This window comes from Hemicordylus capensis, chromosome 1 (genome assembly GCF_027244095.1).
Source record: "Hemicordylus capensis ecotype Gifberg chromosome 1, rHemCap1.1.pri, whole genome shotgun sequence".
NCBI classification, from domain to species: domain Eukaryota; kingdom Metazoa; phylum Chordata; class Lepidosauria; order Squamata; family Cordylidae; genus Hemicordylus; species Hemicordylus capensis.
Window position 1 is genome coordinate 196,994,093 of NC_069657.1, and position 288,358 is coordinate 197,282,450.

Below are 288,358 nucleotides of genomic sequence, written 5' to 3' on the forward strand. Positions count from 1 at the left end.
CAACTTTTTTTAAAAAAGAGAACACGCACAGTTCCTTGCATGCTTTGGGGCAGCGCCAATCCCCAGTACCTGTGTGTGGAGCCATCTGCGAAGTCAGCATAATGTTGCTGACCACCCAAATGGTGCCGGTGCCATGTGTGTGCTGGTGCCAGGTATAGAAGCTGCATGGGGCGGTGGAGCACAGGTCCTTTTAAGCTCCCACAGGCCGAACCAGTGCAAACCTCAGTTTATGCACATCCCTAACATTACAGGAGTTCTTGGTCTCTTTATCAGTCTGGAGGCTTCAGCTAGTAACAGGCCTGCTGTACTTAGGAACTGTTTCTCAAATGAAATGCTTCACAAAGCACTACCTGTAGGAAATGCACAAAAACTGCAGTTGCCGTGGGGCAATGAGGATGGTGGAAATTTGCAGTCCAACAAATCTGGGGACCCAACTTTGAGAAACCCTGGCTCAAGCAATAGACTGATCAATGTAAAACTAGCTGATTGGAAGATGTCAATTTTAATAGAAGAAGGCAACATTTGATTACTTTTTGAGGATAGTGTCATTCTACTGTACCACTAATGAATGAAAAAATGGGGGGAATTGCCTCCCCTTGCAAATATTTGATCTTGTTAAATTTGTAAATATGTAAACTAGTCCAGTATCTCCAAAAAGTGCTTATATTGAGACTTTAGTGATGCAGGGAGGAGGGGGCAGGAAAAATTGAATTTGTAAATGCTCTTAATAGAGATGCTGCTCAATAGTTCTCCTTTTCTGAAGTATGTACATGTTGGGACAAAAAATATATATCCAGAGGGAAGCTATTATATTACTGATATGTTCCAAGTTAACAAGAACCTGTTGATACGTCATGGTTACAGAAGACAACATTGGCCATTAGGGGAAATCTGCTTAAGTTTTTGATAATACCTCAAACAATAATCTACCAAAGGAAAGGTGATATATTGAGATTTATTCTTTACTGGTGTCTCTCCATTAGGGAATTCTGTTGCATGAGTACAGAAAATAAAAGCCATCTTGGAAACTTAATATGGTTTAAACTAGTCACACATAGGTAGATATGTTAGATCTGGCAAAATTATGTAAATATACTACTACCCAAGTAATTCATGGTGTGGTGTTAGCTGAAGTTGCTGGTTATATACTATAGAACTGCATTTAAGTGAAATGCACAAAGCATAGATAGAACTCCACTTAGTGATGTCCATATACAGCAGATAGTAGCCAAGGGCAATGCTAAAACTAGGATCTGATTTAAAAAGCAGAAGGCTTTAGGTGCTGCACCAGAAACGGGGCAGTGGTCAGTTCTGCCCTCTATCCTAGTAAGCCATTGTAGCATTGAACAAGGCTGCTTCGTGTGATCAGTCTCATGTCAGCTCTACAGGGATTTAGAGATTCTCAAAGTCTATGTGCTCCCTTAGAGCCCAATCTCTAGATCAATCAAGCAAATTCACACTTCCCCCAATATCCATGTGGCAACAAGTCAACCCGGCATGAAGCGGAGATCTGTAATCTTAGATTTAAACTCTGCTTGACAGTGTTGGCTTTCTGACATCTTGCCAACCAGAGATCAGGGAAATATTCTGACCTTGCACCATTGCTCTGTGGAGCACACATGCTGTAGGAATCTCTAGATCCCCATGAAGTTAGAGTGTTGGAGTAGTTGGAAATCTGTATCTGATATTCAGTCAACTGGACCCCTTCTTTTGAAAGATTGTCTGAAGCAGGGCTGTGCAAATACACAGATTCCAGAGTTTTGATGCAACCGAGGCCTGGTTTAAAGGTGGTGCTGAGTATGTAAAATTAGGAACTTACCTGTGCTAGAGTTACAGCTGGCATTTATTGTATTAGCTACTCTTTTACCCGACCTTCCTCCTTCCTAATGAAGGTACTCAAGGCAGCTTATAGAGTCTAAATAATAAGAAAGCAACTAGAGAGCAGCCCAAACTACTAAAATGTCTTTAGACCTCAGACAAGGCAAATGTTTTCTAAAGAGCAAGGTCTTTAAAAGACAGTGGACATGGGTAGGGAAGGGGTCAGACAGTTACACATTCTGGTTGCCTCAACAGAGAAGACCGTCTTGCACGTCCCTACTAATTATGTCTCGGAAGGTAGTGAGATGTGCAAAAGAGCACAAGCAGATGATCTTAGCAGACAGATTTATACAAAGGGCTTGGCAATCTGTTGTGAATTGCAGTCTACAGACCTTTAAAGGTGATAACCAGCACTTTGAATTGAGACTAGAAACAGACTGGAAACCCGTGCAGAACCTCAGTGGAACAACATGCTCCACTAATTTGGCATTGGTCAGAACTCTTGCAGTGGCAATTTGTACCAGGTTAAAGTTCTCAGCTGCCTTAAAAGTAGCCTCGCATACAGTATGTTCCTCTAATCCCAACTCAGTTTAAGTCGGGTTGTTGACCCTTGGGTTCAAATTAGTATTGGCATGCCAAGGATCCATTGTGCCATAGTAGCATATTGCACAGCATGCAAATTAACCTTGCCCATCAGCCAGAGGTAACCCCACACAATGATATGGTTGTGATTTCCCAGCCAGCATTTCATCTTGTTTATCTCTTGTTCACCTCAGAAGTCTTAGAGTTGCTTTACAGGTTGGCCATGCAAAGGGAATATTCTTACTTGGCAGGCAGCACCATTAAACTAAGCAGGGCACATTTGATGGGACTTGCTTCTGATCAAAAACACACAGATCCGGCCACATCCCTATCCTACGAGCAAGCATTCACAGCTTTTGAAATGTTACAGATATATAGCGGGGGAACCCTCAATTTAATTATTTTCCAACTGGAAGTTCCTTTTTTAAAAACTGAAATCAATTAACCATCTTGTGACTGCACAGAATCTCAGGGCCTTGATTGGGTATTTGCTTTCTATATCATTCATTATCCACAAGATGTCTGGATGACAGAAGAGATTGGGGCTGCATGCTGTCTGTTCCAACAGCAGCTGCATCTTTTCTTGCCGGGATCAGCGGAAACGTAATGCAGTTAACGTGCCCCAAATAAGAAGAATGTGCTCCAGTTAGAGCTGATCTGCACAGTTAGAGTCGATTAGAGCAAACAAACAAAATCTGGTTCAGTGGGTATGGGGAGAAGATACAGCATCTGCTACCTTTGTTCCAAACACATTGTAGTAAAGCAAATGTCTCATTTTTAAAGTGTGTGGGTGTGTTTTTCACTGAGCATTTGCTTCAGAATATAATAAACATTTTTATAGGGGGAGAAGACTCAAATGAAAGTGTGTATTGCTTAAATAAAGGGTAGGGTAGTAAGTCCTCAGGAGCTAAGAAAGTGGGACTCTATATATACTCAGAAGCACTCTCCTTAGGAGAGGGCTGGCCTGCTGCTCATGAAATTTGAATGAACCCTTAATGTTCGTATGCCCATTCATGGTGTGACACAAATGGTACACAATGTGTTATCAGTTGGCCAAACACTCCGTCATAATATAAGAATATCTGGAGAGCAAGGCCAAATAACTTGAAATAAACAAATCTGCTTCAGCAGCTGCTTTCTCTGACTCATTCTCTGGCACCTGGATCTTCAGAATAGGAAATAATGAATTAGTGCCTTATTTCCCCCCTTTTCAAAGTTGGGGAGTGCTACCACAGGGCAACATTCAGGCAAAGGAGTACTTTTAAATCCCACTGACTGGGGTGGGGTTAAAATATGTACCCCTATAGAAATAGGACTAAGATCAAAAGAAAAGCCCTGCTGGATCAGGCCCATCTAGTCCAGCATCTTGTTTCATACAGTGGCCCACCAGATGCCGCTGGAAGCCACAGGCAGGAGTTGAGGGCATGTCCTCCCTCCTGCTGTCACTCCCCTGCAACTAGTACTCAGAGGCATCCTGTCTCTAAGCCTGGAGGTGGCCTATAGTCATCCAACTAGTAGCTGATGATAGACCTCTCCATGAAGTTATCCAAACCCCTCTTAAAGCCATCCAGGTTGTTGGCTGTCACCACATCTTGTGGCAGAGAATTCCACAAGTTGATTATGCATTGTGTGAAAAAGTACTTCCGTTTGATGGTCCTAGATTTCCTGGCCATCAATTTCATGGGATGACCCCTGGTTCTAGTGTTATGTGAGAGGGAGAAGAATTTTTCTCTATCCACTTTCTCCACACCAACCATGCATGATTTTATAGACCTCCATCATGTCTCCCCACAGTCATCTTTTTTTCTAAACTAAAAAGCCCCAGGTGTTGTAGTCTTGCCTCATAAGAAAGGTGCTCTAGGCCTCTGATCATCTTGGTTGCACTCTTTTGCACCTTTTCCAGTTCTACAATGTCCTTTTTTTAATGTGGTGACCAGAATTGTACGCAGTACTCCAAGTGTGGCTGCGCCATAATTTTGTATAAGGGCATTATTATATTAGCAGTTCTAATTTCAACCCCCTTCCTAATGATCCCCAGCATGGAATTGGCCTTTTTCACAGCTGCCACACATTGAGCTGACAGTTTCAAACAGCTGTCCATCACAATCCCAAGATCCCTCTCCTGGTCAGTCACCAACAGCTCAGATCCCATCAATGTATACTTGAAGTTGGGGGTTTTCGTCCCAATGTGCGTCACTTTACACTTGCCAACGTTGAACCGTATTTGCCATTTTGTTGCCCCCTCACCCAGTTTGAAGAGATCCTTTTGGAGCTTCTCACAATCTGTTTTGGATTTCACTACCCGAAAGAGCTTGGCGTCATCTGCAAATTTGGCCACCTCGCTGCTTACCCCAACTTTTAGATCATTTATGAATAAATTAAAAAGCACTGATCCCAGTACAGATCCCTGGGAGACCACTTCTTACTTTTCTCCATTGTGAAAACTCTCCGTTTATACCTACCCTGGGTTTCCTGTCCTTCAACCAGTTAGCAATCCACACATGTACTTCTCCCCTTACTCCATGACTGTTAAGTTTCCTCAAGAGTCTTTGATGAGGAACTTTGTCAAAAGCTTTTTGGAAGTCCAGGTATACTATGTCAACTGGATCACCTTTATCCACACACTCTTAAAGAGCTCCAAAAGGTTTGTGAGGCAAGATTTCCCTTTGCAGAAGCCATGCTGGTTTTCCCCCAGCAGGGCCTGTTCTTCTATGTGTTTTACAATTCTATCCTTTAAAATGTTTTCCATCAATTTGCCTGGAACAGATGTTAAGCTAACCGGCCTGTAACTTCCTAGATCGCCCCTAGGTCCCTTTTTTTTTTTAAAATCAGTGTTACATTTGCTACTTTCCAGTCCTCTGGTGATTGTAGGGATAAGATATATATTTTTCCAAGGAGGTCGACAATTTCACATTTGAATTATTTAAGGACTCTTGGGTGGATGCCATCTGGCCCTGGCAATTTGCTAGTCTTCAATTTTTCCAGACAGTTTAGAACACTACTACTTTCTTCAAATTTAGACTACTTTCTACAAATTTGCAGGAGAATGACTATAGCTATCTACTACTTTTAGCACAATGCAGGCTTATAAACAGGGAAATCAAATGCTCAAATTTTAAAATGTCAGATGTCAGGAATGTGTCTGAAAGCCATGACATTTACTATGGACATCCTGCCCCTTAACCCAGTATGAGATGGCTGGCTGTGGTTGCCACATAAGTCACTCTACACATGCTCAGGGGCATCAGTTCTCACATTTAAAACAGTTTCTGGGATCAAGTCTTGGTGTGTTCTAGTTCAAATTTAGTTTTGATACAGAGAGCTTCTGGAGTGGTTTGATCTGTAGTCTCCTTCATGTGAGACACCTACTTTTTGCTTATGGTTTGGATTAATGCATGCATTGAGTAAAGGGGCTGGAGGAGGACTGACTGCCCTTAGGAAGGGAGCTGGACCTGAGAGTATTTTGATCCCTTGAGCTGTGGTGGTCTTGCAGTGAATGCAAGTAACTAGCATGGGGCCTTGGAAAATCTTCCTTTGCAGCAGCAAATCCTACTCTTGTGTCTCCTCCTCACTGACGGCAGCTTTCTGGGCTCTCCTCTTCAGACAGCCTATTGGGCTTCATCACTTGGGGTGCTCTGCTCCTCTGGTTCTGAATCTGCTTGCTACCCTGTGTTCTCTGTCTTCTTAGTCCATAATGTATTATTCAGCATTTGCATGTAAACATTTCACGTATTGCCTGGCAATTACATTACTGAACAGTTTAATGCTTATAAAAGTATTACATTTGACTCAAATTCTTGTTTGCCTACTCTAGTGTCTATAATGGCTTTCCCCCTAAGCATTCACATGGCTCCAGCCAAGTAGATCCAGTCAATATTTACTAACTTATAATAATTCAAAGTCCTGAGTTCATTTCAGAAAATCATGTTTGTGTGAGGCTATTTCTTTCACAAGTGGCATGTGATGCTGACATCCACCAGTAGCTTGTCATTGGTTTTTTGTTTGTTTGTTTGTAGGAAGCTGCTACACAAACTCCAGTTAATTCTTGGAGAGATGCTACAGGAATTCCAGTTGATTCTATATTATTATTATTATATATGGATATTAACGAGTTTCTTCATCATGCTGCAGTATGGCCTAAGGATGGAGCAGAGTTATGCACAGGAGCAGAGGGGTGGGTACTATGCTGCCGTCGCCACCACCACCACCAGAATTGGGCAGAGAAGTTTTTTTCCACCCTTATGCTGGTGTTGGCATTGTGAGGGGGAAAGGCCTTCCTCTCAAGGACATAGCTACAATTGAACACATGACCCTGGGCCCCAGATGGAGAGGCCAGCTGGTTGGGTGACAGCTTGCTCTCCCCACTTGTGCCTCTTGGGGGGGAAGGGGCCAATCTTCATACTTTTTCCTGGGGCCCACTACTTCAACCTTGAAATATCCTTGCTTCCCCCCTTCTTGTTGTGGCAACAGTCCTGTAACTGAAAGGCCATACTGACTTTTCCGATGTGCTGTTGATGCTCCTCTCAGAGCAGAAGAAGGAGAAGCTCATCTTTTCTGCTCATGGGAGGCAGCATACAATGGCTTCCTCAAAAAAATGGTACTATTGCCATGAGTAAGTGGAGAGGGTGTGAAGTCCTTGCCATGCCAGGCTGTCAAGCTGGCAGCCTGGCTTGTTTGTTTGTTTATTTATTTAAAATATTTATACCCCACCCCTCCAGTGCATTACTGCTCGGGGCAGCTTACAACAATAGGACAGACACAGATACAATACAAGTACTAAAATTAACTATTTTTAAAGGATTAAAAACCACAATTATTAGGTTCAAAGTAAAACTGAAAATTATAAAAAGCTAAAGAACCTACCAGATACAACAAAATGCTAATGGAGCATTAAAAAGCCTCTTTAAAAAGGTGTGTTTTAAGATATTTTTTAAAAGCACTGAGAGAGGGAGCATGGTGAAGCTCTTCAGGGAGGGCATTCCAAAGCCAAAGGGCCAAAACCGAGAAGGCCCTGTCTCTAGTCCCTGCCAACCAGATCTCTGTTAGTGACGGGGTCATGAGCAGGGCCTGAGATGATGAGCGGAGGGCCCTGGCAGATTCATATGGGCGAATGCAGTCCAACAGGTACCCCAGCCCCAAGCTGTGTAGGGCTTTAAAGGTCAATACCAGCACCTTGAATCTAGCCTGGAAGCGGACCAGTAGCGAATGAAGCTAACGCAGGATGGGTGTAATACCTGTGAAGCAACTCGCACCCACGAGCATCCTTGCGGCAGCATTCCGAACTGGCATAGCAAATTTACTCTACCTGCAGCCCTGAGAGGCATCTTGGCTATCACAAGAGGCAGTCCTCTCTAGCCATTAAATAGATTCGTTATCATAATTAATAATGCACAGGTTCTATTCAACACCATTTTAATGTGTCCTTTTAATCTCCCTTGCAACCTTCAATCAGACAAGCTTCTTACCTTAAAGTTTCCTCTAAGTGAGGATAGACTAGTGAGCAGAGAAACATGTTGCTGTATTGTAGAACTACACAAATATTAACTCAGCTTAAGTTGCAAGCCTGCAACTGCCCAGCTGTGTCAGATAGCCATGTCTACATATCTATGCTCATAGGAAGCGCCTTCATTACTTCTATACAACCTAGGCATGCATATTTCCCTGCTTGTGAATATACTTGCATGTAAGACAATAGCAATATAGGAAGAAACTCTATAGGCAGCATCCGAACTTTTGATGGAGTATTACTCTGCTTTCAGAAGGAGCCCTTAAAATAACAATGTTCCTCCTGTTGATAGAAACCACTTTCAACAATGGTGAGCTACTGTGCTAAAGGTTTGGCTGCCATCCTATAGGTATGAGAATACCATGTACAGCCCAATCCTGTGCATGTTTATTGGAAGTAAGCCCTCCTAAGTTCCTTGTTTATGAATTTGCAACTCTTCAGCCAAAGCACTCAGAGCACCATACAAATATTATGGCTCATATACAAAATATACTAGTGGAAGAACAGAGTTCGTGTAAGCAATCTTTGACACCGCTATACCCCGTGAACCTGCCAAATATGGTGTTGAGTGTTGAGACCTGTGCTATCATGTGGGCTGCACTATGTGTGGCTTCACAGGGAGGGAGGAGTGCCTGGAAACCAAATGGCACTCCACTAGCAGAAGGTGTCCCCTGATGGGTTTGCAGACTCTTATCCCTTGCCCACCTGGTTGCTGAAAGTCCCTTGGCAATATTTTTTTGGCAGGGTCAGAGGGTTGCAGCAGCACTGAGAGTTGCTTGCTCTAATTCTCATCTTGCACTGCTGCACATGTGAGCTAGTATAAAACAAGACAGAAAAGCAGGTAAAATTCTAGCACAAAACCACAAGATCCAAATCAAAACATTTCCCCTGGTATCAAAAGGTGGCACAAAGATTTGTAGCAGCCATTCCAGAAGCGGGGTACCACAACTGAGAAGGCCACATTTCTGGTCACACACACCCCCACCTCACCTCCCAGTCCAGGAAAAGCCAAAGCTAACATAGCAGCCTTAACTGACAAAAGGTGTACCATACCACAAAAGCCACTGGTCCTCTAGAGACAGGACCAAATCTATCCCCAAGCAGAGTTCAGCCCTCTTTAGGATTGTAGTCCTAATCTTCCTCCCAAGACTTGTGTATAATTGATGCCTAGCATGCAGCAATCAGTAACCTCAGCACATTTCCATATGTTTAAGAATGGGGAGGGGGGCAGGAGCAGATTCCAGGATAGAGGCTGTGGCTCCCAGACCCCTGCATGTTACTTCCCTAGAAATTACCCAGAATACTTGAGTCAAATTTCAGCAGTGAAAAAGCAGGTGGCCTTAAACTGATTGCACATGAAAAATGAGATGGGACAAAGGCTGTGAGCTACAATATCCAGCAGCATGATCAAAACTCTGTTCTCTACTATTTCAGTGAGTCTTTTCTTCCTACCCAGCCTCGCAAACACTAAAACTGCTTTGATTGTGCTCCTTTCAGCTTTGTAGAAAGTATGCCAAGAAAAAGTGGCAATATGACAGCTGCACTCTGCTTGTATTTGGGTATGAAGATCGATTGCATTATAAATGTCGAAAATAGAACTATTAAGGAAAGTGAGAGGTGATGCATCTCGTTTTGCAAAACAAATCTTAAAACAACCCCCTCCCCCCCCAAAAAAAAAAAAAAAAAAAACCAGAGCCTTCTACTTGTCCTTCAAGCCAGGCAACTAAAATGTTAAGTCTAGGCGCTTGCAAAAAATGAAACACGACCCAGTCAAATGAGTCTTCTATCGTCCTCACACGTCTCTGGGACAAGTGATGCTGCTGGTTACACTAACGGATCTTCCTTGTTCTGCATTTGAAAATCCTTCTGCACTCCCTGCCCCATATTCAGGCAGGCAGTTGCTTATTTTGAAGACATTGGCAGTTCTCCAGATTTGGCAATGCATATAAAGGTTTGTTCCAACGTGAAAGGTTTGTTCCAACGTTTTCTTTGAACCTGGTGGCGTCAAGTAACTTCCCCCCAGTCCTTGAAACTACCTTGTTTACCTGGCAAAGGGGAACTTACCTTACCTGCAGCCTGCCAATGAATGCCCCCTGAGCGGAGGACTGGGCGGGCGCGGGGCTCGCCTCTGCCCTTCCGCCCGCTCGCGCCAGGACATTCCCCCCTCCACTCTTGGCCAAGTCACCACCTGTCCCCCTACGGGGGGAGGGCAACGCCCGCGCCCACGTGACCCTAACACGTTTGTCCAAGATGGCGGCGCCCAGGAGTGCTGTGGACGTGCTACTGCTGTTCAGAGGTAAGCAAAATCTCGGCGCTGAATGAGAGCCTGACTGGGCTCTCCGAGTATGCGGGAAGTGGAATACTTTCACCCTTTATCACGGAGGGGTTTGAGAAGAAGTGAAATTGTGTATGCGTCTCTCTTCTCCCTTCCTCAGAGAGGGAATGAGGAAAGCCGCATACGGCGGAAAGTTGCCTCCCACTTTGAATATCATAATGTGTAACTATGACGTACATGTATTTTGTTGTCTTTGCCTCACCGAAGCATTTGCCGTATTAGATAATGTCTTCAAAAAAGACTGTTTTGCTTTATTCACCCCGATATTAGTTCAGAGACTCCCGAGCTAGGGTTCCCAATTTCTCTTATTGAAGAAAAAATAAAATCCGCATTCTAGAACATCCCAAGAAAAGCAAGTGTAATGCACATCATTTTCTTCAAAGTATTAAAGCTATGAAGCATCCTTTAACAAAACAACTCTGGAAACAGTATCCTAAGTGTATCCATGTTGGCGAGTGTACGAGTTTGAGGAAATGATTTTATGTGGCTTAAGCATATTTCTTGTACTGTCACATAAACTGAACATGGAGGCTGTCCTGTTCCAGATCAGACCATTGGTCCATCTTGCCTTGTGCTTTCTACTCTGGCTTGCAGTAGCTTTCCAAACTGGACTTAAGGCAGATAATGTTGAGAATTGTGTACGAAATACTCTACTAAACTATTATTCCTACTGTTGGTTATTGTGCTAATACATATATTGTAGTTCATTGGTAAGAATCTATTGTTCTATTAGAGTTAAGTCCTATTAACACATCTTCAGCACATGTACAATCCATGTACAGTGTATGCACATACAGACATGTATACATGTATAGTTATGAACACATTATGTTCAACACAAGTAGTGCATTTATACATGCACCCTGCATTTGAGGAGACCTGTACTCTTAATGTACATATGTGCAGTCATTCATACAAATGCATATACATGTGGTATAGAAATCGAATGAATGTATGAATGTGTATTGTCACCTGTATGCACCTACAAGATAATGTCTGATTAGGGGTTTAGAGTTGAGAATTTGTGATGTTAATAGCATGGTGTAGTGGTTAGAGTGCTGGACTAGGACTGGGGAGACCCGAGTTCAAATCCCCATTCAGCCATGAAACTAGCAGGGTGACTCTGGGCCAGTCACTTCTCTCTCAGCCTAACCTACTTCACAGGGTTGTTGTGAGGAGAAACCTAAGTATGTAGTACACCGCTCTGGGCTCCTTGGAGGAAGAGTGGGATATAAATGTAATAATAATAATAATAATAATAATATAATAATAACAACTAGGCATGTGTACAAAATGTTTCGGGCAGGCGGAGGGGTGAAGAGTGATAGCTTTAAGGAGCAGGTATGCAGGTCCTGCTCAGCCACACCACCATTCCAGTTGGGGCGCTGTGCTGCTCAAAAGGCCATGCATAACTGCTTCTCTGTTTCCAGCAGCCTGTGCACAGCATTGGCACACACATGGTGTCCGTGCATGCCATGACTGGAACGGCAGTGGGGTGGCAGAGGAGCAGGTAAGGACCTGTATACCTGCTCCTTAAAGTGACCACTCAGAATCATTTAGGCTGCGGAAACTCGAATAGTTTCAGCACCTCTCAAAGGAGGCACTGAAATGTTTCGTACACATCCCAAAAAATAACTTTATGTTAAGCTGGAGATCAAAGTATTGCTGTAAATCAGGCATCCCCAAACCGGCCCTCCAGATGTTGCTGAACTACAACTTCCAGCAAACCCAGCCACAAAAAATTGTGTCTAGGGATGCTGGGAGTTGTAGTTCAGCAACATCTGGAGGGCCGCAGTTTGGGGATGCCTGCTGTAAATGGACAGCTCCCATTATGTATTCAGTCTTACAAGCCATTTTCATCTTGATGAACTAAACTAATGTGATTAAGGCTGCAATCCTAAACATACATACTAGGGAATAAACCTCACTGAACAAAACTTATTTTCAAATAAATATGCCTAGGATTGTTCTGTAAGGTAAAATGCTTTCCATGACTTTCATTATAGTACATTGAGGGATCACAATGGCAGCCCCATCTTCAGAGGTATTTGTCCTCAGCATCCAATTGGCTGGTTTTATAATGTACTGCTCGGTGGGCTGAAGGTGGCAATTTGGTGAGAGAAAATTTAATCAACAACATAGTTGCGCCAAAGTACTTGGAATTAAGTTTTCTATATATATGTTGGCTGATATTCAGAGAAAGGAAGTTCTGGTGCAGTGAGAAAGGCAGACTAACAGCACTTTCAGACTATGAATGCACTGGAGCACCAGGACAGGGTTTGACAACCTCACCTTCCCCAGGAAGCCTTCTGTGCTGCCTGAAAATATGTCTGCAAGGACTGAGCAACCCTCAGGGACATATTTTCTGATGGCACAGAGGACTTCAGGTCATAAAAGACCGCCCCTTCCCCTGTGCGCTGGTGCAGTTAGTCTGCTCCTCTTACTGCACTGGTGCTTCCATGCTTTGAATGCAAGCCACTATTACTGGTCCCAGTGTCAAAACAGGTTATTGTAATTTTGTCAGTGGATTAGACAGATTCATGGATGATGGGCCTATTAGCACGTTTTCAGGCTGTAAGCACTGGGAGCAGGAGGGAAGCAAAGGAGGGCCCTTTCCTTCATGCCTTGCTTGTGAGCTTCCTGGAGGCGTTTGGCTGGTTACAGTGGGAAACAACATACTAGATTTGATGGACCTTCAGTTTGAGTCCTTAGTCCTGCAGAGCTGCTCTTACATGTATGTAGTTACATTCATGTATTTTTGATCTAACTAGATTGTGAATGTGATATTAAGGCTTTAATCTTATGCATGCTTATTTGGGAATAAGTGCCATTGAATTCAAGGTGACTTACTACTTAGTTAGTTTGCACATGAATGGACTACATGGGAGATTTTAACATACCTTTCTGGGGTATAATCGTATACCCAACCTACATGGCCATTGAGTTTTTAAATTATATTTAGTGTACATTGCTTTTATTGAGACCTAAGTGTAGATGATGTTCCTATTATTTCCTGACATTTCTGAAAACTCAGGAGGAAAATTGATTATAATTCTCTTTTTTAAAGGTATCAACAAATAAAATATGAATAATGGTTATTTGGGAGTTTAGTTATAGATTAATCGTACACTAGGTAAATCAGGGGATAGTCCTTGGTGTAGTTCTGGCAAGATAGTTACCTATTTAATTAAGAGGATTTTTTTAAAGGTACTTGAAAAACTGTGGGTACTATACTGGTGGAATGCTGAAAATGTTAATTTAAGAATGCAAAGTGACAAGAAATGGATTCAAATGTCTCTTTGTGCAAACAAAAATATTTAGAATAATCTAAACATTCAAAAATAAGTGCCCATGAACAACCTCACCTTTAGGGAGTACTGAGCAAATGGAGAGCATGCTTCATCAACAATATAGCTATTCCCGCTGAAGCAATCTTTTGAGTGCTGTTTCTGTGCAAACCCCATTGAACATTTAAAGTTTTCTTACCTATTGCACTAAATTTTAAATACTATGGCCCTGATCTATACACCATTAGTCCCGTTTCATCTCATTGAAATAAATGGGTCTTAAGTTACAGTGCAATCCTATGCATTCTTACTATTGAGTTCAATGCAATTTACTCCCCAGTAAGCGTGCCTAGGTTTTCAGCTTTAGCTACAACTTATTTGTCCCTCTGATTGTAATGAGGCATTAAGAGCACAACAATCTTTCTCAGAACTGGGACTCATGTTTCAGGGTGAATTCAGACAGAAGCCAAGGAAGAAATGTCCTTTTTAGGACTTGCATTTTTCCTTTTAAAATTGGTGAGAGTTAAGCATAACTTTAAAGTAATACAGAGACCCTCTGCTTAAGCACTGATACAATCTTTCTACTTTGACATGATTGATTATACTATTGTAGTAGATTGTAAATGTTCTAATTATGCATTGGAACAGTTCTCAAGTATTAACAATAATTGCATCAGAGTGATACTTCTATTGCTAATAACAAAAATCAGGATAATGCCCTTTGAAAACCATCTCAAAGGGACATGAGAGACTGCAGTATCCTTATATGCACTGATTTACTGATTTTGAGAAGCTAAATCATTATGAAACAGGCGCTCTTCGCATTTTCTTGTAAGTGGCTCTCAATCTTGAGAAATATTCAGTCTCTGGATAAATGCTTGATTTTATATTTGAAATCAAAAAACAAATAGGAAGGCTATAATTTTTTTCTTATTTGTGACTTCTTGAACACAAGGGATCAGGATGTTGACCTATAAGAAAATAATCATGTTTACAAGTAGTCACTTTCTTAATAGATCACTTCTTGCCTCTGTATTTGTGCAATATAGTCTTTGCTACCACTCAAAAAGCAAAAAAGGTTCTTTAACATTGATTTACTGCAAATTATAAAGTAAGAGTTATATGACAGCAATCATATGTATTTTTGCTTACTGTATATATTTAACTAGTTGAGTGCCTATTTAATCTAGTTGTTCCACGTGCGTGGCACCCCTTACAATTAATAGACTATGAGACTGAACCTTATTTTAAGTGCTGCTTTATATATTCCAGTTTTGTTCATTTTACAGATTATTATATTTCCTATACCTTCCTACAGCTATCTGTAGAAAAGAAGTGTGCTTATAATAACATAGGATTAAGGATGTGCACAAATAAAAAATCATGACTCAATTCGAGTTTGAATCAAAATGTGCTGTTTTGATTCAAATATGACTCAAATCAGCCCTAAACAGGCTGGTTCAGTTTGGATTTGATTCCATTCAAATTAAATCCGAATTGATTCAGCCTGTGCACTGTATGGGGGAGGGAGGAGGAGAGCCTCTCATTTCAGGAATTTAAAAAAAGAGGTATTGGGCACCAGGAAATTAATTTTATTGTGCAGAGCCCACAGCAGGAGGGAGGCGGAGACCCACCCTGCTATCCCACTGTGGCCTGCCAGCCAATGTTTTTACAAACAAGAGGTGCAGAGGCACCTTTAAACTGTTCTTGCTCCTAGCGAGCAGTAAGTGCAGAGCTGGAAGCGGTGGGGAGGCAGAGACCTGAAGAGGCAGAGACCTGACCTGCCATTTCTCCCTGCAGCCAACCGGGCCGGCCTCTCACACCGAGCAAAGTCTTTAAATGGCTTCTTTGCATGTGCAGGGAGATCATTTAAAGGGATAGCCTGGTGTTCTTTTAGCTAGAATACCAGTGTTTTAGCAGAGCAGAGGGGAAACCAGGCTATCCTCTTCAATGGCCTCCCCGCATGTGCACAGAGGCAACCCAACCCACCTCTGAAGTGGATAGCCCAGTGTTTTTTAGCTGGAACACTGGTGTTTTAACGCAAAAACACTGGTGTTCTAGCTAAAAGAACATCAGGCTGTCCCTTTAAATGGCCTCCCCGTATGTGCACAGAGGCCATTTCAAGGCTTAGCCCGGTGTGAGCGGCTGGCTGCAGGGAGGGATGGCAGGTCAGATTGCCGCCTCCCCGCCACAGCCAGCTCTGCAGTTACTGCTCCTGCAAGGAGTGATTCAAAGGCACCTCCACACCTCTTGTTTGTAAGAGCAGCAGGCTGCAGAGAGATGGCAGGCCAGTTTGCCGCTCCTCACCCCACCTCACCCCCACTGCAGGGTTCTGCATAATAAAGGTAATTTCCAGGTATACTGGTACCTCCTTTAAAAAAATAAAAAGGCCGAAAGGAGATGCTCCCCTCCCCACCTCCCCCAATACTGTACAATTTGAATAGATTCAGATGGTCTCGATCCAAATCAGGCTGATTCGATTTGACTTTGAATCAGTCAAATTGGACAGGTTCAAGTCAAATAGGTTCAAATATGACTTGATTTGCACATCCTTACATATAATGCAGTGTGAGTACTTTTTGTGCCATGAGTACATATGCTGGGCCGCAGCTGCTGTTTATCTTCCCTGATGCACATACTTTAATAATAGTGAGCTGAATTTCATATGCATGCTGTTTCCTACAAGAATAGCTGTAGGAAGAAGAGACAAAGTATCAACACTGGCATACATTCCCACTGCATCCCAGGCAATTCTGCCACCACCACGAGTCATTACGTTGTACATTGACTACTCGCTCACTTTGGCTGAGTGTAGAAGGCAGCAATTAATGCATGATGATGGCACAAACGCTTTAATGACATCCTAGGAACATAGTCAGCTGCCATATACTGAGACAGACCATTGGTCCATCTAGCTCTTTATTGTCTGCACAGACTGGCAGTGGGTTCTCCAAGGTTGCAGGCAGGAATCTCTCTCAGCTCTACCTTGGAGATGCCAAGGAAGGAATCTGGAACTTTCTGCATGCAAGCCTGCAGATGCTCTTCCCAGAGTGCCCTTATCTCCTGAGGGGAATATCTTACAGCGCTCACACATGTAGTCTCCCATCAAATGCAAACAGGGCGGACCCTGCTTAGCAAATGGGACAAGTCATGCTTGCTACCACAAGACCAACTTTCCTCCAAGATGCCGAACATCATCCTGTCAGTCAACACTTCTTCCCCTACACAATGTGTAGGCACACTATCAGGAAGAATATGGCATCTCCCTTGTTGGAGAACTCCATGGCTCATAGGACATAAGAAGCTGCCTTATAATGGTCAATCTAGCTCAGTATTGTCTACACCAGTGTTTCTCAACGTTTTTGGAGTCATGAACCAGTAAATTCTTTGTGCTCAGTTTCCCGGACTAGCAATTAGTAAAGGGGTTGCCCCCACCCCCAGGCACCCCCCAAAACAATTTCAAGTGGTGGGGGGCACTGCCACTGGGAGCTCTCCAGAACTCATTTCTAGGCAGATAGCCCTTGCTGCTGGGATAACACTCATTAAGCTTCCTCGAAATGAACGTTATCCCAGCAGCAAGGGCTGCCTGCCTAGATATGAACTCGGGAGAGCTCCCAGTAGCGGTGGCCCCAACTGGCTTGAAATTGTTTTATGGGGGGATTAATTCCTCATAGACCAGCATGGAGCAGCACTAAACTCCACACAGACCGGCACCAGTCCACGGACCGGTGGTTGAGAAACACTGGTCTGCACTGACTGGCAGTGGCTCTGCAAGTTTTCTGGCAGGAGTCTTTCCCAGTCTTAGCTGGAGATGCCAGAGATTGAACCTGGGACCTTCTGCATACAAAGCATATATTCTACCCCTGAGCCATGCCCCATCCCATTTGGGGCCCAGCAAGTGGGAGAGCAACATCTGATGCTTGCAGCCACAAGCTCTTTAGGGGAGAGCCTCAGGCAGTGGTTCAAATCCCCTGGTAGCCCCAAAACAGCCAACAGGAAAGGAAAACTTTTGCTAGAGAAAATGCCAGAGCCAACAGGAAAGGAAGAACTGCCACTCCAGTTACCACATAGCTCAGGGGGCCTGCATGTGGAACTCATATTCTCTTGGCTTCCAGGAGAAGGGACCAATGATCCCACACAGGCAAGGTTCAGAATAGTGCCATATTTGTCTGAGAAGACAAGTGTTATTCCTCAGCCCTTTAGTTCTTTTTGTTCTCCCTGGCTATTAGGCATTTGTGTGCTTCCTTTATGCTAAGTGCCCAATTACCAAAGTCCTCACTTGAGAAACTTCACAGTTTGAAAGACATGGGGACAGTGATGTAGCTCTATGCTGTACATCTTGGTATCTCAGATCTGTATTCAACTGCTGGGTCTTGTATGGTCCTGGTGTTGTGCTGTGATTGGCTTATAAATTAGCTGGAATCCTGGGCTCCATTGTGACTGTGGGGATCAAACTTGGGGAGGAACGGGAGTCTACACTGTCTTCAGTGTAGTGTTTTAACTGATGCCACTTCTTTTGTCGGCACAGTGTTACACTGTCTCCAGAGTGAGAATTAACCCTGAGCGAGCATAGTTGTAAACCATGTTCACTGCTTATGGATACAATTATCAGACGGTCTAGAAATATGGTAAATAAATAGTTTCTGTACTAAACCCTACTCATTTGCCATGCCTTGGCTCCACCCACGTCCCTCTCTTGTGCCAGCAGTAGCATCAGGTGCAAGGATGTTGCTACACCAATGTAGATTCACTCTGGTGACATATTTGGGCTTGACCCAATGAGATCCTGTTCTTACCCGGAGGGTGTAACTTTGTGCTGTAATCATATCAGTTGCAATCTGTTGAGTGATTAAATCTATATACGTTTGCATATAGATAAAACAATAGTGTCTGATTTGCAGAATTTCTATTGGCACATATTTTTACATCAGGATAAATTTGTCCTCTTCAAAATGGTGCAATTTTCTGTGCTGCAATATGGAAATTGAAAGTACTGATGCATTGGGAAAAGAGGCAAAGAAGCAGACACACTGCATGATCCTAAATTGATTGCAATCAGTATTAAGGCTGTAATCCTCAGCATGTTCACGTACAAGTAAATATGTTTAGGAGTGATCTATCAGGCAATAAAAGTAGTTACTTGAAAGGAAGTCCTACTGACATCAGTGGTGCAGACTCAAGCTCTTGCGTAGTTGCGAAGGGCCTAATGTTGTGAAGATTTCCCTCACCACAAGATATTCTATGATGTCCCTTTCACTGTCCCATGATATCACTGCTATGGCTTAATTGCAAGGCTGAAAATGGAAGTTTCAGACCATCAGACAGATTGATAGGCACAGGTCATGAAGTCAATGGATTATGGTTGTGTTGCTCTGGTGAGGTTTCTGCCTTATTGTGGTTCATAAAGCAGTAGCAGAAATTAATTATACCTTATTTATACATCTTGATCTCAATAACTATATTAATCAAAATCAATATTCTACTGATATTGTGATTCATTTTCATTTCAAATTGGCTGTTAATTTTTGTGGGCATTGTGGCATTTTTTCACAGTTTTATTATCTTGACATATCAATTATAACTACTGACAAGAACTACCAATAAGCATGTCATTTCACCATAACAATACAAATTTCAGAAAAGAAGCAAGTGAAACTAGATTTGTGTATGCATCAATACTTCCTAGGAAAATCAAGATTATAATTTGAAACCAGTTTTAAACAGGAGGACATGTAAAATAAAACCAGTGTTGATATTGGTTGCGGAATTTCTACTTTCATTTTTTAAAGGGTCCAGGCTTCATGGTTGTGCAGATTTGAAAGCTTTGAGAAATGCTTGGTGAAATCCCAGAAGCCAGGGGGCTTACTGAATAAAGATGGGGACAGAGGGGAGGTATCAAGTGCTCAGCATAGCTCCTTGTCCGGTTAGAATAAATTATACAAAGAAATGAAACTTGCAGAGTAAATTGTGCAAACACACATATACTTAATTTACACAGTTTGCAATTTCTGCTGTTCTTGTTACATAATTTGTTATACTTGATGCAGAATGCTGATTTATTTAGCATGAATATACCCATCCCTTGTGCCTTTCTCACCCTCATCTTCATAAAACTGCTATTGTACAGATTAGCAGTGCTGTAATGAGACCACCTAATGGTGCAGCAGGGAAGTAACTTGCCTAGGGAGCATGAGGTTGCTGGTTCAAATCCCTGTTGATATGTTTCCCAGACTATAGGAAACATTTATATTGAGCAGCAGCAATATAGGGAGATGCTGAAAGGCATCCTCTCATACTGTGCGGGAGATGACAATGGTAAACCCCTCCTGTATTCTACCAAAGACTACCACAGGGCTCTGTGGCTCAGTGGCACATCCTTACCTTTAATGAGACCAAGAGGCAGGTACAGGGCAGCCTCAGTATTAGCAATGGCTGTGCCATTGTGGACACCCAAACACCTTGTTCAATGAACTTGTGTAGCAGCTCACAGGACAGGGTAGTAACAAACCTGTTTTTAAAACTGTGGTTGCTTGTAACCACAGAATCCTTGCTCTCTGTTTGTCCTAACTCTTCCATCTTCTTCTGACCACAACCCATCTGCTCCTTCTCTGCAGTTTTATCTCCTAGCCACTCTCGGATGATGTCTTCCTATGTCTCTGCCATCACTTCTTCAAATCCTTTCCTCTTCCCCTCTCCCATCACTCCTCTTCTCCAACTGTTTTCCCCTGCCCAATCTCTTAAGGTAGCTTCTTTCTCCCTGTCTGATTAAGTATACCTAGACTCCATTAATCCATAAGAAAGGAAAGTCTTGGGGGAAATGGGTTTTGTATTGGAAGGAAATAGACCCTTTTAATCTCAAAGGTAGAAATGTACTCTGTGTTGTTTTTTGTTAAATCATTTCTGAGCGTTTGTTTGCATGTGCATATGTGTGCGTGCGTGCATGCACACACATTTTAACAAACTGTTGTATAGTTTGCCATCTTTTAACCCTTGTGTTTGCATCTGTCAAAGGTGTATGTATCATATGTAAATTAGTCACAGTGTTCATCAACCAGATATGTAACATAAATATGTATTTATTTGTATGTAGTTTATTGCGTAAAACCGAGATGATGATTAGGTTCTTGCTGTAATTTTTCTTTTTCTTTCTTCTGATTGGCCCTTCTTCATGGGACCTAAAAATAACTTCTTCTCTAATCAACATTGATAGGAATTTCCAGGGTTTTTGTTGAAGTATTGGTGTAAGGCTTTAAAAAATAATAATCAGCTATTACATTACCATATGTGGACATGTAAGAACCATTTGCCTTTGGTCTGCGTAGTCTCTATCTTGCGGTTATTGCATGCTGCAGAAAGAAACCCTTTGGCTAAAGCGGTGTGTTAATTTCATTTTTTAGTCTTCAGTTACAAGCTTCTGGCAGGCTTTCTGACCACTACTGTTACCTGGTGGCGCCGATATTTCATCAGGTTTAGACAAGCAGACTACCTGGACCTAGGCCGAGATGAACTGTTGTAAGTGGTGAACCTGATCCCTTGTGTTAAGGAATCCAAGACTTATAGTACTGGGATTCCCAAGAGAGTTGAAAGAAAACTGTGTTCAAGGCTTAGCTCTTGTTTTCGCCATTCTCTTTGTGCTTGTTACATATAGCCTTATGAGGCTGAGCTATTGCACTTCATCTCGGTGAAGTCCCCTTTGCTCTCTATTGGTAACTGAAGTCGAATGAATACAAGTCATTAAAAGATGCACAATGTCTTGATGGATGTTTACAGGTGATCTGACAACTGTGACTAAAGAAAATGCAGCTTATTTACAGCACTATTTATATAGTGCTGTATAAACACTAATAACTAATTATTTTATACCAGTACTTAGATGAACAGAACGCATCTAGTTCCAGCAGTCTGAGTAACTTTTGCTCTCTTTACAGTCTGATTTTTCTGATCTGCTGCATTCTTGAGTTAAGGACAATTCCAGCAGCCAATGTCAATGTGCACCCTTCATTCGTTCCAGTGGAGCTTATATGGTGGGGTTCTTGAAAGCTCAGCTGAACTGAATATATAACAATGATGCTCAGACCTCAGAACAGTAGGGCATATGCTAGTAATCTCCAAACCTGATTACTGAAATGTGCTCTATGTGGGGTTGCTTTTGTATATCTCCGGAAACTGCAACTGGTGCAAAATGCAGAAGCCACGTTGGTCTCTGGGTCATCTCAAACAGACCACATTACACCTATTTTAAAGAACTACACTGGCTATCAGTATGTTTCTGGGGGAAAATACAAAGTGCTGGTTATAACCTATAAAGCCCTAAACAGCTTAGGCCCAGGGTATTTAAGAGAACACTCTTTGTTATGAGCCCCACCACCTATTGAGATAATCTGTGGAGGTCTATTTGCAGTTGCCACATCTCATCTGATGGGCTACTCAGGGACAGGCCTTCTCCATTGCTACTCCAAGGCTTTACAATGCACTCTCTGCTGAAATAAGAGCCTCCCCATCTTTGACAGCTTTTAAAAGGGTTGTTGAAACACATTTGTTCATCCAGGCTTTTAATTAGATTTCTAGAATCCATCATTGTTTTTCAATAGTTTAAATGTTTTAATTCTGTTTTAATCTGTGTTGTTTTATTGTAAACCAGACATAAATATGCTAAATAAATACATACGTGCATTGATGGTTTTGTGCATAATATAAGAGGTCACAAGTATATTCTGGTGCACAATAACATTCTAAATATTTCAAAAGTACGTTTATTATCACCTGCATTTATACTCTGCTTTTTTCTTTCTGTCTGTCTCTCTCTTTTTTAAGCCTGGATAGAACTGTACTTATAATGAACCATAATCCATAAATGGAACCCATAAATCATAACTGGAACTAGAGGTGACATTGCTGAGAGCAAATGAGCAATGCCACCTCTAGACACACTTGAGAAAGGTGCCAAGTGGTATGGTTCCTATAGGTTCATCCAAGTGCAGCTCTATTCAGCTTCACAAAGCAGTGGTAGAATGCATGCTGGACCTTTTGCTGATTTGAAATGGTTCTAAACTTTGAAATGGTTCTAAACTAAATACAATTGAGCTCCTTTTCTTTTATTAGTTTAATATTTTAAATTTGTTTTCACATGCTTTGCTTTCAGTTTGATATTTGATCTGTGATCATTGATCTGGACAAAATGTAAAAGTGAAAAACAGAAACTCAGTGCAGGAAACAAGTTAATGAAAATGTTTCTTACAAAGGAAGCTGCCCTTTATCGAGTCATACACTTGGTCCACTAGCTCAATGTTGTCTACACTGACTGGCAGTGCTCTCCAAGGTTTTAGGCAAGTCTTTCCAGCTCTACCTGGAGATGTCGTGGATTGAATCTGGGGCCTTCTGCATGGAAAACAGATGCTCTACCTCTGTGCTATGGCCCTACCCTCATTTTAATAATCCCCGTGCATTTCAAGGTAAAAGCTTTTCTTCATGGGATGAAGTAAAGAAAATTACCAGGGATAACTCAAAAATGGTGAAGGAACTGTAGCCTCCTGCAACCAGCTTGACTGGTACTGGACAAAATCTGGCAAAAGCCACTGGAATATATTTCAGTGGAATATATTTCAGTTCAGACCAGTACTACTTGAAAAGTAAATGTGAAAACAATTACTTCCCACTTCCAGTCTTCAGAGAGAGAATGAAAAAAGTGGCTCAAACCACCAAGAAGAAGTAGAAGAACCCACTGGAAGATGTTTCACCCACTGCTGCATTCTTTTCATCATGTTAAAAGTCTAGCTACCATGAATAAAGGGTTGATGTCAGTGAAGCACGGCAATGCCCCTGCTTAGCCACAGAAAAAACATAGGTGCCTACATACCTCCAGAATAGATATTTTTCCTCTGGTGGTAGGAGATCCTCAGGAATGGTTAGGAACTGAGCATGCTCGAGACAGAACTGGACCATGTGGTTCTTGTGGGTGTAGCTAGCTCCCCAGTTCCAGTTCTGTCTCGCTCAGGACTAGACGTTTTGTGAGAGAGCTCCTGTACTCTACATTCTGGAATTTTGCTTTCTGGTCTGTGGCTATTGCCTTTAATTCTGTGAACTGCCTTTCTGTGACTTCTGTATTTAGTGTGTGCGAGGGGGGGATGAGAGCTCGAGCTCCATTCGGCTTCATAACAAAACTTTCAAAAACTTACTTTTCCTTGAAATTCGGACTCAATTGGTTACTCAAAAGTTTTTTCGCTTTGATTTTATATCGCTTACGTTAGTCCTTATGGACATTTCGCATGCTGAGGAGCTGTTACAGGGCTCAATGTCGGAAGCTTCTGTATTGCCGCAGCACCTGGGCAATACGTGGGGAAATCACTCCGCCCCAACAGTTTCTCCCGCCGCCATTGTCTCTCCCCAGCTCTCTGATACCGCAGCGGTGGTGGCGCTCGCGGCGGAACCCTCTTCGTCCGGGCTATTGCTTTTAAAAGCTTTTTAAAAATCTAAGCATTTGGGAGATCAAACTGCAAAAAAGAAACGAAAGCGCAAAGAATCCCTCATCAAAGCAGAGGGACACAAGTGGCTAAGTGAAAGATTGTTGATTCAGGCGGTGTGCCGCCGATCGAAATCCAAAGCGCAGACAAATGGCGCGAAGAATAAAGAGGGGCATAAAAAGCAATCGGCAAGTAAATTGGGCGGCCGGTGCCCGGTGGGCAACCTTCCGGTGACTGACCCTTTGCCCCAAGAGAGTCTACTAGGGGCTGTTCCACGAGCTACTTCACCTCCTGGGAGCACTGCACAGGAGAACTTGCACAGAGCAGATCCTTCTGCAAATTCCCCTGTAAAACAAGATCTGTTCTCTCCTAGAGCCACACAGTGGTTAAGGGAATTTTTAAGGCGGGAAATTCTGCAGGTGCCCCCTGTAGCTGCATTTCCGTTAACATGGTTGCAAATGGACCCTGTTCCCTCTGACAGGCTCCCTCTTGTCACAGTTGCTCCAGACCCAAGTCAAGGAAGCAAAACCAGTCACAGGCGGACATCCAACAGGAGAGGTTCAGACAGACTTTTATCTTCCTCTCATGATTCTAGCCCCAGGCGTAGGGACATTCCCCTATCTGAGTGGGGCAATTTCATACCCAGACCTTTAACACAGAGACCTAAGAGAAAGGTTGGTTCCTTCCATACCCTCCCTCCCCCACCTGCACCTCCTCTCATACCCACCCTTCCTTCCTTATTACCCGACCGGTCCACACACACACACCCCGGTTCACACACACTCCTCCTCTGATGGGGGATCGCCACATTCTCAGCCTGGGGAACCCTCTGCTCCCATCGATTCAGATAAGGAGGAAGGGGAGCTTTCGAATGAAGAGGTTGCTCCGCCTATTCCTAATTCGGCCAGGCTGTTTTCCTCTGCAGATTTCGAGATCCTGCTAGCAAAGGCAAAGCGGACAATTAATGATATCACTCCGCCTGAACCGGAGGGAATGGCTTCCAAACTAGACCAGCAGCTTTTTCCCCGCTTCTGAACCAGTGAGTCCAGTAGTTCCATTTCCTCCAAGAGTCGTGTGTGCGGAGTGGCATCGACCAACCGCGACTAAACCCATAGGTAACATTCCCAAGAGACATTACTTGTTACCTATGGACGTTACTAAGCTCCTGGCCACCCCGAAAGTGGATCCACCTGTGGTCCAACTGGTCTCGGATACTGCAATTCAATCTGAGGGACAAGAACAATTGAAGTCCCAGGAGGACCGTCGCTGTGATTCTCTCCTTAAGAAAGTACACAACACCTCCTCCTTCTCTATAAAGATCTCAGCGACCAATTCCATCTTCGCCAGAGCATCCTTACTTTGGGCCAAGGAGCTTGTCCAGATGGTTCCTCCTGAATTGCCCAAACTTCGACAGGGCATTAATAAACTAGCCAAAGTGGCTGCTCTAATGGCTGATGCCAGTCTGGATAACATTCAACAATCCTCTAGGGCTATGGTTGCAGGGGTGGCGTTGCGTAGGTCCCTCTGGCTTAAGGCCTGGAATGTGGATTACAAATCAAAGTTAGCCTTAACTTCTGCACCCTTTCCGGGGGGGGAGGGGGAACAGGTTTTAGACCCGGTTCTTGTGGAATCTAAGGATAAGAAGAAAGTTATGCCCTACTCACACGGGGGTTTTCATGGTTCCTTTCGTAATTCTGCAAGATCCTTTCACCTGTATAGGCAATCCTTTAACCAGCCATACTCTTCTGGTTATAGTCAGAACTATCATTCACGAGAGTCACGATTCACCCCTCACAGAGGCGCCTTCCGACCACAATGGAGGCAACAATTCAGAGGCAATCACAAAGGATATTCCCACAAGCAATTCAGTTCATTTGCCAACCAAAAGAAGCAATGACGCCACTCCGGGAGGCGGCCGACTATCGGACCACTTTATCACCTGGATGTCCTCAACTTCCAACACCTGGGTGTTAGACGTAGTGTCCGATGGTTACTACATCGAACTTTCATCCAAACCCCACGACTGATTCATCCCCACACCAAAATCTTCAAATCCCATCAAACACATACGGATGCATCAAGCAGTCCAGCATCTACTTCAGATGCGGGCAATCGAAACGGTTCCAGATACCCAATGTTTTCTAGGCACCTACTCCATTCTGTTCCTTGTTCCAAAGAAAGACAGAACCTGGAGGGCCATACTAGATCTGAAGGCATTCAATCATTTCGTTCAGAAAAGGACATTTCGAATGGAATCCTTACACACCATAAAGGAGACCATTCAGTCAGGGGATTTTCTAGCCTCGATAGACCTTTCAGAGGCTTACCTGCATATTCCCATCAGAAAGGGTTCCCGCAGACACCCACGCTTCGCCTACGACGGGGACCATTACCAGTATCGCGCGCTCCCCTTCGGCCTCTCATCCACCCCCCAGGTGTTCACCAAGGTGATGGTAGCCCTGGTGTCCCACCTCCGCCTCCAGGGCATACACATTCACCCGTATTTGGATGACCTTTTGGTCAGAGCTCGCACTTGGGAATAAGCCACCAAGGATGTCCACATCACCCTACAAGCACTTGTGGATCATGGCTTCGTAGTAAATCATCCCAAGAGCCACCTCAAGCCCACTCAGAAACTGGTTCATCTAGGGGCTCTTTTCGTCACAAACCAGGGGACAGTATCTCTGCCACCGGAACGCCAACTGAAAGTTGCCCAACAACTACGCCCGCTCCTCTCCAAGACTTCGGAGGACGTTATGATTCTGTCCAAAGCATTGGGGTCCATGATTGCCTGTCTCCTCTGCACTCCATGGGCCAGATGGCACTCGCACTCCCTACAATGGTTGCTCCTCCCTTGGCAGGACCAAATCATGGCTTGCTCCAGGAAGTCAATCAGGATCACTCGACAGGTCCGGGAATCCCTACATTGGTGGTTGTCCCCAGCCCTCAATCAGGGCCATCCCTTGGAGGAACCTCCGCGAGTGATAGTAACCACGGACGCCAGTCTATCGGGGTGGGGAGCCCACTGTCGGTCACAAGTCACACAAGGTTCCTGGTCTCGGGAGGAGAAGGGATGACCCATCAACTGGCTAGAACTCAGGGCAGCCCGTCTGGCCCTTATCAGCTTTCAGCAGTTCCTTCGTCATTGACACGTCCTGATCAGAACGGACAACGTAACAGTGAAGGCCCACATCAACCACCAGGGGGGCACCAAATCGAAGATATTGATGGAGATCTTGATATTGAGTCAGATCTTCTCTTCAGCTGGGCAGAGGACAATCTCCTCTGTCAAATCATTTTGTCAAATGACTCAGATCTTGGGCCATCCACAGGTGGATCTGTTCGCCTCTGCACAAAACCATCAGCTTCCCCGTTTTTATTCAAGATACCAATCCACACAGGCGGAAGCGATGGACGCACTTCACTCCCCATGGCCAAAAGCACTTCTCTACACCTTTCCTCCAGTTCCCAACATCATGAAAGTAATCAAGAAGATGATCCTAGAGAGGGCCGAGCTTATTCTCATAGCTCCTCACTGGCCTCGCCGTCCTTGGTTTTCCAGTCTCCTCGAGTTGGCAGTCAGATCCCCTTGGCACCAACCAATACGACAAGACCTCCTGGTTCAAGGACTAATATTTCACCCGGAGCCACAGTGGCTACAACTCTCCGCTTGGAGGTTGAGCGCGTGTCCTTAGTGGCTAGTGGATACTCCTCATCAGTACAAAATACCATACTAGCTGCTAGAAGGGACTCCACAAACCGTATATATCAAACTACATGGTCCGCTTTTTTAAACTGGGCCCGTACACACCACATTGACCCAGTTTTGGCAGGTGTCCCTGAGGTTCTGAGTTTTCTACAATCAGGTTTAGACAAACAGCTCCGTCCTGCCACCTTACAGCGACAGGTCTCAGCCCTTGCATCGATTCTCAAACTCTCCTCAGGCTCGCAGCCATCGCTCCATCCCCATATTTCACGGTTCCTTCGTGGCGCTACCAACCTGGCACCTCCACCCGTCAAGCGTTTTCCTACCTGGAATCTTAACAGAGTGCTTAACGCTTTGACCAAAGCACCGTTTGAACCCATTTCATCTATACCACTGAAGATTTTGTCATACAAGGTACTCTTTCTTGTGTCAATCACATCCGTGAGGCGGGTATCCGAACTGGGTGTTCTGTCTTCGAGAAAAGAATTCTGCACTTTTCAATCAGATGCAGTGTTGTTACGTGTGGACCCAACCTTTCTTCCGAAAGTTAATTCCCAGTTTCATAGATCCCAAATCATCGTTTTACCTTCCTTTTGTCCCCTCCCTGTTCACCCAACAGAGAAGTTATGGCACAAGTTGGATGTGCGTAGAGCACTATGTGTTTATCTTAGAAGGACGAAGCCATCAGAAAACCGGATGCTCTATTCGTTTCATTCCATACTCCCACCTTGGGAACCAAGGTTTCAAAGGCGACATTGTCAAACTGGATTAGGTCTTGTATTCTCCTGGCATATTCTGCTCTCAATCGGTCACCACCGGGGGGAATACTGGCTCACTCTACCAGAAGCGCAGCCGCATCGGCGGCTTTCTCAGCACATGTTCCTCTGTCTGAAATATGTAGAGCAGCTACCTGGGCATCCACAACACAATTTATCCGGCATTATAAAATATCGAACTTTTCCGAGCAGCAGGCAGCCTTCGGTCGCACGGTGCTGCAACAAGTTCTGTAATTGCATCCTTCCCTCCCAGGGACCGGTGTCTTTAGCTTGGGCACATCCCTTCCTGAGGATCTCCTACCACCAGAGGAAAAAGGAACATTGGCCTTACCGTGAAGGGTTCTTTTTCCTGGTGGTAGGAGATCCTCAGCCCTTCCCGGATGCTCTTAACTAAGGGTTATTTGGGTGGGTGGGGAGGATCCCAGCTACATTTTAAGCTGGGATATCAGGTATAGAGCCAGCTCTCAAGGGCACTGAGATTAGACCAAGTTATTCAATTTCCCTAATTAATTCGAGTTTCGTTTTGTCTATTTTGCTCTCTGCTCTGTATTCTGCTATCTGTTTCTGTATCTATTCCTTCACACTCAGTACAGACCTCTTACGTGCAGTACAGCTCTCTCCACGGGTCAGACGCTCCTCGCTCAACAATCCTGGAACTGGGGAGCTAGCTACGCCCACAAGAATCACATGGTCCAGTTCTGTCTCGAGCATGCTCAGTTCCTAACCCTTCCTGAGGATCTCCTACCACCAGGAAAAAGAACCCTTCACAGTAAGGCCAATGTTCCTTTTTAATTAGATGTTTTAATAGATGTTTTAGAAGTACTTTATGCTTCTCTTTGTCTTTTCACTTCTCTGCTTACCCTTATCAAAGAGTGGGAAGTTACCAGCTGTAGTGATCATAACAACATGTGGCTCTGAGAAGAAGTCACTTCTTCTGAAAGAAGAAGTCACTTCTCTCTCAGCCTAACCTACTTCACAGGGTTGTTGTGAGGAGAAAGTATTCTTTCTCCTCACTAAGTATGTAGTACACTGCTCTGGGCTCCTTGGAGGAAGAGTGGGATATGAAATGTAAAATAATTATTAATAATAAAAATAAAATAAAATAAAATAATAATAATAAGAAGAAGAAGAAGAAGAAGAAGAAGGATCAGGCCCAGAAAGCAGGGTTTTAAACATTATTCTTGTCACACACTGGCCTCAGATCAGTCTCCAACCGCCTCCCTTCCTCTGATCCTGTTCATAGGCTGTGGAAGTGGCCTCAGAAGTGCTGGTGAGGGGGTTAATTGTCACCCTATTCCTCCACCAGTTGTCAGGGAGAGGGGTAAGACTGCTCCTCACCGGGAGACTCTAGGTCCAAATCACTCCCATCTCTCCTGATCTCCTCACCCCTGACCTTCCAAGCCTTAAATAAAGCCCTGCAAACAAGGCAATCCCAACCACCCTCTCCCGACTCCGTCCTCTCCAATGTAGCTGCCTGCATCCTCCCTCCTTCAGCTGTTGCTTGTCTTGCCAGCTGTTGAGGCCCTGCCTTTTCCTCTTTGCCACCAGGAGGCAACCTGTTGGGCCATGCGGGCCCATCCATGGTCTGTGGGTTCCTGGGTGTCCTGGCTTTCCTTGGCAACCGTGTGAAGTCCCAGCTGGCTTTGCCTGTACCCAGGAGCTATATTGCCTCCATCTTCTTGGCTCCCCAACCAGGTGAATACTCAGGGGAGGGGGGTCCCACAGCCGACATGAAGGCCCAACTATTATTGTGATTTTTATGTTATTATAGTTCAGCCACATGTCAGTATATACTGCTCTAGTACCACTTTTCTCCTCCTTATGCTTGCTCAGCTGAATATTGAAGACATCTTGCCATTTCCAGATATAAGTGGGTGATAGTTCCATCTTGCCCAACATTCCCTTCTTTATAAAACAATTGTATGCTTTATTTTAACTAAGCATCCTACCTGAATGATGCACTATTATTAACACTATTCTGTTACCATTACCTGGATCATATGGGCTAATATATGAATACTATTGGGTGCAATTCATAAATTTTGCTGAGATGGATGGGGTTTGGGGGGCTTGTATGAGGAAATGATAAAGCCCCCCAAACCCCATCCATCTCAGCAAAATTTATGCAGAAGAATGTTGGGGTGAATTGTGCCCTTTGGATCTGGAGGATACTGTAATAGGGTTAGACTAAACGTCAGCTAGGTTCCCTTCATGGTCATAATCCAGAAGGCTACATGGTGAACTCTGTATGCACACAGGGCTTCTGCATCATTCCTCCCTCCCTTGCCCTAATGGGAACTCTTATTTGATATTTGACTACAGTAGCTGTTTTAAATTTGGAAGTTTCAAAAGTGAATTCTGGTACAGCATGAAGCGCTTCTTTTGGGGCAATGACATGGGTCTATGGACTGATCCTATGCAAAATATTTGGTGAGCTTAATTCCATTGAAATCAGTTGGCTTAAGTATGCCAGCCCCTAATAGGAGTGCACTGTAAATCTCCAGTTCTTAGAACTGGGTTCTTCTTCTCTTCTTCTCTTTTCAGAAAGAGCCAGTGTGGTGTTGTGTTTTGAATGTTGTGCTGGGACTGAGGAGAACTTTGTTCATATCCCCATTCAGCCATTTAACTCACTGGGTGATCTCTCTGGCTAGTCTACTATCTCTTAGCCCAACCTTCCACATAATGCATCTTGTGAGGTTGTGTGCTACCTTGAGCTCCTTGAAGGAAGAATGGGAGGAGTCGGAGTCATACATGTGACTCCTCCACCATTGCCTGGAGGTGGTAATGAGCTGGATGTGGACCAATAAATTGAAACTGAATCCAGATAAGTCAGAGGTGCTGTGTGTCAGGGGCTCTTGAGTCCATGAAGTGAGGAGATGTTCTGTTCTTGAGGGAGTGGTAGTACCCCAGAAGGAACAGATGTGTAGCTTGGGGGTACTCTTGGTTTTGTTGCTCTTGCTGATGGCCCAGGTGGCAGCGGTGGCCAGGAGTGCCTATTTTCAACTTAGGCTTGTCCACCAGCTACGGCCCTTTCTGAATAGAGATAGCCTGGCCACAGTGATCCATGCTCTGCTAACTTCCAGACTGGACTGTTGTACTGCGCTTTATGTGGGGCTGCCCATGAAGACAGTTCGGAGGCTTCAACTAGTGCAGAATGCAGCAGCAAGAATTCTGGTGGGCACTTCTAGCCAGATGCACATCACACATTTAAAGGAACTGCACTGGTTTTGCCACCGAGTCCCATGCAAGGTTTTAACACTGACTTATAAAGCCCTGAACAACCTGGGCCCCAAATACCTGAAGGAACGCCTTCTCCCATAGTAGACCTGCCCATCAGTTAAGATCTGTAGAAGAGGCCCTCTTGGTAGTGCCACCATTGTCCGCAGTTAACGGGGTAGGGGCAGTGAGGGGGCTTTCTCTGTGGTGGCCCCGAGGCTGTGGAATGTACCTCCCCTCTGAGGTGCACCAAGCTCTGACATTGTGTATATTCAGGAGAATGGTGAAGATGCACCTCTTTACCCTAGTCTTTGACTAGAGATGCAGTGGTTCTTCCCCTCTCAGCCATTGTATTTTTTACTGTATTTTTTAATTTTTTGATGCTGAATTTTAATTATGTTTTTATATTGGTTTTATTGTAACCTGCCCTGAGACCTTTGGGTATAGGGCGGGCTAGAAATGTAAGTAAGTAAATAAATAAATGTGTGAGAACTGTAAATTTAAATTCCTTTGTAAACCTTTTGTTAAAAATCAGTTTATAAATGTTTGAAATAAATAAATGCAAACATTTGAGACCAGAAACCCTGGCTTCTGCTCCTGAAATGTATGCAGTGTGCTATGAGATAAGCCACTTAACCTAGGGCAACAAAAAAGAGGTAACCCACTTCTCTGGCAGGTTCACTAGATTGCATTTGTAAAGCTCTTTGAAGATCAAAAGTGCTAAAAAATGCTAAATAGTTTGTTTTTTATGTTGCCCTTGAGCAGCTTAACAGGTGCTGCATTTCTTTTCAGTATTAAATATTCACAGTATTTTATAAATGCCAGAAATAAGAACCACACTAAATAAAGTCAAAGACAGATGTTGGGAAAAAAAATAAACAACTGGTAGAGGAAACTGTCTGAAGCACTATTGTCCTTACTAAGAACAGGAATGCTTGCCCCGGAGCAAGGACCTTCTGTTCCAGACTAATATCCATAGCTGTGGGTATTAGCCTCTATATTTTGTCTTACCTGTGATAAATATATAAACTTAAAATATGATTGAAGAATTTTACCTAGTTTATAGAAACCATATTATCTAGATCTATACATCATGTACACCTGCCTCTCTGTTTCTTTTATTGCCACATTTTTGCGGAAACTATTTGCTATTGCTACCTAATGGCACAGACGGAAATGCTTGACTAACAAGCAGAAGTTTGCTGGTTCAAATCCCCGCAGGTAAACACCTATATCGGGCAGCAGTGATATAGGAAGATGATGAAAGGCATCATCTCATTCTGTGTGGGAGAAGGCAATGGTAAACCCTTCCTGTCTTCTACCAAAAGAAAACCACAGGGCTCTGTGGGCGCCAGGAGTCAAAATCGACTTGATGGCACACTTTACCTTTACCTGACTTGCTATTGCAGAATAGAAAGCACTAGGGCACAGCAAACTGGATCAGGCTGAGTTTAAGTTGTAGTGGATCCAGGCAAGTTTCCATAAAAATGCTGACTGAATCTCTGAAAGTTCTGTTCACTGTAGGCACTTTTCACCTTCACTCTCAGGCTTCTCCATTTAAAAGACTTATCTTCCAAATTATTGTTTACATGAGTAGTTTATATAGCCTGAATTGAAAAGAGGACCCCCATTATTCCCAGTCCAATATATGTGAATAAATTGAATTTTCATAAGTGGCATTTAGTCTCTACATCTCAAACTAAACTTAATAGGAACAAAACTATGCACGAGTTAGGAAAATATATTTTTATATTTTATATTGAGAGAATGCAAGAAGGCAGTGCTTAACTAATCATTCTAATATGAAAGCTATATGCTAATTAGAAGCCAGTTTCCATTACCCTTGGCTTAAAAAAACACACAACTAAACTAACTTAAGCATGGACTGAAACACTAACTTGGAAGTATCACTTACCAGACTTGGCTGTTATTTAATGAAGACCTCTTGTGTGAGAACTTCTAGTTACTTTGATATTATGTCTCTTGGGATTGAGGACTGGGATTGGGCAGTTAAATTCATATGACTGACTGTCTAAATATACTGTTGATAAATTTAAATCATTTTTATTCTTGATAATTTATACTAAACATTTGTCTGGATTCTTGCCATAAATAGCATTAATATGACGTACCTTATCTGATATCATAAATGTTTGACACCAGTATTTCAATGCTCAGCCTAAGAGTCAGTTTCACTGTTGTATTTTCTAATCTGTGTTGGAGAGAGGGTGTATTTGCATGTGTGGTTTTGAATAGTAGTGCTTAAACTGTGGGAATAGTAATACCATAGTTAACGTTTTGAGACAGATGCTTGTGTTAAAGGCAAGATCATCTACTTTGCTAAAATTTGTAGTGCAGGCAGACTTTGAAAGTGTTTTACAAAAGCTACCACACTTGAATCAATATTACTGAAAAGGTAAAATTTGTGTCCCATTGATACATGTTTCAACTCATAATTTGTTCCTCTTAACTTTTAGTATTTATTATTAATAATGTAGCAGGGCAGCTTCAGCTGTAGCTCAGTGCCCACGTATCCAATGCAGCCTGCATAAATCATGGTTTTATTTAGGATTTTTCTGGCTCCCCTTTTGGAGAGTATGCAGAGAACCGCTCCAGATTATGGAACTGCTGCTCCTTTATGGCTGTACCAAAGTTACAAAACCAAACTAGTATAAGTGGGCATCCGCTGTAAAATGCACCCACGTGATGTAATTTTTATTCCTATTAGCTATTGCCTAGTAAATTTGCAACCATCCCACTGTCTCGCAGATCTACACAAATAGCTATCATTCCTAAAGTGTTAAAAATGTATTCCATACCACTTGGTGATGCTTCACAACCAACCCCTTCTAAACTGTAATTCTACGTACTCAGTTTATATAATATCAAATAACCCCTACATGAAAATCATGCCTTTGAATACAATGACCAACTGTATACTTGGATATCTGAGATGGTAACATCTCAGCATTGTGATGCTGCGTATGCTGAAGCTGGTCGGTGCATTGAAATCACTGGCTGGCTTCCAGGCTAGCAGTGTGCTGGTGCAACTGCCTTGACATCCAGAGTTACATTGCACCATTGTGCGAGGAAGAGAGGGGTGATTTTTGCCAATTTCCCCTTCTGGCCCTATCCACCCCCAGCATGGTACTTCCAGTTACTGTTGCTGGTGTCTATCTTATGTTTCTTTTTAGATTGTGAGCCCTTTGGGCTCACAAAGATAAGATATCTTGTCTATATATTTAATTCTCTTGGGACATGTGTGCCCAGGATTTGGCGGCAGAACTCTCACGACACGCTGCAAGAGTTCCAAAGTGAGGAGGACTGAGGAGGAGAGGGGGAAGAAAGTGCCGGCAGTGGCTGGCCAGCGGGTGAAGGAGGGGGGAGAGAAAGGCGGAGGAGGGGGGAGAGAAAGGCAGTGGCGGGCAGTGGGCAGGGGTAGAGAAAGGCGGAGGCAGCCACGGGCGGGGGGAGAGAAAGGCGGTGGCAGGCCACGGGTGGGGGGAGAGAAAGGCAGAGGAGGGCAGGTGGAGGGGGGAGAGAAAAGCCATGGCGGCAGGCAGATGGGAGGGAGAAAAAAAGGCAGCAGCAAGGCCCTTCTTCGCCCTCTGCTGCAGCTCTGTGGGGGGGGGGAGGAATGGGAGGGGAGGAGGGCTGGAGAGCGTGGACTGGAGGGAAGAGCAAGAGAGGAGAGACCGGGCTGGGAGGAAGAGGGAGAGGGAAACAGCCGGCTCCAAAGTGCCGCACAGATGCTCTGTGCGGGGTTGGCTAGTTTATTTATTATTTCTTTATGTTAACCTCTTTGGAAACTTTTCTGGAAAAGCGGTATAGAAATATTTGGTGTTGTTGTTCCCTCTGAAGCCCACTGTGCTTCCCAAAAATATATCCCTGCAGCTCACACAGCATTCAAGGACTTCACCTAATGGCGCAGCGGGGAAATGACTAGACTAGCAAGCCAGAGGTTGCCGGTTCGCATCCTTGCTGGTAGACTATGGGAAACACCTATATGGGGCAGCAGCGATATAGGAAGATGCTGAAAAGCATCATCTCATACTGTGTGGGAGAAGGCAATGGTAAACCCCTCCTGTATTCTGTCAGACTACTACAGGGCTCTGTGGTCGCCAGGAGTCGACACGAACTCGACGGCACACTTTACCTTTAGTGGGCTTCATAGGGAAGAAGAAGGTGATGAAAATCACCCCTCCTTGCCTTGTGCAATGGCACAGTGGATATCAGCACTGTTGCACCAATGCAGGTGTAGTTTGAATGTTAGCCACTGAATTTACCATGTCAGAGAAGACAGCAAACACTTTTGATATGTGCATTTGAATGGACATGCATGTGAAGCATTCAAATTGGGGAAGCTTGCTGACTTTGCATATGGAGAGGTGAATGCAGTATCCCATGCCTTGGTCATCCTGCCACTTCCTCCATTTCTGATCAACACAGATTTAACAGGGGTAAACACATCTCACTATTAGTGTTGCTTCTAATTTTTTTCATCTGTGCACAGAATAAGTTTTGTTCTGGCAGCAGAATCAAGGCAGTGTGCGCACACATGCATTCAGAATGGGGCTTTCCTGGTTCAACCTGAGTGGTGTGTAAAATTAACTGTGTGGATATCAGAAACCTTGTGTTCGTGCACATACGTGCACACCTTAGAGGGAATGCTAAACATGATATAACATACATGTGTCTTGCATAAGAGAATCTCCATTCCATTAGGATATTCAATGTACTTGATGTTCGTGCTGCCTACTTGGTCATACATATTGGGCTAACCAGTCTCACCTCTTAAATGTTTGGGTAATTTATAACTGAGCTTTGATGTGCTTCAGATTATGTGACTCAGAGCTTATTTACACAGTCAAGATGCAGATTGAATCTTGATTCAATCAGGTGGTGTTATCCTGAAAGTATTGTAGGATGTTTTGTCATGTGCCTTAGCTGACTGCCTTGGGGCATACAAAAGTTCCTATGGAACGCTGAACTTCACTATCTAGAAGACCACACTACTGCTCTTTTTACCTGCTCTTTTTACTGTGTTTTATCTCTAAAGTTAGAGAGAGGTTGATAAGGGCTCCTGATTTTTGTTGAAGATTGTGGACACTTTTTTCTGTTAACCACAGCCTCTGATCTAGTCCTTTTAACATTTAAAGCCAGGAAAACAGTATAAGTCCCCTAGTTCTATAGATGGGTCATTCTACATACCAATACCATGTATACCACATTGCTATGAAATACAGTACAAACTGTGTTAAAACCCCTGCTGAAGTCCTGGATTCAGGGGCGTATCTAGGGTAGGGCAGGCAGGGCACGTGCCCTGGGCGCCACTTGAAGGGGACGCCATTTTTGAAAATTAAAAAAAAAAATTAAAAATGGCTACCAAAAACAAAAAGGCCACCATGCATGCTCAAATGGCCTCTGTGAGGCCCTAGGCCATGCCAGGACTCACAGAGGCCATTTGAGCATGTGTGGTGGCCATCTTGTTTTCAGTGGCCATTTTAAAAAAAATGTTATTTTTAAAAATGGCCACCACACATGCTCAAATGGTCCCTGTGAGGCCCTAGAGGCCAGTGGGGGGAGGGGGAACCTTTGCAGACCCCCTCACAGCCTTTAGGAAGCCCCCCAAAGGGGCTACAGGTTAAAAAAGAATTTTTTTAAATATAAGTCACTGTACACATATTCAGATTGGCACTATGTACAGAGAATCAGGGCTTGTGAATACTGAGCTGAAGCTTATGAGCTAGGATTGTATTCATTTGCTCTTATTTTGCTTCTTGTGATAAATGAGTTAAATGTGATGCCTTAGTAATATGGCTATTAATGGTGAGTTTGTCTTTGAATCAGTGTGAAATCCTTAGTATTAAGCCCCACTGGGAGTTTCTTGCTCTCTTTCTCTCATTTTAACTGTCTTTCTGAAAGTCTAGAATATATTCCAAGCAGTGACACAGTTTACTCTGCATATCCTTTAATTATTTTCAGAGTATCTGGGAAAAGTCAAATTCTCCATTTATTTTTAAAACTTATGTAATAGTGATGCTACAATGCATAGTAGAGAATTAGACAGGCACTTCTGTTTAGTTTTCCAAGTACACCTCCACATAGTATTTGAATATTTCATGAGCCCCAGCATACTGAAATTTGTAGTTTTCCAGCATTTTTGGGGTTAGGGTTTTTGGCTACATCCTCTGCTAAATAGTTTTTGAAAGATTAAAAGATTAACGAACTTGACTTGTATTTTTGAGCTGATATTATGGTAAAGTTATCTGAAAGATGGGTGTCACATGTTTGGACATGGGGCGCAATTTCAGTGCTTGCCCTAGGCGCTATTTTCCCTAGATACACCTCTGCCTGGATTGCTGTCCTTGCCATCTTTGTCCTTTAATTGAACAAAGTTGTGTGTTGTTCACGTAGGACCTTGCACATGCAAACCTGCAACAAAAGAAGTAAAACATAGTTAAGATATAAGAACTTGCTTCTGTGTATTGTTTCCTTCCACCTAAATAATACTATGCTACAAAAGTATTATGAAGCACCCATCATTTTTTGACTAGTGACTCTGGCAAGGTGTCAAAAATTTGATCATTATTTCAGTGGTCAGCCTATAACAACTGTTATAGGTGTCAAAAATTTGAAAATTATTTCAGTGGTCAGCCTATAACAACTGTTATTTAAAATATTTTGGGTGAGATTGTCATCTTTTATTTGGTTGAGATCCCTTTGTTGGGGATTATTAGAAAAGGGTTTGAAAATAGAACACCAGTATCATAATATCTTTATACAAACTTATGGTGCAGTTACAGCTGGAATATTGTGTACAGTTCTGGCCATTCTTTCTAAAGAAAGTTGGGAAAGGTCCTGAAGGAGGTAACCATGTTCAAGGAGTTTGGAGCACCTTTCCTATGAGGTAGCTCGGGGTTATCAATCTTGGAGCCCCAGATGATGTTATACTACAACTCCCATCATCCCCAGCCACAGTGGTTCAATGTCTGATGGGGTTTGCAAATATATGCCTGATATGGAGAAAGTGGATACAGAGAAGATTTTTCTTTTCTGTGTCTCATCATACTAGAATTCGGGGTCATACAGTGAAATTGATTGGCATAGATTAAGGGTGGACAAAATATCCATGCCACGTTGATTCACGATCAGGAAAACAGGGTTAGCAGAGCACTTGCTCTGCTAACCTCGTAGAGGAGGGGTGTTTAGCCAGGCTAGCCACCACTGAACCACCAGGCTCGCCCGCAAGCCCGGTGGTTCTCACAACCACTCAAAAGCAGGCTGGGCTCGCTTAGCGCACTTTCCAGTGGTCGTGAGAATAGCCTCAATGTATCACAAGCTGCTTTAGCAACTCCTTCATTTCAAAAGTCTTTTGCTTGGCAGCATGGGTGACTGATGTTCAATAAACACAAACCTAAACAAAAAACAAGATATATATCTCTTTTTCAGAACATGTTTTTGTTCTAATTTTAGGTTTTAATTGTTCCTTATTAGTGTTAGTATTTATTGTTATTGGGCAGAATCCATCTAAGTTAGTTAAGACTAAATCCCATAATGGAACTTAAGTGAGTCATGACTAACTTGTCTCATCTATTTCAGTGATGTTTAGTCATGAGTAACTCCATCCAGATCAATGTTCCTTGTAACATGGATTATCAGATGATATTGACCTTAACTAGAGATGTGCACAAAGTGTTTCTTTGTGCACATTTCTAGTTGAGCTCACTCACTTTGTGCTCACTCTCCTCTGCACAAAGTGCAGCGGAGAGTGAGCACTTTCAAGGGAGGAAGGCAGGTCTTACCTACCTCTCCATTACACCTTAGCAAACTTACACCTTAATGCAAACAACGCTGTTCTGGGGTGGCGGGGAAGCTAGCTAGGTGTATGGGAGGGGCAGGTACGACCTACCTTCCTCCCTTTAAAGTGCCCGCTCGTCCCCAGCTGAGCTGAGGCAGCTCAATGCATTTCCGCCACCGGAAAATAGAGGTGTCGAAACACTTTATGCACATCCCTAACCTCAACTACCATAATCCACAACCAAAGGCCATTACAGCTGGAGATGCTGAGAGTTGTAGTCAACATCTGGTCCAGATCCTACCCATTGTTATGTTATGAGAAATCTTAATAAACTGCTAATCTGATCTAAAAAATGCATTCCACAAACCCAGGGCCTTCCTTGATGCATGGAGCTAGTTCTGGCAGCTGAAATACAGCTCAACACCTGACTGTAGGCAAACATCCTTTTGTTAGGGGAAAAGCCAGTGCCATGCAGGGGAGGGACCCATCACAACAGTCAGCCAATTCCACTGTCCCCTTGTTGGGAGGAGATCTATGTGAGGATACCGTAAGCCACAGGATAGTTTGAGTTCAGCTGTGGGACCAAGGATTCTATGTACATAATGTTGGGAACAAGGCACACAATGGGTCTGCATTGGTACCTATGAATATTTTGTCTGTGAGAGGGAAGGAAGCCCTGTGAACATGAAGAATGCACACTAGAATAGCAGCCTCACAGCAGGCAACATGGTAGTTCAGCAAGGAAGAGCAATCCTGTGGGAAGCAGGAAATGTGGCTTGAGGTTCCACTAGGGGGAGACACTATGTGGCCTCTACAAGATAATGTCTATCTTTTTTCATGCCCCATTAGTAGCAATTATTTTGGATGGAAAAGTCAGAGGTCGTAGCATGGGCATAGCATCCATTGGGTGAGAGGGTGCAAATGTCCCTGGGCCCAGAGGGTCAAGGGGCCCATAAGGGCTCTGCCGCCCCAACCCCATGCCGCTGCCCTGCCCGCCACCATTTCCCATCTATTTACCCGTGGCGGCAGCAGGGGGCGGACTCCCCACCACCACCCAGCCGGCGCGTGGGCCTCCCCATTCCCTGGCCGGCACACCAGCTTCTCTTGCACCTGTGCAGTTTGAGTAGGAAGACCATCGCATGCTCTGCCAACACACAACGCTCTCTCTACTCAAACTGCGCAGGTGCACCAGCCGGTGAAGGGGGAGGCCTACACGCCAGCCAGGGAGAAGCCAGACTGCCCGCCTATCAAGAAGCCCATCTGCCAATGTGCACAAGGGAGCCCCCAAAACAACTTTGTCCCCGGGCCACCAGGAGCCTCCCTACACCACTGGGTAGTAGGACTAGTACCCAGGACTACTATGCCATAGAGCAGCACCCTAACTGCATTGCTACAGGAGCAGATGGGGGGGAAATTCCTTATGCGAGGCTTTATTGTCTCCTATGGGACTAACATGTTCTCCCTTCCCCACTAACCTGATGCATGAGACAATGCCAGCACTATATCTTAAAAAGAGAAGGAGCTGTAGCTCTGTGTGAAAGCACAGGCTTAGCATACAATAGGGACCAACTTCAGTCCTTGGCTACAGACTTGGAGACAGAGTGGGAAAGAGCCACATGTGCCTATGTGTGAACACACACACCCACACACCCACACACACACACACCCACACACTGATTAAACAAATTTATGGAGAATTGATCTGTCATCAGCTGTTGGCCATCATAGTTAAATGATGGAGCAGAGTTTCTAAACCTTGGGCCCCCAGATGTTGTTGGACTACAACTCCCAGAATCTTCAGCTGCAGTGGCTTTTGCTTGTGGATTATGGGAGTTCTAGTCCAACAGCATCTGGGGGCCCAAGGTTAAGAAACCCTGGGTTAGAGCATGATTTTTTCCTCCCCACTCAGCTGTCCTCTGCTGTTACTTAGCTCGCTCAGGGCTTTATGCTGATGTCATCTCTCTGACCTAGACTTCTAAGTAGAGCCTCATAAACACCCATCTTCAGTAAATCAAGTGATAGTAGAAGGGGAGCAGAGATGGGCAAACTTTGCCCTAATCAATCTACTTTTGCCTTCTCCCTTTCCTCCCCCATGCTCTCAAACTGCACTGTACCCAGGATGCCGCATTCTAGGGCTTAGTCAAGGATGCAGCAGTATCCATCACTGGGAGTGCAAGAAGATCAGGAGATTGAAGTGGGGTGTTGGTTCAGATATTACCCTGGACCTCTCTTTTGTCAAGTTATGTACTTTGGGAGCAAGAAGCAGGCCTGAAGAGAAATAGTATTGTGTAATCTGAACTTGGAGGATCCCTTCTCCTTCTTCCTGCCTTATCCTGATCGCACTGCCATAACAATTCATGGAGAAGGGCTTTAAGAGAAGTTCCATTAAGCTTTAAAATGGTCTGCTCCTTCTTCTACTTTGCTAGCTTAGGAGGGGGAAAACATAGATCTGTAGTGTAAAAGGAAAGAAATCCAATGATATTATTATGTGATCTGTCTAGGACAGTGTTCTTCATTGTAAGGCCCAGGGGCCAAGGGTGACCCCCATCAGCCCTAAGTATGGCTCCCTGAATAATTGTTTGGGCGTGTGTGAAACATTGATCAAAGCTGAATACTCTGCACAGCCCCCACTGGCACCAATCAAAAATGAACATTCTCATGATGCCGGGCTATGCTTTGCCCAGCAGCACAGGGGTCCTTTAAGGGGAATGGTGCTCCCTTGAGCCCCTGCACCATCCTGGAAGGCGTGCAGAGTGCTGAGAAGTGTAGTCCTTCCTAGTGCTTTCCTTCTAAAGGTAAAGTTGTGCTGTCGAGTCGATGTCGACTCCTGGCGACCATAGAGCCATGTGGTTGTCTTTGGTAGAATACAAGAAGGGTTCACCATTGCCTCCTCCCGTGCAGTATGAGATGATGCCTTTTAGCATCTTCCTATATCACTGCTGCCCGATACAGGTGTTTCTCATAGTCTGGGAAACATACCAGCGGGGATTCAATGCGGCAACCTCTTGCTCCCTAAGCAAGTTATTTTCCCACTGTACTGGCTCTTAAAAAAAGCTCTGTCACTCTTAAAAGGCCCTCCCAGCTCTGAGAAAAGTGTGGTACTGTGCAGAGCTTGGCACTGTGGGAAATGACTCTCACTTTGAAGGGGTTTTTTTTAACCAAAGTGGTCCCCGTTTGAAAAATGGTATCGATCACAGGTCTAGGATAAATTTTAATATATGTAATGACTATATTAATGTCATAAAGAATAGTGTCCACAGTGATGCTCATGAAATAACTCTTTGCAATTGCAGTGTTTGGCAATGTTGCCCTAAAAGGTAAAGGTAAAGTTGTGCCATCGAGTCGGTGTCAACTTCTGGCAACCACAGAGCCCTGTGGTTGTCTTTGGTAGAATACAGGAGGGGTTTACCATTGCCATCTCCTGCGCAGTATGAGATGATGCCTTTCAGCATCTTCCTATATCACTGCTGCCCCATATAGGTGTTTCACATAGTCTGAGAAACATACCAGCAAAGATGCGAACCAGCAACCTCTGGTTTGCTAGTCGTCATTTCCCCGCTGCACCATTAGGTGAAGTCCTTGAATGCTGTGTGAGCTGCAGGGATATATTTTTGGGAGGCACAGTGGGCTTCAGAGGGAACAACAACAACAGGGAGTCAAACTGTGGCAACCTCTGGCTTGCTAGTCAAGTCATTTCCCCGCTGCACCATTAGGTTGCCCTACTCGTTAGCAAAAAAAGAATTTTCTCAGGAATATATACCTGCTTGTGCAAGAGATAGTGTAATGTATTGCACAATTAGCTAGTGCAGCATATTGTGCTACCGCTGGCACAAGAACTATTCTGGAATGGAGGTTACTTTGTGAAACAAATTTATCCCTGGTCCTTATGCTAGTGCAACAGCGTTTACACTAGCACAAGACTAGGCTGGATGCCTCCCATGAATTTAAGTTGCTCTGCTGAACACATATACAATCAAAAAGGTGTTTAAGGACAATAAATGTCAGTGTGATAACAAAAAGAAAAGTGCTGTGGAACAAGGAACCAAGCATAATGTCTGTAAGGTAGATAACATTAATATTCCCATATTGCAGATGTAAGGATAATTGTTGCTGGAGTTTTGTGTTGGTTTTACTCATAAAATAAAAGGGATTGCAAAACCATTTCCTTTGCACTTACGCATTTCTTCTTGTCTCTGATTTTCCCCTTGTGTTCAGCATAATACAAATGCTGTATAGGATTTGTAGATTAATGTGACAACCCTTGATTGTACTCCATAAATAAGTACAGCTTATGTACCACAGAGGGCTGGCTTTGTATACGTCTGACAAAATCCAGAATGGCCAGAGTTTCCGTGAAGTTTTCATATTATGTCCAAACTATTGCTTACAGTAGTTCACTCACATGGGAATTTTATTGCATGTGGCAACAGTTTGCTCTTTTGCTTTAAATGCTATATATAGGTCTGACTTAATGTATTCTAAGGTTCTGGGCTGGGGGACTCTCTGTCTTTCCCACTCTACCATGGTTAGCAAGACCAGCCCTACCACAAAGCAAGGTAAAACAGCTACTTGTGGGGCAGTTCTCAGGGGTAGCACAGCAGGCTATCCAACATCCCTTGCCGCCCAATGAAAGGCCTTCAGAGGAAGGAAGACAGAATGGCACCACACTGCTTTTCCTCTTGCCTTCCTAATAGAAACAGAAAGAAAGGGAAGAGATTTGAAAGGAGGAAGGAACTGGGAGGTGTGATTTTAGTAGAAAAAAGGGAGAGAGGAAGGAAGGGGGGCACTAGTTGGTGCTCTGCTTCAAATGGAAGGGATGGCACCAGTTGTTAAAACCAGGTACCTTTTGAAGTGTTCGTTGGTTACAGGCCCCTCTCTCCCTTCCCACTTAACCACATCAGACTGCAGCACAGAGACCTGCTTCCAATGGCAGCTGGTGCCCACTTGGACTGGAGGGCAGAACATAATGTCAGACAAAACAAGGCAGGCCCATGCCCCAAGGAGCCAGCAGTCATCACTCTTGCCATTCATGCCTTCTTCCCACAGCCAAGCAGCTCTTCAAACAGCCACTTCAACAAACGCTTGTGTCAAAAAGATGAAGGGAAACTTACAGCCTGATCCGTAAACAATGGTGGTGGCTGCAATTGTGTCTCCAGCAGCCCCCTCCTGCTTGATGGGGAGAACGAGAGAAAACTGATTTTCTTAGAGAACAAGGGAGCTTTCTCCAACCCCCTCCTCCAGCCACCTCAAAAACCAAGAGGTCAGAAACAAGCCACCATTTTGTGAATTTGTACAATTCCATGGCAGTATATACTAATATACTTGGTGCTTCCATGGCAGTTCATACTAATCGTATAATAATTCATTAAAGCGCTAATAGTGTGCCAAGAACTGCATGAGGGGTCGGAGGAAGAGACCCCAAGAGGGAGGAAAGGAGAACAAATACACACGCTGATCAACACTATGGCAATCAGCATGTATACTTGGACTCCACTATTTCTGCAGGGTCTATGAAGGAGGTGTCCTGCGATTCCTCTTGCAGTGTTAGGTTGGATCAGTTTCAATCTGTGGCTCCTAAAGATGTGGACAAGCTCCTTGGGATGGTGTGGCCTACCACTTGTTCTCTGGACCCTTATCCAACCTGGCTGCTTCGATCTAGCAGGGAGATTGTTGGAGAGGGCCTAGTTAATATCAGAAATGCATCACTGAGGGAGGGTAGGGTGCCTCCATGTTTGAAAGAGGCAATAGTTAGACCTCTTCTTAAGAGAGCACCTTCTTCTGCATGATCCCCACTGCACGCTAAGGTCATCTGAGGAGGTCCATCTCGAGTTACCACCGGTATGTCTGGCGGCAACTCAGAAGCGGGCCTTCTCTGTAGCCGCTCCTGGACTGTGGAATGCACTCCCTGCAGAAATCCATAATTTGAACTCTTTATTGGTTTTTAAGAGAGCCCTTAAGACCTATCTGTTTGGCCTGGCCTTCCAGGGTTTTTTAATTGTTTTAATGGGTTTTAATTGTACCTATTTTTCAGGATTTTAAAATTGTTTTATTGTTTGATGTTTTATGGTATTTTATAATTTTAATTGTTGATTGTTTTTAATTGTCTTTGTTTTATTGTAAACCACCCTGAGCCAATTTTGGAAGGGAGGTATAAAAATTGATTGAATGAATGAATGAATAAATAAATAATATATATCTTTTCTCTCCCCCACCCATGGGGTGATGCTTTGAATGCCCCCAATTAACGAGAAGCCAGAATGGTAGCGATTCTGGCCAATCCTGCAAGCCAGGAGGCTAGCCTAAGATCACCCAGGATCCTTTGAATTCAATATACGATGCAGAAATGGGAGCAGGATCAAGCTCCCTTCTCCTCTGAGGTAACTGACTTTGTCATTCTCCCCATCAGACAGGAGGAGTCTGCTGGGAACACAGTCACAACTACCACTGTTGTTTATTGATGAGTTTGTGGGAGTGGGGACTTACTTACCAGGTGTGCCTACCTGCATCATAGACAGAGATGCAGCTAGGTAATTTTGGACCCTGGACCTAATGAGTTTGGCAGGGGCAGGCGGGCTGCAGAATAAGCATCCTTTCCATATATATTCACACTTTGCCACAAACCCACAGGTCTGAGCCAGAGTATATTTGCCCCACCCCCAAAAAGCACAAAAAAAGACAGAGAAAGAAATAAAGACTATGGAAGCCCCAATAGATTTATATAGCTTTTAAAAAAAATTTATTGTTGAATTTATATACCGCCTTTCATTAAAAACAATCTCAAGGCAGTTTCTTGACTATTCACAAACTAACTGGGACACAACATGTGTCCCCCTTTGCTCCAAGGTTCAAACACAAAACCAACTCAGACATATAGTGCATTAGTAAGGAGAAAAAATTAAAACCACAACACATGCCCCTTGCTTCACAGTTCTCATGCAAACCTTTTGGGTCGCAAACCAACTTGAGCAGAGTGCATTTGTGTAAAATAAAGAAAGAAAAAGGAAGAAAGAGAAAGAAAGAAAAACCAAACCTGTTGTTTATTCAGATGTAACAGTTAGTTCCACTTTCACTAGATGTGAGTGAATACTCTATGGATAGAGATCACTCTTGCAGCTTTACTACAGTAGGGAAAAATTCATTAAACATCACAGGATTGACCAATTTCCTTTAAATAAAAATACAGAGTCCTTCCATCTTGGACTACATTTGTGCCTGATTTCAGAACTCTAAGCCCAGCCATTCTGGAAATGTAAAGGCTGGGCAAAGTGGGTGAGGGGGATGTTGTACTTTTTTTATATAAAGGCAAAGGGCACATTCCTTCACACAGGAGGAGTGTGATGATAGTTCGAGGGATGGGCTTCAGTTCTAGAAGTTTTTGTAATTTTCTTCCATGAAACAAGCCACTTATAGCACTTTAACTTTTTGAAGTTTTTTTTTAAATTCAGAAAATCATTAAAAATCAACTTATTGACCAATCTACTTCAAAATCAATACACAGAGTCCTGCTAGCCTGTCCTAATTCTGTGTCAGGTTTTAGAACTCTAGACCAACCCATTCCAGGAATATAATAGGGACCCTTTTTTCCCTTGGGGAAAATTATGGGGCCCTATAGGAGAGTGGACACACAAACCTGGGCCCCCAGGTCCATGCCTAATGACAACCCTGTTCATAGATATTTAAGGCATAGTTCTAACTGAGATAGTAAATCTGTGTTTGGACTGAACCATTTTAGATTGTTGGTGGGACTTTGCATGATTGAATGCTTTTTCATTAAAAACAAAACCCTGCATGTAGAAACTAGACTTGATGATGAAGGTTCTAACCTAGCCCTGACATGCCATCCCATGCTATTTTTCCCCCCTTAGAGGAGCATTAGGCCCACCTACAATCTGATGTGGTATAGTGCAGACATAGGTTTACTGTTTCATTAAGGCATCAGCGCCCCAGACTAATGTGAAGCAAGGAAAGAATCAGAGGCGTATCTAGGGAAAATAGTGCCTAGGGCAAGCACTGAAATTGTCCCCTGTCCAAACATCTGACACCCAATTTTTCAGATAACTTTACCCTAATATCAGCTCAAAAATACAAGTCAAGCTCATTAATCTTTTAATATTTCAAAAACTATTTAGCAGTGGATGTAGCCAGACCAAAAAATGCTGGAAAACTACACATTTCAGTATGTTGGGGCTCATGAAATACCTAAATACTATGTGGAAGTGTACTTGGAAAACTAAACAGAAGTGCCTGTCTAATTCTCTACTATGCATTGTAGTATCACTATTGCACAAGTTTTAAAAATAAATGGAGAATTTGACTTTTCCCAGATACTCTGAAAATAATTAAAGGATATGCAGAGTAAACTGTGTCACTGCTTGGAATATATTCTAGTATTTCAGAAAGACAATAAAAATGAGAGAAAGAGAGCAAGAAACTCCCAGTGGCCTCAATACTAAGGATTATCAGAAGAAGCAAAGTAAGAGCAAATGAATACAATCCTAGCTCATAAGCTTCAGCTCAGTATTCACAAGCCCTGATTCTCTGTACATAGTGCCAAACTGAATATGTGTACAGTGACTTACATTATATTAATTTTTTAAAAAATTACCTGTAGCCCCTTTGGGAGGCTTCCTAATGGCTGTGGGTGGGTGGGGGGTCTGCAAAGGTTCCCCCTCCCCCCACCGGTCTCTTAATTCACCATCACAGCCTGTCCTGGGCTGATTTTCAGGCCTGTTTGGGCCTGCAAAGATTGGCGTGGTGGCCATTTTGGAGGCTGTCACACATGCTCAAATGGCCTCTGCGAGACCTGGCAAGGCCTAGGGCCTCGCAGGGACCATTTGAGCATGTGTGGTGGCCATTAAAAAAAAAATTTTTTTTAAATGGCCGCCAAAAACAAAATGGCCACCGTGCATGCTCAAATGGCCTCTGTGAGGCCTGGCATAGCCTAGGACCTTGCAGAGGCCATTTGAACATGCATGGTGGCCATTTTTTTTAAAATGGTGCCCCCCTTCAAGTGGCACCCAGGGCACGTGCCCTGCCTGCCCTACCCTAGATAAACCCCTGGAATGAATTGAGGAGCCCATGTGGTTAGCATTGAACATGCCAAAACAACTGCTGCCTTCCTAATCTGGCGTTCTTAGGCTCAATTCACTATTAAACAGAGTGTATGTATGCATGCGCACACACAGACACACACCACCCCTTTTAGTGGTTGTGCACTGAGTCATTTCCCATAATGCTGGAAAAAGGTTGAAGAAAAGAGAAGAGGACGACCAGCAGCAAGGTGGATGGACTTGATTACGACAGCAATGAACGCACCACTGAGAGACCTTAAAGGTCAAGCTGAAGACAAATCATCCCGGAGACAATCTATCTATGTGGTTGCGAAGAGTCGACACTGACTTGACGCCACTTAATCAATCAATCAATCAATCGAGCCATTGCCTCAATTGCACAACCATTAATAAAAGTTCTAAAGCAGGAACATTTCTTGCTAATTATGCCGGTTTAGTGTATATTGCACCAGAGCCTCTCTTCTGAAGTTCTGCATGTTTCCTTCTGGTTTGGCTTGCCTTAAATGTCTACTACTGTTTCCCTTTCTTAGGATGTATGAGCTTTTCCTTTAGAGTGGTACTTTTGTTTTGTTTTTAACATATACAGGCAACTGTTTGGCAACCTATGCACCAGCCACTTTGTGAGAACAGGGGGGAACAGGAGAGGAATCTCTGTCACTTGATTTCTTAGATGGCTAGGGTTGTGCAGTGCAGAAAATATACAATGAATTAACTGAGAATCGATGAGACAAATAAAAGGGTAGATTTAAAGTGTGGGGGGAAGCTGAAATAATGGGGGAGGCTGTGCAAAGGTTGAGAGCATAAGAGTTGCCTCGTTGGATCAGAATAAAGGTCCACTAGTACAGCTTTCTGTTTCCTGCACCAGCTAGCCAGCTGCCTCAGAGCACTCACAAGCAGGGCATGAAAGTGATGGGGCTTCCCCCATTTGTCCCTGGCAAATCCACAGGTATATTGCCACTGTACATGGAGGTTCCATTTAGCTCTCATAAGTAATAACCTTTGACTATCCTCTAATTCTAAACTAATACCTAAAAATGTCATGTTACTAGGGAGAGGGTGCAGGACTGCACATACTGTAGGCAATGCACTCAGGTGCAAATCGTGTGCAAAACAGCAGGTGCAGACAGACTGAGAGACTCAACGAACAGCAACAAATCCAGAAATGTGCTGATTGCCAGCTTCGTTGACAAAGCACTTTCTGTAGCAGGAGCACACTACCCCGTGACTGTTTCCCATTTATTCCTTCCTGTGTACCAAAATTAGTTTCATATTGCTTGAACTGAGTGGTAATGGATTCTCTCTCATGCAAGCCCAGTCTCCTCCAACAAAGGAAAGAGACCTATTTGGAAGCAGAGTGGAAGGGAATGCAGTCCTGCATATCAAATGCATGTTGATGATGCTGAAGCCCAAGTGCTGTCCCTCCCATTTTTCATACACCTGTTTGTACAGAAAAGGGTCACAGAGCAAGGTCCCAAGAGAAGCCTGTTGAAGAGATGATTAATTGCCTACCTGCTGATTAAAAAGACCTGAGCTGCTGAATTACATCTAAGCCAGTTTCTATAGTTGACTCAGTACACTGCAGTAAGACACTAACTACTAAATATATATATGAACTGTGGATGTATTTCCTTTGGCTGTTCCCTTGTCCCTTCGCCGAGATTCTTTAAATATCTGAACTGCCAATCAAAAATACGCCAATCAAAAATATGTGTGAAAACCAATACAATTTCTTAACCAAACCATGAAGTCCTGATCTGAGTTTATGATCCTTTTGTAAATTTGATTTTTAAAAGACTGTTAAAATACAGTCTGGTTCTATTTTGATGATTTTATGTAAGCTGCCTTGAAGATGACTGCAGAAAGACAGGAAAGACAGCTTATAAATACGTTAAATAGATACAGTGTTGTATAGTCTTGCAAGTAATCCCCCTGCTCAGTTCACCTGAGCTCTGTCTTCCCACTTCCACCTTCTTCCCCTGCAGCTCCCCAAAGAAACCAGAGAGAGCAACTGCCTCACCACTGCGCCGTGGAACCACAGTGTCAAGGTGGCATCTCTTGTGACTGTCCCACTGGCCTTAAAGCTAGAAGTGGTGGAATGAACTGGGGAGGGGTGGAATATCCCCAGTCTGGATGCAGTCTCTCTATCACGGAGGCAAGAGAGAGCATGCATAGTTCTAGTTCACTGCTGTGTTTCCTGCTGGGGAAATTAGATGGCTGCCCCTCATCTATGCAGTCTCTATGTCTTGGAAGAGGAGGAGGAGGAGGAGGAGGAGGAGGAGAAAAGCTAGGGAAACGGTGAACAGTGTGGTTGCTGCATGTCTGCTGTCTTGCTGGTGGGCCAGCATCTGTTCTCCTGAAGACAATTTTTTACTGCCCACAAGTGATCAGCTGAGTGCTTAGTTACGTTACTAGGAAAATACGCATGAGCACAGCCAACTCTCAGTTCTGATTGTGCGGCTATTCCAATATTGTTCTCACACAGTACAAAGTATTGCTGAGCAAAAATTTACTCGCTTTCCTTAGGTTCCCCCCCTCTAAGTAATTCCACTTGTCATCATCTTAAATGATGCCATTTGTCACCATCTTCCACATGTACTTACTGTTAAGACAGTTTCACAAGACTTGGCTGTCTGTTTGGATTCAAGAGACCTATTTGCCACTTAATTAATGTGGTGAAGTGTCTCAGGGGGTGATGTTCATGGCAAGATTTGTATTAGTCTGACTGGTCCTTTGTATGAATTTAATGCATTACAAACATAATGAGATCAGGGTTCTCCAATCACCTGTCCCCAAAAGCATCACCCCATGGTGGCATCTCAATTTCAGTCACCATGTTAAATCAGCCATCTGAATCCATCTTATATCCGTGTACATCTAAGACCTCTTATTTCTGTCTCATTTATACCTAGGTGAGTCTCCTTGAACAGCTACTTCATCACCAGTTAACCTAGCAGGGGTTGTGATCAAATGTGATCATTCCATGCCATTGCACCCAGTGATTTGATACAATTTATTTTTTATGACTCTATGTGGAGATTCAGGGCTGTTTCAGGGTTGGAAAAACATCATGGGTAAGATAATCTCCCCAAACCTGCGTAATCATCACAAAGCACTCATGCAGCACTTCCCAAGAGCTAGTGTGTATGTGTTCTTTTCCACTCCCACCCCACATTGTAGGGGGAAACACATAGACCTGTTTGAAGATGGTATGCGATTGTTTATTTTGCTATAGTTAATGTGTTTGAAAGTCGCGGCACAAATGATGACACATGCATGTTTCCTAACCACGGGGAGACTATGTATCTGTCCCACGAATGGTCAAACGGGCACATGGTGCAACTCCACCACTGAAGCTATGCAGTGGGTGGAATATCTCCTGGATGGGGGATAGCTTAGAACTGTTTGTAAATGTAAATTTACTTAATTAAATGTAATTGGATTGTTAAGATATTGTAAAAACCAATAATTTTTGAAAGAACTGTTTGTCAGCTTCTTTGAGCAGTGTATAAATGCCATTAATAATAAAACTATTAAAGAGGATATGTAGATGCTTGGGTGACTGTGGGGTGGGGTGGGAAGAGAGTACATGTGTTCTTATTGTGGTCCATTGGACAATTTAAAATTGAAAGCAGCCTCTTGGTCACAATAGGTTTCCCCATGCAGTGCTGTGATAAAGGGGTCATCATTCAAGCAAAGAAATGGGAAGGTGTGCCCAGATATGGGATGTTTCCTATTTAATTCTTCCTTGCTTTCTAGCATGTTTTGTTTTTGCCTGTGCTCACCTAACACTTAGCAGAAGAGCTTCTCTTTGGCACAGCAATACTTTTTCATTTACAAATTACAATTTTGCTGACCATTTGCTGTGTATTAAAAAATGGCCTTATGTGGGATGGCCGCACAGATTGAGAATGGAACCTCTAGCCTTGATGCATTTTGCAGACATTTGATAATAAATAACTTTGAACATCTCTCTCCCGTTTGTTTCAATTGGAGTCCTTGCTAGATGTCATGAACACCACTGGCTTTTCCTCTATACTACTTTTGCTACTGGTGCAAGTGTCCTTTGAAAGCTCAGTAGACCTCGATGTGTGTATGCCAATGGTAAATTTGTCCTACTGATCTAAGTGGAAATCTTGTCGAAGTGTTAATGCAAATGCCCCCATTCTAATTCTTTATTTTAGCCCAGTCATCTTGCCCTTCAGAGGCATGAATAATAATCAGTTAGTGGTAGGTATCAGTGATTAAAATAAATCTTTTAGGTAGTTCTCAAGACATTTTTATTTTAGCTGTCTGAATGATTAACATGAATTGAAAAATACTGTTGCCCCAGTTAAAGCATGTTGGGCAACATCCAATCCTTATCTGCATCATGAAATACATACAGAACACTGCATCTTAAGTATAGGAGTTTGTGACTTACAAATATTTTGCTAATTTAAATTATGAAATGAAATATAGGACACTTGGTATGAATCGTAAGATTGCCTATTAAGCCATATAAATTGTAATTGTCAAAGGGAACCATTAACTGAAAAGAGCATTATAAATTCAGCTATAAGTTAATTATTCTATCTGTCTGTCTTTGCAAGTCTGCATTTTAGGAAAAAAGTATGTGTTGAATTACGTTTGTAATAAAACAAAACCAGAGTGGTGTTTTGTATATCCTTTTGTGTTCCATCTTAAGTTAGTAATATTAATTTGCAAAGCTAAAAAGTGTTGATGTGTTTTCATATCACACTGTTATCTTTTTACTTGAATATAATTTTATAAGGCAAATGATCAGTAATTGAGATGGAAAAAATCATTTTGGCTAGAAAACAAAGAGAACCATCTGGGACTTTAAAATAAAAACCAAGGATGTCATCAAACTGGGACATAATTTGCAGCATTTTAAAATAAATGCAAACTTTGAAATGCTGAACTTATCTGTGGGGTTTCTATGGTTACCCACCTTCCAGCAGTTCTGAAAGATGTGTAAATAGGTCTATGAGTGATTTATAATTGTTTGTTTTTTGTTTGTTATGCTAGTAACCTTGTGTTCAATTTGCATCTAATACAGTTCACACCGCGTGCTTTGGTTTATGGATATTTTAGTATGTATGATTGACAGTGATTGAGCATTTCTTAGGGAGTGCTTGCTTTTTTGCCTTAAATGATGTATGTTGATAGTGTGGAAAATGTAAACAATTTTTCTTGCATCACTGTTTTGATAAACAGGGACTCTTTATGCTAAAGAGGAGAATTTTGTATATTTTGAACAAGGAAGCCCGTTATTTTATATTGGACTCCTTCAAGCAGGTTCTGTAATCTTGTCTTAAATTTATTCATCAAATCAAGCGCCACACACTTGTGAATAAATATGCTAGGTGTGCAAGAATGCAACACTTATGTAAGAATACAACACTTATGTGGCTCTCTAACATGAAAACAAACACTGATGGTGAAACTACTAAACTTTAGATGCAATTGGACTTTTGTCTGGAACAACTACATTACACAGTATGTGGTGTATAATACAAAAATACTTTCAAACTCCATCAACGTCTTGTAAATGCCAGACAATATTTTATCCATTTGTGCATTGTAGGAATATATGAACCATAAATAGCGATGGCCCAATCTTACTGTTGCCAAAAACAACCTTCTAGATTAACTTGCAAAACAAATCAATGCCACTGTTTAAACTTTGGAGGAATTATTATTTAATTGTGTAGTAGAATGAAAGATACCTAAAATATATCCTTTTTCATAGACATGCTGAGGAATTTATGTCTGTAACTTGCATTTGTAAATTCTCTCAATGGGAGGCTAAACCCCATAATGTATAAAATTGTGTTTTCAGATGCCTGCAACTGCTGCTTATAAAACAAGATAATGCAGGTAATTAACCAAACCTGACATAGAGGAGGAAACACTCACTGCTAGATGTCATTTCCAAACAAGCAGTATTTTATTAAAAGATTTCTCTCAGGATAAATTGCTAACATAATTTATACTTTTCTCCCTTGTTAAGGTGACGGTAGTTTATGCTTCAAGTAACTGTTATTGTAGCTCTGCAGAGGTACAACTGTAGAAATGTAAAACTAAAATCAGGGCAATGAAGAATTGCTGTGGTGGATGGTATCCCATTTTATTTTGTTGTAAGAATGCTGACATTACCTTGGGTATGGGAATACAGAAGAATATTTATAAAGGTGCAATGACCACTGAGATGTTCTGTTCCATTTCTGTACGGAATTTCACATGTCCTTAGTTTATCCACATTAGCGATATTTCTCATTGTTTTCTAAAAAGGTAAGAATGTATTGTTTTAATTTTGGAGAAGTAGAGGTTCGTGGATTCAAAATAAAAAAGAAAGCCTGACAGGTTCATTAAAACACACACAGAGGATATTTTTCTATGTACATATTACATAGGAAGTAATGTGAATATATTGGTGCATAGAAGTACTAGTACATTCGCCCACAATACAGTTTGTATGACTGTTACAATTCCTTTCCTACTTTAACTTATTTTTATTGAAGTAGAATGTATTATATATTACACACCAAGAGTACAAGGCCTTAGAGATGTCTCCTGCACAGGGTCAATTGAAATTAATAGTAGTAGTTGTGTAAGCATGCATTAAATACATTCCCAGTGGATTGTGCCCCAGGATCTGTGGCTATTAACAATTACTGATCTAAATGTTAAATCTTGTGTAGGCTTTTGTGTGCATTTTAAAATTTTAATACTAAATCTGTTGAACGCTTTGTTTCTTATCAGAATTAAGTAGTGTTTAGCTATCACTTCAAATTGGCCTAAGCTCCTTTAATTCATAAAAGATATGAGCAAATCCATAGGTTCTGGGTATAATTATAGACATTTGAAAATTATGTGTTCTTTCTATCTTAACAGAACTGAAGGAACGTTTCTTTCCCTAGGTTTTTCCCCCTTCTAATTTGAAATTTGCCAGATGTCATAGGCTAGTTTGAAGCCTGTATTCCCTTGGTGTTAACCATGTGTGAAACTTTTTTTAAAAAATTGCTCTGTCCAGCATTTAGATCTGACTTTTTTTCATAGCCATGTTACTACTCTGCAATGTGCTTGACTTATGCTTTCTCTTTATGTTGTTACATTACCAGTGAGAAATTTACCAAAAAGAGCATTGAGATGTAAATACTTAATTTTTTCTTTCTTAGTCATCCTCCTTTGCTATGATGACTGTGAAGATATATATACTTCATCAAATAAATGCCTTTGGTGTTTAAAAATGTTACAAATGGTTAAGAACGATCGCTTCTAAAATTAGAAGCACATTAAATCTAGTCACACTTTTATTAATAGACAATGAAATCCTTTGGTGGCTGGATGGATGGATGAATGGTATAGACTTGTAATACTCTGCCTTGGTTATATTCCATACATATTCTCCTGCCACTCCAATGTTTTCCTCATTGAAGCACTGATCTTACCATCTTTTTCTTTTTTAAATGCTGGGCAATAATCAGTGAAAGATTTGGGGATTTATTTTTAAGGGTGTAAAATGAAACCTCCTCTTCCGTCTTTCTCTAGGCTTGTTAAAGTTGCACAGTATCAATTGCTATTGATAAAAGGTGGCTCCAAGCCAACTTCCTGCAAGAGCTCTGGGGAAGGGTCATGGTTTGTCATGACCCAGGCACTATTACTTGAATGTTGTTATTATTGGACTAGAGTACCCTTAGGCTGTCATCCTTCCTGTATATAGTGGTAGTTCTGATTCTCCAGAGCTTTCCAACTTACCTTCTGCTTCGAGGGCAGTGATTTTGTTTTTCAACAAGTTTCTTTGGTTTCCAGTGCACAATTGTTCACAAGAACTGCATTATTCTCAGAGTTGTGATTTCAGCATGAATGTTGAAAACAAGGAAATTAAAATAAACTGTCAGCTGTTTGAAAATGACAGCAGAGATTTAGCGCATTCTTCACAGTCACAAAGACTTTTATCTGAATGTTACTGATACAGAATGCCTAGGAACTACTACTGAAGACAGTAGCCTAACTTCATATTCACCAAGAAGAGTGTCCAGACAAATCCTGTTCAATTCCAGTCGATAATTTCCTGTTAAGAACCTGTCCAGATAATTGCATCAACTTGTGTGGTCATAATATTCCTACTAGCTGAGATCAGTTGTCCATTCTATACCATGTGTGGCCAAGCTGTGACATGAGTACCATATGTGATACCCCAGTGTGGATTTATGATGTTCAGAGGAAAGTCTATGGATCTAGCTAGGATATAGAGTCAGGCCGCTACACCTGCTAGCTTCTCCTGTGCTCTTCTGCCTGCTCGACTCCATAGTCTGGAGACAAAATCGCATCAAGGCCTGGGGCAAAGGAGATGTGCATATGCATTGTAGTGTGAAATAGAGGACAGTATTGTATATTTTGGACTTGACATATAGCACACTTGTCAAAAAGGTTGATTGCCCTTGGGGATCTACCCATTATCGTGTCTCCTGCATAAGCCATATAAACATGTTTGTAGAGCTGCACATCACCAGGACCCACCCAACCATAGGCAAAGTAGGCCACCACCTGGGGTGCCAAAATTCTAGGGGCACCTGAATCAATAACACAAATGTTTTGGTGAGAAAACCACTCTTGCACTTTTAGAGAAGGTTTAAAGTGGAAGGGCTCATTGGCTGGGTGGTATCCCTTGCAATCTGGAGGGCATATTGAGAACCTGTATAGGGCATCCATCTGCCTAGAGTAAGGGCGGAGTCACAGATGCAGAAGGAAGGAAAAAGTGACAGACTTAACCATGGACTCCAGGGATGTGGTCTGAGATACAGCTACATTGATGAACTTAAGCAGGTTTAGGTCTGATAAGTGCTTGTATGTGTGACAACCTAGGAAAGCTATGTTTACCATCTTGACTTCCATGACAGAAGATAGGCAGGATATAAATGAAATAAATAAATTTAAAATGGTATCTCAGTCAAGACAATAATTGAATGTGTATTGTCAAGTTGCTGTGCAGTGATAAAGACAAGGTGGAGGGACAAAATTTTAATTCACCTAGGACAGCTGGCTCTGACAATGGAACACAGTCTTGATGGAGTATATATCCCTTCATGTTGCCACAAATGGATGAAGGTTTAGGAAACCCTTAACCATTAGGATAGCTAGCCTGAGACTCCTGCTACTAGTTCACGGTACACTGAATAATGTTGGACTCAGGGTCATAGCTCAGCTCAGCTGCCTGTTGGATCAGGCCTCAGGGAGCCTCTTGGTCTTGTGAATTGAGGGGAAAGGGGGACCGCCTGAGAATTGTCTTCCCTGGGGCTAAACATTTCTTCTAAGGGGCCCATCCATAGCCATGATTTCCTGCCATGCAGGGAAAGGGTGGAAAGCATCTGGAGAAAAGGAGGCTCTCTTTACCAGCTTGCTTCCTGTAAGTTAAATGGGAAGACCTTGTCTGTGCAAATAGATTTCAAAATAGAGCCTGCCCTTTGACTGTCTCCATAATTGCATGGCTCTCTCAGTGTTTTATTTGGCTGCCAGAGCAGTTAACCCCTGGAAGTCAGGGACTGAGGATGGTGTGACCAGCATGGGTGTGCAGTCTTGACCATGTACACGCCTTGTTGTTTAAATAACCTTCTAGCCAAGTGCTTTCTACTATACTTTTACTGCATTTTAAAATGATTACGTGCAAAAAAATTGATTTAAGATATGCTGGTTCCTTGGTGCAGAGATAATGAGGTAGTATTAGCTACCAAGAAAGGAAAAAAGTTTTTTCGTTGCTTTGATGTAACTAACATCTGTCAACAGGGCAAATTTGCTTTTGTTTAATTTCAAGGGCTCTTGTCCTTCTTCCTTGCCCAATCAATTTAAGCTTCTGCCTGAGGCTGTCCCTGTGTTGTTCTTTTCTTCTGCAAAGGCACAGGTTATTGTTGCGTGTGAAATGTGAGCCCCACTTCTTTTGCACAGGTTACACAGACTTGCAAAGAACCTTTAATCCTCCATGGAGTCCTGTTCAAGCACATGTGCCCACTCCCTACAACACAGCTATGGCGACATCAGCATACTCAGTGTTGTCTGGGAAGATAAGTAATAACATTTTATGATGGGGGGAAAACATACACCTGTAGGAATAAAAGCATGAATAATCTAGTTTAATTTAAAGCCCATAATCTGCTTTGTATCTCAACCTGTTGCAAACTCTGAGGTTTTTGTAATCTTCATAAACCTACATTAATTAATCATGAAACAAGATTAGCTTAGGACAATGTTTGTTTGTTTGTTTGCTTGTTTGTTTATTTAACACATTTTAATACTGCCCAGAATGCAAGTTCTCTGGGTGGTTTACAAGAAGACAATAAAAACAACCAATAAAAATATTAAAATATCTTAACAATTAAAATTTAAAACATTAAAACTATTAAAACACAATTAAAACAATATCTAATTAATTAATGTTCTAATGTACTAAACACATAGACATTCTAAAATAGAACTTCACAGATTAGAGTTTGGTTTAAAAAAAAATTCTTTTAGCCAATTGCCAATTTGGAATTCAGATCAAACACTAGTGGGCAATATTTGGCATAGATCAGCACAACAATCTTGAAAATAGCTAATTGTGTTTTGCTTGGTTAAACAAAATGTGTTTATGCAGTAAACAGTTGCTTATATATGCAAGCTAATTTAATAGAATGTTTTACTGGATATCTTTTTGATTTTTTAAAATTATAATTGGTTTGGTATTTGATTTTTGTAATGTGCATTACAAGTAAAACTTAGCATTTTACAATATTCAAATCTTCTGTGTGTGTGTGTGTGTGTGTGTGTGTGTGTGTATATATATATATATATATATATATATATATATATACACACACACATACTTTAATTAGTTGTTGCCTCTATTTACACAGAGGTTTCTGCTGTGGCAAATTTTCAGCAGCTTAATTGAAAGGTTAACTAAACAGGTTTTAATAGCTTGATGAAACATGAGAGCACTTGCACTAATGTGTGTTGAAAAAAATATGGACTTCTAGTTCTGGTTATGGATGGACTGTATTAGAGCTCTCTAAAAACATAAAGCAATTATTCTTGCAACTATTAAATAAGAAACACTTTAAAAGGATTCAGTGCTCACGCTTCACTTTGGGGCAGGGAGTTGTTGGGGAGAATCTTGTTGACCGGAAGAAAAGCCACATTTGAATTACTAAAATCAGCTTAATTAAAGGTCATTATGGAAGTACACATAAAAATCCTTACTACTCAGTGGGTGAAATGGGAGCATTTCATTATATAGTGTAGCATGCATGAACAGATGACAATTAAAATAGACCTGGAGTAAAGAGGCTAATAAATATGGGGCACACTGCCTGCTGTAAAATTAAAGTACTCTTCCCTCCCCCACCATCATCAGTCTATTTCTGCATTCAACCCCTTTAGTTGAATCAGTTAAAAGATAATCAAGCGTAATTTTAATAAAAGAACATTTTTGGTGAATCAGCAAAGGGAAACCCCCTCCTTAATAATACACACTGCACAATACTAAATTCTAGTTTATCAGTGAAAGATATATGGACCAGCAATTGCAAAAAATATGCACACATTATAATCTGATTCACTATAGTCATGAATAGTTTAAAGGCAAATCCACCAAAAGCAAACTTGCTGATGTATTTTTTATTTTGAATGCTGATAATTCTTATTACAGAACATTGTAAAGATCTGATTTATTCATTGCAATGTCTACCATGATTTGCAGTCTCTAGGGAAAAAGCAGTAAATGGTCAATATTTCAATGCTTTTAGGGATGTTTTTTGTCATGCAGAATGCTAACTCTTGTCTGTTTTCCCCATGAGCTTTATAGGTGTAAGCATTTTTCAGACTAAAACTGCATCCCACCCCATTGCAGGCATTTAGTGTCATAAAAAATCCACAGACTGCAGGTAGTATATATAACTGAGGCTCCATTAAGTATTCAGTTTCTAGACCAGTACTTCAATAATTCTTAAGATGTACATTTAAAGCTCTACACAGTATAATGCATAAGAGGCTGTCAGCTGTAGAATAAACAGAAGTAAACAGAATTTAACAATGGCTCAGATGTGCATAAAGTGGGGGATGTAGGGTGTGTGGACTGGACTGGGAAAGACAGCCAGTTTGTCCTGTCTCTAGTGATTGATGATGTTAGTGTATCAAATTGGCCATGAATGTTAGAAGCTTAGAAACAGAGTAGATGTGGAGATTTTTAAAGTGAATTATTTGTAAAAACAGCAAATGTGGACGTGGACTAGGCTTTCAGTTGTTCTTAAGACCCTCTGCATATTGGTTTCCCTTGTACACCATTTCTAATCTTGTTTTCTTAAGCTATCTTTTCTGTTACCACAGGGGTGGGAGAGGAGAGCGTTAAGGTTATTTCACACATGTCTATGTTACTCATTTCTTGCAAGACTCATCCTTGTATGCTGTGCTGCCTGATCCTATTGTGGACTGTAGCAATTGCAGCACAAGTCCCTACCACAACAGTTGCTGTGGCATTGTATGTGAGACAAATGAACTAGGGCTGTAAGCTGGGTCCTGCTTTCCATAAAAGTAGGAGAAAGCCTCTTGCTACAACTTGCGGCAGTCACAAGAGGGAGCTGAGGACTTGCTCCGTAGGCCTTGGGATGGAGCTCAAGCAGCCTGACTCCCATCCAAACTGCTTCCCAGTCCTGAATGAGGGCATTCCTGCTCTGGGCTAGAACAGCAGCATTGATACCTTCTGCTTTAGTACAGGGGAAAGGCCAGCTCCTCATGCCAATGCAAAAGGACAAAGGGATCCTTTTGCATCAGCCCTTGAAGCCTGGGGCCTAATCCAGTGCTCCTATGCTGTACAGTTGCTTCAGAGCAGATTACAGGTTTAGGCTCTTAATTTGATGTTGTTGTTGTTGTTGTTTACACAGTCAGACAGGTGTTATTGACTGGTTTGTTTTATCCAGACATCGAGTCCTTCCCAAGGACCTGGGATGGCTGAATTTTATTGTCAGTGCTGTTGCTGTTATTATTATAGATATTGTTGCAGAATATAGGCTGTTCCCAGTAAAGTTGCTTTTTGTAATTGGCTGATGGTGATTTCTGTAGCCCCTGTGGTGTTGAGGTGCTCTTCAAGTTGTTTTGGAATTGCACCTAGGGCCCCAATTACCACTGAGATTATTTTGGTCTTCTTCTGCCACAGCCTTTCAATTTCCATTTGTAGATTTTTGTATTTTGTGATTTTTTTCTATTTCTTTTTCTTCTGTTCTGCTATCCCCTGGTATTGCTAACTTCTTGTTCTTTCTTCTTGACTACAGTTATATCTGGTGTATTGTGTGGCAGATGTTTGTCTGTTTGTAGTCGGAAGTCCCATAATATTTTTGCATCTTCATTTTCTACAACTTTTTCAGTTTTATGGTCCCACCAATCTTTGGCTACAGGTAGCTTGTATTTTTTGCAGATGTTCCAGTGTATCATCCCTGCTACCTTGTCATGCCTTTGTTTGTAGTCAGTCTGTGCAGTCTTTTTACAACAGCTGATTAGGTGGTCCACTGTTTCATCTGCTTCTTTACAAAGGCGGCACTTGCTGTTTGTTGTTGATTTTTCAACTTTTGCTCTTACTGCATTTGTTCTTAGTGCTTGTTCTTCTGCAGCCAGTATTAAACCCTCAGTTTCTTTCTTCAAGTTGCCATTCTTAAGCCATTGCCAGGTCTTTGTGATGTTTGATTTTCCAGCTATATTGTGCAAATATTGACCATGCAGGAGCTTATTTTTCCATTTTTCTGCTCGGTTCTTGACTTGTTCTTTCTTGTAGGCCTGCTTGGTTTCATTGGTGTTGAATAGTTTCTCGTTACTGACCATTTTAAGTGCATCTTCTTCACTGTCCTTTATATATTCTTCAAGGCCTCTTTTCTCCTCCTCTACTGTTTGATGGACTTGCAGCATTCCTCTTCCACCTGAGCTGCGAGGGAGGTATAGCCTATCTACATCACTGCAGCTCAGGTGGAAGAGGAATCATCATCATCATCATCATCATCATCATCATCATCATCATTCTGGTCCATAATTAACCACAGTGCCTTATTCTCCTACAATTTCATTACTCACTTTTAGAGTATGCCCTTTTTCGGAAAGTGATGACAAATATAACACCCTTCTGAAGGCTAAGTGTGTGGTCATTGTCAGGGGTGTGCTTATGAATAGGAGAGGGGCTGTAGCTCAGTGGCAGAGTATATGCTTGCATGCAGAAGGTCCCATGTCCTGGCAACTTCAGGTAGAGCTGGGGAAAGACCCCTGTTTGAATCGCTGGAGAGCTGCTGCCAGTGACTGTAGATAATAGTGACTATATGGGCCAATAGTGTGATTCAATATAATGCAGCTTCTCCTACTCCCCCAAACAGGTGACTGGCATAATCAAACTTTATCATGCTGGACTGTCTGTTTTGGCACTGTGCTTACATTTCTCCATGTAATGTCAGGAGCCAGACCATGTAGCCCCAAACTCTAGCTCAGGCCTCCTCAACTTTGGCCCACCCAGCTGCTTTTGGACTACAACTCCCATAATCCCCAGCCACAGTGGCCAATAGCCAGGGATTATGGGAGTTGTAGGCCAACATCTGCAGGAGGTCCAAATTTGAGCAGGCCTACTCTAGATCCAGAGACCCAACAGTGCAGGGGCATAGCAAGATTGGAGTGGGCCCAGAGGCAAGATTTTAAAATGCCCCCCCCACTCACTGAAGCTCAGCTCCTGAAGTAAAGAAATTGCAAATGAGTACAAATAGTGGTAACAAAAAGCATAGCACACTCTCTCTCTCTCTCTCTCTCTCTCTCTCTCTCTCTCTCTCTCTCTCTCATGTGCCACAATAGATAATCCTAAATTATTTTTGAAGAGGTTTTGTAAATTGTGGACGATGCAAGTCATTTAATTGTACTAGAGAAAGACATGCTGTTCTGATAGCTCCAGGTCTTAACACTCACATCAGTTACGGAGGATGAATACAACTGAAGGAAGCCCGGGCAGATGTGTGGCTGGGGGAGTCAGCCATGTGACTTGCTTCTGGGGGGCCCCCCAAGGCACTGGGCCCCCAGACAACTGTCTCCCCTTGCCCATAGTTACACCCCAGCAACAGTGGAAATTTCACACTCAGCACCTTTGTGTCTGCAGTTCCTGCTTCTATGTAAACATATACTTGACTGGACTGGAGTAGTCATCATAAGGAGGATCAGACATTGAACAACATTCCATAGTGTGGATGGGAATAGGATCAGATTTTGAATATTGTGAGGTGAGGCTAGGTTGTTTCGAGAGAGGAATTTGAGTAGTGAGTATTAAAGGAGCAGAGCAGATCATTAGAGAAGAGGAGGTGATTAAGAAAGCATGGAAACAAAAGTGGGAGGATATTACAGAGTTGAGAGCAGGAGATAAGGAAGGAGACAAATTGGGGGACACAGAAATGGTGGTGACATTTAAAAGGAAGGATTACCAGATAGCAGGTTGATGTGTCGTTTACGATCCTGAGATGGTCCAGTACCAGTTCAGTGTTTGTTACTGAGCAGTGCACTCAGCATCCTGAGAGTATTGGCTTTATTAAATTTAAAACAAAACAAAAACTTTGATATGGAAGTATGTGAGCAATGGTAGGTGAAATTGTAAGTAGGATTGCCAACCCTCCAGGAATAAGCATTGATCTCTAGGTGACTACCAAAAGCTATCTTGGAAATTTCAGTGGCTTGATAATGGGGAAAATATTGGGGATAAGTAATCTCCAGGAAGAGCTTCAGTCAGAGTTGGCACCCATAGAGACAAAATGAGGACCTAAGCAATATTTCAGTTAGTCAGAAGATAAAACTTGGAGCTCTAGCCTTGCCTCTGCCCATGATTAACAGTATAAATTATGCATCATAAGCAAATGTATGCACACTTGCTTACTTTATATAACTTATACATGTCACAGCGCTTAGCATTTTTGAAGAGTTTAGTATTAAGTCAGTCAGTATTAAGTTTCAAATTAAAAGTTATTTTAAAAGCTAAAAATTGAGAATTATAAAAACTAAAAACTAAAGAACCAACCAGATATCAATCAATCAGTCAATCATCTTTATTACGGTCAAAGACCAGCATAGGATAAAGTACAGATACAATATAATAAAACTCATGCTAAATAAAATATAACTCTAGAAACTAAATATGATTAAAATAGTAAAATACAACTATAAAACCTGTCGGTAATTAGTAAAGTAAAATACTACCGGCTAAGCCTAAAACTGTGGGAAGATTAATAGAGTAAATATACAGCTATCCTTAAAAGTAGGGCAACTAAAAATATTAAATTGATAAAATAACATATAAAAACTACATAAAAGCAATATAAAAGCTGTGAAGTAAAAGGCAGATTAAAATTATACAATCAAGCAGGTGAAATGCTCAATAGTCACACATCTGTTGCCAGGGTTATTAACTGGCAATCAAGACCCTGCGGATCTTGCACGCTTCCCCACAGAACCTGGCAACATTGTACGTGAAGGACCGATTGTCATCGGAGAGCAACATCTTGGCATAGACTTGACTGGAGTGACCAGGGTATTTAAGAAGCAGGGGAGAAATGAGCCTGTCCCGACTGTCTTTATAGAAGGGACACGAAAGGAGCACATGGTCTATGGTTTCCACCTCCCCAGAGTCACAAGGACAGAGCCTTTCCATGAAGGGTATTTTCTTGTATTTGCCTTCCAGGATGGCGGAGGAAAGGGCATGACACCGGGCAAGGGTGAAAGCCCTTCTGTGGCTTGGTATTTCCAGTTGTGCCAGATATGCAGAGCAGGAGACAATAAACCTACAGGTGTCTGGGGCCAGAAAGCCCGTCACCTTACTTAAATCTGCCTGGCGTTCTGTATCCAGAATCCTTTGTTTAATGGCCGTTTTCGCCTTGTCCCAGCCCATTGCAAGCAGGAGGGATGGAGAGAAGCTCAGCTGTGCCACTTTGTTGTAGACTGCCTGTTTCCATGAGGACTGAAAGTTGTCTTGCTGGGTTAGTGGGGCCAGGCCCCTTGGACAAAGGGTTAGTTTAAGCCGGTGATTGAGAACTGTCATCCAAACCTTTGCCTCCACTTTTATCATGCCAGTTTCCAACCGTAGGGTGTCACCTACCAGATATAACCAAAGATGGAGCATTAAAAGGCCTCTTTGAAAAAGATTATTATTATTATTACATTTATATCCCGCTTTTCCTCCAAGGAGCCCAGAGCAGTGTACTACATATTTGAGTTTCTCCTCACAACAACCCTGTGAAGTAGGTTAGGCTGAGAGAGAAGAGACTGGCCCAGAGTCACCCAGCTAGTATCATGGTTGAATGGGGATTTGAACTCGGGTCTCCCCGGTCCTAGTCCAGCACTCTAACCACTACACCACGCTGGCTCCAAGATGTGTTTTAAGGGTTGTTTTTTTTAAAACACTGAGGGAGGGAATTCAGAATTTGGGGTATTTTGTAGGATCTTTATTTAGTGCAGAGTACACAGATGGGGACTGATGTAGTTGGGACAATGAAAAAGAAAGCTAGGTTTCAAAAGAGGTACTTTGAATAAGCTGTAGAGGGGAAATATGATAGAATCAAATGCCAGCTTGGAGCAGGCTTCTAAAGTCCAGGTGGGAGACAATTAGACCGTGGTTATGGCATTAGCGATGGAGAGGAGGAGGAGCTTCTTGAAGATGTTAACAGCAGCAGGAGGACTTGATAATGACTTGGATGTAGAAAGGGAAATTGAATCAAAGATTGTTCCCAAGACTGAGAGCGGATGACGGCAACAACAACAAAGAAGTGTGGTCAGAGGGGGGAGGTTTTGGAGCCAAGTTTGGAGTGTGGTGAGTGGGGGTGGGTGGGTTTAGAAAGATTAGGAGATCTATCTTTAATGTATTAAATTTGAGATGTCAGCAGGATATGCAGGAAGAAGTCTTGGCAAGGCATAGATACAGGATTAGGCAGATGCTGAGGGATCAAGAGTGGGGGGAAACACGAGACTGTGATGCCATCTATAAAGTGGAGTTCCACAACTTTGGCTTTCCAGCCGTTGTTGGACTACAACTCCTATCATCCCTGACTATGGGCTGTTGTGCCTGAGGACATTGGGAGTTGTAGTCCTACAGCTGGAGGGCCAGAGTTGTGCGTCCCTGCTATAAAAGTTTGGGAGCTCACTCACTAGTCGTTTGGGGAAGTCAGTCTCTTTAACCAAACTTGCACTTTGGTTGTGAGAACAAATGAAATAAGAATAGTGAAGCAAACTGAATACTGAACAGTGCATTTTTACAGTGCTGTAAAAATGGTCAGAATAATCAGTAGATTTGGGAAGCCCTGAGATCAGATCTGGCCACTCAGTGAGAGAATCTAGAGGCAGGGGAAGCTGATGGAGACAGACAAAAAGGAAAGCATCACAAAAGAAAATGGAGATATGATGGGAGGAAGCTTGAGAAAGACACACTGCTATGCAGGGCTGCACTTCCAAGAATTGTGTTTGCTCTTTTATTATTATTATTATTATTTTTTACATTTAAATCCCGCTCTTCCTCCAAGGAGCCCAGAGTGGTGTACTACATACCTGAGTTTCTCTTTCTCTTTCACAACAACCCTGTGAAGTAGGTTAGGCTGAGGGAGAAGTGACTGGCCCAGAGTCACCCAGCTAGTTTCATGGCTGAATGGGGATTTGAACTCGGGTCTCCCCGGTCCTAGTCCAGCACTCTAACCACTACACCACGCTGGCTCTCTTTTTTTTTCTAATGTCTTTTAGGACATTATAATGAAAGTTGTCTTTTCTTGATTTTAGAGCTGCTTTTTAGTGATTCTCTTTGTAATTAACCGTTAGGTTAATTAATCAGTAGGTTACGAATGCAGTAGAGTAGTGCCCTAGCTAAATTAGGGCTCCTGTTAAGACTGTAATGGTCCTCTTTATGGAGAGCCTGCCTATCCCACTCTCCGAATGGGTCATCTTTTGCGTCTCAGTGGCTCAGAACACAAAAACAGCTCCCCGTATGTGACAAAGAAGCAAAGAACCGTCTTCCCAGTTGTGAAGAAATAAGAAAATACTGGCAGTCTGTGCAAAGGGAAAAACAAAGGGGAAAACAGATAAGCTATGTATCTCACACACAGCAAATCTATAAAGGAGGAGCAGGATGGTGGGGAATGGTGCTTGGGCTAGAATTCATAAAATGCCCCTCACCCTTTCCAGAGAGACAATTGGCACCAAAAGAAGGTTCTGCGATCCAACCCCCTTCACTCTCTTTACTTGTGACTGCAGTAATAGGCTGGCAAGCTTCTGCAGTGCTCATGTTTCTGTGGACTGGGGCCCTAATGTTATTGTCTACATAAGTTTTGCTTCTTCAAAGCTGTGCTTCGTATTGCTTTTTGTAGGCATGGAATGATGCCTATGTATCTCTTACATTTCAGCACATTAAAATGACATTAAAATGGCATATATGAACAAGAGATTCTGTAGCAGGCACATAGCTAGCAGTGTTCAAAGGTGTCCAGTGAACACAGACTACCATTTGCCCTTTGTCCTCCCCACTCCCACTGCTTATCACCACTGTGGCTTGCCTCCTGTCCTGCCACACTTTGCTCCCATTTGCCTCCTGCCCTGCCACTGCTCTTCGCCTCTACTGCTCAGTTGCTGGTTTGCGCAGCAGTGTTTAGAGAAGCCATAGAACCCCTCATTGCTGTGTGAACCAGCTAAGAAATGGAAGGCACATGTGTTCCCTGATGCTTAATCAGGCTTGCACACCCTCCATTTTGTAGCTGGTCTTATCACGGCAAGGGGTTCTATGGCTTCTCTTATTCGAGTGGGGAGAAAAGCCATGGAAAACCACCATCACCACCACCACTGAGCAAACTGGCTACTGAGCGAGCAGCAGGAGTGAGGAGTAGTGGGGGCAAGGAGTGGTCGAGTAAGAGGCAAGCGATGGGGGTAAGGAACTGCAGGGGCAGCGGCAGCAGTGGCAGCAGTAGGTAAGAAAAAATTTAGTTAAAATAGATCGTTTTGCAGCATCAAAATAAAATAAAATTAAAATTAAATAGAGGAGGCCCAGTGTTCATTTCCTGAACACAGCCCTCCCCCAACCTTGCTATACCCCACTTCTATAGATGAGGCTGACTCCCAGATAGACTCCTGAACTGTTGGCCATGTTCAAGACTTCCATTTTCATGTGAATGTTGGAGTATACATGTGTCTCTCTGTAGCATACTTCTGCTACTCATACCCCTACAAGACATCTTGACAGACATGGGAGTCAACCCAAAATCTGTCCAAGTAACATCAGAAAGAGTTTCTTAATTACCAAAGTGTGGCTCCTGTATATTTCAGGCTTGCCTGAATTGAGCCCTCCCTTTCCAATCCTGTCCTTAGCCCAACATTCTATACTAGTGGGATAATAGAGAGGAGAAAGTTGCTGGTAATATGTTGGCCTCTGCTGTCCCTTGAGGTGCTGTACAAATCTAAGCAATTTTCACGTACTTGCCACTTGTCAAAATCTGGAAAGAACATTATGAACCCTGCAGAAATTCTTAAAATGGCAGTTCCTATTCAGCCAGGCCTTTTGTTCTGTGTTTTTTGGGCTTCTGAAAGGAGTGTCCCACTGTTCTAATTAAAATAAATGGGTGAAGGACAGGCTTATGCATTTCATATGTTCTATGGAGTATGAGGAAAGAAAACATAAAAGAAGCCAAATATTTTATAAATGTAAAAGAAAAATGTCTCTACCATAGCTACAAAGGGTTATTTTGCCAAGTAGAACCAAAAAGCTAGTATCCCCAAAGGAAACAAACAAAACCAATTATTTTCTAAAACCCAGATTTTGAAAGCAAATAGCTGAACTGGACTAGAAGATGTAATGAAGAAAAACTCTTGGATCAGCATTAAGATGCATTCTGTAGAGCTTTCAAGACTTTTAAATTATTTTTATCACTGAATTCTTATCTATGAAAAGCTGAGTGCTCATCTAAGCTGGAAAAATGCAGCTGCTTTATTGTTATTTGTCTGCAATAGATACTAATCTCTTACATGAAATTTAACTTTAATACCTACTAACTTCTTAATAATAATAATAATAATAATAATAATAATAATATCATTTTTCAACCAAAAAAGTTCCCAAAGTGGGTTACATAGGGGAAAAAGAAAAAAAAAGATGGTTTCCTATCCCAAATGGGCTCATAATTTAAAAAGAGATACAAAGGGAATACCAACAAACAGCCACTGGAGAAACACTGTGCTGGGTTGAATTGGGACAGTTGTTTCCCCCCTGCTAAGATAACCACAATTGAGAAAGGTGACTCTTTGCCCAGTTAGCAGGATTTATCCGAATGTGTCCAGTTTGATCCTATGGAAGTTTACTCAGAAGTAAGAATTAGATAAATGTAGCCAGGATGCAAACAGAGGGGAAGCTTGAGGAGCAACTCTTCAATTATTATCTATATATTTAATCCCTGTAGACGTGCCTCAGCCTCTGTGGGGATGCGTCCCGGCAACCCAGCTGATTGGCTGGGCAGCGGAGCGGAGGGACGCACCTGATTGGCTGAGGCGCGTCTGTGGTGGAGGACAGAGGCGCCTTGCCAGGCCATGGAGGCCAGGGCGGCAGCGGGCGGGGGCCCTGGCCCAGCCGGGGAGGGTAAGGCGTACCCAGGAGAACCAGCGGGCCAGGCTGTGGGCGGCCATGGTGGCTGCGGAGCTGAGGCGGCGGTGGGCCCGGCTGGAGCCGCGGGCCTCGGGCGGCGGTGGGCCCAGCCGGAGCCGCGGGCCTCGGGCGGCGGTGGGCCCGGCCGGAGCCATGGGTGGCGGCCGGAAGCCTGGGCAAGAGGGTGGGGGAAAGGAGGCCGGCCACAGAGGCCAGCAAGGAGCGGCAACGGTGGGGGGGGGGAGGTAGCCGGCCCCAAAGAGCGCACAGATGCTCTGTGCGGGGTCAGCTTGTTATTTTTGCAGGGGGAGGAGGAAAGACACATTATGTTTGGTGGAGGAAAGTTCAGTAAAACAAAGGGGGAATTTCTCAAATGTTTAAGGAGGGATCAGTAAATGTGCTTAGGATCACAGCTTGAATAATGGCAACAAGGGCTATTGGTCCAGTGGTTATATAGAAAGAAGGCACACCTGAATAAGCTAAATAAGTACAGTATATACACAAGTATCATATATACAATTCTTGTGAGCTATCCCAAGTGGTATTGTACTGGAGGAGCAGGATATAAATATTTTAAATAAATAAATTATGCATTTACATCTTCTTCTGCCTCCTGAATTTGGAGATTTCCTTTGTTAGCTCAGGCATGCTCTGTCTTGAGCAGTGTCTGCTACTTCATTCCATTCAGTTCCATCCTTGCTACTCCTCTCCCAAACTCCACCATGTTTTTCTATTTTCCCCTCCTGTTATCAGAGGCGCTCTTACCCCTGGACTTCAGGGCCAAAGTCCAGGGCCTCCACAGCCCCTGGGGCCCCCCAAATCCTCTTTAGTCTGTCCTGGGTGGTTAATTTATTTATTTATTTATTTAATTAAAAGCCTGGGTGAACAGATGTGTCTTAACTGCCTTTTAACAAGTTGTCAGAGATGGGGAGGCTCTTATTTCATCAGGGAGAGCGTTCCAAAGACTCAGGGCATCAATGGAGAAGGCCTGTCCCTGAGTAGCCACCAGACGAACTGCAACTGTAGATGAATCTCTCCGTATGAACTCAATGGGCGGTGGAGTTTATTTGTTTGTTTGTTTGTTTGTTTGTTTGTTTGTTTGTTTAACTTATATACTGCCCAAACTTTCGTCTCTGGGTGGTTAACAATGACATAAAAACAAATTAAAACAAATATAAAACATTAAAACAGTTTAACAATTTTAAAACAGATGGGTCTTCAGATGTTTCTTAAAAATAGTCAGAGATGGGGAGGATCGTATCTCAGCAGGGAGCGCATTCCACAATCTCGGGTCAGCAATCGAGAAGGCCTGTCTCTGTGTGGCTACCAGACATAGGAAACATAGGAAACTGCCATATACTGAGTCAGACCATTGGTCTATCTTGCTCAGTATTGACTTCACAGACTGGCAGCAGTCTTCTCCAAGGTTTCAGGCAGGAATCTCTCTCAGCCCTTTCTTGGATAATCCAGGAAGGGAACTTGAAACCTTCTGCTCTTCCCAGAGTGGCTTGATCCACTGAGGGGAATATCTTGCAGTGCTCACACATCAAGTCTCCCATTCATATGCAACCAGGGCAGACCCTGCTTAGCTATGGAGACAAGTCATGCTTGCTACCACAAGACCAGCTCTCCTCTCCTCTCCTCTCCTCTCCTCTCCAGACGAGCTGGCGGTAACTGGAGACGGACCTCCTCAAGTGCCCTCAGTGGGCGGTGGGGCACATAACATAGAAGACGGTCTCTTAAATACCCAGGGCTTAAGCCGTTTAGGGCTTTATAAGTTATAACTAGCACTTTATATTCTGCCCGGAAAACTACTGGAGCCAGTGTAGCTCTATCAACAAGGGAGTAATTTGGTCTCTCCGAGATGACCCAGAGACCAACCTGATTTTGAAGAGCAACAGTCTCTGATCTACACCATCTGGAATGTGTCCGAAAGGTAGAAGCAGAACCACTGTAAAACAGTGCCTCCCACCCCCAACACCCTCAGACGTTCCAGAAGGATACTATGGTTGATAGTATCAAAAGCCGCCAAGAGGTCCAAAAGGACCAACAGAGTCACACTTCCTCTGTCAATTCCCAACTGGAGATCATCCATCAGGCCAACCAAGGCAGTCTCCACCCCAAAGCCCACCTGGAGGCCAGTTTGAAAAGGATCTAGATAATCAGTTTCCTCCAAGACAGCCTGGAGCTGAGAGGCCACCACCCTCTCAATTATCTTGCCCAGCCATGGGAGGTTGGAGACAGGCCTATAGTTGCTCAACTCTGAGGGATCTAATGTAGGCTTCTTTAAAAGAGGTCTAATGATTGCCTCCTTGAGACAAGGAGGCATCCTGCCATCCCTCAGAGAAGCATTTATGATTTACTCCAGGCCTCCTACAACAGCCTCCCTGCTAGATAGAACAAGCCATGTTGGACAAGGGTCAAGAGAACAAGTGGTAGGCCTCACCGCTCCAAGCAGCTTGTCCACATCCTCAGGAGTCACAAACTGAAACTGATCCAGTCGAACCACATAAGAGGAGTTGTCAGACACCTCCAATTCAGACATCGAATTAATTGTGGAGTCTCCATCTAAGTTGGTCTGAATCAGAGAGATTTTATCTGCGAAAAATACTTTAAACACATCACCGCGGATAACTGATGACTCCAAATTCTGGTTCAAGGGATGGGGGGCAGATACTAGTCCCCTCACAGCCCTGAACAAGTCCGCCGGACATGAGTTCGCAGAAGCAATACAGACAGAAAAGAACCACTTCTTTGCCGCACGAATTGCCTGAACATAGATCTTTAAATGTGCTGTATGACATAATCTGTCAGATTCAAGTCGAGTCTTTCTCCACTTGCACTCCAGCTGCCTACCTTGCCACTTCAGCTCCTGTAGATCTTCCATATACCAAGGGGCCAATTTTGAAGCGGGTCGGAGGGGATGCTTAGGAGCAATCATGTCTACTGCCCTGGTGAGCAAGTTGTTCCAATTCTCAACCAGGCCATCAACAGGATCACTGGCAGAGCCAACATTAAATCCCTCCAAGGCTTCTTGGAATCCTACTGGATCCAATGACCTCTTTGGGTGGACCATTCTAATAGGCCCCTCGCCCCTGCGGAGGTGGGAAGTGGTTGTAAGTCCGACCTTAACCAGATGGTGGTCTGTCCATGACAACGAGGAGATTGTAGAAGTCCCCACCCACAGAACACCACCCTGATCAGAGTAAAAGACCAGATCAAGCGTGTGACCTGCATTATGCGTCAGTCCAGAGACCACTTGGGATAGGCCCTTAGGTGTCATGGCTGCTATGAACTCCTAAGCTGCCCCAGACAAATTGGTTCCGAAATGAACATTGAAGTCCCCAGCACCAAAAGTCTGTGAGACTCCAACGCGAGTTCCGCAACCAAGTCTGTGAGCTGAGTAAGGGATTCTGTTGGACAGCGGAGCGATCGGTACACCAACAGAAGTCCCAGTCTATCCCTGCCCCAAACTCAAGTACACATATTCAGTATGGTCCGATACCCTAACAGGGACCCTGGTAAGGAAGATGTTATCCTTAGAGACCACAGCCACTCCACCTCCCCACCCACATCCCCTCACCCATGGCGAAGAACATGTTCTCTTCAATACCCAAGGCTTAGGTTGTTTAGAGCTTTATAGGTTATAACTACTACTACCACTACCACTACTACTACTACATTATTTATATACCGCTTGTAAACCAAAGTTCTCACCTTGTATTTTGCCCGGAAACTTATCGGCAGCCATTGTAGCGTTTTCAACCCAGGAGTAATATGGTCTCTCCAAGATTACCCAGAGACCAACCTGCTGCCGCATTCTGTACCAACTGCAGTTTCCAGACTATGTACAAAAGCAGCCCCACATAGAGCACACTGTAGTAGTCAAATTTGGAGGTTAGCAGCATATATACCACTGTTCTGAGGTTTCTTATCTCAAGAAGCAGATGCACATGGCATATCAGCCAAAGCTGATAGAAAGCACCTCTGGCCACTACCTCAACTTGGGACACCAGGGAGACATTTGGATCCAAAAGCACCCCCAGACTGCGTACCTATTTCTTCTGGGGAAGTGTGACCCCACCCATAATAGGCAGATCAAACCCATCTTCAACCGCACACAATAAGTACCTCCATCTTATCTGGATTCAGTTTGTTATTCCTCATCCAGCCCATCAATGCCTCCAGGCAGGCTTTTAGGGAGGTTATGCCTTCTCCAGATGTTGATATGGAGAAATAGATTTGGGTCTTATCAGCATACTGATAACACCCTGCACCAAATCTGATGATCTCTCTCAGTGGTTTCATGTAGATGTTAAGCAACATCGGAGACTATATGAAGCCCCCAAGGGACACCATACAAAGGTTCAGATTTTGACGAAACATGGTCTCCAAGGGACACCATACAAAGGTTCAGATTTTGACGAAACATGGTCTCCAAGGGACACCATACAAAGGTTCAGATTTTGACGAAACATGGTCTCCACGGGACACCATCTGGAACCTACCCAAGAGGTAGGAGCGGAGCCACTGCAAAGCAGTGCCTCCCACCCCAACACCCTCAGACGCTCCAGAAGGATATGAACAGTCGATAGTATCGAAAGCTGCCAAGAGGTCCAAAAGGATCAACAGAGTCACACTTCCTCTGTCCATTCCCCATTGGAGATCACCCATCAGGCCAATCAAGGCAGTCTCCAACCCAAAGCCAGTCTAAAATGGGTCTAGATAATTAGTTTCTGCCAAGATTGCCTGGAGCTGGGAGGCTACCACCCTCTCAATTACCTTGCCCATCCACAGAAAGTTAAAGACAGGCCTATAGTTGCTTAACTCTGAGAGATCCAATGCGGGCTTCTTCAGAAGAGGTCTAATAATTGTCTCCTTAAGGCACGGAGGCATCCTGCCCTCCCTCAGAGAAGCATTTATAATTTCTAACAGGTCTTCTGCAACATACCCCCTTGCCAGATAGTATAAGCCATGTCGGACAAGGGTCAAGAGAGCAGGTGGTAGGCCACATCTCTACAAGCACATAAGAGAAGTCGCTGGACTCCGCTTCAGACACTGCAGTAACTGTGGGGACTGAGTGTAAGTCGGCCTGAATACAAGAGATTTTGTCAACAAAAAACTCATTAAAAATGTCACAGCTGGTAATTGATGGTTCCAAATTCTGATTGGGAGGGACATATACTAGCCCTCTCACAACCCTGGACAACTCTACCAGACATGAGCTTGCAGATGCAATACGTGCAGAAAAGAATCTCTTCTTTGCCACATGTATCACCTGAGCATAGAGCTTCAAATGCACTCTATGTTGTAATCTGTTGGATTCGAATCAAGTATTTTTCCACTTGCACTCCAGTTGTCTGCCTTGCTGCATCAGCCCCTGTAGTTCTCCCATATACCAAGGGACCAATTTTGAAGTGGGTTGGAGAGAACATGTGCGATCATGTCTACTGCGAATGAACCTGCTCTTCTCCACCAGGGCATCAACAAGAACACCAGCAGAGCCAACACTGAATCTCTCTTGGAATCTTCTTGGATGTTGGATCCAATAACCTTCTCGGGTGGACCATCCTAATATGCCCCTCACCCCTGTGCAGGTGGAATGTGATTGTGAGTCCAACCTTAACCAGATGGTGGTCCATCCATGACAATGGGGAAATCACAGGAGTCTCCACCCATGGAACACCACCCTGATCAGAGTGAAAGAGCAGATCAAGCATGTGAGCAGCAATGTGCGTCGGTCCCGAGACCACTTGAGATAGGCCCATAGTTGTCATGACTGCTATGAACTCCTGAACCGCCCTGGACAGATTGGTCCCCAAGTGAACATTGAAGTCCACCACCACCACAAGCCTGGGGGACTCCAACACCAAGCTTGAGACCAAGTCCGTCAGCTCATTTAGGGATTCAGTCGGGCAGCGGGGTGATCAGTACACCAACAGAAGTCCCAATCTATCCCTGGTCCCCAAACATAAGTACACACATTCGAACAAAAGTTGCGATTTAGAGAGTTTATTTAGTTTAATGGAAAATATTGATACAAGAACGAATCACTAAGAAATGTCCAGGATAGCAATAAGAAGAGAATTTCAGATCTGAAACTCCACGATTAGCCTCTTTGTTTTCCATGATAATAGAAAAGAATTTTATAGTTCTACACTGATTGACCAGAATTAATTAATAAAGTGAGGTGGAATTTTATTCATGTGGTCCCCCATGATCAGATGTTGTTTTCCTTTTTTAAAGATAAGAATAAGGCAGATGTTCTTACCCCAGAACAGAATGTCTGGTAACAACTTGGAATTTTTGCTGTCCCAAACTTCAATATAACACATTAATTAAACTAACCTCCTTGAGTCTGCTAGATTTAGCTACTTAACTGTGACAGGATGTACCTTGACTTCTCCTGCTCTTTGATTACAACACAATGTTGTTGATTGTAAGCTATCATCTTCTCTTCTGTGGATTGTTATTTGATATTTGATATTGTAATTTGAGCCAGCGTGGTGTAGTGGTTAGAGTGCTGGACTAGGACCGGGGAGACCCGAGTTCAAATCCCCATTCAGCCATAAAACTAGCTGGGTGACTCTGGGCCAGTCACTTCTCTCTCAGCCTAACCTACTTCACAGGGTTGTTGTGAAAGAGAAACTCAAGTATGTAGTACACCGCTCTGGGCTCCTTGGAGGAAGAGCGGGATATAAATGTAAAATAATAATAATATAGATATAGATATATAGATAGATATAGATAAATAGTCAGACCTGCTGAGAGTTAGACTAAATTGTCAAGTCTATATATATGAAGAACCAGTATGGTGGTATGGTTAGAATGCTGGACTTGGACTAGACAGGTGTGATCTTGGTTCATATCCCTCCTCAGCCATGATACCTACTGGGTGAACTTGGGCCAGTCACTTTCTAAGTAGCCTACGTAACAGGGCTGTTGTGCACTTGAAATGGGGAAGAAGTATCATGTACGGCACCTTGACAGCTAAAAACAAAGGGCAAGCTAAATAAAAATGAAAATGAAATGAATCTTGTAGTCCTACTATTTTGTGTGATTGTAAATTAGCTATGGTTGCCAAAATGAAGCAAAGTAGAGCTTTCTACAAGCACATAATTTTTGTTTGCATTTTTAATACATCTGTGATTTCAATGTGGTGACTGTAAAATACCTAATTAACTATAATGCAGATATTATATATACAGTATGTTTTTAAATCAATCCATAGGTTGTGTGACTGGCCATCAGCGACTTTTATCTTTGCCTTTCAATCATATCTACTTACACAAGCAACCAAGCATTCAGCAAAGAAGATCTATCTTTTTCCGGAGACAAAGAAATACTACTTATAGCATAGTCTGGCCAGCTATAGTTTCTCCGGCTCATCCAGTTCCTAAGGTACTGTAATTTCTATTATCTGATCCTTTCTCCAGTCAATATAAAGGTTCACTGCACGAGTGATCAAGTACATTCATTCCCGACAGTTGGGAGTTTGAATCATAGTTTTGTTACCAGGACTGAGATTTGATATTGGAACACTGGTGTGCGAAGTTTTTTGCTCCCTGCTATGCTAAAGAGAGAGCCAAATCAATTTCTCAGCCAGTTTAAATCTGATGCTCCTTCAGCTGCTGCAATCCCAAAGTGGGGTGTTTTTTTTTTGGCCTCTTGTTTAAAAAAGAAAGTTATTGTGCAATTGGCTGCAAGTCAAGTCAATGGGAATTGACCACACAAGCAAAAATCATGGTTCTTTCAATGTACATTCGTAATGTGGCAAGCCTAAACCTTCTCTGTCTACCTGCAGCTTTGTTGATTTGCTTCCAGCTAAAATGAAATGCATATTAAAATATCAGCCAGCTGCCTTGCTATTTGTACACCACCTAGAGATTTACATATCAGGCAGATAAACATATGATAAATAAATAAATAAATATTTACCTTATCAAGTAAACTTTCCTTTTGGTTAAAACTAGATTCTTGGAGGAATAAATTGCAATTTGTCCACCCTTTCAGTCCAGATTCAAGAGTTATTTTGGGAACCATCTAGTGTTATCATTTTTCTTTTTCAGTGTTTTTTCAGTGTTCATTCAAAGTACTCCAGCCATTTAGTAACCTTGGTTTACATGTAGCCAATAGTATCCACATTGACTTGGAAGAAAGTTCCACTAATTTGAATAGTCCATATGCTCGTCTATATATATATAATTCTCATAAATGTACCCGTTGCTAATCCCATGTGTGGCACCTCTAGCGAGAGTTCGCGAGCAAGCTGCCAGTTAGCGATGGGGATGGGTGGCCTAGCCGGCCATGGAGGAGAAGTGGATATGTATACAGTATACTGCTTTTCAACAAATGTTCTCGAAGCAGTTTACATAGATAAATGCTGAGGCTGGATCGGGACAGTTCCTCTCCCTCTGCTAAATATATGAGTTGCCACTTTAAAAGGTTCCTCTGCTCAGTTAGTAGGAGTGACTAATGAAGCATTTGCATAATGGACAAAGTTCTGCAAGTTCAAGAAAATTCTGTAGGTGCACTAAAAACCGAGGATTTTCAGAACTGTGCTTTGACTCCATCTCCACAATTACTTCAGTGTCTGATGTGGAGGTGTCCAGCGACTCCTCTTGTGTGCTTAGGTTGGATCAGTTCCAGTTTATGACTCCTGAGAATGTGGACAAGCTGATTGGAATGGTGCGGCCTACCACCTGTTCTCTTGACCATAGCCTGACATGACTTATATTATCTGGCAGGGGGGTTGTTGAAGAAGGCCTGGTAAAGATTATAAATGCGTCTCTGAGGGAGGGCAGTATGCCTCCTTGTCTTAAGGAGGCAGTTATTAGACCACTTCTGAAGAAGCCTACCTTGGATCCCTCAGAGTTGAGCAACTATAGGCCTGTCTCCAACCTTCCATGGCTGGGCAAGGTAACTGAGAGGGTGGTGGCCTCCCAGCACCAGACAGTCTTGGAGGAAACTGATTATCTAGATCCATTTCAAACTGGCTTCCAGGCTGGTTATGGGGTGGAGACTGCCTTGGTCAGCCTGATGGATGATCTCCAACTGGGAATGGACACAGGAAGTGTGACTGTTTTGGCCCTTTTGGACCTCTCTGTGGCTTTCAATACTATTGATCCTTCTAGAACGTCTGAGGGGGTTGGGAGTTGGAGTCACTGCTTTCCTTCCTCTCGGACAGGTTCCAGATGGTGTCCTTTGGAGACTACTCTTCTTCAAAATCTGAACTTTTGTATGATGTGCCTCAGGGCTCCATATTGTCTCCAATGCTTTTCAACATCTACATGAAACCACCGGGAGAGATCATCAGGAGATTTGGTGTAGGGTGCTTTTTTTTTTTTTACATTTCAGTAAATTTCAGCTATCAGTATGCTGATGACACCCAAATCTATTTCTCTATGTTAGCATCATCAAGAGAGGGCATAAACTCCCTAAATATCTGCCTGGAGTTGGTGATGTGTTGGATGAGGGATAACAAACTGAGACTAAATCTGATAAGACGGAGGTACTCATCGTGTGGGGTCAAAACTCAAGAGACTGAGACAATTTTGATCTGCCTGTTCTGGATTGGGTCACACTTCCCCAGAAGGAACAGGTATGCTGTCTAGGGGTGCTTCTGGATCCAAGCCTCTCCCTGGTCTCTCAGGTTGAGGAGGTGGCCAGAAGTGCCTTCTGTCAGCTTCGGCAGATACACCAGCTGCATCTGTTTCTTGAGATGAACAGCCTCAAAACAGTGGTACATCTGCTGGTAACCTCCAAACTGGATTACTGCAATGCACTCTACGTGGGGCTGCCCTTGTATGTAGTCCAGAAACTACAGTTGGTCCAGAGTGTGGCAGCCAGGTTGGTCTCTGGGTCATCTCGGAGAGACCATATTACTCCTGTATTGAAGGAGCTACACTGGCTGCCGATATGTTTCCAGGCAGAATACAAGGTGTTGGTTATAACCTATAAAGCCCTAAACAGCTTGGGCCCTGGGTATTTAAGAGAACGTCTTCTTCACGATGAACCCCACCGCCCACTGAGACCATTTGGAGAGGTCTCATCTGGTGGCTGCTCCGGGATGGGCCTTCTCCGCTTCTACCCTGAGGCTTTGGAATGTGCTCCCTAGTGAAATAAAAGCCTCCCCATCTCTGACAGCTTTTAAAAAGTCTTTAAAGACACATCTGTTCACCGAGGCTTTTAACTAATACTGTTTTAATGGTTTTAATACTGTTTTAAAATATTGTTTTAAAATTTTTAAATTGTTGTAATGTTTTTAACTTTTTGTTTTTGTTTTAACTAATGTTTTACTTTCTGTTTTTATTTTGTTGTAAACCGCCCAGAGATGTACATTTTGGGCGGTATAAACATATAATTAAGTAAGTAAGTAAGTAATTAAGTAATAGCGCTCTTGTGCAAAAGTTCCCTTTAAAACAAATGAGCCATGCTGCAGGTTGTGCAACTATTGTGCACAATCAAGCATGCCCATGCTTGCAAAACACCAGTCTGGAATGCAAGGTTCAGAGTTATAGTAAGTGGCTAGTGTAACAGTTTTGCACTAGTGCAACATCTCTCCACAAGTGCTTTGTTAGTCAGGATGTCAGTCATTATTACTCATGCCAAAGTAAGTGTGCAGAATTGTTGTCTTCAAAGCATTTGGGATAGCATTGTTTTGGTTTTGCACCTAAATACACATATTTTTTAGCATTAATGCAGTGAATACTAACAAAAGATAAAGCATTTTCTGGACTTCCCAACAAAATAATGTGAAAAATTTGAGCAAAATAATGTGAAAAAAAATGACAAAATTAATTCATAGGAGGTCTAGAAGATTGAAACAGTGATTAACATTTATATAGCACTTTTTAACTGGCAAAACATTGTTTGTTCATCTTTTAATTATGCTCCGATGTAGGAGATTCTAATTCCCATTTTACAACTGAGTAGCTGAGGCTGAATGAGTGACTTGCTGAAGGATACCAGTGGTCCTTTGGCTAACAATGACAGCTGAGATTTGTATGTGAGCCCTTTCTGGTGAAGATTCTGAACTGTGAACCTTTTCCTCATATTTATTGTTAAATTTATATACCGCCTTTCATTAAAGCAATCCCAAGGCGGTTTACAGCAAAAAAAAATTTAACACAAGATGGTAAAAAAGACACAATTAAAATATTAAGTGGGGGGGGGATATTAAACAAATCTGATTAAAAATTTTTAAACAAAAAGCATAAAAGCAATAAAGATTATAAAGAGCAGCAGCAGAGAATCAAATAAATGCCTGGGCAAAAAGCCAAGATTTTACATTTTTTTCTGGAAGCGGTGATGGAAACTGAGAAGCGAATAGCCACCGGGAGAGCATTCCAGAGTCCGGGGGCAGCAACAGAGAAGGCCCTGTCCCACGTACACAACAACCGAGCCTCCCTCATTGTCAGCACCCAGAGCAGAGCCCCCTCAGATGACCTTGTCAAGCGGGCAGCAACCCTTGGGAGCAGGCGGTCCCTCAGGTATCCCGGGCCCAAACCGTTTAGGGCTTTAAAGGTCAAAACCAGCACCTTGAATTGGACCCGGAAACAACCTGGTAGCCAGTGCAGCTCTTTCAAAATGGGTGTGATGTGCTCCCACCGGGCAGCTCCAGATAAAACCCTAGCTGCCGCATTGTGCACTAGCTGCAGTTTCCGGATGTTCTTCAAGGGCAGCCCCACATAGAGCGTGTTACAGTAATCCAGCCTTGACGTGACTAAGGCATGGGTAACTGTGGCCAGATCTGCCTTCTCGAGAAAGGGATGCAGCTGGGGCACTAGCCGAAGCCGTGCAAAGGCACTCCTGGCCACCGCCTCCACTTGAGCTTCCAAAAGCAGAGCCGGGACCAGTAATACCCCCAAGCTGCATACTTGTTCCTTCAAGGGGAGTGCAACCCCATCCAGAACCGGTAAAATCTCCTCATCCTGATTGGCTCTCCTACTGACCAACATTACCTCCGTCTTGTCTGGATTCAATTTCAGTTTATTAGCCCATATCCAACCCATCACGGCCTCCAGCCCCCGATTCAGGACATCCACCCTAGGATCAGGTGACAAGGAGAGATAGAGCTGAGTGTCATCCGCATATTGCTGACAACTCAGTCCAAGTCCTCGGATGACCTCTCCCAGCGGTTTCATGTAGATGTTAAACAGCATGGGGAACAAGACCGAACCCTGCGGGACCCCACAGGCCAATGGCCACGGAGCTGAGCAGTAGTCCCCCAGCACCACCTTCTGGACCCTCCCTCCAAGAAAGGACCAGAACCACTGCAACACAGTACCTCCGATTCCCATACTCGAGAGGCGACCCAGAAGGATACCATGGTCGATGGTATCAAACGCCGCCAAGAGGTCCAGCAGAACCAACAGGGACGCACTCCCCCTGTCTAGTTCCCGGCATAGGTCATCCACTAGAGCGACCAAGGCAGTCTCAGTCCCATATCCGGGGCGGAAGCCAGATTGAAAAGGGTCCAGATAATCCATATCATCCAAGACCCTCTGCAGCTGGGACGCCACCACACGCTCTATCACCTTGCCCAAAACCGGTCTATAGTTGTTCAGGTTGGAGAAATCAAGGGAGGGCTTTTTTAATAATGGTCTCACCATCGCCTCCTTGAGGCACGATGGCATCTTGCCCTCCCTGAATGAGGCATTGATAATCACCTCCAACCATCTCCCTGCCCCCTCTGGAGTCCAAATCAGCACGGATGTGAGCGACTTTATCCGCAAAGTGACACGCAAACTGATCACAGCGGGCTGTGGATAGTTCCTCCCCCATTACCTGGGAGGATGTGTGCAGCAATGTCTTAGCTACACGAAACAGCTCCGCTGGTCTGCACTGAGCAGATGCAATGGAGGCGGAGAAAAAGCATTTCTTCGCCGCCGCCCCCACCACGGAGTAGTCCCTAAAATGGGCTCTAGCCCGTGTTCGGTCAGATTCTTGAGGATTCTTCCTCCAGCATCGTTCCAGCCGTCGCCCGAGTTGTTTCATCGCCCTAAGCTCCGAGGAAAACCAAGGAGCTGAACGGGCTCCACCAAGCCGGAGAGGGCATTTAGGAGCAACCGTGTCAACAGCCGGGGCCATCTCTCCATTCCAGAGATCAACCAGGGCCTCGACAGGGTCACTAACTCTGGACACTGGAAACTCCCCGAGCGCCTTCTGGAATCCGAGCGGATCCATAAGCCTCCGGGGGTGGACCATTCTAATTGGCCCACCACCCCTGCAGAGGGCAGACGGAGCAGTCAAACTAAACCCCACCAAATGATGATCTGTCCATGACAAGGGAGTTATCTCAAACTCCCCCACCTCCAGATCATTTATTCCCCGGTCGGCAAAACCCGGATCCAGAGTATGTCCCGCCATGTGGGTAGGGCCCGATACCAATTGAGACAGGCCCATGGTTGCCATGGAGGCCATGAAATCCTGAGCCGCACCCACTAGGGGGGCCTCAGCGTAGACATTGAAATCCCCCAAGACAATAAGCTTGGGGGAACCCATATCTGCAGTTCCCATCAATAATGTACAGATTAGTCCTGTGTTTGATCCAATCTAAGCATTACATTAGCAGTTAGCATTGTAGTTATGAGAAATGCTCACTTGTCAGAGTCTGGGCTTTAACCCCAGTTTCCTAAAGCTAACGTTTTAACCTTTGGGTGTTACTGGATTTCATTATGGACTGTAGGGGGTAAGGTAAGAGGCTTGGACTTAGAGGTGTGAATGGAACCAGTTTGGCTGGTTGGGTTCAAATCTGAACTAGATTTGAACTGACCCCCCCAGCCGGGTCCAGCCAAACAGGGTCCAGTCCAGTTCAACCATTGAATCTGGCTGAACCAGTTTGGGAGATATACTTGTAAAGGGGAATCTGGCTAGGGTTCCCCTTTACAAGTACAGGGGTGGGGTACTGTAAGGGGTAGCCAGGTGGGGATGGCGAGAGAGGGGGAAAGCTGCTTAGTCAGGTCGACTGCCAGCGTCGCCACCACTCGTCCTTGCATGTGCGGAGGCCAGAACCGAGCTGGCAACTTGGTAAAGGAGGGGGGAGCGTGCTTGGGGCCATGCCAGGAGGGCAAGCAGTACTGGCAGCCACACTGGGCTGGGTAAGCAACTTTCCCCCTCTCTCACCGCCCCCGCCTGGCTGTCCCTTACAGTGCAGAACCGGTTTGCCCAAACTGGGCCTGCTTCTGTTTGTTCATGGACCGAACTGCCCCTGGTTCAGTCCACAATTGAAACTGAATCAGCCCCAGTTTGAGGCAAACCGGTTCTGCATGAACCTTTCGTGCACACCCCTACTTGGACTTTGCCAGCTAGTCTTCTCTGTTCAGACTGGAAGATTGATTGCTGCTTCCCACCCCTCTTGCCTGGCCAGCAGATCGGCCTTGCTCTGCTCTACTCTTGCTCGGCTGCCTCCATAGGAGCTTTGTCCTTCCTTTCCTGATTGCCTGATTAACTGCACCTGCAGGCATTAATTGCCATCAGCCAAGTCTCAGAGACACTTATGAGAGCGGAGGCTCTGGGTTTCTGGAGCTTATAAGGAGGCATGGCCAATGGTAGGTGGCTGCCAAAGCCAGCCACCAAAGGGAGCCAACCTTTGGTGCCAGGCGTTTGCTGTGGGACTGAGTGCTCGGGCATATATTATTTTATGGCTGTTTTAGAAGCTGATGCTGTTGTTTAGATAGCTTCTGTTGTCTGAGTCTTGGGTGAGATTCATCTATAATGTGTCTTGGCTTGACTGGAGATGGGGAGATGGGGACGTGTCCATTGATTATGGGGCGGCTGTTCTGGTGGTGGTGGTGAATACAAGTAGTAATATTAGCAGGTCAGCAGGCTGTTACAGGGGAAGGGAAATCAGAAATTTAATAGCTGTTTCCCCTTCTGGCTGCCCTGCCAGCTCTTTGACCTTGGGGAGCAGTGCCAACTACCCACAGCCAGTGTTCCCTCTATTTTTTTCCCATCTGTGTGCAGAATGAGTTTTGTTCTGGGCGGCAGTATCAAAGCAGTGTGTGCGCACCTACATTCAGAGTGGGGCCTTCCTGATTCAATCTGAGTGGGATCTAATATTTACAGAGTGCACATCAAAAAACTTGTGAGCACATGCACGTGCGCACACCTTAGAGGGAACACTGCTCACAGCTTGGGGAGCAGTGCCAACTAGGGATGTGCACAAGCCAGTTTGGTGTTCTATTCTTAGAACGCTGATCTGGTTTGGGAACCAGCATTCAAACTGGTTTGAATGTGGGGGGTGGGGGCTCCTTTAAGGTTTGGGGAAGGTGCTCTTAACCTCCCACCACCACATTTCCCCACCGGCGCTGTGCTTAAAACGATCCTGCATGGGGCAGCAGCATACCTCCTTGCCGCTCCAGTGTGCATCAGGAATGGAAGTTCCCCAGTGTGCATGCATGTGTGCACACACACCGGGAACTTCTGGTCCAATGCGCACCGGGGTGGCAAGGACGTACGCTGCTGCCCCGTGCAGGGCCATTTTAAGCACAACACTGGTGAGGGAAACTTGGTGGGGGGTACGAGCACCCTCCCTGATCCTTAAAGGTAACCCCACCACCACCAAACCGGCTGCTGCCAGTTCCATGCACATCCCTAGTGCCAATTACCCTCAACTTGTTCCTTTGTAATGGGCAGTTCAGAATTCATAGCGGCCATGGCAACTATGCCTATCCTAAGCAGTCTCAGGAAATATGCATGTTGCTGGACACACACTTGATCTGGTCTTTTATTCTGATCAGGATATTGTTCCGTGGGTGGGCACTCCTGTGATTTCCCCAATGTCATGGATGGGCCACCATCTGGTTAAGGTTGGACTCACAATCATGTCCCACCTCCACAGGCATGAAGAACCTATGAGGATGGTCTACCCGAGAAGGTTATTGGATCCAATAGGATTCCAAAAAGACTTGGAGGGATTCACTGTTGGCTTTGCCAGTAATCTTATTGATGCCCTGGTGGAGAACTGGAACAGCAAGCTCACCAGGACAGTAGGCATGATCACTCCTAAGCATCCTCTCCGACCCGCTTCAAAATTGGCCCCTTGGAATATGGAAGAACTATGTGAGCTGACACAGCAACGTAGACAACTGAAGCTGAAGTGGAGAAAGACCTGACTCAAATCTGACAGATCACAATATAGAGTGCATTTGAAGCCCTACGCTCAGGCAGTACGTATGGCAAAGAAGCAATTCTTTTCTGCCTGTATTGCATCTGCAAGCTCACATCCAGCAGAGTTGTTTAGGGTTGTGAGAGGGCTAGTACATGCCCCTCCTCCCTTGAATCAGAGTTTGGAACCATCAGTTACTCACGATGTTTTTAATGAGTTATTTGTACATAAAATTTCTCGTATTTGGGCCGACTTAGACTCAGTCCCCACAATTACTGAGCCTAATGTGGAAGTGTGCAGAAACTCCTCTTATGTGGTTAGGCTGGATCAGTTTTAGTTTGTGACTCTTGATGGCGCAGCCTACCACCTGATCTCTTGAACCTTGTCCGACATGGCTTATACTCTCTGTTATTGGGGTTGTTGTAGAAGACCTGTTAGAGATTATAAATGTTTATCTGAGGGAGTGCAGGATGCCTTCGTATTTTAAGGAGGCAATCATTAGACCTCTTCTGAAGAAGCCTGCTTTAGATCCCTCAGAGTTAAGCAACTATAGGCCTGTCTCCAGCCTTTCATGGCTGTGCAAAGTAATTAAGAGGGTGGTGGCCTACCAGCTCCATATAGTCTTGGAGGAAACATATTATCTAGACCCATTTCAAACTGGTATTGGGGTGGGGTACGGGGTGGAACCTGCCTTGGTTAGCCGGATGGATGATCTCCAATGGGGAATTGACAGAGGGAGTGTGACTCTGTTGGTCCTTTTGGATTTCTCAACGGCTTTCAGTTATCCTCTCTAATAAAACGCTTGGTGTCCGTCCGTGGACGGACACCAAGCGTGTGTCCGTGCCTCCCTGGCCTGATCTGCGCATGCACGGAGCGCATGCGCAGGACCACCGAGGCAGAACGGAGACAGACAAAAGCCAGCCATGTTTTTGACTCTGTCCGGCGGCGGCGGGACCAGATCACCCGCAGGCAGCGAGGACAGATGCGGCTTTGGCAGCCACTTCAAGACAAAGGCGGCGGCGGGACCCAAACACCCGTTGGCGGCATTCCCAAAATGAACAGCGGAGCAGCCAAGCAGCCGCCACAAAGCCAGAGAAGAGACGGCAGGGGGAAATGGCCGAGGCGGCGGCAGAGCCACCGCCTCAGCAAGAGGAGCCGCAGACCGGCCGGGGAGATGGAGGCCGGGACTGGGGGCCGAGCGGAGACCGTAAAAAGCACTTTTTAAAAAACAACAACCGCTGCCGCCATTGCCGCCGAACTCCCACCCTCCCTCCCAACTTCCAAACCCACCTTACCCCGGCCCGTGACAGTTGGGCGAGAAAACTCCATAACTAAAGAGGAAGAGAGGAGCTCGCAAACAGAGCTCCTCTCTGAGCAAAGGCTCTGCCCGAACTGACACTATGGACGCGAAGGACCCAATAGGCGTCCTTCGCGCCCAAAGCACCAGTTCAGGAAGAGGCTTTGCAGAGACAGGAGCTCTGCTTGCGAGCTCCTCTCTCCCTCTTCAATTAAGGACTTTTCTTCGCCCAACTGACACGGGCCGGGGTAAGGTGATCTCGGAAGTTGGGAAGGAGGGTGGGAGTTCGGCAACAACGGCGGCGGAAGCTTTTTCTTTTTAAGATTCCTATGGCCTCCACTCAGCTCCTGGTCAGCCGCAGGAAAGCAGAAGCAGCGGGGCCACCAAAGCGCATAGAGACACAGGGACAAGGGAGAGGGGAGAGGGGGGGAAAAACCTCGGAGGACAACAAAGACAAAGAGCAAGTGAGAAACAAACAGAGAGAGAGACACAGACAGAGAGATTAAAAAAAAAAAAACCACACACACACACACAAAGGGGTGGGGGGAAGGCTAGCACCCGTTATTATAACGGGCTTAAAAATACTAGTATTGACCATAATATCTTACTGGAACATCTGAGGGGTTGCTTTGCACTGGCTCCACTCCTACCTCTGGCAGATTCCAGATAGTGTTCCAGATAGATAGAGACTGTTGTTCTTCAAAACATGAACTTTTATATGGCATCCCCCAGGGCTCCATACTGTCTCCAATGCTCTTTAACATCTACATGAAACCTCTGGGAGAGATCATTGGGAGATTTGGTGCAGGGTATTATCGGTATGCTGATGATACCCAGATCTCTTTCTCCATGTCAACATCATCAAGAGAAGGCATAACCTCCCTAACCTGGAGGCAATGATGGGTTGGATAAGGGATAACAAACTAAGACTAAATCCAAATAAGATGGAGGTACTTAATGTGTGGGGTTGGAACTCGGGAGATGGGTTTGATTTGCCCGTTCTGGGTGGAGTCACACTTCCCCAGAAGGAACAGGTAAACAGTCTGGGATTGCTTTTAGATCCAAACCTCTCCCTGGTGTCTCAAGTTGAGGCAGTGGCCACAGGTGTTTTCTGTCAGCTTCAGCCAACTGTGTCCATTTCTTGAGATAAATGACTTCAGAACTGTAGTGCATATGCTGGTAACCCCCATACTTGACTACTGCAATGTACTCTATGTGGGGCTGCCTTTGTATAAAGTCTGGAAATTGTAGTTGTTACAGAATGTGGCAGCCAGGTTGTTTTCTGGTTCATCTCAAAGAGACCGTTTTCTGGTTCATCTCAAAGAGACCGTCCTATATTAAAAGAACTACACTGGCTACCAATAAATTTCTGGGGTAGATATAAAGTGTTGGTTGTAACCTATAAAGCCCTAACTTGCTGAGGCTCTGCAGGTATTTAAGAGAACATCTTCTTCACTATGAGCCACTATGAGAGTAATCATATTAGCAGTGTGATGCATTCTCAAGGAGCAGCTCGCTGGCAGTTTCTGGCCTAGTTCTCATTTTGGTAGTTTCTGGACTGTTTCTGGACTGTACTATTTCAGATTGCAGGTAAGGGCTCATATGACTGAATATTCCTCCATACAAAAACCTCCTCTTTATATATATCCCTCCCCCTTCCCTCTCCCCACCCCATATAAGCTAACATATCTTGGAGAAGGGTTCTAGCCTAGCCTTCTCCTGTACATCCTGATTTTCTGTGTAGACAGAATTTTTTGCATGGAGGAGCATTCAGTCATATAAGCCACCCCCATTTTGTCATCTGAAGTGGTATAGCCTAGAGCAGGGACAGGCAGTGTGTGGCTCTCCAAATATTGCTGAACTACAACCTGCATCATCCCTAGCTATAATAAAATTGTGGCTGGGGGTGATGGGAGTTGTAGTTCAGCAACATTTGGAGAACCACACGTTGCCTACCCCTGGCCTAGAGGTTGACCACCTTAGGGAAAACAAGGTCTCCCTCTCAGCTTTAGAGCCAGAAGACTATGAAGGAGCTGTGAGAGCAAGTGATATAGAACTGCAGTGTATTTCCACGATAAAGCAGTGTGGCTGCCCGTCCTAGTTTTCTCAGTCAACAAGGCAGACAGCAAACAATGACTGGTAGATGACCTAGAATTGCACCATAGATAATGCACAATGCAATGGAAGCTGGCTGTGCTCACACACATTCTCTCTCTTTAAGGGGTAAAAAACTGCTTGCCTGTGTCATGACCCTCCACCCTGAATAGTAGCTAAGAGTTTGGCCCTGAAAGGAGGGGAACAGTCAGGCCAGAACAGCCAGTACTTGATCCAGGCCCTGATGCCAGGCTGGAGCTTGGATGTGCCAACTGAGAGACCTCAGAACCAGAAACCAGAGTTGGAGACCCTGGATCCAGTACCTGCTGAACATGAGCTGCCTGACAAACCAGCCCTCGTATTCCCCAAGTCTGCACAGCATGCCAACAACAGGCCAGAAGAGACACAATGAGCAGAGGTGGAGGGCAAAGCTCCAGGCCAGAGGGCTGTCCTGTTAAATTATCTGCTTTCCAGGCAGAGAGGCAGAACCTGGGAAGGGTACTTTGAGGTAGGGATGTGCACAGGTTTGGCGCCACTAGGGTGGGAGGGAGTGGTAAGCGGGATCTTCAACAAGGAGGAAGGCAGGTCCTTGCCTGTTCTCCACCACCCCATGCAGCTTCCTGCTGTGGCAGTGCTCCTTCCAAGAACCCATGCATGGTGCCAGCACCCACATGGCATCCACACATGCACAGATGCCATTTGCGTGATCAGCAACACCATACTGACCATGCAAATGATGTCTGTGCATGCACGGACACCATGTGCATGTTGGAGCCACACATGGGTTCTTGGGAGGAGTGCTGCCCCAGCAGGAAGCTGGATAGGGCAGTGGAGACCTGGTAAGAACCTCGTCTCCTCCTCTTTGAAGATCCCATTTTGCCGCTCCTCCCACCCCGGCGGTGCTGAATCTGTGCACAAATCTTGGTTCATCCACATCCCTACTTTGAGCCTAGAGTTAAGATTTATTCCACCTCTCGTTGGAACAAGTTGCTTATGTGGAACTCTCCAGGGTTCTGCAACCCTGACTACCTCGCCTCGCCTCACCATGCTGCCTGTTGAACCTCATTTATTCTTGCCTGTGGAATAAGATACGACAGCCTGTAACTGAGACTACTGCTTATATGCCGGACAGTGTGTGTTAATTCAGTAGAAGTGGAACATGTGACTAAGATTTGGCTGGTGGGGACTAGAGACAGGGCTTTTTCAGTTGTGGCCTCTCAGTTTTGGAATACCTACCTGGAGGAGAAGCTTCACCGTGCTCCCTCTCTTAAGGATTTTTAAAAGTACTTGAAAACCCTTCTCTTTTAAGGGCCTTTTTGGTGTTTATATCTACCTTTTGTACCCAGTGGGTTTTTAAACTTAGTTTTAGCTGGGTTCCAATTTTTAGCTAGGTTTTACCAATTTTATCATACTCTGCTGCCTGTCTACTCTTATTCCCATGTTGTTTTGTTGTGATTTATTACTTCTGTGACCCACCCCGAGCAGCATTGCATTGGAAGGATGGGATATATATTTTTTAAATATACATCTTTTGCCAAAATGTTTCTGAGGATACTGCATGTTAGAGAATTACTTCTGGAATTAAAAGCAGCTCTGGGGATAGGAATATAGGAAGCTACCTTCTACTGACCTGCTGTCTACTTAGAAGCTGCCTTCTACTGAGTCAGACCATTGGTCCCTATAGCTCAGTATAGTCTTCACAGACTGGTAGTGGCTTCTCCAAGGTTGCAGGCAGGAGTCTCTCTCAGCCCTATCTTCGAGATCCCAGGGAGGGAACTTGGACCCTTCTGCATGCAAGCATGCAGGTGCTCTTCCCAGAGCGGCCCCATCCCCTAAGGGGAATATCTTACAGTGCTCACATTTATTTATTTATTTATTTATTCAATTCATTTCAATTCAATTCAATTCAATTTCTATACCGCCCTTCCAAAAATGGCTCAGGGCGGTTCACACAGAGAAATAACAAATAAATAAGATAAACAAAATGGATCCCTGTCCCCAAAGGGCTCACAATCTAAAAAGAAACATAAGACATGTAGTCTCCCATTCAAATGCAAACCAAGGCAGACCCTATTTAACAAAGGGGACAATTCATGCTTGCTACCCCAAGACCAGCTCTTCACAGAGGTGATCATGTGCTGTGTGTATTCTAACTACTTATTAAAATGTGTGATTATGAATAGTGCACAGACTGGATTGACCACCACAGGTTTTTGTTAACTGTCCTAGATCATAATTCTATTGCCATCTTGACACGCTAATGTATTTAGCAACTGCATGCTCCATACAATTTGCTTGCAAAAGGCATTGAGGATCCCCACAATCGCCCAAAAGCGGGCTAAGGGAGCCCAGCCCGCTTTTGGGCGCTCATGTGCTGCAACGGGAGCCATGTGGCTCCCGGCAGCTAGCCTCATTAAATCCCCCTCCCGTTGATCTTTTTCTTTTCTTTTCTTTTTGCTTGTGTGTCGCCGTGGCATGCAGCGACACACGAGTAGACCCCCGGGTTCGGGGTTCTCTCCAGGGTGCCCCGTGCACTTGCGCGGGGCATCCTGGAACTTCCAGGGGCCACACGGCGCCTGATCCCTGCAACCCCTGCCAGCTCTGTGATGACAGACTGGCGAGCTAACCCCGCAGAACCCTGTCAGGCGCTTCACATGTGTCATGTGAAGTGCCTCATTGTGTGTTTGCTTGCTTAGTCCCTAGTCATCTCATGGGTCATCTCATCGTTCCATTGAATATGAAGCAGCTCTGAAACAAACATGCGACCTCAGAAAATGCTTTCTCCCTGATAAATTCAAGTCTGTATGCAATTGGCCCTGGTAATTTAGAACCTCAGAGTTCAAAGGAGCCAAACGTTATTTAGTCTAGCTTCCTGTCCAAAGCCAAGCCCCTCCACATTCACAGGTAAATCCATACATCCAGCCTGCATCATGTCACATAGGAAGGGAGCATAAATAAATATACCTTCAGAGCAAATAGCTTCAAATGAGTGAAGAGCAAAGAATTGAGAGCCATACTCTGTAGGAGAAGGAAAAATCTGAGCAAGGATTCCTCAGGATTTAACCCTGGAATCTGTAACCATTACCAAGCTCAGTCCTAGAATATCTTCATATATAAATAGCCAGTTTACAGAGTTATCCTTGTCACATACTCCATCATGATCTATGCACATCAAAGAAGCCAAAGGGATGTGGTTGGTTTGAGAGAGAAGAGAGGGGAAAGGGCACAATATGTTGCACTTGGAAATGTGACTGAGATCATATTTTTCCCCTGCCCCAACATTGGGTGGCTCGACTTCCATTGAAAGGGAGCCTCTCTATGTGTATTGCAATGTCTCTGTGTACACAGAAATATATTACATCCCTTTTGGGGAGCCCAAAATACTATGGTCCCCTTCCTGTACCTGTCAAAATGACAAACATTCCACTAGTGAATTGATAATAAAGAACCATTTTTGGGGGTCATATACTATAGTGCCTTTTCTCAACACAAAGGAACTGCAGCCAGGCCCTATCAAGCTGAGATCAGGTTTAAGGTGCTCTCTAGGATCAATGATAAAAAATCAAAGCATGAGACCTGGCGCTCAACTAGGGGTGGCGTTTCCATGAGGCAAGATGAGGCAGTTGCCTCAGGCATGGGTGCAGGTAGGGGTGCAGGGAGTGGCAAGTGCTGGGCCCCACCACCATGGAGACCACCCCACCACTCAGCTGCTGCCTTCCTTCCTTCTCTTCCTTACCCACAGGATCATGCTGTTCGTTTTCCCCTCCTTACCATGCTGTGACACACCTCTTCTTCCCCCCCCCCATCCGCCCCCAACCTGAGCTAGGAATGTTGCCTGGCTTGGTGGCATAGACTGAGAGTGCTCGTGTATCACCCCTGCTGTCTTGGTAGCATGGCCTGAGAATGCTGAGCACCCACCAGTAGATGGGGACAGGCATCATGTTGTCCTTCATCTCAGGAAGCACAATGTTTTGGACCACCTACACCTACACTCCTACACAGAATTCCCATGCATTTCCATGGGACTTTGGCCTGTGCAAAGCATCAGTATTTCTTCCTCTTGAGCTATATACCCTTAGAGAAACTGGCCGATTTATCCAGTTTACTTTTGTCCAAAATATAGTTGTAAAAAATGAGGAAGCAAAACAAAAATAAGTGTTGTGGGTAGATGAGGACCCTTCAGATAGTTTTAAGCCTTGGAGTAAAAAGCTGCTCTGGAATCTTGAATTTCACTGCTGTAAGGTTAACAGACGATCAGAGTTGCTAGTAACAGGCAATGTTAAGTTCAAAAGGGCAGTGGGAGAAACACTGAGGCAGCCTTGAGGGTTTGCCCTGATGGCTTAGGAAGGTCACTCAGACGACTGAAAGGGCAAGCTGCCATGAAGCAGGAGGCTCTATCTGAAAAAATGATCCCTTTGTCATGCTCTGTTTTCTGATCTTCATTTTCAATCCTTTTTCTCCAAGCACATAAAGAAGCCAGACTATGTGACGACAGGCATTGTACCAGACTGGGGAGACTACATAGAAATTAAGAAGGAAGATCAGATTCAAGGGCTTCGTGAGGCTTGTCAACTGGCTCGTCACGTTCTTCTCCTAGCTGGAAAGAGTTTAAAGGTAACAGCCACATGAAGGCCTGGAAGAGTTTGGACAGTTCTTTTATATCCTTCTGCATTTTTATCGGGGAGTGGGGGGTGGGATTCAGTTTATTCCAATGGCCTTTTTCAAGTTTGCAGAATGATGAAAGGAGATATTTTTAGTTTTACATGTGTGCTTCAACACAACCAGGCTTTCATATGCTTACAGTTTCCCCCACCCACCCACGTGCAAGCTCTACATGTACTAAGGAATTCTAAATTCTGATTTCAGGATAAATTGTTAAAATTAAGAGGATTTGCCTGTGTATGAGTCAGTTTGTTCCCTGCTAACTGAGCAAAGAGGTACCTTTTTAAAGTGGGGATTCTCTTTTAAAGGGCCCTATCCACCCCCAGCACAGCATCCCTCCAGTGACTGTTGCTGGTGTCTATTTGTTTCCCTTTTTTAGGTTGTGAGCCCTTTGGGGCAGGGATCCATATTTATTTATTTCTCTGTGTAAACTGCTTTGGAAACCTTTGTTGAAAAGCAGTATATAAATATTTGTAGTAATCGTATAGTTCTGAATGAAAACATTTGCTTGGGGCAGGGTGCAAGGATTCACATAGCATAGGGCCAGGAAACCAGGTGATGGAGAATCTGGAAACCCTGTTCTCTTGATATTTGGAAACATGGTGACCAGAAACATGTCTTTATAAACACAAAATAAAGTTAAAACTGAAATTATTGGATTCCAGATTCTTTGGCTGTGTGTGTAGCTTAGCACAGACCTCAGGTGACATGAAGCACTTATAATCCTACACATCTAATAGTGTTTAATCAGGGTTTGGTGTGCAATACAGTTGCATATACAGTATATTCCATCCTACCATGTTGCATGTGTTTGTCCTAAAGCATTGTAAGGTTTTGCGATGTTTAGTCACAAAGTAAATTCCTTTGTTCACAAGTGCTGATATTCAGCTGTGCATTTATGTAAATATGTCTGGGCCATTCACTCCTTTCCTAGTGATTTTACTGTTTTGCCTCCCCATAAATAGGCCATTATGAGCTTCAAATTCATACATAAAGCATGCCACTGCATAGTATCTAGACCACTTGTTTTTCTGTAATGTCTCTTCAGAATATCTTTGAGTTGCTTTACTGTTTTTTTTAAATTAAGGTAAGGATATTATTTATTTATTTATTTATTTGATTTGATTTCTATGCCATCCTTCTAAAAATGGCTCAGGGCGGTTTACACAGAGAAATAAATATATTCATGATCTTGGTAGAGGAAAAACATATTTTGCAACTCTGCTTTAAAAGCATCACAAACAGTGAATGTTGGTCAAATGGAAACATGTTACACACTACTGAAGATACTAATGGAAGATTCAGGCTTCTTTGTAGCCCATTTGGAACTCACAAGATGACATATTTCTTTAGCATTAATTTTGTCCTTGTGAACATATTGAGGCTATTCACACGACTGTAGATAATTGGGCTAGCCCCTGCTAGCCCAATTTCCTACAATGGTGAGAACCACTGGGCTCGGCTACAAGCCCAGTGGTTCTTAAGTGGGTCACCTGCTTAACTAGCCCGGTTTAAGCAATTGTGAGTTGCTGCAGTGTGGCTCTGCGCCACAGCAACTCACAAGGATACCCCCGGAGGGGAGGCGAAAAGCCGCCTCCCAGCTCTGGGGGTCTCTCTAGCATGCTCTGCACGCTCGCGCAGGGCATGCTGGAGCTTCCAGGGGCCAATTGGCCCCCGCTCCCCCAGCACCCGCCGGCCCCGTAATGGAGTTGGTAGTCGTGTGGGTGGCCGCTTTGGCTGCCCAGAGCAGACTGTCTGCTCTTGTGCGGGGAGAGCGGGCTAAGCAGTATAGAAATAAAATAAGGGCAGTATAGAAATAAAATAAATAAATAGAAAGAAAGAAAGAAAGAAAGATAGATAGACCTTTACTAATATATTTTATGTATACATATTTTTATAGCACCACTTAATTTAATGTTGTGTATCCATCTAGATGTAAATTTTCTTTTTAGCAATCAACATAATAGTTCCTGAACTAACCTTTAAAGAAGGAAATATAGCTTTGTAGTAGAGCATATGCTTTGCGTGCACAATGTCCCAGGTTCAGTCCCTGGCTTCTCTACTCCCCAGGTTCATCTCCACTTAGAAGATGCCAGGAACTGAAAGACTCCTGTCAGACGGGGAAAGACCTCTTTCTGAAACCCTGAAGAGCTGCTGTGGGTCACTGTAGTAGAGAATACTGAGCTAGATGGTCTGACTAAGAAGAAGACAGCTTCTAATAAGTTAGGCAGGGAATAATCAAACTAACTCAAGCATTGTTCCTCCAGGCATTTGTACCTTAGTTTAACTGTACTCTTCACATGACAGTGATTCAGGCCATTCCAATAGCATTTAGTCACATTGATACCAGATTATTCATAAGCTCAAGATACTCTTGCAAGGTTACAAACTGAAAATGCTGCTGTTGTAAGGTTGCCCTATTTATTCATTACTCAAGGGGCAAAAAGACCAACTACTCCAACCCCCACAAACTGCACATCACATTTTAAGTTGAGCTTATGGTAGGCTGGTAGCTGGTGAGCCTTGCAGCTTGTCTTTGTGTGGTATTCCTAGAAAAAAGACCATATGGGTAAATATGCCGTTGCTACTAGGGTCTGGTCCTCAACAGATATCACTCACTTGCAAAGCTCCCTTGAAATCAGTAACAAAAATAGCACCTCCTAGCCAGTTGACTGTGTTTGAGCAGACTTGGCAGATCAGTTCTTTACACAAATGTATTCCACAGATTCAAGGGTGCAGCAAGAGAGGGACTATACAGAGAAAGAAGAGGGAAAGAGCATGCAGAGATTTAAATGTAAGCAAAAGAACGATCTACTGAAGATGAAAGGGGAGTCAGCGCAGAGAACAAAAGAGGGGATTTGTATGGATGAACTGACAAGCACTGAATATAAGCCAAGCCGCTGAAACAAATGGCAAAAGGTATTAATGAAGAAGCCCAATGAGAAGAATATTGCAATTGTACAGACAGGACACAGAGGGAGAGAATGAATTGAGGACGTAGTGCAGCACAAAGAAAATAAGGAGAGAGTTGGCTAATATTCCACAATGAAAACGAGTGACTTTACCTGAGCAGAAAAATTAGAACAAAAACTGAATTGTATGCACCTGTTAATGCACTACTTTGGGTATCTTTCTTATGGAAAAGCAGCCTGTAAAATTCTACACGCACAGACACACGCACACACGCACAGTGGCCTGAGCAGATGAAGTATGTTTGAGGATGAAAGAAGACTATGAGAAAAGAGGAGGATAAGGAGAAAAAACAAGAAACTATCTTAGAAAGCCTTAGAAAAACTGAACAACCCTCACATGTTTCTGGGTTGCAAAGAGCACTTCCAGGGAAAAGGGAGATCAGCCAGAATTACTCCCTGCATGCAAGCGCCCGTGCTTCTGAAGCGTGGACACCACTGCTGTGACTGGCCATCCTTTTGCTGCACAGATGCAATGTTAGTTAGAATGTTGGCCAGTGAATAGCAAAGAACTTTGGGGAACCTCAACAAGTGAAGAAAATATTAGGGTGGGCCATTGAGCATGACCTTGGTAGAGTGTGAAAAGACATGGCTCCCAAAGGTTACTGGGGCTGGTAATGATTGGAGTTGTAGTCCAACAGCAAATGGGGACCCCAGTTTGAGAACTTCTGCTGTAGCAAATTCTTGCGTTGAGCAGGGGATTGGACTAGAAGATAAGGATGTGCATAGAACTGGCAGGGGTGGCTCAAAGGCACCTTTAAGGGTGGGGGCGGGTGCTTTTATCCCTCCCACCATATTTTCCCCACCGGCACTACACTTCCGGCGGGGTGGCAGCATACCTCCCTGCTCCCTGTTGCCTGTCGGACCAGAAGTGACCGGTGTGCGTGCGCATGTTGGGCACACCTGCAATGTTTGCACGTGCGCCGGGTACTTCCGGTCACCTCCAGGGAGGTACGCTGCCGCCCCGCTGGACCCTTTTAATGTGCAGTACCAGCAGGGGAAACATGACAGGAGGGATAAGAGCACCCTCCCCTGACCTTAAAGGTATCCCCCCCGCTTTCGAACCAGCTGAACCACTGGTCTTTCAAACTTGTTCGGAGGCCTGTAAAAGGGCCTCTGAACAGGTTTGTACGCATCCCTACTAGAAGACCTCCAAGATCCTTTCCAACTCTAAAATTCTGTGATTCTATGAAAGTCAGCTTTCAGTGGATTAAAAAAAGTAAAAAGACTGAAGCACTGATTATATACCTTGTGGTCAAGATCTTTAAAACCAAAGGAAGCAATGAAATATGACATGGTTTGTGGAAGGAGGAGGAGTTAAGAAAGTATCTTCAGGAGAGGAAAACCACAAGTTTGAAAGGTAAGGAAACATTTTAAGAAGACAGATGCTGAAAATATGAAGAATTAGCAAAGAAATGATGATAAACACAAACAAACAAAAATAGAGTCAAGGAAACTCATAGTAGCTGACTTAAAAGGATAGAATAGGAAAATGAAAGAAAGTTTGTATTCAGAAAGAGGATAAAATTATGAGAACGGAGAAGGAGGAAGATCTATAAGCTGCTCTAGGGAAACAAGCAAATAATTACAGGAAACAGAGAACACTAAGACCTCAATTGGATCTATGTGATAAATAAAAATAGTGAAACTATAACGTAAAAACACGAGAGATGCAGGAAGAGAAGGCAAATGAAGAATAGAATTAAGATTAGAGGAAGGAGAAGATTAACAGAGAAAACACAAATATTAAAATATTTTGGAAGAGGAAAGACCAACTGTGAAAGACTAGGGAATATTAATTTGTGATGCACCAGATAAGGAGGAGAGCATGTCTTGTGCAAATGTCTCTTGGAGGCACAAGTGTTAGAAGGTATTGGAAGGCGAGATGTATTCTAAGGTTGAGGAGAACAGCATGTCTAGAGTGACAGGAGGAAAGCAATACAAAACAGAAAAAAGTGCAGAAAAGAAAAAAGCTGCATCAAAAATCTGAGATCAAAATTGAATGAAAGGAGAAAATGCCCGACTAAAGCCAGAAAAGGGCAACAAGAAGCAAAGGAAGCAAGCAGTAAAGTAAGGAAAGGGAGCCATAGCTCTGTGACAGAGCATCTGCTTTGCATGCAGAAAGCCTGAGGTTCAATCCCTGGCATCTCCAGGTAGGGCTGAGAAAGACCCCTGCCTGGAACCTAAGAGAGCCACTGCCTCTCAGTGTAGACAATACTGAGCTAGGTGGACCCATGGTCTGACTCTCCTGAAGCGAAATAGAAGTAAGGGACTTGCCCTCCAGAAGGGGAAGGAGTACATTAGATTAACCAATAAGAGAATGAGCAAGAGTCTTGGCGCTAAAGTGAATGGAAGATATCAAAGAGAAAGATCAAATAGTTTTGAGAAGTGATAGAAGAAAGCACCATAAGGAAGAATTGGTAGAAAGATTTGTATGAAGATTAAGAGTTGTTAGATAAGGGAGGAAAGAGAACAAGTCAAGAATTTAAATTAGAGGAAGAGTGGGAGGAGGATCAGGAGGAGAAATATAATTACAATATGTAAATTGATGGGATAAAAGTAACAGACCATGTGGCACTGAAAAAAGTAAAATGGAAGGTGGCGGGGAATAAAGGAAGTAATAGAGAGTGAAGACTAACCTTGTTGCCATGACGGGGGGTGGGCAGGAGGAGTAAAGGGGAAAAGCAACAGTCTCAGAGTCACAAGGAGAAATAGAGGTTCCAGAATTAGTAGAATGAAAAGCTAATGTAAAATGAAAATGTTGTGAAATAGAAAAGCTTTGTTTCTTTACATGTATGTTTATCTCTTCACCCCATCCCCATCACTGCAGAATGACAGGGGTGGTGGGGTGAAGAGATAAACATATATGTAAATAAGACTGGATAAGAGCATGAGACAGAAGAAAGAATAGAATTAAGAACGGCATCCAACAAGAATTAGAAGACAGGGGTGGGGGGTGGGCAGAGGGACCTACAAGAAGAAGAAAAGAGGGAGAAAAAAGAAGGGTCATGGAGCCATGACAAATAGGAGAGATAGAAAGAGAATGCTGGAGATGAAGGGGAGTGGGCAATGAGAATGAGAGGGTATGTGAAGCACTTAGGAAGAACTAAACTGCACCCCAGGGCCACCACTTCTGCTTTCTGCCCTGCCTCTTCAGACTAAGTGCCTGCAGAAAAGTTCTCAGTGTTCACTAGAGAAAGGCATAGGGCACTGTTCCCAGAGCTGTCAAATGGTTTAGTTAGGGGATGGAAGCATGTCTTTTCTCATCAGGTGTTTATTTATTGTCTTGTCCCACCTTCTCCCAAAAGTTCTGAAGAATTTTACAGCTTTTCCTTATACTGGAATAATAATGTTCCTCCCACCAATTGGCTTTACATAAGCATTCAGTAAATCCATGATCAAAAGGTCAATTCTAAGCCATTTTTTAAAAAGGAAAATGGGTGGGTGAGGGGAAAATATACCAAGTGGAACCAACAGGGCAGCTGCTAAAAGCACCTGAAAAATAAAAACGTCTTCAGATAAGGAGGGAGGAACAGAGATAAATATCTGAAGGGAGTGAATTGCCTACAAAGGCACTCATTATTGCAAAGATTTGATCGTCTTGCTGCCTTCAGATCCACTGGTGGAATTCTTAAAAAGCAGGTGGAATCTGAATGCAGAGAGCTACTTAGATGAATTAATGTGAATAGATGTTGCATTAATTTATTTTTTTATTTATATCCCACTTTTCGGCCCTTACAAGGTCTCCAAAGATGGGTTACATCTTGGAATCCATGGAAAGCGAAATTAAAACACACTAGCAACAATAATGAAAAAATCAAAGCAGCTAAAAGCCACAAACTAGGGAACAGCTCAGGATATACAACTCAACAAGCCATAATAAATGACTATTATAATTTAATAATGCTTTTTAAAAATTTTATTGGTTTTTACAATAATTTAATAATGATAGTGTTTAGTTAGGGGCTTTTCATAAGTGCTCAAAGAAGTTCACATACATTATCTCACTAATCCAAAGAATAATCCTGTAAGATATGGCAATATTAATGGTACCATGTTACAAACAGAAGAGGCACTGAGATAGTAGCATGGCCAAGTTTGCCTAGTGAGTTTGTGACCCGAGTTTAAATTTCCATGCTTTAAATGTCATTTATCTCCAATGTCTATAAGGTGAATCACCGATATTTTTTTAAGGGCAAGGAATTTGAGGCTGAGTGATGATGGCTGACATCCTGACTACTTTAACTAAAGGAAGTCCCATTGAAATTAAAAAGGTAAGTTAGACATCCTTTTAATTTCAATGGGACTTCCTCGAGTCAATTAAGTCAGGATGTCAGCCGATGTCTTTAAGATTGTCCAGTGACTCCGTGCCTGAGCATGGAGTTTTTTTCAAAATCCAAATTAAAACTCTGCTCACTAAACCATACTGCATCTGCAACAGAGTTTTGATAGAAACGGTACCTGATGAACTAACTGACTGTGTAAACTGCTGTGAAAAGCAGAGGCCATTTTTGAATCACGAGCTAAGCAGCAGCCCTGTTCATAATGAAGACAAAGTCTGCCTGTCTTACTTATTTATAGCTTGTCTCTGTATCCAAAGGCCACAGGTCATTGTCCATCTTCCGCACTAGTGGAATTTTTTACAGTGGGAAGGGAAAGTAACAGTGGGCACATGGAATTGCTTAAGCCTATTGCAACACCTTCAACTGCACCTCAGGAATCTTTGTTTCCACCAAACTTTAATCAAAATGTACAGTATATGCTAAATGAAAGGAGGAATCCAGCAACCGTTTGAATTCCTTGTGTGACCTAATTCTTTAATATTTTGCTGGGAGCTGTGCCTGGATATATGCTAAAGAAAGGTACTGAAATGTGGTTATATGATGGGTCTATATGGCTAAAATGTCACATTATTCATAGGTTTATAGTTTATTCAAATCACAACCAATCTTCACAGGAACACTCAAAGGCACTTTTTGACAATAAGATAGGTTTTCTCACCAAATTTCGATTTTCAGCCCTCGCCGTTTCACAGCTGGTTTTGTTCTGGGGGAAAGGGTTGTAATGATAATATTTAAAGTGTGTATTTCCCCCCCCCCCAATTTACTCATATTCAAAAATGGGCCAGACCTTTTTGCAAAATCTTACTAAAACTAATCGACTGCAGTACAAAACAGCATATAGAAAACCTGAGCTTGAAAAATGAAGGTTTCTAGAAATAATAGATTCTGAAATCAGGGTGTCAGACTGGAAATACTAATACAGGTTGGCCATTGCAGTGCTGCACAAGCCATTTCCAGGCATGAACTGAAATATTAAAATAGGATGGCAGTTCTAAATGCAGTACTAGTATATACAGATGAATATGTTTTTGATTGTAGAGAGAAATTTGTAACAGGATATGCTTTTGTCTAAGCTGTTAAGAAGCAAAATGGTGAATGCAAATGTGGCAAAACATTTTACAAGAGGAGCCATAGTTGCATTCATTAATATTTATATGGCATCATCCATGTATATGGTGTTTTACACCTAAACATAAACAGAAAGGCAGGTCCTTGCCCTCAGGAATCTAGCAGATGCATAAAAGTGGACTGAGCAGGTGTAGGATACTTAAAAGGTAAGAAAGAAATTTAGACTGTGTGTCAGGGCTGACTCCAGAGAGTAGAAATGGGTCAGTATTTGCCACCACTGCAAGACTGGTGTAGAGGCCACTATCCCAACTGTGCTGCCATTCCCACTTTGCAGGAAGCAGCTAAGAAGGTCAGAGGTGACAGGAGAATTCTCAACTTCTGTGCCCTTCCTCTTCTAAATTAAAGATGCCTATTGATGGTGCCTTGTCCAAGGTCTTTCCATATCCTGAAATTAACACTGGGCTATGTGTTAAAGGTTTTTCCCTAGACATTTCCAGGTTCTTCTAGTAACAGCTGTCTTGTACTGAACTCCTACAAGTCAACCTAATATTTTTCAAGGCCATAGAATTTTTCATAACACTCATAAGATTTTTCGTAACACTCCTTGTAGAAATGTTCAGGATGTAGAAATGTTCAGGATTCACTAGGCGCTTAATTCAGAACGATTTTTAAATTTTAATCCTTTAGATTGGCATGACTACAGAAGAAATAGATTGCATGGTTCACCATGAAATAATCAGACAAAATGCCTACCCGTCACCTCTGGGCTATGGAAATTTTCCAAAATCTGTTTGTACCTCTGTAAACAACGTGTTATGTCATGGGATTCCTGACAGGTATGCCATTCCCCCCCCCCCTGCAGAATTAAATGTTATACCAATATATATCCCCCATCCCCATTTTATCTAAATAAAATTATATGTATTAGATTCACCTAATGCAAAGTCTGCATACCTCTGTTTATTTCAATGGGATTGGGTGCTCATTCCCCTGTGAGTCTTACTAAAAATGAATAGAGACTGCACAGTAGCTGTGCTGGGTGGATTGTGCACATTGTAGTTTTATTGAAAGCTACCAAAAGTTGAATAAAGCTGATTTTTATGCTGTAAGAAAATGAAGTTGGCACAAAATGAAGGTGTGTCATAATAAAAGCAATGATTAGTGCTTTGCCATATCTTTTCCTAGCAGCCTATGGTGCCTCAGCCAGGTGTTGTCATCCAAAAGAGAAAGTCACTCAAAAGAAAAATGATACTAATTTTTCACTGACGATAGGTTTAAAAAAAAAATAAAAATAATAATACACTAATATATTGCTAATTATTAGTGAATATTGCTAATAACTGAGACAAATTAAATAGTGTCAGTTGTCAGTATTAATTGTGCCACTCATGGCTATAATTTTAATGTTTTGGGTTTGTATTATGGGTTGATTTTTCTCATTTAAATGATTTATTTGGGGCTTATTTGAACGTGAGAGCTTGAAGATTAAAAATGGTTATTCAATTTGCCTCCTCCCTGTTCTACCCAAACAATTATATTTGCTACCTAGAATTGTTTAGCTATATCTGCCATTAGGTGTGTGTTCTTATATTTTTCTGTTGAGAACTGCCTGTCTTATGCGCTGTTTTCCCCCCCTCTGATTAAATTTAAGCCGCCCTCTCCAGGATGGCGATATTATCAACATTGATGTCACGGTGAGTAATTTGTATATTTTTTAAAAGAAAAATAAATAATAGTCTTTGATCAACTTTTAGAATGGCTAGTAGCAACAGGAAGAATCGTAGATTGCAAATGTGGTGTGCAGAGATGAATGTTCCGTTTTTACTTCTAAGCCAAGGCACCAGCAGCTGGTTTCCTCTTTTGTTTTTTCCACTCTGTGTTTATTCCAAGTAGACCCAGGCTTGACTTGAATTTAGGGCTGGAATCAGATGCACTGAGATCAATGTTGGCCTAAGTGAAATGTCAACCCAATCCTGCTATGTGTCATGTTTTTGAGAAGGTGTAATTGTTATTGATCCACTGTGTAGTTAATGCAGAGCACCACAGTACTGGGCAGCAGCTGAAGACAGATATGTATGAGATGAGCTAACATGAAGAAAGCCAGCATTTTTCCTTCACTCTGCCAAGATTGATCTTCCTCTTCCTGCTGATTTTGAGTGGGGCCTGTCATTATCTTACTCTGTCATTAGAGGCTACATTGGCCTGTGTATGTCAGTCTATTTGGACAGCAACTCTTTTGCTAGCAGTGTTCCCTACATTTATTAAAATCCCCGAAGGTAGTATTGTGTTCCATTTGTGGCATAAGAGCCCTGAACCCTTTATTCACAAATGCACAACTTGATCCACAGCTCAGTTAATCCAAAGTACTTGGATTTCCCATGGGACTAAATCAGCTTAAAATCTAGTATTTGGGCTTAACTGGGTTGTGGCTCACATTATACATATGCGATATAACCATTGATATAAACACCAAGAGACCATTTGTTCAATATAAATCTTAATTATAGAATGAACTGCAAAGGAGCTAGGTATACATATCTCACTGAAGGCATAAATAGGGTTATTTCAGTTATCAAAAGAGGAATAATTCACATTTTGTCAATTTTTTGTAATTAGCTTTTTGTTAAAAATTAATATAGAAAGATGATTATTTTAAACTATTCCTTTCTTGTTATGTATACATGTCCTGAAGTTCCAAATTCTTTTTATAATTATTATGTATCTTAGGAATTTTGATGCCAGAATCTTTCTATAAATTGAATTATACAGCTTTGAATGAAAAGAACTTCCTTAACAGTAACAAATACTTCACCTTTGTTTCATCCTATGGTGCCAAGGTTTTCAACCATATCTGTGTTCTACCATATTATTGGATGACATTCTTGCATTATGCTATTTTTGCCTTAAGGGTGGAGTGACCACCAGTCAATTAACGCTGATATTACAATAATGATTAAATATGAAATGAAGCATATTAAATCAATTAAAGTAAATCTTTCTTAACCACTTGATGAAGTAGTGATAATGCTTTGGGCTTTTGTTTTCCCATTTATCTAATTTAACAGTGCCAAGTAATGCAACCACCATATCATAGCTTTAACCTCTGAATTCAAGCATCTTTAATAATGCTTTAATTGTTTGAATATTTTGACCTTTTATACTGTAATAAGTATTGATTTGTGTTTGTATATGTAGGTTTTGTTTTGTTTTTTAAAATAAAATATGTCACATTGCATTCTGCACAACTCTAAATGAACAATGTTAATATCTCCACTTGACCACAATCGTATTATAATATTCAGAGTAAATGTTTACACCTAATCCTCAAGAGTTGCTTCTTGGTATGATTCCATTGGATTGGTCATGGACAAACAACATGATAAAAGCAAACAGGCAAAGTGATGCCATGATGGATAAATGTAGATCCAGCATACCATGAGAGGAAAGCAGTTTGGCAGGGATGGGTAGATAGGAGTGGGAAAACATTGGGTGGGAAAGGATTAAGCATCTCCTTCCTTTTTGCTCTGCTTCTCCACTCAAAATACAGCCTCCCTAAGATGCTTTTCTGGACAAAAATCAGGGTATCACTATATACTTTTTTGGTAATATGTGATTTGCCCCTAAGAGTAGCTAAATCTCCCCAGTTCTTTGATGGAACAATGTTAACTTAATACTGATGCGATCTAAAAAAAACATGTGACTAGTTTGGCATGACCAATAAAACTATGGAGTTAAACTTCTTAAACACCAGCTCCATATGCTGTTTTGAACACCAGCTCCAAACCTGTTTGGAAACTGAGGGGAATTTCAGAAGCAGACTATGATATGGCATAGTGCTGTTCAAAGTGGGGAAGTCTGAAGTGTCAAATGGTGTGCCTAAAATCCACAGAGATACTTTCCATGTGCCCAAGGGCTTAGGCATGGCCAGTGAGATTGTTTACCTTTTTTTTTTTTTTTAAACAGTGGAGCCCTATCTTGGAGTACCTTTTGAAAGTCCCCTCAGTTTCAAAAACATTTTTGCTTTATTTATTTGTTCATGTTAAAGGCTTATCCCCCTCTTTTGATAAAATCATCTCCAACTTTGTTTACCAAAAAAAAAAAAAAGTAAAGTAAATATCTTGTCTTTACGTCACCCTCAAAGTGATGTTCCTCACAACCCGCTTTGGTATCTCCCCTTCAGTGGCAATCTGCTTCCAGTGGCATGATGAAGAAACATAGGATTCCCCCCCCTCCCCTGCCACCAAAAATGTGCTGTCAAGCAGCACTGGATGTAACTGTCTCTAGGGGAGAGGCTTTTCCTCACACAGACCATGATATGACATATGGGGGAGCTACTGTTTGAGAAGCACAAGTCCAAAGTTTTCTTGGACACATGGAACTAGTTGCATAGCTCTCGGAATCCTGGGCTCTGATTATTTACCCCTTAGAACCTGAATGTATCATTCTTATACTTTTCCTGTAGCTGTAATGATGCAAAGGATTTGGTTACCTTAGCAACTAAAGTAGTTCCCTGGACCTGGTAAAGGGACTGTTGGCTCATCTTCATGCCAGCACAGCAGTTCCTGGGTTGTATCCTGACTTGTGTGAGCAGAAAGAGGTTTGTGCAAGGGAGCTCATGTGGGGCAACTTCCCTGCTCCCTCCACCCCAGAGCAGCCCTCTGTAACTACCAAAATCCTTTCCTGATAGTTGGGGGACTGTCAGCAACAGGATGGCATGTGGTGTCTGGAGCTGCAGAGGGAGGTAGTTAGTTGAAATTTCACCTAAGCATCTTCTGTGAGGGGAGTTCCACTCATGGAAGATGCCTCTGTCCAGTTTTCAATCATTTCCCCCTCTTCTGCAGCCCACTATGCTCCACAGAACCCCTCTTCTTCAGGGTCCCCTAACCCTCATGAGAGGCTTTTTGCAGGATGCAGGGGGCTGCTGTGTGGGGAGGAGTGGTGGGGAAGCCACCTTTCTTCCACTTGCACAAATCAAGATAGAACCCACAGTTTTCAGCTGCCAAATACTTTTCTTTAGTTGAAATCAAGTATATAGTTGCTCTAGCACCTACAGTTGTCATGGAAACATTGTTTTTGCGAACCGCCTGGAGCCTCTGGAGTCAGGCAGTGTATTAATTTAATTTAATTTAATTTAATTTAATTTAATTTAATTTAATAAAACACAAGGCCTCAAGAACTCTGCATTCCAGAGCCATCAGTGATTTTGCTGAAGGATGCTCTTACTCCCACCCTGCTGCTGTCCTTACCCACGTCTGAACTTGGGGTCTTCAGAAAGGGGTTAAAAAAGGCAGGGGCCAAATCTGCAATCCTCTCTAAAAGAGCTGCTACCAGTCGGTGCAGACACTGGTTGCCCACCAGGCAAGTCTGGTCCCAGGAACTCTCTGAGAGCTCCAAGGGAGCAAGCTGACCTGACAGCAGTCACCGATAGACTAAAATACCTCTGAGTCTGAGATCAAGTGACCACTCCTGGGCTCCGCTTCCCTGCCTAGAGGGTGGAAACTGGCGCTCCTCCTCTGTTCTTTCTGACCATGTCTAGCTAGTTGCTGTTGCTAACCTGCAGATGTCGAGGAGTACAACAGTGGCCAATTTTCCATGGCACTCACATTCTGAGGATGCCATTTCAAGGGAGCTCAGGCTTTGAGGATGCTGTTTCGCAGCAGTGAGGATAGCAGTTAACTAACTTTACTCAGTTAGCAATTACTCCTGCTAATTGAGTAATAGGGCACCTTTTAAAGTGGTGAATCTCTTCTGTTTATCATGGGGACAGCAACTGGTCCTATCCATCCCCAGCACAGCATTCCTTCAGTGCCTGAGGCTGGTGTTACCTTGCTTTTCTTTTTAGATTGTGAGCTCTTTGGAGACAGGGGAGCATCTTATTATTTATTTTTCGTTGAAAACCACTGTGAACCCTTCTGCTGAAAAGCAGTATATAAATGTCTATAGTTGTAGAGAAGAGCAAGCGAGTGGGAGAGCATGCACGCACCACTGCACCAGCATGCAAAAAGGGTGGCTCTGCAGCTAGCTGGCTGCCCTGCCTCCAGCCAAGAGCTGAAGTGGCTGGCCTGGTTGGAGAGAGCAGGCTGAGTGACCTGTGGGGGAGGAGAACAGAGGATTGTGTGCGTGGCAAAGCTAACCAGGAGAGGAATTTATAGTTAAGAAGCGGGGGCCTCAAGAACCCTGCACCTAGACCGCAGACTGAGCACCTGGTCATCAGCTTCACAGTGGTGAGCTGTATTTATTCTCATATTATCCCATTTTTATCAAATTATGCTTATATAATGCCAATGCACATACACAAATTTTATGCAAAGTGGAGACTTTTTGGAGACTTTATTTTGGTGAAAAGTGTCCTCCATTTCAACTTTTTTGGTGATGATATTGACTCTTTTCACCATCTGCTCCTGGCAACCCTACATGGAGCCTTATAGTGCATGCCTTCTCCTCCCTCTTCCTCCCCAGTGGCAGTGTAGTGCTCAACTCTTTGGCCATACTTGGTTGAGGCCCCTGGGCACCTCCTTTGAGAAGAGCCAAGGAAGCCCCACCACCACCTTCCTCTCCTGCTATTAAGTAGGCCTACGTTGCTTTGCTGTCTGGCCACACTTGACCAAGGCATATCTGCTCTGGGCATAGAAACAGCTGGTCGCAGCACTGGACTTGACTCAGTTGAAGGCTGCTTCATGTGTCCAGATATTCTGATTCTGTGCATTCTAACTGTGGAATATTGGCTCATAAGAATGGGCTATAAATTTCAAAGGCTGTAATCCTCAACAGACTTCTTTGGAAGTCAATCCCATTTATACCTCATATTGTAAGCAATTATGACTAAGGATATGGATGATTTTATAAGTAAATCGTAGGTGTAATCTTATCAATGTTCTGTTTATCCCCCAAATAAATATTTGTTCTAGATTCACATTTAGTGTTGTATCCATGCAGACTAATCCCAGTATTGCCATCCCTGCTTTTCAGATAATATTTAAATATAAACAATTCCTTGAAGTCATAAAATGCCTGCTGCTTCAATAAAATTAAAATAACCAATAAAGCACCCAGGAATATCTATTTCCTGCAGTTATTGATTGTCCTCCTTTTGGTGTGACGTTTAACACCCTAGTAAGTATTGTTGGTCTATAATAATGCATATGCAATATACTGCAGAAAGACTTGCTTGGCAGTATTTATAATTGACCTTTCTAATAGGCATAACTGGGCCATTTCATAGGAAGAAACAATTATTATGGACCAAAGAAGGACAATTACATTCTACAATAATTTGTTTATGGTTGTGTATAAGATCTATAAAATGATTAAATAATAATCTTCTGTCTATCAAATGTCAATGTTTTTCTTTGAGTGAAAATTGTCTTGGAATAACAAACTAAACATATTTTGTTAATTTGTGATAAATTAGAGATAACGCAGGAAAGTGTTTTATTTGCTTCAGTTGCAAAATCTTCACATGCTGTTTAAAGAATGGTAGAAACCCATTTTTTGTACTTCACTGGTCACCGAAACACTACAGCTGTTAACCAACGAATATCAGATGTTGTTATCCCACATCTTAGTAAACATAATTTTAGCACTGACACTTATAAAATAACAATATTTTATTTGCTGTAACTGTTATGTACCTTTAAATGTACATATTGAAAAGCTGAATAGCATGAACTGCAGCTGTGATAAGGTATTACCCATGTAAGAAATATGTATTAGTTGCCTGCTTCATAAGTCCAGGAACAGCAGTTGAAATTATAAAGACTGATAAGATTGACTATGCTAACTATACTTACTTCTTCAGCATAGTAGTGGGTTGGAGGATTGTGTACTTTTGTGTTTGAAAGGTGGACAGATATAGTAAACAGAAAAATATTGAAATTGCCCTAATGCTTGAAAGAAAATTGTATGAAGATTGTATTGAGTGAGAAAAGAATAATTAGAAATTGGAGACAATTCAGTTCGATGTATAAAGAAGAACCAGAACCAGATTCTTTTGTTTCCTATTCCTTACAAATATTAGAAGCAGTTAACCAAACACTGCTTCTGTGACACGTCCATTTGCTTTGATGGAGTATGTGTTTGGGCATGGTGGTTTGTGTCTGTGTACAATCCAGAGAAAGTTAGGCATATAAGTACCATTAAACTTATGTCATAAGACTTCCAGTGCAATCTTGTGTGCATTTACTTGGAGAAGAGTATCACTGAGTTCAACAGGACTTCCTTCCTAGTATGAGTACTTGGATTGCAGTGCACAGTGAAGAGCTGAAGGCTGAAATCTTATACACATTTGCCTGGAAGTAGATCTTTTTGCATATCGTGTTTACTTCTGAGTAACTAGGACTAGGACTGGGCCACACGCCTGTAATCTTACCCGCTCTTACTACAACTACGATGAACAGTTATATACCACTTTTCAACAAAAGCTCCCAAAGCTGTTTACATAGAGAAATTAAAAAATAAATAAATAAAGATACCATTGGCTTACATGTCCCACAGTATAACACCGATGGTTCCAGACACACCCGCTCCACTGAGGGACTCTAGAACACACAATGGTGATGCTGCCTGCGCAAGAGGGCAGCACCAGGAGACTGCTGCAATCTCACAGCGCTTATGACTTCCACTGAGAATTCTTGGAAGCTGCACATGCTGTGTGATTGTAGTAAAGATGGCTTTCGTGTAAAGCTTTTGTACTTTGTGTTTTGCTGGTTGAATGACCGTAACAATAAAGATTTGAGATTTGAGTGTGATGGTTCAAGAGGCAGCAGTCCTGGCACCGCCCTCTTGCACAGCAGCATTGCTGTGGGTTTAAGAGCACTGCGGGTGGGTCAGGCACCACCCATGTTATGCTGCGGGATGTGTAAGCACTGAATGTAGTGGGACTTACTTCTAAATAAACATGCATAGGTTCAGACTCTTAAACCACATAGATTTTGCAGAGAGTCTAATGTGCCTACATTGGATTGCACCTAATCTCAATTTTCTTTAATATACAAAGGGTCTAAACATAACTCCCTTTTTAATGAGTGGAAGTAGTTACTCTTACAGCCTGACCCTTTGTATATTTACTTGGAATTAAGTTTCACTGTTACAGTGGGTCTTGCGTCCATGTAATCATGCAATAAATATCTCAGGCTTAGTATGGGTTTGATCATTAAAAAGAAGTTTCCAGTTAAGCTTATGGAGGAATATTTTGCAAGGTGATAGCCAATTAAAATAGTACATCTCACATACTTTTTGTTAGAATCTTGGATAACATTGTGCATTGCTTTCTAGTAGCAATGCTAGAACTGAAATAGTTGTCTCTGAATAAATCTATAGTGCTCTACTTCAAAAGAATTTAGCTACTAAGAAACTCCAATTGTGTAATACCCTATTGACTAAGTTGAGGTATTGTTTAGATGAGAATATTTCATCTCTGTTGTGTAATTTGTCCTGCTTATTAAAGAAATTCTCAGTAATTAGATGCAAAAATAATCCCTATGGTAGTAAATACCACCATAGTATTTAATACTAAATACATAATACTAAAATATGGTTATTCTTTTTTAAAGTATCAACTAAAGATGTCTCCACTGTATTGAAACTGTAACTGTCCACACAACCAATGATTTAATCCCATATTTTTAAAGTATGACAATGCTATGCACTCTGCATGATATATGCTACCATGCGCTTTACTTTTAGTGCACACAAACCTAGTGCAAAGTACAGATGATAAGCACGGAGGTCATTCACACAATAAAAAACTGTGTTCTACCTGGATTTGGGTGGCCGTGTGTGCTCCCAATTTTCAGTTGAGTGGAAGCAAGGTAAGAGGAGAACCTCAGTAGAAGCGAATGTGTGGAAGCAAGGTAAGAGAAGAACCTTGGTAGAAGTGAATGTGTGGAAGCAAGGTAGGAGGAAAAGCTACCCAGGTTTTCCTCCTACCTTGCTTCCACACAACTGAAAACTGGGAGCACACACAGCTCCCAAACCCAGGTAGAACACAGTTTTTCATTGTGTGAATGATCTCACAGTAGGGATGTGCATGGACCACGGAGGCATGGTCCGATGCCGGGGTATGTGTGTTGCTTTAAGGGTGGTGGGGTTGTACTTACCCCTCCCGCCGCTTTCCCCCCCTCTGGCGCTCCATTTTCAAGTAAAATCTTTGGGGAGGCAGCGGTCCTCCCTGCCCCCCTGCCCCCTTGTTGTCTGCTAAAAGCGGAAGTAACTTCCGCTCATGCGCCCACCGCCACTGCATGCATGCGCGGAAGTTACTCCCGCTTTTAGCAGACAACAAGGGGGCAGGGAGGACCGCTGCCTCCCCGAAGATTTTACTTGAAAATGGAGCGCCGGAGGGGAAAAAGCAGCGGGAGAAGTAAGTACACACACCCCCGCTGCCCTTAAAGCAACACACACACCCCAGCGATGGTCTGTCAGACTGCTGGACCAGTGAACTGGTTCGCAGGCCTCCAACATGGCCTGCGAACCAGTTCGTGCACATCCCTATCTCACAATCACTGCCTTTTGAAATAAACTAGTTTTTGTCTATAATAAATAATATAAATGACATAGGTCGCGAAGGCTGTGCACTGTGCTGTGGATTGTTGGTCTTTAAAATATTTACAGGTATTCTCCTAAAACCAGGACATATTTACATAATTATCTTAGGTGTGGTGAACTTCCTAAGCTCTACAAACCCTGTGCTGGCATCTTCTTATCAATTCTTTGTGCCGTTAACAAAGCACATGCCCTGCACTGTCCAATTTGTTGAATGAGAGAAGGGGACACTGTGTAAGAGTCATGGGGTTCAGATTCACACTACATAAACAAGACTGGTGAAATGAATACTTAGCAGTCCTGGCTCAAGTCCACAGGATGAAATATGGTCCTCATCCTTAGGTCTGAATCCTGCTCTGGCTAAAGCCATGAAGTACACTTTTCCAGGGCCAGCCTTTGCAGTTCATTCTCATAAAGATCATTTATGCATTGTGTGTAAGCTTTTCCAACCATAATTTCTGCTTGGCTCTCAAGTTCCTGCTTAAATAAATAAATAAAATAAGTTTTAGGCTGAAAACCTGGATGGTTAAGCTGCTTAAATCCCATTAACTTTGATGGAATTCTGTGGAGGATTGTAGACCTAATTTGCAACCTTAATTATTTTTGCTTTGGTCAGTGAAGAAAGCCTGTACCTAAGATGTATTTAATGCTGTCAGTCTTCCCATTCTCATGAACGATCTCAGATATAGACAGGACCTAACTCCCCAACTCAAATTTTCTGGTTGGTTGTTTTATTTTATTTTTTAAAACTTGACCTTAAAATAGACCAGGGGGGAAAGGCCAAGAGTGTATTTTACTTCAGGTGATATCTGAGTGGCTATAAAACATGTCTCTTTTACATTTCTGCATGTGTTTAGGTGTATTTCAATGGCTACCATGGTGACACTTCCGAAACAATGTTAGTGGGCAATGTGGATGAGTCTGGTCAAAAGTTAGTAGAGGTTGCCAGGAAATGTAGAGATGAAGCAATTGCAGCTTGCAGACCCAGGGCTCCTTTCTCTGTAATTGGAAACACAATCAGGTAAGCCTTATATTGACAAGTAAAGGGAAGGCTGGCAAGTGGGACAAAGGTTATTGGCGGTTTGGTATATAGCTGATGACATGTTTTATGATTCAGAACCATCATTTCAGTCTGATATCACTATGTGAACTGCTGGGCTGTAATGTTGTTCCCTGGGTAAGAAAGGATTTTAAAAAGTAAATTACACAAGACAGGGTCAGCAGAGATACCTGTCGAAAGAGCCAAAGACCTTTCTCAAATTGGCTGCAGTCTTACCTTTGCAGGTATGATTTGGGTAGCTGCTTTGACTACCGTAGTAAAAATCACCCTGGGGAGACTGAAGGTGGGATTCATATATTTGTTGCATGGTAAATAATGACAGCAAGAAATATATTTAATGTGATGAAAAACTGTTAAAGATCATCATTCAAGATCATCAGTCTCTTGAGAATAATACTCCATGGATCTGATGAAGTGGGCTGTAGTCCATGAAAGCTTACACCATAATAAAGCTGTTAGCCTTTGAGGTACCATAGGACTCTTTGTTGGTTTTGTTGCAAGAGACTAAAACTACACACACCACACCAAAACATTTAGTGCTAGAAATTCTCCCCTTTCACACGAAAGTACATACACAGATAGAGGCAGGAGATCTTCCATTAGAAGGTTCCTTCTGCTTCTTCATTGATTCAGGTGCAACAAGATAGAATTTAAATGACTAATCATGTTTTAGTTGATTAAAATGGATTACTGGTTTCTTTAAATATTTCTGGACATTTTTTAAAGTTGCATTTGATGCCTTTTTATTAATGTGTTTATTAATGGTTACCAGGGGAGGAAATTGCTTGGATCTTGATGGCTCTAAAACATGCATGGCTCAGAATTTTGAAAAGATGCCATCTTCCCACCCCCACCCCCTTCTGTATGAATCTTCAAATACCTTAAGAGAAATAAGAAAAGAGAGCAAAATATCAGTTTTATGTATTTATAGCTTTAAAAATATTGTAACAGAGTCTGAATCAAACTTTAGTAAAACCACTTTGGGTTATATATGAGAAGCTTTTATTGAAGACTTTGTATAAAATTGTGTTTTTGACAGTTTTAAATTATAGGCTAACTAGCCTGGGGAAAAAGGATAGTGTCTTTCTGTTCTTTCATAGGAAATGTTGAATCAGACCCCTACTGGGAAAAGAAATTTAATGCATATCTCACTATCTTACTGTCCATGAATATAATAGAAGTGAATTCAAAATGTAGTTTTATTTTTGCAAATGGGATGAGTCGATGGATGCACCTCCATATTTTTGAACACCTAGGGTTCAACAAATTTACTGGTGGTGCTCTTGCATTTTAACAAAATTTATTCTCGAGTCGAAGGGGGCACAGAAGACGAGATTCTTATTCAAGCATTCTCTCGAGCACTGCATTCATGGCTGTGTCTAAAGGGCATGTCAGCCTTTGATTCTCTCTGAGAGGTAATTATCCTTTTCCTGTCACGGAACAACAAATGATAGCTAACTACAGAGGCACATTTGCAGTAGTCACATTCATCAACTGCAGGAGAAAAAAAATTCAATTTAATTGTGCAACACAGCTGCACATAGGCTTTTTGAGCATTTCTGTTGTTCTCCCTGTCTTGCTATTCCTCCCTACCAGATCTATTTTTTAAACTTTTTTTTCCTCCCTGCTTATTTTTTTCTCTCCCCTTTTTTTGTCTCTTCTTCCATTTTTACTCTCTGTACTTTCTTGTTAAAGTAATTTTCCTTTGTGGCTCTCATTCTTTTTCCCCCCCATTGAAGGCTATGAATGTAGAAAATTATCACAATTACTCATATAATTGAGCCTCTTTGTAGCAAGTGCAACTCCAGTAGCCTTTCTCCATCATGAAAATGGTTTCATTATAGGGTTTTTCATATTCTCTGACACCATCTACACAGAGGAACAGGCGTGCAGATGAGATGTACTAGGAATAGGGTAGATCAGGAAGGTCACAGTGGGAATAATTAGCTCTGCTATGGAAAGAGCATCTAGGCCTTTTACTGCTACATAAATGTACTGTCCGTGGCTTTTAGTCACAAAAAAACTTACTAACAAATGGAGCTCCCGCCTACTACTTTGAAAAAAAGATTTGTATCAACACTACAATTTTCCATCATTAAGACTAATAACACAGAGCCTAGTATACATCAAGGGGAATAAAAAGAAAAATCTCACATTCAAGTGGCGGCTGGGTGCTGACCTTTGTTCCCCTTTTTTGTGTACGACTTAACTCTTTACAAAAAAGAGCCACACGCCACACCAACATGCAGGTGAACTCCAGCCAGTGCTAGCAAAGTACAGCATTCACTTGGAAAATCTGATAAATTTCCACATAGGATAATGCATTTCATTGGATTCACTACATTAATTCTAGCCATTTTTTTTTAAAGGAAAACAAGAGAGGAAAGAAGAGCAGAATTGAAAGTGACATTGCTCTCTCTCTCTCTCTCTCTCCTTCCCTCTTTCCCTTTCCATTTCTTTCTTTTCTTCTTTTCTCCCTTTTTGGCTATATTGATGCAGAGGTCAGTATTTTCACAGCATGTAAATATGTATGCAAAGCTGTGTTGAAAAGCAAATTAATCTGGATTGGTCCATGGTCACAATTACATACATAACAACGGACCACGATCATCTGGATCCCCCCACCCCCGTCCCGCTTCGACATCTTATTCTGTGCTTTATATATGCTGGTTTTGTTTAACTCTTCATAGAGCTAAGGATTTTCATGGGCTGTCGCAATCTTCTCTCCATAGACTTTTCTTACATAGCAAAATTAGAGTTCAGTGAGGAAAATATATAGATTTCTGCCTTGCTGGTGTAAGTAGAGAGACCTATCAAAATTTGAATGGGTTTCTTCTTCTGGCAAATGTACTCTGTGTCTTTGCAGAGTGTGTTTTAAGATACCACAGGAAACACAATGTATTAATAAACAGAATGGGTATGAATGGGTTCTTTGATCAAAAATGCTTTTTAATTCTGTGATTAAATGTTAAAGAACCATAGCATATTTTATAGTAAGTCTCATCTGACAAATGCATACATGTTTAAAACATTATATTGCAGATGGTTTTCCTTTGCTTAGACAACCACTAATCTATTTGAGTTCAGTCCACATAAGTTGACCACCAAAATTCAGACGAAGTGCAATGGGAACAGAACTGAATCTTAGTTCTTTTTATATACCTTGATTTTCCTTTTAAATTTGCTAAAATCCTGTACAAAATATAGTTTAAAAAATAATGAATCGAGATGCAAACAAATGCAAACATAGTTATAGTCAAACCAATTGCAATCTTGGCGTTAAAATTACTGAGATAAGAGTATCAATAATTGGTTTCTAAATGTTTTAACTTATAAATATATGTTTTGATTTTAACTTAGAACAATACAAAGGCAGACTTTTAAAAAAGAAATCTGTTTCTATCAGATTATGCACATTTAAACAATAAGTGGCTCAGGCAAAATAAGTCATTTTAATGTCGTCTGTGATAGATTTTCTTTGACAGCTACTGTAAATTACAATTACACTGCTTCTCCCTGCACTTGAAAGTAAGCATTGCAATAAATTATCTTTTATTTCAATCCATCATGTCTGCCTTTCAGAAATGGAGCACCTCAAATAAAAGTTCAGCACGATTGTAAGAAAAATATAGTAATTTGTGTTAGTTTGAAACTAAAAATGTACCTTTGTTTAGTGAGAAAGCCCACAATTGTGTGCTTTCAAAAATATTACTAATTATACTTCATTCATTGTCATTAGAGGGAATCCCTGAACTTCTGTATTTCCTCAGTTCTAAAATTACTACTGAAGTAAAATATCTTAAGCTCTCCCAAGAGCATTGTGTAACCAAGAGCATTGTGAATAGGATACCATTAAATAATGTAATAATCTAAACGTTGGCCTAAGTCTATATTGCAAGCTATCCTGTTTCTACCCTTAACAGGGCTGCTTAACATGGCTAAGAGTAGTATTTGGGAATATGTCCCCTTCAGCTGCTTTTGTATTTGAAACAAAATCTACGTCTTCATGTGTTTGGTTATTAGGAAGCAACTGCTCCTTCACAGGATGTTTGCCAGTAGTTTGGTTCCCATTGCCCTCCTGCCCTTCCATCCCCCTCCTTGTGCTAAATCTCTGGTGAGGATTATGCAGTTTTGCATTTGACAGTTGTGATCTTGCTTGTTTCCAAATAAGCCTTTAAAAAAAATGTCCGTGTCATTCCCTCAGCATAGAGATTAGTAAAGCTAATCTAGCAAATCTGCAGGGATGTGCAATTATACAAAATAGTGGGGGAAATCTTGCAAACTTCACCTATTGGACCAGGTTACAGGACAAAAAGATAGGGCTCAAAGAAGCTTAATAAGACACCATAAGCTCCATTCAGAAGATATATCTGTACTGGGATCTCTGCATATACACATCTATGTGTGTAGGTAAACTGAAGCTGCGGAATTTACCTAGCACAGTAACTCCAACCTAGGACCCATTTGCACCACCTTAAAAAAAAAATTAGTTCCCGTACAAGCAGACCTGATCTTTCCTAGGTATGTGCTTCCATGGAGAAATGTGATTTGTGAACCAATGTTTCATGGATGTAGGCAGTCCCATGATAATTGTGACAAGTTTTCCACTTGCCGTGACAGGAGCTTCTGCTCATTGTACCTTTGATTACCAAGTTTACACAAGGTGTTTCTTCATGTAAGCATATATTCAAGAAACATTGGGATAGTTCACATAGGCAGAAAATGTATTGAGCTGACACTAGCATTGTGGGACAGTTGCAGTGTAGCCTCTGCAAGTCAGATATGCTTCAGGTTTGCCTCAGGTTACCTGCAATAAAAGCCCAGGGCCAACAATAGCACTTAGCAATAGCACTTACATTTATATACCGCTCTATAGCCGAAGCTCTCTAAGTGGTTTACAATGATTTAGCATATTGCCCCCAACATTCTGGGTACTCATTTTACCGACCTCGGAAGGATGGAAGGCTGAGTCAACCTTGAGCCCCTGGTCAGGATCGAACTTGTAACCTTCTGGTTACAGGGCGGCAGTTTTACCACTGCGCCACCAGGGGCTCTTCCACGAGACTTGTACTCACAGCACTGATGCCTCTAAAGCAACGGCAGAGTAATCTAGTGATTGCTCTATGACAAGGTGTGGTAAAATGGATTAGGTTGTATGTGTAGAAGGTGGTGGAGAGGGTCGCATCCCGCAATGGTAACGGTTTACACATTAGAGGGAAGCCAAGCCTTCTCCCTGACATTACAATGAGTTCGTTCTCACAACCAGCCCTACCCAGGTAGGGCAGTGCTAGCCCAGGTAGAACTGGCCATAACGTGGTATTATACCATCTCAGAATTAGGTTGTATGTGTAGGGGGGGCAGTTGCATCCGTGAAAGTGCCTGCATTTGTAAAAGTTTACACATTAGAGGGAAGCCAAGTCTCCTCCCTGACATATGTAACATAGAATGATGTTCTCACAACCAGCCCTACCAAGGTAAGGCAGCGTTAGCCCAGGTAAGGCTGGTTGTGAGAACTGCTGGGATCAGGAGCAATCCCAGCACTCCTCCCCTGGGTAACACAGGTTTTCTACCCAGGCTAAAAGTGAGGTAGAAGGCCATGCGTGCACCCTTTACCTCACTGCCCAGGCGTGTGGAAGCTCAGGCTGCTGGCAGTGGGGAACTCTGCCAATGCACCACACTCCTTGCACGGTGCATTGTCAGATATGGGAGGATGCAGCCTGCTTTCCACCCACACCCTCACCACTACAGGATCACTTGCACACTGCTCATGTGGACACACGGTGCAAGTGATCCCTGAGCAGCAAGGATTGCATGGGGGAAGGTAGATTGTGTTCTGCCTTCCCCCCAGCCCTCCCCAGACCCACCGAAAATGGTCATGTGAACAACCTTAAAGTAATTTTGTGATATGGAAGAACTTTCATAGAAGCAACCCTATTGTAAATTTGAGGTAGAATGGTCAAATGAGAGTAATGTACTATGCCCGTGTGTCAAAAGTTGAATAGGTTTCTTGTGTTCCTCTCTTTAGAAGTCATCTGCATCCAAGTGGGTCACATCAGTTTCCTAAATATTATTCCCTTTCCCTCTCAACATCTGCTCTACAGCATTAGGACTGGAAATACACTGAACATATGACACATCTATTCTCCAAGGCCACAAGCAACTTCTAACCCAGCCTAATTGACAGATCCTCTCATGGCTACTTGTTATTTCAACTGAGAGAAGATAAGGAGATAACCATGAATATCTGTCACTATATACTTTAGGGATTTATTTCACTTCTTTCATCGCTGAGAAATTTCAAGCTCAACTTCTGTTTTCAAAGTTTTGCCCAAAATGGTTTTGTCACGCACACTTTGAATTTCATACTTTTTCTAGAATCCTATGAGATTCTACAGAAAGGACACTTCACTTTCAATGGCATAGCTCTCTGTCAGTTGAACTTCAAGCCCAATACCAATTCTTTTGGCATCATCTCAGGGAGAGCATTTTGGAAATATTTCATCCAGTCTCTTTTTGTGAAGTTTCAAAGAGCATCACACTTCATGTTACTTTACTTTTCCTGGATCTCAGGTTTGAGGGACTGGCCTCTCCCTTCTGTTTTCAGTCCCTCCTTCCTGCTGTAACTCGTGTAGTACTGCCAAGTGTGTATCACTGGATTTCGAAGTGTGCTTCACTCTTCAAGTCTGTCTACAATGGGCTGGTTGTTTTTATTGGCTGACATGCCCTGAAGCATAGCATGGCCAGTTCAGAATTGCCTGTGCAGCTGCAGAGCTCTGAGACACACAACCAGAGTGCTGTGCAAGAGGTGAATTTTGCAAAAGTCCCCTTTTTTTGGCTCAGCATTGGGTAGACTCTGATCTTTCTAGAGTTAGGCAGAAGGGGGCTTCTGCCAGTTGTGGCTTTACTGTGACAACATTATTATAAAAAGGGGGGGAATTGAATTTCACATTTTGCTGGTACAACACACTCTTGTGCAATCACAGGTTGTATGCTACTTGCATTGGGAATAGTGCAAGTAGCGCATGACCTGCGATTGCACGATGGTGAATTGTATGGGAACAACCCTCTTGCACAGTACCGTGGGTGTGGATGTTAGCTCTGCAGTGGCATGGGTGGTTCTGAATCACCGTCTGCATTGCCCACTGTGGGGCATGTGAGCCATTACCTAGCAGATACAGTGCCTAGTGGGCCAATGCACAGATTGTTGGATTCGGATTTGAACATTTTGGGCTCAGTTCCCAATCCAACCATGGTTTCACCAGCTGGTCTTGGGAAAATTAAATGTCTTCCAGACTCTATTCGATTCTAACAGGCTGTATTCTAACATCCCATTAAAATGGGAGAAACCTATGCACCTTGCCGAGTAAGGGTTGCATAGCACTGTGCAAAGGGCCTTGCATCACTCCGCAGCACAACCAGGCCATATCCATTGGCTGAACTGAGTGTGAGGGATTTTTTAGATTGTGAGGTCCTGAATGAAAGAAGATGGGACAAGAATCGATTTGTGCTGTTTATATGCTTCGTCAAACACTCGCATTTGGCTTAAATGTAAATTCAGTTAACTTCTTCAGTGATGGTTTACATTGCCTAATTTCTAACATTAGAGATGCTGCAGCTAAGACTTGCCTGGAATCTTAACTTGTGCTCCAGTAGCTGTTTTCCCCATTCCTAGATGGGGCAGCAGTGGGAGGTGGGAAGCTAGCTGTTCAAGGCACTGCGCACATGCTCAAAGGCACTCTTGTTTCTTATTAATTCTACATGCTTCCAGGACTGAACCCCAACACCAAAAGCATATTCCAAGAATTAGGCCCTATCTCAGATTAAACAATCTGTAGCAATCTCTGCATACCATATTATATATTTTATTCATTTTTTTAAAAAATCCTTATTGATCGCCTTAATTGCCTAAATACAGGAATGTTCAATATGATGTATGAAAGAGGACTGAAAGCAATTCATTTAAAAACAAAAAACAACTACAGTGCCAGCAGCAAACTATCTAGTTCGATACAATCCAAGAACTGGGTAATCAAGGCCAACTCCCTGTCAGAAGCTGGACTTTTATCTCACTGTTTTAGTCCAAAAGTCCGTGCAACCTAAACTCCAATGGCAAGGGCCGTTGATATGAAGCTGGAAGCAACCTTAAAAGGTCACCCATTCTATCCTCTTCAGGAGTTAACACAATGGTGTTTAACCTGGGATTAAGGACCTCAGAGGATGGAGATGTCATTACACCCTCAAGGCAACCTATTCTGCTGCAGCCACAGGTTTTATAAACAGAACATTCTTCTAATGTCCTGTTAATAACTTTTCAGTTGCAATTTAAGCTCATATTGTCTTGTCCACAGCAAATCAGCTGATCCTATCCTGCTTTAGGCAACTCTTGTATTTGAACATAATTATCAAAAGTCCATACATCTGTGGGGTAGCCTTTCCATGAGACAAGGTGAGGTGGTCACTTCGGAAGTGGGCATAAGGAGGGATGCAGGGGACAGCATGCCCCCCCCACCACCACCACCATGAACACAACCCTACAGGTCTCCCTCCTGCCTGCTGCCTGCTACCACTGCCTTTCCTCACTTCAGTGGGGTATGCTGTTCATTTCCCCCTCCTCAACACATTGGGAAGTGTCTCTTCTTTCCACTCTCACCCCTGCCCACATGAGCTAGGACCACCCTGCCTTCACTGCCTAGCTTGGTGGCACAGTCTGAAAGTATAGGGACAAGGAGTGGGGGCAGCACTAAAAAAAGAATAGTGTGTAGAATGGATGCAGAAAACTGTGTGTTTCTTACAAAATCCCAACATGTTTTGAGCTATGTGCACTTCATTAAGGGGCTACATAATATAGTACTCAAGTATGAAAGAACTCAAGTGCCGCCATTGCTTCCTCACCATCATGGTCGGAGAATGCCGAGCACCTGCCCACAGATGTGGGGAACATCGTACTGAAGATAGAAGATTCATGATCAGAGCTGACAGGAGGGTTATGAGTGTTAATTAAGGTGTATACATATATGGGGCATGATCCAGTCCTACAATGAGCACAGTGCCTGCAGACTGGTTACCCTATTGTGCCATACTGCCCTGTTTCTTCCCTCTCCCAACATGTGTACAGGCAATGGGCAAGGGCATTGCATACTATTATTTGTTTGTTTGTTTATTCAGTTTCTATACCGCCCTTCCAAAAATGGCTCAGGGCGGTTTAATGAGGGGGCACTGCATGCCTCCCTTCCTCCCCATGTTATGTAGAGATGAGTTAGATCTTCCTGTGCTGGGTGGGATTACACTCCCCTGGAAGGAACAGGTCCCCTCTTGGATCCAGACCTCACCCTGGTATCTCAGGTGGAGGCTATGGCCAAGAGCGCTTTCTGTAAACTTTGGCTGATTCTACAGCTGTGTCCATTCCTTGATAAGAATGCTCTCAAAACAGTGGTGCATCAGCTGGTAACCTCCAGGCTTGACTATTGCAATGTGCTCTATGTAGGGCTGTTTTTGCACATAGTTCAGAAACTTCAGTCAGTTCAAAATGCGGCAGCCAGACTGGTCTCTGGGGTAGCCTGGAGAGACCATATTATGCCTGTTTTAAAACAATTGTACTGGCTGCTGGTATGTTTCCAGGCAAAATACAAAGTGCTGGTTATTACCGTTAAAGCCTGAATGGCTTAGGTCCAGGCTACTTGAGAGAGCGCCTTCTTCTGTATGATCCCCATTGCACGTTGAGGTTATCTAGAGAGGCCTGTTTCCGGTTACCACCAGTATGTCTGGTGGCAACTCAAAACCGGGCCTTTTCTGTAGCTGCTCCTGGCCTATGGAATGCACTCCCGGCAAATATCCACAGTGTAGGCTCGCTGTCAGCCTCTGAGAGCCCTAAAAACTTACTTGTTTGGCCTGGCTTTCCAAGGTTTGTAAATTGTTTTTAAAGTATTTTAATTGGTTTTAAATGGTTTTGAATTGTTTTAAAATTGTTTTTATATGGTTGTAAGTAGTGTGTTTTAGATGGTGTTTGCTTTATGTCTTTTTAAACTTGTTGTTCACTGCCCTTTGGATGGGGCGGGTCTATAACTATAATAAACAATAATAATAATTAGGGGCCACTGCATGCCTCCCTTCCTCTCCACAGGATGTAAGTTCCATTCTGTGGGTGGGACAGAAACAAAACTCTAATGGGAATCTTCCACATGCAGACACTGGACTCACAGTGGCACTGGACTGTGCTCATAATGTGCCCAGTTTCTGAGGGTTCAAATTGGACAACAATTTTAAAGAAATAGAATAAGATCTGATGGTTGATTGAACAGCTGGCATAGCCTGAAATGTGTTAGAATTTGGTTGTTAGTCATTTGTGAATAATACCATTTCTGCACACTATTATATTCTCTCCTCAGTTTTGCATCTGGTTTAGGTGACATCATCCTTTTTTTCTTCTTTTCTTTTTTGCCATGTGTTGTCAAAACTGCAGGTTCAGAACAAGCACAGATGATTTTTTAAAAACCCCATCTCCAAGGCTGTATACTATTTATAGAAGCAGTTTTCCAGTACTATCTCTGCACAGAGGTCAAGTGTACACAAACAGGTTTTCCATGGTTTGATGTCAGCCCCTAGCATCCATAAGCTTCTTTGCTGCTGTTCTGGAGGCAAAGGACGGACTAGCAATAGTTCATGTGCGTTTGCCAGCTTGATCCAATGCAGTCAAAGTTCTTGGATTTAATCCTTCCACATAAGAAGAGAATGGATTTAAATTCAAGAACTCAAAATTAACTTATTTGGAATAAATTTGAATGAACTGTTTGAAAACAACTTGTACAAACTACAACAATGGAAAATTGGATATCTTTCAAACAAAAGAAAGCAGACAAGGATGATAGAGTTCCAGTTTCCGAGATTTCTAACCATGCAACATTTTTGCAGAACAGTAAGCCAAAGAGGGGAAATCTGTCCCTCTTCAATCAGGTGTAATTTTCAGTACAGCAACACAGCATGAGACTTCGCTTAGGCAGATTCCATCTATTGTCAGCATAGATGTTTCATGAGACCTACAGCTCAGGAGAGCACTATACCGCTGGTCTGATGATCTCTACATTAACTTCAGATCACTGCTGGCCCACAATAAATTTGTAAAGTAGGAGAGTCCTTTGCAGTGGTTGTGTGGTCTATAGCAGACTATATGTGGCTCTTGGGCCTTGGAGGACCTCCTGTATTCATATCTCAGCTGAACTATGAACAGGTTGCTCTTTCAGGATTTTGAATGACCCACTTGTTTTGAGAATGACTTAAGACAATAATTATAAAATACCTAAATGCTCAAAGTATCAAGTGGAAGATCTTGAAATAAACTAGGAACTGTTAGCATCCCGCAAACCATTTAAGATGGCTTAGTGCCATTTGACATCAAGTTAAGGTGTACTGACTTAAAATTGCCAGTGGATTATGTCCTAGATGTTCTGTTGTAAAAGACTCATCCAAGAAATCTTCTAGCTGAACCAAATGTTAAAAACAAATTTAACATTCACCAAATTAATGACAACAGCAAATTGAAATGGTATTTATGATGTGGAGGTCTATAAAAATGTGCAGTTATGTTGTACCCTCTCTCCACCTATCGTCCATTCATATGTCCCTGATTTTCCACTCCCACTCACACAATACCCCACACCCCAGAGACACACAGTGTTTGTACATTCAGCCTAACAACTGATCACCAGTACAATAGTAATATCTCTTTATGTATCTGCATCCATTTCCACCAACAGGTTGCCGCTCCATTTGTTGGTCCTTGATGCTGGCAGTTTAGTTCCCTAGCAAACAAAACGGCCATAGGCATTTTGTGACACCACTGAAGTTCAGCCAGTGGTGGAGCACAGGACTTGATTGAATTAAATAAAACTAGACTTATTGCAGAACAAACATTAGGTAGGTTTCAACATCTGTAGCCTGCATTTTATCTCAGGTGAGGTTTTTTTGTTGCTTCAGAGATCTTGCAAATAGACAAAACCACTATTTCTTCCCTAAACGTCTGTATGCTCTATCCTTTAATTTGACACATTCATATTTCTACAACTGGTTTTGACTTCTCAGTTTATAGACTAGAAACCTGCAGCCAAATAACTTAAAACAAAATGTGAAATTGAAAAACAAAATGTGAAATTCAGTTTCCCCCACCTTTTTATAATAGTGTTGTTCCAGTAAAGCCACAACTGGTAGAAGCCCCCTTCTGCCTAACTCTAGAAGAGTCTAGACCAGGCCTGCCCAACATACAGCCCACAGGCTGCATCTGACCCGCGAGGACTTTTTTCCTGGCCCGCCACTCGCTTCCTCCCGCCTGCTCGTCTCTCCGGCAGCTATGGCTGCCTTTACATCCCGAGCCCTCCTCGGGGCTCAGTTCCCCCCGCCCACTCGCCTCTCTGGCAGCTACGGCTGCCTTTATTTCCCAAGCCCTCCAAGGGGCTCGCTTTCCCGCTTGCAGGCTAGCTTCTCTCTAGTTATCTCTGAGCACCTCGGCCGCTGCCAGGGAGGAGCTTCCTGGAAACAAGGGCGCATGCGTGCTCAGTGAGCCCCGAAGTAAAGGAACCCCACACACACAGACACCAATTTCTTCCCTTGCCCCAACTAGACTCCCCCCATCCTCAGAAACAGAACGGAATCACAGAACGGGATCCCAGAATAGGTCAATGGACATCAACGCTAGTCAACAAAGATATGGAGCCTATTGCTCCATCTTCTTTTTTTCCTTTTCTCTCTCTCTCGCCAGTGCTCCTTCCACATACAAGCCATTTAAAGTTTGGGAAATGTTGCCAATGGTTCTCTTTCTCACCATCTCTCTTCTCTAGCCTGCCCTATCCCCATTATTAAAGTGTTACTTTAATAATCAGCTCCCTAAAAATTGACTTTGGTCCCCACAAGCCAAGTCATGGTCAGTTTTGGCCCACCAGGGCATTTGAGTTGTGCACCCCTGACCAATGCTGAGCCAAAAGAAGGTGACTTTTGCAAAAATTCACCCACCTCCCAATGAAAAACATGCTCCATACTTTTGTAGTTCTTGAGGGAGTTGAAAACAGAGGCCCATTTAGAGTGAGGGCAGGGAGCATTAACATCACTCTGATTTGGCTTTATGACAGTATCATGTAGCTAATCTGATTAGCTATGAGGCATAATTAGGAAGCCCATTCAGAGTGGGGATAATGTTTCCTGGAAATAAGAATCTTGTTTTGTTTAATGTGATAGAGCAGCTTTCTAACTTTTGGAGGTTCTTTTGGATAACAACTTTGGATAACACCTCTCAAAAAAAAAAATGTGTGTCCATCCCTGTCCCCCCACAATTTCAGTGCAATCCTAGTCTAGACTTTAGACCTAACCATCCTTCCCCCCTTTAGCTTCTGGACACAGTTCCAGTCTCTTGAACAGCCTTATTTTATCATTTCGTTTCTGTCCCTGCACTAAATGTGAAGTTGTAGCCCACGCTACTTTCTTCTTGGCTCCTCCTTACTTTGGGCCCCTACCACTCATTATTTCTTCAGGTCTTTGCATTAAAGATCATTGCCTACATCCTTTAGCTATTTTGTGTTTCTTACTCAACCTCCTAGCAGTCCTGCCTCCTTCACCTCCCATTCATCTCCACCCACTTTAAGCCTATCTGGTAGTTTTTATGGGTATTTTAATTTGATTTCTTATATGTTTTAATTGTTAATATTTCTTGTTTGTATTATTGATGTAAACTGCCTGAAGATTTTGTTGGGTGGGTGGTATACAAATATGTTAAAGAAACAATAAAATATCTTGACCTTATGGACTGGGAGATTTTCCAGAGCTCACTCATTTCAGGGTCCCATTTTCTCTGATCCTTTATTCACACAGACTTCTCCATCCCTTTCCCTTTCCTCAGGGTCCTGTTTATCAGTCTTTTTCCTTCTTGTCTACAACCTTCTCTACAACCTCTCCTACCTGAAACCTTGGAGAAGCCGCTGCCAGTCTGTGTAGACAATACTGAGATAGATGGACCAAGGGTCTGACTCTGTATAAAGCAGCGTCCCATTCTCCTATGTACACCCTTCCGCAGTCACACCATTTTTGGTGTCTCTGACCCCTAGTTTTCCTATCTCTTGAGATTTATTCTCAGTTTTCAGCCTGCCACAAAAAGCTACTTCTGTCTCTAAGATCTGTGTGAAGTTTAAACTGACAATCTTCTTTTTAGAAAAGCTAGACTGCACACATTGACAGCACTGATCTATGAGTAGCTGGAATATTTGCTCAGCAGCTCAGATTTGGGGGCAGGTGGAGGATGAAACTAAGGCTATTTAATGGGTGGAAGCAAGAAACTGATATGAAGCACTCAACTTCTGGTGGGTGGGATGGTTACTGTTGGTGGTTGTTGGACTTCCTTCCTTCCTTCCTTCCTTCCTTCCTTCCTTCCTTCCTTCTGTGTGGCGGTAGCAGCAACAGTGCTGGGAGCACCAAAGATCTTTCCAGTGTCCAGTTTCAGTCAACCACCACTTTACTCTTCCAGAAGCCCCCGCAGAATAATGCTGTCCTGACACAGCATCATTTCCAGGCATTTCGGGGGTCATGGCATGGAATGGCAGTCAACTGGAGCCACCTGCCAGAAGACTTTCAGTGCTTCCAGCAGGGGCAGAACCACCATTGAGCAAAGGGGTTCAAAGAACCCTGGCCTCTGCCAATTAGGGGACGCGCCTGGTGCCCCAGCCATGCCCCCTATGTCATCAGATGCATGGGGCGTAGCTTTGCTTGCAAATGGGGCCGCGCGGCCAGAGCAGCTCTCCCCGGGGATTGTGTTCGCAAACAGGGCTGCGCGGACCCGTTTGTGAGCTAAACCAGCACCGCATTCACAGCAGGCAGGGAGCATGGCATTTTAGGCAAGGAGAGCTGCTCCAGCTGCGCTTCGAACTTGGCGCTGGCCAGGGATTTTGCCTGCAAACAGGGCCACACAGCCCCATTTGCAAGCAAAGCTACACCTCCTGCATCTGATGACAGGAGCAAGGGGTGTGGCTTAGTATCTGCCATCAGATACAGGGGGTGGGGCTAGGGGGCTGCAGCTGTGGGTTGAACCTGGGCCACCACTGGCCTCACTCTGCCCCTGGCTTCCAGAGCTGCTGCTGCTGCCACCAATAAATATGCAGGGGGGGAATTCAAAAGCAAATCAGCTGCCACTGCCAACATCTCATGGTAAACTGCACCCCCAGAACTGCTTCCACCCCACAAAACATTGAACATGTCCACCATGTATGCTGCCTGTGAATAGGGGTGGAGAAAATGGGGAAGGGATTAGGTCAGCCTTGTTTGTCAGCAGCAATCCATGCCATCACAGCAACTCAGCCAATCAGTATCAGAAGCTTCCCTGCCAAAAAGCACCATACAATATAGATATTTGTACTGTAGTGTACTGTTTTAAATATTTAGATAACCTGTATTTGATTTACTGTTTTTATTTTGTGCCATAAGTCAGTGTTTCACAGTATTGCATCAATCACAGTTAGTATAAAATCCCCACTGACTTGAACGGGCATTAGATTTCAGACATGCATTAAAAATGTCCAGATGAATGGAGTTACTATTTACTTCCTCAGATCCTCTGATGAGTGATGATCACTGGATGCCCAAGCTAAGTTCTACTTAGGTTAATTTTAGTTGCATGCTTTTGTTTAAATTAAGCAAAACATACATACTAAATTCATGAATGAATTTCCAGTCATATACATGAATATTTTCTAAATGACTGCATATTCCAAAAACCCTATGTTGCTGCTTTACAGTAAGCCTGAAAAAAGACAGGTTGCATTAGCATCTCAAGATAAGTAGGAAGACAGACAGATCCAAATACAAAATTGATTAAATTATTTTGACACTAGCAAACACACTTGGGGAAAAGCAGAGAGATGAATAAGACTAGTGCTCTATTGGAGCAGGAGGAAGAAATCTGTTACTTTTTCCTTGTCAAATGCCCAACATTTTCTGGCTACTTTCCTCTTTTGCTTGTTCATTTTTATGTGTTGTGAGGAAATTGCTAACTTTCCACCTTCTAATTTCCTCATCTCTTTTGGGGGCTTTCAGTGAAATGATGTATTAAAAAGGCTTTCAAATCCTATCAAGACACTTTTTTTCACCTATAACTTCCATGTTCCTGCTTCTTTGTGTCTTTACTAAACTCCCTGTGAGTATTTAGGAGATCCATAAAGACATTTGCGCTATCATACATTTGAGATCTATACTCTGCTGTGCTCCAAAATCAAACAAAATACTGTAATAGCTAAAGATTTTTGTTGGTGTGGTAGGCAAGCAGTAGCTAATCTATAGGACCTGTTCAAAAAAAAAATCCATTCAAGGTGTTATCTGTGAGCATCATTAAAAGTTATTGACCTAGTTTTCCCCCTTCCACTTTTCAGCACTGGGGTGCCATTCATTGTACTGGAAGCACTATTGTACATTCTTGTACAATGGGGCAAGCGCTTGAATAGACCTGGAGGAAGGAATCAAGTTGTCACCTTCACATTTATATTCGTTAGTATTTTTGAAATTGAGCTAATAAGGATCTCAGGCTTTTGAATGTATTCTTTTTAATATCTCAAACTTTGGTGGACTTCCATTGGACCAACGCAGTATTGTATGGCAATCTCACGTAAGCTGCATCTATATGCAAAAAGGACTCTGTTGAAATACAGTTGCAACATTGCCATTCCAGTCTGCCAAAAGTAAATATGTGTCACCACTTTGCAACTGCAGTTTCTCATACATTTATCTTCCCAAATCCACACTAAAATGTGGAGGTACTGCTGGGCCCATATGAAGGGTGGGGAACAATTATAGCTAACCCTGTATTTTTAATGGTGTAATGAATATATCAACGGAAGCTTTTGTAGATCAGGAAATGGACCAGTTAGGACCCCAAACTATAATCCAACCAACTTTCCTGTGTTGTGGCTCCCTTTAAATTGTGATGGTGTTATTAAATTCCAGGTGAAGTATCTAAAGGGTCTCCCGGTTTAAGACAACTGCCTTGAATGTCCATAATTACAGCCACAATCTGCCACCATTGGGAGTTTGGAAATGTAAAGATATATATTGAACAGCAGTTAATTTCAATTCTAATGCCAGAGTAAACATGGCTAATCTGTGATGTGGTGCATTTCACTTGCAAGATTCAGACTTATCTTGGGTTTTTTCCTTTATAAATGGGCAGCCATGTAAAGGATCATGGTTAAAGTTACTGCTTAAACTGTATACCTGTTCTATTGGACAATACAAGTTCACATACTGCACCCAATAGGAAATATTACCCTAATCACTGCTGGTTAGCCTGGTTTTTGCAGATTGTTCATTTTATCTAAAGCTTTGATAGCAAACAACACAAGGGACTTAACATATTGTTAGCCTATGAGAATATGAGCTACTCATATTCAAAGAGTATGTTGAACTTTTTGGATCCCGCACAGACTTAGTGGGTTCTAAAATAAGCCACTCTTTGGAATGCAGTGTGACTATTTTGACCAAGACCTTGCGATGGTGGTGACTGCAAGATACCACTGTGGTGTGTTTCCATCAGCATGCATGAAAGCTGAGTCTGATGAGAGAGGTGCTCAATCACCATAACTTCATGCCTAGTTGCTGTAATGATAGCTTCAAAGGAAGATGACCATTTCAATTTCGTGTATTTCAGATTGACTGTTCTGAGGTAAATAGCTTTCTTGGGAAGGGTCATAGCTCAGTGGTAAAGGTGGTACCTTCCATGCACAAGGTCCAGAGTTCAATCCCTGGGATCTCTAGTTAAAAGGATGTCGGGAGAGAGACTGAAGAACTGGTGTCAGTCAGAGTAGACAGCACTGGGCTGATGGACCAAGGGTCTGATTCAGTACAAGGCAGTATCTTCTGTTCATAGCAGACTGTAAGACATTTGTAACCCCAAAATCTAACCTACTGATTCTGAAAAATTGTCCTCTTGCTAATCTGTGCTCATATTCCTAAATGAAATTATTTTTTGGTGAGTAATTGTTTGGCTGCTTTGCATGAAAGCACAGGCCGATCTGCTTGGTATCCTACCCCTCCATCGGTTTCCATGACAAATGTTACATTCCACTTTTAGAAATATTTCTGATGTTTGAGTGCCTGGTTCACCCTTTGAAGTATAGATTCATGAAGTTCTGTCTTTGGACGGCCTAAGCAAAAACTAAAGCTGCTACCTTCCTCTGTTTATTGGGATAGAGTTTGATATGTGGCAATGGCCTTTTAAAAGCAGTATTCACTAGTTCACAGGTGAGTGCTTGAGAAATATCAAGCCAGTTTGCAAATGTGACCAAGACTTTATTTTTGAGGGGAATTTTATTGGGGGTGTCTTCTTTGCTGCCATCAAAATATTGCCAGGAAACCAGATCCCCTGTGAGGAAATATTACATTATTCAGAGAGCCTATTGTAAGCGACATTGAAACTTACAGCACTGTAACTTACTGAAACCGGGGAGTCACTAATGGTTTGACAACAAAGTGTCTAATCAGAAAGTTTTAATGGTTAATTCATTCTGTGAATCATGGAGTATATTTTCCTTTGTTTAATGTCCTGACTTTTGCTCTCTTTTAAAGCCGTCTAGCCAGTCAGAATGGTTTCCGAGTCTGCCCCAACTTTGTTGGGCATGGGATTGGCTCTTATTTCCATGGGCATCCTGAAGTCTGGCATCATGGTAAGGAGTTCCCTCCTTAATCTGTGGATTACCTGAGCAGTTGAGGACACTGGGCTGCATTTTCACCCAGCTGCAGAAGGGATGTGTGTCCTTCTGATGAAAGCCCCTTAGGGCAGAGAATAGTCTAAGATGAAGCACTGATGTCTGAGCTGGTAATTTCTTTAAGAGTATTGCCACAGCCATGTGTGAATGGAAAGGCACTGGGGTTGTTTGTCTGAGGAACAATTAAATGTAATAAAAACAAATGCCTGAAGTGTCAATATCCCAGCAGGTTCCAGAATTGTTGTCTATTTGCTCTTCTTTCTTCTCCTCCCTCAAACTGCTGGCGATTATTGCTGGCGAATGTAATAAATAAATAAATTATTGCTAGGCTCCATTGCATTCTCCAGATACTGACATCTAATTTATCAGCATGTCTTTCTGTTGTGTGTTCTAGACTTCAACACTTGCTTTCATTGGGTTCTTCTTGAACTAGAGGGGAAACCCCTGGCAAGATGACTTTGGATTTAGGTGGTGTGAGAAAGATGGCTGTTTATTTTAATATGTTTATATGCTATCAGACCTTATTAATCTCAGGACTCATCTCCTGGGAGATTTATGAAATGTGGGATGAAAGTGGCCTTCCTCTCTCTACAGTTTTCTTAGATTACCATATAACCTTTTATAACTTATCCCTGCACTAAAACAGTCCTCAGGACAGCTTCACCACCTCTGCCTACTAAGCCAAATTAGCTGCTGGGAAGAGCTCACACACACGTTCATCACACAGTGATTTCGAGTGATTACACGGAGATGTGGAACCGCCATCACAACAGGAACAAACCCTAACCACCCACCCACCCCAAACTTTTGTATTGCCTCCAGCACAATGTGATTTCACATGTTCAGCTGAGAGTGATGGGGTATCAAATGAAATTTCTACATGGGCAAAACAGCCTCTTTCTCCAGATGTGCCCTTAAGTGTCTGGGCCATACATGGAGTACCTTCTAGTATGCCAGGCGGAAGTGTTCCTTCTCTCCCTGCTGTATCTAATGAAGTAAGCTGTTGCGTCGATAGATGCCTAGTGTATTTGCTCCTCATTTTGGAGGGTACAGTGTTAGGCTGAACTTAATCAAACCTCATAGTGAGGCCGGAGGTGGGGGCGGTTGGAGTAGAAGTGGATTGGGTCCTGTAGCTTGCCCAATGATTCAGCATTGTTTGACAGACTTATGAATTCCCTGCCACCACACATTTGTGATTGCAACTATTACTGCCCTGTTAACTTTTAAGGTTTCACAAGAAAACCTCACTGTCACCACAGGGAGAGTTAGTGAACTCTTGCCAGTAGAGATAGTAGTGGAAGAAGATCAAAAGCTCCCAGTTTCCTTTGACACTGCATGACACCCGTCTGTGCCATGTCCTTTGTCTTGTCCCACACCACCCCTGTCAGAACTGTGAATCACTTTTCTATGGGAATAAGGGATCCCCATCATCACCTTTATTCTTAATCAAAGGCAGTTCTGTGACAACAGCTCCCCACCATTTTGCTTTAGGGTCCTCTCAAGCAAAGCACTGTAGTGGAGAGGAGCCTTTAGAAGAGAGAATTTGGGAGGGAATGTCATTAGCTCTTGCAGTTCCCATTTGCTGGGGATGGGGAGTGGGAAGCAAAGCTCATTTCTCTGACATTTGTGTACATCTTTTTAGACGTAGCTATTCTTCTGCTGTTGTAAGTCTGCAAAACACTTACCTGGGAGTAAATCCCCTTGAATTCTGTGGGGCTTACATCTGAATATGTACCCCTAGAATTGCACTGTTAATGTAATACATTTTATCATGTATTCTTTGTTCTAAATTTTTGCAAACTGCCTCAAACATAGGATGGAAGGGCAGAATATAAATATATTAAGTAAGTAACTAGTAAGTAAAGTCCCACTGATGGCAAGGGATCTTAGTCCAGGTAACAATGCTGAGGGAGGAGTGAGATGTTGCTTTCCTTGGGAAGTCCTCGATTTTGTTTTGCTTTAGAAAAACGAAAATTAGCCACTAGGCAATATATTTTTTAAAAAAAATATTTTAATCCAGCTTTCCCATCCTGGCCTTCATTTTTTTTTTGTTGTTGTTGTTTCATTCTTCTGCAACAATTAATTCAGAAATTTAGCAGAGAGAGGAAATAATCTGAGAAGCAATTTTCCCCGCGATGATCCTCCCTAATCACATATCTAAACCACTGCAGTGTTTGTTTATATGTATATTGGTATCGATAGACCGTTTTCCGCTGATGAAAGGTTCTAAGCGGCACTGTGAACTGTGTTCCTTCCAAGAACAAACCGCATTCAATCCAGACTGAAGCGACCCCGGCGGTTTAAGATTTTACACTATATTGTCTGGAATTCGGACTAATTGCCCACGGCTCTGAGGGATCTGTAGGGGTGACTTGATCACCTTCGAGGAAGGCGTAGGGTTTTTATTGTATTCGGTTTTTAACCACCGATACTGCTAACTGATTCCTCAATTACTCACAAGAAAAAGAAAGGGGCGGGGGACTCCTTACATGACGCCTCTCCAGAGCATATATATCTGTACATCGGGGCTGTTTCCCTTTGTACGTTAAATTAATAATAATAAATCATGTTGTTTGTTTTATTTCCTAGAAAATGAAAATGATTTGTTAATGGAAGAGGGCATGGCGTTCACAATAGGTGAGTGACTGTAGTAAAACGGGACTGGGAGCAAGAGTAGATGCTTTTATTTATAAAGATCAGCTTTAAAAGAAGCACAAAATATACCGTGAAATACCTTTTCGCATCTTTGAAGGAAAGGTCTTAACGATGCTGCTCCCGTTTGGTTTTCCCCGCAGTAGCCTAACTGGAATGCCTGCATTTTTATTTTTATTTTAAATTGTAGTGTTCTTGTTTTAAGCATGACTCTCCCCCAACTCATAATTTGAACCCCAGTCCAGCTAAAAGTTGCAAGGAGGTCACAACTGGGGCTCTGTTATTATTTGCCCTTTTTAGTTTTCATTTAGAAGACATTGGAAAGTGCTGTCTCTTTGTCCAGCACGTTTCCCGTCTTTCCATGAGAGTTTGTCCTCACAACAGTCCTGTAGGGTAGGTCATCTTTGAAGCGGGAAGTTTTAGTCGGCTCAAGTCCTAATGATGAAGCGGTGCGAGGCGGGTGGGTGGGAGAGAGGAGAAATCCGCCGCGAGTCTTGCAGAGAGGTTCAAGCGGCGCTCCGGGGCAAGGGGTTTCTCTGGGGAGGTTGGGCTCGCAGCCCGAGGAGACCATCTCCAGCCTGGGCCACGACCAGGCACTGCCGGGCTGCTCGGGTTTGCGTCTCGGGTAGCCAGTCAGTCAGCAGCCCTTTCCCTGGAAGACTGCATGAACTAAATACCAATCATAGAGCGCTTATAAGGGGGTGGGGGGGATGTATTCCTTGCTCACGGCGTGCTTAAATGGCGCGGCAATTAGAGGGAAATAAGAAAATTGTTGTTTTGCTGATTTAATGAACATTTTAAAGCCTGCTTTTAAAAAAATCCAGATATTTTCAACCTATCTGCTGTTTGGAGGAAAGTGGCTGGCGCTTTGGTTGTTATGATCCATGGGGATCTTAATTAAAGCTTGATTAAAATGCCCTTCTTCAGTCTTTAAAAACAGAAGACACACAAGTTCAAGCCCGGAGGTTGCCACTTTCTCCTCCTCAACGTAGTAGCTGTTTTTAGGGGTCTTTGCAGCCAAAAAAAAATGAGGATCGCGGGTCTCTCCGGGCAAGCTGCCGCTTTTAGGGTCAAGACGAGGTTGTGGCCAGTGTGTAAATTCCGATTTCAATTTGGCTTGTTATTACAGAACCAATAATAATGGAAGGATCTTCTGAATTTAAAATCCTGCCGGACAAATGGACTGCAGTATCCGTGGACAATAAAAGGTGCCTATTATTATTAATACTAATTATTATTATTTTATTTTATTTATTTACTTGCTTACTTATTAAATCTGTTTTTAAATTGTGGAACTCATCACTGACAGCAGGAAGGAACTAAGGTGATGATGTTTAGGTGTTCCCCCCCCCCGCTCAATAAACCTGTGCTACCGGCTCACCTTTGCCCCTTGCTAATTACTGCCTATACGTTTCAGATCGGCCCAGTTCGAGCATACCGTCGTAATTACTTCAAGAGGAGCAGAAATCCTGACCCAAGTGGCAGAAGAAATTTAAGAGGCCGCCGGAAGCGCGGAGGACTGCCTGGATCTTGCCAGGTCTTCGGAAGAGGCCGCGAGTCCGACCTAGGAGCAGAGAGGGCCATGGCTGGCGCTCCACGGCAGAGACTCCCGCGGCGTCCTGGCAGTCCTGCGCTTTGACAGACGCCCCGAGAAGGCCGCCCTCGACTGGGTGGCTTGGGCGACACCTGGGGAGGCCCCCAGGAAGTTGTCTGGCGGGCGGATCCCTCCGGGCGGGAAAGAGGGGCGCTTAGTGGTCACCTTTCCTTCCAGCACCTGGTTCTGCTGGCACTGACAGGTCGGATGGCCCTTTCTAGCCTGCCATTGGCAAACCGGGAAATCCGGGTAGTTTTCTATAGGACATGGAGAACGATTGCCCCCAGCGCCACCCTCCTTCCTTTCTGCCCTGTTGCTTCTTCCCGAAGTAGCGAAGTGTGCGATCGGCCCCAAGAAGACGTCTTCCCCATCTCCCTTCTCTCCGACTGAAGGGCATTGCTGGTGTGAGATCTAAGGCGGGTCGCTGCTCTCCTGGCAGTTTTTGTTTCTCTTTCGTGTGTTTTCTGCTTTCAGTTCTGCCACACGCACACGTGCGCGCGCACACATCTGTGTGTGTGAGATATAAACAGATAGATACGCGCGTATATATATTTTACCTACACGGATAAACGAAGATGCTGTATCAAAACATCTTTAATATCTGTTAAAACCGAGGTTCCCGAGGAAGTTTAAGAATAGGACAACATTTTGATAATTAAAAAATAAGCAAAATAAGTATCTTGAGCCTATCAATCTGTCCTTAACTGGAGCAGCCGTTTACTTTCTTCTTTTGAGCCTTTTCTGCCATTGCTTTCAAGTCGCGGGCACAACTTTTTAAGGAGCGATGTGCACAGAAAGCAAGTCAGATCTTTGAAAGCAATTCACCTTTCGCAGAAGTTTGTTTTGCTCGGGTTGTTAGTTTTGATGGTTTTATTTGTTTTTGGTTTTTGGTTTTGGTGGTAATTAAGTAACTGATCCCCACCGCACCCGGCCGCCTTTTAAGAAGACATTGCAAAAAGAGTTTGTATTGCCTTTTTTTTTTTTTTAGGGCTTTCTGACCTCCAGATGGACCAGCTCAGTTTCCCGGGAAGCGATTGTTTATTTGGGTTGGGGAGGTCCGAGTAAAAGTAAGGGAGATATTGGGGCGGTGGGTGTTGTTCTCTGATCTCCCCGACTAAGCATCGAATCTCCAGCTGCCCAAATCCCAAGCTGAGTCCTCTAAGAAGGAAGGGTTTGATGATCTGCAATTAGGGGCTTCCTAATTAGACTGCCTGAATGCAGGAAAGGAAGCATTTGAGATTCAGATCGGATTCAAAAGTGGGCTCTTCTTGCGACTAATCCCCCCTCCGCCCCGCTCTGCCCTGGACAGTGCTAGCTGACGGCCCTAGGAGGACGGAAAGCGCAATGGAGAGCCCCTCACAGACTAGGGCGCTAACCTGCTTTGCGCTGCCTGCTGGGCGCAAGCCAGCTGCTCGCTGCCATTTCAAAGGCCCGGGGGGGGGGCCGTGACTAGCGTGTCGTGCGCCTATGTGGGGTGGCAGGGAGGGCACAGAGATCCCCCCCGCGGTTTGGGCCTGTCCTTTCTTCTTGAACCCTACAGCTGTCCGCTTCTCCTGCAACGTTTCCCACCCGCCCCCTTCCTCTTTTTCTGGGGCATTTGCAGAGCAAAGAGGGACCTCTCCAGACAAGACACTGCCACTCTTGAGATCAGCTTGGAGGCCGAGGGACCCTACCAGTCAATCGCTTGGTGCAAGGAAGCGCCGAGGAACCAGGCTGCGCTGGTGTCCCACTTCCAGAGGTGCACCTAGGTAATTTTTGAGCCTGGACCTAAAGGCCTTTGAAGGCACCCCCTCCCTGCAAATTAAACATCATCATGCTCCCTTGCGCAACCACATCACCTGGGATAGACTACAGAGGATTGGGGGGGGCAGGGGCTATGAAAGCCCTGGACTTCGCCCGAAGTCCAGGAGTAAGAGTATCTCTGCCCACTTCATCCCTCAACGCGGTCCTAACTAAGGACCTGCCCTTAGAAGGAAAACCCACGGAGCTCTTCCTTCTTCCAAAGGACGTTTGTCGGCCTCCCAAGCAGAAGCTGCTCGCCTGGAAAAGCCGTAGCAACTTTCCCAACGGGTACTTATTTGCAGCCGGATGCTACGGAGCTAGATTTCCTTCCGAGTTAGCGTGCGGAGCATCCGGCTGCAAGACTGCGATCTTCTAAACTCTTCACTTGGAAATCAAGTTGCCCTGAAATTACCGTTATTTACGTCCAAAGAAAGGAGGATGCGGGTGGGGCAAGAGAGGCAATTCCTTTTCCTTTACTGTGATACGTGGAGTGACTCGGTCCACTCAACCTTGCCTCTAAAACCTCTTGGGCGCCACGGCATCAGATTCCTTAATAACAATAAAAACCGACACTGAACCTTTGGAGACACCCTTGCTTGTAAATATGATTATGGGTGGGGGGAATATGATTATGGGTGGAGCCTCTCCGTTTAGTAATCAGTTCCGCTATCCGAGATAGTCCAAATAACTTGGATTTCAACTGGAGCAGAAGCAAACGTGGAGGTCAGCCTTCCTGACATCAAGAGGACTTACTTCCCAATAACTGCGTTTACAAGAAAGATGTAGTCTCTGCTCGGGCATAGAATTTATGCAATCCCGCCCAGTAAGCTCCTCTCTTTTTAATAGTTGCCAAAGAGGGTTAAGCAGAGGCTTAAAACCCGACACACTTGTTTGGGAGCAAGCCCCATTGAGCTCAGTGGAGCTTCCTCTCAAGTAAACATACATACATCAGAGAACCCTGCACTTCTCCCCTGAAATCAATAAGGACTTAAATTTGCTGTTACTGTATCCTGCCCAATAGATATAGCTTTTCAAGGTTATATCTCTGTTCACAATTATCTGGCAGTAAATCCCACGGCGACCCCTATTGGAACCGATCCGCCTTTTGCAAAGTAACTACGATATTTCTTTTTCTCACACCAACCACGAGAGGCAGGCCAGGCGTGCTTCCATTTCACAGATATAAAAACTGAGGCTGATCACGCGTGACTTGTCCTGCCATGGCCCGGCACTGCCCAAGAGGGCGATAAAGTTTCAATCATTCGGACGTCCCGGCTCGCAGTTCAGTTGCAGCTGCCATTACTAGCGGGTTCCTTTGACCCAAAAGGATTTCATCGAATGAAATCCCAGCAACCGGGCTACACTGATGCGACTGCACTACACTCCTAACCACACCTCTTGGGAACTAAAGCCCCGTTGAATTCAATTGGACTTTACGTCTGAGTAAACATGCTTAAAATCAAACTTGTCCAATCGGATCCTTCTGTCGTCGCGGTGGTGGGTCTTGCAGTCCCGATTGGTGCGACTCGTTTCAAGCGCTGCTTTTTGTCTCACGGAAGCTTCCTCATCCCCGCTGCCCAGCTGAGCTGTCCAGGAGCTGGGGCGACAGACCCAGTTGGAGACTGCCAGGAAATCCAATCCAGCCAGGCGCCCAGGGCTAGTCACCCTGGACCTGCCACTTCTGGGGTCCTCAGAAGCCCTATCAGGCTCCTGCTGGGCTGCCTTCCCATTAAGACGCGGAGTGGGCCAACGTGTCTCTCTCTCTCACAGGAGTCTCTGGTTTTTCCCCCCGGAGGTTTCCCCAAGGTTAATTTTATTAGGACGGCAGGATTTTACCAACTGCTGCGGTAACAAGCTGTTTGCGCAGCAATTAGACCGAGGTGGTGGCATTTATGGTACACATTTATACGCCTAATTATAAAGGTGATTGCAGAAAGGGAGAGAGAGAGCGCGAGCGAGCACGAACTCTTGTCTGCTTGTCTTTTAGGGGAGGCTGAAAAGGCTTGAATTTTTGTGAGAGACTGAGAGGTCTCCCTCTCAGCTCCCTCTCATCTTGCCCCCCTCCTCATCTCCCAAAGTTTGATGGCACTGTTTTCTTCCTTCCCACAAGTTCCATCGGAAACAGAGTTTTCCGAATTTCTGGATTAAACCGGCTCCCCCACCCCACACTTTGCCCCACAACCACAGATTTCTTTATGCACAAATGTCCTACACAAAATAAATGAAACTGGGTTTGGCGTTGGAAGTTTCACTAACCGACCCACAAATCCACTGAAGTCCAGCATCTACCGTGTATTTTTTAGACCGATCCTTTAAAAAAAGGTGTATAATTCAGAAGCAAGTCCTGCCACAGTAGCTAGAAAGTATGATCAGTGGGTCCTACGCAGTAGCTACGGTGCAGCCTGGCCATGCAGACACTTGCTTACTCAGAAGTCCCGCTGAAATTTGAACGGGAAGGACTTACGCTGTAAGACAGTGGATACAGTTCAGCTGGGTTTAGGTTTGCCATAGGCAGATTTCAAGAAGACTGAAACAATTCCATCCCAGCACACTTCGGCTTAATCACATTGTGGATCGGGCAGTGATAAGGGTCTCCAAGGCCAATTCCGTTTAGTCAGGTGCCTTCTAATGCCTCTCTAACAAAGCGATAGAGGAGTCACTTCAAACTATCGCTGTGCGTGTGTGTGTGATTGAGAGAGAGAGAGAGAAAGAAAGAGAAAGAGAGCGAGCGCGCAAGACACAAGACTGGGACTTCCTTTGGGGGCATCATACACACACCCATGTAAACATATCTACTTTGATTACCTAACACACCACTGGAGAGGGGGTCACGCTGAGATCATTTCCACCACTACTAGAAATCAATCCGTATTAGCTACAAGGAGGACCAGCGTGGGGAGTCCAGAGCAGAACCTAGCCCCGTGAAAGAAGTGTCTGAACTGCAGGCTGCTACGCTCCGGGTGCCAACCCCTTACTCTGCCCTCCGGATGTCCAAAGCTTTCTCCCCATCCTAGACAGTTTGGTGACTTCAAATAGCTGATGCAGCGATTCATCTGCTTATCTGGGGCTGCGACAGTGGACGACGAAACTAGTTATGACCCGAAGAAACCTGCGATTGATCCACCCACCCAAAAGACTCTCCCCAACCGCAAACACCCCGATTTTGTGACGGTCACTTACGTGCTCTGGGCTCCGTGCGAGAGAAAGAGCTTGATCCCCAGGTGGGAGGGCGGTGGGATAGCATCGCTTCGGTCCACAGCTAGGTTTGGGGTGTGGGGGGGGGGATGTTAGAACCTCCGGAAGGAGAGCTACTGAAGGGATCGCTTTCAGCCAGGATCAGACACCTTGCAAGGAGTTTAAAATTAAGGGGGGGACCTTGGGGGGGATCTCACTTGGCTCGCTGAGATTTCTGCCCCCCAACTATCCACTAGCAAGTCAGCTGCTCGCAGGCGCTTGGAAGTGAGCGAGCGAGCGAGAGAGACAGAGAGAAAGCGAGTGGGGAGGGGACGCTTCTCCACTAATATCTGTAACGCCATCCGCAATGTAATTTGTGTTGAATGTTCATTTTTATTGGTGTTCTCCCATGCCAAAATGTGCGCTTGATTACATAGATTGGGCTCTCGGCGCGCCCTCGGCAAAACTAGGTGTAACCAGGGAGGGGAGAAAGCGGGGCGTGGGGGGGGGCGCGGAAAGGGAGAGTTCAGCTCAGGCCAGAGCTGGGGGAATATATATATGTGTGTGTATGTGTGTGTGTGTGTATTCTCCCAGGCTGCTTAAACGCGGCAAAGGCTGCGTGCGTGTGTCGCTATTAGTGTTAAATATGTGGCTAATTATGCGTATGAAAATTAAACATCAGTGTTATGCTAATGGGGCCGCCTTCAGCTGTGGATCAGAGCACTTGAGACTAGCATTTAATCAAATGAATCAGTAACTAATACAGCTGCACGTGTGAACTTTCCGCAAGATCATTCCCCCACCCCCACCCCCACCCCCTCCGCCCCGTCAGCCGCCTTCTCAGGCTCACACGCGCGCCGCTAAATGAAGGGAGAAATAATTAGCAGGCGCTTCCTAATTATTAGATGCGGAAAAGTCAGTTGGGATCCAGCCCAGAAGGCCTGGCCGGCAGCAGTGCCGAAAGCCCGACCGCCAGGAACTGGATGTTCGCCCGGTTGGAGGCTTTGGCAGGCGAGAAGGGGAGCCAAGATCAGGACCGGCGGTCGCTTCCGGGCCCCAAGTGTGCGTGTCTTGGGGTGGAGGAGACAGAGATTGTCCCTTGATCCCCCAAGAGGGACACCCGACAGCCCGCCTTGGGCTCTCCATTCTGAGCGCCTTTCTTTGGCAAAGAACCTTCCCTGATCTCCGCTGGACCTGCTTCAGGGACCCCGGAAATGTGTTAACTGGGGGGGGGGCGGGCTCAAGGCGGTCAGGACGTGACGAATGCTGCCTACTTCTCAGGCACATGTTTACATCTGTTTATTTAATGGGCAAATAATAAATGCATCATCTGTCATGTGAAATACTGTTATCATTAGTTTATCTCAAAGGTGCATGCAGTTGCATTGTTCAAAAGGAAATAAATCTGAGAGAAAGTCATTGATCGAAGTAAACATTTTAAAACGCTTCTGAAATTCAGTGATGGAATATTATTCTTTTCAGAGAAGGAAGGGATGGATGCCACAAAGCCAGTTCTTTTGTAGAAAGCTAGACACATTTAATATATTTTTGGAGTATCAGGTGGTATTACCCCTTCTAACTGAGCAATAGAGCAACTGGCCCTATTCAACCCCAGCACAGCATCCCTCCAGTGGCTGTTGCTGATGTCTATCTTATGTTTCTTTTTAGATTGTGAGCCCTTTGGGGACAGAGTTCCATCTTATTTATGTATTTATTTTTCTATGTAAACCACTGTTAGAACTTTGGTTGAAGGGCAGTATAGTAATAGTAATGGTAATAGTAATAGTATTTTACCCACTCTGTGATTTATTTTTTGTTTTACTTCCTCCTCCACTCCAGTGTGTGTGTGTGTGTGTGTGTGTATGGGTGTGAACACGTGTGTAGGCCTAGCCTCTGCACACTTACTAAGGAGTAAGCCCCATTGGACTAAGTAGAACTTACTTATGAATACACACATGCTCAGAACTGGGCTGTTAGACTATATGCCAGTTCTGTTTCCAAAGGTGAGAAGAAGCTGTAAATGGTTCCACTATCAAATCAACAACTGAATTCAAAAGGGATCTCAACCACACTGAATATAGACGGTTAATTCATATAACACATTCTCCACATTCTCTCAGCTCTTCTCTCCACAACTGAACTCTGCTCCTAGAACACAGCAAGCAAAGAACTGCAGTCAGTTCTTGGGTCCCAGAGAACGGACCCTCATCATTCACCTTGACCACAACAGCAGTCTTTTTTGCTTTATTATCCTTGGAGGGGGGGCTCTGACCCCTCTGACCAATCTGGGCCCCATCCCCACCTTCCAGGGTCCATTACATGTTTTAAAGGAAGACTGTTGAAACTGGTAACTCAATGCTCCATTGAGCATTTCGGTTTCTACAGAAATAGGCAAGCTTTACCGTGATACAGAACTCTTTATTAAGAACAGCCTAGAAAGAGTACTTGTTCTCAGCTACACCTCTCCAGGTTGGTATAGAAAATGAAAATAATTCCAAATAATAACTCCCCATTCAATACTTCTAGTCACTAGCTAAGTTAGTGAAGGGTTAGGATTGTAACCGCTCTTGTGACTAGGAGTATTAAATGCACTTCCATTCAAATAATGAGGGGCAGATTTATCCTCATTGTGAGTATCAAAAGGTGGCTGAAGGGAACTGAGAGATAACTGATCCATATGAGGATTTCTGAACAGGGAACCAAGGGAGCAAAGAGAGCCCTCAAGCCAATATGCCGCTCATCAGCTAAGAATTTGTTTGCTTTCCATACGAACTGATAAAGGGTACAGTAGCAGGTTTCTTTATTGGAAAGTAACAGCCTTTACTATATGATGCAGCGTTCTGCATCACTCGACAGTCTGCATATTCCTTCACCCACCGAAGTTGACAAAACGAAATACTTTGACCCATTTGGTCTCCGTGATCCCCAAAGCAGGCAGATGTGCAGGGTTGCCAGATCAATATTTGACAAGCCGCGTGCGCTCAGCGCGAGCTCTTGTGAAACCCATTTTTGTATGGAAAGGGGACTGGGTTGCTCTGCACCCTTTAGATTAAGCTACTAAAGATAACTCTATGTGCGTAGGGGTTGTTGTTTTTGTATGAAACCAACATATTTTTTTTTTTAATACAACACAGCTCCCTATCCACGTTATGCGTATCTTTAACAAAGGAATACGTACACACTCCAGGGAGCATGCCCACACAGCATGCATGCGCCTCCAAACTACCGCAACTGACAACTTCCTAAAGGAGGCTGTCTCCTTCAGGCACAAACAGAGAGAAGCGGAGCCGAGCGGGTGTGGGCTTCACCCAAACCATTCTTCTATTTCCCTCCCCCCCCCCCGCGCCCCGCGCGCGCCCCGTCACCATTAAGACCTAATCTGCTCGTTACTGGGGGAAGCAGGACCTGGGCAATCTCAGTGGTATCTGCTAGACCCCCTCAAGGAGAGAGTGGCGCCTGAGAGGGGGTCTTGGTGTGGGAGCGGGGATGCGAGAGAGACTGCATCCTTCCTTCCTTCCTATCCCGCTTGTTTTGCGATCAGGGGTCGGTCATCACTGAGGGTAGTTTGGGGCAGTCCGAGTGAAGTGTATCGGACGGAGGTGGTTGCGGGGGGTGGGGCGGTCCTGGAGCCTCGGATCCCTCCTCCTCGAACATCCCCAGCGGCGGCTGCCCCCGGGATCGCCGAGCATTCCCGCCGCCCGGCTCCCACTGTGTCTGGGGCACCCCGGTGAGACTCTCGGCTGGCCCTCCGCTCTGGCCAAGTCCGGCTCTTCTTCTTCGACGCTCGCTCGCTGGCTCGCTCGTTCGGGTCCAGCCGGCGAGCCCCCGAAAAGCGTCTCCGGCCAATCGCTAGCGATTATGCCAGACGGCGGGCCAATCAGCTCGCCGGGCTCATGCATATTCATAGCTTTTGGCTGAGTCAAAGCTTTTAGGCGAGTTTGTGTAGATCTCTAGCATCATGCTTAGACTTTTTCAAAGAGACAAACTCCATTTTCTTATGAATGGAAAGTGAAAAGCCCCGGGCCTCTTAAACTGGGTCCTGAGAAAGAGAGAAAGGGAGAGCCCCCAAAAGGCAGGCCGAAGGAAGAGAGAAAGAGCGAGAGGGAGAGAGGGAGAGGGAGCGCAAGAAAGAGCGAGCGAGCGAGCAAGACAGAAAGAGAGGGAGAGAGAGAGCCACCCAAGGCAGCAGCGAGCAATGACCATGACCACCATGCCAGAGAGCCTTAATAGCCCTGTCTCAGGCAAGGCCGTCTTTATGGAGTTTGGGCCGCCCGGGCAGCAAATGCCTCCTTCGCCCATGTCCCACGGACACTATTCCATGCACTGTTTACACTCGGCCGGCCACTCGCAGCCGGACAGCTCCTACAGCACAGCTTCGTCCTTCTCCAGACCGCTGGGCTACCCCTATGTCAACTCGGTCAGCAGCCACTCGGCCAACCCCTACATGAGTTCAGTGCAATCCTATCCCAACAGCACCAGCCTGACTCAGAGCCGGTTAGAGGAGACAGGTACGTGCCATTTGCCTGCAGAGGGAGGGAGGGAGGGAGGGGAGCTGGGCGAGGGTGGAGGGGGGCAGGGAAGGAGGGGGAGGGAGGGGGCTCCGGGAAGACCCAAATGACCCCCCCAAATTAGAGCGAGGGGAAACCCAAAATCAAATCATCCCCCCCCAAAAAATCAACTCTTCCCCCCTTCCAGGAGAGCCACCAAAAAACCCAACCCCAACATCCTCCAGCCAAGCCTCCCAGACCTCTGGAGTGAGCACACAAAGCCACACCATGCCCGGCTGGCAAAACCCAGAAAGAAATGCCTCCCCCCCACCCCAGATGTGCGCCTATTAGGCTCGGCAATTATTTATTGCGTAGCGCTATAAACAATGTATGCAATTAAGGGTAATTAAACCTAAAGTGCCGCCGCCTGTAAAAATAGCAAACTTTTTCTCCGGGAGAAGGAGCTCCGGGACTGCCTGCCTCTCCTGCAGCAGCAGCAGCAGCCACAGCAGCCTCCTCCTCCTCTCTCGACAGCCGAGCTCCGGGGCGAGGGGGCTCCGGGGCTCTGATCAGAGCAATGAAGACGAGGAGGTGGAGGGGGAAGAGGAAGGCTGGCTCCCGGCTGCTGCCCTGGGGCGGGCGCCTCTGCGGGACGGGTCGTCTCCTTGGGGCAAAAGCAGACGCCGGACCGGAGGCGCCCACTTCTAGGATGGCGATGATGCGATTGAGGAGGATGCTGATGATTAATAATATTAATAAGGTGTATTTATGAGCGCCGTCCATGACGCCGTTTGCTGGTTCGGTGGTTGGTGAGTTGGTTCGTTTTGACTGTCGCGGGCTTTTCTTGCAGGGACCGAGACGGAGAAAAGCACCGTGGTGGAGGGAGGCGAAGTGCGCTTTAACGGCAAAGGCAAGAAAATCCGCAAGCCCCGGACTATTTACTCCAGTTTGCAGCTGCAGGCTTTGAACCGGCGGTTCCAGCAGACCCAGTACCTGGCTTTGCCCGAGAGAGCCGAGCTCGCCGCCTCTTTGGGGCTTACCCAGACCCAGGTAGGCAGTCGCAGCAGCAGCAGCCCCAGATCCCGCGCGCCGCCCTGCCTGGCCTCTGGCCTGAGCATATTCCTGGCCTCCCCTCTCCCAGGATGGGCCCTTCGCCGCACACGGCCCTGAAGAGGCAGCTCTCTAGAGTTTGCCCGGGAGAGTGGATGGGAAGGGGCAGGCACCGTGGCCGGGCTCCCCGATCGGCGGCAACTTGGAGGTGTCTGCCTTCCTCTTCCCAGCATCACCACTCCCAGTCTGTCCCCCGCCCCGATTTAAACCAGGTGCTTCACCTTCCTCGAATAGCCGTCTAGGAAATGTTGTCCTTCCCCCCCCCCTTCCCCACACTAGAAGAAGAGGCAGGAGGTGAGATTGTTGGTTGACAGGCCTCGGTTTAAGCAGGACTCGAACATGCTCCCCAGATTTCAGGGAGGTTTACTTCCATCAGCCTGGCTTACTCGGAAGTAAGCCTCGCAGAGTCCAGCGGGACTGACTGCTAAGAAAGTGTGCCACGGGGCTGCAGAAGCGTTAGGTACATTTTTGGACCTGAGGGCTAGCTGTCCATTTCAGACGGTTCCTGGATTCCATCTACTCCAGTGGTTTGGTTTTTTCCTCTTCCAAGTCTTGGAGGAACAAGAGTGAGAATTACAAGGAAGTGTTGGGTTTGGGAAAAGAGAATTAATCTCCCTCCCACTAATCAGATGGGATTCACACACACACACACACACACACTCTTCCTCCAACAAGCATCAAATCGTTATCTCCCTCACTTCTTGGCCGAGGTGTGTGTGTGTGGGTGGGGGGGGAAGTAGCAGAAAGACCAACAGCAACATTATTAGATGACTCCAGGAGAGATCAACTTCCATTGAGAAAGCCGAATACGAAATTGCTTTGAAGAAAACGTGGAGCAGGACAGTTTATCTCATTCAATTCTGAATACGACAAATCAGAGGCCCGTTCTTAAATGACAACCAAGATCCCGAAGCACGGCCTGACCTGGAGTCCGCACATTCCTTTCAGTGCAGCCACCGCATTAGGGATCGGGATGCCATGCGGAGCATCTTTTCTGGGACGCTGTCTTCTGAAAGAGACAGGCCTTCCTTCCCACCCCGTCCAAGAAGGAGAGGAGACAGTGTCCATTTCCCTGCGCTGCGTGTCTGTTCTATGCCAAGGGCCTACAGTGGATTTGCTGCCCATCCACTCATTAATTATTGGGGACGTTTATCTCTGATAATTTGTAAAGATGCTGGGCGGGGGGAGGGGGGAGCTCCCTACTCTGTGACCCCAATTCCCGATGAAAAACAACAACTCAACAACAACAGAGGGAGAAAGTTGCAGTGCGCGTCCAGAAAGTAAGTTGGCCACCCGCGCGAAAGACGTTTGCTTGTGCCAATCAAGCATCCTTTACTGGGGTCACTGGCTGGCGCCTTGGCCTGGTACCGTATTTCTCCGGGCAGAGGCCCCCTTCACTAGCAGATGCCCTTTGCCCAGGGATACTCTCTTCCTTACTTACTTACACACACACACACACACACACACACACAGCCCTGCTGGTATGTCTCCAACAACCGTGTGCTTCTCTTTGGGCAGGTCAAGATCTGGTTCCAGAACAAGCGCTCCAAATTCAAGAAGCTGATGAAGCAAGGCGGCGCAGCTTTGGAGACCAGCGCTCTGGCCAACGGCAGGTCCCTGTCGGCCAGCTCCCCGCCAGTGCCCCCAGTCTGGAACACCACCACATCGTCGGGTAAGAGCTCCACCGGGACCCCGGGCACCTACATCCCCAGCTACACATCTTGGTATCCTTCGGCCCACCAAGAAACTATGCAGCAGCCGCAGCTGATGTGATGGGCTAGCTGTTGCGGGGGGGAGGGGTCGTTTGGTTTTTTTGGTTGGTTGGTTTGTCTTTTGAGGGGTTGGTTTGGGGGTGTTTTTTTTTTTTTTTTTTTTTGCTTCTGCTTCGAAATTTGACTACGTGGAACCGATCAGCCGGTCGCCCCGTCGGCCACCCGGAGCCAAACTCAAAGCAAACTCTGTGGGGCTGGGGAAATCGCGCCCACGAACCGAGGCAGCCTCTTCCAGGGCGAAGGGGACGAGGCGTCGAAAAGGCCGGGAGAGGAAAGGGATCGCCTTCTCGGTCGAGGGAGTCTCTGAAAGCGTCGCTGAGCGCCGGGCGAGACAAGCACAGATGCGAGGCGGGGCTGGTTCCCACTGCAGACAGCTGACGCGGCAGCCACCGCTCACTCCCAGACCAGCCGGACAACAGCCTGTCAGCAGCACTACTTGACCCGACCCTCGGCTTGGTTGGACAATCAGGAAAAAAAAAAAAAGAAAGAAAAGGGGGGGGAAATCTGCTTGTACGAGGGGGGGAAACCACACACATACAAGCTGTGTCCTCTGTCTTGTCTGTCTGTCTGTCTGTCGTGTTTGTCCTGACGAAATGTAGGTCATTTCCTTCATCCCCAGCTTTTCGGGGGTTGGCTTCCGAAAAGGAACACAATTCTATTTTTGTTAATGTTGATTTTTTTTGGGGGGGGGTATTGCTCTTTGCCATTTCCCCCCTCCGTATCATTGTAGTCTACGGTGTACAGGTCCCCCCCTTTGTTTTAGGGGAAAGGGGGATGTTTAAATTATTCTTATTTATTGACTTAAATTACCACTATGAGAGTGCTAAACTTTTGTTTTGTTTTGTTTTTTTAAATAAACCTACGGGCAAATCTGGTTTGCAGAAGTGATGTTGTTTTCATGCTGTTTGTTTCAAACGTACTACACACACACACTTAGAAAGGAGAAGATGCTCAGGTTGTTGTTATTGTTTTTACATTCGCTTTCTATTTTGGGAATGTGTGGAGTCGTTTGAGCCGACGGCATTACGGTTTGGCACACAGACACATATACGTGTGTGCATTTCTCTCACACACATCTGGTGTTATTTGAGCGGGGGGGGAGGGGGGAGCAGGAGGACATAGCGCAATCCTATGCATATTTGCTTGGGAGAAAGTCACACCGCTCAGTGAGGCTTCAGTCTCAGCAAGTGTGTTTAGAACTGCAGTCGCAACGTAGTTTCCTTTTGAAGCAGACACGATCCAAGCAGTTGCTCGCCTTCGTGAAGCACCGATGTCCGTGTATATTGTACTCCCTAAACCGAACAATTGGAAAGCGATGGTAGGGCAAAAGACTAGACGATTTGGCTTCCTGCAGCTTCAAAACCCAATTTCTAGACTTCCCCCTCCTTCTCTCAGAATTGCCAGTGGGAGGTCTCCCTGCGCCTATTCTCACGTGCAAGCTCTGCTCACTGTATATATCATCTTAATTTAATAATATTGTTCTGTAAACATGTTGCACACATTTTAAACTTTTAAAACATGTTTGTTTCCTTCCTTCCTCACCATTTTTGGTGTGACTGTAAAACATGTTTTGTGAAAAATGAGAGTTTTGGGTTTTGTTTTGTTTTTTTAATTTTAGTTGTGACAAAAAAGAAAGAAAGAAAATAAGAAGCCAGAAATAACCCGGGAGATCCACTGTTGTTTTCGTGGTCTATATGTCAAAATTTAGTTTTATATTGAGAAGTTAACTTATTGCTTTGTATCTTGTGTGTCTGTGGGGGGCGGGGGGGAGAGTAAACGGGGGGGAATCAACAGGCCTTTGCCCAGCCACAGCCACTGTTCTGCCACTCGCTGAAACACTTGTACATTATAAAGGTTCCATCTGAGACAGTAAAATTATGGTTTGGAAAAAGCGATGCTGCACGTGTAGTGTTTCCGACCAGGGCTGAAGGGAGATCGGCCTTTGAGTTACCATCTGAGGCATCCATTCTGTTTCTAGCTAGGAAAGGTGCAGGGTCTCTTTGGACACCTGAGCAATGATCAGCCTTAGGTAGGGATGTTGTCACTTGGGATAAATAATTTATTTTTAAATTATTGGTTCCTAATGAGCTTTTTAAAAACACACATACCAAAAAAAAACACCCACTAATCCGTGTGTGTGTGTGTGTGTGTGTTTGTGTGTGTGTTGCTCACGATCTGGTGCTTATCCGTTGGGATATGACAGGGAGACCGGATTTAAAACCAATAAACAACGGAAGTGTGGCGAATGTTCAGCCTTTGGAACTCTCTGTCGGTAGAACGTTCTGACCGAAGAGACTGGCCGTGTTCTCTGGAGCAGAGCGATCCAGAGGCGTCGTTCCAAAGGGGCGCCGCTGGCGAAGGAGAAGGTACACTTATGCCACAGGCGGCATTTCCAGGGGAAAGGCGGAGATGTCTGTGCAAGACTTGCTGCCAGGAGCCCAAGCAAAATCCTTAGCCTCATCTCGATGGAAATCCACCACGAGGCTGTCTCTTTGCTCCGCGGCCATCTCGAATTACATTTATGTGGGAATAATTCCCAACGAGTGAACCGAGAGGAGAAGGCATCAAAGAGCAGATCGAGTGGAAGGTTTGCTAACAGAGCTTGCCATTACAGAGCACTCTTCAGCGCCATCCTACCCTCCTCCTTGCCTTGCCTTTCGAGCTGCCTACAAGGGAATTTAGCAGTGGACTCCACCAGAAGACAGAGCAGGTGCTCCAGAGGAGGTTGCTTGCAGGGCAGAGAGAGGCAAGGGCGTTAGGGTTTGCCGAGGTAGGCATGGCAGCTTCAAAGGCACCCGCGTCTGGAGGGAGGATCCTTGAGGATTTCAGGAGGAGGCTCGAAATCGCGAGGCTTTGGCCACGAACCGGTGGCTCCAGAAGGCCAGCGCTCCAGAAGGGCTTGGAGCAAGCGGGCAAAGCGCAGACCCGTGTCTACCCAACCCCTTCTCGCCTCTCGAGCTGCCCGGAGCTAGTTTCCTCTTTCGGGACAAGCCGCAGGACACAGGGCTGCTGGTCACTCCCTCCCTCCTGTATAATTTGTCGAGCGCAAGTATTCCGAGGAGGAAATGGGCTCTTCGAGCCTTCCAACCGGATGCTTCCTCTCGAGCCTGGGACCGGCTGCAGTGGAAGCCACAGACTCTACAGACGCTCCTAAGCAGGGGACGCCTTAGAGGGGAGAACTGGGGGCAGCATGGCCTGTCTGTAGTGCGCGCTGACAAAGGATACGGGGCTTGGGGGAGAGAGCAAAGAAGGCCCGCGGGGAGGAAGAGGGGAAAGGACTTGAATCTGGAAAGTGGTGGCATTTTTGTTCTTGTCCTAGAATCTGTACTAACTCACAGTCTTTTTGGTGAGAGATGATTCAGACCTTTGAGGTCGTAGCATGCTATTTTTGAGCGCCACCGGCTTTGGCATACCCGCAACGATTTGGAGGGGGGGATTTCCTCCCTCCCTCCTACCCTTCCTCTCTCCCTCCCAATGGGGTTACGACAGAAAATGGACACACAGGCAATACTTTTGAGCTAAATCACCAAACTCTAGTAAGGATGCAGTTTGTTTTCCTCCCAGTTCTCAGATCAGCAAACAAAACAACCAGACAACAATAACAACAACAAAACCACCCACAGGCACAACAACCAGCGCAGGAGGAATTCTGCCAAATTCTGCTCCCTGGAAGCAAACGGCAATTCGAGGAGTGCCTGCAGCGCTTGGTTGCAGTCACGCCTGTGACTCCGGCGTGAATAAGCTGGGAGTCAGCCGGGCTAGTTCCACGTGCAAAGTTCAGAATGTCATATCAAGGTAACAGAAGGAAGGGAAATATTAGATCGATCGATCGCTTCTGGGACCAGGGCAGAGATCCCAGCGGTAGAGAGGCAGAGAGGTCCTGGCCAGATCATCTTTGCTCTGCTGTTGAGAAGGATGTTCTTGTTCTTTTTCTGTATCTCTGGTGATGTCTGTATCCGCTCGCAGGTTCCCTATGGGGTGAGTGGGTGGGAAGAGGAGTCGGCGGAGGAGGAGGCAGAAGTGGGTGTGTGTTGGGGGTGGGGAGTGGATTTCCGGGAGGTTGCTGGAGGAGGAAGCAAATGATAAATTGTATCGATTTTTGTTTTGACACGCACCCATTTTTCAATTCTGGGCGACGAGTGATCAAATAATGCGACCCTCTGGCTAATGTACTTGCCAGGGAGAGATAAGGCACCATAGTGCGGGCAGGGTGGGGGAAGAGAGGGAGAGGGAGTTACTGGAGCAGCATCGAGCAGGCCGTGGGAGAATCCCAGCCTTCTGGGTCCCCAGGGGAGAAAAGAAAGCGCTTGCCTGAAGGGACTTTCTGACAGTCCCCTTGACTGGTTTCCTATATGCCCTGGAGTCCCAATCTAACTACCACCCGGCGGTTAGCAGATGTCCCAGGCCAGAAATACTAGAGTGGGTGAACATTTCCTTCTCCCCAGAAAGAACAATTGGAACCGAATCTAGCAACCCGCTGGCTAAACACAAGATCAAATGCTTCGGAGTTGGCATTTTAAAAAGCCTAGATGGTCAAGCAAACCTCTTACTGGCATGTTCTAAAATGCCTCAACTTCTCCTAATTCAATAAGGTCTTGCTAACCCGTCCAAATGGAGAAATTATTAGTTTTCTCCCAACGAAGGCGGGCTTGAGTTAGCGCCTATTATAACTGTACATTTGCAAATGTTAATCTCAGCACAGACCTAATTAATTCTGCCTTGTTCCTGACAAGTAGTTCATCAAATATCTGATTCGAAGATATTCATAATGAGGATATTAATTAAACTCTGAATCATCCAAAGAGGCTTCTATTGAAACAATACCTCATTATAATGATTAAAAACTGATTTCGAATATTACGCCTTGCCGCAATTGTCACTCCGCAAACACAACCCTACCGGATAAATCCGTCAATGGCGAAATGCAATTTAGGGATAGATATATTTTTTCCCCTTGTTGGGGGGAAAAGGGGGGGACTCTCCTGCCCCTCATTTTCCAACACTTCTGCAATAGGTTCCACACAGCTTAATGATAATCAAAATGACTCTTTTTCTGCTAAAAAAAGACCCCAAAGTGCGCGTACAGCTGCAAAACCCAAGAGGGTCAGCATCATTTCACTGTATTCTCTTCTTGATTACAAGCCGAGCCCATCAAACACAACATAATTACAGTAATTTCAGGTTTATTTATTCTAATGCAGTTTCCCCATCTCTCTGGTAATTATGAGCAATTTTTTCGCCCAGGGAATCTTTTTGCATTAACAAAAGAGATAACGCACTGAAAGCCAAATTTGCTGTGCATTGAGAATGGGGAAGAAGGGAGGAGAGAGAGAAAGGAAGAGAATAGGTGCGAGCGAGCTGCCATCTCCCTGCAATTCGGTTATATTGGAGCGCTGCAAATTGCTTGCAGGTGTATGGAGCAGGGCTGTCAAAAGGAAGGGGCTTCCAAATTAGCAAATGCACAATGTTGAAGTAATGAAGACAGACTTAGCAAAATTGCCAAACAACAGATACCTCTTTAATATGTCCCGACAAAAAAAAAAAAAAAAAAAAAAAAGGAAGGGGAAAAAAAATCAGCTTCAGCGTGTGTCCCCCACACACTTCAAACCCTCTTTCTTCATAGTAAAGCATCCCCTCAATAGCAGGGGACTTGTCAGTCTCCGAGCAAAGCCCAGCTGCATTCTCTGCATTCTGAAAGAGTTAATCGTATAAACGTCCCGTCCAGTTTATATTTGTCGCCCCCCCCCCCGCCACAAGTCCCTGTCCCACTCGCTTGTTCCCTATGAAGTTCTCTGTATGTCCCTTCTGCCATCTAGTCATTGTTTTTTTACCGCAGCGGCGTGGTTAAGTATTGTGTGTGTGGGGGGGGATGAATATAATTGTATATTTAAGCCACACTCATGAATAGCAAGCACTATGTGCATGCACACGCACGCACACACAAAGTCAACCCATCCTGAAAAACAACAGCCAAAAAAGCACGCTCGATGCCTTTTACAAGACAAAGCTCTTTAAATCAGCACGAATGATCAAAGGCAGGAGCAACCGTAATCAAGGCGTAGAGGGGCTTCCTCATCCGAGGCTCTCCTTACACCTCCCAGCTTTGCATCCTGCCCTTTATTTCTATTAAAAACAGGTAGGGGAAAGGAGGGGGAGGGCGTTGGGATGGAACTTTACCGCCCCCCCCCCCACGCAGCTCCGGTCAGTGGTCACACACCGCTCCACGGCCAGGCTCTCTTTGGGATTACCTCTGTTGCTTTCGTTCATAGCCTAACGAGCCACAAACCACAAGCGGGAGTCGGTAGGTATATATTCTACAACCCGCAGGTTCCTCGAAGACAAGCCCCCCCCCTTTACACCAGTGTGCTATAAATCTTCAGGGAACGATCATCAGTTCGCCCCCTTCTCCCCATTCCTGCATACACACACGCACACACACTTTTAATAATCCTGACACAAGTGACAAGAAGTTTTGATTGAGGAATTAGCTGATGCGTAGCTGATCAGCTCCATCACCTCCCTCCTTGCTCCGAGCTGGGGAGTGTATCAACATAAGGGGGGGGGATTAGAAATCGCACACACACACACACACACACACCCAGAATCGGAAATAGTGTTATCATTACCCTTACTTACCTTCGGTGTCAATTTTCATTCACGTTGAACCCAATTCTTTTGCTCTGTGGCACGGTTCGAATGTACTCGATCACTAGGGAAAGTTGAGGGGAAAGGGGAAACAGAGGCATGGGGTGGGGTGGAGGAGAAATAGCCATGCCACAAGCATAAATATCCAGAGAACACCACAAAAATGTGGGCTTGAGGTCCCTGGGAGCCGAACTGTGCCTCTGAGCGCAGGAGGATTTTCGCAGCTCCGCTCTTGCAGAATATCACTGAAATTTTCTGCTATATAGCCTCTGTCTTTATAGCTGATGGGAAAAAAATTGCAGATTATTAGCATAAATGTTTACTCTTCATTACGCTGATGACATTGTGCACTCGAGATCTTGGTAATCTTTGGGAAAATTATGAGTAATTTTTAAAAATTTTAAAGCAGCGGCAGTTACCGTGCAATTCAGGCTAATTCTGCGTAGGCTCCGAACGGATATAATTATCGAGGAGTCAAGATGTTATGCTAAAAACTATGCATTGATATTCCCATTTATTATGTACATACAACTTTGACAATGTTGATGCTTGAAATAGCAGGAAATTGTCTTGCGCAAAAATTACAGTCCATATTAGGACATGTGAAATTGCGAAGAATTATATAGTAATTGCAGGCTTTCAGATGGGAGAGCCAGAATGCTCAAACTAGTGCAAATGTGGATAAAATTACAGATCAGAGCAAAAATTAGGGGAAAAGGGGATCTGGGATTTTTCAAGTTGGCTATAGGATTCCGGAAGTGTCTAATGCCACATGATTACTACAGCTTTAGGGGAGATATTCATGCCTCAAATAGCTCCTTTGGCCAGAACGGCTTTAATTGAGTTTCTTGGGTGTTCTCCCCCCACACTTAATAGGGCCAAATGAGCAAATTGCCTGCCCAATGGCAAATGTTCACCAGAGCCTCCCCCCTACCTTCATCTCCCCTTACCCCCACCAGCCCCAATGTTCCAGAGAAAGAGATTATTCCCTTTGCTCAGGTTGCATTCCAGGGTGACCCCCCAGCCTGGGGAAAGAAAGGCGGGGGGGGGATATAATTACACCACATTACCTCCCACCCTGCTCCTTCCTCTGCTGCTCCCTATCTCCTCCCTCCCGCGTCCGTGAAGGGACGAAGCAAAGCACCAGGCACACTAGCTTGCTCTGAAGCTGCTCTACTGGTGGTACCCCTGCAGGCAACAGGAACTGGGGGGGGGGGCGACCCAGTAGTCCACAGGAAATGGGGTGCAGCTGAAGAGCAGGGGGTTGGGGGTGCAGCACCGGCAGAAAACCACAACCCTGATCACTTTAGAGAAAGAAGCGGGGTGGGGTCGGAAGGAGGTCTGCAGGCATCAACCATGGCTATTACCCACTCCCCGTTTCCCTGAACCACTGGGCGGCAGAAGGTTGGGGTGGCTGGTTGGGAAAGGAAAGGCGATCGTCTCTCTCTCTCTCCCTCTCCCTCTCCCTCTCCCTCTCTCTCCTCCTCCTCCCTGCCTCCCCGCCCCCATGCCTTGCAAAAAAAGAAATGAAAAGCAGGAGACTTTCTCCTGAGCATGTGAGGTTTGTTTCTCCCCCGCCCTACCTCCGGCGAAATATTTTAAAGACAAATAAACGCAGCAACAGGGCTAAAGGTCTGAAAGGGGCTCATTGTTGCAGAAGGCATCTCTCGCCAGCTGAGTTCCCTCGGTTTAAAGAAAAAAAAAAAACACAACACAACAGGCGCGGGGAGACAGGAGGGGATATCGATGCCGTCCGGTCCACGGTCCAGGCATGTTTGGAGCCAACTGAAGGAAACCCAAAGCACCACAATAGCACTGGCAAATGGAGGTGGTGGTGGAGTGCACGCCTCTGAGAGTCTCTTACAGACAAAGCATCACGAAACACACTCTCTCTCTCTCTCTCTCTCTCTCTCTCTCTCTCTCTCTCTCTCTCTCTCTCACACACACACACACACACACACACACACACACACACATACACATACACACACACAGAGCCCTCCTGCAGGAGTGTCAGCCCAGAAGAACACAGTCTTGGCACATATCAGCCTAGCTACACCGTTCAGGAAACGCCATTCGGGTCTCTCTTCCTTCCAGCTGCGATCTTCTATGTGCCTTGGTTTCCTCTCGGGGTCCCAGTGGGGCGGCTTAAAGGGAGGGCTCTGTTCAGAAGCCCTAGGGAGGAATGTAATGCCTGGTAATGTACCAATCGCGGCCAGAAATATTCTCGGTTCCGTACATCTAATTCCCGAGGCGTCTGACCTCTGGTCCTTGTGGATACCGTCATAGCGAGGCCGCGAGATGGGAGATGCACAATGCAACCAACTTCTTCAATGCCTTGAGTTAAGCTCTGAAATACAGTGTCACTTTCTTAGGTCCCCATGCATTTGTCCCTATGATGATGATGTATAATGTTATAAGAAGTGTCTTATAGGCGACGCACACACCAGATACAACTGTCTTTTTGTCTGGGACATTCACCCACTGAAAACCAAATACTGTACTTACCTCAAAGTCAGTGGGTGAATGTCCTAATAAAAAAGATCATTGTTTTTGGTGTGTGCTGATGGCTAAATGGATGCTTTCCTGATGCACAAATTTGTGCAAAAGTCCAATATGACTTTCCCCCAATTATCTAAAATTGTATCTAAGCACAAGCAGCTCAATGCAGATATCAATTCCGTCTTGTTAGGCTTAAAAGGTTTCAGTCCTTTGTGGATGGCGCTGAAAATAACTAGAAATTCTTTTTATTTCTGGTGTTTGATGGAATTTATTCTTGCTAAGAAAGCTGCGATTCCAACAACGGCAAACGCACACAAAAACAATACAATAACCCCCCCCCCCAAACCCCCACAAGTTTGGGGTAAAAGACCGTCCCCTATCTTCAGACATCATAAGTTCACATGTTGATATTGTAAACCGCCCCGATTGCCTTGGAGGAAAGGCGGCATATCGATGTACAATAAGCTTCGAACTTCCTCCATCTGGATGAACCATGATTAAAGCTTTCCCCTTATTCCAATCACTTCCTCCAGATGGAGGAAGTTATTAGAATAAGGGGAAAGCTTTAATCATGGTTCCTCATCTCAGTCTCTGTCAACGCACGTTGTGAAATCAGACGATGTAAAGAGAGATGGAGATCTTTAATATTCGTACCTTTCTTTCTAATGAGGCTGATGGTTCGCGGCTTCGGTAAACCAAGGCAAGCGCTTCGGTTTCTAGATTAACACAGTGCAGGGGAGCTTTTAAAAATCTATTTAAGGAACTTGGGAAAACCGTGATCCGCTAGCGGGCATCTACTTTTTCGAATTATATCCCCAACGGATGAGGCGGTCTTAAAGGTGAGACAATTTATTCCTTCCCCTCCCTACGCGAATGGTATTCACATGAAATACACATACCAGTTGGCACAGTTTAACTGTAATTTAAACTGTGCCAACTGGTATGTGTATTTCATGTGAATACCATTCACATTTAAATTACAGTTAAACTGTGCCAACTGGTATGTGTATTTCATGTGAATACCATTCGCGTCTATAGCTTAAGGCTGTGTGACAGAACTGTATCAGGGTTTAGACTGGGGTGTGTATCTCTAGGGCTGCGTCCCTATGCATACTTACTTGAGAAGAAGCCTCACTGAACGCAGTGGGACCCAAGTGCGAGTAAACGTGTATAGGATTGGGCTGTCAAGTAACTGTGCTTGAAACCTATGGACCGCCAATCGGTCTTGGCACGATGCGCTGCCTTAACATTGCGCTTCCGCTACCTGTGTGACTCTGATGTGTGTTACTTAACTACACATGCGTGTGTTTCCTTTCTTCCTTGGTCGCTTGTCTCGAATGGCTGCAGCCAGGATGCAGAACGCTGGCGCGTAATCCGGATGGAAGTTCTCCCTGCTGTGCAGTGGCCTCTCTCCCTCCTGGGAGTTGTCTGGACTTGGGGTGGCCGCAGCACTCTCGCTCAGTGTCGTAGGTGCTGGCGGCAGACTAGTCCGCCTGCCTGTTTGCCATTCCCATGTTTCATCAGGCCCTGTTCATCCCTGGCAGAAAGGGAGAAGGTGGCGGGGGAGGGGAGGTCGGCAGACGGATGGCTCACAGGGGCCTGTTGTCTTGGAGGGAGCGGGAGCGTGTGGGAAACGTTTCCAAGCGCCGCGCCTGAGGCGACTGTGGAGACTCACGCAGGCCCCGCCTCTGTCCCTTTGCCGCTCTGTCTCCTAAACGCGGATTCTCACACTCCTCCTCCGCCGCCCACCACCCCTCGGTCCTGCTTTCTTTGCCGCCCTCCAGCCCCTTCTTCGCCGCCTCTCTCCCTCTTCTTCTGCCTTCCTCCCCCACCTCCAGCCGCATGGTCTCCTTTGCCCTTCGGAGGTGGGCGCAGGGCTTGAAGGGGCCTCCGTGGCTGCGTGAGTTCTGCTCCCACCCAGCCGGGCCCTACGGGGTTCCCTGTAGCCCTTTCTCCCGTCTTTCCCGCTTGACTTCCCGCCCCCTTTGGGGCGCCCACCTCACTTGCCAGACTTCAGTGGCCCGAGCACTCCGTTTGAGCGCGTCTGGGCCGGTGGTGCCTAACAAGACGCGCGGCGCTGGGGAGTCCCCGGCTCAATTGTGGCTTGCCTCAGCCTTGCATTTCCTGGACGGCCTTCGGGAAAGAACGCTCTCCCTCGTCCTCAGAGCAGCTCCCATCTAGGACAATAAGAACAGTCATCGTGGCCTGCCTTCCAGAGGGGTTGTAAAGACAACATCCATGAGAAGTTTTTGAACAAACCACTTGCTGTCGGTCGGTGTGGTGGTGTATGGGGAGCCAATGCCGTCGCTTGGGTGCCATCCCCCTCACTGACCCCCCTCTCGTGCCAAGGCCTGTTGCGTGATTCCAGCCCAGACTTCACATTCCCCGCCTCAGGCGCTTTGGGGTTTAGGCCTCTTAATCATCCAGTCTTTTTGGCAGCACATTCGCCTCCTCCGCCCCCGCCTTCCTCGCTACCCATCCCCGCCTTTCTTCGCGGAGGGAGTGAGCGAACCAGCGGCCTGGCAGTTCCCTTCTGTTCTCCTCGCCGCTGCCAGAGAACAAAAAGAAGCACACATCCCGCCCCATCCAGAAAGGTCGCCCTAGGTTTGGCCCCGAGCTTGCAGCCAGCCTTTTGCCACCTCGCCGACCATTGCCAGGAGGTTCTTTCGGGGCACCCCGCAGGAGAAAAGGACAACCTCCCCACCTCTCACCGTGTGTACACACACAAAGTTCTCCCCTCGCGCCTATGGATGCCACAGGCTTGGCCAAACCACAACATTAAGAGTTATTGGCAGAGAAAGAGCTCGGGCTCTCCTGACCCTCCAAGCTACAGGACTGGCGTCTCTGTGCAGAAAGAGAAAGTTGTCCGGCGAGCTTTAAGCGTTTAATGGAATTGCTGATTATCTGAACACAGCCTGCCTTGACGAAGGCGGTAAAAACAAACAAGTCTTGGAGACTAGCATGAGCAGGAAATTCTTGTATAACACACCTTCCCCAAGCCCCCACCTGCTGCTACTACTAATGATGATGATGATGATAAGTAAAAGTAAACTGTGCCATCAAGTCGATTCCGACTCCTGGTGTCCACAGAGGCCCGTGGTTTTCTTTTGGTAGAATGCAGGAGGGGTTTACCATTGCCTCCTCCCACGCAGTATGAGATGATGCCTTTCAGCATCTTCCTATATCGCTGCTGCCTGATATAGGTGTTTCCCATAGTCTGGGAAACATACCAGCAGGGATTCTAACTGGCAACCTTCTGCTTGTTAGTCAAGCATTTCCCCACTGTGCTACCACCCAAATAATCCAAAGATTTCCTCAAGGAGGTATAGTGAAATCCTTCCTTCCTTGAGTATCACCCCAAAGAAGGACCACACAAAGAAGAAGGAAGAATTAGGCTCTAGCTCAGTGGCAGAACATCTGCTTTGCATGCAGAAGATCCCAGGTTCAGTCCTTGGTATCTTCAGGTAGGGCTGGCTGGGAAACCTCCTGCCTGAACTGCCCAGAGAGCAGCTGCCAGACAGTGTAGACAGGGGAGTTTCAGCGTTGGGTCCCCAGATGTTAATGGACTTCAGCTCCCATAATCCCCAACCAAAGGTCATTGGGACTGCGGATTATGGGAGCTGAAGTCCAATACCATCTGGGGACACAATGTTGAGAATCCCTGGTGTAGAGAATACTGAGCTTGATGAACCAAGGATGAACTTGGTAAAAGGCAGCTTCATGTGTTCCTTGGAAGGGGGATGGCCAAAATGCCCTGTAACAAATCAAAGCAATTATTTTCATAGGCCACATAAGGAGGGGGTAAAGTATCTCCAGATATTACAGAAATGGAATAGAGAAGTAAAAAAGGGCATGTGTTTATAAATGAGTCCTTAACGGATTTGAGGGGCTTTGAAGATTGCATAGATCTGTAAGAGATCTCTGGGAATAGCAGAGCCACGAAGTCAGTATGAAGTCAGTATGAAAATTATCAGCATGAAATCAGTATGAAATGTAGTGGCTGGCCCAGTACTGGATCCGGAGGTCTAACGAAGATCATCCCGTTTAAGTACAAGCAAGAACTGGCGTGTGGATCAATGTAATTGTTTTGATGACAACTTTTAGGGGGGCAGTGTAGACCCGGGAGTCTAGCTGCTCCTGTAGCAGCTAGAAGAATGTTAGTGGCACCTTTGAAGTCTAGCTGGCTTATTCGTGGCGCGAACGTTCACAGGCAACAATAGCCTACTTTGTCAGAAGTGGGTGCTAAGGGGTGTTACTTATACTGGCAAGCTCGTGCCGAACAAACCAGCTGGTTTGTCTTTATAGCTCTAGAGCATTTCCTTTTTCCTTTTGGGGGGCATTGTTAGTTTTGCTGCAACAGACTTAACACGGTTGCCCGCTGGAATTTATTTTCTGGATGTATGGTGTAGATTCCTACAAACTTGCAGCCACATTTAGAAGTGTGCCTTCTTGCTCCCATATCCGAGAAGTTTCAAGCTGGGCCAAAATGGAAACATATTTTGTTCCCATTTGCACATTCTGCACATGGAAAAAGCGAACATACAGCCTAAAACACAAAATCATTTCTCTATGGCTACACAGTGCAGCACCCCATGTGTGTACAGTATTTGTGCTGGCGCTGTGCGCCTCCCTTAAAAAACTAACAAATACATTCACAAATTAAGCGCAATTTCTTAGCTGGGAAAGAGAAGTCCCATCTGTTTCAGGGCACTAACAGTGAGCACTTCAACACACACACACGCAGGAGACTGCATTTAGAACCTAGCTGATGAATGCACTTCTTCCGCAGGTAGCGGATGTGTCCTGGTGTCGGTGTGCTGCGTCCAGCGGGAACTGGTGACTGGAATCGGTTACCAACACTCGGAAGAGCGGCAGCAGCAGCCCAGCCACACTGCCCGGATTCCAGCGCGGGAAGCCGCCTGGAGACTGTCCCGGACTCCCTAAATGTTTGTGGCGCCAGAGCGCAGTGGGGAGGGGCTGAGTCTAGGCGAGCGAGGAGGAGCGTGCTGAGTGATTCATGGCTGCCGAGTGAGGCGAGCGAGCGGGGGAGGGCTGCGGCGGCTCCTGCCTTCTTCTAGTGGGGGAATGGTTGGCAAAGGGGGCCCGGCGAAAGTCTCCTGAAGATGCCACTCCGCAGCACCTCAAAAATGCATCAGCCTCCTTCATACGCACCATACAGCCACAACTATTCTGATGGCAAGCGAAGGAGAGCAAGTACATCCTCTCAAAATACTCTCAACGTCCTTTTTAGAGCGACGAAGAAAATGCAGGCTTCCCTGTCTGCTTGAGGAATGGTAACTCTTCCACGGAGCTGATTTGCAAGAAAGAGTTGGAAAAACGAATGTGAATGTAGAATACTATTCTGTGTATACCATGGGGACCGGGGAGAAATAAAATAGGCGACCCTGGCGTGGGGGCAGTGGGATAGGTTTCCCACTCAGTCCACAATCCCCTGTAGTTCCCTTACTGGTGACTATGGGAGTTTCCAAAGAAATTGGTCTCGGAAGCAGTACTGACGGTGGAAACAATAATTTATTTAAATAATCTTTTCATACTGTAAAAGTAACATTGAGTATTTTTGTTCGCTTTTGTAATAAATAACCAAGAAAATACCCTTTTAGATTTTAAAGGTTTAAACGAGGAAAAAAAAATCAGTAGCTTATTATTTTTGACACTGAAGAGGAAACATATAAAACAGAATAATAAAGAATGTATGGGAGCTGCCCAGAGAGAAAGAGAAAAATTATGGCATTAACAAATCTTGTTTCACAAAACAAACAAATACAGGCTGTCGAACTGAACCTTTTCTCTCTCTCTCTTTTTTTTTTATACAAGAAGCCAAGAGGAGGAAAAGTCAACACAAACAACTTTATTACAAACATATTGTTCCTTGTGAAGAAAAAGTCCTGCAAACATTAAAAAAAAGATAATTTAAACACAGTTGGGTTGGTTTGTTTTTTTTAAATTTTAAATATCTACATATAAAAATTATTTATCTTCTTTCCCAACATCAAAATGAGGTCATCTGCAAAGGCACCTATAAAAACGTTTACAAAAATAATAATAATAAAAATAAATAAGAAATTCTGCACTAGTGATTTGATGGGAACGGGAGGAGAATGGATTTGTATTTTCTTTAAAAGAGTAATATTTGCTGAAGACTAGTAGGCGGACGGTAGGAAAACCCACGGTGGATGTAATGGAAAAAGAAGGGATGTAAAACAACACTGGACGGGGAAAAATAACCCTGAAGGAGAAAACTCTGTTGAACATTTTGGAACAAGTTTAGGACCACAGCTTTATCCGGATTCCATGGTTGTCGCTGGGACTGTTGCCAGTGATTTCAAAGCCGCTGACTGAATTAGGAGTGTTCTGATTTGAAGGGGTGTGTGTGTGTGCGTGCGCGCGCGCGGGGAGTGTAACCAGACCTGATTAGGTCCAAACTTCAGGGAAGGCTCAGTCTCTCTCTGGGTATAGAAAGTACCCCCTGGCCAGGAGCTGTTACTGATTCACGCTGGAGTAGGGAAAAGTATTAGATTCTTTAGAAAGTACTAGCGCTGTGTGTACCTCAGTCCGGCGAAGACAGAAGGGCTGTGAATGGGGCCCCCTCCCTCCTTCCCGGACCTCCTCTTGGGGAGTGGGGGGACAGCGCGCGTGAGCAAGCAAACCTGGTGCGGTTAAAAAATTGTCCCTGCGCTGACAGCAGCGCCGTGGTGGTGGTGGTGGTGATGATGGAGGTGGGGGTGGTGCTGGTGAGACTGCCCTTGCTGCAGGATCGGGGAGGCGGCTTGCAAGTGGGAAGCGGCGGCGCTGGAGGCCTGGTGGTACCACGAGTAGTTACCGAGGAAAGCAGCAGTCCCGCCGGGAGCGCCGGGGCTGGAGCCCGCGCTGCCCCCGCCCCCGCTGGCGGCTCCTCCAGTGCTCATTCGCTGCGGGTGAGGAGCAAAGTCCCAGGCTAGAGTGGTTGAGGCCGGAGGCGAGGAGCAAGGCGGAGAGGCGCTGGCGCCGGGGAGTTGGTCGGCAGGGAGCTCGCCGCTTTTCCACATTTTCTTGAACTTGGACCGGCGGTTCTGGAACCAGATCTTCACCTTGCCAAAGGGAGGAGGAGAAAAGGCGGGAATGATCAACGAGGCGGCGGCAGCAGCAGCGACAACACAACAACCACCAGCACTAGGCGGCCCCCCTCCCCAGACACTTGGGGCCGCGAATACTCCAGATAACTCTCCCGCTTCTGCCTCCTCCACGGCCAGCCGCCTTTTACAGCGGATTCCTTCGCGCCGTGATTTCTCAAAGCAGTTCCTGCCTTTTTGCAGGCATCTCCCGGAGGCCGGTTTCACTGTGCTTTGTTTTGGCCAAGCCGGAAGTGCCCTCACTCCCAACTATTTCTTACGGGACGTGGGGAAAGAGACAGAAGCAGCCATCGCTGCCGTCCCCGCCTGCCCACTTCAGGCGCAACCCGCAAACAAGGCATAGGCCGTGGGTCTGACCGGGTGGGTTTGGCTGAGATGGGAGAGGAGATATGTCCAGGCAGCGTCAGCGGGGAGAGAGGGAGGTTTTTTAAATTAAACTAGTCGAGGAGATTTGCTGGGAGTTTCTTGCTGAGCGTCCTCATTCGAGATGCACGCACGCAACAGCGCCCTAGCCTAACTAGAACGTCCCCAAAACGGCCACAAAAGTTTCTCTAAAGTCTTTGTGGCCGTTTTGGGGACGTTCTAGTTAGGCTAGGGCGCTGTTGCGTGCGTGCATCTCGAATGAGGACGCTCGGCAAGGGGTGGCCCCAGGGATTTCTGAGGCTTCTGCTTAGTGGAGAGGTTAAATTTGGGTGGCTGGATTCGATAACAACGATCAAGCATGTTTACTTGGAAGTAAGTTCAATTGACAAGCTTACTCCCAAGGAAACACCTTGAGCGCGTCTTTTCCTTCTGGATAAAGTTCTCCACCATGACTCCCGCTTGATTTCGCCGCCGGCAATGGCAAAAGTGGATATACAATCTTCACCGGGCTGTCCCCAATATGCACTAAAATAACAGAAGTGTTGTAACATTTGGTTTGAGAGTAAGAAAGCGTGGTCATCGGCTGGAGTAATTTGCATTATGCAAAGGCGAGGCCGGGTTTACTGAGGTATGGATTAGAAAGAGGACAACGCTTTATTGCGTTTTCTGGATTATGATTCTTTCTAATACGTGTGATATTTGGGCACCTCTATAATACAGGCCACAATCTTATAAAGAGGAGTGCTTAATCCTGTTACAGACCCATCGGTTTAAGCACACCTAAACCCGCTCTCAGAATATACTACGGAGGGCTTGATCCAGCCTTAACGTCCTTAACTCCCCACCCCCATTGAAGCTGGAGTTTAACAGAATCTGGATTGTGGCATATCTATCTATTTCAGGTACTGAATATTCTATTCTGTCCATAGCTTTATCGTGGGTCGGCTGTTTGTGGTCTATTTACGTGTGGGGAGCTGAAGTCACCCACATAACCAATCAGGAAGGAAGGGAAAACATCGCCGTACTAAGCAGAGGGGCAGCTTTGCTGGATTGTTTATGGCAAAGCGCCTGGCCAACTCCTTGTCACAAACTAGCCAGCAGTCAGTTTGAATAGATGGGGAGGCTGGAGGACCCCAGAGCGCTCAACTCGGGGACTTGACTGGGACCTCCTATTCCTCCCTTGCTTACCTGAGTTTGGGTGAGGCCTAGCGAGGCTGCCAGCTCAGCTCTCTCGGGCAGCGCCAGGTACTGGGTCTTCTGGAAACGCCGCTGCAAGGCTGCCAGCTGGAAGCTGGAGTAGATGGTTCTTGGCTTCCGCACTTTCTTTGGCTTCCCGTTGACTATCCGGATCTCGGGCTCGCCCTCTTCTTTCTCAGCTGCAAAGGAGGAAAACAAAGCTGAATAATCGGGCTCAAGCACCACAAACAGTCCCTTTGTGGGTGGCGGAGGTTTCACGTTGCCTCCAAACTGGGTAGACCACACCACAGCATCTCCCTGAAATTGTGAGAGAGGGCGAGAGAGCCCGTCGTCACAAAAGCTCCCAACCCAAACACGCGCCTGCTGTCTCTCCCTCTGCCTAGTTACATCACTCCAGTTTAATGGGTAGATGGAAAGACTGGGAAGGGCGCTACACTTTTGGAGGAAGTTTCTCTCACCCCGCCCCCCGCGACACACACCTTCTCCCCTCACGGAGGCTTTGAGTCTTACCAGGATCGTTGCTAACCGGAGGCGTCCTTGTCCCATAGGGTGCATAGGAACTATAAGAGGCGGAGTATCCCAGATCGTAGCTGCCGGCTTTGGTGGAGTAGGGCACCGTACTGATGCTGGTCGGGTGATATTGGTAAGAGCCCATCTGTGCATAGGGCGACCCGCTGCTTCCGTTGTTACCTGCACTCCCTCCTCCACCGCCTCCGTGCTGCTGCTGCTGCTGGTTGGTGTAGTAGCTGCTGTCTGTGGCCGTGGAGACGGGCAAAGTGGGAGATTCCTGGGGCTTGTGCAAGCTGTGGTGCTGGTGGTAACTGCTGGAGGTAATCTGGTTTGAATGCATATCTGAGACAAGGCTGTCAAAGACTCCAGTCATCCTGATCCTCTATCCCCGCCCCCTCGCTCCCTCCCTCCCTCGCTCGCTCCAAGTATACAGAAAGGCAGCGAGCAGCAGGGAGGGAAAGCAGCCTGGATCTTCTCTCCGCAGCAGGGCGAGTGGCAAAGTTTGCCCCCCCCCCCCCTTTTGTTTTGTTTTGCAAGCTGGAAACTCCAAGCAAAAGAGGAGAGATCACTGGGGACCCCTCTGAGTTGTCGCCGCCGCTGCTACTGCAGTCTCTGCTGGAGGAAGAGGACAGGACGCAGCCATCGTCCCTTGGCCACTCAAACTTTTGTCTGTGTTTCTGCACACAGATCCACCCCTGGGCAGTTTGTAGCAGCAGTTCTCAGCCTGCCTCCCCAGCAGCGGCTGTACGATTGTCTGCGGCTCCTGGGTGCTGCCAGGCGGGCATTTAACACCAGTCACGTGAGAGTGGGCTACGTCACCTAGCAACAGCCAATCCACGTCTCCGGTCACATTGTATTCTCTCGCTTTCTTTCTCTCATCTCCCCCTTCTCTCTCCCCCTCGCCCCCCACGCCTTCCAGTCTTTGCTTCCCTGGGCAGTGGAGGCGCCTCACATATGGCTAAGAAGTACCAAAGGGAAGAAAATAAATTTTATATATATACACTGAAAAATCACACACACACACCCGGTTTTGTTTTTGTAATGTTCCCCGTCCCCTCACTAGACCACATCCATATATATATATATATATATATATATATATATATATATATATATATATGAATGGATGTGGTCTAGTGAGGGGACGGGGAACATTACAAAAACAAAACCGTGTGTGTGTGTGATTTTTCTGTTTGTCATTTGTAGACCAGCATCTAAACTTGTGTGTAAGAAAGAGAGTGTGAGAATAATCAAGGCTAGATTCTTCAGCTTTTATTCTCTTTAGACCAGGAAATACATCTTCTAGTAAGATATGATCATAGTCTGTATGTACATACACAATAACCTATTAAAATCATATCCAAAATAATATTGGCCCAGAGGCTGCCACAATCGTAAAACAAATCAAAATCTACTTACCCATTTTCCATCTTGGGTGCTTTCCGTATAAGTAGGATTTCTTCATCGAGGTATTTGATATTCCAAGAGGTGTTGTTTCTCACCTTACAAGGAGGCAATAGGGAAACAAAGGTGAAGCGCTTGTTAGAGTGAAAGAAGGCCAAAGTGAAGTTAGTTGCTAACTTTACTTCTCTCAGGAAAGGTTGCCTATTATAACTATGCCCCTGTTTTCAATATCTCAGATTTTGTTCAACTTCTAATAGTTGCCACCATGGCAATTAGTTGCAACCATGGCAACCCTCCCCCCCATTATCCTACCTGTTTTCATCAGTTTACACAATAATATACATGCTTTGCTTGTGTGTGTCAATGGGGGGTGGGTGGTATAAGGCATATTGGCTCATGGTTAAACAAAGCTAAGAGTTTTGAGTGAAAGGCTGTGGAAAATGTACTGCTCGTTTGGAAGCATGTTTTTTAAAAATACCTTCATTGACTATGTTTAGATACTGTCTCATAATGAATAGATACCCCCCAACCGCTCCCTCCAAGGCCTACACACCAAAAGTTGGTGCCTGGAACTATCATGAAATCCATATCTTGACTAGCCTCAAGCTAGTCAAGATGTTTTTGCCTTGCAGGGAGGATAAAGTGAGGTGAGGACATATTGTAAACTCGCTCAGCCATTTGGGTAAAGAAAGTCATTTAAAGAAACAACAGCAACCATTCAGTGTTCACTGCAAGAATGTCCACAGTTTCTAACATATGTAGCCATAACATCTAATTGTATAAATACACACACACACACAACTACAGTCATATGCTATAGTACTTCTAACGAAATGCCCCCTTTATAGTCCTATTTCCAAAAAGTAACTCAAGAGCTGCCTACTATTAACAAATGTGGTTTCTTAGTAGCCTAATGTGTCCCCCCTCTCTTAGGAAGGAGAGGAGAGTGAAGGTGGAAAGGACGGACCTCGTGGATGTGTGGGTGACCTTGCCTTTTAGCGCCACCTAGTGAGAAAACCCCTCCCTCTATGTCTGCGACGAGGCCAGGTAGGAGACGGTGTAATCGCACCTAGGCGCCAGGCTCTTCAATCACCAACCGAGCAAAATAGTAATTAAAAGCCGCAGCACTGTGCCAGCGCGCATCGCCTGAAATCCTCAGAAGAAAGAGACATACCTGTGTGGCTGAACCAACTTGTTCCAACAGCGACCTGGTGGGAGGCAAGTTGACGTGCCGAAGAGGGGCCGGCGATGAGAAAATCCGCCTTGGAGTGTTTGTTTCATTTCAGGAACAATTAAAAAGGGAGCCTCCGACATTAAATAGCGCCGCGGTGCTGAGTTTTAGAAGGGGGACACAGAAGAGACTGGGTGACTGATTAGCCCTCTGGGGCCGATTTAGCTCAATTGACCGCAAAGGGCCTCCGCCTCCGCCAGAGTGAATGGTCACCGGCTGTAACGGGACCGTATCGGCTGAAGGCGCCGACGACTCAGCACTTGCAAGACAACTTCCTTCGTTTGAGTTGCTGACGTTTCCTTGCTTATTCTTTCTAATGCCTCCGAGAAAAGAGCAGGGAAGGTTTCACCTTGAGAAATGCAGGGGGCGCCGTTCAGCCCGGGACAGTTTCAGGCCACGTGAGATGAGTCCTCAGGACCAGTGATATCGCCAGTTGTTTTTGTTTGTGTGACGCATGACAAAAGTGGCCCAACAAAAGCTCTTTAAAAAGCTGCTGGGGTGGTTTTCTTTTCTTTTTCTTTTTCTGGCGGGGGCCCGGATTTAATCTTGAATATACGGTTGCTCCCTCCACCCTCCGAAATCTCTTTGTATTTCCATCCCCTATTAAAACCTGAAATGGAGCCCTTGGGGCATCGAGTAACTTTTCAGAGTAACCTTTCCGAAGTTGTTTTGAGCCACTTTTAAATCCTTCCATACAACCTCCCCACTTATGCGCAAACATCGATTTGTCCTCAGTGGTTGACTACATTTACTAGAGGTCCTACTGAAAGTTAGTGGGCTTTTAGAGTAACTCAGTGTCACTTGGACACAGGAGCCTCCTCAGTCTCTGTGCTGAGCTCCTCAACCTGATAATCTGTATTTTCTTCCCCCCGCATCCTTTCTCTGCCTTTTGGAGCCCCAGAACTCATTTTTACTTATTTTACATTTTTGTTTTGCTACTTGCCTGGTAACTGGAACTGTTTTTTAAAAAAATAAACACAGGGAAACTGGTTTCGGAAACACGCCCCCGTACATCCCCAGAACAAACGGGAAAGATTGGAAAACAACTAAGATTGGATAAGTTTTTAATGGGCAAGGACCTTGAAAGTATTACGGTGACATTCCCTATTAGCAACAAATATCAGCTCATACTGCGCTGGAGGAGGGAATGGCAAACCCCTCCTGTATTCTACCAAAGACAACCACACGACTGTGTGGTCGCCAGCAGTCGAAATCGACTTGAGGGCACACTTTACCTTTATATACATTTGAAGGAAAGGCCCCATTTGGACGAAGATGAAGAGGGGAAAGCGAGGAAGGGCCACGATGCGGAGATGTCCAGTCAACTCTTTCTCCGGTACCGTTGTCACGCTAGTGTGATCCCAGGGAACTAATAAAGTCCTCTGTACAGAGTTTGACGTGCCAGTGTGTGTAGACTTGATTCAAAGGAGGGAGACCAGTCCTTGTCTTTCTTTCGCGCTCTCTCTACAAGAAGTTTTCATGCACCCGAAAATAGTACCTCGCCCCTTACACAATAGCTCGTGTTCAGCCTCAGACAACAGGACTGGGTTGTCATGTTTGCAGTGGCGGTGTCTGTGTGCAGCGCAATCTTGAGTATGTTACTCAGCAGTAAACTCAGTGGGGCTTAGATCACAATTCGTGGGCATAGTTCCGTGGGAAGCCATCTCAAGTCCTTCAAGCTCATTCTAGAACCTTGATTGTGCTTGTGAGGTAAGCAACACGTCGTTTTCGGTCAACGTAGAAGTGCCTTGAGGGAGGGAGAGGGAGAATATAGGGGTGCTGACTGCATTGTCTTTGGGCGTTTGCCTCAAACATTCCCCTTATCGGCTCGACACACTATTGACAAAGTCGCTCCAGACAAAGGCAAAGAGCACAACATTTTCATAGATGAATAATGCTGGAGGCGGGGTGGGGTGGCTGGGTGGGTGGGTGGAGAGAGAGGGCATAATGTGCTGTTTATTATAATTTGATCATGTCCATCGATTCTCCTGTCATGAACCAGGCTGCAAAGTAGGAACTCCCGTACAACACCTAACCTACCTCACTGGGTTGTTGTGAGGAGAAACTTAACTATGTACACCACTCTGGGCTCCTTGAAGGAAGAGTGGAATATAAGTGTGAAAATTAAAAAATAAAATAAAATAAACACAGCTATGTTGAGGGTTTTTTTGGCAATCAAAGGGAGCAATCCTTAAACCCTTTACTCTGGAGTGGTCAATGAATCCACTGTAGAAGACATGTTTAAACGGTGCAACCCAAAATAATGTGCATCCCATGTTTTTGTTTCACTGCAGACACGTTTCAATTTTCTCCACCCTCCCATTGAAGAATGGAGGACAAATATTTCATATTCTGGTTAAGATTTTATGGTGCTAGTTAAATTGTGCTTTGCTCATAGAATCTGGATTGTTCTCAAGGAGTTACAGCTACCACTGTCTCACATCTTCTGCATTGCAAGAAAGTATGCTGGTGGTATCAACGGACCTTCTGCTAAAATGTTCTCAGGCTACTCAGAGGTGGGTGTACTATGTTAAATGGTCTAAGGCTGTAATCCTAAGCACATTTATTATTACCATCCAACTCAGTGGAATTTATTTCTGAATAAACATGTGTAGACTGGCTACAAGCAATGTTTAGTTCATTCATTCTTAGATTAATAATGACTTACTCTTAGAGCAGCCCTGCAACATCACACAGGTTACTACAGGCTTTAGAGATGGATAGCTGAGGCAGAAAGATAGTGGTTTGCCAGAGTCCTTCCAGTTAATCTATGGTTAATCCTTGTCTCTTAAACCCAAATCAAACAACATTTTTGCCAATGGTCAATAATGTGAATCAGCACTGTGGAGTCAGAAAGGGTGTAGCAATACTTAGCATTTATATAATATTATTTGAGAGCGGGTGGTGGTGGTTCACATATATAAGCTCAGTCATCCTTACAACAACCCTATAAAGTAGTTAGGTCAGCATGATTATTTGAAGAAACCGGCATTGGATCCCTTGAAGTTAGCTAATTACAGACCTGTTTCTAATCTTCCATGGGTGGGCAAGGTTGTTTTAATGAAAGATTGTATACAAATTTAACAATAAATAAAAATTGAGCGGGTGGTGGCCAGGCAGTTTTGGATGATACAGCCTGCTCAACTTTGGCCCCCTAGCTGTTTTTGGACTATATCTCCCATAATCGCCAGCCACAGTGGCCAATAGCCAGGGATTATGGGAGTTGTAGGCCAACATCTGCAGGAGGGCTGAAGTTGAGCAGCCCTGAATCTAGACTCATTTCAAACCGGCTTTCAAGCAGACTATGGGGTTGAGACTGTCTTGGTTGGCCTGATGGAAGATTTTATACTAAAGGGAGACATGATTAAGGTGTATAAAATTATGCATGGAGTGGAGAGAGGGGACAGAGAGAATTTTTTTCTGCTTCTCTCACAACACTAGAACCTGGGGTCATCCCATGAAACTGAAGGTTGGGAAATTTAGAACAGACAAGAGGGAGTACTTTTTCACACAGCACATAATTTATCTATGGAATTCTTTGCCATCGGATGTGGAGATGGCCACCAGCTTGGATGGCTTCAAAAGGGACTTAGATAAATTCATGGAGGACAAATCTATCAATGGCTACTATTCTGGTGGCTGTGGGCCACTTCCAGTCTCAGAGGCACAATGCCTCTCAATACCAGTTGCAGGGGAGCAACAGCAGGAGAGAGGGCATGCCCTCCCCTCTTGCCTGACAGCTCCCTGGAGGCATCTGGTGGGCCACTGTGTGAAACAGGATCCTGGACATGATAGGCCTTTGGCCTGATCCAGCAGTGCTGTTCTTATTTTCTTATGTCTCCAATTGGCTACTGACAGAGGGAGTGTGACTCTGCTGATCCTTTTGGATCTCTCAGCGGCTTTCAGTACCATCGTCCATGGTTTCCTTCTGGATTGCCTGAGGGAGGTGGGAGGCACTGTTTTACAGTGGTTCCATTCCTACTTCTCTGGTAGATTCCAGATGGTGTTGCTTGGAGACTGCTGTTCTGCAAACAGAGAACTAAAGTATGGAGTTCCATACAAGGCTCCATGCTGTCTCCAATGCTCTTTAACATGTACATGAAATCAGGAGGTTTGATGCAGGATGTTATCAAATTTATTTGATTTTTATACCGCCCTTCCAAAAAGGCTCAGGGTGGTTTACAATTAAAACAGAAACCATTAAAACCAACAATAAAAATATAAATATAAACACCAATTAACAATTAAAACATCTTAAAAACAATTAAACAATCAGAACAATTAAAACCCTGAAAACCAGGTTAGAGCATTAAAACAATTAATATGCTGATGACACCCAGATCTATTTCTCCATGTCAACTTCATCAGGAAATGACATAACTGCCCTAAATGCCTGACTGGAGGCGGTAATGGGCTGGATGAGGGATAACAAACTGAAGTTGAATCTGAATAAGCTGGAGGTACCTGATAGATGGATTAGATCTGCTTGTTCTGGATGGGGTTACACTCCTCATGAAAGATCAGGTATGTAGCTTGGGAGTGCTCCTGGATCCCAAACTCTCTCTGGTTTCTCAGACCAGGAGCGCCTTTCATGAGCTTTGGCTGATACACTTGCTACATCTATTTCTGGAGGTAAATGACCTTAAAACTGTGGTGCATATGCGGGTAACCTACAGGCTTGACTACTGGGGCTGCCTTTGTACATAGTCTGGAAACTATAATTGGTATACAATATGGCAGCCAGATTGGTCTCTGGGACAATCTGAAGGAACAACATAACTCTAATTTTGAAAGAACTGCTGATACGTTTTTGGTTGAAATACAAAGTGCTGGTTATTACCTATAAAGCCCTTAATGGCTTAGGTCCAGGGTATTTAAGAGAGTGCCTTCTTTGTCATGAACCCTGCTGTCTATTACAATCTTCTGGAGAGGTCCGATTACAGTTACTGGCGGCTCATTTGGTGGAGACTTCGGACCGGGCTTTCTCTGTGGATGCCCCAGGGCTTTGGAATATGCTCCCTGTTGAAATAAGAGCATCTCCTTCTCTGTTTGCTTTTAAGAAGACCCTCAAGACGCATCTCTTTTCACAGGCTTTTAACTGAAATTAATTTTAACAACTTATTTTATTTTATAAGATTGTTTATATTGTGTTTGTGGAATTTTAACTATTTTTACACTTTTACATTGTGCTTTAAAATTTGTACATATCAGGTAGTATAAAAATATGATAATAAATAAAGAAATAATCTTATATGTGGAAGATGAGGCAAAGAGGTTTGCTAAAGGCTACCTTGGGAGCTCAGGGCATAGGCAAGGTTGGAACGTCCTGGTTCACAGATGAGTATCATGAAGCCCATACCTAGGCATGTTGATTTGGAAATAAGTTTAACTCTGTTTCATGGGGCTTATTTATTTATTTATTTTTATTTTATTTATTGTTGCATTTCTATACCGCCTTTCGTTAAAAGACAACCCCAAGGTGGTGATGCCTCTGTGAGCATGAGATCGCAGTCTTAGCCATGTCTACACTGTACCATCTGTCCCAAGGCACTGTTGCAGAACTCTCTACTTTCCAAATATCTGTCTACCCTTCTCATTCAAATCCCATCAAATCAAATCAAATACCCTTCTCATTCAAATCCCTCCTCATGGGTTTCCTGGCTCACTCTCATTTTACCTGTATGGGCATCTGACTCTTTCCTATCCTATTCCCATCACTCAGTTTCAGTTCTCTACCTCTCTTCTCCACCACTATCCTTCCCATCCATTTTAGGCTTCTTGAGAGGCTCACTTCCATGTTCTGTAGACTACCGCACACTCAGTACTCTTTGGCATTAAATAAATACTGAGCCTGTTCTCCCAAGCAGCCAAGACCAGGCTAGGGCAGCTAAGCCCGGGCATGGGTGCCTGTGGGAACAAGGGGTGTGCATGGAACCGGGCAGGGGTGGTTTGAAGGGTTGGGGGTTGGTCTTTAAGGGCGGGGAGGGTGCACTTACCCCTCCCGCTGCTATTCCCTCACTGGCCCTGTAAAATCTTTTGGGGTGGCAGCATACCTCCCTGCCACCCCTTCCCCTTTTCAGCCGGAGGTACTGGGTGCGTGTGTGCACGCTGGGTGCGCGCACGTCGCAACTGCATGCGAGCCCATCTGATGTGTGTGAGTGCATGTGTGCGCTGGGTACTTCCAGCCACTTCTGGCTGAAGAGGGGAAGGGGCGGCAGGAGGTATGCTGCCACCCCCAAAGATTTTACAGGAGCGCCAGTGGGGGGTGGGGTGGGGGGAGGGGTAAGTGCATTCTGGCCCCTGCACCACCGTGCTGCCAGGGGCAGTGGCAGAGCGTGAGCCACACTCTCAGAGGATCAACAAGATGATTGTCAGTGGGGGAGGTCAGCTTTGCAAGACTTCCTCCCCACCTGCCCAGGCATCCTCACGCTTCATTGTGAGAAAGGCCCCACTAAATAATAGCTCAGCTACTAGTAGGGAGCAGAATATTTTCACCTAAGAAGGAGGCATCTTTGCCATGTTATTGAACATGGAGTTATTGAAGACATCCATGTGGGCCAACATGTCAGATTGCCTTATTATCTTAAGGCTGAAAGAAACTACAGGGAGGACTCAATGCCATGTCCTCATCCTGAAACATCTTTTTCTAACATAGAAATTTGGCACATTCAGCCTGAAGAAGAATTCCTCATAACAAAAAAGCTGACCTACCACATTGTGAACATGGTATGTTCCTAATAAACATATCCTTGTGCTTTCCCTGTGAATGACGTTCATGTAATCACTTTTATATACAGTCATTAATTAATTCCAGGATTTATATCCTGCCTTTCTGTAAAAATGTAAATGCAAGCCATTTGCATGGGGATCCAGCCACTTGAACTGTCGTGACTGGAAAAGCACGGCTCGTGAATGGACCTTTAAGAAACTAATTTTGCCATGGTTAAAATGTATTCTTTCTTAAGACACACCTGGTATCGTGAGGAACTACAAAAATCATAGTGAAAGGACATGCCAACAAACTTTCAGAAGGATACTTTATCTGAAAAGAATGTTGTGAGAATGTGTCCCTGCTCCTACAAGTGATTTTATTGGCTGTATGAACTCACTAATCTGTTGTGTGCACGAAGTGTATACTAAGGTTTGTAAGATGTGGTACTGGCAGGGTGAACAAGTGAAAGGGCCATTCCTGAGAAAGGCTCATGACAACCAATGCCTGACAAGACTAACTGTTCTGCAGACATCAATAGGATCATGTGCCTCCAATTTTAAAAGCAGAGCTTCCCACTGGTCAGTTCTGCTTCAGAATCTGTGATGTGACAATAGCCTATGGTTGTTATCACAGTGCTTTGGGAGTTCATCAAGTTGCTTCTGTGGTTGACAAAGCAGAGCAGAAATCAAGTATTATGGAAGTGTTGTGCCAAACAGAGCTATTTGTATTTTGGTGTTTTTTTGCAGCAGCTAAGCATATATTGGCTTGGGTCTCATGGTGACTGGGCATTGGTTTATGATTGCTCAACTGTTTGCGACCCAGTGTTTTGGAATAGCTAAAAGATGTTTAGAGGGATTACTCAGGCAGTCACAAGTATGAGTGGAAAATAATTCTTTTCATCTTTGAAAACTGCCATGTTCAGAGGTTTGGGGTTACAGCTGTTGGATGCGGAAATAAAAATTTGCACGGAAACTTGCAGTTTTGAATTGATCCCTTGCAAAACCACAGAAAAACAAAGCATTGTTCTGTATCAAAAAGAGCTAAGTCTCACTATGAACTTTAACCCTTAGTTTTATAAAAAGGGTTGCCAGCTTTTGAAACACAAAAGGAGCCACCATGTCGTATAGCTAGTCTTGAAAATTGGGTTATATGTCAAAACTATTTGACTGGATTGCATTCAGAATGGATGATTCCAAACAAAGCAAATTTATTTCATTTAAAGTTGTTTGATTTTTTTAAAAAAATATTCAGCATTAGCTGGAATTGTTCTGTGCCAAAGACGGTAAGACATCTCAAATTTAATACACTTATTTGGTGCCATTATAACTACAAACATAGCTTGCCAGAGAGCTGTGGACATGTTTTTCCTGCTCTTTGACTGCGCTTGCCACTAGGAGAACATTCAACAATCATGAAGAGCAACACTGAGGGGCTGATCAAGTTGTTTACAAGCCAGCTGCACATGACTCACTGAAGTGCTTAGAAACAATCCAGCATCATTCTACAGCATGTAATTCTTGGTTGCTCTTCCGTTCGTTGTTGACATGGGCTTTTGAAGTGAAATGTAGGGCTAGCAAAAAGACAGTTTATGCTCCATTCACTTCTTAATGCATAGTTGAGCTAGCCTGGGCCCAACTGCCCATTAGCAGAGATTGCTATGGAGAATTCTATTAGAGTGAGCAAGGAGGAGGAAGGACTTTTTGTTACCCAGAAAAACAAAACAAATGCCCACAATTACTGAGTTACTGAGTTAATCTTCAGTAGGGCAGGATTGCTACCCTACTGAGGATTGCTCTGTGACAGTTAATGGTCATATGGTCTCTGTACTTGGTTAGTAGGGACCACGAGGTGCTGTTTGCACAGAGTGGAGCAAAGTGTCTCTTCCATAGTTTTCCCCTTGGCAAATCACTCCATTTCTTCCCATCTGCTTTTGTTAGGCAGTTTACAAAACATTTAACACAATATAAAACTATATAAGTTACACAATAAAAATATTAAATTGAAAATACAAATACAAATCTAATTAAAAGTTTAAAAAACATGCACATTATAACCATAAAATACAAATACAAACATGCGCAATATAACCATAAAATACAAAGCAGCAGCAACAAAAACAGCATCCATGTAAAAGCCTGGGTAAAAAGCCAAGATTTCACTTGCTTTCTAAAAACTGTGATGGAGGAATGGATGCTCACCGGGAGAACATTCCAAAGTCTGGGGGCAATGACTGAGAAGGCTCTGTCTCAAGTGCTTCACAACCAACAGCTTCGACAACTCATTGTTGGCATGCAGAGCAGAACACCTTCCAATGACCTCATCAAGTGGGCAGAAACCCTTGGGAGCAGGCACTCCCTCAGGTATCCAGGGCCTAAATCATTAAGGGCTTTGAAGGTCAAAACCAGCACCTTGAATTGGACACAGAAACAAATTGGCAGCCAATGTAGCTCTTTCAAAATGGGTGTAATATGATCCCAGTGGGCCGCTCTGGATAACATCCTAGCTGCTGCATTTTTCACTAGCTGCAGTTTCAAAATATTCTTCAAGGGCAGCCCCATGTAGAGCACATTACAGTAATCCAGCCATGACGTGACTAAGGCGTGGTAACTGTGGCCAGGTCTGCCTTCTCAAGAAAGGGACACAGCTGGTGCAGTAGCCAAAGCCTTGCAAAGGCACCCCTAGCCACCACCTCCACCTGAGCTTCCAAAAGCAGAGACAGGTCCAGTAATATCCCCAAGCTGTGCTCTTGCTCTTTCAAGGGGAGTATAGTGCGACCCCATCCAGAACTGGTTGAATCCCCTCATCCTGATTGGCTCTCCTATTGACCAACAGCACCTTTGTCTTGCCTGGATTCAGTCTCAGTTTATTAGCCTATATCCAACCCATCACTGCCTCCAGCCTTTGATTCAGGACATGTGAATGTGGTGTGGTGACAGCCAACAACCTGGATGGCTTTATGAGGGGTTTGGATGACTTCATGGAGGAGAGGTCTATCAATGGCTACTAGTCAGAAGGCTGTGGGCCACCTCCAGCCTCAAAGGCAGGGTGCCTTTGAGTAGCAGTTGCAGGGGAGTAACAGCAGGAGAGAGGGCATGCCCTCAACTCCTGCCCGTAGGCTTCCAGCGGCATCTGGTGGGCCACTGTGTGAAACAGGATGCTGGACTAGATGGGCCTTGGGCCTGATCCAGCAGGGCTGTTCTTATGTTCTTATGACATCCACTGCCTCCCTAGGGTCAGGTGATAGAGCTGAGTGTAATCTGCATATTGCTGACAACTCAGTTCAGGTCCCCGGATGACCTCTCCCAGGGGTTTCATGTAGATGCAATGTGCTCTGCTTGGGGTTGCCTTAGAAGATGACTCGGAAGTTTCAGCTGGCCCAAAATGCCTCGGCCTGGCTGCTTGTGGGCAGCAGAAAATATGATCATGTTTCACCTTTGCTGAGATCGCTGCATTGGCTGCCTGTTCGCTTCCAGGTCCAATTCAAGGTGCTAGTTATCACCGATAAAACCCTTCAGGGTTTGGCGCCTGTGTACCTTCAGGACTGACTCTCCCATCCAACTTCAACCCGCCGTGTGAGGTCATCTCAGGTGGGCCTTCTCAGAGTTCTGGGCCCAGGGGAGGTACGTGGGGCCCGGGCTCATGGGAAGGCATTCTCTGTTGCAGCCCCCTCCTTATGGAACACTCTGCCTCCTGAGATCCATAATGCCCCCTCTCTTCTGTCCTTTAAGAAGTGCCTGAAAACCTATCTATCTTGCCAGGCGTTTAGTTTTTAATGTGTGTTTGTGTGGTACAACATTTTCATTTTCTTTCTCTCCCCTCCCCCCCTTCTTCTCTTGTCTTGTTGTTTTAATTGATGTAAACTGCCTCAAGTCTAAGGAAGTCAGGCGGTCAATCAATCAATGTTAAACAGCATGGGGGAAATGAAGGAAGTACTCATTTTCTTCATGGCCCCAGAAGAAGAACACTAAAGGCTTGGATTCTAAAATCCTAAGGCCAATAATTTTTTTCCAGCACTGCTTTGCTACGTACAAAATTCATCAGTGCCACAGTGTCAAGAACCCTGGGATGGATGCAGCTGAGCTTAAGTTGCCACACTCGGACCCAGTCCTTTGGTGACTTCAGTGGCTGTCGGTCAGTAAAGTGGGCTAAAAGATGCTTACCTGTGCTTTGAAATTAACAAGCACAATGCAGAGGGATCTCTCTTTTTATAGCCAAAGGCTTTGTTCTAATGATGTCCTATGCAATACCTTTCCCCCACATCAAGAGAAATGATGGTTGCCTCTTTTTTATGATAAGGTGACTGTAACTTTAATAGTTGCCTGAGAAATTCAGCAAGAGCACCTTTTTCCACCGTTACATCTCCATGTGAGGAAAGGCTGCATCTGTTGAATTATAGGCTAGCTATAGTCGTGCTGTAATATAGGGCATTATAAGTTCAGAGCTCTGGTAGAAAGAAGGTGGTAACTCAGTGGGCGGATGGTACTGGATTCAAACCATGGCCAGTGAAGGGGAGAAAGACAACTACTTGTCCACTATTACATTCAGGGCCGGATCATGACCTGCTGAGGACCTAAGATATGTCAGGCTTAAAAGGCCCCAAGATATGTCAGGCTTAAAAGACCCCATATCACTAGAAAAGAAATATTATTCTAACAAAGAGAATCATGAAAATCGAAATAAAGCTTTATTTTTACATATATTCTTGGCAAAGATAGAGACTGTACCAGGATCAGACTGCAGAAAAACCAGGCCCTGGTCTAATGAAATTTTGATATAATTAACAGGTATTTCCGCACAGATTTATAAATTCAATATGATAAATAAGTGTGTAGCCATATATGTGTACTTTTATCTTATCAGAAGGATAATGTCTATTACTATTATTATTATTATTATTATTATTATTAATTATTTTATTAATTCAATTTCTATACTGCCCTGTTTTAGCCCCCCCTTTCATTTTATTTTTCAACTAATTGTGTAAAACTTGAAATTCTCCTCCTCCTCCTCCTCCGAGGCCCCTCATAATGTGAAACCCTGAACTGTAGCTTACTTAGCTTGTGCCTAAATCTGGCACTGCTTGCATTTCCATGGACAGGGCTAGTTGAAGTAAATTGTGGCTGGAAAGATGAGAGTAGTAGTTCACGTTGGCTGCTTCTGCATTAATGGGCTCTGTCGTTAAAGGAGAGATTTTTATAGCTGCTTCCCTCCTAAATGCAAAGTAATTTTGTGTTTGTTTAACACCCAAAAAACCCCTCCATTTCCTCCTCCTCCTTTTCCTCCCTTTTCTTTCTGACTGCACCCCCAACACTCTCTACAGGATCCCCACTGGGACAAACTTCTAATCAACAAAACATAAAAGACTGCTAGATAGGATAGAAGACACTGCAGCTTTCACCAACAGAGAGCCTAGCCTCTCAATGAAATATGCTGAGTCAAAGTTAGGTCGGTGACTTGCATACAAACCTTCTATTAGAATATGACGTCAGTTCCTAACCCTGCCTCTCTGAGAAACTGAAACCTTATCTGAACTTAGAGTTTATTGCTAGCTAAGGGTGATGTTTTCTGTCTGTCTGAAAGTCTTTGGAGATCAGTGTAGATGTGTTATTTGTGAGTTCTGTTTTGTCTTCTTTATTGTACTTTGCACATTCTTATGTAGATTTTTCACTTGAGCCTTAACAGTCTTTTTGTTAAAACCACTCAATTCAGTAAAAACAGGCACAGTTTGGACTGTGTCTGAAATGAAAGATGACAGGAATCCACAAGCATAACCTTTGGAGAGCTCAACTGCCTGTACCAGATGGATACTGTACATTCACAGGATAAGGGACTGATGCTCAGATCCAGTTGCACTGAAAACAATAAAAAAATCAAACAAAACCACATGACACAGAAGTGAGCCCGAAGGCAATACAAGTAGTCAAGATATAGCTTCTAAACCTCAGTCCAGTTCCTGCTGCTGGCAGTCCTGTCTTCTGCTTGTTTTCCAATCAATCTGCCATGCTATCAATGATCTTGGTTTCTTCATATCAGTTCTTAGGAACATAGGTAGCTGCTGTATACTGAGTCAGACCATTGGTCCATCTAGCTCAGTATTGTCTACACAGACTGGCAGAGGCTTCTCCAAGGTTGCAGGCAGGAGTGTCTCTCAGCCCTATGTTGGAGATGCCAGGGAGGGAACTTGGAAGGTTCTGCATGCAAGTATGCAGGTACTCTTCCCAGAGCGGTCCCATCCCCTAAGGGGAATTATCTTGCAGTGCTCACATGTGGTCTCCCATTCAAATGCAACCAAATGCAAACTTGCTTAGCAAAGGGGACAATTCATGCTTGCTAGCACAAGACCGGGTCTCCTCCTTTGTCTGGGATGAACTTGTTCTGCCAAGCCCCCTTTCTCCCTTTGAACTGATTTACCAGACTTTAACCCTTGCACAGACAACTGATCATGATTTTGGCTTCCACAACTTATTCAGGTACTATAATTTGGTAATGACCGCCCCTTTTCAGCACATGCTTATTGCTTGTTCCTGTCTTGCATGCTGGTTGCTGTTAGAATTCCAGCCATTTATCCCTTTACCCTGTCCACACAGGTCTCTGCTATCCTGGTTCCCTCCAGTCCTGCAAGCATTCAAAACCAGAGGAGAGCCATTGTAAAGGAGAATGATGGTTTATTTCCCCTTTGAGCACATTGGTACACTATTGGGCCCACTGGCTTACCCATGCACGTGAATTGCAAAATAGAAACTGTTTGCATGAAGAAGGTGGTGGCTGACATCCTGACTACGTTTACTAGAGGAAGTCCTACTGAAATATAGTAGTCCTTAGACTATGCTCTGAGAACTACTGTTCAGTAAGTTAGTTTGGATGTCAGCCAGTGTTCTCTTAGCTGTGATCATTCGTGATCCTTGAATGAGCCCATTATAAGTTTTCTTTAGGCATTTTATAATAAATTTCTTTTGGTCTCTCCCTGGCTTTCTTTCCATGAAATCTGAAACCGTTGTGACATTATAGTGGTAAGGTCATCTGAAGTTACAGAGATAATGGTTTTATGTAATTATTATTTTTTGGTCAAGATCTTCCTAGTGTTCAGAAAATGACTGAAGACGAGATATAGAGCATTTATTTGATTTGTTTTGCATGAACCAAACTGTGGTCAGATTAACTCTGCATCCCCATATTGCCCACCTAGTTGCTCTATTTATTTGATTTATTTATTTATTTCTATACCGCCCTTCTAAAAATGGCTCAGCTTGGCTAGAAGGTATGGGATGGAGATTCATTGCAATACAGACGGCATCATTGACTTTTCAAGCAATTTCATAATTATGAAAAGTATATGTGATGAGTAAGAAAGTTAAATGCGTGTTAGCCCTGAGATGACCCCTGAAGGGAAAATAAAGTAAAGGCAAAGTGTGCCGTCGAGTCGGTGTCGACTCCTGGCGAACACAGAGCCCTGTGGTTGTCTTTGGTAGAATACAGGAGGGGTTTACCATTGCCATCTCCCATGTAGTATAAGATGGTGCCTTTCAGCATCTTTCCTATATCGCTGCTGCCCGATATAGGTGTTTCCCATAATCTGGGAAACATACCAGTGGGGATTTGAACTGGCAACCTCTGGCTTGCTAATCAAGTCATTTTCCTGCTGTGCCATTAGGTGGATAGTGAAGGGAAAATAAAGGGTGAGTTAAGAGTGGCTGTGTACTTCTAAGGATATGACTTCTCCAGTTCCTGTTTCTCTGTGTTCAGGTAGACTTTCTTCAACCAGCTTACTTCCCTGAAGTGAGTTGGTTGCAAAGTGATGGTGCAAAAAATTTAGACCATCCAATCTGTCCAACTCTGGACAGAGTTGCATGTCTCCGATTCCTTTCCCACAGCAGCAGCATTCAGTAGCTGAATGTACTGTACTGTGTTAGGCTGCTGGCTAGCTTGCAGCCAGGGACATTTAAAGGATCTCGCTGATCTGCTTACCTTGCTGCCCTCATTAAGATTCCCAGAAAGCTGACAGATAGGGTTTCCATCTACTGACTCCATACAGGACAGCTTTCTATGATCTGATAACCATGAACCACCATATGCATGTAAGCTCCTACCATGCACTAATGACTGCCACAGAGAGCTCAACTCTCTTTGTGGGTGAATATCAGTCACTCCATTCCACTATTACTACTGTTGGGTGCTTTCCAGACTAGCTGCTCAACAGAAGCACAATGCCTCCGTTCAGGCAAGTCACTTGAAATGTAAACAGCAGGGGGAGCAGTCTTGTGGAAACTAACAACCTGCAAAAAGAGCAACTTTTAAATGCCAGATATACAATGCCCTATACAGCAGCGATTAAATTTGAAACAAGGCATTGGAAATGTGAATGGCAACCTGCTGTCCGTGTAGGGCAGGCCTGCTCAACCTCGGCCCTCCTGCAGATGTTGGCCTACAACTCCCATAATCCCTGGCCATTGGTCACTGTGGCTAGGGATTATGGGAGTTGTAGTCCAAAAACAGCTGGGGGGGCCTAAGTTGAGCAGGCCTGGTGTAGGGACTGTGGTGACACAACTCAGGAAGTGTGCAAGCACACTTCAGAGATACGACGTGACCCCATTGCAGGGTCTAATCTGGAAAGTGCTCCGGCCAAGCACTCAAGACCCCACTGCAGGATCAGAGCAGCCAGGGCAAGATGCTGATATAACTGAAAGACAGAGAACCAATGCAGCTCCCTATGGGTGAGTATTGTTTCAAGGACTACATAACCTAGCAGCATGGGACACTATAGTGGGGGAGTGGGGTTAGACCATGAAGACTTGGAGAACAAGCCTAAACCTAACCCTCAAAAACCTATCTGTTTGGCCTGGCCTTCCAGGGTTTCAATTAGTTTTAATTGTTTTAATATTGTAAGCTGGTTTTCAATGTTTTAATTGTTCAGATTGTTTAATTGTTTTTTTAAAATGCTGTTTTAATTGTTTTAATTGTCAGTTGATGTTATATTTATATTTCTGTTTTAATTGTAAACCGCTCTGAGTCATTTTGGAAGGGCGGTATAAAAATCAAATAAACAAATAAACAAACAAACATGTAAGTGGCAGCATGCTCTCTCTCTTTCAGCCATTTGCTCATGAACAACTACTGAGGAGCATTTTGGTGCAGGCAGTAGCTAGTGCAGTGACTCACCATCGCTTGTGAACCTGTGTCTCTGTTGGCTATTCATCAGCATAGTACAGATGTTCTACACTTCCAGCATAATACAGACTCTAAGTGAGGCCAACAGGACAATGGAGCCAATGGTGGCAGTGATTATAATACCTTAGGGCAGGAATGAGCCAACTTGGGTCTAACCAAGATTCTCAAACTGTTTTTGACTGCAACTCCCATCATCCCTAGCCACAAAGGCCATTGTGGCTAGGGATAATGGGAGTTGTAAATGAATTGTCCCCCTAGCTAAGCAGGGTCTGCCCTGGTTGCATTTGAATGGGAGACCACATGTGAGCACTGTAAGATATTCCCCTCAGGGGATGGAGCCGCTCTGGGAAAAGCATCTAGGTTCCAAGTTCCCTCCCTGGCAGCATCTCCAAGATAGGGCTGAGAGAGATTCATGCCTGCAACCTTGGAGAAGCCACTGCCAGTCTGTGTAGATAATACTGAGCTAAATAGACCAATGGTCTGGCTCAGTATACGGCAGCTTCCTATGTTCCTATGAGTGAGGGGTTCGATCACATGAAGTCACGCTGAAGAAAAATCAATTCCAACATTTTATCATAAGACAGACACAGCTTGCCTGCAGCTTCTGGTGAAGCTCCTCTTTGCTCAGGTCTACGGATCAAGCCTCCAGGGATCATCTGTGAACTCCTGTTTTTTTACATTCCTAATAAGGATGTGTTTCTACTCTGCTACAAAAACCACTACAGTGACCAGTATGATTCCAGTTATTTCTGTGTGTGGTCTCCACCTTTTTGTTCTAGCAGGGCTGCTGCTGCTTTGAAACTTTGTAGTTTTGCAATAGGCCACACATACCAGGAAGTGTGGTGGTCAGGAGGAGGAGGAGGAAGGTAGGGCTGTGTACTGTCAGGCAGCTTTCAAAGTCACAGGAGCCTTGCTTAGAACAAGACTGGCAACACTCTTCATCTCTCCTGCTTCTGCCACTGACTTCATCGTTCGTGCTGTTCAAGGAGTGCTATCTGTGTCTGTTTCAGTTGTGTCTCACCCATAATGAGAAGCACCCTAACCCTTCCCCAGATGTCACCTCTGTTGTTTTCAGGATGGGACCCACAGGGTTCTCCACCAACAGCTTTTATAACAGCCAATATGACTGCTAGTCCATACACCACTCCGATTGATTGGTTCTGTCATGATGCTATTTCAGCTGTATCATCATCAGCAGGGTGATAATAGGGTTCTTCCCAGCCTTTTCCAGGGGGAGACGAAATACAGGGGCCAAGCCTGAGACCTCGTGTGCTAGATCTGGACTGTTCCATCAGGCTTACCGCCCTGAGCCATTTTTGGAAATAAATAAATTAATTAAATACATAAATAGAGCTCCGTATTATGAATCCTTTGCCCTGATCTCTATCTAGAGGACTGAGCCACTGGGAGGTTACACAAAGGCCTCATCATATATATGTTTGTTCCGGAGGTCAAGGAGTTGATTTGTGGAGTGTGAGGTCTGGGGTCAGCTTTTGCCTCCAACACAATAGTCACTGGACAGGTAGTCAAAAGTGTGTTTTGCCTTGCGTTGGTCAGTTCAACACTTCTCCATGATGGGACTCAAACCACCACCTCCTGTTGCCCCCATCAATGCTTTTTCCTGGAGGTGTCATGAGAAACTGAATAAGGCTTCTTGGAAAGTCAAGCACCCTTGTTTGATCTCTGTGAACAGAATGTCACACATGGCGTAACTGGCTGGTGTTGGCAGTATATGCTTTGGGGGCATGTGACCCCCAAATTTGTTAAGAGTTGCTGAGTTACCTGCAATGGTATCATTCAGATGTTGACTTTGCTGCTGGGAGTGCATAGTACTCCCATTTTTTTTTTAATACAAAAGTAATGCTGGCATTAGCAGGTGCTACCATAATGGTACTGTAGGATTGCCCTGTAAATTTGCAAGACTCAGTTCTATTGTAATACTGTTACAAACTGCCGACGGAACTCCCTTCATGCCCAGCAATACCTTTTTCTTCTCTTCCCCCTTTTCTTTTGTCTCACACCCAGTCTGAAGAAGAGTCCTGGTGAACACAAAACCTTGCACACTACTTTGTGATTTCTGGGTGGCTGGGCATGATGGAAGTCCAGGTTGCTCCAAATAAAGGACGTGTTCTCTACTCCCTCTGCATGGAAGTAATTAAAATAGCCACTGGAGGTCACTGTTGGCTCAGGCACATGCATCTGGCATGACATTTATCCAGCAGAACAAAGCTTCCTCCATACATAAATGAACCCCTGGGTAGCATTTGCTTAGCTGTATTGCACTGTGGTGCAGGTGGCATGCTCTTACAAAGGAGAACCACCTCCATCCGGCTGGCATTTAAATTCATTTGTGACTGCAGCTGGTGGAAGGGGTTTGAAGAAAGTGGGCATTTGCTTGTCTCCCATGCTAGGCAATTTTGTGAATTAAATCACATGTATATACAAGCTTCTGAGTGGAAAGAATCTGGCAAAAGAACCAGAAAAAGAACCCGTTTTTATTTTTATTTTAGGAGAATTATTTAATGTAGTGCTTATCTAATTAAATAATACCCAATCCTATTCTCTAAGGTTCTAGTTAGGTTACAGTAGCTATACAGAAATCTTTACTGTACCCTATACAGTAAACCCTGTATACCCTGTAGTTATACAGAAATCTTTACTTGTACCCAGAATGTTGGGGGGCAATATGCTAAATCATTGTAAACTGCTTAGAGAGCTTCCAGCTATAGAGTGGTATATAAATGTAAGTGCTATTGCTATTGCTATTGCTATTTACGAATAGGCAAAGTACATGATATGAATTCATGAAATGTCATCATCACCTGTAATGTCTCTCTCACACACACACACACACCAGACATGTTAGATTGGGTGGGACCTGTGTGTGGACATGGTCTAAACCAGTGATTCTCAAGCTTGGGTCCTCAGGTGTTATTGGACTTCAACTCCCATAATCCTCAAGCAAAGGCCACTGAGGCTGGGGATTATGGGAGTTGAAATCCAATAACACCTGAGGACCCAAGTTTGAGAATCCCTGGTCTAAACATTTCAAATGGGCTTAAAAATAAAAAATAAAGTAACTCTTTGGGCATTATTCATAGATGCCTACACAAGTCTGGATTTTTCTTGGCCCCTGATGACAAGTAGCTGATAAGCAATGCAAGTCAAATTTCATTGTTCAAGCAATTAGATTATTGTTCTTCAAATATTAGAATACAACTGGAATAGTATCACAACAAATACTAAGCCCATTCTTTCACACGACCCCGATATTATGGCAGGGAGGGCTGGAGAGGGAAGGTAGGATTTCACCTACCTTCTCCCCCCAGATGATCCTTATCTTTTTTCCAGCCATGCTCCTCATGCACCCACATGAGCCACTCTGCCAGGAGTGGTGTGGCCATCTGGAGGCTGAGGAAATGACGCTTGGCCTCCAGGAATCCCACAATGTACTGTGCAAGGAGTGTGGTGCATTGGGGGATTTATCTGCTACCGGGTGCTCTAGCCACCTGGCTCTGTGGCTGCTCAGGTTGCAGGCAAGCAGAGCAGGCACACGATTGGGGCCTAGGGTAGAAGGGCATTCTCGCACCCTTCTACTTAGTAAAAGCCCAGGGGAAAAAATGCGGGTCCTATCCCAGGACTCCACACAAGCAGCCCTACCTGGGTTGCTCATGTGCATGCCCTCACTGTAACAGTAATGTCTTATGAATCTGGCAAAGAACAAATTGAGAATGCACAGATCGTGTGTGGAGCCTAACTGGGCTCTCCTTGCAGAAGAGCAGGGAGCTTGCCCTGGGCGGCTGCCCACACTACTACCGGCTCCGTCACGGAGCTGGAAAGGCTGGTGGGGATCGGAGGCCTTCTGCCCCCTGGAAGTCCCAGAATGCCCCATGTGAGTACATGGGGCATACGGGGGAGACCCCCGAGGTCGGGAAGCTTGTTGGAGTCGCCTTGGTGTGGAGTCGTGCCATGGTGACTCAGGATTGCCAAAACGGGGGTAGTGGAGCGCTAACTTCATTTAAGGGGGGACGGAATTAAGTGGGCTAACTGCCGGGAGCCACACGAAAAGTGTTTTGATCCTAAAAGTTCCTTGTTTTTTGAAAAGAAAATTCAGCGAATGACTGGGGTGGGAATTTACCATGGTGATCCTATTAATATCTGTACTCTAAGTTATTGAAAGCGCTTCACACACATTTCCTCAGTAATCTTTACAAGTCTGTAATGCAGACCATTTGTATTATTTCTGTATCTTCCCTGTTTTTACATATTTTGTCCAGTAGTTCAGCTGAACGAGTTATGCAGTCTAGTGGATTCATGTTTGAATCTAGTGGCAGGGTGAGAGCTGAAATGGAATAATGTACAACAACCCTTATGGAATACAAACATATATTTGAAAAGTAGCTTGTGGATTATTACTGATCTACCCATGCAGCAACGTGAATATTGTATGCATTCTGGGATGCACATTCAGTTCAAAGTTACCACGATGAAGTCCAAGAGGTCTTGCCAGTGCTGCTTATTGTGACACGTAATTCTTTGCCCCATGCTGAGATTCTATGGCAGATGTGCAAGGCTGCCTTGGCACATGAGTTTATGTGCAAAGGGCAGAAAGTCTGAAAACAATGGATATTAAAAAGTGCTTTTGGTATGTAACCCAAGTTCCCACAATGCTTGCAAAGCCCTTATTCCTATTCCTGTTACTATCCTCCTCTTACTATTTTTGTTTTGGACCTTTAACATATTTGAACCTTGTCCCTCTGCTCTAATAACTAAAAAAAGTATAATCTTTTTTTACCTAGTTTTAATGTTTACCAGAAGATTATTGAAGGGCTCGGACTCTTTAATGATTAGAACCAAAGACTGTGTGGGAAAACTGTTATGATTGCTCGACTCTTGCAATGAAGCAGGCTGGCTGTCCTTACAATGGAATGGCTTTATTTTGCAGATCTTATTTTTGAAAAACAGCTGTCTTATTGACTTCATGCGGTTTGGAAAAGAAGCGTAACTGAAATCAGTCATAATCTGTAGATTAGTGGATGACACACCAAGTCTGGGTGTTTCATCTTTTGGTGGGGTGCGGCTTGCTAAAAAAAAAAAAGGTGACATTATTATGTTGCAGATAGTTTTTTAAAAAAGTGTTAGTGATGCCATTTCAGATCTCGAAGCAAAAAGGACGGGCAAGATTCTCAGTAAGGTTAGAAGGTCCACTCATGGATACATCCAGAATTAATAGTACTGAGTTTAAACTGAAGAACATTTGTTGTTACTTTATTCCTGATAATTTTTCGGGTAATACTATCCATCAGGGTTGTCATTAGGGGGTGGACCATGAGGCACAGGCCCTCAATGAATTGCTCAGAGCCCTGAATCTCACCAGCCACCTCTCTCCTCCATGAGCTCTTCCAGAAGATGTGCAGCAGTGGAGGCACCTGGGGAGTGTGGGGGAGAGCTCCCAGCCTCATCTGGTTCTCTGCTGCTTCCACCTTCACTGGCACTGTATTTTAATATTAGAGACTTTTAAAAACATACATAATACTTGGGGGTGTATGACTGAGTTTAATTTATCAAAAGGGGGATTGTGGGCCCAGGCCCTGGATATGTAAGTACCTAGCAACGCCACTGCGATCGATACACATCAGGCAGTCATCCTTCTAGATGCGCCTGATAGATGCGCCTGATCCTGAGGGGCAATTGCATGAAGTCTGAAGGCAAGCCAATGGGGCATGCTCCCCACTTGCCTGCTCCCCACTGATGCTCCTTCAAAACACTTCAAAAACTGGGTGGGTTTGCACGACTCGCAGAAAGTAGTAGAAGGGAACCGGAGTTTCCTGGGGAACACATACAGGTGTGTGGTTCAAACCCACCAAAGTCCAGTTCCCAAGCTGAAGTGCTGAAACTCGCTCAACATTTGTAACCTACATTTTAAAGTTGGGTGGAGAGTTAGGGTACCAGACTTTGTTGGGTTTGGATTACATGCCTGCTAGGAGTGTGCACTCCCTGGGAACGTCCAGTTCACTCCTACTTACTGGTAGTGCAACCCCCCACATTGGTAGTGCAACCCCCCACATTGAGTTGGGCCAAGCTGCTACAACAACAACAACAACTATTACTACTACTACTGATATTTAGAAGCCAAGTAGATTGACCAAGCTGTGGGCCTCTAGGTGGCACAGGACTCAAAGTCAGGCAGATGGTACACGAACCAGGAGGTAGGAGAGAAGCCAGGGGTGAGAGTCACACTAAGAGTTAGAAGCCAAGTAGACTGATCAGGATAATGCAGCAAGCTATAGGTCAAGAACAAAGCCCAGGGTCAAACCAGGTAGGCAAACCATAAATTAGGGGGTCACAGAATGAGCCAAAGATCGGAGAAGCTGAGTATTCAAGCCAGAGCAACAGACACAATGCAGCAGGACCAAGGAAACCTTGAAACTGAGGCAAGACGTGCTTCAGATCAGGAAGCTTCCTAGACTGTTCTTGCTGCAAAAGAGCCAGTGGCTGATCTCATGGAGTGGGTCTTGCCCAGGGCCTGGAGGCCCCAAAGCCTGCTGTAGTGCAGCAGGGTGCCACAAGGGACAACAACATGCAGAGCCTCAGCCCAGGTAGGACATGAACTTCTATAGGCACTGTAGGAAATGACAGAAGAAGAAGCAGAGCGAATGATTTCCTGCTGGTGTGGGCTGATTTCAGACTTGCAGGATCTACTTAAAAACTACAAAACAAAACTATATCCTGAGATTCAGAAATGGGAGTCAGGTACAAGATGATGGCCCAGAGGCATGCATGCATTTAGAACTAAGACATAGGGTGCCTTTATAAAGTTGCATTAATAGAAGATTGATGGTGTATATTGTACAGAAGTGAAGGTAATGATATTTGTCTAAGGAAGCTGGTTTTAGTCCTTTATCTTGCTTTTTGGATCTTTATTCTTTAATATTGTGTTAGAATCACAAATTTTAAAAAAGAGCATGACGGATACAGAATCAAGCAGGTCGCCTGTTTTACATACCTGGGGGTGGTCCTTCATGCCTCTGGCTCAAGAAAGGCCCACTGTGACCACATTACCCTAGTGGCACAGAGGAGCTTCGCTGCCATCTTGAGGTTCCTTTGGACTAGAGGCAGCCATTACGTACCTGCAGTGCTCAAACTAAATGAGGCCAAGCCTCTGGCACAATTACTATGTGGTGCCCACCTAGGAGCCCCCTTCAATCTTTTCGCACTGGAACGTGTCCAATCTAAATTCCTAAGAGTGGCCCTACAAGTGCCTTACTGTGTCTCCAGTGCCGCTCTACGTTTGGAAACTGGTATGATAAAAGTTGAGGTTAAAGTTTGGATGACTATTCTCAGCCACTGACTCAAACTAGCCTTTTGCCCATGGGGACTGGCCTCGCTAACCCTGCAGGACAAAATTTCCAATCTTCTTGGAAACGGGCAGTCTACAACAAAGTGGCACTACTGGGCTTCTCCCTGTCCCTCCTGTCCTGCTTGTTGTGGGCTGTGACAAGGCGAAAACGGCCATCAAACAGAGGATCCTGGACACGGAATGCTAAGCGGATCTAAGTAGAGCACCGGGCTTCCTGGTCTTGGATAGTCTTAGATTCACTGTCTCCCCCGCTGCATATTTGACACGGTTGGAAATACCAACCCACAGAAGGGCATTCACCCTTGCTTGTTGTCATGCCCTCCCTCCCTCTGTTCTGGAAGGCAAATACAGGAAGATCCCATTCACAGAAAGGCTTTGTCCCTGTGACTCTGGGGAGGTGGAAACCATTGAACATGTACTCCTTTCTTGCCCCTTTTATAAAGACAGCAGAGACAAGCTCATCCTCCCCCTATTTCTCAGATACCCTGGTCACTCGAGCCCCAAGACTACACCAAGATGCTGCTCTCGGCTTAAAATCAGACCTTCATGTACAACGTTGCCAGGTTCTGCGTGGCAGCATGCAAGATCCGTCGGACCCTGACTGCCAGCCCATAACCCGTGTAGCAGATTTTACTACTTACTATTTTACATGTTTGCCCTATTTTAGTTAGTTGTTTTACTTCACATTTTATATTAAATATTGTATACTTCTTAGATGTTTTTACTCCTATCGATAGTTGTATCTCTATTTTATTTTATGAGTCTCCCCACAATTTTTAGAGTTGTATCTTATAAATTATAACTTTTTAGTCTATAGCATTTGCATTTTTAGTAATGTAGTTGTAACTATTCCATGATTATTCAGATTATAATAATTTTAATGTAATATGATTTTATTGCCACATGATCTTCTCTCTTATGATTGATTGATTGATTGATTAAAAAAAGAGAAGAATACTTCTGAGCACATGCTTAGTCCAGGAATCTTGTTTTCAGTACCAACACTGAGTGTACAGTCCTTCTACATAGAGATCCACTTCTGGTTTTCTTCCAAGCATCATTTGTTTCAATAGCTTAATGTAGAAACAAGACTTTCAGTTATTGCTGTTGCTAAACAATTGGTCAGAAACCCTTTCCAATTGACTGAAAATCACCCTGAAATATACCAGTAGGTTCCAACCTATCTTCTGCCCATCTGTACTTTTTTGGATCAAAATGTCAGTGGGGAAGAAGAGTCTGCTAGATATGATTCTTCTTTAGACATGGCATGGTTAAAACCAATATCCATCAAGCACAACCTGGCAGTAGAACAGACGGCTGTTCTAAATGTGTCCACTTGGCTGCGTCATAGCTTTAGATTTGTACTGCTGAAAAAAGTAAAACTCCCCCACCCCACCTCCAATTGTCATTGCAAGACTGATTCACAAGGGGTGAAGGATCAATCTGTCTTGTAGTAGATCTTAGAGCTAATTCACACTTTGTGCAAGTGACTGTAAATGTGGGAGTTGTTTGCCATATCTGTGTACATGGGAAGGATGAAACAGATGAGGTCTCTTGCCAGCATGTATCTGTTTGATCTTCTAATTCAATACCTCACTTAATGGGGAAGGTGGTCATTGGTTTTGTTAACCATTAACAGTCCTTCTGGTGACAGCTGGCAAACCCTTGCTAAATAAGTAAAATGCATTTTAATATGGATTACAGGGCAAGGATCCTTTGATTTTTTTTTGGGGGGGGGCTTTTTAAGGGAAAATCGCCATAAGCTCAGATGCTGGTGTTATTCAACACATAGTTTACCCTTTTTAACTGGACAAAGAGGCACCTTTTATAGTGGTGAGTCGCTTAAATTTAGCAGGGGGAGAGCAACTGTCTCTATTCAGCCCAGCATTACCTCCCTCAAATGTCTCTCTTTTAAAATTTGCAAAGCCCTTTAGGAACAAGAGCTATCTTATCCTTTTTGCTGCCTAAACTATTTTTATGCAGTGGAACTGCTGCATAAATTTGGTCTGAGTACATTTTATTGGAAAGTAGTGTATAATATACATTCATTCATTCATTCATTCATTCATTACTTTTATACTGCCTCACCCAGATGGCTCTAGGCAGTTCATAAATAAAAAACCAGATAAAAACCAGATAAATAACTGAGTAAAACAAAATTAAAACCAGTTTAAAATCATTTCAGTAATCTCTAAAAGCCAGGCTAAAAAGATATGTTTTTAGGGCTCTTTAAAAGGTTGCTAGAACTCTCAGTACGAATGCAAAAAATATTTATATACTGCTTTTCAACAAAAGTTCCAAAAGTGGATTACGCAGATATAAATAAATAAATAAATAAATAAAACGGCTCCCTGTCCCCAAAGGGCTCACAATCTACAAAAGAAAATAAGATAGACACCAGCAATAGCCACTGGAGGGATGCTGTACTGGGGATGGATAGGGCCAGTTGCTCTCCCCCTGCTAAATAAAGAGAATAACCACTCTCAAAAGGTGCTTCTTTGCTCATTTAGCCTCTAATATCCACAGGGAGTGCATTCCAGAGCCCAGGAGGAGCTATGGAGAAGGCCCAACCCTGAGTTGCTGACAGGAGAGCTGAGGGCAGCTGGAGATGGACCTCTTCTGATGTCCTTAAAGTGTGATGGAGATCATACTGAAGAAGGTGGTCTCCAGGTAACCCAGTCCTAAGCCATTTAGGGATTTAAAGGAAATTACCAGCACTTTGTATTTTGCCCAGAGACATAGGAGCAGCCAGTGCAGGTGTTTTAAAACAGGCATAATATGGTCTCTCCGAGAAACCCCGGCGACCAATCTGGCTGTTGCATTTTGAACTAACGGAAGTTTCCAAAAATAATACAAAGGCAGCCCCATGTACAACGTATTGCAACAGTCAAGCCGAGAAGTTACCAGTAAGTGTACCACAGTTTTGAGATCATTATCTTCAAGGAACAGACGCAACTGGCGTATCAATGGAAGTTGACAGAAAGTGCTCCTGGTCATAGCCTTAACCTGAGAAACCAGAATGAGGCCTGGGTCCAGAAGCACTCCCAAGCTGTGTACCTGTTCCTTTAGGGGGAGTACAACCCCGTCCAGAACATGAAGTTCTATCACATCCCTCGAATTATGACCCCTCATGAGGTTGCACGCCAGGAGCGCTTTCTATCAATTAGTTTACTTTTTAATTGACCTGGAAGCTGGATACCTTGGCAGATTTCCCCCCATTAAGTTCCAATAGCCCAAATATATGCAAATAGTGCTCAAACCATAGTGAGCAATTCATTGCTTTGGTTGCACATATTCCTAGCAGTCTGTTTTCAGCGATGGCTCCAAATCCTTGCGGGAGGAGCACAGTGTTCCCTTCACAGCCTGAAAATAGGGGAGCTGTGTTAATGAAACCATAGTATTAGCAAGCTGCATCCCTTGGCAGCTCCTGCTATTCAGTGTATAAAAAGGCTTTGGCTTTCACATCAGAGGGATCTTTGTATTGCTGCCAACATACTTTCTACAACACTGCTTAAAGGGTGTGTAAAGCTTCTGGAGAGGAAAAGGCCCAGAGAAATAACAGGCCACACAGTTGGGGAAGCAAGCTTGGTAGGTTGGTTTCTTATCTCAGATGAAGAGCTAAGCACTGGGTGCATCAACAAAAAAAGAGGCTGTGTCTATCGAGCACGTGAAACATATACACCGGCTGTTCTCCCTCTTTACCAGAGACAGTCTCTCTTTCCTGGCATCTGTTTTCTTGTACATTGCTGACCTTGTTCTGTCCTGATTTTGCCTTTGGGAAGATTGGGGGAGGCTTTAATCACGGCCATTAATGTGCACACCTGTGAAACGGAGCAGACTAGCATCCCTTCTACCCTTCGTAACTTCCAGTTCATACAGTGAATGTTGCTGAATGTGTTTGAGTTGCAAGTATTTTGGAATCATCTCAGAATGGATGAGGCTGTACTTAACATTCTTATATCAGAATTCAATGCATGATTACTTGGAAGTAAGTCCCACTCTGTTCAGTGGGGCTTACTCCCAGGTAAGTGTGGATAGGATTGCAGCCTTGGTCTTTCTTGTTTTTTTTGTTTTTTTTAAGGTGGTTGTTAGGGTCATTTTAACATTTTGGCATGAGAAGCCAGTGAGAGCCAATATTGGGATCTCACAATGGTACATGTGGAGAATCCAGGGTGCAAGGTCCTGTGTGTTCAAGGCTCCACACCCTGTGATTACTCCTGAGAGAGTCCTTGCTGCCATCACCACCTGTGCCATCTGTGCCACCCTGAACCCCCCAAACACTCAAGGGAATGTTCAGGCTTGCAAGTCTGGGTATTCCCTCCCCTGATCCTTCAGAGTGTGTAGCCAAAGCAGGCACATGTCAGGTGAACGTGGTATAAAACCCAGTCCAGTCCAATATTATCATTTTTTAAAAAGTTTATTACAGTAAAAAGAAAGTAACAGAGTTTACAGGCAAATGAAATAGTACAAAAAACCAGAAGGCAATTGATACCTGCTTCCTGGTCTAGGTGTTGTAGTCCGGGGCAATTTTATTAAGTCATATGAAGGTTCCTGAATGTCCAGAAGCATGATTGTGAGCCTTTGTCCCCGCTGGGAACAATGGATTCTGTACAGTCCCAGCAAAAGCCTGTCCTCAAGGCTAGGAGTGCCTTCTCTTAACAAGATAACTAGGAACTAACTGATTATCCCCTTTCCCTTACTTAAAGGGAAACCATCAGACAGGAGTCTGGTTGATCTGACTGTCTGACACCACAAACACAAAGGAAGATAGGAGAATTCTTAGCTAATAGGATTATGTGATGATATTACACACTCAGAACTCAGTGGGATAGTATTGGCCCTTCTTCAATATTTACCGCAATAGGCAGACATTCGTGTTTGTGTCCCTCCATTTGCATTCATGACTCTTAAGGTCTGTCAGGATGGCAGCCGTGAGCTAAGTGTGAAAGGCCCAGTAAGAGCATAAATGGAAGAATGACTGGCTTTCAGAGAATGAATTTTTAAACCCCAAATGAAGGCCCTGATCATAGGTTTAAGAAAGCCTGCCTTCCAGGGGCGTATCTAGGGTAGGGCAGGCCGGGCACGTGCCCCGGGTGCCGCTTGAAGGGGGGCACCTTTTTTAAAATTAAAGAAATTTTTTAAATGGCCACCAAAAATGAAATGGCCTCTGTGCATGCTCAAATGGCCATGCCAGGCCTCACAGAGGCCATTTGAGCATGCACAGTGGCCATTTTGTTTTCAGTGGCCATTTTAAAAAAATATATATTTTAAAAAATGGCCACTGCACATGCTCAAATGGTCCCTGTGAGGCCCTAGAGGTCAGCGGGGGAGAGGGAACCTTTGCAGACCCCCCCACAGCCTTTAGGAAGCCCCCCGAAGGGGCTACAGGTTAATTTTTTAAATAATTTAATTTAATATAAGTCACTGTACACATATTCAGATTGGCACTATGTACAGAGAATCAGGGCTTGTGAATACTGAGCTGAAGCTTATGAGCTAGGATTGTATTCATTTGCACTCACTTTGCTTCTTGTGATAAGTGAGTTAAATTTGATGTCTTAATAATATGGCTATTAATGGTGAGTTGTTATTATCATTATTATTACTACTACTACTACTACTACTACTACTACTACTACTTATTAAGGTGTTAGAAGAATGTCCCTATTATTGACTGGACAATATTAAGAGATTATGGTGAGTGTGTTGTTTGACAGCTGAACTGCTCATTTCCCCCCTCATTGTTACTCCTAATGTTGTTTTCATCTTAGAGCTAACTGCTGAGAAAGAATACCTCTATGCATGCTGGCTGTTGTCCTAGTTGATGCCAATATCAACAAAATGCCAGATGCTACAGAGAGCACTTTGATTGTTAAAGGTGTGAAAAGCCTACTGGGATGTGGAAGAAAACATTTTAATTTTGCTTCTTCATTCATTTTCATTGCTAAAGTCTTATTTGTTGAAATCAGATTTGTGTTGTCTCACAAATAATTTGTTTTGTTAATTCATCCCCATTGATTTCAATGGAAGAACTAACTCACTATTTCAGCCCCTAACTTTGGCAGGAAAATAGTAATTGGTGTATATTTGCAGATGTCCTAGGACGTCTCCAGGAGATCACACTTGCCAAATTTCAGGCAGATAGGGCAAAGGGTACCTACTTTAGTAGCTATTAAAAGGGGCCTACAGAGACAGTCTAATTGCTATCTAAACTAATAAAAACAATTAAAAAAAACACCACTATAGGCATGACAAAGAGGCACCCAGGTGGGCAGAGCTGGAGAAACTTACAGACAGCTGTACACTCTCTCTGTGTGTGTATGTGTGTGTATGTGCTGCTGAGAAAAACGTGATTCACTTGAAAACAATCTCAGGGGCAGGCACTGAATAATACCATGAGAGCAAATAAAGAATAACTGGGGTGAAGTATTGGAAAATGAGTTTCAAGTGAACTAACTGACCCTGCTAAAGGGAAACCCTGTAGTCTTAAAGGCACTGTCTGAAAAACAAATAACAATTGGAGTCAGTGGGGATCAGTACTAGAAACTGGATTTCAAACGACCTGCTCCAACTAAAGCAAGTCCCTAAACACATGCACCCTGAAACAAACACAATTTCACAAACCTGGAATAATTAAAGAGTATAAAGAAATGGGGGTACGGTCAGATTTGGAGAAAACAAAATTAAAATAAGATGCTTTGGCTGTAGGCAAAGTTTTGCTGCATACTAAGAATGTTCAGGGTCTCTGTAGCTGATGGAGCTACACTCACTCAGAGGAAGATGGCTTCCATGTTCAACATGTGCTGCAATGATTTGCTGGTTGAAGAGGAGTTAAAATGAGATTCTATCTGCATCTATAGAAGAGACATGCTCAGATTCAGATAACTATAGTCTGGGACTGACATGTTGTTAACAGATGGAGAACTGATGCCATCAGGCTAATGTTAGACCTTTCCATCTTTGGGGGCCTAAATTAGCTGAGGTTTTGTGAACAGCTTTTTGGTGGTTCTGGAAATGATGATGGATTTAGCTTATTCTGGTTTAGTCTTTAAAATTCTGTTTTGTGGTTTGGACTGATAAAAAGATAGCCAATGTACAAGTCAGGCAACCACACTTATAAATGAGCTCCCAGAGTTAAAAGAACACAATTGTCCACTAGAACTGGTAATTATTATATGACGTTCCACTTATTATATGATGTTCTGGCCAGATCAAGAAACTAATGTTTTAGTCTTTTATTTCAAATCAGGCACTTGTTCTTGTTACTTAAATTCACATTAAAGCTCTCATTTGCTTACTGGTACCACTATGTCTCTTACTACTAATAACTGAATTAGAGTACTTATTGTACTTGCCTATCTTTGTTCATTTAAATAATTTTATTTTTAATGTTCACTCGATGTGATTAGTACCGTTCTTAGATTTGTAGTAAAGCTATTAAGTTCTATATCAATCTGATTATTGAGAACATGCTGGGACACTTGGGGCTGTCTGCATCCTTTGAAAAGCAGGAAGTTATTGGAAGCCCTACACATCAATTCAATACAAGGGCTTGTTGCAATTTGTGATTGTTTAGCAAAGCACCAAGAGGAAGCTGCCCACTTCAGTTACGAAGTAGTGCAGAGCCTTATTGTTGCAGTTAGTCAAGAACAAGCATGGAGGTTGTAGTGCAGTATAAATAGGATTTATTAGGTTAAATAGATTTGAGATAGGAAAGACCTATCCTAACTATGAGCTACATAATGAATAGGAGGGGAGAGAGAGAGATGCTCCCATCTGCTCTTCAAGGAGAAAGGAAGTAGAACTGACTCGCTACAGGAAGTACCTGAGGAGTCAAGGCAGGGGTCGTAGAGTAGAGGCAAAGCAGGGACAGGTAAGGCGACCCTCACTAACTACCTCTACTCCCAGTGCCCCTAGTGGTCATTAGCAGAGGTGGAACTAGGGAAAATAGCGCCTAGGGCAAGCACTGAAATTGCACCCCTGTCCAAACAGGAATGATGGGACTTGTAGTCAACAATATCTGGAAATCCTTGTTAAAAGGAACACTGTACCATCTAGACATGGTTGTTGATCAAAACCTGAAAACATGAGCCATCTCTGTAAAAGACTTAGAACAACAGTCAGGAGTTATGCAAGGATTCCAAGTGTCATTTTCTCTGTCTTATCTCATTCTTTTTAAAAAACATGACTTTGTCCTAGAGGATCACCTGCCCAAATAGCCACTAGCAAAATAGGGGAAGAAGAAGGTGCTGGTGCTGGTGGGGGTCTATAAACCAGTAAATGATTCCTGCCAGCCTTTGTCTTATGATGACTGTTGGCTCATGATGGGGTATATGTGCATTCACCACACTAGTGCTTACTTTGACACCAAGAGGGAGGAGGATACATTAGTTTGCCACACTAGACAGAGGCATTTGCAACAGGAGCAGACAGCCAAGTTCTGCCAGGGCCAAAACCAGCCCCTGCCAGACTAAGAAATCATTGTAATTTGCCCCTTCCTGTCACAAGCAGTGTGCTGTTCTTTTATTATTGACTCTAACTCTCAAATATCTCAGTCATGGATGGAAAATTCAGGGTCAATTTACAAGAGACACATTTTCTACATGGAAGTTTCTTCTGTGCAGGTGTTGTGCAGAAACCCATATGTAGTGACCGCCAGGGGCATAGCAAGGTTGGAATGGGCCAAGATGAGATTTTAAAATGGGCCCCCAGCCCCTCAAAGTCCAGGGCCTCCACACATCCCAGGCCCCCAAGGATATAAGTCTGATATTTCAAAATAAGTATGCTGCCTGGAAATACCTTTCACTGAATACACACATGCACACTTCACAGTATATAGTGATATACATCGAGTACTATATATATGTGCTACTTTTAATGCCTAGAACACACTAGCAATGCTAATTATTAAAATGGCCCCCTCGCTGCAGATTAGCAAAGGAGACTTTCAACCATGCAGGGTGAGCCTATGTTTGTTTTCTCAGAATTCTGAACAAATTCAGTAAAGTTTGGTTCCAGGAGGTTTTTCACACGAGGCTTTTAAAGCCCTTTAACACACATCTCCTCTGGAATGGAGGTGCTGCATCCACATGTTGGACAGACTTACCCTGAAGTCCCTGCAAGTTATTGGAGAGCAGTTCACACACAAGAAAAATAAAATAAAATAAAAGCACCACACATGCTTCACAGTTCTCACTCAGACCTTCTGGGTTGCAAAACAACTTGAACATAAGTGCATTTATAAATGAATGAAAGAAAGAATGAATGAATAAGTATTTGTCCCAGAAGTTTTTGTAATTTTCTGACATGAAACAAGCCACTTATAGGCCTTAGATAGTTTTTGTTTTTAAAGCCAGCACATTTTTCAGTCTGTTTTAAATTAAATATTCAGAGACTTCTCAGTCTCGCCCCACCACCCATATCAAAGCCCTATGGCAAGCAGATCCCTATATACGGGGGTAACCACAAAACGGAATTCACAGCCTACCAGCTGTACTGGATGGTCGGGTCTGCTGCAGGGAGCTCTGCCAGCCTCCTTCCTGCCTTTCTTGGGGCCTGCAGAGTTCAGGCTTCAGGGAGGCCTACTTGGAGGCCTCTCTGGAAGCCCCGCCCACCCACCGATCAGCTGAGAGGCGGGGAGAGAAGAGCTCTCTGCAGTTTGCAGGCCTTGCCGATCCTAGGCCGAAGCTGGAGGCAAGTGGCTGAGGGGCCGTGGGGCTGGGCAGGTGGGCAATGGGGTGGGGGTGGCAGGAACTGGCGTGGTGCCCCCACCTCAGTGGCACCCAGGGCACGTGCCCTGCCTGCCCCCCCAGTTCCGCCTATGATCATTAGGACAGTTGGTGCGAAAGGTCGATGCACTGGAACTCCATCTCCAACAGGACTTTAATACACACACACACACACACACACACACACACACTTCTTTAAAACAGTATCAAAGCGTTAATGGATGTGCTGGAGGAAATAATGGATGACATCCAGACTAGTGTGTGCTAGTGCTATAAGTGTTGGAAATTCTCTGTGGTGAGAGAATCCCTTTCTCATTATAGCAGAGTGCACAGAGGCACAACACAGCGGAATTTACTTAGGCATGCATGTATGCTGGGAGTAAAGTAACTTGGAGCCAGTTCATAGTTTCAAATCAATATATAAGGCATTTATTAAGGAACTCCATTCTAGATAGGAAAGTGAGGAGTTAGGATCTCTAATCTGTCTATCTAGCTGGATGCAGATGGATTCTGCATCTTCTCTGCACACATGGTGCAGGGAGAGGAGCTTGCCATGTTGCAAGGCAGAAGGGCAGGTAGGGAAGAGAGAGAGGAAGGCAGTTAATCCCTAAGAGTACCAATCTACATTTCAAAGGGATAGTGTCAGAGCAGTGGAGAAGGGGTGACCAATGTCTTGACCCTCTAGCCCTCTGACTCACTAGTCTGTCTTCCACTGTCTGAGACGAGACAGCGCAAAGTCCTTAACTTCCAACAATAAGAGAAGCTGTTTGCACTTAAAGGAGGGTTGCAAAACTGTGTGAAGTTGTGATGCTCTGCTATGCTGTGCAAGTGTGGGATACATACAATATTACATACTAGTGCCTGTTAAGCCCGTTACATGAACGGGCGCTAGAGTTGCCCGCGGCTCCGGCCTGGCCCACCACCCACCGCGGCTCCGGCCGGGCCCGCTGCCCACCGCCGCCCGCGGCTCCGGCCGGGCCCACCGCCGCCTTGCCCGGCTTCCCCCGCCGCCTCCTCACCTTGCCTGGCCAGGGCCGCCGCCTCGGCTCCGCGGTCACCATGGCCGCCCACAGCCTGGCTTGCTGGTTCTCCTCATGGATGCCTTTACGCGTGCACCACGCATGTGCAGAACACCTTCAAGAGACACGGACGCAGGACATGGACACAGGTACCTTAGGGTTTTATTATATAGGATGTGCATCGTGTTTGTCAACATGTTTTGCTAGTTCTAGTCTGGATCAGCACTTTCTTAGTGCAACATTATTGTGCTCCGTCTTTGCACTAGTGCAACACTATTCTTTGTGTAGGCCAATATGTCTGGCCCCATGTGATGTCATGGGCACTGTCTCTGATAGTCATAGACCCTACATTCAGATTAGACCCAACTTGAATACTAAGTGCCTGCAATAGTGGGACATCCAGAAGAAATCAATACCAAAAGGTAACTGGGTGCGCTGGTACTGGAAAATGCAGTGATTGTTCTTACTTACTGAAGCAGTCCATGGAATTAAGCGCTGCTCCATCTGTATTGATATTAGAAGAAGGGAGCAGATGACCTTTCACTTCCAGTGATCATCTGCATTTTGCCTCTTGCTTCTGACAATGGAGAGATTTTGCTGCTGATGATGTGTAGCATAGACAGGGCTGCTCAACTTCGGCCCTCCTGCAGATGTTGGCCTACAGTTCTCATAATCCCTGGCTATTGGACACTGTGGTAGGGGGTTATGGGAGTTGCAGTTGAGCAAGCCTGGCATAGATCCAGCTTGTACTGCTGCATTCTCTTCTCATTCTGGTGGTGGCTATTTCCTCCCGGGGTGAACAAATAAGTAGCTTTCCCTGTTGCTTATCAGGAAAGGGGAGTCCATTTGTAAGACTGGGGAGAGCCAATCTCACAAAGGTTGCAATTTTGCTGCTGAGGATATTGGGAGTTGAGTGCTGGAAATCAGTTTCAGTTTTTGCCATTTATACTGGCTATTTAGGAAAGAACTTTATTATTGTTAGTGTTGTCATCGTCGTCATCACCACCACCACCACCACAGAGAAGGTCCTGTCTCTGGTACCCTAACGAAGGGTTTTCAGTCAAAGGCAGTTCATACCGAAGGAAGAGGTCCCTTAGGTGACCTAGTCATAGACTGTGTAGAGCTTTGCTTCCTCTTTGCAGAAGTCCACACATATCTTGGGGGTGGGTAGGCTTGATCCTACCATTTCTTCATGGGTAACTTTGTGAATTGGGCCTAGAAAAATATTAATAATAATTAAAAAGGGAAGCACTAGCAGTGGGACTGACTGCTTATGGTTCAGGGTCAGGGACTGGAATTTGACATTCCATAGATTTTGACAGACTTTGATGCCAATATTTGACATACTCTTTTGGAATTGAAATGTCTCCTCAGACTTTGAGATTCACCTGTTTTGACTGGTGAAAGAAGTGAATAACATATACTTAATTGTATTGCAAGTCAGCTGTTGCATACTGCCAGATGACATTTTCTGCATGCCTGTTGCCAAATGCTGCCACATACTGTTCTGAGTGCTACATGTCTGACAGTGTCAAATACTGAAGCTATTCACACGTGCACCGAAAACCAGGCAAAGGAAGCCCAGCCCAGCAGCTTTCGATGCACATGTGTACCATTGGGAGCCATGCAGCTCCCAGAAGTGGTGTGGTAGTAAACCCATTTAGGGAGTCCACCGCTTAGCCTGGGTTTGGGGCATGAGGGTACCCCAAAAGCAGGCTAAATGCACGTGTGTTGGTGCCATGCTAGTAGCCTCATGACTAGTGTTGGGAGGCTTCCCATAATGCACCTCACATTCACTCAAACCTCACTGCTCCCTCCCTGTTACTGGAAGAAGCCAACAATTGTCTGGGCGGCCAATGAGGCTGCCCAGCAACATGGATGGGAACATCTGCAGCGGAAGTAAGCTTTCGTGGCCCCATCTGAGCCCATTCTCCAGTCATGAGAATGGGCTCATTGACTACTAACATGTCAAATGCTGACAGCTGAATGTCAACATCTGTCACATGTGGACTGCTGCTGCATGTCAGCTTTAAAATATGGGCGGGGGGAAAGGAGGTGGTGGGGAGTCGGAGGAGGAGGACCCAAACAATACCAGAAAGGAAAAGGAAAAGAAGAATATACAGACATACAGTGAGGGAAATAAGTATTTGATCCCCTGCTGATTTTGTCCGTTTGCCCTCTGACAAAAGGGCAAAAAAGGTAAATTCTCTTCAGTTCTAGATGCTACATTTAAGGGTAGTAAGACAGAAAGAAAGATTTGGTGCCTGGCTATAGAAATGGGGATAATGAGGGTGTGTGTGCCAGAAAAAGTTAATAGTTCTAGTATCCTCAAAATCAAAACTGCTAATATCAAGATATTTTGTTTGTATTTTGGGGTTTCGTTTAGACTATTGCCTGTTAGGTCATTCCTCTTTGACTTCAACCTTTGATCCCTTTGGAGGATGCTGAAAACCCCCTTCAGCTTTTATTTTCAAAAACAAGGCCCAATCTGTATGGTGACACAATGGCTTCATTCTCAAACCTCCTACATGTTGTCACAGCAGAGACTACTGAAAGAAGAGGCTGAGTCTGCAAGAATGTTTGCCCTTTGAACAATTAAGTACTTCTTCCTTCTTGTTAACACTCAGATGTGAGTACATGAGTGTAACTTGATATGAACTATCTTCCACTAGAGCAGAGAGAAAAGATTATAAGTGCCAATGTCTGTTGGAGCGATGCATTTAAAAACCGTTTCTCTATCTGCTTGTGGAAGTATTAGTTTTGAGAAATATTAGTGGGAGTAACAAAAGAACAGAGTTTTTAAAGTTTTTAACTGCAGCAAATGGTACCCTTTGGGGGCAAACTGCTACATTTTGGGAGTTAGGTTTTGGGTAGGACAGTGGTATGTGGGCAAATGGTTAAGCCCCCCACCCCGCTCCATGGTTGTGATCTAGATTGCCCCCCTCATGTCTACTATTTTTAAAAGGGAACAAGTTGTTCTAGTGATAGCTAATTTGCCTACTTTCCTTTCACTATCCCTAAAACTGGGCTAAATTTGGTCTGAATCAGTTATGTAGTTCCTCAAATGCTCATGTGTCTGCCATCTTGAATGAGGGTAGATGTCATCATCACCAACTATGCGTTTGAGGTATCTCTGTGTCCCTACAACTGTACCAAATTTGGTGCAAATCAGTTCCCACTTGCACCTCAGATGTTCACATGTCTGCCATCTTGAATCAGGGTGGATGACTTCATTACAAAACACACCGTTTAAATGTCCCTACATGTCACTCATTACAATTGTACCAAATGTGGCTCATATCAGTTAGATGGTCCACAAGTTAGCCCACTTGTGCTGCAAACTTTTACACATCCACCATCTTGAATCTGGGTGGATGACTTCATCACAAACTACACCACTGAGGTGTCTCTATCTATCCTAGCAAATTTGGTTCAAAGCAGTTAGGTGGTTTGCAAGTTAGCCCAATTGCACCTCAAATATTCACATGTCTGCCATCTTGAATTGGGGTAGATGACATCACCACAAATGACGCCATTGTAGCATCCCTGTGTGTTCCTACAGCTGTAGCAAATTTGGTTCAAATTGGCTAGGCAGCCCACAAGTTAGTCCACTTGTGCCTCAAAAGTTTACACGTCTGCCATCTTGAATTGGGGTGGATCATCACAGACTGCGCCGTTGAGATATCCCTATGTGTCCCTACAACTGTATCCAATTTGGCTTATATTGGTCTAGCCATTGAGAAGTTGTTGGTGGGGTGGGGGAAACAAACACACACAGATGGACACACGGACGGACACACACACGGAATGCTGGTGATCTCATAAGCCTACTGGAAAGTAGATCTATCTATCTATCTATCTATCTATCTATCTATCTATCTATCTATCGGAGAGAGACAATGGTATGTTTAATGTCTCATCTAGCTGGATGAATTTTGATATTCTGGAATATGACTAGTAGATACAGTTAACTTTTGGAGCATCTCCCATGAATCAATGTGAATTTTAAAAAAAAGAATAACAAACTATAATAATAATATAGTGCCAAATCAAGATCTCTATAATATGATGCTCAGATCAGCTGCCTTTGCAAAATTCTGAAGAACCTCAGTTGGCTCTTGGTTGAGAGATCTCGCTAGCCTTCTGGGTAAGGGAGTTTGTTCTAACAAAGGAGATATGAAGGGCTTATTCACATTAAATTACCCACATACAGAAAACTTCCATATTTGAGGGGCTAACATCACATTATATGCAAATGCATGCAACAGAGCACAGACACAATTTATAAATGAACAACCATCCTCAAGAGAGAGGCATTTAGGGTAGAGAAGTAGTATGTGTGGGGGTCGGGGGAGTGCTTAATCCTTCATCCTTGCTGATTCTCTGCTCCAAATCACCCTCCAAATGGCTTTTCCCTTTTGAGTGGAGAAATTAGGTGGGGAAAGAGTTAAGCACCCTTCCCTTTCCAGTACTTCCCAACTCTAAACATCCCCTTTCAAAGGCTTTTCTCTGCTTTAAATGCTATATTGAGATGTGTATTGAGACTGTGTTATGTTTTGGCATGTAATGTATAGTTTGTCTCTAAACGTGGACACATTGAGATCATTCACACAACCAAAAACTGTGTTCTACCCGGGTTTGAGAGTTGTGTGTGCTCTCAATTTTTGGTTGTGTGGAAACAAAGTAGGAGGAAAATCTGGGTAGAAGTGATTGAATGGAAGCAAGGTAGGAGGAAAAGTTACCCAGGTTTTCTTCCTACCTTGTTTCCACACAATCACTTCTACCCATGTTTTCCTCTTACCTTGCTTCCACACAACCAAATATTGGGAGCACACACAGCTTCCAAACACAGGTGGAACACAGTTTTTGATTGTGACACACATTATCTACTGTGTCACACCATCTATAAAATCCCTGGGAATCGTAAGGGAACGTAGATGTGCCAAGAGCACTGCTGTGTGAGACAAACTGCACAACCATTTTGACAAAGTGATGTGGAGCATGGAAGCCAATGAGAGCTACCATTTTATAGCCTGATGATGATATTGGGAATGTCCCAGCTCTTCTGATGTATGTTGAGGTATGCTGAGGTGGCAGCTCACTGCTTCCTGAAAACCCTTTTTGAGTTGTTGGCTTCTTCCCCCTTCTTATCAATGCATCAAAAGTGTGTGAATCAGGACTTAGCTCTCCATTAGAAAGCATTGGGTGGATTTACCTGATATAGATATAGATATAGATATAGATATAGATATAGATATAGATATAGATATAGATATAGATATAGATATAGATATATTCAATTTCTATATCACCCTTCCAAAAATGGCTCAGGGCAGTTTACACTAAAACAAAACAATTAAACCAATTAACAATTAAAAACGGAGACTATAAAACACCATAAAACAATTAACAGTTACAATATTCAAAACAGTTCTAAAACCCTGGAAAGCCAGGTTACAGCAAGAAAAAACATTTACAACAAATGATAAACTCTGGAAGGTCAGTCCAGACCTGGCAGTGTTCTGCACACCCAGTGTCCTGCAGATGCAGAAAAGGAGCAGAAAGAATGGGACAGAGCAGATGAAAAGGCCTCAGGAATGATTTGCTTGGTGGTGAGTGACCCAATCCTAGTGCATCTAAGAGACAAAGAAAAAGCAAATAATATGTGGGAAACTCTGAAGGGATTATATGAAAAGGAGTCTGTGGTTTCCAAAGTGCATCTAGTAAGACAACTGAGCAATAAAAGACTTTGAGAAGGAGAAAATCTGTCCATGTACATAAATGACATGTTAGAAATAGCTAGGCAACTGCAAGCTCAAGAAGTAATCATGCCAGATGCAGTTTTGATAGGATTGCTGTTGAATAGTTTGCCACATTACTTTGATAGTGTGTGACTAGTACCTTGGAAGTCAAGGAGGATGCAGACTTACAATTTGTAATTAACCATTTAGCGGAGTTTGATTTGTGCAGAAGGGATGATAAGCCACCAAAGGAAAGTGAAGAAAATGCATTTAGAACCATGCAAAGAATCAAGAAATGCTTTATTTGTGGAAGACCCAAACACTTGCAGAATGTGTCCCAAGAATAAAGAGTTTGCAGACAAAAGGCAAACAAAACAAAGTTGCAAAGAGAGTGAGTCATCTGGGAACACAGAGTACAGAACTTACAAGCAATCAGGGACTAATGTTATACCTTGCAAGAACAGACAAAGTTTTGGAAGCTAAGTCTGAGAAATGCAGCAGTGGTATTTGCATTGACTCAGGTGCTACAAGCTACCTGATTAGAGAAAGGGACAGGAGAGATTTATAAATCTAGATACAAACTGTAAGATCCCTATATATTTGGCAGATGGAAAACTGATGTATGCAGAAGGGAAAGGAGCTGCACAGTTGCTCTGCAAACTAGAGAAAGGAGAAACCATTGGATTAACAATCAAAGAAGTTTTGTATGTGCTTATTCTAGAAACTGTTGTCTGTAAAATATGCTACAGAAAGGGGCTACGATGTAAAATTTGGAGGAAGGCACTGTTTCATTACTTATAAACATACATTGTTTATTAAAGCCATTTTACAAGAGAATGGATTGTTTGAAGTAGAATGTGTGACTGAAAAGGCCAAAATGGTGAAGGAATGTACACACAAAGGATGTCTGAATTTGTGGCACAGAAGGTTAGGCCATAGAGATGCCAAAATGATATGGGTGGGTGAGGAATCCTGTGATTTCCACATTGTCATGGATGGACCACCATCTGGTTAAGGTTGGACTCACAATCACTTCCCACCTTCGCAGGGGCGAGGGACCTATTACAGGTGAAACTCGGAAAATTAGAATATCGTGCAAAAGTCCATTAATTTCAGTAATGCAAATTAAAAGGTGAAACTGATATATGAGACAGATGCATTACATGCTAAGCGAGATAAGTCAAGCCTTAATTTGTTATAATTGTGATGATCATGGCGTACAGCTCATGAAAACCCCAAATCCACAATCCCAGAAAATTAGAATATTACATGGAACCAAGAAGACAAGGATTGAAGAATAGAACAATATCGGACCTCTGAAAAGTATAAGCATGCATATGTATTCAGTACTTGGTTTGGGCCCCTTTTGCAGCAATTACTGCCTCAATGTGGCGTGGCATGGATGCTATCAGCCTGTGGCACTGATGAGGTATTATGGAAGACCAGGATGCTTCATTAGCAGCCTTCAGCTCTTCTGCATTGTTTGGTCGCATGTCTCTCCTCCTTCTCTTGGCAATGCCCCATAGATTCTCTATGGGGTCAGGTCAGGCGAGTTTGCTGGCCAATCAAGCACAGTACACTGTATACTTTTCAGAGGTCCGATATTGTTCTATTCTTCAATTTGTCTTCTTGGTTCCATTTGTAGATTTGTAGAACATGGTAAAGGAAAACTTGTATGTAAGCTCCAGAACAGTATTTATGGACTAACGCAGGCTGCAAGAGCCTGGAATGTCAATCAAACCAGCTGATAGTCAATTAGGAATTTACTCAAGGAAAGGCTGACCTTTGCCTGTACTCGAGGCTCAAAGACAACAGATGGACCTATATACCTACTTCCACTGATGATCTGATAATTTGTTATGAAAATCGAGAGGACAGCCTTGAAATAATAAAGCACCTGGATAGTGAGATAGAAGTAAAAGAACTTGGGCCTGTTTCTCACTGCCTTGGGATACACATAGAGAGAGAAGAGGATGGAAGCTATTTGCTTAACCAAAAACATGTAACCAGAAATATATATCTGCCACTCATGCATGTCAAGAGGAGCCATGGCTGCACAAGCTAATGTTGGATTTCAACATAGATGAACCAAAGCCCACTGAGATGTTCAAGGATAATCAAAGCTGCATCCAGATTTCACAAATGGGAAAAATTAAATTTAGAACAAAAGACATAGAAGCCAAATATCATTATGTGTGGGATGCACAAGAAAAAAGACTTGTAAAATTGATGTATTGTCCAAGTGAACAAACGGTAGCAGATGTGCTAACTAAGCTGTTGACCAGGGATCATTTCAAAACCTTGAGAGAGAGGTTGGGACTTATAGACAGCAGCATGAGCCAATGCGTAAGAGTGTTGGAGCTAGGACCCTGGCAGCATCAGCTCTCAGCTGCAGTGTCTCATAGTGACCACTGCAGCAGGGGGCGGTTAGGGTCATGGATAAAAGTGCTGGACTCCTCCCCTCTTTGTTCTCCCAGTGTTAGTCTCCATTTTGTCTCTCTAGAGATGGCTGTTTGTTTTGGTCTCTCTCTTCAGCCATGAGCTACAGCTGAAATTGAGCTGCAGACTTTTTCACATTTGTTTGTAACCTTTTCTATAAATAAATCCTTGTAGTTCTCCAATACTAAAGAACTGTCTCAAGATCTCTTGCTTTGCTGCTTTCTCACCAAACTGGTTTTGCTTTGCTTCTTGCGGACTGAACTGCCATTCTTTCCCTTTACAGGAAAATGGCAGCAAATCAGAGTGGACTATCCTGGACTGGGTGACCCAATGGCTTGACAAAGTATAAAGCAGCTTCACCCATAGACAGAAAGTCCCTTTTCAAAACTCTGTTTTGTGATGCAAGCTATATCTTGGTGTGTTTTTAAGGGGTGAAGCAGCCCAGTGGCCAGATGACAAGGAGACCACCTCTCTTACCTGATTACTTTTAAGCTCTGATTTCAGCATTCCTTGGCCAAATTGTATGTATGTATTTGTTTATTTTGGCCCAAGGCCAGCATACTTGGCCAAATTGAGGTGTGTGTAATTTATTGTTTTATTGTTGTTAGATTTTTATACCACCTTTCATTAAAAACAATCCCAAGGCATTTTACAAATTTAGAACAATATAAAACTATTAAACAGTTAAACAATAAAAATATTTAATTTTTAATATATGAACCAGAAATTCACAGAGCTTTAAACAATTCCCAGTTTATAAACAAATACATTCCTTGGTAATTTCTAATATTTTGAATAATTCGTTGTTGAACACTGTTCTGAAATATGGCCTGGAATCTTTGCTCAGGATGCTGCATAAGGGGATTTTCCCAACGTTGTTAAGCAATGTAATGTAATGTAATGCAACCATTGCTGATAATTGGTGTGTTATAACGGCTGCATATTAGCACAGTGATTATCACAACTCAGCTTTGCTAAAGTTAACTGCAGCAAAAGTTAAAGTGTACACCAGTCTCCTAGCAAAGCGCCACCCCTCACCCACCGCCACCCCCCAAACCCCGTTCACTAACGGCTGATGTGCTAATATTAACACAGTAGAAGTGGCACTCCATAGGCAGGGGAAAGGCTCATGTTACATGAATTAAGTGAAGCCCTCAGTTTCTTCCAGAGGCTCTATGGCACTCCAGAACAGTGTACTAGATAAGCATGAGGTGAGACGTTTGCTTTGGACAGATCTCAGAAGGATGTATCAAGCGTCCTTGCCTTGTTCCTTGCAGTTCCAACTGAGAACAAAGAGATTCGAAAACACTGACTCACCAAAGAGTCCAGGATGTGTTTATTCTCAGAGTTTTAAAAAGCATGGCTTTAGGGCTTGCATTTTGTGCAAACAATTTTAAGTTCACTCTGACCCTAACAGTTTATGGTTGTGCAAGCTTCTGCTTGTGCAGAATGTAGAAACCTTCATGCTCCTTGGGGCTGTAGAGAGGAAAACTCCAAAGATGCACTAGAAATATTTATCGTTAGACTTGATGGCTTTTTGAGCAGACAATCCTCTTCAGGGGCACCGAGGAAGCAAAACAGCCTCCAGGACTTCTCAAAGTACAGAGGCTGCTTTACTTTATCACAGGGTTGCACAACTTTGGCCCTCCAGCTGCTGTTGGACTACAACTGCCATCATCCCCAGCCACAGTGGCCACCAGTCAAGGATGATGGGAGTTGTAGTCCAACAACAGCTGGGAGGCTGAAGGTATGCAGCCTTCCTTTATCAGTAACCTTGGAGAAGAATATCTGCTCAAAGAACACTGGACCTAATAGTGAGACCATTTCTAATGTCCCTTTGGGCCTGCTTTGTTTCTACATGGGACTACTAGCTGTCCATACTGTACGGTCACTGATGCACCAGCTGTGGGGAACACCAATTCCCCCAGTAACAGAATCCTGTGGTGGGGAAATACAGTTTGCCTACAACAGGATGCTACCTTGGGGAATGATGTCTGGAGGCCATACAATGATGAACAACAATTATACACTTCTTGTGCTTAAAAACAAGATCTCCTGGAAAAACCCACCTCAGCTCTCTTTAGCAACATAGGCAGCTGCCATGTTCCAAGTCAGACCATTGGTCCATCTAGCTCAGGAGTCTCTCTCAAGCCTATCTTGGAGAAGCCAGGGAAGGAACTTGGAACCTTCCACATGCAAGCATACAGGTGCTCTTCCCAGAGCAGCCCCATCCCCTCAGGGGAATATCTTACAGTGCTCACACATGTAGTCTCCCATTCAAATGCAAACCAAGGCAGACCCTGCTTAGCAAAGGGCACAATTCATTCTTGCTACCACAAGACCAGCTCTCCTCTTATCACTTCTGCAGGAGATAACGTTTCTCTCTATGTTGTGAAAAGCTTCACAAGTTGTTTCCTGCAGATCTACCTGTGTTAATGGCACAAGAGCAAGCCGTGCTGTTTCTAGTCAAGTGGCAGCCCTAATGGTCACAAGACAACAGCTGCTGTGCTAGGCAGCCCCATGGCCTGTGGCCCCATGCTGACTCTGAGCTTACCTATGACACTGTAACTCTAAAGCAGCCAGTGAATACTGATATGCCATCAACAACCAGCTGGCACATCAATATTACCAGATAGGGCACACCTGTACAATGTTAAGCTTTTGTGCAGCTCAGGATTCAGCAAAGGGGGGGGGGGGCGCAAGAGGAGTACACAACTCACCTTTCAGCACTGCAAAGACCTTTCAGGTCGTCAAAAGCCATCTACATAGATGGCTTGTGTACCTTCTATTTCATTACAACTTGATAAAAATATTGGTGGGCTGGTACGTTATTCTGTGCTGAACTGCACAGAAATTGCAGTATCCCAACTGCAGAATGCAACTAAGTCAGTTTCGGAATGGATCTAAAGGCAGCAAGTACGGTTCAGAACTTGGGATAGTTAGCAACACATGATAAACAAATAGTACAGACGCAAGCCGTGACACTGACTGCTTTAGCTGGGGGATTAGATAATTAGGACTTTCGTGCTTGTACTAAAGCAACTAGTTGCACTGTTTTACATGAAAAGCATACCAGCAGTTCCCCTCCACAGTGATATCCCAGCATTGACAATGCTACACAGTAGTGTTAGAATTGCCAGTTCTTTCTAAACTCAATTTATTATTGTTGTTTGGGGTGACCGAATTTCCATGTACTGGTGCTGATAATTTGTATTGTTAAGATAAATCTTAGACCAATAGCATTTTCCAGAGCACCATGGAGTTTCATTTGTACTATCACAGTGGTCTATCAATATTTTGATTGATTGATTGATTGATTGATTACGTGCCGTCAACTCAGTATTGACACTTAGCGACCACATAGATAGATTCTCTCCAGGATGATCTGTCTTCAACTTGGCCTTTAAAGTCTCTCAGTGGTGCATTCATTGCTGTCGCAATCGAGTCCATCCACCTTGTTGCTGGTCATCCTCTTCTTCTCTTCCCTTCAACTTTCCCCAGCATTATGGACTTCTCAAGGGATCTGGATCTTCGTATAATGTGTTTGAAGCATGATAGTTTGAGCCTGGTCATTTGTGCCTTGAGTGAAAATTCTGGATTGATTTGTTCTATGATCCATTTGTTTGTTTCCCTGGCTTTCCATCAAACCTTTCCTCATGAGCTAATCCTATGGCATTTTGCCTTTCTTCAACACCAGTTTCAGCCCAGTTTCTGCACTGGGCTATCTCAGATCCGCTGTGTTAAAATGAGATCAAGCTAATGAGAGGCTTACATGTGGAAATAACACACACCACCATCCAAGTTAAATATTTGGAGTCCAGACTTGAGTAGTGGAACATGGAAAGTGGGTCCTCGAAACAGAAGTCATTGCTGTTTCCTCATAAACATTTTAAAACTGTTTTTACAACTTATTGTGATGAAATTCCAGAAATAGTATCCTCCAAAACTGCTTAGTGGTCAGATTTTTATAATATCAGCCACACTTTTGCAATATCTGAGGGCAAAGGAGAAAGATCAGCAATTAGGCAAAGATGAGTGACTGCAGCAAAAGCTAAATATCAGACATGTGACATAGACTATATGGAGAATGAAAATGTAAGCAATTATTTCTAAGGTCAGACAAGGTCACACAACTCCCTTAGTTCACAATCTAGAAACTGATTTTGTGCTAGCTGCACAAAATGTTCAGGGCCAGTTATGCTTTTTCCATAGAGAAGCTTAGAAAACTTGACCAGGAGAGCTGGTCTTGTGGTAGCAAGCATGACTTGTCCCCTTTGCTAAGCAGAGTCTACCCTGGTTTGCATTTGAATGGGAGACTACATGCTTGAGCACTGTAAAGTATTCTTCTTGGGGGGTGGGGCCACTCTGGGAAGAGGAGAGCACCTGCATGCTTGCATGCAAAAGGTTCCAAGTTCCCTCCCTGGCATCTCCAAGATGGGGCTGAGAGAGATTCCTGCCTGTAACCTTGGAGAAGCCACTGCCAGTCTGTGTAGACAATACTGAGCTAGATGGACCAATCGTCTGACTCAGTATATGGCAGCTTCCAAAATGCTGTTAAAGGGATGGCTATATGGAGGCCAGCTGGAAACTCTCTTTCTGATCCAGTGCTGCTGCTGCTAGTCCTTTCTACACCTTCTGGAGCTTTACCTTGGAACAAACTCCTGATGCTCTCACCCTCCCTAAGCCCCCCCAATTGCACACATTTAAGAGATGAAATAGGCAAAGAAGTCAAAAGTATCAAGCGGGAGTAGCCTGGAGCTGATCCCAGTAAGGAGCGACTGGTAAAGCATGCAGTGAATCAATAATAGGTGTGTCCTTTTATGAAGGGCAGCGCTGCTGAAATGTCCTGTCTCTGCTGCTCAGATAGTTGCTTCTGCTGTTCTCTGCTCTACTGTGAGTCAGCCCAGAAGTCAGGGTGCCAAGAAACGGCCGGATGCTTCCGTGCAGCCAGCACAGAGTTCTGGGCTGGAACTCTGTATCTCTGGTTCTCTTCTCGACCCACCCGTGGTATTCAGTGGCTAGATGTTTTAGGCTACGGGCACAAAGCCAGAGGAAGTTGCGCTGCCTAGCCTGCTGCCCTCGCTAAATCTCATCCCTGTAAGCTTAACCTTTTCCTCTATTCCAAGAATGAAAACATCGCATAATATCACATTTTTGAAATAACTGTGAGCATGACCTGGAAAGAGGTAGAGCACGGAGAGCAGGCTTTCATGGAAAATGTCAGGGAGTGTTTTAAAAAAGAACAACTAGCTTAAAATACCACCAGCTGCAGCCAGCCATATACATAGGGCCTATTCACACGGCCATTTGGGAGGGCGGGTGGGGAGGAAGGCTGCATAACCTTCCCTTCCCTGCCGATGATCACCAGGACATTGCTGAGCACACGGATTGCCCTAACAGAAAAATAAAAATTCTCAAGCATCCAGTAAGAAATACAAACTGACCAATCAGTCTACAGCAGGGGTTCTTAACCTTGGGCCCCCAGACGTTGTTGGACTACAACTCCCAGAATCCCCAGCCACAAAGGGCATGTCTGGGGATACTGAGAGTTGTAGTTCAACAATATCTGGGGGCCCAAGGTTAAGAATCTCTGGTCTACAGAACTAATGACTGATGCAGACATTTTAAATCCTACCTCAGGCCTATACACAGATATACATACCATACATCAGTGGCAAGAACACAGACAATGTATATTCATGTAAATTCCAACATTCCCCACTTCATAATGGAGAGAGATTGGTGTAGGAAGAACCTACTCGGACTTCTCACATGATACGAACAGCAGTGGGGGGAGTTTGTCACTGGAGAGTATCTTTGCAGCTGTCAAGATAAAGTTTGAAATTAGGCCTACATTGCATGAGTCAATGATAGTGTTGCTTAGTGATGGGATCCATATCTGCATCTTTAAGAGGAGCTTCTACAACCCACTTCCTGTTTCCTCTGGAAAGCATGACTAAGTTGCGGATTGAAAATAGTACCACTATTCAAATAGCTTGGAATGGTAGCCATGCAGTTATACAAGGTCCCACTGTATAACTGAAGTCCAGTCCTCTAACTACTGAAAGTCATATCCTGCACCCATAAAGTTTCTGAAGCAGCGGTAGACTGTGCTGACACTGTGCTGACACATCTCCGATCTTTTATCTAGCGCTATTCACCCAAACCTAGACATGAATGAGGGTCTTCTTAGGAGGAATGGTTATGGCATCTGGGCCCTTTTAGTTTAGAAAAAAGGTGAGTAAGAGAAGGGACATGACAGGGGCTTATAAAACTATGCATGGAGTGGAGGTGGTAGTTCAAGGGGAGATTTTCTCCCTCTTTCACAATACTAGGTCTAAGGGTCATTCCATGACCCCTGATTGGTAGGAAATTTAGGGTCGTTAAAAGGAAGCACTTCACACAGAGATAATTAACCTATGGAGTTTGCTGCCACAAGATGTTTTGATGGCCACTAGCTTGGGTGGCTAAGTGGCTTCGTCAGATCCATGGAGGACAGTTCTATCAACAGTTACTCATTTTGATTACTTTATGCTACTTCCACGTTCAGAGGCAGGATGCCTCTGAATACCAGTTGCAGGGGAGCAATGGTGAGAGAGGGGGCTTGCCTTCCTCTCCTGTTGGTGGGCTTCCCAGAGGAATCTGGATGGCTACTGTGGGAACCAGGAACTTGGACTAGATGGGCCTTGGCTTGATCCAACAGGACTCTTCTTATTCTCTCTGTTGAAAACTGCTCCACTTGGATTGGCTTGAATCATGCACACTGTAGAGCTGGAGAATGTGGCTGGGCTCCAGTGTAGAGCTTGTTCTCACGCTCACTCAATAGGCAGACTGTATTTTTCAGGAAATGTCTGAAGCATTTTGTAATGACTTTCAGATATCCAATGGATCTTGCCAATTTTATTATTTATTTATTTACACAGTCAGACAGGTGTTATTGACTGGTTTGTTTTATCCAGACATCGAGTCCTTCCCAAGGACCTGGGATGGCTGAATTTTATTGTCAATGTTGTTGCTGTTATAGATATCATCGCAGAATATAGGCTGTTCCCAGAAAAGCTGCTTTTTGTAATTGGCTGATGGTGATTTCTGTGGCCTCTATGGTGCTGAGGTGCTCTTCAAGGTCTTTTGGAACTGCACGCAGGGCGCCAATTACCACTGGGATTATTTTGGTCTTCTTCTGCCACAGCCTTTCAATTTCAATTTGTAGATCTTTGTATTTTGTGATTTTTTCTATTTCTTTTTCTTCTATTCTGCTATCCCCTATTGCTATGTCGATTATTTTGACTTGTTTTTCTTTCTTCTCGACTACAGTTATATCCGGTGTATTGTGTGGCAGATGTTTGTCTGTTTGTAGTCGGCAGTCCTATAATACTTTTACATCATCATTTTCTTCAACTTTTTCAATTTTATGGTCCCACCAATTTTTGGCTACAGGTAGCTTGTATTTTTTGCAGATGTCCCAGTGTATCATCCCTGCTACCTTGTTATGCCTTTGTTTGTAGTCAGTCTGTGCGATCTTTTTACAACAGCTGATTAGGTGGTCCACGGTTTCATCTGCTTCTTTACAAAGGCGGCACTTGCTGTTTGTTGTGGATTTTTTGACTTTTGCTCTTATTGCATTTGTTCTTAGTGCCTGTTCTTGTGCAGCCAGCATTAAACTCTCTGTTTCTTTCTTCAAGTTGCCATTCTTAAGCCATTGCCAGGTCTTGGTGATGTCTGATTTTCCACTTATATTGTACAAGTATTGACCATGCAGTGGCTTATTTTTCCATTTTTCTGCTTGGTTCTTGACTTGTTCTTTCTTGTAGGCCTGCTTTGTTTCATTGGTGTTGAATAATTTTGCATTATTGACCATTTGAAGAGCATCTTCTTCACTGTCCTTGATATGTTCTTCAAGGCCTCTTTTCTCCTCCTCTACTGTTTGATGGACTTGCAACATTCCTCTTCCACCTGAGCTGCGAGGGAGGTAGAGCCTATCTACATCACTGCTGGGGTACAGAGCATGATTGATGGTCATTATTTTCCTGGTCTTACGATCCAGCGTCTCTAGCTCTGCCTGGGTCCAGTCTATTATTCCTGCAGTGTATCTGATAACAGGTATAGCCCAGGTGTTTATGGCTTGTATGGTGTTCCCGCCATTGAGTTTGGACTTGAGGATTTTTCTAACTCTCCTGATGTATTCACTTCCAGTTTTTCTTTTAACTTCAGTGTGTGCAATGTTATCATCCTGGAGAATGCCCAAGTATTTGTAACGTTCTTTCTCTTCCAGGTTCTTGATGTTGCTTCCATTGGGCAGTTCTATTCCTTCTATTTCTGTTATTTTCCCTCTGTTCATTATTAATGCAGCACACTTGTCTAGTCCAAACTCCATTGCTATATCGCTACTGAATATACGGACAGTGTTTAGCAGTGATTCGATTTCTGACTGGGACTTTCCATACAATTTCAGATTGTTCATGTAGAGCAGATGGTTTATTTTTCTTGATGTTTTAGATGTTTGGTATCTGAGGCCTGTTTTGTTTAGTATTTGTGAAAGTAGGGTCATGGCAATTACAAACAACAGAGGGGATAGTGAGTCCCCTTGGGAAATGCTTCTTCTAATGCTAACCTGTCCAAGTGTCTCACCATTGATTGTTAACTGTGTACTCCACATGCTCATTGCTTTTAAAAATAAATATCTGAATGTTTTTGCTGACACCAGTTGTTTCTAAACATTTTAGTATCCATGTGTGAGGCAATGAATCAAAGGCTTTCTTGTAGTCAATCCATGCAACACTTAGATTTGTTTTTCTTCTCTTGCAGTTTTCTAAAATCATTTTGTCAATCAGCAGCTGGTCTTTTGTGCCTCTGGTGTTCGGGCAATTTCCTTTCTGTTCAACTGGAAGCTGTTTGTTAGTTGTTGTTGTTGTTATTATTATTATTATTATTGATTTATATCCCGCTCTTCCTCCAAGGAGCCCAGAGCGGTGTACTGCATACTTGAGTTTCTCTTTGGGAAAGGTGGAGTCATTCTTGTTATAAAACACACACACACACACACACACACACACGTTTTGGTCATTGGCTCCTGGGGTTCAGAACTACCCTCCCCTGCAGCATGTGCAGCAAACCCCTCTTAAGTGCTTCTGCTAGGGGAAAGCAATTTTGGGAAGGGGGTGATTTGGAGCAGAGGGAGGAAGGAGAGCTTAACCCCTGACACATTTCTGCAGCAACTCCTCTCTTCTCACCGCTCTTCCTTTTGACTCTTGTTTATCCTCACCAACATGCAGCTGGAACCCAATGGGTGACAAGTAGCTCAACTTTACACCCTAATGACTCTTTGTTGCATCCTGTAGTCTCACTTCCTCTTTGTTCTTTGCAGATATGAAAACTGCAGGCCACATAGGACGGTGTGGAAACCTGGCATCAAATAAACCCATCAGAACAACTGATGAACTATCAGGCAGATTAGTTTATCATATGGATACAATTAGCTTTGATTCCCCAAACTGGGGTTGATTGTGACTGCACATTTTGCCCAATGAGCCACAAGGAGTTAATGGAATTGATGGATTTAAATCAATCGAATCTCACAGGCATCAGTGGAGCAGGCTGTTAAGTCCAGGTCCACAGACCTGACTGGTTCGTGTGAGTACTTCTGTGGTACCAAAAGCACTCCAGATCAGTCTATCAGTGCTGATCTTGTGCCCTGTGTGTTCACTCATCACATGGGCAGATATGAAAGGATGGTGTGTCAGATCACTTGTGGGTGATTACTTTGCAAAACAAAAGCCTGTAATATTGGTTGTGAACTGTACAGAGCCATTTATGGATGGACAGTATAGAAATTAAATAAATATTACTCCCACCCCTTCATCATCTGGTTGCTATCTTACCACATATTTTGTCATGCAATTAGGACCTATGGAAAACGTCATTTCCCCCACAGTGATGTGACCTTCCCGAAACAATTTATCCCTTACAAATATCCCTTTGTCCTTTCCATGCAAGACAGATTCTAGTGCAGCTGTCCCACTTCCACCCAGAGGCTCAGAAATGTTCTACAGTTAATTAATTAATTGTGGGGCAACTTAATTGCATGTGGGGCAACTGCAAAGTAGATTTATTTATTTTCTTTAGTTGTGTGTGCATGCTTTCTGTTTAAACTGATATTTTTTTTGCCATTTTGTGTGTGACACATGGCGTGGCGTGCTCTGCAAATACAGTCACCAGTGGCCTTCCTTGGATCTGAAACCGTTTCCCAAATCCAGTCTGTGATGCACGTATATCCTTGGAAGGTATGGTAAGAAAAGACATGGTTTTTGCATCCAGTGGTGTGATTTGCACACATTCAGTACATTTCACTGTAAAAACCCTCCCTGACTATTCCCCTCCTCTTCAAGTGCAAGCTTAAATGAATTCAAGCTTCTCTATGGTGTGGGAAAGTATAGCTGATTTTTGTTTAAAGCACTCGCTGTTTCTCTTCCCTTCTAAGTGGCCTACTGGGAAGTGATGTAAACTTTGGGTGCCGTTGTTGGCTAAAGTGTAGTCAAACTTACCTTGAAGGAGACACAAATTGAAGTAACTCGGCTGCCGTCGTCACCAGAGAACAGGCTCAGTGGAGCCAGAGTCAAAATCTGTTCAGGGAAGCAGAGCAGTCAATTGGCTGTGGTGGCATTTCTCCCACCCCAGCTTTACTTAAAGCTGCTGGTGTTTGTTCATCATCATCATTAAATCTTGCAGGGCTTTTGCAAAGCAGAGAATGTATTGCCCAGGCCTGCAGCCGGGGTGTGAGCGACTAGCTTTAGCATGTTGCTTGCTTCCATGACCCAACAGCTTTCCTTTTGGCAGAGTTTACTTCTGTTAACTCCTAAGTGTGGAAGAGAAGGTTGCTAACCATTTTCTCTCCCTCTCTCTTTGGCAAGGCTTGTGTGTACTTAAACGCTTTGTAAAAGGTAGAAATTCGGTAGGTGAAATCATTCCCACTACAGCATCTCCATGCCAGAGAATTCCTTATTAAATTCAAGTGATGTGGCTTTGAAAGGCATGGGAACCCTGCCATGGGGAAAAGGTGGCAATCCGAACTGGGGAGCAGACGTATTAGATTTTGCAGATCTGATCTGTCCTGGTTCTGGATCTGGAAACAGAATGAGTGCTCGCTTGGTGCTTAAGGATCAGGAGAAAATTGGATGTGAATGTCTCCTTTGAAAACTGTGTGTGGAAGAAAGTCAATGTTTAAATTCAAGAATAAGAAATGTTAGCATTTATATAATGCTTTAGCATTCACAGATATTCTCAGTCATCCTTACATAAGAAGAGCCTTGCTAGATCACACCCAAGGCCTATCTAGTCCAGCATCCTGTTTCTTACAGTGACCCACAAGATACCTCTGGAAAGCCCAGATGCAAGATATAAAGGCATACCTCTTCTCTTGCTGTTGCTCCTCAGCAGCTGGTATCCAGAAGCATCCTGCCTCTTAACCCGAAGGTAGCATAGAACTCCTAAGTACAGTGGCCACTGATAGACTTATTTATTTGTTTGTTTGTTTGTTTGTTTAATTTTATATCTAAGCCCCTTTTAAAGTCATCTAAGCTGGTGGCCATCACCACATCCCATGATAGAGAATTCCAGATTAATGTATTACTAGCCGACTCCGCACAGAGCATCTGTGCGCTCTTTGGGGCTGACGTTTACCTCCCCCCACAACATCTTCTGCCCCAGTCTCCGCTTCCTGACCATGGCCTATCGTGCTGGGCCCAGCCACCTCTCCTCCCCACTGCCATTTCTGCCCTGGCACTTTCTTTCCCCCCTCCTGGACCTTGCCGCTGTGGCCGGGCCAGCCCACTGCTGCCGCTTGCCTGCCTCCACGGCTGGGCTGGGCCCGCCAGCCTCTGGCCTCCACGGCTGGGCCCGCAGCTGCGGTGGCGACCAATCCTCCTGGTTGCGCCTCAGCCAATCAGGCACCTCCACCATCCAGCCAATCAGCTGGGCACCGGGACGCACATTCCAAGGCACACCCAGGATAATTAAATATATAGATCTTTACCACAACCCTGCAAGGTGGCTCACCGTTATTATTATTATTTTTATTATCATTATTTTTACATGTATATCCCGCTCTTCCTCCAAGGAGCCCAGAGTGGTGTACTATATACTTGAGTTTCTCTTTCACAACAACCCTGTGAAGTAGGTTAGGCTGAGAGAGAAGTGACTGGCCCAGAGTCACCCAGCTAGTTTCATGGCTGAATGGGGATTTGAACTCGGGTCTCCCCGGTCCTAGTCCAGCACTCTAACCACTACACCACGCTGGCTCTCTCATATTAATTTCATGTCACAGATAGCGGGCTGAGAAGGAGTGGCTTGCCTAAGCCCATCTATGTGAGTTCATGGCAGAGGCAAAATTGGGCAAACCACACATTTAACATAACATGCACTTTGGCTCTTGGGTCAGAAACTAGCTGCATCCTGTGTTATATTAACGGGATCTTGTATTTATCCACAGAACATCCAAATCCTTTAGAACTGCCACAGAACTTCATTTTCAGAATCTTCCTTCCATTCCTGATCACTTACTATGTGTTCTGAAGTACAGTGTGGTAGTATACTTTCGGTGTGCTCTGCATTACACAATCTTTTAGGTGTGTCCAAAAAACAGGGCGAGGCAATGTAGTGAACATACAGCCAGAGGCATACAATTTGCAGTATAGAATGATTAACCTGTTTTCCCCACCCTCTTTACAATTTGCATACCATTGCAGAGTCGAGTTCCATTGCATATTTCTGCATGCATGATTCAGTGATCCGCAAAACTTTAAAAAGGGGGGCAATTTGCATGGAGCAACTCCTCTTTTTAAAAATCCAGACTGGCACTTTTAACCAGCTTTTGGGGTTTTTTGTTTTGACAGATGCTGAGACAGTGATTCAGCAATGCTACCAACCAACTCCTGCTAATTGCGCACAGAGGAAATCCCTCATGGATCACGATCCTGGACCTGGTGTAGAGGGCGTGCTCGTGCCCTTTAGCCCAGGTAAAAGCCTGGGTAAAAATCTAGGGATTGCAGCAGAGGCAGTGCTGGGATTGGCCTCAATCCTGGTAGTGCACCTTAGCAGCCCTACCCAGGTAAGCTGTCCTAACCTGGGTAGGGCTATTTGTGTGCACAGCCTCCTTAGCTAGATAACTTTTTGATCATTCTGTACTTCTGGCTTCTGCCATTCTAAGATTAATATTGCATCTCATCTTCCTTCCAACAAATGGACAAAACAGTGGAATCTGAGATGTTTAACTTCTTTAAAAAGTGCGAAAGCTTTGTGCAAATTAATTACTGGACTTGCTTCTGCCCTCTCTCCAAGTGTGTTTTAGTGCTCAGACTTGGTACGCAAGAAATTGTGCAAATGCGTGATGGATGGCCATTGGAAATAATGACCGTCCATTGCACAATTGTGCTTGTGCAATTCTTGTGTTTTGTGCAAGAGTGCACTTGTGCAACTTCACACACGTTCCATTAAAAGGCCATGTAAAGCATATTACAGTTGCACAGCAGGGATTGCTGTGGCCTGGTCTGACTGAGGCAGAAATGGACAAAAGCTTTCTGAAGCTGGACAAAAGCTCTCTGGGCTGTGGCAGACACCTGGCCATCTAAATCTCATGCCAAGTCCAGGAGACCTCCCAAGCTGTGAACCTTCTCCTTCAAGGAGAGTGCACCCCATTAAGACCAGTTAATAGACCATTGCTGATACCAGCAGTTCTTCACACCAGGAGACTCTCCATCTTACCCAGATTTAATTGCAGCTCGTTAGTCCACATTTACCTTTTCACTGCCTCCAGACCCGAGTTTAGCATGTCAGCCTTTTCTCCAGCTGGGGATGGCACAGATGCAGAAAACTAGATGCCATCCATTTTGTTTCCCCACAAAGACTCTTAAGAATTATGGGTGCTGAGAACAATCTGTTAAGACTGAAGACAGATGTAATGTTGACACAGGCAACTGACATGGGCCACCCGACTTCAAATCTAGGACTGCTGAAGTTGGTTGCCCCCTCCCACACAATCACCTCCCATTGCAGCCCTTTTCACTGCACAGATGACTGGGGACCGGGACCGTGCATGGCGCCTCCTCTTTCCGTTGCCCAGCATTCAACAGCATAACTAACATAGCCGGATCATTAGAACTAGCCCAGTGACCGAAGGAGCCAGCAAGTGTGGTAGGGTGGGGTGGAGAGAAAGACTGATGGATTTTGATCCAGGCTTGGATGAGAGTTCAGTTATCCCTATCCAACCCCAACACAACATCCCTCCAGTGGCTGTTGCTGGTGTTTACTTTTGTTTCCTTTTAGACTGTGAGCCCTTTAAAAGGTAAAGTTGTGCCCTCGAGTTGGTGTCGACTCCTGGCGACCACATAGCCCTGTGGTTATCTTTGGCAGAACACAGGAGGGGTTTACCATTGCCTCCTCCCCTGCAGTATGAAATTATGCCTCTTTCTATATCGCTGCTGCCCAACATAGATGTTTCCCATAGTCTGGGAAACCTAGCAGTGGGGATTCGAACTGGCAATCTCTTGCTCACTAGGCAAATCATTTCCCCACTGCACCATTAGGTGGCTAGGTGAGCCCTTTGGGGAGTGAAAAATATACCGTGAGTCATCTTTTCAGCATGATATCTATCTTTGCTCTAAGAGATTATTCTCAGCACCCATAATTCTTTGGATTCTTTGGAGGAAAGTTAAAATACAAAGGATGACATCCAGATTTATGCATCTGTGCCATTCCCAACTGGAGAAAAGGCCGACATGCTAAACCAGTGTCTAGAGGGGTAGGTAGATGTGAACGAACAAACTGCAATTAAGTCTGGGTAAGATGGCGATTTTCCTGGTGTGAAGAACTGCTGATTTCAGCAGTGGTCTATTAAACGGTTCTTGATGGGGCTGCACTTCCCTTGAAGGAGAAGGTTCACAGCTTGGGAGTTCTCCTGGTCTTGGCATTACACTTAAACATTTAGGAGTCTGCCTCAGCCCTGGGAGTTTTTGTTCAGCTTCAGCTGGAGCACAGAAATCAAAAACTTAATACCATTTTAAACCAGAAGTCCAGTTTAAAACCTGGGTGAATAAATGTATCTTTGGAGACTTTGGAGACCAGATGGGGAGGCTCTTATCTCAACAGGGAGTGCATTCTGGAGTCTTGGGGCAGCAACAGAGAAGGCCCATCCCTGAGTAGCCAGCCACCAGACGAGCCGGTGGCAACTGCAGATAAATCTCTCCAGATGATCTCAATGGGCTGTGGGGCTTATGGCAAAGAAGATGTTCTCTTAAATACTCAGGGCTTCAGCTCTTTGGTTATAAACAGTGCCTTATATTTTGCTCATAAACCTATTGGTAGCCAGTGCAGCTCTTTTAATATAGGCATAATATGGTCTCTCTGAGATGACCTGGAGGCCAACCTGGCTGCCGCATTCTGTACCAACTGCAGTTTCCAGACTAAGTACAAAGGTAGCCCCACATAGAACGCATTGCAGTAGTCAGGACTGGGGGTTACCAGCATACGTGCTATTATTCTGAAGTCATTTATCTCAAGAAACAGATGCAGCTTGTGTATCAGTTGAAAGAATGCACCTCTGGCCACCACCTCAAGAAAGCACCTCTGGTCACCACCTCAACCTGGGATTCTAGGGAGAGGTTTGGATCCAGAAGTACTCCCAGGCTTCACTTCTGTTCCTTCCAGGGAAGCGTGACCCCATCCAGAACTGGCAGATCAAAATTGTCTCCCAAGTTCCGACCCTGCACAATAAGTACCTCTGTCTTATCTGGATTCAGTCTCAGTTTGTTATCCCTCATCCAGCCCATTAATGCCTCAAGGCAGGCATTTAGAGAGGTTATGCCTTCTCCTCATGGTGTTGACATAGAGAAATAGACTTGTGTGTCAGCATACTGATAACATGCTGCACTGAATCTGATGTTCTCTCCCAGAGGTTTTATGTAGATGTTAAAAAGCATTGGAAACTGTACGAAGCCTTGGGGGGAATAGCATATAAAAGTTCACATTTTGAAGAGCGACAGTCTCCAAGCGATACCATCTGGAATTTGCCTGAATCATTGCAGAGCAGTGCCTCCCACCCCCAATACTCTCAGACATTCCAGAAGGATACCATGGTCAATAGTATCGAAAGCTGCCAAGAGCTCCAAAAGGACCAAAAGAGTCACACTCCCTCTGTCAATTCCTAAATGACAGAGCTCATGCATCAGGCCAACCTAGGCAGTCTCCACCCCATTGCCCACCTGAAAGCCAGTTTGAAATGGTTCTAGATAATGAGTTTCCTCCAAGACTGCCTGGAGCTGGGAGGCCACCACCCTCTCAGTTATCTTGCCCAGCCGAGGAAGGTTGGAGACAGGCCTGTAGTTACTCAACTCTGAGGGATCCAAGGCAGGCTTCTTCAGAAGAGGTTTAATGATTGCCTCCTTAAGACAAGGAGGCATCCTGCCCTCCCTCAGAGAAGCATTTGGTAGCCAAATGGGATAGGGCCTTCTCTGTGGTGGCCCCCTCCCTGTAGAACACTCCCCTGGGAGATCTGATTTACACCCTCTCTACTCATCTTTTGATGTCTTTTAGAAATGTATATTTTCCCAGCAGACCTTTCCCATCACTGCTACCTGGGAAATGGGATTTTGAAAATGATTTTAACTTTCTTTGGCATTTTACATTGTAAGCTGGTGGTTGTTATAAATTTTTATCTTTTAAGGATCCTGTAAGCCACCTTGGAATTTTTATGAAAGGCAGGGTATACATTCTTTTACATTTATAAATAGAATGAAGAAAACTCTATGCAATAATTCTTGGTTTGTAGTGTAGATTTGCCCTGAATTAGAAGCCGTGTAACTCCAGACAAATGCTTTGCATTTCCAACACAAATGCTTTACATTTCCAAGGCCTCTTTTCTCAGTGTGCTAAGGGGCACATTTAAAAGGCATGCTGCTGCTGATCCATAGGGTGTGACGAGATCTTAAAGTCAGCTTAATGCTGTGCTAAGGAGTCGGTTCCTTTCCTTCAAAGAGTTGTGCAACTGTTCAGAGATTTCCTAATCAGCCTGTGGCTATCTATATCACTTCCCTGCAAGATTCACAAAGTTGCATGAATCATCACCATTGGTGGGGCATGAATCAGCATTAGTGTGTGTAGGGAATGATCTGTCCGTACTCACCTGTATCTTGTAATCAGTGAGTAACTTGAGTTGCAGGCAGCCTTTATGGCTCCTGTCATTCTAAAGGCAGGACTTCCTCTGCCATAACAACATCCTTGTCAGTGTTTAGCCAATACTCTTTTACCAGTTAACTATCTGAAAGGTAGCAAAAGAATCAATGCAGCTGGCCCACAGAGGTCCTGAACTTTGATTCAAAGCCAGTGGGGAAATGGTGGAACATTTCAGAGATGAACACTGGGAGACTCTTGTGTACTTGTAATATCTTTCTTCTGCCCTCAAGGATCGCTTCTTGGGACATCTCCGCCTCCCACGTTATGTATTGTTGCTAGCTCTTCTTTGCTTGCTCTGTGTTGTCTTCCAAAGCAGGGTTTGTTCATAAATGTCGTTGATGGATGCTTCTGAACTGCAGCCCTTTATGTCTGTCCTTGCCCTGTTGCTGAACATGCGCGGGTACTTGACTCGCCTAGTTCCTTCTCTTTCCCCTCAGGGTTCTGTCTCTGGGACTGTAAGACATCATCGTGGTGGCTCCCTCATGCTCATGAGGAGACAGGCAGTAATGGCAGGGATGGAAAGGCAGCCGTGGTCTGGTGTGCTTTGTCCACGGACATCCCTGTCCATCCAGATATATCTACCTCCTGCTTAGTGGTTTAATTTCAAGAGACTTGAGGAGAGGACAGCAAGCATGGTCCCCTTCAGATACAACCAGAAAGGCAGTTCACATGGTTGGTAAGAGGGCAGGACAAGCATCCTACCCAGCTTCAGGAGCTGCGCACACTCCTGATTTTCAGCCACATGCCAGCAAACAACTAGGTAGGAGGCAGTGTTCCCTCTAACAGGGATTCCCAGATGTTGTTGACTACAATTCCCAGAATCCCCAGTGGCAATGACTTTTTCTTGAGGATTATGGGAGTTCTAGTAAACAACATCTGGGAATCCCTATTAGAGGGAACACTGGTAGGAGGACAGGGGGAGGGCTTGCCTGTGAGACAGAAGCTGGGTAGGAAGGTGCCATCCTACCCAGTGCTTGTACCCAGCACTTTAACAAGGTAGAAGGGAAAGCTGCCCTACCCAGCTCCTCTCTTGCAATCACTCCCTGCTCCTCCTACCTTTTTATTTGCTCACATGTGATCAAAAATTGGGAGTATGCACATAGGGTTGCCATACTCCTCAGTTTTCTGGGTTCTGCCCAGATTTTAACCATGTCACGTAGTTCCCATTTCTCTCATTAGCTAGCCTGGAAGTAAGCTTATGAGAGCACCCAGTATTCATTCTCTCTCTCTCTCTCTCTCTCTCTCTCTCTCTCTCTCTCTCTCTCTCTCTCTCTCTCAACTTTGCAATGCTTGGACCAATATGAACCAAATTGTGTACAGTTGCAAGGACACATGGGAACACCTCAACGTAGTTTGTGATGATGTCATCCACCCAGGGGCGTAGCTAGGGAAGATGGGGCCCGTGTTCATCCCTCTCTCTGGCAGCCCCTCAGATTGAGGGAGACAATGGAGAAAATAGGGATGGATGGAGCTGGAGGGCCCCCAGGAGTTGGGGGACCGTGTTCTTTGAACCCTTTCGCTCAATTATAGCTACGCCCCTCCATCCACCCCATTCAAGATGAGAACACATGAATGTTTGAGGCATAACTGGGCTAACTTATGAGCCCCCTAACTGATTTGAACAAAATTTGGAACAGTTGTAGGGACACTAAGGGACACCTCAGTGGTATAGTTTTTCTGTTGGAAACTTTCAAAGAGACAGAATGGACAGATGATGGGAAAAGACCGAAGGATTCTCACTGAGAAGTACTCATCATCCAACAACAACAACAACAACAACAACAACAAAGACTCTACTGCTGATATTCATTGAAGATTAATTGAACTTGTTGGACACTTGAAAAAGACACATTGAAACAATGTATAGTACTGGAAAGCTGTTGTGGTTCCATAGTTTTTGATATTATTGTCTTTCTGTGTGTGTGTGTGTGTGTGTAAAGATAGACAGACAGACAGACAGACAGACAGATAGTTAGTTATAAACATTTGGTTATTACATCATATTTATATATATCGAGATCACCATATATACTTGATTGTTCTACTTTCAATATAATTTATAGTCACATATTTAGTGGTTTTTGTTGTTTTGGTTATATTATCAGGATCTGTTGTTTTTGTTTTTATGTACTATATTTCAGATCCTCCACGTTGTTGATTTGTTGTTGTTTTCCTTTAACATAAAAGAGACAGTATTAAGCACACTTTTCAAGAGTTCTTAATACAATGTGTAGTTAAGTGCTCACACAGAGGCGCTCTTACCCCCGGACCTTGGGGCCCCAGTCCATGGCCTCCTGAGTCTGGGGGGCCCCTCCAAGTGTCCTGGGGTGCCTCCTGCCACCCTACTACTGCCTGCACCTGCTGCTGCCCTGCCACACCATTCCTCTCCATTTTTGCCACGGCACCGCCATGTGTACGGCTGGTGGGTAGCTGAGCTGAGCAGGTCTTGGCCTCCCCCATTGTGGCGGCGGCAGGGGGCACAGCCCGGGAGGGAGGGAGGTGGAGATTGCAGGGGAGGTGGGCACTTCAGTCCCTGGAGTGCCTGGGAAAGTGCTTGCCTAGGGGAGGCAAAGCTCAGCAGCAGGGCAGGAGGAGGGAGCCTTGGAACTGGCCTTTTGGAGCACTCTCCCATCCCTGGATGGGCTGCTGAAAAACAGCAGCTGAGTGGCGAGGAAAGGGAGGCAGGTGGGGAGGGAGCACAGAGGTGCTCAAGGCCCAGATGGATGGGCCCACCAGCTGTTGTGTCCACCGCCACCACCACAGGGAAGGCTGCGGTCTGTTCGGCTCACCCCCAACCCCCGGCTATGCACATGGCGGCGCTGCGGCAAAAATGGAGAGGACCAGCACAGTGGGCATGGGCAGCAGCGGGGTGGCAGAAGCCCCCCCCCCCCCCCGGACAGAGAGCTACTTCTTAGTTGGGTATGAGAGAGGATATCAAGGGGACAAATTATGAGGGGAAAGGATGCCAGGTTAGAAAAAGCTGGATAGGGTGGGAGGATAACTGAACAGTTAAGAGCAATGCACACGGCGGGGAAGAGAACCCTGTTTCCTTCCCTCTTAAGCAATCCAATTAGCAATCACCAGGGCTAATTTTGATTTTTTTAAAGGGGGGCCTCATGGCAGAGATGGGCTGTTGGGGTGAGTGGGTTCTGAAGCCCTTCAGGTCCATGCATCGGGATTACCTAGGTGTGCCCCCTGCACTCACAATCCATGTGCTTGAGTTCTGCTGCTGGGTGTTAGTTTTATGTAAGTTGCCATAGTTGTGCTATGGGTGGGCTACAATAAAGTATTCCAAATCAAAAATGAGTCATTTTGGTGTTATGTGAAAAGGCTCATGATAGCCTTGAACCTTAGTGCCAATTTTGTAGGGGCAAGCATCAAATCTAGTGGTGATGAAAATGCACTCAGCACTGCTCTGGAAAAGTGGTGGGGTGGAGAGGAGCAAGTAAAGGGCTCCTTACCAGACCCTTAAGGGAACCACTCCCCGCCCTGCCAGCCCATGCATGAGCCGTTCGTGCAGATATCTAGTACAGTGGTTAGTGTGCTGGACTAGACTGGGGAAATCCAAGTTCAAATCCCCATTCAGCCATGAAACTCACTGGGTCACTCTGAGACAGTCACATCTCTCAGTATAACCTTCCTCATATTGCTGCTGGGAAGATTAATGTAACCAAGTGCACTACTCTGGGCTTCTTGGAGGAAGCACAGGCTATACATGTAAAAGTAAATTACTCTACATAAGCCACAGGTAAAGCAGAGACCAGCCACAAAAACTGAGAACAAATGCATTCTGAAATTACAAATTACAAGAAATTACAACCTTTTTCAAAAATGCATACATAAATAATAGAGCAAACTCAGGTTTTTCAATGAGGCTTGCTGCAGCTATGAACCATCTCCTGTAACTTAAAGGAACCATGGGAAGCAAAGATGCATGGGGACACTCTCTCCTTACTCCATGCCTATTGAACAGTTGGGTGCCATTCTCTGCCCACCTTGAGTGCCCGCCACTTGGCATGTATCCATCGTAGCAAGCAACAATTTTTTTTAAAAAAAATAGCGATCACTTCCTTAATTCTTGCCCAATGAACCATAACCCCCAATGGACATATTAATGTTACAGATTCTGGTCACAATCCAGAGAAAAACCTGGTTAGCTTTCTGCATAACAAATGGATTTTTAAAAATATTTTCCTTCCAACAGAATCCATTCCTTCTTTACACCACAGCCACATCAAAATTCACTTCTGAAATTATTTGAAAAGCAGTTTGGACTCAGAAATCCATGCATATGTCCTAAAAGAAAACTGGCTTCTTATGCCAGTTTCTTATCTAATTAATCCAGTCTTACAGTTTGCTGTTCCTTCCAGTGTTTTATGGTATGTCATTTCGGGAATGGGACATACTGCTTTGTATACATATCAGATCAGAAAGCAAGGGAGAGAAAACAGAGATTGCATTCCTCCCCTCCAAACAAACGTATACAAAGAAGGCTGTTGGTAAGATCAGACTTACGAACAGCCAGTCAGCCTACCTGTTCTCTAACCAAAATGGTGATTGGAGTCTTCCTAGCAGCTAAAAGAAAAAGATTTCCCCACCCTCTGGGCACTCTGATTGGCTGCCTGAGGAGTCAATTAGCCTAGTCCCTCTCTGATTGGTTTTTAGGGCCATCCTAGGACTGCCCACTTTGCAAAACAAAGTAAGCATGCTTATTGGCTCCTGCCTTATTAATATTAATATTTTAAAAGGTCTGGGGCTTTTCATTTGTTCTTTGCTATGGAAACCCACTTCACAACTTGTAAAGCAGCAGCAGGCTGCAGGCAAGAGCAGCAGGGAAAAACAGAGGGAGGCAGAGACAACATGACTGACTGATAAATTTAAGGTGAATGCCGCCCACTTTGCTTATAGATAAGACCCACCCCTGGAATATAGCACTTCTGTCATGATCATGCAATGATATCTAAAGGCATGTTGAAAAGAGTACAAACATGTTATGCAGGGCATCACAACTATATTTGGTCTATATGTGGGCCCACTTTGTCTCTGTTCCCTTGTGCTACATCAATGCCAAAACCAATATAAAAGAAAATAAAACCCAATTCTACACAACTACTGTTAAGTAGCATAGTGTGTGTTGGGACTGTTAAGAGTAGAAGAACAGATACTAGAAGAGGTATTGGGAATAACTGTGCTGATGTGCCCTTCCTACTTTTCCCAAGAGGTCCTGTCCATATTGCAGGTGCAATTACATTATGTAGCCTATATGGTTCCTGGCCATGGTCTGAGGGCACATGATACAGCCACCTTACTGAAGCTAAGCGTATCTAGGTCTGGTCAGTGCCTGGATCAGTAATGGGTCATCCTAACAAGTGGGGGGGCACCAAACGAGGCTCAGCTGCCACTGGTTACGAGCTGCCTCTCTCATACTGCGGCGCAAAAAACCTCAACTTCACATATACACTGATGAGATCTGAGTGGTGACTGACCAGGAGACAGATCTTGGGGCCATGGTGGACAGCTCATTGAAAGCGTCAACAGTGCGCGACAGCAGTAAAAAAGGTAAATTCCATGCTAGGGATAATTAGGAAGGGGACTGAAAATTAAAATGCTAGTATTATAATGCCCTTATACAAATCTATGGTGTGGCCGCAACTGGAATGCTGCATACAGTTTTGGTCACTGTATCTTAAGAAGGATATTATAGAACTGGAAAAAGTGCAGAAGAGGGCAACCAAGATGATCAGGGGCCTGGAACACCTTCCTTATGAGGCTAGGCTACAGCATCTGGGGCTCTTTAGTCTGGAAAGGAGACGACTAAGGGGAGACATGATCAAGGTGTATAAAATTATGCATGGTGGAGAGAGTGGACAGAAATTTCTCTCTCTCTCTCTCTCTCTCTCTCTCTCAACACTGAAGGCCAGGAAACTTAGGACTGACAATAGGAAGTACTTCTTCACACAGCACATAATTCATCTATGGAATTCTTTGCCATGGTATGAGGTGATGGCCACTAGCTTGGATGGCTTTAAAAGGGGCTTAGACAGATTCATGGTGGACAGGTCTATCAATGGCTTACTAGTCTGGCCATCTCCAGCCTCAGAGGCACGATGCCTCCCAAAACCAGTTGCAGGGGAGCAACAGCAAGAGAGAGCGCATGCCCTCACCTCTTGCCTGTGGGGTCCTCAGAGGCATCTGGTGGGCCACTGCGCGACTAGCTAGGCTGGACAAAATAGGCCTTGAGCCTGATCCAGCAGGGCTGTTCTTATGTTCCCATCCCATCCTGTCCTGCCCCAGTATTAACGAGAGTCACGCTGCCTGCAGGCTGGCCATTGGTCAGGTAGAACTGTGCCAACTAGTCAATGCTTAACCAGCTGGTGCAGCTTTACCTGATGAATGGCCAGCCTGCAGGCAGCGTGACTCTCATTAATACTGGGGTCAGGTGGGATGAGAGAGAGAGAGAGCGCGCTGCTGGTAACCAGTGGCAGCTGAAGCTCATTTTGGAGTACCCAGAATGTTGGGGGCAATATGCTAAATCATTGTAAACCGCTTAGAGAGCTCCGGCTATAGAGCGGTATATAAATGTAAGTGCTATTGCTAGTGCTAGTGCTATTGCTACTGGCCTGAATGGCAGACAACCTGAGAACCCCACATATGCTATCTTGAGTTCCAGCATGGGAGAAAGGTGGGATTTTAATAAAATTAAATATTATCTGCCTTTGGTAATACCCCATAAAGAGTTGGGGATCTCATACTGGAGATCTTGGTAACAGGTCTTAGACTGCTGTCCGCTGCGAAGCAACACCACTCAGGGTCAGCCCAGGTGACCTTGCTGCCAAAGTTGAGGAAGCTACCCCAAACACAGCGCTACATAATGTCCCTTTTGGAGAATGCCAGATTGCCGGATACCCTCCCTGCCCCTGCTGCTTGGCCTTGACATTAATCAAGTGATAAAATAATCCATGGACTGCCATGAAGTGAACTGACTGCCTTCGGCTGCTGAGCAGTTTTGATACCATATCCATCCAGTTTGCATTTTAATGATTTCTAACTCCACAGGAGATTTGTTACCTTCATTTAATTGTCGGGGGAGAATCTGCATAGGGTTTGAACTCCATCATCCCCTGTATTGATTTGGTTTCCGAGTTTGGCCTCAAGTGTTTTGATTGTGTACATGTGATTTCTCCTTTTTAAAATACTGTCTGCAGTCAACCAATGCCTGCACTGGGTCAGCAATATTAAAACAATGAAAGGAAGAGTAGGCTGGCATTCTTCTAAGATGACTGGGATAATAATCAGCTCCCTAACTAAAAGGACAAGAGAGTCACTGAGCTAAGTGGGTTAAAGCGAGTTTCTACAAGGGTTCTACAAGGCACAACGCCAGTGGTGTGTCTCATCTTTCAAAGCAATGTCCTTTTTAGGAAACAGAGGAGATCTATCTAGGAATATTGCTTTGCTAGTGGTGGGAATTCTTCCCAAAAAGCAGAGAGTCGCTGACAGCTGGCTGGCATTGCAAAGCAATGTATGTTGTGATCTCGAAAGCAGAAGCTTCAGAAGCCCATTTCTAATTAAGGTAGAACAGAAGTGCAGTGTCTGCATCTCCAACTCCTTGCAGTTCCTTTTTTAAAAAAATTAGAAGTAAAAATAAAAACCGTTAATCCAGCAGTCCGAGCTGAAAATAACATGTGTAGCCTTCCCGTAGCCAGCACTCTTTCCTGTGTTGTGTGTATCTTTTGTAGCTTGTCCTCCCAGTGTGTCAGCCAGGAAGTCTGTGATTCAGAGTCCTTTTGTAACAAACACCTGATGCGCAAACACTGCAGTGAGTCACACTTCCAGGTTTACAGGCGAAGCCTGTAGCTTACTCTGCTGCCAAAGACATTGACGCTCGACATAGTTTGCTCTGCAAGCACACGCTTCTCAAGGTGTTCTTACTGCATTCCTCCCGATGTTTATGCACACCACAAAACCATGTCTGGGTTGCCCCACCCTAGCACAGAAATCCTATTATGCAGCCTGCTGCGTTTTCATCTGCTGTGTTTCTGATCATGGTTGTCAGGGGCTTTAATTGCTCTCAGTGAAATCCTGCCTTATGATGACCTCAAACACACAAACATTTCAGATGTTTAAAAAATGTGTAGTCTTCAGTGGGGCTGTATCTTCCTCCTCTTTGCATGTGCTCATCATACTTTAGTCTATCACTGAACATGGATTGTTTCCACCCTACGGCGCTGCTGAGGCATTGCTTTTCCACAATTACCTGAGCGGAATTTATTAGGGATGTGCACAAAGCATTTTGTGCACGCCTGGGGGTGGGGGGCACAGAGCAGTCACTTTAATAGTGGAAGGCAGGTCTTATCTACCCCTCCATTGCTCCTTCACTGCCCCCTGCCGCCACAGCGTGGCACTCTATTATTATTAATATTGCAAAATATTAAGCAAAATATTAAATATTAAACACAAAATATTAATCAGCCTGGAATGTCAGTTTAGAAAAGCCATACTGCCTAGCTGTGTCTTGCTTGGGAACAGGAAGTTCCCTATTCCCAGCAGCCTGTGGGCAGCATCACATCAGGAGGGAAGTGGCATCTGAGCATGTGCAGATGCCATCTTGGGCCCCCTGAACACCTCCCTGGTTTCCCTACAGAGGGGCACTGTCTGGCTTGGCCTGTGCCTAGGAAAGCCCAGGAAAGAAACAGTGCTTATCACTGAAACTAGGAGTAACCTAGGGAACCGGTTAGGGAGGAAGTACAGCCACAGCATCCTACGTCACAGTAGCCTGGACAGGGCACCTTGCCACCCCAAGGCAAGCTTCCCGCATGGAGACTCTAAGTGCTCCTGAGACTCCCCAAGAAGATAGTTGCAGGGGACCTGTCCACATAGCCCCTGGGCTGTTCCCTTTCTCCCCCAACCGGACCCTAAGCAACTTCAAGCCTGAATCACCTTGGCAGTCCCCAGCTCAGGCGCGGAGTGAGGCTGGCGGCGGCCTGTGTTCAGCCACCACCGTGGCCCCTGGCCCCGCCCCTCACATCTCATGTCAGATGCAGGGGATCACCCCCTCATCTGACATCAGACGTGGGTTGTGGTCCTTCCCAAATGGGGCCACGCGGCCCTGTTTTGAAGGGAGATTGGCCCACGCTGCATTGGGCAGCACAGGCCGGAGCCGTTCCTACCATGATGCTGCCAATGCAGTGTGGGCCAATCTCTGTCCCAAATAGGGCCGCGCAGCCCCGTTTGCGAGGGAAATCGGCCCTGTTGCATTGGCAGCATGGTTGGAACGGCTCTCCCTGCCTTTAACGGCAGGGAGAGTCGCTCCAGCCCACATTGCCAATGCAGCACGGGCCGAATTCATTTCCAAATGGGGCTGCGCGGCCCTTTTTGGGAGCGAAATAATGCCCCCGCATCTGACGTCAGATGTGGGGGGCGTGTTGGAGTTGTGAGTCATGGCCCCTGATTGGTGGTGGCCTGGGTTCTTCGAACCCGTTTGATCAATGGTGGCTCCACCCCTGCCCCAGCTGCTTCCTTCTCCACCTGCACCTCCTGGCTCTCAGCAGCCTTCTGACATTCACATAGTTCAGCCCCTGGATCTGCCCCTCATTGGAGAGCTGGCAGCCGGCTTAGCCTCCCTAGTAAAAGAAGCCATTTCCCCTGCTTTCACCAAGTTCCCATCAACTGACTTCTCCTTCTCCCTTTCCCTGAATTCTTTCTGGCTTCTCTCTGTTCCACTTCTGATCTTCTGCTGGTTCTCCTGACTGGCTACTCCCTCCCTTCTGACCCCAACTCTTTGGGGTCTCCTCCTGCCTCTCCTCATTCTCCCTGCCGGTTTTTTCTGCCAGCTTCTTTCCCCACAGTTCTCCACATTCTTTCGGGGTTCCTTCCTCCTTATCCCCGCTCCTTCTGCTGGTTCTCCTGACCAGCATCTCCTTCCTGTTTTCCAAACCCTCTATGGCAGGGATTCTCAATGTTGGGTCCCCAGATGTTATTGGACTTCAACTTCCATAATACCCAACCAAAGGCCACCAGGGCTGGGGATTATGGGAGTTGAAGCCCCCAAAACCTGGGGACCCAACGTTGAGAACCTCTGCTCTAAGGTGACTTCCCGCCTTTTCTTCACTCCCGCCTCTGATTGTCTTCTGTTTCCTGCTTTCCCCGATTCGTGCTAGGTCTTTTCACTAATTTCCTCCACGAGGCAGACCAACCCCCACCACTTCCCTTCCCCGTCCCTGTTTAACATAGCCATAGTCATATATTCATATTTGTATGCAGAGGTAAATAATTAGTCCAGACGTGCACATCTTGAGTATCTGTGTAATGTGGAAATTCTCTCATCAAACATCATAACCAAACCACTAATTTTGTACTCAATAAAACAATTTATTTTACTTGATTTTTAAGCCTGTGGTAGGGACTTTCTTGGGAAACTGACTATTTTATAACCACACCCAAAGGTCCCACAAGTCGGGTACAAGCTCCCTGCATTAACAACCTGGCAAGAGATGCTCCTTTAGATACTCGAGATCCAAGACATTTAGGGCTTCATAGGTAAGTATCAACACTTTTGAATTGTACCCCAAAATGGACTAGTAGCCAAAGTAATTCGTTAAGAACAGGCTAGATACAGTATGTTCTATACTTAGTAACCTAGCTGCTGTCTTTTGGACTCCTTGATGTTTCCAAGGAGTCTTCAAAGGCAGCTTCATGTACAACACTTGCATTTGTCTAACTTAGAGGTTCCAGGTGTATGGATAACAGTGCCAGTTTATCTCTATCCAGGAGGGCTTAGTTGGCTCATGAGCCTAAGCTGACAGAAGGCACTGCATGCTACGGGAGCTGCTGGACCTCCATTGACAATGCTGGATCCAACAGCATTCTTATATTATGAATCCTCTTCAGGGGAGATTGTGTTCACAGCCAAATCAGTTGAAGCCTGCCTCTCTAGTCAAGCGAATCGCCTACTCTCTGTCTCATTTGGATTGAGTTTCATTTTGTTGGCCCTCATCCAGCCTATTACCAGTTACAGACACTGGTTTAGCATTTCCACTGCTTCACCTGAACCTGAAGCAAAACTGAAGCAGAGCTGGGTGTCGTCATCATGACCCCAAAGCCTTGCATGACCTCACTCAGGCTCATGGGTGTAGCTAGGGGAGAGGGGGACCGTGTTCATCCTTCTCTCTGGCAGCCTCCCAGAGTGAGTGAGATAATGAAGAAAATAGGGAGGGGTAGAGCTGGAGGGCCCTCAGGAGCTGGGACCCCCGGGTTCTTTGAACCCTCTCATTCAGTTATAGCTACATGCCTGCTCAGGCTTCATATATATGTTGAAAAGCATGGGAGACAAGATGAAAACTTGTGGGCCCCCATAGCATGATTGCCATGAGGCCAAGCAGTAGCCTTCCAGCACCAGCTTCTGGAAGTGGTCATCTAGGTAGGAGCAGAACCACTGAAGAACAAGTTCCCCAGGTCCCAATGAAGAATACCACAGTCAGCGGTACTGAAAGCCACTGAGAGTTTCAGGAGAAACAAACAGGGTTATATTTCCCCATCTGTCCTGGCACAGATAATCCCATCAGGGCAACCATAGCCGCTTCTGTGCCCAAATCAGGCCTGAAATCAGACTGGAATAGCTCCAGACCATCAGTTTCGTCAGAAGTGACTGAAGTTGCTTGGTGATCATCTGCTGAAGCACCTTGCCCAAGAGGGGGATATTTGCCAGATATAATCCTCAAGGAGGGTTTCTTAAGGAACAGTCTCACAGCCACCACCAAATCTGCTGAGATTGCTGCTCCCTTTCATAAAAAGGCAATTAAAATGTAGGCGTTGCAGTATGCAAATACAGTACTATATTATCCCACAATATCTCCTCCCATGGCCAATATCCTATAACAGGGCTGCACAACTTTGACCTTCCCGCTGTTGTTGGACTACAACTCCCATCATCCCTTTCCACTGGGGCCAGGGATGATGAGAGCTGTAGTCCAACAACAACTGGTGTGCCAAAATTGTGCAACCCTGTTCTATAATGTTTACTCACAAGTAAGTCCTGTTCAACAAAAGTCCCTTGCAACATTAATTAAAAGTGACAAATGACCCTTTAATCAGCTTCCATTCCCCATAGCAGCAGCAGGGGAACTGAGGGCATTAATTACTGAATTCCTTATGGTTTTTTCATGAATTAAGTTGATACTTCAGGGTCTGGTTGGCAGCAAACAATAAGCATGAACCTGATGAATTGCATTTGATTGCCAGTGTTCACAAATGGGCAGGTTCTTTTGCAATATGAGAACACGCAGAGACGTTCTTATATTGCAGGGAACCATCCACCCATTTGTGCCAAGTTTCACTTGTATTATAGCGGTACTTTTATCGCTCTCTCTTGTATGCATTGCACGGTGATGTGACTGCTCTGATTATTCCATTAAGTGAGCATCCTTGGCATGTCTGCAAGGTCATACACTCACCATGGAGGAAACGAGATATTGGCTTGTGCGACTGCAAGGCATTCTCTGCTGCTTTGAAAACTGTCCACGCATTGGGGATCTTAGAGACAGGACTTAAAAATACTGGAAATATGGAAAGGTTTAGTAATGCACCATGAGCTCATTCTACATGGAGAACATCTTTCATCAGAGTGAAAGGTGCTGGGTGAGGACATTTTGGATGAGGACATTTTTTAGTCCTGGTAGTGAAACTGAGCTTGAATTTAGGAGTAAGTGGGGATTATCTGGCAGGAGAAGAGGGTTCTTTCCCCAGACCCACGACAGAATTACCTCTGGAAAGCCACTGCTAGCCTTTCCTTCCTTGGGGGAGAATATCATGTGATGCACTTTATATTTTCTGTTGTAGTGGTGTCAAAATGTATTGGACACCCCCTGTCTGTAGTGGGAAATGTTACCCTGCACTTCACACCGGGTAGCTCAGCTACTGATAGGGAGTCCTTTCAATATAATCAGGGCCGGATTAAGCTAGTGTGGGGCCTGTAGCATATGTTATAAAGGGGCCCTAAATTTTTTTTTAAAATGCACATAAATATTAAAACATAAATTATTTACTTGCATAGTAAATTCAATTTTTTTCATTTGCTATATTTTGGAGTATGGGAGACCAAGCCACAAACTCACACTTACCACAACAACAATGAACATTTATATACTGTTTTTCAATCAAAATTCTCTAAGTGGTTTACATAGAAAAATAAAGAGTGGATCGATGATTCTTTGTCTCCAAAGGGCTCACAATCTAAAAAAAAAAATGTGGTAGGCACCAGCAACAGCCACTGGACAAATGCTGTGCTGGGCCTTCTCTTAAAAGGCACATTTAGCAGAAAAGGGATATTTTATTGAACATGGACCAAATAAAACACGTAAAGTTTTAATTTTAATTCCCAGTTGGAAGCCGGGCGTGTGAGGCCCTCGAAAATGCGGGGCCCGTAGCAAATGCTACATTTGCTACTATGTTAATCCACCATAGAATATAAGGGACCTCCTATAACAACAGGCATTTTGATTTGAGTGCATAACAACTGAAGCCCAGCCTTTCCCCTCATATGCTGGTTTTCTATGTGCAGGGAACTCATTTTTTAATGGATGAACATTCAAGCATGTGATTCCCCACCTACATTCGGAAGTTGTGAAGCCCAAAGAAAAGTCGATCACCATCTCTTGTTTATAAGTATATCAATGTGCCAGACTGAGTCAGATTCTTGGTCCGGCAAGCTCAGCATTTTCTACTCTGGCTGGCAGCAGTTCTCCAGGCTTCAGAGAGGTGTATTTCCCAGCCTTACCTGGAGAAGCCAGAGACTGAACCAAACTAATCCATTCCAAAATGTTCACTTTTTTTGCCATCAGGATAATACAGGCAAATGATAATACAGGCTATCTACACTGGTATATAGCTACATCACTTGGCTGCATAATTTGAATTTTCTGGTAGTAGAATTTAATAGCAAAGAAAGTTTTCCAGTCTCTGTACTCAAGATTTCTGGGTGTCTCCTTGAAAAGCAATGCAGAAGTCAAGCAGTTCCTAAGATAGCACCATGTTTAAAGTGCACTTACTCTAAAACCTCCTCCACACACCCATAGATTGCTAGTTTTTACAGCACAAGGGGACTTAACGGCCTCTTAACGACTAACACATATATTGTGGCATGAGCTTTTGGAAGCATGAGATGACTTCACTGTCGGCTCTGATGATGTTTTATAGCTGAATCATTTGCAGGAGTTAGGGCGCAGCACAATGAGCCAAGAGGAATAAAATGTAGCCTTTTCAAGTTGATACAACTTCCATTCGGATGGCTTGATGCAATAATAGCTTGTTTGGGTTCCGCCCCCCCCCCCCGAAGGATGGCGGGGCAGTTTTAGGTCGCTGCCGGGCTCTCACAGCTGCTGTAATAATAATCAGTGTGGGGTGAATGAACCAAGCAAAGCATAAACGGATCTTCCACAGATGGTAAGATAGGGAGAAAGAGCTGTTGCATCTGAGCATTGAAGTCATTGAAGGGTCGATGGCTTGTTTCTTTGACCAAACTATTCATGGGATCTTAGTTAATGGTGACATTGTACAAATGCGTGGGAGCCACTCGCACTCCTTGATCCTAAGACTGGGGAGAATTGATAGGCCTCAAGGCCAATTTGAGCCAGGTTCATGATTTCTAGAGACCTCACTGGAAATCATGTTAGTCTGCTGCAGGAACGAACTCCTCAGACAAGTTGAGCGAGACCTTCCCAACGATGCATTTATTGTAACATGTTGTTTGAACCGCGGTCACACATTCTTAGGCTATGGAATGCCAAAAGCTGCTGTGCTGCGGCAAAAACAGCAGAGCCCTGTAAAGACAAATGAATTTATTATGGCATAATCTTTCATGGCTGGAGTCCACGGTCAGATGCATGAAGCAGTGACCTAACTGAGTAAATGGACACATTTTAACTATGAAAGCTGAACTCCACAGACACACACATCTCCACAAAGGAGCAAGATTTATTCAATGAAATTTGCACCATCACTTCAACACTAGACTTAAATGTGACTATCGGCATCAGCTTAGTGTCTCCGGCCTCAACTTTGTGGAAATGAGGACCCAATTTTTTTACAAATCTGTAGGGTTACTTGAGCAACACTTAAAAACACAAAAGAGCAGGAGTAAGAGAGATGGGGGTAGTGAGAAAGCAGAATCCATACAAGGGTGAGAAGACAGAATCAGTGGCTAACATCCTTTCTAAAGAAGCATTTGTGGAAGGACATAGTGCAATGGCAAAGCTGTTGTGTTGGCTACGTGCAGCATATCTGGAGCTGCATTCCACACTAGTGTGGCGCTCCTGCAAGCATGCTTGTGCAATGGTTGTAGAACCTGTGGCATGCCTCATCGATTGCAATGGGAACTTGTGTGAAAGAGTGCTATAGCACAAGAGTACAATTCTGCAAATCCCCATTATTCAGTACAACTAAGCAATCTTCTTGCACAGCTTGTAGAGGTGTGCACAAATTGATTTTTGAAATTTGATTCAACCTTGAATCAAACTGCAAAAATTCAAATCAATTTGTTGAGCTGGCTGGCCATTACCAGTTGGTTTGACAAATAAAATAGAAAATTCACAACAAAATTATCACTTCACCCATAGGGAACAATGGGGGACTCAAATCACCCCATTGTTCCCCATTTGGGAACACTAAAGTGGGTTGGGTGGTAGGACATGATGGGTGTTACTTATCACCCAACCCACAAAAGAAATGGCAAAGTGAACAATTTTTTATTTTGTTTAAACTCCCCCCCCCCAAAACCCATAGGATCTTATGCGGGTTTAGGTTTAAAATAATAATATTTAAAAATTGCCTGCTTGCCTGGTTCTTTTGTGGGTTTGAGTGTTAGGTAGCACCCATCACGCCATGCTACCCAACCCACTTTGGTGTCCCTAGGACCTACCCACGGGGAACAATGGGGTGATTAAAGTTCCCCATTGTTTCTTATGGATGAACCAAGCAGAGTGTGACTGCATACATTTTGCAACCCAGCCTTGAAAAACAATACTGCAGAACAGAAGCAGCACACAAACACAGAATAACACATTTTGCCAAAATCTCTCCCAACACAGAATAACACATTTTGCCAAACACACAGTCCAAAGATGGCAAGAAAAGAATTACTGACCCAGAATCCTCTGCCAGCTACAGTGCCTGCGCTGCAGTAACATCAGTGGCACAAGTTGCTCTCTCTCACACAATTATAACTCTGTCCTTACTTGCAACAGCTGCCATAGCACAGCAACACCCTTAGCAGCCAGCAAGCATAGCCATAAGCTCAACAACAGCAACATCTTGAGCCCCATTTTGACTGAGTAAACTTTGCAATATAGATTGCAGAGCAGACCAGCAGGGGCGTAGCAAGGTTGGAGTGGGCCCAGAGACAAGATTTTAAAATGCCCCCCCCCCAAGTCCAGGGCCTCCGCACACCCCAGGCCCCCAAGGATTTAAGTCTGATATTCCAAAATAAGTATGCTGCCTGCAAATACATTTCACTGAATACACACACACACGTCACAATATATAGTGATATACATTGAGTACTATACATTTGTATTACTTTTAATGCCTAGAACACACTAGAAAGATGAATTATTAAAATGGCCCCCTCGCTGCAGATTAGCAAAGGAGACTTTCAACCATGCAGTGTGAGCCTATGTTTGTTTTCTCAGAATTCTGAACAAATTCAGTCAAGTTTGATTGCAGGAGGTTTTTCACAGGAGGCTTTTAAAGCCCTTTAAGACACCTCTCCTCTGGAATGGAGGTGCTGCATTCACATGTTGGCCAGATTTACCCTGAAGTCCCTGCAAGTTATTGGGGAGCAGTTCACACACAAGAAAAATAAAATAAAAGCACCACACATGCTTCACAGTTCTCACTCAGACCTTCTGGGTTGCAAAACAACTTGAACAGAAGTGCATTTATAAATGAATGAATGAATAAATAAAATTAATAAAATACTGTTCCAGAAGTTTTTGCAATTTTCTGCCATGAAACAAGCCACTTATAGGACTTTTTAGATAGTTTTTTTTAAGTCAGCAAATTTTCCAAGCTGTTTCAAAATAAATATTCAGAGACTTCTCGGTCCCTCCCCCCCCATATCAAAGCCCTATGGCAAGCAGATCCCTATATATGGGGGGGGGGGGCGGGAAAGGTAACCACAAAAAGGAGTTCACACTCTACCTGGCAAATGCTGGTCTGGGTTAAGCAGGGCAGCAAGGGGTCTTCTGCTGCAGAGAACACTCTGGCTGCCTCCTCCTTCCTGGCTTGCTTGGGCCCTACTCGAGCTCAGGCTTCACTGCGGCCTACACGGAGGCCTCCGTGGAAGCCCCGCCCACCCGCCGATCAGCTGAGAGGCGGGAGAAAAGGAGCTCTTGGCAGCTTGCCTGCTGCTTCGATTGCGGGCCAGCAGAACAAGCAGGAGAGACGGCGAAGAGGGCAAGTGGCTGAAAGGCTATGGGGCTGGGCAGGGGGCAATGGGGAGTCACATGAGGTGCCTCTGGGGTGCCCCTCCAGGCAGTGGGGCCCCCAGACAACTGTCTCCCCTTGCCCTATCATTGTTACGCGCCTGCAGACCAGAGTAGTGAGTGAAGCACAAGTTACTCTCAAGGCCAGAAATGGAACTCATCACAGCAATCACTAAGAATTATTACAGAGAGAGAGAGAGAGAGAGAGAGAGAGAGAGAGAGAGAGAGAGAGAGAGAGAGAGATGAGCTGCCACTATCCATTTCTTGCCACAACACCATCTTACAAAAAGACCAAACCACAACTCAAGGAAGGCGGTTAGGCACCTAGGTTCTGTATTTGTCAATCTGAGATCCAGCAAAACCAGATAGTTATAGCAGCAATCAGTAGCACAGCATTATAATCAATGGTGCTGAGAAAAGAAAACCACAAAATCAAACTTTCTTCCTTTCCTGATGTAAGGGCTCTCTCTGCCTCCCAGTTCCTTTGAAAACATTTTGAAATTCCCTCCGTTTTTTGTTCCGTCTTCATTGATCTGGGATCCAGCAAAACAGTTATAGCAACAGTAGGTAGCACAGCAAATACTCAGAGCTGAGATAAGAAAACCACAAAATCAAATCAACCTTCCTTCCTCCTGTCCTGATATAGCCTCTTCTTCATAAGAGCTCTCTCTCTCTCTGCCTCCCAGTCCCTTTGAATACATTTTGAAATTCCCTCCAAAAGTGTTCCCCTCCCTGCTCCCTCCCCCCCAGCCAATGTGAGCACAGATGCCCATGCCAGCACTTGATTTAAATGACTCACAGCAAGCCAACCAAGAAGCAAAGAGATCTGAAGCCAATAGGAAGCAAGTGCCAGAAAACCAATCAGCAAGTCGAAAAAGCCTGCCAAAATGGCTGTTCAAATTGCACAGATCAATTTGTGCCAAATTGGGGCTGATTCAATTCGACTTTGAATCAGCCCCTTCATTTGTGATTTGATTCATGGTCGAATCCACGAACCCACCATATGCAATATGGTTATATGCCTTTGAAAGTTTTATTTCACTCTATAACAAGTGAGCAAAAATAGTGTGTTTACAATATCATAATCTCGGTGTTGCAGGAAATAGTGTGGGTATCTTAGATGTTGGCATTCTTCAATGAGTTGTTATTATTGTCTAAACTTCATTATAAGGACACTACTTGGGAAGCTGCCTTCTGCTGAGAAACCATTGGTCCATCTAGTTCAATATTGTCTACGTTGATTGGCAGTGGCTCTCCAGGGTTCCAGGCAGGCATCTTTCCCAGATCTAATTGGAGATGGCAAAGACTGAATCTGGGACCTTCTGCATGCAAAGCAGATGCTCTGCCACTGCCTCATCCTTGAGCTCTTGATATTGAGCTCTTGAAGGTAACAGCTGTATTAAACAGCTGTGTTAAAGTTTCAGTGAACAGAAATATGTGCAACTGCCTTCTAGTAAGGTGGATCATTGGTCCATATAGCACTGTATTCTCCCCTTGCACTGACAGCAGCTATCTGAAGTCACAGGCAGAGGTCTTTTCCAGCCCTGCTGTTAAAAGCTGATGCCACCACCATGTTTATGCAAGTGTGGACAGGAGATTGTGGGATGTGAGTGGAAAAAATCGTACTATATCAAGGGCTATGCTACCCTGTTTTAATTCTTCTTCCAGCTGTTTTTGGAAAAAGAAAGCCTCAGCAGTGCTAAAAGGCTGTAGGGCAGAAGCATCCTCTTTAGCTGAAGATGTTCTGCGCAAACCCCCCCCCGCCCCGAGGTTCAGTTCAGAACTCTAAAAATAAACTTTCCTCCAGATATTGGCCATGATGTAGCAAAGCTCCCAATGGATGGGCAAGAGCCTGCAAGTTATGTATGCCAGGAGGCGCGGTGGGTTTTAGTTAGTGCCTTTTGAACCTCTTCAGCTCATGTAGTATTTGGAGCAGTAGCTGTTTGGATGGAGCTTCTGCAGAGCCTTTGTTGTCACAATAAAGCACAGTTGTGTGTTGAGGCCTGTGTGGTCCTGGCATTGCACAGTATTGTGTATGCATGCATTTACATGGTCTTCCTGAGAGAATTTGCGCCTCCCTCCCTCCCCCCCTTGGCAAAATATAGCTTTGTGGGGGTTTAAGACCTAATATGGTGCTTTAGCAGGTGCAGGAGAGAAAGTGAGTGTAGCACTGGGAACAACACACAGATGCATGTGCGTCTTGCGCAACGGAACCCAAGTTCTGCCCAGTGTATTTAGGAACAGGCTGCTTTTCAGCCAAAAATTCATCTTTACTTAGATAGTTAAAATATTTAGTCGCAGCTTCAAGGCTGCTTAATTCATTCAATAATTCACATACCCAAATCATTGCATACTGCAAGAGAGAGCCAGCGTCATCTGTTAAGACTGAGAAGGAAATTAGTGAACTGAGCTCTTTGCACATTGGTTTAAATTCCTGGGTTGCACATTATCAGTCTGATAATGTGGCATTCTGAAATTTTGAAGAGTAGCCCCATTGACTTTACAACAACCAGAGAACTTGTCTACAGGTACACTTGGCAGACAAGCATATTCCATGAAACACAATTGCCTTCTTTTTCTAAGGAAAAGAAACTTTAGGTGGAAATGGTTTGGAGCAAAGAAGAAATGGGGGGTGGGCTGCTTATTCTCCCTAAGCTGCTTTCTGGCTAAAATTTCTCCCACCCACACTGAATTTCAGCTGCTAAAACAGGATCAGCAATGACAAGAATGTGACAGCAACATTATATACAACAAATTGCATTTCTATTATAAATATATTTTAAAAATCCGTACCCATTTTTGGCTGCACCTGTTGCAAAGACAGCTACTTTCTAAGTGATGGACTTGTGTTACTCTCCTCCACTAGGAAATTAATTTTTGTCTTAAACTGAATTCCTACTACTGCTGAATTCAGCTGCAACCAGTACTAAACTGTAGGACCATTTAAGTCATACAAACCATGCTCTGGCTCAGGGCAGGTTTAAGCCTACTGCAACTGCAGGAGGCCACAGCATTTTGCGGGGGCCTCATGCTGGACTGGGGCCTGTGCAGAAGAACAGTAACAAGAAGGGAGGGGGGGAGAGGGGGGCATTTGCATGTAACGCCAAATTGGAGTTAAATGGGGCCGAGGTTGGAATTCCTGTACATCCGATAGTGTGAAACCGCGGTTTTGTGCCCAAAGCAACCTGTGCTTTCCCTTGCCAAACTCCAAATTGAATTTTCGGTTCGCAGTGGGTTTTGCCACTCCAACCTGAGGTTTGGGGGTGGCAGCATTACGTCCAAATGCAGATGCTGCCATACACGTGGTTTCTGGGACCAACTTCATAGAGAGGGCGGCCCAGACCCACCCAGAAACATGCCCAATCCATGCCTGCCACACTTCTCAATGGCTGCCTCTCCGAGCACTTGCCCCACCCCCTGCGTCCGAGCTACTCAAGCCATTGCTGACAACAAGGATGCCGCCATGTCCCATCTAAAGCTTCTCAGCCTGTCAAATGGAAAAGTCACATGGGAGATGCCCTCTTCCCACTGTGTCCCTTGTTCCCTGCTCCTGGAAATTGGGAGAGAAAGGGGATGGGATGGGAAGACGGGCGAAATATGTTCACAAGCACATGCAGTCACGGTGGCACCATAAACTGGGCAGCCCGATGAGATCACTGCAAAGTGAACATATGGCAGGGTAGCGATACCTGGGCTTGGATTTAGAAGGCAGCCACACACCCAGAAATTCTTGAATGGCTCTGCTCTATCTTTTGTACAATAGAGTTGGCGAAGGGTCTTCCCCAGCCCCTTCCCCATGTGGTTCCTAGTCTTGCATTCCCTAGCCTTACTCATGAGAAGAAACATCCAGCAGGAGCAGCATTGCCTCCAGTGAAAGGAGAGATTCCTCCTATGTGATGAGCATGGATGTTGCTCCAGAGAGGACCGCTCTCTCACGAGAGTGGAAGGCCATCGAGAGATCCATTCACAGCTCTCAAGAAGAACCATCCAGAGGTACACAGGGATCAGGCAGAATTGCTAATAATGTGTGATGACAGCCCTTTCATCAAGGACCGCTCCCTTGAGAGTGAAAGGCCATGGAGACATGCATGTGGCCAGACGGCAGATGCTGCCCAGCCTGGTTGCTCAACACAAGCAAGCTGTGGGGATGGGTACTGCAGCAACAGCTCTCCCTGTCTTGGTGGCACTCACAAAGAAACAGTCCAGGCAGCCCCCCTGCCAGTCCAGCCACCCGTTGGAACATGCCCATGCTTATTCTTGACTGGCACAGCAACCCTACACTCTTGGGATCGCTGATAACCAGGGTTCCCCTCTCCCGTGATTCCCTGCTGCAGCTGTTCTTCATACACTACAGTGTGGGTTCGAACCCGGAAATTTGGATGAGAGTGCTGATCTATCCCTGGTCCCAGTGTTTCCTACCCGGTACCGCCCAGATACACGGAGCAGCAAATTCTCCTTTTGGAGCAAAGTTGACTGGAGAGGAGGGGATCGCTGTGTTGAAGTTCTATAATTAAACAGAGAGAATGGGGGTCCCACACAAGCAGGGCCTCCTTTATTTGTGTGGTCTACTTCATGAGAGCGCAGTTTGACGGAGGACTGGATGTCTTGCAGCCTCTGGTCATCCCCAGTGAACTGGTCCTCTCATGAGAGGGCAAATCCCTGGGCAGCAAGCTGACATGGGGGGTAGAAGTGTTTGGTGTCCTTGGACTACTTAGCCAGGGCTGGCCATTGCTAGAGTATCCTTGGTCACAGTGGACCAGACCCCAGGATCTTTTGCCCTCCCTCATATTTTATTTATTTATTTATTTATTTATTAGATTTATATACCGCCCTTCTGAAATGGCTCAGGGCAGTTCACAACATGATATAAACAATTAAAAACAAATTAACAATTAAAATCAAACTATTAAAACACAATAAAACCAATAAAACAGCTAAAAGCCCTGAAAAATCTGGGCAACAATTTACAACAGTTTAAAACAATTAATCATTTAAAACTCTGGAAGGCCAGGCCAAATAAGTACATTTTAAGGGCTCTCTTGAAGGACAGCAATGATCTCAAATTATGAATTTCTGCCGGGAGTGCATTCCACAGCCCAGGAGCAGCTACAGAGAAGGCCTGCCTCTGCGTCGCCACCAGACGAACTGGTGGCAACTGGAGACGGACCTCCTCAGATGACCTTAACGTGCGGTGGGGCTATGGAATGCACATATACAGACTTCCTCCTAGGAAGTAATCATGATCCCTTCCCAGGGTAACAGAAAAGCAGTGCCCCTCAGCATTCCCCGCTTGCCTTCAATTGTCCTTGCATGAGACTAGTTTGGTGCAGGGCTCTTGCGAGGGTGGCAGTGCAATTGCTGTCAGAATAAGGGCTTGCAGGTCACTTGAAGGGATTTAAATACCCTTTCCCTGCTGTGGGTGGGTGGCCATTCATTCAGAAAAGGCACGATCGCGCTGGGCATGCCTCCTTGCTCTTGCTATTGAATGTTTGGTGGCACATGTCCTGTCTGACATTTCAGGAGGCTGTTCTCACAAGCAGCCTAGCCTAGATTAGGCTGCTCATGTGGAGCGCTGGGATTTGCATGGATCCCGGCGCACCCGCCCAACCTAACCCTGCTCCCAAGCCTGGCTCTTAGCCAAGGTTGAGGGAGCAAGCACTCCTTGAACCCAGCTGCCAGGATCGTGTGTCTTCTCGGGCTGTATGCACCGTGCGTTGTGGAATATCCAGAGGCCAGGATGCATCCTGCTAGCCTCCGGAGCTCCACACTGTGTGGTGCAGCGTGGATCGTCTGGGAGTGCGATCTGCGGTGTGCTGCCAGCAATGCATTTGTGCTTTTCTGGGGAGGAGGTGAGTTTGAGCAGCCTTGCCCCACGCCTGCCCCCCCCCCCCATGCCCACCTGGTCGTGTGATTGGCCACCAGATTTGAACACCTACCGCAGTGGAGAATATAGCACAATCAGACTGACAATGACAGGGCGGCTCACCCATGAGGCAAAATTAGGCCGTTCCCTCAAGTGGAGACTTGGGGCACCTTTTTTGGGGGGGGGCAGCAGAATGTGCTTCTGCTTCTCCCACCATGGAGGCCTGCCTCCGGCTGCCCTTCCTCCTCTTGCTGGTCTCACCCCCACTTCTCATGTCCAGGCTTTTCCCTCTTCCTCTTCGCTGCCAATCTCTACAGCTGGGGTGGAGGCAGTATGGAGGGGCAGCTTTGAGCAGCAGCGATGATGGTGAAGCCAGGCAGCTGCCACTGACAACAACACGCTGCACACTGCCTTCCCAAGAGCATGCTTTGCAAAGAGCCAACAGCACGAGACTGGTGGCGGGCAAGGAGGAAGAGGGTGGTGCCGGGCATTGGAGGCTGGGGTGGGGTCAGTGACGGGCAGGACGGTTGTCTGAACGGGCCGTGATGTCTGAACTGGGCCATTGCCTTACATGGTCCGGTGCCGAGTCCTGGCACTGAAAACAGGTTCTGGAGCTTAGTTTACATCGGGCCTGCTCAACTTAGGCCCCCGCCAGCTGGTTTTGGACTACAGCTCCCATAATTGCCAGCTACAGTGGCCAATAGCCAGGGATTATGGGAGTTGTAGGCCAACATCAGCAAGAGGGCTGAAGTTGAGCAGGCCTGATTTACATGAACCCTGGCTTCAATTAAATTCTGCAAATAAGTTAAGCCTGAACATTGTGGTGCCAAAGCCAGTGGCAACGTTTTTGTCACTGCCATGCATCTGAAAATTGGGGATTTAATTTTCATTGCGAATAGGAGGCGGCAGTGGAAACTGCAAACTGAGTATTTTGTTTGGTCCTCAATGTGCACTGTGATTAGTGGTTCATCAGTACAAGATAAAAGAGCATAGAAGGTCTGCACAGTACAGGACAGACTTTTATACATGGCAAGGAAAAAATGTTTACCCTGTTTTACATACCGATTAGCAACACTGCTAAACATTAGAGAAACTCGGATTAATAATAATACAACCACAATGGCAAAAGAAAAGCTAGCAGCACACAAAGGAGAGATAAATGTCAGGCAATTCAAGTTGTCTCATTATTTTAAAAGGTGTTTTGCAAACTGAGGTTCAGTACTCCCCCCTCCCCCACAGCCTTTTTGACCCAGACCCAGGAAGAAATAAATCCCTGTTAAGTATCACAAAGCACTATGGGATAGTTTGCAACAGGGGCCAAATATTGGTGATGGTTTTTGTCATCAGAGAATATACAATTGAGTTGCATCAAATGTAGTTCAGCCATTTAACTGGCACAGCAAATGCATCTCTAAGAAGGTTACCTTTGGGGGTCTGTAGCTGTAGCTATTACCAAACAAAGCAGATTTTTCATTTAATCAGTCCTGTGAGAAATGATGGAATAAGGCCAAAGGCTAGCATTTTTCATTAAAAAAAAATGCCAGCAGTCCATACAGCTAGCATAGCTTTTACTCTCCCTTCCGTGCTCTGAACTGAAATTCAGCAGCTGTAAATGCCCTTATGAAATGTTCTACAAAAATTGTGTTTCGTTCCCTGACTGGCAAATTGCAATGCTTTGAGAAGAGCTGAGAGGAGTTCCCTGTGACATCCAATTATAGGTTTCTCTCTTTAAGACCTGATAAGGAAAAGAATCTCTAAAATGTAGCGTAAGCAGGAGGTTAAAGGGGGAAAAAATAACCACTGATAATGCAGGATTAGTTCTTGACATGTATGAGACTGTGGCAACTGAGATAACTTCAGAGTCTAGGTTTGTTGAGATAAATGCTCCCTGTGGGCTCAGTGGGGCACTGTATAGCATGCAACCTGAAGCATAAAAATTGTCCTGGGGAAGGCCAGGAGTGTGCAGACCAACAAGCTAGCCAGGCAGCCTGTACCAATCTGATGCTTGTCCTCATTAAGCTGTGGACTTGGAAATTCTAGCATAGGTTGAAACAGGTTGATTTGGTCAGGTTGCCCTTTCGTGAGGCGGGCTGAGGCGAGGCAGTTGCTTCAGGCAGCAGATTATTGGGGCATCCAGGCATGGTGGCAATATGTCCTCCTGCCCCCGACTTTTAAAGAAGTGGAGGGAGAAGGGGAGGAGGGACACACAAGAGGAGGCAGCACCTGGCAGCTTGCCTCAGATGCACAGAGGCCTTGAGTTGCCACTGATCATCTGAATATATTCTTCCCACTCTTTCCTCCCATCTGCCATGACTCAAAGCTGCGATCCTCCACTCATCCTGGAGGACTCCTCAGAGGAGGAGAAAGTTGGGGCACAGGAACCTGAACCCCATCACCCATCCTTGAGGACACTGTGCTGCCCTCTGACTCTGAAGACTCTGCCAGTGACACTGAAGACCTTTAAGTCTTGGCAGGATCAGAGACAATAAACTGAGATCCCTTTAAGCCAGGGTTGCTGAACTTCAGTCTTCCTGCAGATGTTGGCCTACAACTCCCATAAAGCCGGGCTATTGGCCACTGTGGCTGGGGATTGTGGGAGTTGTAGTCCAAAACAGCTGGGCAGGGGGCAAAGTTGAGAAGGCCTGCTTTAAGCCTTAGCAGACCTCTCTCTGTGGGAGGAGCGACATCCATGGGTGGGGCAGCTGTAGTATAAACCCTTCAGTCAGCCAGGCTCAGGTGTTTGTTGGAGTAACGACTCCTATAGGGTTCCTGTGCACTGGTGGTTAGGGCCTATTGTATTCCCAGCTTCAACTGGTTTGACATCTTTTTGTTTGACCACGCATCTTTCTGGTCCTCTGTATCTGTTGATCTGCATATGTTGACTACTGGTTTGACCTTGGCCTGCTTGATCTTGCTTCTGCATTGTCTGCTGTACCTGGTTGACCTTGTTTCTGCCTGGCCCTCTGCATATGTTGACTACTGGTGAGACCTTGACCTGCTTGATGCTGTTCCTGCCATGCCCTTGTACCAGTTGTAAGTACTATGATAGTCCAGAGCACCATTGCTATGTTGATTCAAGTGAAGAGTGGAAGATTCAAGGATGACAGAAGCCCTGTTCAGGTGTTAAAGAACACTGCTGAGCCTGTTTACAGCTGCCTAAAGGATGTTGGAAGTTCTGTCAGTCATCTTCCCCCACTTGCTGCTCATGGAACAAGCAGTGTTGTCTGAAGAGGGAAGGCTTTTAACTGTGTTGGCAGGTGCTTCTGTGATTGGTAGCCTAGACTCCCTAGGCTGCTGATCATGGAAGTGCCTGCCCAGAGGTACTCTTACCCCTGGCCTTTGGGGCTGAAGTCCAGGGCTTCAGCACTCCTTGGGGACCCTAAATCCTATCCTGGGTGGTATGGTCTGTGCCCTCAAGAACCTATGTGTTATAAATGATGCTTAACTTGCAGGGGGGCCGGCTCCAAAGGCCCTTAGGTCCAGGCTCCCAAACTACCTAGGTGTATCTCTGTGCCTGCCATCTTGGTTACAGGCAGGGGTGTAGCAAAGGGAGTGGGGGCCTATGTTTGCCCCATCCCTGGTGGGCCTGTCGTATTTTGGGTGTGTGCGTGTGTGCCAGTGATGCCCCTGTGTGTGGTGTTGCATGGAAGGGGGCATAGCCAGAGCTGCTGAGAGCTTGTGTGAACTCTCTGGTGCTCAACTCCAAGCTGTTAGCTGCTTGTTTGTGCACCCGGCAATGAGCACTGCTGGGAAATGAGTGCTGTGTGGAAATGAGGACTCATTTGGCTGGGTGGCTTGGGTTCTCTGAACCCATCTGCCCTATTATAGCTCTGTGCCTGGTTACATGGCTTTCTTCTTCACACAAATGCTGCTGGTTTTGTGAGTAGAGGGAGACTCCTGACAGGTAGGGGTGGGAATTCCCATGAGCAGGTTGAGAGAGATTCTTAGTTCTAGAATGTTTTTCCTTACCTATGATGTAAAAGAAGTAAATTCTAGAACCTATAGCCTGCGCAGAATCATTTAAAACTTATGTCGTTCTATTGCAACCTGTCCTGACTGGGAAGACAATTCTGGACAGAATCTAAATTGGGATGTTCTTGTAAAGTATCCTTGTTATAGCTTATTCTCAAGGCAGCATATAGCAATATGATGTGCCTGTATATTTTACCACTCTGACTAAAGCTATTCTGGGGGTTTTCTGGATATTTTTTTCACACTATTAAGCCATTAAAGTTTCCAGGTTTACTTTCAATAGTCTCCCGGAGATTGATGCTGATTCCTGGAGACGCCAGGCCAATACCTGCAACCTTTGGAGCGGAATGTAGATGTCAAAATTCCCTTTTATTTATTTTATTTGCTTGAATAAAATTCCCTTTTCTGCTGGAGTCTTGTGCAAATCAGGACCCAAAGAACCTTTCGTCAGACTAATATACTTTTCTTTTGTGTTAGAGAAATGTGGGTGTTGAAGAGTCTGGAGAATATATTATGTGGGGAAAACTCAACAACACTGCACAAAGTAGAAAATATATGGTAAACCTTAAAAAAAAAAAAAATCAAACATGAATCCTAGATCAGACAAACAGAATTATAGTGTCATTGCCATGGTAAAATACTGAGTTAACTGAAACAAAAAACAACCACCACATTCCAGGCTTGCATGGATCTGGTGGTAAGAATGGCCTCCTGATGACCAAGCGGGGACACTATAACCCCCCCCCCCTTTTAGCTCTCATATGCTTACCACTAGCAGGTAGGCTAGTGTACCACAAAAGCCTCTAGCTGCTTCCAAACAAATGTCTTTGTATGTAATACAGAGGAGTGTTGAATAGCAGGTTGGAAATCACTTCTGTTAAATAGGAAGGTATACTTATTTAAGTCTTATTCCTAACTGTTGTGTGCCTGCATGAATCGTGATCCATCTGGGTGAATAGAGGTGAGACAGCAACCCTATAGTTGGTGCCAGTGGGGAACTGCTTGGCCTGCTCTCACATTTCATTGTGTTGAATTAAGTTCTGAGAGTGATCAGCATCTGGACCATCCAGAGCCAACACCCTTTGACATTTAGTAGTCCCAAGGAATAATACTAGTAGAAAGATCAGATGAGATGATTGCTGTGGCCATTTAGAATGTATGAACACCACCTGACCTCACAGCAGCTTGCCTAATGAGTGGGCAGGGGCGTAACGATAGGGGGGCGGGGGGGGGCACGTGCCCCTGGCGCCACTTGGCAGGGGGCGCAGACATGCCATGTAGCCCCCTCCGCGCTGCCCCCACCCACTCAAAATGTTTAATTTAGCAGCGGCGCCCTGGCGAGCTCAGCTCCGGCCGGGCGCCATGCTGTCTTCCCGATCTCTTCCTCCTGGCATGCCCACCCCGCCCCGCCCCCGCCACTCGCGCATGCCTTGAATCACTGGGTGCTGCTTTGCACGCTGTGGTGGCTGGCGGGAGCAGAGTGTGTGCTTGCTGCTCTGGGAGGGACTAGGGAGCACGAGGAGGACGACCATGAGCCAGGACTGGAGCAGAACAGAGAAGCCTTGCTGTTGTTTCTCTCAAAACTACAATAAAGTGTGTGCATTCAAGACCAAGGTGTGCATATTTTTCTATTTTTCTATTAATTTACAGGGGGACGTTGCTTGGAGCTGGTTTGGCTGAGGGCGGGGGTCTCAGAGGCGGCGGGGGCTGGGGTGGCTGTCGTTGCTTGCTTGCTACTTGCTTGAATCTTGGCTGAGACTGAGAGGGGGTGGTGTGGTGTTGGGGCAGCAGTGGCCGGAGTTGCTGTTGTTGTTGTCTGTTTGTTTACATCTCTTGGCGCTGGGGTGGTGCGTTGGGGTGGCGGCATTTTCCGGGGACTAGTTGTTGCTGAGGCGGGCATGGCGCGTGGCCACCGTGTGCTAAGCAAGCTGTGGGAGGGTGCGGTGCAGTGGGCCGCGGGGAGCGCAAACAAACCCACTCTGTTTCTTTCTTCTGACGGGGGTGTTGAAAACACTCTTGTTCTCACTTGCATTTGTGTTTGTTTGTTTTTCTTTTTTTTAAAAAAAGTTGTATACCCCAGGAGGTGGGGGGAGGGAGGGGTTGAGGAAACGGTTAGCTGGCTTCTCTGGCGGGGTGTCCTGCGGGGCGGCGGCGGCGGGTGACCCGAACCCTCTTTCTTTACTTTTGTGATCAAATTTCCATCCATCCATGTTGTTCCGCCCCCAGCCCCTCTGCCCTCTCTCTGCCTAATGCACGTGAGTGAAGGGGCAAAGGAGGAATTCAAGCTTTGATATGGGAGCCCTTTCTAACTTGAGCGCACGCCACCGACCCCTGCCTGATTCTCCGTTCAAAGTCTGTCCATATCGAAGCTTGAATTCCTCCTTTGCCCCTTCACACACATCAGTCTGCCCACACTGCTGCCGAGTCGGAGAAGTGCTGGAGAGGCACTGAGCGGCGGCGGCAGCTACTGCAATTGGAGGGGTGCTGCTGCTGCTTCTCTCCTCCTGCTGCCTGCATGGCAAGTGCCGGTGCCCAGTGGAGAAGAGGCTGAGCTAGCAGCAGCTATTCTTGCTACTGCCGCTGCTGTGTGTTCCTTCCCGCCCTGCAGCTGCGGGACCGCCGCTACCCCACCCCGGTGGGCTCTCCCTCTCCCCCCGCGCTCTTCTCCAGAGCCCAGGCAAGGGCATCAAGGTGGGGGAAGAAGCAACAGTGACTCCTGCCCAAGGAGATGTGGTGGTGTCAGAAGCCAAGGGGGTGGGTGGGGGGGGAAGGGGGGGGCGCCGTTTTCCTTAGTTACGCCTCTGTGAGTGGGAAATAAGTAGCTTTTTAAAATAAAAGGTGCTGATGCTTTGAAGCCGCAACCTTTAAACTAGAAACTTTGCCTACTTATCCCAGATTTGGGGTATGTAGTGAAATACCCTCCACACATGGTCAAAAGCACGCTTTATTTAATCAAATGTATATTCCCACCTTTGGGGGGGCCTGGCCCGGCCGGGGAGGCCCGGTGACGGCGGCGGGGGGCCCCGGCCCGGCGGCGGAAGTAGTGGGCCAGGCAGCGGGTCCGGCCCGGCTGCTGAGGCGAGGAGGCGGTGGCGGCGGGCCCGGATGCCAGGCGGCGGCACTCAGCCCAAGCCGCAGACTGGGGCGGGGGGAGAGAGGCGGCCGATCCGGCCCAGCGTGGAGGCCAGGTGAGAAGGCGGGTGGCGGCTTGGCTGGAGACTGGGGCGGGGGGGAAGAGGTTGCGGCCCCCCCAAAAGCACAGATGCTCTGTGCGGGGGTCGGCTTGTACTATTATATTGTCCTTAAGAAATCTTGGGAAGGAAGGTGCACACATAATGTGTATCGTCAAATGCCTAGCCCTCTGAAAAATTGGGAGCAAAGGGCTATGTCCCAAGGTGTAATGGAAACAATTTCTCCAACTTGAATGGTGCCGCAGCCTTAATATAACTCTTTGTTTGGTTTCCTTTGCCTGATTTTTTCAAATTACGTTTGGACTCAGGATATGGTAGGGGGAAAGTTAAAATTCACAGAGAGCCTAATTCTCTCCCCCCACCCCAATGAAATGGTTTACTGAAATGGTTCAGTAAACCATTTATTCTTTGAAAAACAAAACATGGAAATCCTCTGAATGACCATCCTTATATTTTTCAGGAAATATGTCTTGGCTTGCAATATGGAGCTCGCTCTGTCTAGTTTGCCTGAGCAGTTCGACAGGATTACCTGGGAAATACCACATCTCATGGTCAACAGAACATTGGGTGTCTTGCTTCAGTCATGCCATGTGACCAGTACTGTGGTAAACCTTAATTATCGTGCCTTGTGACTTCTTTCTTTATTTCAAATGCCTCTACAGATGAAAGCAGGGGAGGAAATGAAAGCAAGGATTTATTTATCTGGAATACATTTGTCTTGCAATCTGGTCTGTCACTAGAATTGAATCTTAAAGTAAACATTTTTATTAGCAGCTTCCAGCTGTTAGACCCTCACTTAACATAAACCCCCCTTTTTATATCCCAGATGGGAGCATTGCTGTGATGCTAACAAGGAAAATAATCCCAGAAGACATGGAACAAAATAAGCTGTGTGGGTCAATAGGGTGCGTCAGTTTCCCCATTTATAAAACTTCCCCTCTGGGTGGGATTTGAAACTAAAAAGTGTGTTATACACATTTGGTGGGTTTTTTTTTAACACAATGGCAACTCAAGTGCTCATTATTATGTAGTCTTGACAGGACACTGCTAAACATTATCATCTGAGGGCATTCTTGCCCACGATATGTTAGACTGATACCTAAGATTTATGCAAAGTGTAAATGTGACAAAGAGGTATTGAAAACTCATGTGCTCTATTGGTGTGTTCAACAGAGCTGGGATTAGCTTGACTTCCTGTTGAGTGTGCATTGGCTGGTAAGCCCCCACTTAAGGACAGGGCTGGACTGGGGTCACTGAGAGGGCGGTTGAATGTATGTGGGGAGGGTGCTGGGTTTTGACCAGAATGGGTAATTAAGGGTGGGAGTCGGGGCGGAGGGGCACCCCGCAGGTGGGGTGCGCCGGGAATATGCCCTGTTGCCTTGTGGGCTAGTCCGAGCCTGCTTAAGGATCCGGTTCACAGCATGAACTGCTATTAGATCTAACTGTGCTTATTGTTGTCTAAGTGGCACAGGGAGAGAGGAAGCTGCTATATTCTGAGTCAGACTATTGGTCCATCTAGCTCAGAACTGCCTACATTGACTGGCAGTGGCTCTCCAAAGTTTTAGGCAGGAGTCTCTCCCAGCCCTGTCTTGGAGATGCTAGGGACCTTTTGCATGTAAGCAGATCCCCTACCACTGAGCTATAGGGGATATCTTAGGCATGTAGTCACCCATCCAGATGCAAACCAAGGTGGACTTTGCTTAGCAAAGGGGACAACTCATGCCTGATACCACAAAATCTGCTCATCTCCAAAGATTCTTAGCTTAGTGCATCTTTTGTCAGCTTCAGTTGTTATATCATCAGTGGCCTCTCCTTGATCATTATCCTGCCATCGTTCACACTTTAGTAAAACTTACATGGGCAACTGGGTTGGGTTTGGATGACTGCCTCCTAACCTCCAGCCCAATGAGGAGCAAGTGCACACACCTCTCCCATCTTGGCATGCTGTCCCTGCTGCCACATGGTCACAGAACATTAAAATCACACGGTTGATCTACTACTGGTATTAAAACAGTGTATTAAAATGAGATTAAATTGTGCAGTTGGGCAAGATCCCAGTGCTCCACCCACCCCGTGACTATGTGGAATCAGGGATGGCACCCTGGGAGGGGAGCAGACTTGCTGTTCTTCATGTGTTGGACTGGTAGTCAGGCAGTGATAATCCAAACACCAACCCCCTGCCATGAGCTATATGTGGGGCTGCCTATGAATAGCATTTGGAAACTTGAAGTGGTTCAGACCATGATCATCTGATTATATGAGGAAAGCTGGTCTTGTGGTAGCAAGTACGACTTGTCCTCTTAGCTAAGCAGGGTCTGCCCTGATTGCATATGAATGGGAGACTAGATGTGTGAGCAATGGAAGATATTCATCTTAGAGGATGGAGCTGCTCTGGGAAGAGGATCTGGGTTCCAAGTTCCCTCTCTGGCACCTCCAAGATAGATAGGGCTGAGAGAGATTCCTGCCTGCAACCTTAGAGAAGCCGCTGCCAGTCTGGGTAGACAATACTGAGCTAGATGGACCAATGGTCTGACTCGGTATATGGCAGCTTCCTATGTTCCTAAACTGAGAACAACATATTGGAGATATGGAAGACCAATGGTCTCTCACTGCCTTCCCAGTTTGTTTCTGGGCACAATTCAAAGTGCTGGTTCTGAGCTATAAAGATCTTAAGTGATCTGGGAGTGACTTGGGCATCTTCACTGGACTATCTTCTCTTGTATAAACATACCATGCAGTTGAGACCCTGCTTTTTCACCTTTGGAAGTTGGGTGGTGGCCAGTCAGAATCAGGCCTTTCCTGTTGCAGCGTTGCATTGGTTGGATGCCCTCCACAAACAAGTCTGCCTGGTGCCTCCTACAGCATCTTTTTAGGTGCCAGCTGAAAGCTCTTTGATGTGTTTGGCACTCTTCAACTCTGAACAGTTTTAAATGATGCTGCTCATTCTGCTGATTTCTGTTTGAGGCACTCTTTAGATTTAAGTGCTTTCTTATTATGTCTTCGTATTCTTTTAAAAAACCTTTAAATATACTAGCAGTTTACAAAATTTACTGACAATAGCATTAATCAGAAATATATTAGAGATGGCCGTATTAAAAAATATTGTGATATGAAAGGCAGACAGACAGAGGGAACCACAATCCGATATGCAGTTAAGCTTCACTAGTCTAACCTTGAAATCTACGCTTCGAGTGGCTGGCAACGTACAGCATACATTATGCATATATTCTGTTATGCCAAACAGCCATCCTTTGTCCCCATGTGTTAATCTTTTATGCAAGCCACATTGGAAATGATTTGCTAGAAAGGTGGGATATGCATCTTTCAAACAAGAACTCAAAAAGAAATGGGACATAAACAGGCACTGCAGTGCCCTGTGTTTGGAAAGCTAATGAGTGCTGTGCCCGCCCCGCCTACTACTGTAGCAGCATCATTTATAATATGATGGGTTCTATTTCTTGCATAGGCATTGAAGCTTTCCTCCTGCCAATAGCAGGAAAATCTGTAGGCCTTCTTCTTTTGCTACACATTGATATTTTAAAATATCTAATTATATAATCCATATTTGCATTGTACAATAATTCTAAGTGTTGCAGTGATGATCATGAATAAGTGTGTTGCTGTCTACAGTAACGATGTATTTCTGAAGAGATGGAGAAGCCATGTATCACCTGTGTCTGGCTTTCTGTTGCCCACAAAAGCTCTTTCACTGAGTACAGAAGATGAAAGGTGACGATAAGGCCAGGGTGCATGTGTCTTGTGCAGTGATAAGTGTTTAACTTTTCTGAAAATGCTTTTAAAAAAACAACCCACTAAGGCAATACTTGAATACTGTGTCTCTACTGAAGGCAAGATTCACATCTTCCTTCCTCCCACCCACCCCATCAGTAGGCAGGGGTCAGGGATGGCACACTGTGGGGAGATGGGTGGGAGGTGAGCACACTTGTTCCTCATCATGTGTTGGGCCAGTAGTCAGGCAATGATTCCGGAAAGGGATGGGACACTTGTATAGTCCACAGTTCAAGGCAGAGAGCACATGCTCACTGAGTAGTGTGCACAATTAGCATTGAGAACAAAGGAGTGGTGGTTCACTAGTACTCCCAGCAGCCCTTTCTTCCAGCTTCAGTCCCATAGACATAGGCTGGTTTTTCTGCTTATAGTGATGAAGGGCAGGGAGTGCAATCAACTCTCTGCAGTGCTCAGTCAATATCTGAGTCTGCACAAGCCAGGATAGGTGATGTCATCTGCCTGGCTGCTTCTGACTGGATGTCAGCCAGCAGGGCAGTCGTCTTTTTGCGCTGCTTGCCAGTAGGGACTTTTGTATCGATGCTAGCAGGGGATTTTTTTTATTCCCAGCAAGGCCTGAAGAATGCGGAGGGCTCCATCCTGAATGGAGCCGAGTGTTTTTACAGGGTTTCTGTTTCTGATATGTCCTGCACCTCCATTTCCTTTTGTCCATAAACATCACCACTAAAACCAGTTTCCCTAACTTCCACACACACCACTCAAATCTATTTCTAATCATTCTTTCCATTCCTTTCTCTAGTCATGTTCCTGTATCTTTTTCCCCTTCAAACTTCCCCACTTATGCTCTTCTCTAAATCAGTCTTCACACACAAGATTCTGTCTGCTCTCCAGGATGCCTTAGGTGAACTGAACATGGCCCATCTCATTTACAGGGATCATTTACAGCAGGGATGTGCTCAAAACACGATTCGGAAGCCGAATTGTGGCACAATCCCTTTTAAAATGACTATTTGCTCAGCCCCTTTAACATGGAGGGGAGCAGCTCCATCCCTGTTCTGCCTCCGCTTGCTGCCATTTCCTCCCTCCAGCTCTCCGCGCACACCAGTGGCACACTGCCCCAATGTGGCACCAGCACACACATGGTTGTTGCATGGGGGCAGGTGGGGGAGAGCACCACCAGCATGCATGGATAGCTGGGGGGGGGGGGAGTACTGCCAGTACGGCAATGGCAGCGTGCGGAGGTGGAACAGGGATGGACCTGCTTTCCTCCACCTTAAAGGGGCTGGGTAAACAGTCCATTTTAAGGGGATTGTGCTGCGATCTGACTTCCGAATCGCATTTCAAGCCCATCACTAATTTACAGTGATTTCTAGTACAAAACATGAACAGCTGCCTTTATACTTCTGGTCCTTTATTTGTTCAGTATTATCTACACCAGGGGTTCCCAATCTTTTTAAACAAGTGTAACCCTTCTGTTGCAAATCACGTCAGCATTTGTGTGTGGGGGTGGATATATACACAAAAACACAATGTTGTGTTCCAATTAGGACAGGCTTCTGCGGTCACTGGCTCATATCCCCTCAAAGTTACTCATATGAAGTCTTATTGAAATAGTCAGTGCTAATTTTCTGATGCCTGTCAGTCAGGCTGAGGGGAGGGGTATGTTGAGCTTCAGCACATGGCCAGCCAATCAGGAACAGAGGAGGGTCTCTGCCCTCCTCTTCTACAGCAGACACATTGCTGAAGATGTGTTGGCTTTAAGTCAGATGATCCTCAGGTGGGGAACAAATAGTGCTGTAGTAGCAGCATAGGGAGGCAGGAGGACTCTGAGTACCCCCTGGGAACCCTTCAAGCTGCCCCCCAGGTGCTAGTACACCCTGTTGGGAACCCCTGATCTATAGTGACTGACTGGCATCAGCTCTCCAGGTTTTAGGTAGGAGTCTTTCCCAGCCCTACCTGGAGAGTGTAAGGTCTGAACCCTTCTGCATGCAAGGTGTGTGTTCTAGCACTGAGCTCCAGCCTCTGCAAACATTGTGAGAGATCTTAAAGGAGTACTTGGGAGTCACCTTAGGTATGCGTATTGCATCGCCGGCTTATCAATTTATACAAACATTGTGAGAGGCAAAGTTATGCTGTGTGTCAACACAAAGAGGTCACTGTTAATCTGCTTTCGGAGGGGAAATTTTTGGAAGCACTTTCATTATTCTGCCCTGCCTCCAGGTGATGACATCATGGGCCTCTGTGCCCCTCCCCCCCGGGCTAACAGGAACGTTGAGGGATTGGGAGGGCAGTTTGGATTGGAGTTGTGCTGTGTTGGTAGCAAGAAAACTTGCAGGGATCATGCAGGCCTCAAAATACAACTGCTCTTTATTGTTACAACTCAGGGTCTGCAGCGCAGGATAACAGTGTGGACTCCTGCCCCTACATGGTGCTTTCCAGATTACCCACTCAACAGCAGCAAAATGCTTTGGTTCAGGCAAATCACATCCAAAACATAAATAGCAAAGTGCCCAGCTGGGAGAGCAGTCTCGCGAAAACTAACAGCTGGAAATTACAGCAACCTCCTTATGCTGGATGTACAATGTTATAGCAATAAATTGCAGAGATTAAATCCAAAACAAGGCATCGGAAATGTGAACGGCACCCTGCTGTCAGCATAGGGACTGCGGTGTCACAACACATGAAGTGTGGAAGCACACTTCAGAGATATGTCGTGACCCTGTTGCAGGGTCTACGCTGGAAAGTGCTTGTGCTACAGCCCTGATCCAAAGTGGGGACCTCTACAGCTTCTTCTTCTTCTTTTTACAATAAGATTATTATGCTAGGAGCTCCAGTCATGGAGTTCCAACGTTTTGTAGTTTGACCCTCACAATATCCAAAGAAACCCATTCATACAAGCTACCATTTTTTGTTGATTTCCAGTGAGGCAAGAAAAGAGATTTTTAGGACATGTCAATGCAGTTGGACGATACATTTGGTGAATAACTCGTTCAAGTCCATAGCAGGGTTTTTTTTTGTGTGTGTGTGGGGGGGTTTTTTTGCTTTCTGTGGACTTAGGCCCATTATAGAAATAAACCATGCCAAAAAGCTTCCCAGGCATTCACAGTTTGTCTGTTTCCCAGAACAGGTTTCTGTGTGATAAATCAAGCCTCAATATGAGCAATCTGGTAATGATGTGCCAGTTTTTCAAAGGTGTCCATCAGCAGCTTCCATCTGTGATCCTAAACCAGGGTACGTCAGGATTGCAGGGCCCAGTTTGTTGCTTTTGAAAACTTCAGGGTCCACCAACCTAAATAACAAACTTGTGACTCCAAGCAGATGGTTGTTTCCACCCTATTGCAAATAGCAACTTGACAATTTTCATCATGACTGTAGAGTGAGGACAAAGGATTTTAAAAATTAGCTAACAAGATACTTCCACCCATGCTATGGTCCCAGACCTGAGTGGGTTCCCACATCCCTGTTGTTTAAAGGAGTGGAACAAATGAAAAATGCAGGTCTAAACCACACATTGAATGTAATGTATACTTTGGTCCTATGTGGTTTTAGCTTGCAAACATCTATCCTTAAACTCTAGTCGTTCTCATTGAAATTGTTTTGCTGTGCACTGCCCAGAGACACAGGTTTTGCGTGGTATATAAATATGTTAAAGAAAATAATGGAAGATAATGTTGCAGTTCTGGAAGCTTTGCCAGTGACATACGAGGACTTTTGGAAATTGGACTCAATTCACTTCAGGGGCATAGCCAGCATTGTGCGAAAGGGTTCAAAGAACCTGGGCTGCCAATGGTAGGGGCCACTGAAGCCCCCAAGGGGGTGTGGCTCAGGCTCTGGAAGAGCCCCAAGCAAACTCCCCCCCACCCACACCTGGGCTACTAAGAGCCCCGAGTGAGTGCTTCCCCATCCTTTTCAGGCAGTGTTTGCTACCTGAAGGCATCTAATTCTCTCTCTCTCTCTCCCTCCAGAGAGGGAGAAAAAGGGAGAATAGGTGCTTTCAGGCAGCAAACGCTGCCTGAAATGACATGGAAGTGCTCGCTTGGGCTCTTTGGAGCCTGAGGCCATGCCCCCTTTGCGTGTGATGTCACATGCAAAGGGTGTGTGGCCTCAAGCTCAGAAGAGCCCGAGCAGCACTTCCTTGTCATTTCAGGCAGCGCTTGTGGCCTGAAAGCACCTATTCTCCCTTTTTCTTCCCCTCTGGAGGGAGAGAGAGGGAAATAAATGCTTTCAGGCAGCAAACACTGCCTGAAAAGGATGGGGAAGCTGCAGTGCTCACCCATGGGCAGGGAGGGGATTCTCTTGGGGCTCAGCCATGTCCCGTGTGCATGATGTCACGGCTGGCTCCGCTCCTGATTCACTTGCTTTCTCATAGTGAGAGTAGAACACTTATTTCATACATGTATCTTTTGATCAACAGGGAATGAACACCAACATAACTTAAATGTATCTCTTCCAGAGCTTTGTTGGAGGTATACTTCAGTTAAATAACTTTCTAGGCAGAAACATAAGACAAACGGCACCCACTGATATAATACATTATACATGTAGTTTGGCCCCATGTTTGCATTTCAGTAAAACAGAAGCTGCAGGAAGACCCAATCAGTATCTGGACAGTGGCACATGGTGAGGAGGTAATTAACCTGATAAAAATAGTGTTCCCAAAGCTGCTGTTAGCTCTGGGAGGGAAACATCCATTGGCATGTTTAACAGGATAAAAAATAAAAGTACAGAGCCACATTGTATGTTTAACACAAGGGGAGGAAAGCTGGTTTTGTGGTAGCAAGCATAACTTGTCCCCTTAGCTAAGCAGGGTCTGCCCTGGTTGAATATGAATGGGAGACTAGAAGTATGAGCACTGTAAGATATTCTCCTCAGGGAATGGAGCTGCTCTGGGAAGAGCAGAAAGTTTCAAGTTCCCTCCCTGGCTTCTACAAGATAAGGCAGAGAGAGATTCCTGCCTGCAACCCTGGAGAAACTGCTGCTAGTCTGTGAAGACAATATTGAGCTAGATAGACCAATGGTCTGACTCAGTATGTGGCAGCTTCCTATGTGTAATTTGGCCCAGGCTATAACATTTTAAAATTGGTTTTCTCAGTTATAACAAAATACAGCAAGCAATTACAGAAAACCTCAGTGTATTTTTCTGGGTAAATATTACTTTTCAATAGCCTCATGTGTGCGTGTGTGTACATGTATATACACAAACACACACATGCACTCTTATCAGAAGTTATAATTTTATAAACCATAAAGTATTTTAAATATCAGAATTGAGAAATTCCTGATGAAATCTGTTCTGAAATGTGCAAGAGGGAAAAGTGATTTCCCACTTCAAAGTTACACATCTGCTATCATAGCTGAGAGCCTGATCCCAGTCGTTCCAATCTGGTGATCCTCTGTAGGTATCAGAGCTTCAGTGTGTGTCTGTCACTCACTGTTTACAAGCCTGTTTTCTCTGATAAGAAGGTGATGGTCAGCTCCATCTGTAGAAAGGGACATCCATGTGGTGCTTTCCCAAAGTAGGCATGTGCAGGAGTTCCAGGAGTTCTGCACTTCATGTGCAGGTGTTCTGGATAAGGCTAGTATGTGGGTTAAGCTTTTAAGGCAGGGGGAAGCTGGTTCACACATGTACACCTCTTAATTACTGCAGTTGAATGTGTGAGTTGACTCCACTGGGAAAATACCATTTTTGTGGTGACACCAAGTGACATGAGAGTTACGTTAAACCTATGAGAACTCGTTCACACATGAGTCATTGCTTGATATTGCCATAGGAACAAGCCCAAGTAATTATAATATTTCAGGAGGAGGATTTGTTTGGTGCTCTATCAGGCAAGGAATAGAGGTCACAGCAGTAGGGGTCATGGCAGAGGAGGCATGGTGCAACTTCACATGTCGATTCATACCTCCTCTTTCTTTTCTAAGAATTGTTACAACTTAGTTGCACCTTTCCTCACCCTTGATGCATGATACGCATATTGAATGACTTCATGGCCAAAGCAAAAATTAAAATCCTGGTGCCTTACTGATATCAAACCAGTTTCTGAACTTCAGTTTAGCAGGAGTCCCGTCCCCCCATGCATGGCAATTTCTGTTTACAATTGCTCTCTCACCCATAGCTAATTCACCTTCACTTGAAAAACTGTGCTTAATTCAAACATTTCTCCAGCTGGTATGGATACAGATCACAAGCTATGTTTAGATCTACCTTTCATATAAAAATTGAAACATGCTAGTTTTTTGAAAAAAATATGAGAAATCTTCAAAATGTATTGTTCAATAATATTGGATGTTTTAGACCCAAACCATTAAAGCATACCTTTTTAATGGGTCAAGCATTCGTCCAAGAAAAACAAACAGCGCAAGTGGGGAATAGCTTCAATGTAATTGTATGAAATGTAGTTGATTCAGTGTGGCAAATCCTTGGTCAGTTCATTTTGCGATTGAACATCATCCATCTAATGCCCAGAACATTTGCCAGTTTCCCAGTATTGTGGCTCTACCAAACCATTGTCCTCATTGCCAGCCAGCGGTTAATTGGGTGAAGGCGACCCGTGTGATCAGTCCTAACAGCACTGCTCTGGTCTTCTTACACATACTGCAGCCACATGGGAGCAGCTGACAGGAAAGTAGCTCCTGCAAAGCTCCTGTGGGTATTTATATAATTAATTTTACATTTCTATCCTGCTCTTCCTCATTTACATGGTTATGTTTATCCTTGCAACAACCTTGAGAAGTAGGTTAGATTGGGAGAGGAGTGACTGAGAGAGCTGGTCTTGTAGTAACAAGCATGCATTGTCCCTTTTGCTAAGCAGGGTCTGCACTGGTTTGTATTTGAATGGGAAACTATATGTGTGAGCACTGTAAGATATTCCCCTCAGGGGATGGGGCCACTCTGGGAGGAGCATCTTCATGCCTGCATGCTGAAGGTTCCAAGTTTCCTCCCTGGCATCTCCAAGATAGGACAAGATTTTTTTATTTTTTTAATAGGACAAGATTTTTTTATTGAACCAACAAACTACCGAAGCATATAGTACATTGCCAAAGCACAATTATATACAAAGTGGTTGTTTGTACATGATATATCTACAAAGATTTACACAAAGGATTTGGAAACAAAGGATTTGGAAACACACAAGTTATGAAGTATATGCAGGTAATACTGTAACTCGGGGTGGGGGATTACAAGGCACATAAGATAATCGGGGTGGGTGGGTTATGTCCGACGTCCATTTCCACAATTTGTCCCATTGCTGTTTAGAAGAGATACTCTTGTCTTTTTGCACATAACCATACAAACGTTTCCAGAAGAGATTTACTGTCTCATCTGCGTGAACCTCTTGGTCGCGTCTTCCCTCCCTATTCCTATGCATGAGCATTGCATAAATGACATACAAGTTTACTAACCTGATTACGAGAAGGGGAACGTTCCAATTCCCTAGTATGGGGGCACCCATTCCGTCCCGTTTCCTTGAAGGTTTCTTTCTGGGACCTCGAAAGGAGGTTCTATCGCTCAAACCCGAGGTTAGTTCTTCCCAAGTCTGTTTTTCCAAATCAGGCCACTCTAACAGCTTGCTTACTCCCTGCCACACTCTTTTGTCTACCACACACTCTTTTAAGAAATGTGAGTGGGTTTCCCTGAATGTTTTGCCTAGCTCACTAGCTTTCTGTTTGCAGGTGATTTTAGGGCACTCTTGCTGGTCCTCTGGGAGCCATGGCTTAGCTGCATTAAGTGGTAGTACTTGATGGTATAAGCGCCACCTTGTTTCCCATAAATGGAAAGGGACTTTTTTCTCCTTAAAGAGCGATAGGGTGATTGGGTTGCAACAAGTACTGTGAAGTGCATTGTTTGTAGCGTTTACGTTCTAAATCAGGTTTTAAGAAACTCACTTCTAGAATCTCTCCATAAATTGTTTTCCTTAGCTGCTTAATTGAGGAGGATCCTTTAAATAGATCCGGTTCAACCTTCCATTTTTTAAGTGTGAATAACAACTCTCTCAAGTAGTCTGGGTGTTCTCTTTTTAATACTTGTGTGATATTGCCATTGAAAGATCCTTTCCCCCACCATGCTATGCCCCATGCTGACTTGCGCCAACGCAGAGCGAAAAGCGAGACCCAGGTTTTTTGCAGGAGGTTGGACATATCACGGACATTCACGAAAATCCAGTTTCCAAAATCTCCTATAGGGTTGAGAGGGACTCCTCCCTGCAACCTTGGAGAAGTCGCTGCCAGTCTGTGTAGACAATACTCAGCTAGATGGACCTATGGCCTGACTCAATATAAGACAGCTTCCTATGTCCCAGTGAGTTTCATGGATAAATGGGGATTTGAACTTGGGTCTCCTCACTCCTAGTCCAACACTCTAACCATTATACAATGTTAAGAACATAAGAATAGCTGTGCTGGATTAGGCCAAAGGCCTAGCCCAGCATCCTGTTTCACGCAGTGGCCCACCAGAAGCCTCTGGGAAGCCCTCAGGCAAGAGCTGAGGGCATGCCCTTTCTCCTACCATTGCTCCCCTGCAACTGGTATTTAGAGGCATTTTGCCTCTGAGGCTGGAGATGGCCTGTAGCCCTCAGACTTGGAGCCAGTGATAGACTTGTACTCCATGAATTTATCTAAGCCCTTGTTAAAGCCACCCAGGCTGGTGGCTGTCACCACATCTTGTGGCAGAGAATTCCATAAGTTAATCATGCATTGTATGCAAAAGTACTTCTTTTTGTCGGTCCTAAATTTCTTGGCAATCAGTTTCATGGGCTGACCCCTGGTTCTAGTGTTATGCGAGAGGGAGAAAATTTCTGTTTTTGCATTCTCTCCACACCATGCATAATTTTACAGACCTCTCTCATGTCACCTCTTGGCCTCCCCGCCCCCGCTAAACTAAAAAGCCCCAGGTGTTGTAGTCTTAGGTGCTCTAAGCCCCTGAGCGTCTTGGTTGTTCTCTTCTGCACTTTCTCTAGTTCTATAATGTCCTTTTTGAAGAATGGTGACCAGAGCTGTACACAGTACTCCAAATGTGGCGGAACCATAGATTTGTATAAGAGCATTATGATATTAGCAATTTTATTTTCAATCCTTTTCCTAATGATTCCAAGCATGGAACTGGCCTTTTTCACAGCTGCCGCACATTGAGTTGACACTTTCAATGAGCTGTCTACCACAACCCCAAGATCCCTCTCCTGTTACCAATAGCTCAGACTTCATTAGCGTATATGTGAAGTTGGGTTTTTTTTGCCTAAATATGCCCACTTTACACTTGCTTATATTGAACCACATTTGGCATTTTGTTGCCCACACCCCCTTGTTTGGAGAGATCCTTTTGGAGCGCCTCATAATTTGTTGTGAATTTCACTACCCTTAATAGTTTGCTGTCATCTGCAAATTTGCAAGCCTGTTGCTTACTCCAGCTTTTAGATCGTTTATGAATACATTAAAAAGCACTAGTCCCAGTACAGATCCCTGGTGGACCCCACTACTTACTTACTTCCATTTAGAGAACTGTCCTTTTATTAGAGATGTGCATGTAACCAGCTGGCCCAGTTCGAGTCTGTACTGGCCTCAAACCCAACTGGGCCAGTTTGGTCCGGCACCCCACTCAAGCTCCCCCCCCGTTCAGTCTGGGTTCCCCCCCCAACTTCTTTTAGTTAATTTTTTTTTTAACCTTACTTTCCTCGAGGGAGTTCCTGGAGGTGGTGTGGGTGGGGGGGGGGTCCGTGGAGGTTCCCCCTCCCTCCACTGGCTGTCCTCATGCCCCCCTTTGGCTGGTTTATCTGGTATTCGTCCTTCTCCCGGCAGCCCAGCGGCCATTTTGGAGGACGCACGCCTGTGCATTTGGCCTCCAAAATGGCTGCCGGACTGCCAGGAGAAGGCTGAAAAGCCGACTGAACCAGCCGGAGGGGGGCATGAGGACAGCTGGCGGGGGGAGTGGGAACCTCCGTGGAACCACCACCCCCGGCACCTCCAGCAACTCCCCTGAGGGGAGTAAGGTAATTTTTTTAAAACAAAAAAATAAAAGAATTTTGCGAACCCGCCAAACATTTGGTAGTGTTGGGTCTGGGGTGGTCCGGTTTGACCCCGAGCCGTTGAACTGCCTTGATGTCAAGCTGGTTTGCACATCCCTACCTTTTACACCTACCCTGTTTCCTCTCCTTCAACCAGTTACCAATCCACACATGAACCTGTCCCTTTATCCCATGACTGCTAAGTTTTCACAAGAATCTTTGATGAGGAACTTTGAAAGCTTTTTGAAATTCAAATGTACTGTCAGCCAGATCACCTTGATCCACACACTGTTGACACTTTCAAAGAACTCCAAAAAGCTGGTGAGGCAAGATTTACCTTTGCAGGAGCCATGCTGGTTCTCTTTCAGCAGGGCCTGTTCTTCTATATGCTTAGCAATTTTATCCTTGAGATTGTTTTCCATCAATTTGCCCAGTACAGAAGTTAAGCTAATCATTCTGTAATTTCCCAGATCTTCCCTTTGATTGCTTTTTTTAAAATCGACATTACATTGGCTACTTTCCACTCATCTGGTACAGAGCCTGATAGTGGGGATAAGTTAGATATTTTGGCAAGGAGGTTGGCAATTTCACATTTGAGTTTAAGGACTCTCGGGTGGATGTCAGCTGGCCCTGGTGATTTGTTAATTGGAAAAATTAAAAATTAGAATGTCATCTCTTGTCACCTCTATCTTGTTAGAGGTTGTTAATTTTTACCCTCAATAGGTAAAACAGCAGAGCACTAAGGAATGGGCACACACTCCAGTTACAGAGTGGGTAGCAGAGGATGGTTTAGTTGTTGCAGCTATTTAGAGAAAACACATGGCGATCCTTGTAGAACTAAACACTAAGTATTTATTGGTTAAGTACACTTGGATAGGAAAGACCTAAACCTAATCTAAAGAACTACATAGTGAATAGGTAAGGAGGGAGAGAGATGTTTCCATCTGCTCTCTAGGAGGAAAGGAAGGATTGTGACTCAGCACAAGAAGTGCAGAAGAATCAGATCAGGGGTCATAGAGTAGGACAGGTAGAACAGTCAGGTAGACCCTTACTCACTAACTCTACTCCAGGGGTGTAACTTCTATTAGGCAAGGGGAGGTGGCTGCCTGCCCCCCCCACGCCTCGAGGCCCCCCCCCCCCAGAAGCAAGTCACATGGTTATATATTGTGAAGTGTGTGTATCAGCGAGGGGCCCATTTTAAAATTTTGTCTCTGGGCCCACTCCAGCCTTTTTATGCCCCTGCTCTACTCCCAATGCCCTTAGTGGTCATTAGGAAAGTTGGTGCAAAAGGTTGATGCACTGGAAGTCCATCTCCAATATATCTGATCCATTTCTTAACCTTTGTCGCTGAGAAGCTTGGTTCAGGCATAGATATATGCTCAGAATCCTCTGCTGTGAAGACAGATGCAAAGAATTTGTTTAGCTTCTCAACAATCTCCATATAGTCCTTAATAATCCCTTTCACTCCCTCATCATTGAATGGACCAACTGCCTCCCTGGCAGGTTTCCTGCTTCTGATGTATTTAAAGAAGTTTTTGTTATCCCCCTTGATACTTTTAGCTAAATGTTCCTCAAATTCTCTCTTTGCCTCCCTTATTGTTTCCTTGCATTTCTTTTAGCAGAGTTTATGTTCCTTTCTGTTCTCTTCATTTAGGCAGGCCTTCCATTTTCTGAATGAATTTTTCTTCCCCTTTATAGTTTCCTTGGCTTTACTTGTTAACCATGCTGGCATCCTTTTGGACTTGGTGGTACCTTTCCTCCAGCCTGCCTATCTTGGCATGGAGGCTTCTGGCATTGGCATATAAGCACCTATACAATGAATCTCTTACTTGGCTGTTTTTCACACAGGGCTTTTAGGGTGCATCTCCTCCAGAATGAATGGTGTGTGTTCACATATTGGCCAGATTTACCCCAAAGTCCCTTCGAGCTATCGGAGAGCACTTCACACACAATTTGGAGTTTTCATTGCGCATTGGAGTGTAGCTGACTAATATCCAGGGTTAAAAAAATCTACTCCTTGCATCGGTATTTTTGGGGCAACTTCGAACTCACAGAAAACCCGCAGTAAAGCTTGCTGTGTGAAAAATGCCCTGGTATGTGCTAACTTTCTTATGGCCATTTGATCTCTTTGTCCAGCTAGCACCTCCTTCTGTCTGCTCTATACCTGGTTCTACTCTGTCCCCTTCTGGTTTATCTGAAGCATTTCCACCTCACACCGTAAGGATGGCACCACGTTGACTGTCTTGTTATATGTACAAGGGGGCTACAAAGAAGACACAAACCCACAAGTGTCTGAACTTGAATAGTCTAAGCCAGGGATTCTCAACGTTGGGTCCCCAGACGTTATTGGACTTCAGTTCCCAGAATCCCCAGCCCCAGTGGCCTTCAGTTGGGGATTATGGGAGTTGAAGTCCAATAACATCTGGGGACCCAGCGTTGAGAATCCCTGGTCTAAGCAATAGGCTGAGCTGACTTAGTCAGCTGCAAAGAGGCACTTCAAAACCCCTCATTGTGGAGGTTGGCACACATAGTGCTGGCCATGATACTTCCTTATGGCTACTGAAATTGCCATACTTTAAACACACCAGGTCTATGACACAGAGGCCTCTTTCTTTGGGATGCCCTTTTCTTTCTTGCTAGGAGAGATGCTCTAACATTTCCAGTCTTCCCCAGTCAAGCTACCCTGGAAGGTGGGATGCTGTCATCAGTGGGGAGGTGGTGGCCCCCTAGCAGCTTGGCCACACTGTATCTGTCCTTGTGCCTTGCCAGGTCAAAGAGTCTTTGTTTAGGGTAATTTGTGGGGTGCTTTATTTTTATTTTTTAAATATGCAAAGTGATACACAATACAAACATAACAATCTAACATATATAATTTCCAAGTGCTGTCATGTGTTAGTTGCTCATGCTCCCAAAGTTACCCATACTCCTTTCCATGACATTCAAAGGCCTAGAAAATTCAGACCTGATATGCACTTCACCCCTGGCTATTTTTGTGAAAACAGCCATCACAAAAGCTTAGTTACTTTTAATTACATTTAAAATAAGTGCCCTCGGCTGACATGATGCACAGCTCTCCATTGCCACAAGGAAGGCTGTGGCTCTCTGTGCCCCTTCACTGAAGGCTCTTTTGTCCAGTGGACTGGGAGAGGATGGGGGAGCTGTTTTTGCCTCTCTTCCCTCTCTCCAAAAGCCCTTTACAATTCTATACATTTGTTCCTGTTCCTGAGGGCTGTTCAGCCCTCACAAACAGGTTTATTGAATTGTAAAGGGCTTTAATGCTACAGTGGGGAAATGACTTGACAAGCATGCCAGAGGTTGCCGGTCCAAATCCCCACTGGTATGTTTCCCAGACTATTGGAAACACCTATATCGGGCAGCAGCAATATAGGAAGATGGTGAAAGGCATCATCTCATACTGCGTGGGAGATGGCAATGGCAAACCCCTCCTGTAGTCTACCAAAAACAATCACAGGGATCTTTGGTCTCCAGGAGCTGACACCGACTCAGCGGCACACTTTACCTTTAAAGGGCTTTTGGAAGGAAGAGATTGATGAGAAAAACGCTCCCCCTCCCCCTCTGCACCTGGCCTGCTGTGCAAAGAAACTTCCTGTGCATGGATGTCAAAGGCTTCTTCATCTAGACTCACAGTCCTCCACAGCTCCCCTTCTGGTGACAGCTGCGCATCATATTGGCCATCATTTCCAGTGGAGGACTGGACCATCTAACATAGGGAGAAGCACCTGGGGGAGGGCATCTGAAGATGACCTCAGTGCATAGGCAAGAACAGGTGGAAGCAGGTTAAACATCCCTGATGGCAACAGAAAAAACAGAGAGGGTGTTTTTTTGTGTAAAACAAACATATGTGAACACATTGAAGTTAGCAAAATCACTGCACAGTGTGGTGTTTCCCCCCTGCATGGTGACTGTATATGCTATGGCACTGTGCTGATATGTGACCATAGTTCACTGCTTCCTGGCTCACCAGTCATTTCAAAGATATTCCAGGAGAAGGAGAGCAATGGGGTCCACCCCCAATGCAGTTCACTTGCTACTTCTAGAATGGGAAGTCTATTTGAATGTGAACTATACTGGATAATTAGGGCTTGCCACATGCAATACCATCTCCCCCTATCTGCTACACTAGCCTCTTTCCTAAGGAAGTAGGAAGTGAAGGCATGTGGCAACTCTTCTCTTTTCTTAGCTCTATGGCGGAGAGGTGCAGTCTCTAAATGCGTGAGATCTGGGACCATTCAAACCAATGGTTAATTGAACTTAAAATGATTTGCTACCTCACTCATTTCTTTGAATTTCCCATCAAAATATCAACAATGTATCTGCTATCCCCAGGTATTGGCGAACGTTTTTTTCCTAGTTTTTCCATCTCTGGTATGTCATACTGACTGGGCAAATTGTGCTTGATCTAATAATCAACCTAGAGGTATTTTTTTTCCATGGAGAAATGCCAAATCTGCCAAGGAAGGGCAAACACTGGCATTCCAGAAAACACAGTTGGATTCACATTCATTTCCTTTCCCTGCCACTGAAGGTTCTTATTCTAAAACAAATCTGTTTGTCACTTCCTGAATCTGCCTTTGGGCAGAGCATCCTGCAACAGGGTGGAGCATCAGATTGTTCAAGAAAAACACTGGCCACCAGCCAACGGAAATTTCATACGTTGCGGAGTCTGGTGCTGCACTGTTGTGATTCACGGCCTCTGCAGCGTGATGTGCATAGCATGCCTGTTGGGAAAAGAATGTGCTTTTTCATCAAGGCGGAAAGAAATACCTTTTCATAAGGACTCAAAGAGGTCGCTTCAAATGTTCTATTTCCCATGGCTTTCTTTTTGAAGTCTGACTTTTTGCTTTTAAAAAAATTCTGAGGTAAAACTATTTTATTAAATGGTGTTGAAATGTCTAAAAGCCTTGTCCCATCCTCTGGCTATGAAGGACTGTAGGACACAGAGGCAGGTTTAAAGCATCTTTTCCCAGTGCTAGGCCCTGGTGTAAAAGACCTACACTTAAAACAAAAATTATAAAGCATAATAAAAGTTAAATGCTGTCAGTGCTAATTATTAACTGATTTTAATGGTGTTTGAATGTAAACCGCCCTGAGCCTTTTGGAAGGGAGGTACAAAAGTTTTAATAATAAACAATAAATAAATAAATAATAAATGTTCATAATCACTGAAGGGGGAAAAATCAGTTAGGTCTGTGGTGTGTTGTCTGTTGAACCTTGAATAGTGATTCAGGCTCCATTCAGGAGCCAGCAATATAACAGGTTTATTAAATGGGGGTCTCTGCAGCAGGGCTCTTAATGCAGGCCTGCAGCAGGGTTTCTTTTGGTCCAAGCAAAAGGGAGGGAGTGGAGATCCATATAGAAATAACGACGATGAACATCCTCTCTCTATTACTAACTGATTCATGCACACCCGTGCCATTTTCTCCTGTGCATTTAATGGAATGGGAGACTACTGAAACTCATATATGGAAACATTGCAAGTCTGGGAAATGAATCCATGAAAATGATCCAGTAAACATCCACCCACTCACTTTGCAGCATTTGGGCTGCTGTTAGGGAAAACACAGTTGCCAGTTTCCGTTGGCTTAAGTAATCATTTAACAAGGCTGAGAGCTCTAAGCAAATAAGATGGGTACAAAGTTTCCAGGATCAAAGGCTGGCTCTGAGACTGGCCTGGGAGAACACTATGGCTGAGTAACCTGACGGTGTGGCAGGTTCATGTCTCCCTGTGGCCTTTTCCTAGCCATTCTAACTTGCATGAATATTTCATGAGTGACTGTGCGCTGCCAGGAGAGACAGACACCTAACTGACCTGGTGTTTATTAGAGTGGGCCCCAATCATGGAGTGAAAGAATTCTACATTTTTCCAGAATAACTAGGAAAGGTTAATAATAAAGTTATCTTTGGAAACTTTATCTCTCTTTTTTGCCTGCCAGTTGTCATTGACTTATGATAGGAGCTCACAGCTGGAAATGAAAGGTAATAAGTGACAAGTACTGTATGGACGTATATGTTACAATATATCCCTGATGTGCAAACGTTGTGAAAATTCTCTGTGTGCGTGCATATGCATGTATGTGTGCACATAAAATGGTCAGCAGATTAACAGATCCAGTGTGCAACTTCCCCTTCCTTTTCTTAGAAGAGTTCACACACTCCAGAGTGTTCAGGGTTCTCTTCAGTAGAGCAGAATGTTCACAGACTCAGAGGGCACTTAACAGTCAATCGGATGGGCAGAGCTAATGGTTAGTGGTGAGAAGGGAGAGCAGGTTTTAGTTTTCTCACCAGCTATTTCACAATTTTGTATTTCTGAGGGGGGAGGGATTTGGCACATTTAGGTTCTTGGTGTGTGGGGGCATTAACCCCCCCCCGGGCATAAAATATTAAAAATGACTGATTCATTCAAACAACTGATTTGATTAACTAAGATTTATTTAATTGAGTGACAGCCCAACTTTAAATGCAATGCTTTTGAGTTGAGTCAGTTCACACTTTCGACTGCTAGTCATCTGAGCCCTATTTGCACATAATGCGCAACACATGTATACAGTGTGCACACATACAGATCTGAATGCACATAGAGTTGTTCACAAATTACCTTCAATACATGTTCAGTATTTGAGAGAGTGTGCACCCAGATTCATTTTTAAAGTGTGATCATTTACTTAAAAACATGTACATCTGTGTGCAAAGGCAGCATAATGTTTGAATAGCACCTAGATGCAGAGTTAATCAAATGATTATAAGAGATCATCTGGGAGAGAGGAAAGCTGGTCTGTGGTAGAAAGCATGACTTGTCCCCTTAGCTAGGCAGGGCCTGCCCTGGTTGCATATGAAAGGGAGACTTGATGTGTGAGCACTGTAAGATATTCCCCTTAGGGGATGGAGCCACTTTGGGAAGAACATCTAGGTTCCTAGTTCCCTCCTTGGCATCTCCAAGATAGGGTTGGGAGAGATTCCTGCCTGCAACCTTGGAGAAACCGCTGCCAGTCTGTGTAGACAATACTGAACGAGATGGACCTATGGTCTGACAGCTTCCTATGTTCCTATGAGATGAAGTAATATACATACATGTGTGTGAATTGGCCCCAAGTGGAGCTGTTTCTGGTAACATGAGTAGACAATGTGACATCTGCCTTTTACTGGTGTAGTGCTGGAGATGAGGCCATAACTCAGTGGCAGAGCTCATGCGTTGCTTATTATTTATTTATTTATTTGATTTGTATTTATTTGATTTGCCCTTCCAAAATGGCTCAGGGCGGTTTACAATTAAAACAAACCACTAAAACAGTATAGAGCTAAAACAAAAAATAAAAACAATATAACAACAATTAACAATTTAAAACATTTTAAAACAATTAAACAATTGCAGTAATTAAACCCCCCCAAACCGGGTTAAATATTAAAACTGATTTTAAAAACTCTGGAAAGCCAGGCTAAACAAATATGTTTTAAGGGCTCTCCTGAAGGCTAATAGAGAATTCAAATTACGGATTTCCGCAGGGAGTGCATTCCACAGCCCCAGAGCAGCTATATAGAAGGCCCGCCTCTGAGTCGCCACCAGACGAGCTGGTGGCAACTGGAGACGAACCTCCTCAGATGACCTTAATGTGCGGTGGAGATCACACAGAAGAAGGCGTTCTCTAAGGTAACACGGGCCTAAGCCGTTCAGGGCTTTAATGGTAATAACCAGCACTTTGTATTTTGTCCGGAAACATATTGGCAGCCAGTGCAATTGTTTCAAAATAGGCGTGATATAGTCTCTCCGGGTTACCCAAGATACCAATCTGGCTGCTGCATTCTGAACTAATTGAAGTTTCCGAACTACGTACAAAGGCAGCCCCACGTAGAGCGCATTGCAATAGTCAAGCCAGGAGGTTACCAGCTGGTGCACCACTGTTTTGAGGTCATCCTCTTCAAGGAATGGGCACAGCTGTCGAATCAGCCGAAGCTGATAGAAAGCACTCCTGGTCATGGCCTCCACCTGAGAAACCAGGTTGAGGCCTGGGTCCCGGAGTACTCCCAAGCTGCGCACCTGCTCCTTCTGGGGGAGTGTAACCCCATCCAGCACAGGAAGATCTAACTCACCCCTCAGATTCTGAGCCCCCACAATGAGCACCTCCTTCTTGCTTGGATTCCGCTTCAATTTGTTCTCCCTCATCCAGCCCATTACTGCCTGTAGGCAGGCATTTAGAGAATGAGTGCCATTTCCTGAAGAAGGAAGTAGATTTGGGTGTCATTAGCATACTTATAACACCCAGCACCAAATCTCCCGATGACCTCACCCAGCGGTTTCATGTAGATATTGAAAAGCATTGGTGACAGAATGGAGCCCTGAGGGAGTCCATATAACAGCTCCTGCTTTGAGGAGTGACTGTCACCAAGCTCCACCATCTGGGATCTACCTGAGAGATAGGAACGGGACCACTGCAAAGCAGTGCCCCCATTCCCAGCTCCCCCAGGTGACGCAGAAGGATACCATGGTTGATGGTATCGAACGCTGCCGAGAGAGCCAAGAGGATCAACAGAATCACGCTCCCTCTGTCGATTCCCCGGTAAAGGTCATCCATCAGGCCGACCAAGGCTTTCTCAACACCATAGCCCATTCTAAAGCCAGTTTGAAATGGGTCTAGATAATCAGTTTCCTCCCAAAGCGCCTGGAGCTGGTTAGCCACCACCCTCTCGATTACCTTGCCCAACCAGGGGAGATTGGAGATTGGCCTATAACTATCCATCGCTGAGGGATCCAGGGAAGGCTTCTTAAGAAGAGGTCTAACTATTGCCTCCTTCAAACAGGGAGACACCCTACCCTCCCTCAGCGATGCATTTGTGATATTAACTAGGCCATCTCCAACAATCTCTCCGCTAGATCAAAGCAGCCAGGTTGGGAAAGGATCCAGAAAACAAGTGGTAGGCCGTACCGCTCCAAGCAGCTTGTCCACACCATCAGGAGTCACAGATTGAAACTGATCCAACCTAACACTGCAAGAGGGATCGCTGGATACCTCCCTCACAGACCCTGCACAAATAGTGGAGTCCAAGTCGGCCCGAATGCAGGAGATTTTATCCGCAAAGAACCCACCAAAAGCGTCACAGCAGAGTATCTCTGGGAGCTGATTTGAGGCAGAAGGAGCAGAAATTATACTCCTCACCACCCAGGATAACTCTGCCGTATGTGAACCCACAGACGCAATGCACGCTGACCAAAAACGCTTTTTTGCTGCATGCACTGCCATCGCGTAAGTCTTCAAATGGGTTCTATGCTGCATCCTGTCAGATTCGAGCCGAGTTCTCCTCCACTTCTGTTCCAGTCGCCTACCAAGCTGCTTCATCCCCTACAACTCCTCGGTATACCAGGGGGCCATCTTAGAAGCAGGCCTGGCGGGACTCTTAGGAGCAATCATATCTGCTGACCTGGTGAGTTCTCTATTCCAAGTTCCCACCAGGGCATCGACAGAATCACTGGCTGCACCAACATAAAAACCCTCCAAGGCCTTTTGGAAACCTACTGGGTCCAGCAGCCTTTTTGGGCGGACCTTCCTAATAGGTCCATTACCCCTACAGGGATGGGTTGTGACCGTGTTACCAACCTTAACCAGATAGTGGTCCGTCCATGACAATGGGGTAACCACCGGAACCCCCACCCACGGAACACCCCCCTGATCCGAACAAAAGACCAAATCCAATGTGTGGCCAGCAACATGAGTTGGTCAAAAATTAATTGGGATAGGCCCATAGTTGTCATGGCTGCTATGAACTCCTGAGCTGCACCAGACAGGCCAGTCCCCAAGTGGATATTGAAGTCCCCCAGCACCAAGAGCCTGGGAGACTCCAACACCAACTCCTCAACCAGCTCCATCAGCTCAGTTAGGGAGTCAGTTGGGCAGCGGGGTGAACGGTACACCAACAGAATCCCCAATCTATCCCTAGTTCCCAGCCTCAGAAATACACACTCAGTATAAGTCAACTGTCTCACAGGGGCCCTGTTAAGGGAGATAGTATTTTTATGGACCACAGCCACTCCATCCCCCACCCACCCACCCACTTCCCCTAACCTGCTCCACAACAGAGTAACCTGGAGGGAGAAGCTGAGCCCACACTGGGCCACTTGCCTCCCCCAACCAGGTCTCCGTTATACATGCCAGGTCAGTTCCCTCATCCATGAGCAAATCATGGACAATTTCAGTCTTATTTTGAACTGACCTGGATTTTGCTTGCAGAAGGTCCCAGGTTCAATCCCTGACATCTCCAGGTAGAGCTGGGGGAATTCCTAATCTAGAACCTTGGAGACCAGTCAGTGTGGACAAAATGAGAAATGATCTGGCTTCACATGCTTGTATTTCCATGTTTGACACTAGAAATGACTATAAATGATCCTGTAGGTATGGCAGGGTACCAGAGGCCCAGGAGAAGCTTGCATCTAGCATGTTACAGGCAACTGCAAATCTACCCTAGGCTTATAAACAACTCAATTTCTGTCAGATTGCAATCTAGCATGGAGTAACTCTGTTGAACATAGATGGGTTCAGTTCTGAGTAAACCTGTGCAGGATCAGTCTCTTAGAAGGAGAATACTATAAGTTAAACTTCTTTGGAAAATATATCCGTTAAGAATTTGCAGATTTCAGGAAGTCCCAAGATCGATTTACCAGCATCTCCAGCAGTGTTGCCTGTAAGAGGGAATCCCAGACGTTGCTAACTAGAGCTCCCAGAATCCCTAGCTGCAGTGGGCTTTGGCTGAGGAGGAGCCAGGCAGGAGAATACCCTGTCTGGTGGGAGAACTTCTTCCAGTCAGTGTACTTATTTAGATGGTCCAATCGTCTTAACTCAATAGAAGGCAGATTCATCATGTTTGAAAACCATCTTCTTCTTTTCCTTATGGGTCAAATTACAGACCAAATTGTGGTCATGCCATAATTCCAGCTAACTACAATTAACTGGGGACTTGATACAATTTCTTCATGGGTTGGATTCAGTTGACAGACTGCTGGCTAGCCATTCCTGTCTTAAAAGTAAAGCAATGTTTTAAAAATGTAGTAAGGGGCCACATTTACAGTCTTCTGGGGACCTACAGAGCCAGCCCATGGCATTCTGCTGCCTGAAGAAGCGGAGCATAAAATGGCACCCGTCTCTTCCTTCCTCAGATTTTCTATTAGCATTGTGCCCCCAGTACCTTCTTTGTTCAAATCTCCCCCTTCCATTCTTCTATATTAGGAAGAGTAGAGGAAAAGCAGGGTGGTGCCATTTTGCCTGCTTTCCCTGCAGACTGTCCATGTTGCAGGAAGCTGAGGTGGCTGCTGTGGCACCCTGGAGAACTGGCCCACTGTTTGACGTGGCCTGCTTCATAGGAGGGCTGGCCCGGGAAACGTTGTGCTAAAGCTGCAAACATTTTTGAAAACATCAGTGGTTTAGTGAGGAGCCCTTCACAGCAATATATCAAGTTAGCTGATAAGCAGTTCTATCACCTAATGGCTTTGTATTTCCTAATTACTAAAGCAGCCTCCTTGTGAATCATATCCTTTCACTACTGCCAACTGCCATTATCTGTAGGTTTTCAACTTTGATACATTTCTGCATTGCCTCCCTTGTTAAAAAATAAATAAATCCCAGCTTGAGCAAGCCAGTATATAACAGCTGAGGGATTTAAACTCTCCAAGCTCTAACAATAGCAGATTTCCCAGCCAGCACCTTCTTAGTTAAGACTCTGGTTTGCTTCCTGTTATGGCAAGGCCTCATTATTTCCTTAGTGTGCTCATTAGATCTTGCATACTTAATAAAATCATGCTGCACAAAAAAGGGAGTCTCATACTCTGTGCAGAAAATAGGCCTCTATTTATTCTGAATTATCTAAAGGGCTGTGAAATCTCTCAGGTGAGGTGAAGGTGGGATGAGGTGGAGGGTTGGAAAAGCTTCAGCTTCTCTCACCCTCCATCTTCCCATTCCCCAGTTTCCATAGCTCTAGTTCTTCCCACCAAATCATTTCCCTCACCCCAGACCTCTATTGGGCTTCCCCATCACCCGTGTTCCAGGCCTTGCCTTTTCCCATCCTTCCTGCTTTTTTTGTTCCTTCCTAACCTTCCAGATTTTTCTGTTTTACCAATACCAGCAGACCTAAGTAGAGGCAGGAGTAGCAAAGCCATTGAACAGGACTATCTGGGTAAGATAGGTTGCCTAGATCAGGGGTGTGAAACTCAAAACAGGTGGTGGTGGTGGTGGTGGAGTGACTCTATCCAGCAGATGCTCGGCAGACACCCCCTCAAATTTTCCATTGAAAAATTGCCAATTTTGAGTGAGATGCGGGGCAGTGATGAGGCACTGGTTAGCTTCCAAAAATGTCCCTTACTATCCTATTCTAACGTGTCTTCTACATCTTGAGAAACAATGTATTGGGTTAAAGGCTAGAGTGTTGGGGCACTTCCAGATGTGCTTCCTGTAGTGCCACCCATTCAATACTTTTCACTTCTTCCACATCAGTGGGTTTTTGTGTGTGCATTTTGTAGTGTTATGTTCCATCTGTATTAGTGGATGATCCATAGTGTAAAATGGTATGATCAACCACCTCCCTTTTACCCCTGTGTTTAAGTTATATCTATGCATAGATGCAGCAGGCACACTTGTGTGCACCTCTGCAATTTTTTTTTAAAAAATTAGTGCCATGTTAACATATTGACATATTGACTCACACCATTTTGGTGTTCCTGCTTACCCTTATCCAAATAATGTTTGTTTGTTTATTTATATTTTATCTCATATGTATATACCGCCTGATGTATACATCTCTAGGTGGTGTACATAATGCAAATTACAATGTAAAAATAAAAACAAACAATTAAAAAAGCTTTCACAGAATTAAAACAATTTAAAACAATCTGCAGTTTGAAATAATTAAATATTTCACAGGATAAAAACCAAACAGTTTTAAATAAATTTTAATTAAAAGCCTGAGAAAACAAGTGTGTCTTAAGGATCTTTTAAAAAAGCAATCAGAAATGGAGAAGCTCTTATTTTGACAGGGAATGCATTCCAAAGCTCTGGGGCAGCCACAGAGAAGGCCCGGCAGGAGTCACCTCTTTAATAGAGGTGCTAATACAAGGTAAATGCTAATACAATAAAAGAGCTAATAGAGCATTAGTGTCAACACAGTATTTGTATTAAGCTAATGTGGCGTTAAATTGTAAAAGAATTCTGTTTTTTTTTAACAAAACAGAACAATTGTATGTTCCCCTCACCAAACCGTCTAATGGGAATGTAAATGATGTAGGTGTGTATGGTGTTTTTGGTTAATCCATTCATTGATCCAGGGCAGTTTCTGAATGGTGCTTGAGTTACTTTCCCCCCAGTCCTGGAGTAGAGGTGGGGCTAACAAACAGTCGGCAGCAAAAGCACTGAAGGCAGACTGCACTTGCCTCTCTGTAAACAATATCTATCTCACTAAACCGTTAATATTCCTGATTCAGTTCCACTGTCTTGTCCTTGCATACCACACCTCTCTCCTCTGGATTCTACAGTGTGCTCTGGCACAGAAGTGCAGAGGTGTGTCAATGGGATTATGTTCCCACCAGATGCCGTGGAACATGCCACGCCATGCCTATCCAAAAAGACAGAACAGTGTAACACACTACCAACTGTCCCAGTGTGCACTCATTGCACAACTGTACCACCATTCTTTTCTTTTTTAAAGTCAGATTTTTGGTTTCAGTAAATGTGGCAAGTTAAGCATGGAGAAGTACAGGTCAATAACAGAGGAATGGCAACATTGTATGTCATCATATAAAGTAAGGGAAGAAGTTGTGACAGTGCCAGTTTGAAAGCCCTCTGTTGCTTCCTAAGACTGAAGATGATTCAGTAACATTTGTGGAATGTGATAGGACAGGAGTATTGTACTGGGAATCTTAAAGGGCCTGAGAGGGCTGCAGGACCTACACGGTGTTTAACATTTCTGGCCTGGAGTATCACTGCTTATAGGGTCATTCAGCCAATGTGACCCTTTCTGACTAGATCAGCACATTGTCTTAAGAGCTTCAGGGAATGCATTTCTCATTGCTTAATTCTGGCCAGTAGTTCTACTGCTAATTCAACCACTGCCAGCTCCC

At 44.6% G+C, this 288,358-nt stretch overlaps 4 protein-coding genes across 19 annotated transcripts; 2 read left to right on the forward strand and 2 right to left on the reverse strand.

Moving 5' to 3' along the window:
* The first annotated feature begins 10,081 nt into the window (after positions 1 to 10,081).
* On the forward strand, positions 10,082 to 137,988 carry METAP1D (methionyl aminopeptidase type 1D, mitochondrial). 11 transcript variants are annotated; one of them, XM_053266190.1, is made up of 11 exons: positions 10,088 to 10,202; positions 77,433 to 77,602; positions 94,168 to 94,317; positions 97,091 to 97,159; positions 103,433 to 103,581; positions 104,397 to 104,439; positions 114,142 to 114,305; positions 132,927 to 133,024; positions 135,656 to 135,703; positions 136,848 to 136,926; positions 137,136 to 137,988. In XM_053266190.1, exons 1-11 carry the CDS (start codon positions 10,157 to 10,159, stop codon positions 137,212 to 137,214), a joined length of 1,095 nt encoding a protein of 364 aa, XP_053122165.1. In that variant the 5' UTR covers positions 10,088 to 10,156; the 3' UTR covers positions 137,215 to 137,988. The 11 variants fall into 11 exon arrangements, with proteins under 11 accessions (XP_053122218.1, XP_053122208.1, XP_053122165.1 ...); XM_053266243.1 differs by lacking the exon at positions 77,433 to 77,602 and having other exon boundaries at positions 10,082 to 10,202; positions 97,091 to 97,284; XM_053266199.1 differs by lacking the exon at positions 97,091 to 97,159.
* Positions 64,632 to 156,741, reverse strand: LOC128332077 (uncharacterized). 2 transcript variants are annotated; one of them, XM_053266346.1, is made up of 3 exons: positions 156,702 to 156,741; positions 156,274 to 156,563; positions 64,632 to 65,688 (listed from the first exon to the last, which is right to left on the reverse strand). In XM_053266346.1, the coding sequence occupies exons 2-3, from the start codon at positions 156,290 to 156,292 to the stop codon at positions 65,003 to 65,005; spliced, it is 705 nt and encodes a 234-aa protein (XP_053122321.1). In that variant the 5' UTR covers positions 156,293 to 156,563; positions 156,702 to 156,741; the 3' UTR covers positions 64,632 to 65,002. The 2 variants fall into 2 exon arrangements, with proteins under 2 accessions (XP_053122321.1, XP_053122312.1); XM_053266337.1 differs by lacking the exons at positions 156,274 to 156,563; positions 156,702 to 156,741 and adding an exon at positions 142,275 to 142,411.
* Positions 146,242 to 150,525, forward strand: DLX1 (distal-less homeobox 1). The gene is made up of 3 exons (XM_053266331.1): positions 146,242 to 146,776; positions 147,606 to 147,805; positions 149,384 to 150,525. Exons 1-3 carry the CDS (start codon positions 146,464 to 146,466, stop codon positions 149,636 to 149,638), a joined length of 768 nt encoding a protein of 255 aa, XP_053122306.1. The 5' UTR covers positions 146,242 to 146,463; the 3' UTR covers positions 149,639 to 150,525.
* Positions 156,742 to 164,297: 7,556 nt separating the features above from the next.
* Positions 164,298 to 172,316, reverse strand: DLX2 (distal-less homeobox 2). 5 transcript variants are annotated; one of them, XM_053266302.1, is made up of 6 exons: positions 172,130 to 172,316; positions 170,563 to 170,719; positions 169,404 to 169,486; positions 167,985 to 168,295; positions 167,466 to 167,653; positions 164,298 to 165,872 (listed from the first exon to the last, which is right to left on the reverse strand). In XM_053266302.1, exons 3-6 carry the CDS (start codon positions 169,412 to 169,414, stop codon positions 165,462 to 165,464), a joined length of 921 nt encoding a protein of 306 aa, XP_053122277.1. In that variant the 5' UTR covers positions 169,415 to 169,486; positions 170,563 to 170,719; positions 172,130 to 172,316; the 3' UTR covers positions 164,298 to 165,461. The 5 variants fall into 5 exon arrangements, with proteins under 5 accessions (XP_053122277.1, XP_053122287.1, XP_053122270.1 ...); XM_053266312.1 differs by having other exon boundaries at positions 167,985 to 168,227; positions 171,855 to 172,316; XM_053266295.1 differs by having other exon boundaries at positions 171,855 to 172,316.
* Positions 172,317 to 288,358: the final 116,042 nt, after the last annotated feature.

Bases quoted from the DNA above. Each gene is read 5' to 3' on its own strand.
- METAP1D (XM_053266190.1), top strand. From the start codon at position 10,157: ATGGCGGCGCCCAGGAGTGCTGTGGACGTGCTACTGCTGTTCAGAG. The intron at 94,318-97,090 runs GTAACAGCCACA...TGTATTCCACAG, and splicing joins TAGCTGGAAAGAGTTTAAAG to ATTCAAGGGTGCAGCAAGAG. The intron at 103,582-104,396 runs GTATGCCATTCC...ATTAAATTTAAG, and splicing joins TGTCATGGGATTCCTGACAG to CCGCCCTCTCCAGGATGGCG.
- DLX2 (XM_053266284.1), bottom strand. From the start codon at position 168,357: ATGACTGGAGTCTTTGACAGCCTTGTCTCAGATATGCATTCAAACCAG. The intron at 167,654-167,984 runs GTAAGACTCAAA...CCTCCTTTGCAG, and splicing joins TCCGGTTAGCAACGATCCTG to CTGAGAAAGAAGAGGGCGAG. The intron at 165,873-167,465 runs GTAAGCAAGGGA...CCCTTTGGCAAG, and splicing joins TAGGCCTCACCCAAACTCAG to GTGAAGATCTGGTTCCAGAA.
- DLX1 (XM_053266331.1), top strand. From the start codon at position 146,464: ATGACCATGACCACCATGCCAGAGAGCCTTAATAGCCCTGTCTCAGGC. The intron at 146,777-147,605 runs GTACGTGCCATT...CTTTTCTTGCAG, and splicing joins GAGCCGGTTAGAGGAGACAG to GGACCGAGACGGAGAAAAGC. The intron at 147,806-149,383 runs GTAGGCAGTCGC...CTCTTTGGGCAG, and splicing joins TGGGGCTTACCCAGACCCAG to GTCAAGATCTGGTTCCAGAA.
- LOC128332077 (XM_053266337.1), bottom strand. From the start codon at position 142,338: ATGCTATCCCACCGCCCTCCCACCTGGGGATCAAGCTCTTTCTCTCGC. The intron at 65,689-142,274 runs GTAAGTGACCGT...TATATCTGGTAG, and splicing joins TCGCACGGAGCCCAGAGCAC to GTGACACCCTACGGTTGGAA.